The sequence below is a fragment of the Pipra filicauda genome, unplaced genomic scaffold (assembly GCF_003945595.2).
Source record: "Pipra filicauda isolate LSUMZ 115617 unplaced genomic scaffold, ASM394559v2 scaffold37_size4185640_pilon, whole genome shotgun sequence".
In the NCBI taxonomy this organism is placed as follows: domain Eukaryota; kingdom Metazoa; phylum Chordata; class Aves; order Passeriformes; family Pipridae; genus Pipra; species Pipra filicauda.
In genome coordinates this window covers 3275925-3478478 of record NW_024104509.1, presented here as the reverse complement: position 1 = coordinate 3478478, position 202554 = coordinate 3275925, and the positions used below count along the sequence as shown (strand labels likewise).

The 202554-nt window shown below is 39.1% G+C and overlaps 3 protein-coding genes across 6 annotated transcripts; all 3 read right to left on the bottom strand.

The window, feature by feature from the left end:
- Positions 1-41980: 41980 nt before the first annotated feature.
- Positions 41981-143167, bottom strand: COMMD10 (COMM domain containing 10). Of its 2 annotated transcripts, none has more exons than XM_039384842.1 (7): positions 143124-143167; positions 142639-142729; positions 139778-139888; positions 137298-137453; positions 120975-121085; positions 46313-46372; positions 41981-45673 (listed from the first exon to the last, which is right to left on the bottom strand). In XM_039384842.1, the coding sequence occupies exons 1-7, from the start codon at positions 143150-143152 to the stop codon at positions 45635-45637; spliced, it is 597 nt and encodes a 198-aa protein (XP_039240776.1). In that variant the 5' UTR covers positions 143153-143167; the 3' UTR covers positions 41981-45634. The 2 variants fall into 2 exon arrangements, with proteins under 2 accessions (XP_039240776.1, XP_027607965.1); XM_027752164.2 differs by lacking the exon at positions 143124-143167 and adding an exon at positions 142876-142977.
- Positions 143168-152007: 8840 nt separating this feature from the next.
- ARL14EPL (ADP ribosylation factor like GTPase 14 effector protein like) lies at positions 152008-160637 on the bottom strand. Of its 3 annotated transcripts, none has more exons than XM_027752158.2 (6): positions 160365-160637; positions 158265-158321; positions 155693-155855; positions 154717-154836; positions 152676-152815; positions 152008-152309 (listed from the first exon to the last, which is right to left on the bottom strand). In XM_027752158.2, the coding sequence occupies exons 4-6, from the start codon at positions 154825-154827 to the stop codon at positions 152087-152089; spliced, it is 474 nt and encodes a 157-aa protein (XP_027607959.1). In that variant the 5' UTR covers positions 154828-154836; positions 155693-155855; positions 158265-158321; positions 160365-160637; the 3' UTR covers positions 152008-152086. The 3 variants fall into 3 exon arrangements, with proteins under 3 accessions (XP_027607959.1, XP_039240777.1, XP_039240778.1); XM_039384843.1 differs by having other exon boundaries at positions 160374-160637; XM_039384844.1 differs by having other exon boundaries at positions 160543-160628.
- Positions 160638-161701: 1064 nt separating this feature from the next.
- LVRN (laeverin) lies at positions 161702-200743 on the bottom strand. The gene is made up of 20 exons (XM_027752156.2): positions 200157-200743; positions 192741-192883; positions 191385-191524; positions 189120-189246; positions 186685-186839; positions 185238-185351; positions 181768-181908; positions 181323-181388; positions 181123-181188; positions 179892-180061; positions 178435-178511; positions 176439-176578; positions 174161-174216; positions 173270-173423; positions 172291-172385; positions 171517-171624; positions 167668-167838; positions 165765-165905; positions 164472-164547; positions 161702-163784 (listed from the first exon to the last, which is right to left on the bottom strand). Exons 1-20 carry the CDS (start codon positions 200741-200743, stop codon positions 163638-163640), a joined length of 2874 nt encoding a protein of 957 aa, XP_027607957.1. The 3' UTR covers positions 161702-163637.
- Positions 200744-202554: the final 1811 nt, after the last annotated feature.

Here is a 202554-nt window from a genome sequence, read left to right as displayed (position 1 = left end):
AGTGCTGAGAGCAGGCACAGGCAGCTGCAGCCAGACTGATAAGAAAACCTGGAGATTTATATGGTCCTTGTAACCAGATCTCTGGTCCCCAGAGGGGTTGAATGCATATTGCTGTGTGTGTTTGTACGGCTGCTCACTGAGAGCACTGAAGGGATGGCACAAGTCAGGGGCTTGTCAGGGGCGAAGTCCACAGCTCAACTCATGAGAATGCTTATCATCTGTCTTTTAGGGTGTCCTAGTGTAAAAAGAAAAAACAAAGTGGAAGATGGATGTCTAAACACATATGGTGGCAGTTGTCAAAGCCCCAGGGCATCAGTAGTGGCTTCTACAAATGCCAGGACACCATCCTCTCCTGTCCTTGGGGACCCAAGGGTGGTGAGGACAGGGCACAGGTTAAGGGGAAACTACTATGCCTAAATCCCACCAGCCTACCTCACCAGCCCTGCTGGCTGGGAAGCTACAAAGCCTTTTTCATCCATTGGGAGGAATTATTTAAAGGATAAAATACCTGAGGGACTTCAGGCTTGGGAGAACAGAAAGCAATTGTCTAAGCTTATTTCAGGGAAAATAATACACTTCCTGCACAGTTAACTGTGAATGCAGAAGCTTTTAACCTATAAAAGCACACAAATAAACCATGCCACAAGAGCAGTTCAAAGACATCTCATTTACTTAGAAGCAGAAAGACATGACAGTAAAAACCTAGGGGATGAAGAGCTCTAAAAGGGACATTTTAAACAATGGCTAACCTAGTCCTGAAATAGTTCAGCCAACATTCAGCTAAAAGTTCAAGAAAGGAAAAAGTACTAATTCCTTTGAAAAATTCCATGAAACAACCCTACTTGTATTCACAAATATCTTGAATTAGGTCTCTGTTAAATCAAATGAGTCCTTCCTGTTAGACCGATATTATGGGTCAGATAGGAATTATCCACCCTTTGTTTTACAAAACAGGCTATTTGCCAAATGCTGTTGTGGTTAGCAGGCTTAATTTTATTTCATCATATGATTTTATTTGGCTTTTAAGCTTGGTTCAAATAAACCTCAGGTAACCTAGATTTTTTTTTAAGAAATGGAATAGTAATTATTTGAATTGCAGAATTTTTTTTTTTTTTTTGTCTTCTGCAGTTCCATATATGCTTCAGGATTCACATGCATGATTTATGTGCATGTATACATACTCCCAAAACTGGCTTGAGTGCTCCCACATCTTTGCAACTTGAGCTGCTACTTTCAGCCACCTGCTAAGCTGTTAGGGACCAGAGCAAAGAGACCAAGGTGAGAAATGCTCTTCTAGGGACCACTCCCAGCAATGAGACTGCAGCTTGAGGAAAGGAGAGACTCAGCAGGAGGTGGTTTTCTGCCCTAAATTGCATCTCTTTTATTTCCTGCTTGGCTCTCAAATATCTTGGTTCTGGTCCTGCAAAAACCCCAGGATATATGGTGGTGTGTGATGACTGCAGCCTGGCTACAGCCCAAGACACCGGGCAATTTCAATCTTCTGTAGCCTAAAGGAGAAACTTCAATAACTGGTCAAATCCTTCTGGTGCACAAGTTCCTTTATGAAGATTAAATACATTTACATGCCCCATTGACTCCCCATCATTTTTCAAAACTGATCTGAAAACATGTATTTTTCACTCAGATATTATTTACTGTTGTGCTTTACAACTGCATTGTTGGACAGTACAGAAATCTGCAATTGTACTTTGCACAGAAGATTATACATAAAATAAATCAGAATTATATCAATTACCATAGGGAACTATATTAAAGATGAGCACATAAAAATACAGCTCTGAACATACTACACTGCCATCTCACTTGGGGTGTTCTTGATCCTTGCCAGGAGCAACATCTTGGGCTCTGGATTATGTGTGGGCTTGGCAAGCAGATCAAGGAGGTGCAAAAGGCTGGGCCTGGGCTTGAGAGGTAACTCCGTCTATAACTTCTATGCAGGTAAAATGACTTCAGGTTTGCCACCAGAAGGACACTGTTGGGGCCAAATTCTCCATCATTCCTTATGCAGGACTGATTACAACCAAGCACAAACAGGGTGCTATACAGTTGAAGAGCAGCTGAGTTAGGCCTTCAGCAAGCACAAGAGATGAAATATTAATAGGAAAAAAGGTAATTTTTAAAAAGGCGGAGCGGCTAAATATCCAGACACTCTACTTTCCCTAGAGTTATACTTCATGAATATTTGTCTCCTACAGTAATTCAGGAGCTATGTGTATGAAACTTCTATAAACATTAATTATATGCCAGAAACCATATCTTCACACTTCAGCCTACAGAAGTTATCACCAACCCTCTGGTACCCAGCAACAACTTCCAATAGTCTCACATCAGACAATTAAAGGGTTTCTTTCCTTGTGATACCCAGTCACTCCATGATCCTTTTAACAGACTGACTCATAAGAACAGCCCTTGAGGCAGGAAAATGCTATGCCATTACACCGCCAGGGGAGAGAGCCCAGGAGAAATGGAAAGGCAGGGAGGTGGTGGAGGGGGAGCTGGAGGCAGGACACAGCCCAAACCTGCCACTGACTTTTCCAACAGATGCCAAAATCTGCTGAGCTTGCAGGATCCAGCAGGATGTGCTGTCCCACGTGTTCATTAGCTAATTCAGCCAGTGCAACTTGGCACAGCCCTGCTGCCTTCAGCAGCACTTGGTCAGCCTACACCCACTGAGGCTGTTGGACCTCCGTCTAAAAAGTATATATTTCACCCACCTTTGATACTTCTTGTAACAAGATACTATAAAGTGCATTGCTGGAACCAAATCTGCCCCAGCAGGACACCAGAGTGGAACACCTAAGATTTCTTTGTGTCTCTCTGATAACTATTCTCACTCACAAACCTGGTAACATATAGAGCAAATGCTTTCTGCGCACCTATGCACTTCTCTGAAGGACAGAAATGTTTTGCAATTCATTTCTATTGCTACTATCGTTATGCTACTTAATTACATGAAGTGCCCTAATTACTTATTTACAAGGGGTTAGTATCTCTGTACTTTTTGACTGGAGGCAACAAACACTTTCATGCATTCATTTCTTGCTAGTAGCTGTTTTCAATAGCCCTTTCTTTCCCACGAGGTATCAGGTTGGCAAAGTTTTAGAGGAAGGCATGACTTTCAGTTGACAGTGAGCCCAGACCCACGCGAGCCTGGGAGGCTGCGCTAATCTCTCTGTAGTCTGTACATCTCTGCCAGTGAAGGTAGGGACACCTGGACTGTGTTTCCAGCAATGGTGTGTGTAGACTGCAGGATGTGACCTCTTCAAGATGGCTGCAGAGGACAAAAAGCTGTGAGAAATGCTGTGTGCCAGGGCCACTGCTGGTATATGCTTGACTGATGGCACCAGCCCCGGGGTACCAGAGACCCCACCAGCCCTGTGGATTGGCAGCCTGCCCTACAGCCTCACCTGTCCTGCTGTTTCTATTCCCTCTATGGTTTACAGAATCACAGAGTCACACAATCACAGGTCAGGTTGGAAGGGATCACAGTGGCTCACCTGGTCCAACCTCCTGGCTCAAGCAGGGTCATGCTAGAGCATGTGACACAGGATTGCATCCAGATGGTGCTTCAACATCTCCAGTGAGAAGACTCCACAACCTCTGGGCAGTCTGTCCAGTGCATCATCACTCACACAGTAAAGAAGCTCTTCCTCATATTCAAGTGCATCAGTTTCTGCCCATTGCCTCTTGTTCTATTGCTTGGCATCACTGAGAAAAGCCTGGCTCCATCCTCTTGATGCCCATCCTTTAGGCATTTATACACATAAATGACGTCCCCTCTCAGCTGCCTCTTCTTGGGGCTGAACAAGCCCAACTCCCTCAGCCTTTCCTCCTAAGAGAGATACTCCTGACCCTTGAACAACTTAGTAGCTCTTCACTGGACCTGCTCCAGGATCAACCTCTCTCTCAGTGGCAATAAAATTTTTCCCGCCTGTCTGAGAACATCAAGTCCAAACAGTCCCTTTACTACAACTTGTTTTGGATTCAAGGTTACCCTATTTCCAGTTGGACTTTTCTTCTCCATCTAAAGAAGCACAGTTTGTATAATTTTTTTCATGTTTTCTAGTATACTATACTACTCCCACTTTTCTCTTGGCTCTAATCAAGTAAGGTACCCTCTTTTTGAGATGCAGTGTCAAAAATTGGACACAGTAGTTCAAGGAACTTTTTTCTGTGTGAAGCAGAAGATTTGTATCATGTCTCATTGCCTCCTTACAGTCCTACATGTACTGTGGGCAGGTGGGTTGTCACTTAACACTGTGTCTGTGTGCTGTCTCTTTCCATTTAAATCTATATTTTCACCCACTGTTGTTTGTGCAGCTGGTTTATTCCTTATGTGTTATACCTTAAATTCACCCCTACTGACTTATGTCTTATTTTTTTTCAGTCCATATCTTTACTGTTAACATTATGTGGTATGCTAATCCAGACTTTCAACCTCCTTGCAAGAGCACTGATAAGCATGATCCCTACTCCAATATTCAGGTAACAAGTGAATTACTGAATAATCCCAATGTTCAGAGCTGTTGAAGAGGTAGCTTGACAGATGTGAGGCTGCTGCTTCTCTGTGTCCCCAGATTCACCCAGCAGCAAGGCTGAGCTTCTATTCCCAACAGACACTGAGTGCTTACCCAAATAGCAAGCGTGCATATGGCCTGATTGTGGTTCTCCTTTCCTTCCAGTAAGTGGCCTTGGACATGCAGACTCTGCTGTATCTGTTCCTAAGATCCACAGCCTCCCTGGCTGCCTTACAAGTCCTGCTTCAGCTCCTGGTGTTCAGAGCCCCTTGTGCACAAACACACACAGACACTCAAACACACACAAGCCCTAAAGGAAAACTGCACGCACTGTGGCCTCCCCAGAAGCCAGAATCCTAGTTGGGCAGTGTTGGAGGACAGAAACTGTGTGAACAGTTTCCATTGAATTTCTGCGACCTCTGCCTTGGCATGGCTGGGTGCAGACAGTAATAAATACTACGCCACTAATATGGCTGCAGGTCCTGTGCCAAGGTGAAGGAGGAGTTATGCTGGCAGGAAAACAAGTTTAATGGACACGTGGTGTGGTCCAATTAGTAATGTACAGCTCAGTGTGTTTACCTTATGTATCCAATGTAACCTGAAAAAGAATCACACGTCTCTGCATCACAAGCAGCATATAAGCTGCTTTTCCTCTAATAAAGCGGACATTTTTGCCAATCATATTGATTTGTGTGCATTTCTGTCTGAACCCCTCCGCCGTTAGGGCAGGAGACCCCTTGACAATGGTCTGACTCACACACATGCACACGAATGCAGAACATAGTCAATCAGCTGGGAAAAGTACACTTACCATTCCTGTTGACATACACCTGGCCCCTTTTATCCCTTCTTCCCTGTTTTTCCACACTTGTTTACTTCTCAATCCACCTTGATCCCTCTCTTTTTCTACCTCTGGTTCTTCCCCAATTGTAAGTCTTGCACATCCCTGCAGCTGCCCTATAAACATCCCATAATAGGTGTTGTACAGTCCCTAGACGCCTTTCTCCAGCATCCCATCAGCCCCAGGCAGTGATCCCTGAGGTTGTGGAGTGCTACAGGGAGCCCCTCCCACCTACCCCACGGGGTCTCAACCCACACCCTGAGTTCATCACTTGCCAGATGCTTTTCTGATTATCATTTCATCTGCTCCACAGTGGACCATGATTTTAGCTTCCCAGTGACAACTACTAGGTGACATAACAGATAACATATGCACTGAGAGATGCCTCTGAAAGCAAAGTGATCCAGACACACTTCTCAGACCAAACTACGAGGCCTGCTTTGCCAAAGCCAGTGCAGTTTCTACCTTTACCCCATGATAAATAAAATCTGCTCATCAGCTCTCCACATGGTGACTGCAGCCTCATGTGGGCCCAACATATCCCCAGGGATAGCCAAATAAGAGGGCAGACATTCCCACAGCACAGGTGTCCTGTGTATCTACAGGAGCTGGTAAGAGGGACAGACATGACATCTAGACACAAGCTGAGATTTCCACCAGGCTTGGTTGCTCTGAGACTGTCATCTCAGGAAACTCACTGTTTCTGCCCTGGGGAGAACTTCTGTGGTCAAGCAGTGCCATGATGGGGCCATGGACGCTCACACACACACACAGAGGGAGCTGGCAGTGTACCATAAAGCCTTTCTAGGTACCATGCTCAGGGAAAGACTTCCCTCTTTCCTGAAAGCTGTTAACACAAAGGGTACCAAGCAAAAGCCATGTAGACGAGAGATGGACATCTGCTGCTGCATCACAGTATGGATTTGGTAGGCTTCTCATGGAAGACAATTATTCTCAAATCATCCTTAAATCAAGCTGCGTGAATACAGAAACATTTAATCATAATCCTCAAAATAGAGGGGACAGTTTATTCGTTTGAAGGAATAGGTAAAGAAAGAAAGGAAAACTGCTTAACATTCATCACATTTCATAAAATTATGAAAGATCTCTCTATTTCTCCCTTTTTCCTGGCCTTTCTCCAAAGCTTGCTGGAGAGCATCCAACCTCGGTAGAACACAGGGACTCCTACAGTTAATCTCTTCCAAGGGGATCTAACCTTCCCTTTGATACATCTGTGCCTGTTTCCTCCTCCTCCTGATGTGTTCCTGAGGTAGTCCTGCCACCCTCTAATCAAAACAAACATTGTTCAGCTCCTCAGAGGCACAACAAGGTTTTGCAAGGCCAAGCACTGTCTCCTGGACTTGGCCAGTTAATCAGCTACTCCTTTACTTAAAGAAGAGGGCACACCCTGTCCCGCAGAGCATTCACCTCTCCATATGCGGGGTCTCTCCCCACTAGCACCCAAAATTTGAAACTATTCCACACGATCACTAATGCACTCAAACTTCAATATCCGTATGGGATAGACATGTACAAGCCAATGCTGGTTTATGGACAGCCACAGTGGTTATCAGCTACTCGGCAGCATGAGCTTACACTCCCACAGCAGCTTTCTCTGGACCACAGCATAAAAATGCACAAAGCTCAAAGACCTGGAAAGCCCCCTTCTTGCTGCTTCAATGGACAAAACTTGGAGGACGGAGCAGAAACTGCTGGAGGGGAGAAGCTAGAGGCAGTAGAAAGATCAACCTCATACACGTGATGACAGCACTGGCTGCAGTTCTCACATATCTGTAAATATTGCTCTAAACAGAAAGTCAGTTTATTTCCACAAGATTAGGCTGTTTTGATGTTATTACCCAGCATGTGGTAGGTGAACTGAGAGTACAGATCTTCCTGTGATGTGTTTGTAACATTCCCTAGAACAATAGCACCTGTTATTAGGAAGGTGGAAGTGAGGATGTGGAAAAAAATGGCATGAAGTGTGACACCTAAGCATCACAGAAATACTAAGACATGCTAGAAATTATAGTGCTAATTTTACCTTAAATTTACTGAAACTGCCATTATTTTCTTATGTGGTTTTGTGCTGCAAAGAGGATTTGATTGGCAAAAGAATTACTTCGAGATGTATTTACACTCTGTAAACAGGCTGAAGCAAATTAAGACCTATCCAGAGGTCTCATTTAACACATTTAAATGAGAAGACACTTTCCTCACTATGCACCCATGCATACCAAAGTGAACATCATCAGCTAGCAAAATCCTTTAAACTGCATACATTTTACTTGCTGAAAATAAATCCATGCAAATGGACACAATGACATACACTTAAATGTGACATATAACCAGCTTAGTATAAAAATAAGTACCAACAGAATTCTAATTCATACATGATGCTATAGAAAATGCTAATTTGAGAGATATCTGATACCAGATTACAACATTCTTAAAAGGTCTTTGCTTCAACATGCACTAGAGATGTGGAAAATTCAGAGCCAAACTGACAACATTTGATTTATTTTTCAGAAAGCTCTAGAGCTCTGTCAACTTATCACAATTAATTCCAGATGCAAAAAGAGATTAATATGTCATGTGAGGAAAGAACTGGATGCCATCTCTGACTGCCTCGTGACAAGAGAGAGTGACTTTCATACATCCGTTAGAGGTATTCCACTTTCATTCCTCTCTTGTGACAGGGTAGCACAGAAAGAGTATCTTGGGGTGGTGGGTTGTCTTGTTTTGTACCACTAGCAAGGTGAAAAAGAAATTAGAAATATTTTTGCCTTCTCATCATCAACAGTGACAGCTTCAGGAAAATAGGAGCAGCTCCTCCAAAAGCTCTGTGCACTGTTACTCCATCATGCTGGTAGGCTCACACATATATAGTTTCAGAGCTCACTTAAGTTGCATAAAACACTTTTCCATCCTTGAGTAATTCAGAAAAAATTCATAGACACACTGGACTTTTCACTGTAATTATTCAATGCTGATGTTATCCCTTCCAGAAACCTCAGAAATGTCAGCAATGTACACTGGGAGTTCAGGTGAGGCAGAAATACCTAAATAAGGGAATTGTCCCAAAGTAGTTGCCTGCATTCTTTGTGGGTGGAGGACATCCTGGATAGGTACAATGAAGCAGTCAGTAGATTTAGCTGGCCTGACTGGCACTCAGTCAGCAAATCACTGCAGACCTCGACAGGTCATTAAGAAATGGAAGTCACAGAAAGAAAACTCTTTTCCAGCCTGTTGACCATAAGCAACCACTTTCCTCAGAGCAGGCAGGTAGGTCAGCCTTTTCTGCTGTCATTTTGCATCAGGGAAAACAGACCGCAAGGACAGCAGTGAGAGTTTCTGGGTTGCTGGTGCACTGGGATTTATCTTAGGACAAGCTGGGCAACAAGGAAGTTCAGGACATTGTTCTGCCTCTCTTGAGTCTCCTGTACTCCAATGTTACAGACTGTGTTTCTTGTACTGTGCCACTACCAATAGGTTTGCTATTAATCACCTCCATTCACACATGCAAAAATCTATATTATTATTTTGCTGGGTGACTCCAGGGAGGGAATTGGTACCGGGAGCAGATGGTAAGGGGGTAGCAGCTTTCTGAAAATCAAAGGTGACAGTTTTGCATGATTAAAATGCTTAGAGAGATTTCTAGCCTGCACCTCTCCCACAAGTGTAAATTATTCCCATTGCTGGATTGGAGTCTTGTGGGCAAAGTGAACCCAGAGAGATGTGGGTTACAGCACCTGGTCCCTACCTGTAAGGGGCAAACAAAGCAAGCCTGTGGCCCTGAGCAGCTCTGTGCACTGAAAGATTTTGAGGAAATTCCTGCACTTGGAGCAATTGGGCACAATTAGCTCAAAATCTCTCAGATTGATTCTTCTGGAAGAGATTCCCAGTAGGCCCCACCACTCACCAGTGCTGGGCAGTGCAGGCAGAGGGAGTCCTGCAAAGGATGCACATACAGGGGTCTCTCCATACACAGTCGTTCCCTTTGGGGCCCATTCCTGTACGCAGCTTGCTAAGAACTGTGCACGTTTGGGATGAACTCTGCTGCAGGTTGAGCAGCGCAGGGGACTGAAACATTTCTTTTCCATTCAAGGGCATTCACAAATTCAGGTGGCCTGTTGGTCACCAGCCGTGCCTGAAAGATCCACTCAGTGTTGAATACCTCACAAGGATGCTCCAAAACTCCTCTTGACACCCTCCTCCCCACACTTCTTTGGAAGTCCCCTGTTTCCCCAGACAAACTCCATCCAGCCTTGGCCATGCTGTGGAACGATTTCTGCTCCCACTCTGCCCCCACCTCCTGCACAGACACCACCACCTTAAGACGGCTGAGGGTCCTTGGCACCTTCCTCCACCCATGAGCCCTGTCCCTGTCCCTGCCCTGGGCACTGAATCACCTGCAACGCTGTCCTCTGCCCTTTCAGCTGGGAAGCACTTGACACAGGAGCCACCACCCCACTCCTGCCCCAGTCACTGCACTCACAGCTAATGACCCTATGTTTGTTTCCAAAAAAACAACTTTGGAAACAATCCCGACAAGGTGTTCCTCAGTAGCAGAAATGTGCCCACTTTTGCTTTGCTGCCTGCCTGTTTACATACCCAACCTCTTCATAAAATATGGAACTGTGACTGCACCACCGATATCTGTCAAGATTATGTGTTTACACTAACCACCTATTAAATGTATTTCTTTACATAACAGCTAAGCAGACACTTCACACCCCAGCAAGAGGATCTTAACTTCAACACAGATTAAACCCAGAGCACCACAGAAAAACATCTCACAATTTGTGCAACACAACCAATTTCAATAGAAATTATCTCTGGCCTGTAAAATACAGAGAATTAGTGAAATTATTAGCAGAGACAAGGGAATAGAGGTACAAAAAGAGAGAGGAATAAACACGGGTGTATCCTAAACTGGGCAGGAGAGTCGAGACAGAGTACAGATGTGTTTTTAAGGGTGCCAAGTGAGCTCCAGCATCAGTCCTCGACTTTTCCCACAGTGAGCTGCTATCTTCAGGGAAAAAAACCGTAACACAACAAAGCAGGCATAAATGTGCAGCTCCTATTTAATGCCAAAGCTGGTTATCAGCAAGAGGCCCCATGTCCCACAAGTACTTGTAAATTTACTGTCGGCTTTTTGTGATGTACAGATAGGTTCAATGTGTGGTTATCTCTGTAGTAAAGACTGCCAGGGCCTTGGGGGCTTTATGGTATTGACTAAGGCCATGAAAATAAAATAAAGGGCCTGGGACTGAAAATGTTAACCCTTTATGAACCAGAGGGACCACTTAGTGTTTCTGAGTAGGTTGTAGTGCAGAAGAAAACCACATGATCCACTAAGAGGGATTAATTTATGTAGTTCAGCTCAAGGCCTGAGCTTGAGGCATGATGGGGACCTGTCTGTGCCCCACTGGGATGGTTAATACATGCCCTTGGTGGTGGCTGTGCACTGAGCAGGATCAGTGCTGTAACTGCCCAAAGCCTGCTGCAGGTAAGCTACCCCACTCTCTGGGCATGACAGTTCCCATGGCTGAAAGTGCCAGAGGTAGTGCAAAACAGTGGTATTAAACATTACAAAATCCATCAGAAAGACCCAGAGGTTCAGAAGAGACCTATCACCTTCTCTTTTCCTCCCCTCATTCAGGAGCACTGAGGAAGCCAGCAGTGGGGTGAAGCTCCAAATCCCTTATACCACACAAGGACTGGGCAGTCCCTGGGCCCCTGAGCCAACCTCTTTTGTGAAAGGCCAGCTGTTCCTGTTACTATCTCCACATCACAGCACAGGGAGATGCTAAAATACCATCAGAGGAATTCATGGAAGGGATGACATCAGACAGGGACATCCCAGCATTATCTTCAAAATGAAAAATGGAGTTTACTTAGCTTCAGAAGGAGCGTTTGCATACAATTTAGCATGAGAGAGGAGAAAACACTGAAATACATTCTTCCAGCAAGCAAACCCCAGGCAATTGACAGCCTCTGGCAAATTAAAACATCCACAGAGGTTTTTTCCTTCACTGACTATTAATTTCAATTAAATACATAGAACAAATCCTAATAAAAAGATATATGTTAAAATACAATGAAGAACATAACATCATGTGGACATCTGAAAATGGTATGATCGTATGATCTCACCAGCCTTCTCTGGAGAATATGTACCAAAGTTGAGGGAGGTTTGTAAAAACAGGCTCTTTATCTCCATATTCTTTCCTAGGAAAAGAAGTACAATTTAAAAAAGGAAAGCTTGAACAAGTCTACCTCAGTTTTTAAGGAAGTTGTCTTTAATGTCTAGATTTGCATTTCCTTTCAAGCATTTTCATAGTACTACCTGCAGAAATACTTTGATAATGCAAGTTTGTGTTATAGGAATGACAGCTCTCTGAAAATTCCTCCCTGAGAAGCATCTGGACACCAGAAAAAAAAAGGTATTACAAAAAGGGAGGAGAAAAAGTGATTTTCCTATTGATCTGAAGTTAATGATCTGCCACAGGGGGTTACAGCTTTGCAGGTTCTTAGTCATATATGCAGCTCTACCTCTGTAAGAAGCTGGATACTTAATCAATTGGGAAAATGGTATCTGCCAGCCACAGGAAAGGAATGTAAAATTTATGTAGGGTGGTCCATATATAAAATCTAGCTACTAAACAAAACAAAAATTCCTAGAAGAAACCGAAAAATTGGGTGAATTGGGAGAATGACATCTGTGGAACTTCAAAGCTTTGTATGGGGAATATGGGGTGAGGGGTGTGCTCTAGTTTACTCGTTAGTGAAGCATGTGAGAGAAGGATTGTTTGGACAATGGGGCAGGGGCATCCATAGCTCAGAAACAGGGTGGTGGGGTGGTGGGGGTGGTGCCTGCAGCAACTCTGGCCCATGCTGAGTCCTCCAGTTTTTGAACAGTGAAGAAACACTTCCAGCTCTCCTCAGGAAAATCTGATGCAGCAGACTCGTCGGGGACTGTCTCCATGAAAGAAAAAACTATCAGTCCTGATAGTCCAATGGAAAGGTTACAACTCGTTTACAAACTTACTCTGCTCTGAGGAAGGAAAACACTATGTAAAGGCTGATTTGCTAATACAATCCTTATCAGTGGTGCAGATAGTGATAAATACAGGCAAGTGAAGTCTAACCAGTCCTGACTGGGGCAAGAAAGGCATTTTCCTCTTCTTTCTTCAAATTTCGCAAGAAGGGACATTTACCAGCAGGCCCCAAATCCCTGCAGGGGAGCTCGCAGGGAATGGGAGCAGCCGCAGGTTCTCTGACAGTGCCAGAGTCAGTGAAGATCCCCTGGGATTACTTGCCAGCCTGCTTGCAGTTTGATCCCACTTAACACAAGCAAATATCAAAATATTTTGTTGCTAAACAGAAGACTGAAGGCTGTTATGCAAATTATTCTTATCCTAATGCATAGGCAAATGATTGAATTAGAGCAATAGGATTAGATGCTAAATTGTCAATACAATAGCTCAATTTAGAATATAGTAAAAATAAAAGAAAAAAGCTGACAGTGGAGTTTCTGGTCTATTAGTCAAAGATTTCAAGGGATGATATCTTCTCTTTTTGTAGAAAATTCCCCTAGAGGAGGGTAATGGACTAATTACGGCAATTAAGGGCGAAGGCATCAGGAGCTTCCCTGCATATCACAGCAAAAAAAGTCACCTAGGCACTGAGCCCTCTGCTTCCCTCAGCCTGCAGCATGAGGGGGGCCATGCTCAGGCCTTCTGTCCCTGCTGGGTCCCATTTTCCCCCAGCTGGGTGGAGGGAGCTGTCACCTCCTGTCTTGCAAGGAGATACCCAACCCCAGGTGCCAGAGCAGAGCCAGTGCAGGACTTATGCCTACACCATGCAGGAGGCAGCTATGGCACTTATGCCACGGCTGCAGTCAGCGTGTCTAGAGGAGCCCCCTCGCACTCTCTTAGGCCTACAGAGGAAACAGCAAAATTTTTCTGTGGTGTTACAATCCCTGCACCATAAAACTCGTGCTTCTCCCCAGCTCAGCATGCAGTCCTTTCCCTTTCTGTTGTCTCTGGCTGCAGAGCAAGGCCAGCCTGCTGTTTCACCTTCAGCAAAGACAGATCAGTGGAACTGCCTGATTGCCTAAAGTACAGTACAAGTAGCACTAGGCTCTGATATAGCAATTCCTGTCTGAGACAATTTAGCTGTTGATCTCTGGATGCAGTTAATTGCTAGCTATGCAGACACTTGTGGAGGAGAAAACAATCACAAGCAATTTCAGAAGTGAGATGCTTGATTCCTAATCTTGCACCTCTCCTTAGAACTGAAATGGACTTTTCTTAGTCTGGACCATGCTGCACAAAGCTGCAGATCAACCAGTGGCAAAACATTTCAAATGTCAAACAGATGCAAATCCACTACTCTCCCAGCTTGCTCACTGAGTTTTTAGCAAACTCTCCAAAATGACTGTGGAGAGCTGTCTTTCACTTTCTTCCTGAGCTAAGAGATCGTGATTTTGTATATGTAGTCACTTTTCTCCTGACAGCCCCAACACAGAATTTCATTTTAGTGCAATGAACTATTTCAGCATCTTTTCAGTCAACAGTAGTTTTGGTTATCCTAAATAACATTTCATTGGTTGTAAACATTGTCACTATTTGCTTGTACCATCTTCTTCAGACCACTTAGGAAGATGCCGAACACCAGACCCAGGTCCAGTGTCTGTAAGACCTCCTCTTGAGGTATGAGGAGCCTGTTTCTTCCAACCCTCCCTTTTCTGGGGTTTACCCCACAGGTAACCTCTCTGGTTAAGCCAGAGGGTAACCTCTTCAGTTCCATAATAACTGTCATTTGTTATAAGCCTTTCTTGCCTCCCTAAGGCTGTATAGAAAGCTACACAGCCTGATGAAGTACAGTATGTGTGCTCATGAAATCCTTCTGAGAGTTCTTGTGGCTGTCAGGTCTGACCTTCTTCTCAGCACCTGGGCTTCTTCTCAAACCTCCAGCCAAATCTACGACCACTATAAATGAAAGCCTGGACTGACCACTAGTTCCCAGAGTCACTCCTGGAGTGCCCTTCAAAGCCTGGTGTCATGTTCCCACTTCCATCCCTCTAAACCCAGAGCTGATAGTAGTGCCAGATTACACACAGTTAGTAATTCAGAAAATTCTTATTTGTCATGTGTGTTTTTTCAGGACTCCTGGGTAAACACCATCTGGTGCTGAGAATTTGTTAATGTTATTTTATCAATTTGTCCTAACATGCCTTTTCCCAACACCTCCATTTGAGGTGACTCCTCAGACTTCCTCCCTATTCATGGCATCTCCATCACAGTGAATGCCAATGCACGCAAAGAATTTGCATTTTCAGCTTTATGACAATGCCATTGCTATCTGGCAAGACAGCAAAGTAGATCTTTTCACATGGGGTTCGTTTATTGGTTCCAGTAGCCCCTCATCATCACTATGAACTGTGGACAGGTGTTGCACAGACAAACTGATCACATTAATATTTATCCATCAGATAAACTTTAAATGTATCTATATTTCAAATACATGCTGCTAAGTTTACTATGAAAATTTCAGATAGAAAACACCAAATGTGATCTTGGTACACATCCAAACACAAATGTGAATTCTTTTGAGAATTTCCCAAACAGGAGCAATTTCTACCTTAGGGAGCTACCAAAACTAACTGCTACATAACTACATCATGTGGCCTCCAGTCATGTCAAACGTTTGTTATTGACAGAGATGAATGTAGCCTGGAACAGCACCTTTCTTTGTGTTAAATGTTCCATTGAATCCCTGAAAGTACTCGACTGGAGAGAGAGAAACAAAATATAGGATGACCCTTGCCTAGGCAGGCATAGTGCTTCTGAACCCCTGTTTATGTGAAGAGTTGTTAAGAAGATTTATGTGAAGTTGCTCATGAAAATTCATAACAAGTGTTTCAGTATTGGAAGGTAAAATATTTATTAAAAACAGTGGATTGAAGAGAAAAACCCTGTGATCAGTTTGACATACATAAAACAAGCAATAAAGGTGGTTGTTTAACATTTACTTACAATCCCAACTTAAGCTCTTAGAAAAAGTGAAGCTGGAGATAAGGGGCAGCAGCTTCTGCGGAGCTGAAAGAGAAGAGAGCACCTTCAGCGCAAATGAAAGGGAGATGAGGAGAATGATTTATAAGTGAAATGATTAATCTTTCACTTCATGTGGGAACAGACTTGGGCATTTGATTAAATATTCAAGGTAGAACAACAACATCTAATAACGCAAAATCTTGTTTTGCAACTGCTTCCAAGCTCTCACTCTTTCTTCCATGAAAGTGGTTTGAATTTCAGATTATTGGCATCTTAGGAATAAATTTAAGTGTAGAGGTGCGGAAAGGACAGGAAGAGTTTTATTTAGTAACTAGCACAGTTTTTTCATTCTCTCTTCTCTTCACTTGATCCGGGGGTAAGGAAAGCAATCATAGCAATGAGGAACATGCTCTTGGTCCCAGGGTAAAAGATGGTAGCAGGCAAATTAATCGTGATGCTGTTTAGAGCTGAAATATATCACTGTGTATTCATCAGCACTGGGCATGGTGACACACAAAGAACATTACTCACATAGACGTGGTAAGGATAATAAACTGGCAACACGTCTGGGAACAAAAAGCAACCCTTTCAAGTTCATCTGTCAGATTTCTCATGTACTCGAGGTGAGGAGATGGGGGGAGGAACCCAGGGGAACCTGAAATAGCATAGCTTCATGTGGGAAGGTAATACCATCACAGAGCTCTGAACAGTGGAGACAGATATTTAAAATTCTTTTTCATTAAAGACCATTTTTAGATGCTCAGCTTCTCCTTTCTGTTTTCTGGGTAGCATTTTAATGAATATGTATATTCCTGAATATTTTATTTATATATGTTCACTCCTTCTTCATCATAATTCTGCCGTGTTACTAAGTGACGAGGCTGTGCTGTTGCTATGTTTTTTTCCTCAATAATTCTGCTCATTTGATGCTGCCATTCTTCTCCCTGTACATACAGGCCTCAGCCAACAACGGGGAGAAACAGCTGGCTTTGTTTCAAGGTCCCAGATTTCACTGCTGTTGGCAATGGCACGAGCTATGCTGAGTTCACAGATGTGTGGCCCTCTGAGACTTTCTCACTATTGCTATACCACAAGCTGCAGCCTCCTGGACCTCCAGTCTGCCAAAGGCAACCAAACCAAACCAAAAACTGTATGATCTGCTACCCACCCAGGAGACTTCACTTGCAAGTACATCCATCTGCAGGCACTCAGCCGTATCCTGACACCCTATTTGAATCCAGGCATCCCACCAGAGCCCACCTGAGGTCTCACACAGACAATTTAGATGAGAGAAGAGATTACCCATTCAAAACCAACACAATTACAGATTCCTTTTGTGCTGGAAAAACAAGTGCATATTCATAGGGGAGTTTGTCCTAGGTGCAGCTGCAGCAGGAACTGTAGTGCCAGCTGGGCAGCACTCACTGCTCTTCCTACCTCACAGCCCAGCTCACGCCCAGGGAAAGACAACATTATTGATCTAGACCACCTGAGGGGCATGTCCAGCCCCTTGGTGACCTAGGGATTTTAGGCATACAGAGTACAGTCAAAGCAAAGGTGGAGGGTACCAGTTCAGCTGCAAACCCAGGCCAGGCCACCAGCACACTGGGGTGCTGTGAACTGGCTTCACCAGGCTCACTATCTCCTCTGGCTCATGTTCCTCGCAGGCTGGTGGTGAGAGGACAAGGTGAGCCATCAGGCCTCGGTGAGGATCAGGGCTGCAGAGGGACGCTCCTCATGTATCCCCTGTGGGGCAGCCATCATGGCAGCAGGAGGAGAGTGGAGATGCTCTGCGTGATACAGCCTTGCCTGAGATCCAGACAGACCTCCAGGGCTGCAGGGCTCTCTGCAAAGGAAGGGAAACTTCAGAGAATGTGTATTTTAATGCCAGAGAGACCATACTTATTATCTAGTGTGATCTTCCAAATATTCTGGAATACTGCTTCACCCACCAATTCCTGCTCCAAATCTATTCGGATGTTTTCAAATTATGTTGACCTTGATGTTACACTGCAATATGGCTACAATAAGCAAAATACATCTCCATGTTTATAAAAGCTTCGCTGTAGTATTAATCGGTTTATTTTTTTACTAATACATTCACACTTCTTTCTCACACATCTCAAATTCTAATTAACAACCACCAATGGTTTAATTTAAAATATAAGAAATATCCTGTGTTATGCAACCACAACTAGGAAAAAAACATAAAGACCCAGAAAATAGGCCCATTTGTTTGCTCTCCTGCTGCAATTTGAAAAGCAGACGATCCGTTTTTTTTACGATTGTTTTAAGTACATAGCTTTGTCAGCCAGACTCCTGATCTGAGCCAATTTTTCCAGTTGATTTGCAGACCCTTTAAAATGGGTGTTCCTAATCCTGTTGTAAACTGAGAGATGATAGATGCCATCCTGGCAGTTACCTCTCAAGCAACAACATCCATTGCAGCTGTGAGAAGTGTACTGGGGCAAGGCTTGCCCCCCTCATCCCAGGTTTTCACACACAGTAAACTTTTGTATCTGAGCCCAATAGTCTGTTCACTTAAAGACCAGACTTCATTTTCCCAAGCTCTCTCTGTTAGTTTTCTCTCTCTGTTAAAAGCTGATTTGCTGCTAGTTACCCTTCACTCCACTGTCCCACTCCCCAGTTCCCTCACCAAGAACCACTGCACTGGAGCTTTTAGACCCTAATTGCTCTAGTTTAGCATGGTTAGCAATTAATTTAAGTAGGAAAAACAGGGAGCCAAAATTCACTGATGCAGACATAGAGATTTCCAGTGTGGAAACAATGAACTCGCCTTGTTCCCCTTGAAGTCTGATTCCTGGCATGTTTAATTTAAAACAAATATATCTCCTGCTGAGTAGATAGACGGCTTGAAATCTGGACTGAAGTGGTGTCAAGCTGCTCAGTGGTAATAAGTGGCACATCTTCCTCAGCTTCCTTTCAAAAAGTATTTATTCTTGGTCTGAAAACTCTGAAGTTAATTTGGCTGCTAGTCCAATGAGATCTCACTCATGTAAAAGTTTGGTTTTGCTTGAAAAACACATAAAATATAGATATTTACAAATGAAGCAGCAATGGAGCATGGACAGTATAAATTGTGCAGCCTTCCACTTTTCTTTCAAGCTGAAGAATGCTTTGGTTTTTGTTAGTTCTCCTCTCAAACACTCCTGTACTCTATTTCTTCACTAACAAATAGCATACTGAGTTCAGCTGGCACTGTTTTTAGGAGGAATATCAACCATTGTTCAGGATAAAGCAACAGATTTACAGCATTTTTTCAGCAAAAGAGAAAAAGTCTAATGAGCTATTTCTCAGCGTCAGTCTTGACAATATATGCATGACCTGTTTACCTCATATTCACCAGGCTTTCCAACCAGGCTTGTAATTGAGGTGTAACAGCATCTATCAATTCCAGGCACACCTACGGATTGCGTGGAGAAGTAGTTGAGAGCAGCCTTGACGAGAAGGACTTGTGGGTGCTGGTGGATGAGAGGTTGGACATGAGCTGGCAATGTACACTTGTAGCCCAGAAAGCCAATTGTATCCTGGGCTGTATCAAAAGCAGTGTGGCCAGCAGGTCAAGGTAGGTGATTCTACCCCTCTGCTCTGCTCTGGTGATACTCCACCTGGAGTAGTGCATACAGTTCTGGTGCCCTCAACTTAAGAAGGGCATGGAACTGTTGGAGCAAGTCCAGAAAAGAGTCACAATGATGATCAGAGGGCTATTTTACACAACTGTTTTACAACTCATTGCTGAATAGAAGTTGGAGCTATTTGCCTTTTTTCAAGAAAGTCACACTACCAGATTAACACAAAAAATATATTTTCAAGGAATTTTAATATTTTTTTCCTAAGGAATAGTAAAATAACCTGGGTAAGTATTATCACTGTCCAAGAGGCAGTACTTTGAACTACATGACATATAGGGAAGCAGAACATCCCTTTTTTTTTTCCCCCCAGTTATTATTACCAGCAGCCCTGCTCAATCCAGCTTTGAAGCCTAATTTGGAATTTTTTCCCAGGGCACCAGCCAATGATTTCTTCTTTCCTGGAGCATCCCATGGCACTATGGAAACAATGATACATTTGTGATAGCCTCCCCAGTGATTGCAACTGTTGGAGAACGGATGTGAGCAGGGAAAATGGGACCTCAGCTGTAAGTGAGAGGAAGGAGCCCACATTGCTGCAGTTCAGGCTGGGATCTGGTCTCTGAGGACTGAGCTAGATACCACTGGTGAATGCTGGTGGGTCAGAGAACAGACAGAGCTAGTGCTTTCATCACACCTCTACCTCTGCCTGTAGATCAGGTGCACTTTGGAGGCCCTGCTCACCCACCTCTTGCAACTCTTTTCAAGCCATATTCATATTTGGTCACCCAAGGCGAGAGCAGGAGCTCCCTATGGCCAACCCCACTGCCCCCAAATCACACTGAGGTTTCTTCTAATCATGCTGGTGCTATGCACACTCCTGCTGCACGGTGAGCAGCGTGTGCTGCCAGGCACCAGTGGGGGGAAAGTCTGGTAGGAGGCACACCAGCAGCAGGGCTCAGGCAGGTGCAAACAGCCTGTGATAGCTAGTTTTTGCCTGACAGTGCTAATGAATTCCTTGCTTCTCATAACTTCCATCCTGAGCAATTCAATTCATCATGGGGGTTGCCCAAGGGAAAGGGACTGCAAGGAGTTGAAGCATTACCAGAGCAGCGCAAAATGCTACTGGCATGTGAAGAAATAGCAGCAACTGGTAAGAAGAGCTGATTGCCTTAACAGAACACACAGTGCAAATGACAGCAATAAAACATACTCCCTGTGCACTGCAGAAGTCGCTGCAATAATCTTTTAACATCAATCACTGTTCTTCAGTGGGCACACTGTCCAGGTGGGACCTGTCAGCATGACCATACTATTTAGACAAAGAGAATGAGTCCAGCTTTGTTTCAACTTGTGACTCAGGCTGATTACATCTGCTCTTACACAAGACAGGTCCCTTCCACTCCTTTGAGCTGCCCCAAATTAGTAAGGACTGTCCTGGGGTTTCCCTCTTTGAACAAGTTCTTTTTTGAGACAAAACATGCAAGGAAGATGTATGATCTTCCTGATCAGGGACATGCAGGGATACATCATGATGGTGAAGAAGTTGCAGTGTTCCTGTGGCATATCACTTGCAGCTTTCAAGGAATGCTCATACCAGAGAAAATGTCTGCCCAGCCAAATCTAGGGACTGAATTCCAGTTTGGGAGGGTTAGCAAGAGGTAAATGGTCCTTACCTAAAAACACCCAGAGACTAGCAGTCAGGTCCTTGGCAGTTATCTTCCTGTGTCTGGACAGCTGTTACTCCTGGGGGAGAAAAGGCGTGTCTTTCCTCCAAACAGTCATCTGTTACTGAGAGTGAGAAATTATGGTGAAATTCCGCATCAAAAACTGACTGCAAATGTGCCACCTTCTCACACAGCCAACCTGCTTGCACTGTGAACTGTCACTTCTGCTGTTTTCAGGTGACTGAAATAGATTCTTACTACCTTCTGCTTATTAGTTGCATAAAACTGACACCATTGAGAGCAAGAGCAAGAGAAAAAGGTGGACTGTTCTCTCTATTTCATCAGCTTTCACATTTCCTTTACCAGGGACTGTGCAAAATGATGCAGAAGACACAGGCTCACATATGGATCCCAAGAAATTATAAAAACCAATAAGCACAGACACCACATTTTTTTCTGGGTTATTTTTCAGAGCAGAGGCACTCTAATGTTTTATAAAATTACTTTCTGAAGACTGCATTTTTGCAGCAGCACAGCTATCCAAAATAGACTCTGGAACCACCAACCTAAAAAAATGCCATGAGATATATGGAGACCAGCTCACCTGATATCCTAAACATTTACTCTGCACTTATGTTAGCACAGGGTCCTTTAGTTTTTCTGATCTCTCAAAGACTATCCCAAACAAAGCATTTCTAGTAGCATGGTTTCTCCAGCACCATTCAGCAGCCTTGGATCACAGCTAACATAGCAGCTAACATAGAAACCTGTTCATTTAATGAATACCAGACACCACAGCAGCCAGGTTTTACTTAGATGCTTTCAGTAAGAGGAGAAGACATGAAGTTAAGGGGAAGGAAGGTCTGATGGTGTTTTTGTCATCACATAGCCATGTCAAGTCACCAACTCAGCCTATGCAGATACTCCAGGCTCTGTGTGGCTGCAGAAATGGTACTGCTCTGTTGGCTGCTTTTCAGTACGGGGAATTTGTATACCTGAAGACACTTCTTCAGGTATAACAAGGCAAAGAACAAGCAGATGACAGATGATGATTTTGTGCTGTGCAAGGAAACATCATGAAGAAAGCCCAGTGAGCATATAAATCCCCACCTGGTCAATTATGAAGTTATATCTTTATCTATCATTGTTACTCAAAGGAGGGAAATATCCAGATCTCTGGCAGTTTTGCTCCAGCACCAGCTCCAAGATATGCCAATAGCTCTAACTGCTGAAAACCTTATTGTGGTGATGAAACTGATGCTTTCTCTTCATTGTCAGAAACAGCCAGGAATACTGATTTGAAGCCAGCATCTTTCCTCATGGAGACATATGCCACTGCAGTAACCCAAGTGGCTTAATCAGTCCTCTGATTGACATGGTCACAGATCAAGTCCCCTACAACTCTTTACACTCCTGACACTCAAACTGCAGATGCCTGTCATTTAAAGGTCTAAAAACCATCACAAAAACCATTACAGTTTTTTGCCAGACTCTTCACATGGAAAAAATTATTTCCAAATTCCTGAAGTAGGAACCAGAATAGCTGCTGTTGGTACCAATGCTGAACCAGTACAACATTTCAAGCCAAACTGGCCCCTGCTCCCAGCTCTATGTCAAGTTCTGAGGTAGCTGTGCCTGAGGGGACTGATGGCAGTCCATCCATGCCCTCCCTGTGACTCCCCAGCACATTTGGAGAGGTAGGGAGGGAGAAAGAGAAATAAATAATTTTTTCTTTTCTGCTATACTGGGATGAGGCCTCCTCAAGGCATCTGTAGGAGCTGCTTCATTGCTCAGGGGCTTCATGGAGGGTTTCAAGATGTTCTTGGGTAGGGAGAGGAATCTTCCCACCCATCTTGGGTTAGGAAGAAATATACAGCTTCCAAAGCTGATGTGTGTTCACTCTGGTGTTAGGTGGAACAGACTGCACCTGCACAGTACAGCCTGGCTTATCCACCAGCAAGGCAATGTGCCCTCCTGAACACACCCCAGGTCAAAGCAACCAAGAAGTGATCCCTTAGCTTCACAGGACACTTTCCAAACATGACCAGTAATCAGTGGAGTTACTACAGAGCAAACCCCTGGTTTGGTTGTTTTAGGATGGACTGCAAAGCCATGACCAGCTAAGTTGACACGTACTCTTCAGCATTCGTAAAGAACTGTCTTCACATTGTTTCTTCTGCTCAATGCCTTGTGGATTGAGCAGAAGACTAATATATGATAGAATTTTTACTGGGAATATTGACTTTTTTACCAAGATCCAAACTTCTGTGATGTTTGTCAGTTAATTGGGATCTTTTAGGATAATGAAGTCCATATGCCCAGAAGGGTTCTTAGCCTGCTCTCCTTTTGTCTATGTGCAGAGACAGGAGAGGGAGGTAAGGTACAGAACTGAAAAGAAAAGGGCGATAGGTAGTGCTGAAGCAACACTTGAGAAATAACAAGCAGTGATGTCATGAACAAGCAGTTTAGGGTCACTCAAAGAATCACCATCAAAGATATTACCAAAAATTGTCTTAATATGACTTTATAAAAATGTGAATTTACAAAGTTTGATGACAAGATTACTTACTACATGGATGAAGCATACAGAGGAAAATCAAGTTAGAATCCATTTAGAGTGACAGAGACCAAAGATGCAAAAGGGTAAGGGAGACTCTCCCATTGAGTCATAAGGTTCAGAGTGGACCTCCTTGCTTTCTGAACTCTTGATGAAGCCTAGCTGCAGCTGGGCCCAATCTTAGTCTCAGACTTGGACAATGGTTTGTATCTAAAGGAATTAACTGCATGGATTTCATTAGTATTAATTTAGCACGCTATCAGCCACTTACCGAGGACCTGTTGTGGAGAAGGGATCTCTCTGCCTTGGGTAAGGAAGGATTTCTCGGTCTTAGGTAAGGAATCTCAAACCTTGAGAGGATCCCAGCTCAAAGGAGAGTTTTTAGTGGGCTGTCCAGATGCAATTTAGAGAGAACTTAAATTGGACACATCCAAAGATCTGTCATTAGTAGAAAGGTCTCTCTGCCTTGAGGAACAACCGTTAGAGGGATCCCAGGTCCAGTGGAGATCACCCCCATGCAACCACACTGCCTAGCAGAGAGAGCTCAAAGAAGGTTCACTTAGGCTCTCTTACTAGGGATAAAGCAGTTGGCTCACAGTTAAATTGCATACAATGGGAAAGGTATGAAACTCCTAGTACACACAACTTTCTTTGTTTCTTGACAAATGGTCTTGGAAAAACCATGGGCTCATCATCATCATGGCTGGGCTTCGCGGACGAAGATTTGGGAAGGGCTCTGCCCACATTTGCTACAAGCGCACTGGTGGCTAAAAAGGCCAATACGAGACAGGCACGACCGGTTGCAAAAGGCACAGCAGAAAGACTCCTTAGGTGATATATTCTGCAAGACAGGATTCTTTCTGTGTTGTCTTTTCTCCTCAAGGGTGATCCTGCGTGCGTTCTCAAAGGCATCAGCAGCGTTATAGATGGTGTGTCTCCAGACCTCCTGATTGGAGGCCAGAGTAGACCAGTTATGTTGATCAATATGGCCAGGGCTGAGATGTTGTTTCAGGGAGTCCTTGTACCTTTTCTTCAACTCCTCTCATGCGGCAGCCAGTGGCAAGTTCACCACAAAGCAAGATCTTAGGGAGGCGGTGGTCCTTCTTCCTGGAGACGTGTCCTGCCCAACGCAGCTGTGTTCTCAGCAACATGGCCTCTATACTTGTAACTGCTGCTCGTGCAGTGTTGATGGAAGCATTCTAGGAGACACAGGTGGTAGATGACCCACAATTCAGATCCATATAAGAGAGTAGACAGCACTATGGCTCTGTAAACACTGATCTTTGTACTTTTCTTCAAGTGTTTATTTCCCCAAACTCTTTTATGAAGCCTTCTGAAGGCACTGTATGCCTTTGCTAACCTATTGTCTATCTCTTGGTCAACCTTACCATCTGAGGAGATGATGCTACCTAGGTAATTAAACTGCTGGACTGATTGGAGCTCTGATTTGCCAATGGTGATATGAGGATGATGGAAGACTTCCTGAGGTGCCAGTTGATAGAGAACTTCTGTCTTCTTCAAGCTGACTTCCAGCCCAAAGAGCTCAGCAGTGTCTGCAAAGCAGGATGTTAAACGCTGCAGAGCTGCTTCTGTGTGGGCCACAAGGGCGGCATCATCAGCGTAAAGCAGCTCCTGGACAAGATGGTTTAAGGTCTTGGTGTGGGCCTTCAGTCACCTCAGGTTGAAAAGGCTTCCATCGGTACGATATTGAATGTAGATACCACCCTGATCATTGAGGTCTGCTGAGGCCCTTTGGAGCATCATGCTGAAAAAGATTGTGAATAGGGTTGGTGCAAGAACGCAGCCTTGTTTCACTCCATTAGTTATTAGAAAGGGTTCAGAAAGTGCATTGCCATATCTGACTTGGCCGTGCTGATCCTCATGGAGTGAGATGATCGTTTTAAGGAACTTGGGGGGACATCCTAAACGTTCCAAAATCTGCCATAGACCTTTTCTGCTCACAGTATCGAAAGCCTTGGTGAGGTCAACAAAGGTTACATAGAGACCTGTGTTCTGTTCCCTACACTTCTCTTGCAGTTGTCTGAGAACAAATACCATGTCTGTGGTCCTCCTGTTGGCTCTGAAACCACTTTGGCTTTCAGGTAGAATTCCTTCTGCTATAGTGGGTATTAGTCTGTTCAAGAGTATTCTTGCCAGGATTTTGCCAGCAATGGAGAGCAGAGTAACACCACGGTAATTTGAACAGTCTGATTTATCTCCTTTCTTCTTATACAAAGTGATGATGACTGCATCTTGAAGGTCTGATGGTAGTTCGCCTAGTTCCCAACAGCTCACCACAAACTCGTGAAATTTAGCATGGAGTGCTTGGCCCCCATGTTTCCAGACTTCCGGTGGAATTCCATCAACCCCAGCTGTCTTGCCGATTTTCACCTGCTGTATGGCCTTGAGGGTTTCTCCTAAAGTGGGGGCAGTATCCAGTTCATACTTCACCAGTTGTTGTGTGATGGACTGAATTGCTGAGTCTTGGACTACTCAGCTAGTACTGAAAAAAGTCTGAAAGTGTTCAGGCCATCAATTCAGAATGGAGGTTTTATCTGTTAGAAGTGTCTGACCATCAGCACTGAGTAGAGGGCTTAGGACTTGGTATGTAGGCCCATATGCTGCTTTCAGGGCTTCATAGAATCCTCTGTGATCACCCGTGTCTGCACATAATTGTGTTTTTTCAGCTAGACTGATCCACCACTTGTTCTGGATGTCACAGAGTTTCTGTTTCTTGACAAATGGTCTTGGAAGAACCATGGGCTACTCTCATGTTAATGGCATGATCAGTGTTTCAAGTTCATGTGCATCGATGCTCACTGGGTCACTCTGCCCCTTTGTGGGTTCCCTGTGGGAGATTTTGCCTTGGCTATAGCCCAGGTCTTTACCTGGTTACAGAGTTGAGTGCATCCATCACAGGTGAATGCTCTGAGAGGTTAGTTTGTCAATTTGTGCAAATCAACATCAGTAAACCCAAGTAAGCTCCATCCACTGGGGAACTGACCCTTTACTGTAGACATTTCCTAATTCTCAGCTGCCAAGAGGATGAAACAGCAGGCTGGTTCTATACCCCTCTTAGTGACTGCATCCAAGTATTTCCAAATATTTTTAATGTTCCTTTCTGTCTTGTCAGAGTTACATATCCTTGGATAGGGTTTCTATAAAAGGTTTTTAACATCCTTTCACATATCTCTAAGACAGCCTGTAATGTTAGAGGGAGCTCTAATTTTGCATAGTTTAAACCAGTCATAACTACAGAGCTGTTATATCCTCTGCATCTTGCCTCAAGGCACAACATAAATGAAAGTGGAGCTAAGAATAGGGCCTCGTGTCTCAGCTGAGGAGAGAAGCATGTGCCTGCCTACACAGGGAGAAGTAGGTTATGTTTGTAATAGCAAGAGACTTTTCTTTTTCACTTTCTTTTTTTACAAAGAAAAAAATAAAATGTCATAAGTATCAATGCAGAAGAGCTGATCTATTCTCCTTACCTCATTCCTAAGCAGGTGAACTATATGTAAAAGAAAAACAGACAGACAGAAAATTCCCAGAGGAGAATCCTGTCTTGTTTAAGATATAATGAATTCCATCTTCAGAGACCATGAAGTCTGAGTGTTTTTAAGCTCTGTAATGTCAGTCGAATAATTATCTCACCAAATGCATTTGTGTAGGTGAGGTCCCTTTGGTTTGGTTGGTTTCCTGCTGTGAAATAGAAAGCTGCTAACCCCTTGGAAAAAAAAGCACAGGGAAATCAGAGAACATTAAGTTTGTGTAAACAATGTTTTCTACTTGTATTCTTCATTTAAGTTTTGGTGATGAAACACTTTAGAAATAAATACTTGTCTGTGACACAGACTTCTCTCCCAGTTGTATGTGCAGACAACCATAGTGAAACATTAAAATAAGGAAAATTAAACATCTTGCCAAGCAGCTGAGTGTTAAACATGTCATTAACTGAAAATCTTACACTGGGTTGAAATACAGAAATTTCAGAAAAACATCCTAATCAAACACTTTTTTTTTTTGTTAAGTTCATTAAAAACAGAGCATTACTTCATTTTGCAAAGTGCCTGTGTCATTAACTTGATTAGTATTTTCAGATGTAGAATATTTTACATTTAAGAGATAAAATCTGGCAGTGTGGCCCTGTGAATATGGAAATGGATTAAGAATTAATCTGTTAATTGGTTGGGCAATTGGGTAGAGTGCATAATCCCTCTGCATGACTCATATTTCTTCATCTTTAAAATGGAGGTTTTATGCTCTCCAACTTTCCCAAAGTGTTTTGATTTACACAGATAAAAGGCTTATATTAATTATTTTAGATGAATACTGAAATGCCACAAAAGCATTGCTTAATGAAATATAGATTTAAAAAATATCAAGTAGGACTAAGTCCTTGCCTTAGATGATGAGGAAATGCCTGTGAAGTAGGGCTCTCAGATCAGTCTCCTCAGAGATGATTCGTGGCTCTGAACAGAGGAGCAGACAGAAAGCACAAGCACCATGTTGTTCAGCAGAAAAGCCAAGGCCTGGGGCTCCTAAATGACCAACTGGGAGTGCCATTAGGAGTCCATCCACAGGCACCTAAGACGCCACCACAGCTCACAGTAAGATTCAGTGTCTTTGGGCTGTTGGGGCTTTTTTTAAGTGGAAATGAAACCTAGGGGAGTTGAAGGTATAATTTCATCTCTCCCAAAAAGCTTCCAATTTCGTGCTCTGTCTCTTTCAGTGGAGAGGGGTCTGCACCTGGAGGGGTGAGGGCAGCATTTAAAGGTTGGTAGCTAATGAGGCTGCGTGGAATCAGACAGACCAGAGATGGGAGGAGGCGGAGGCAGGGGTTTCTGCTAGCTAAATTAGGGAATCAACAGAAAGCTGTTTAAGCTTACATTTGCAGAGACATTTACAGGATCTCACAAACACCTACAGTTTAATGCACCACGGGTATTTTAGGTGACAGTGGCACGCTGAAGCGCTTTGATAATACAGTAAGAAAGTTTAACAGTAAGGGCAATGTGACAACAGCCTTGTGATTGATCTTTTAACAACAGAAGTACTTAAAAAGAGATTGGAAAGCAATCCAGAGCATCTGAGAGGTGGAAAATGACGTGAGCAGGATGTAACGGGTTAAATTAAATAATGTGATCTTTTTGCCCTCACAGGTATGAATTGTGAAACATTTAATTTTATGTTCATATCAATGTCCTTCTCTGAGTTCTGCCATTTTTTGTATTACTACATTTTCCTCTTACCATTCCATGTTTTTTCCCCAACTCCATTTTCCCCTTCTTTCTTTATGCCATTTCATGCACCAGATGGTAGTGGGATAAAACTGACCATGGCCATATTTCCTGAAGCTATGGTGGATGCTGCCTAAAAGTTTACCAATCTAACACACTTTTCTTCCCTGCCAGAAAATCACTGGGAAGAGTGACAAGGGACGAGCGTGTCTGATTCAGATCTGAAGCCCTGAGGCTGCATCTGCCAGCGCATCACGGGTCACACAGCCAGCAAGCCTGGCAGTGCTGCTCATCCACCAGAAAAATAGAAGAGACAGGAGCAAAGCCGTGCTCTCACCTTTGTTTGCTTCACAACCTACATCTGTGGTTTCTAAAAGGAAATCTGGCTGCTGGAGAGACTGGTGGCACAGCATGGCTGTTACTGTGTGCACCACACTTTGGCTGCAGATGAGCCTCTGGAAACCACCCAGGGCTTTGGGCTGCATAAAGCCAGGTGAAGCTTCAACAATCCCCTAACTAGACTTCAGTGCAGCCAAGTATTTTATCACAGGTATAATTTTAATTGCATCCACAATCGCACTGAAATCTGCAGGGCTATTCACATCTCTCCAATTAGGTATTTTCTGTAAGTACTTTTTTCTGAATCCGTCCCTGGGAGGGACAGAATGATTTTTTTGATTTTTTTGGGGTTTTTTTAAACCACGTTTAGACCTCTTACCCCATGCAACAGTTTGCCAAAGTTTAATAACAATCCCACCACCACTTAAGTGACCAAGAAGCACAGTTTAAAGCACAGAGGGAAGGCAAGACAGGTCAAGTGAAGAAAGAGATAAACTCCAATAGTGTGAAATTCAGACAACCTTGTATCAAGTGCCCTCTTGAGACAAGATACACCTTCCACAAGACCCTTGCAGAGGTGAGGTGATATTCAGTAGAAGCCTGAGGTACTGGGATTTGGCACATAGCACAGAGAGCACACTAAGACATGAAAACAAAAAAAGGAAGAAAACAATAAGCATGGAGTGAATGTTGGGCCAGCTTGCAGAGCCCACCTCCAACACAGTTTGAAGGAAGCCTGTAGAGATGCAGAATGAATGAGCTTCTAACCTGCATAGGGGGACATAAGCTCTGTGCTCAGCCTTCTGCAGCTCTGTGCATGGTACCTTAAGAGGTGCAATTCAATACAGCAGAAATGATAGAAGCCAACAAAATACCCTGCTACATTTACTAGTTTATGGCATTGGGACCGGGGTAATCTTTCATTCACCTAATCTGCAAGAATGCATTTCTGGCTTTTTGTGCAGGCACAGACGCTCAAGGTACACTAATTCATGTCCCTCTATTGTTTCAGGACACTCTGTGCCAAGTACAAGAGCCACCCTCAAAAAGAAATCAAGCCTAGCAGAGAGCATCTTAGGGTTCAGTTTTGCCTTTTCCCCTGGTAGCAGGAGTACAGTCCTCTGTTTTCATGACTGCCCTGTGCCAGTTATTTTCTTGGGTTAGCCTGGTCTGTGATTCTGCAACTGCAGACAATACAGTAGCATAAATAAAAAATATCTCCACAGAAATAATTTAAAGGAATGATCTAGAAATAGACTGAGTTCACACTCAGGGCTTCAGTTTTGCCAGTGATGGTGGTTTTGATGTGCCTTCTTCAGACACCATGCTAAATTCATACATCCATCTCATTTTAAAGAGTGGGAAAATTAATCCTTATTTTAGCTCTGTCACTTCAGGGAATGTGCACGAAGAAAGAACCAGACCATTCAAATAGATTTGAACTCAAATCAGGAGGTGAAAGTCTAATGCTTTATGAGTATTCATTAAATATCTAGTAAAAGTGCAGACTATTATAGATTTTATCCATGTGATTTTATAGATCTCTGAATAATGGAGACAAATCTGAAAGCTGGATCTATTAAACTCTTCGTATAAAAACAAAAGCTGGGAATCAGCAAAAAAAAAAAGGAAAGTGTGAAAAGTTTCACTTCAGTTCCCTTTTTTTTCCCCACTAACTTCTCTCCCACTATCACTTCACTGATTCAAATTCTACTCCACCATCTGTTCTGGGGAAAAAAACAAACAAACAAACAAACAAAACCCAACAACAATAACAAAAAACCCCCCACAAATGGAATGCGTCTAATTTCTGGAAATTCTGAAACAACCTGGGTAATCTGTTCCAAGAAAGAATCCAAGTACAAGTCAGCTTTCTGATCTTAATATTATATAAGAAAATGCAGCTGAGACTGGATCAAAAGAGTGCTTATGGAACAGAATGCAAACATCTCAACAGAGTAAATATAGACCAAAAAAAATATTTCCTCCTTCACTGCATTCCTCTGCCTAATGTACTCATTACCTCAAGTGACAGGGTAGTGTCTCACTCAAGCTGCCAGACTATGTAACAAGTCTGAAGGATGTTCACAGCAAAGTTACTGAAGAAAGTTCCCTTAAAACTCTGGATTAAAAGTTAAAAGTGACTACTGAATCTGTAATCTAACCTGGCAGATTTGAAACCATGTTTTTACCCTTGTCAGCTGGCCGTGAGTTACACAGCATGAAAAGCATCCCTTCCCCTTGATGGTCAAGGCAACTGTACATCATCTTTTCGCTGTGATGTGTGAGGGACATGACAGATGAGCCTTCTGCATTGTTCCTGTTCAATGCTGAGAGGTGCAATTTTACTGACAATGCACATTAGCCCCTCTCCAGGACAAAAGAGTTTTTAAAAAAATAGACTGAGAGGTAAAAAAAGCCCTTTGGAAGAACTGCACTTTTTAATCTGCATTCCTAATTTAGCTTCTTTCCAATAGCCTGTAGGTTTACACAGAGCTAACAGTCAGATAAGAGTGAGAAGAAATGGAGCTGTTATTCCTCCTATTTAAGATAAGCATAAGTAGTTATGAGAGCACCCTACAGATTGCTGGTTAAATGTACAGTGACTAACTAGACATCACAGCATGGAATCTTTACTTCCAAACACCACATCTGCTGAACATTGCAGACTTACCTTATAATGGTCTATAAAACAGGTAACTGCCTTTCAGATTCCCTCTAAGGAAGAGCATTCTCTGTCAGTCCAGGCATCTGGAAATGAAGCCTGCTGGGGGCTTAAATCACTTCTGTTGGAGACTTCTCTATGGTCTTACAGGCTTCAGACAGGTGTTTTTAAGTCACTAAGTGTGGACAAAATCAAGCATGCAGATATACAAACTCAGACAGTGTAAGTCTGAAATATCTGAAAGCCTTTTTCTTTTAGTACACCTCAGAGATATAGTTGAGTCCTCCGGCAGCCAACACACACCTTAGTTTTTCTTTGCTATGTGTGTAGGGTCCAGACAGGAATGATGACAGTGCTAGTTTTGGAAATAATGGGTATAGGACTCCCCTTAAGAGTGAGCTTTGTGGCAGTTCTTAGCATGACATTACCCTGATGAATGGCACTCAGCTGAAGTTTAGCAGCCAGAGCACTTACTTCTGCCACTTCCCTCTTGGAAGCTTGACAAATAAGTAAGCAGTCTCAGTGTAAAACAGAATTATTTCAGCACTGTTCACAAAATAGTAGTACCCACAGGCCCTTTTCAGAATCAGGACTGCCTTACTCTGTCATGGTGCAAGCAATCCTATCCTGAAAGTTAAAAAGAGTATAAAAAGACTACAAGTCTGATAAAATTAAGTGCAAATAAAAACAGCTCCACACAGCACACTGAATCCTGTGAGAGTGACCAGTTTTATAAGAAGAGAGAAAGGAAATTATTCTAAAATTATTTAAAAAGTACTAGAAGATGAGGCCAGCAGGTAGAAGGGAGGAGAATACAAATAATTTTTCCAAGGTTTTAAATGAAGAACCATTTTTCACCACTGGTCTCCAAAAACTGGAAATCTTAAACCATTATTTTAGCTAAAACAATATTCTTGTTTCAACATCTTCCAGTCTGCCAAGACTAAGTGAACCCTACATGAGCACAGAACAGGAAACAATTTCACAAAAGGGTCTTATTAGGTTGCAATAAGGAAAAACATTTTCATGGCCTACTGCAGGGCTATGCAGAGCTACCTTCACCTGCCTCTGTAGTGGTTCCATGTTTTTCAATCTGCTAAGAATAACTCTGCTGAGAAGCAAAATATATTAGCCTGGGTAGTGGGCTACTCTTTTGTGGCTACTACCTAGCCCAGATATCTCTAAATACCACTGCTTGGACCTGCATCTGTTTCCATTTTTCATTTTCATTTGCTGTGGAACCACGTATTGGGTATCCTTTCCTCAACAAACCCTATGTGGTAGCACCCCAGATTGCCTAATTAGGACAAAACTGGACTCAAAAGACATAACAAACAGTAGAAAAATAGATCCATCTGCATTAATGAGCTCTATGTAACAAATCTGGACCTCCAGTGAATCTAAGCAAATTTAATCTTGTGCTTCATACTGTAACAATGCAAATTCTTCCACATGATTATTTATTTTTATTATCATCCTTAGCTACAATTATAGTATTCAAGGAGATGTATGGTTTTAAAACAGAAGTCTTAGGAAGTGAGTGGTATTCCCTTCAGACATGAAGTCCACTTCTCCAAGAAGCCAACCTGCTTGGTCAATTTCCCTTGAAAAGAACATTTACTTTAAAAAATGTACCAAAGCAAACAAACATTTTGTTTCCCTTCAATTTAGGCTTCATTTTGTCTAATGAGACAGGCACTGAAGCTGTACTTCGAATGTATGGCTTTTTGGATCAAAGAATAAATATTGCCTTGTGCATGGATTTTATTACTGTCAGGGAATAGTTCCTCTTGTTCTTTTTTACTTATATTACTCAACACCACTGTCACATACTGACTTTTAAGGTTTTTAAAATGGGTTAAGATAGGTCCATAGATGAAGCTTGATGGAATTCAAAGTAGGAAATAATTTTTCATTTGCTTCCTGCCTCTGCTGACCATTTGACTTTCTGTATCCAACAGGGGATCTGAGCAAGCACTACCTATATTTAAGCTGATGTAATACCTTTTAAATAGATCTTAACAGAGGCAGTAGACAAGATTCTGTAATAGTTTAATTCCCTGTCCAATTTAATAGCTTTCTGTCACCCTCTTAGATATTGCCAGATTTCTGAAACTCTACAGTTCTTTTCACTTTATATATGTGACGCTTGATAAAAAAATTTATAGCACCCTGTGGTGAACTTCCATCAAATAAAAATTCTCTATCCTTCCACCTCTGACCCCACGCCCAACTCCAAGTCAGCAACAGACCCCAAAGATTAAGGTTATGAACTAATATCAATTTGAAAAGAAATAAAAAACCAATTTAAGTGAGCACAAGAAACTATCTGCCCTTTGAAAACAGACAGAAACTTAGGTCTGCCCCAGAGTCCTTTCCAACATTCTTCAATATAAAAGCCATAAAAGCTGTCCAACTTGGACAACCAATCAGATGGATGCTTCTTGGGTATCTTCAAACTTCATCAATGAGGGCATCTCCTGTAGCTCTGTCTGCAAGTTGTGAGTAACCATGGGGCTATACATTCAAGATTCAGCTTCATCTTTGATTTTGTTCCAGGTGTTTGCAAAGGGAGGTAAAAATCTTTTGGACTGAAATTTGATGCAGCTTAGCTTTAGTTCAAGCAGCCTTTGGCCTCTCTTTTACAAGAAACTCCCTATCACTTTATATCCTTGTAAAAGTTTTCACAGCCTGAAGATGTCTCTTGGGAAAAAGGTGAATTAAGAGCTACCCTTATCTTTAGTGGGCAGCACATTTAAAGCAATTCTTTTATGGACCTTCAGTATAACAGAGTGGCACTAGAGGAGTAACTGCAGTCTAACCTCTGATATTTGGGATTCTGCAAAAATAGAGCAAACTTCCTAACAATCAGATCAAAGTTAAGAATAAAGGTTGTATACATACTAACACTGAAAGTTAGTAAAACAAACAAACAAAACCCAATCAGCCAAACAAACAAACAAAAGCCACACAAACAAACAAAAATCCAAACCACAAAACAAAACAAAGACAAATGAAGATAGGAAAAAACTCCAGTTATGCTATCTGGATGCTAAAAACAACAAATAAGAGAAATACGTAGGTGAATAAAGGAGGACATACTCACCCACCTCATGCTCTCCTCTCCCAACAAAGAAAGAAATCATTGCCCAAGAGCTGAGATAAATGTGGATCTGAAAAAAGTTCCGATTAGCATGTTGGTGCTTATTTACAACACAGAACTGGGTAACCAGGAAATCTTGGAAGACTGTCTAGGATTTTTATCCTCAGAAATCTCTCACACTATGTGTTCCTGAAAAACAATTCTGATACAAAATAAGAACTATCTCTGTAAATGAGTAATATGAGAAGAAGACAAGGTGAAGACAGACTGTTCTAAATTATATGCCATGACTGAGAGAAATTTAGTGTCAGCATCTCTCAATGGTGTTGAGGAACAAGCAAGTATCAGAGAGCACTCTGAGAAACAGTGACTTGGAAAAGGAATTCACCTACCAGGTAAACAAAGGCTTTCAGCCAGGGGTTGAAGTAGGAGCCAAAGTACTCAAATTCACATAACAAAATGATGCTGGAAGGAGTTGAATCCCACCTGCTTGCTCAGCTCTCTCCTTTCCAAGGCAGCCAGACTCTAAATCCAGCTTCTAAAGTACCACCAAAAGCTCATCCGCTGCACAGAATGGAACAGCATAGACCTTTTGAAACCCAGGTTACACTTCCTCTGTTACATATATCTATATGGTGAATATGGATACAGGTAGCTATGGGTGAAGTCTGGAAAAAAAAAGATGGAAATGACTGTGAAAAGTGGAGTGGGCAAAGATAGAAAGAATGAAAAAGTCAGAGCTGACCGGGTTGGGAACAAGCTGCTGAAGTGCTCTTAAAAATTTGTTATTAAATGAGTCATCCATTTCCAAATGCCAGCATGAATGTGTCCAAAAAAACTGTTCATTAAGTGTCAGGTAAACACTGAGATCACTGAGCTTTTCTAGTATTTCCCTAGTAACAAACTGACCATAAATGTGTTAAATACTTCTGTAAACGGTTAATTCAATACAGATGCATTCCACTGGAGGAGGATGAAGGACCAGGACGCATCTGTGTATGTCGACGACGTACAGAGCCCTGAGTTCACCTTTCCCTGGTATTAGTGAAATGCAGGGAAATAAAGAGTGAACAGACTCTGCCTGGGTGACATTTGTGTTCCAGGGAAAACATCCACTTCAAGCTTTGAGTGGTAGGACAGTAAAACACTACCAGATTTTGTGACTTTAGAAGAATATAACTGCACTCAATAAATAAAAAATGAGTTTCATACAACCAATATTCTCCCCTTCTGAGCAAGGAAATGAAATACAAGTAAATTGAAAGTTGACATCCTGATGACAGGTAAGAGAAGAAAAAGTTTGAAATAACTCCTTATTATAGCTCCTTATAACACTTCCCTCCACCATACCCACAAAACTAGGCTGAGGAATCCTGGAGGGAACCTCTGGGCTCAGCTCCCATCCTAAGGAGACGCCACCCCAACCAATTACTTGCTCAAAATGAGAAAGGCAATAAAAGAGCTGGACTAACTTAGCACACACAAAACTGGAATCAAAGATCTGGATGGAGGAGTTTTAGGACTGAAGTGATGGCAAAGTATCCCTTTGCAGAAACTAGGACATGCTTCCCATTAGAAATTAGAGATTAACTGGATGAAAGACAATCTTGAGCTCTTGCATTAGCACCTTAAGTGACATGCATCAAGAGAAACTAGTGAGGGACTAAATGTAACTCTGTCCCTCTGCAGTCACACCAGTAGGTAGGTAAATAAGCAAGAGCCAGATGAGGGTTCAGTAATGTCAGCATGGTGACAAAGTGGCAATCCAGGTGCACAGATTTGGGCAGTTTTATTTAGCAGTATTTCCAAGAATCTCTGTATTTTTGAGCTCACCTTTGCTGTAGCTGGTGTTTCTGAGTCCCATTCTTTCTTTCATTTAAAGCAGCAAATATTTTCAGTTTTTAAATTGAGAGTATACACAGGCCTTCTGGAATATGGTAGTCTGAAGCGATGCTGTTAGATCCTTTGCAGCATAGTTCATGAGAATATTTTAATTCAGTTCTGCATGGTTTTGGTAATTCAGAGTTATTTGTATCATAAAACTAAAGATGTTCTATGTTCTTATCATTGGCTGATAAGAAAAGCATCAGTCTTATAAGCTCAGCAGCTAGTATTTATGTATACTTTGGTTTTGATCATAAACCATATCTTTTAGCAGGAAATTAAAATCCCTTGTGGAAGAGTATCAAACCTATGCTTACAAAACCCATCAGTGAAAAACGTTGCTGATGTCTCTTTGGAGGATTTAACTTGACCGTGTCACATTAATCACCTCTGAAGTAAAGGAATGACTCATAATTGTTTTCCATTAACTTGTGTTTGCTTTTTCAGCATTACAAAAATGCCTGGGCCAGGACCATGGATCATAAATCTCATCAGACTTGCAGACGAGACTTGGAGTGGGTTTTGCCATGCTGTTTCTCATGCTAGCCTTTTTGTTCTGATTTTTCTAATATAGGTGCTTCTGAAGCATCAATGTTTTCAACCTAATGTTCTTTTGTACATGATGTTCCTGTGTCATTCCTTATGGCTAGTAAAATTAATCTATAAGGCTACTCCATATTGCCTAGTATATTCCCAGACCTATTTGCTTAAGTGACTGAAAACCACTGTGTACTAACACTCAAATAAACAGACTGTATTTACAGATAACAGAGAGATCTTCTTGCTAATGCAGCAAAACATCTATAGAGAAAAAGTCTACATGATCTCTTAAACCAGCAAGGGAAACATTTGTTTCATAGCAGGACTGATCATCTAATAAAGGTGGGTTAGAAAAGTACTTTATATGTCCAGAGATCCACAGATGTTTTCCTCCCCTCCTTTCACCTCCTCTCCCCTCCCCTTCTTCTCTCTTTCTGTCTCTTACTGTTCTCTGTTGTTTCACTGGTTTATTTAGCCACTTTCCCATACCACCAGTACTGACCTTGGATGTCATCATGATGAATAGTGAAATTTTACACAGTATAATCCATTGGTGAATGGATTTTTACTGACTTTAAGGTTTGTACTGAGTCCTTCAAAAGTGCACAGCAACAGAGGACTCTTGACAGAAAAATGGCAACTCCTGACCCTTCTTTTGAAAAGTGGACAGAGGACATATGTTGCAAATAAGAGAAGGACATGGCAAAACATTCACTCCAGCTTAAAGAGTGTAGGGAAAATTGTGAGCAAAACAGTTAGCTCAGGATGCACAGTGAGCTAAGGCAAAAACAGTAAAAGACAGAACCTGTCAGCAAAGAGGTCAAAGAAGAAATTAGTGAGTTTGGAGGAAGGCTTTCACGAAATCCAAGGGAGAACTAGAACACTATTCATGATTTAGAGGGATGCATCATCCTTATCGCTGGAGCTTATAACTATCCTCAGGGATCATGTTCATAAAATCTGATGGATTAAAGATTAGAGACTAAGGATAGATATCTGTATTTTTCAGATGATGTGCTGCTAGTGTGATTCACAACCACAGGATTTCAGTCAAGTTGCACCTGGGTAGTGGCAAGGACAGCCATTCCACTTCAAATCAGCTCATCTAAATCTTTGGAAATCAGCTTCTAATTGTTTTTTTCTCCAAGCAGACTCTTCCTTGAAGGCAAAGTTTTGTTAGAGGATGGAGCAGTTGTAAAGAATCAGCTTTCAAATGTCAGAAAAATATAAGGAGAAAGGAAGAAACAAGGAGAAAAGATTATGCAAAGAAATCTGTAGCATCTTCAACTGGTCACCAAGTCATCAGAAAGATTCTGTCAAACCAAAGAATGCTTTTAACCACAGCCAGTATAAAGTGTTCATTGAATATATATACTGACAGTCAAGGTAGAGCAGATCTTCATACAAGTGATATGAAGATCCCTTGTATCTCTTCATACATGAGATATGGTTGCTTTATATGGAGGCTGACAGAGCTCTCAAAGGCTGGATTTTCAGGGGAGGAACTAATACTTTGGATGCAGAAGTGGGCTAACATGGCAGTTAAAGGCTCTATCTGATTTGAAATCACTGAAGTCACTCGACTGAAGATAGTTATGACAAAGGGGCTACTCTGGCAAACAAAAAGTGCAGTCATGTCTGCAGCCTGGGTTTGATTTAGGCAAGACTATGAAATGCAGAATGAGGTTCCAAGTTCATGCTTTATGACCCTGCACCCTGGAATACGGTTGATTAATAGGAGATTTCCTTTCTTCCAACATGTTGGAATCATTATAACACAGGGATATGACCTCTTGCTCAGATACTTTTACACATTCATATCCAGGCCTGCCTGGAAGGAACTCAGGGGTAGATTTTATTCATCTAACATAGTAGTTAAATCATGAACTTTGCTCCAGGCACCAAAGTAAGCTCCACCTTTGCCTTCTCTTTCATATTGAGTATTTCAACTAAATATTAATTTAAAACTTCTCTGTTCCCCGACACAAGATGGATCTCCAAACTTACCAACTTTACTCTGAGAAAGAGACACTCACCAATGCAAAACCTGGTCTGTCAACCCTAACAAATACACCCTGTTCAGCCAGAAAGACACTTAAATTACCTGAGGTGCTTTGTCTTCCCAATTAGGTGCTGTTTGCTGTGGCAGGTAAGAGCAGCACTGCCCAGTAGTGCTTGAGGTCATTCAGGACCTTGTATCCTCTGTCCTGACATACGGAAGGGTTTCAAGGCACTCCTTCTTCTGACTAGAGACACAAAGGTATCAATCAGTAAGCTACCAAACAGATTTTAGATGGGTAGGTACAGGAGTGACACCTACGAGTATGGGGAGATGCAGTCCAGTTGCAGAAGGACATTAAAAGGACTCCAAGTCACTTACAGGGTGTTGCGACAATAACTGCACACAGTCTGTGCTGCCCAAGTAAGAACTGAGAAAACTCCATACTGGAAGCATCCTCAATGACACGCCATGCTCTCTTATTTAAAGGAGACTCTGCTTATTTGTTTCTTTTTTGGCTGTTTATAACTTTTTTTATTAGGTTTTTTTTAACATTATATTTTAGTATGAGATTATCAGAGAAACTGGGACCGCTGCCATTCACCCTGTCAGAGACAGTGAGTGAGCACAGCTCCAAAGGTTTCAGCTCATACTTATAGGCTTGGTTTTCTCTACATTTATCTGATGTACTTCACTTCTGTTGCCTAAATCACATTCTAAGGATATTTTAGCTTGCTGCAATCCGTAAGAATGATGTGGGGAAACAGTGATAATTTTATTCATGTAGGCAGTTTGGCTGTGAAGAAGCTACTGTATCATTCATAGGTTGAATTCAGAGTTTGCTACAGAAATGGCCAAATAGTTAATAATTCCCGTGAAAGGGAATGTCCTGAAAGGCTGGTCTTGTATTACTTCTCTTCTCATATAGATCTCTTCTGGCCCTTTCTCAAAGCGAATTTCAAAGCTAGGGTGATAGGAAAACCTCAACAAAAGCTTTACCCTACCTAGAACTGTACTGACCGCTGGCCTAAGAGAGGAGAAGGGGTCCTCTTGGGAGTAGAGATGAAGCAGGAGAGGAGAAAGGTCCCTTTTTGTTCTTGAGGTCTGTGATGCCTCTCTCAGGGCTGCGAATGAGCTAGAAGTGGCAGGATCTCATTCCTTACATGAAGGAGATCTGAGCAGAAGCACTGTTTGACATAAATATTCTCACTCCTTCCAGAGTGAAGAGCTAAACTAACAACACTTAGTCTGGGCTACATTTTTTCAATACAGTCAGCGTTTCTGATCTTTTTCTGAAGTACTGTTGTTCAGGAAAGAGGTAGAGTTCAGCTAACTGGCAGTCTGAGGTTCAAATTGTCTCATACCCTACCCAGTGCTCAACAGGAGGAGCTCATGGAACAGGAGATACACAAAGTAGCATAGCTTAACATTCTGGAAGCAGAAAAACAAACAAAAGTGTGATGGAAAAAGTGCAGCATTCTTATGCTGCCCAGGAAACACAATTTAGTAAAGCTGCCCTACTGTTGAAACTATGAAGGGGAACGAAAACAAACGAAGTCAGATCACCTGTAGGCAGAGCTCTTCACATTAACCCTCACGTTATGAACCTTCCAACACAGTGTAGATGCGAGGAATCTTGTTAGCACTGACCAAGGAGTGCTGCTTCTTCCTCCCTTCATTTGTCCTGAGGGACAGAGGGTTTATTTCCAAAAAATCTGCTGCTCCAGTGTGTACAATCCCCTAACTAGTTTTTAACACTACAGAAGAGGCCAGCTGGACTCTGTGGATCTGCACAGCCATCTCAGAGACAGATACTACATTCGTCCACATTTTATTGAATGTATGCTTTACATTATCACAGAGGGACAATTAACGTTTGACAGTCAAGACAAAAAGTTAAAAGTGCCCCAAAAAGGTGATCATCTTGTCAGAACAGCTGGTCAAGACAGTTACGCTTCCAAGATGTGTAGGTCTCTGAACTGCCTTCCTATGATTTCAATAACTAGAGAAAACCTTGGATAACCATGAAAGATATTTTAACCTCAACAGAGAAGGAACTAATCTTGTCAGTGAGAGGGACAAGTGCTTCCTGATACATAGCTGAACACAGCTGAACAGCATCTGATTTGTAAGAGACCAATATTTTTTTAACTCTTTTTATCTCTTGAGAAACAAAATAATGAAGGAATGAAGGGAACATCCAAACACTTCATTTTAGTTAAAATCGCAGCATATAATTTGGTCTGATCAACACAATTATGAAGGCCAAGGGAAGGTCCAACAAAACTGATTAATTACTATGAAAATTAGAAATCAATTTCTGTGAGCGTTGCAGATAAAAGCATCTTATTAGTTCATCTTACTGAGAAACCATCAACAGCACATCAGACAGCAGCACTGTGGTTCATCCACCTACACAAAATCACTCAGACGGCCAGTTTATCTGCTCCATAGAAAAGGAACTTACACAGTGGCTCAAAACACAGTTCATTTTCATCAGTCAAATAAGCTATAAAAGGGTCACAAAATGGTGACTTATTCACTGGTCAGCAGGCATTATTAAGCTCTGTCATTATTTTACCATAATGCGAGTGAATTCCTAATCTTTGAAGATATGATATGCCAATACAGCCAAACAATGAAATGTTAGTGATGCTGTTGTAAATCAGAGAACATGAGATGAACAAGTGTAAAGGGGAGGTTATAGCATTTTATAACAATAACCACTTTTCTTCCTTTGACCAACGTAAGAATTAGCATGTCAGTAAATTCTTTATACTTTGAAAGAACAAGATTTCAGAGTCCTTAAAATCAGACTGTAGGAAAGTAAGCCGGAGGTCTTTAATCAAAACTGATGTGTCAGTAAATCCAGGAATTAAAGGAGAATTTGAAAGTCTCCTCTGGAGACCCAGAACAGGTTTAGAAGTTAGTCAAAATTTGAGACAGCAAAGTTATATTTGTCTATCTAACTATATATTTTATTTCAACAAAAATGGAATGCAAAAACTTACAGACATTTCATACTTGGTTGAGAAACAGGAATTACATGTCTAAATCTGAACTGAGAAAAGATAATGTAATGCATTTGTACTCAACCAGTATTAATGTGCTATTAGTGTTGGTTTTGCTCAGTGATGTACAACTGGTTGCTCTTCATCAGTAATTTGGTATTTTAGAGGCAGTTCTCACACTGGCTTTCACTTAGCCCCAGAACTCCAAGTCTTCATGTCAAAACAATACTGATGCTTGTTATACTCAAACCAAAAGATTTCCTTCCTTTGCCAATAGTCCATTTGAGGCAGATTTTGACATTATAGCTTTGAGAGAAGTACAGTCACGGAAAATACTGTCTTGTCTGAACAAAGATGAATCAAATGTTTTTAAAATGCACTGAAAGATCTGAAAGAAGATTTAGTAATTCTTACTCATTCCAATTTCCAGTTTTAAAGCTCAATAAATCTCTGCAAATATCTTCCTTCAACACTATCTGAAGCCTTGATAATTTCAATTCTGGATCATGTCCAAGAGATATTACAGACCAATACTTTGCTATGACCCTAACTGAAAAGAGCCTGGGATGTGTTCCTTTCCTTTACTGCAATAAAATCTCCAAAATACCTACAAGACTCCCTCTACAGCCTATGTTTTACCAGAACACATAAGCAAAGCTTGAACACCTTCAGCATGCATGTACCTGTCTAGGCTCCCACATCAACCTGGTGTATTCAGTTCTGTATAGGCTACGTGCCTTCTTCCTCCCGGGGCCTGTTTTTCTTTCTGCCACCTCTAAGGTACAGCATTGGATCTAGTCCCTGATGCAGGCAGATATCCCTATTTCCCCAGGCATTATCCAGACTGTGGTAGTCCTTGTTTTTCCTCTTGTTCCCTGACACTTCTGGGTCAACAGGACTTTATACAAACTAAGCAGGGACAGCTTCTCTAAGGGGAAGACTAAACTTCCCCTCTCCAGGTCCACTGAGGCTGAGAGAGCAGCAACCAGAACAAAAACCTTCTTTTCTGCAAGAAGTAACAAAAAACTCCTAAATACTTCTGTCTTTTCACAGTTGGTCAATTTTCTCTCCTTATTCAGGATCACTTAAGTGACAATGCTCTTCTCTAACAAGGTACAGGTTATGTCCTTGCTACATAATAATGTACAACCCCAAAGCTTCCCATTACATAAAGAAAAGTCTCTCTAAACTAAATGTTTATTTCTCAGTGGTCCTTGACAAGATAACAACTGTGCTCTTATGAGGCTTTTGACAATACAAATTCAGTATAGCTAGTAAAAAAAGAAAAGGCAACCATTGCTAAAGAAATCATAAATCTCTTCAGCCATCTGCAAACAAGGATAAACACTAAATAATTTTTACAGAATTCTTGCAATCTTAGGCTTTTTCTTTCATTTCAACATTATTTTATCGTTTTCAAATATTTATACTAAAGCTAGTATTAAAATCTGATTTTTTTGTTATCCCACACTTGGTTTTGATCTTGACCAACTTTGCATCAAGGCTGACACTTACGGGTTAGATTGAAATACTAGATGTAGTTATACAACTGGCTAGTTTCCATAGTTAACTCTGGTTTACTTTGTTTCCCCTGTTTTCTTCCCACTCTTCCAGTCTTTAACATTTTTCTCTCACTTTGCTTAATGTTTTCCTTGTATATATACTTTTGTCATGTTTTCCAGTGTTCCTCCTTTCTTCCTCATAGTTTTCCAACTCCCAAATTCCATTCTTGGGAATATCTATTTCTCTGTCCTCTCTTTCCTTTTTCCTGCACCCCATTTCTTCCTACTGTCTTTGACTTCTTTTTTTCAGATGTGCCTGCTGATTTGTCCAATGTCTTCTGCACTCCAAAATGGTCCAGGTCCTGCTCCGGGATTTATCAGTCACTGCCTATACTCACAAATGTAACTTACACCACTCTCTCACATCATATAACACCTTAGGATGTCCTGTATTCACAAATGAAAGTCTACAACTCACTTCAGACTTGACTTCCAGAACATAAGCTCTGGAAACTCAGAGAAAAGGCTCTAGAGCAGTGTCCTAGCACAAGCCATACTGTCCCACAGGACCAGTAGAGAAGCTATAACTTTTGTGCCACGAAGAAAGGGACTTTCCTAACTGTCCTAACTACAAAGCACTGCTAATGTTTGCAGGCAGAGGGAATGGTGGGGATGTGCTCACTTGCAGACCCACACCAGTCTATGCAGCATGAGATGAACGAGCTGGCAAGCTGCTGTTGAATAGGCAGATTGAGGATGTGATGTCTGTAGGTGGGAGCATTGTATCTCCAGAAGATATGGCCCATTTGCCAGTGGCTTAAGACAAGATGTGATTTCGGCAGGTAATATTCTGCTGTGCAACAGTGACTCATTTCTTCTTTCCATCAGGGTAATAGTGTTACCATACCAGAGGGGTAGAATACCATTTGGCATTTCAGTTAAGAACCATGATAAGTGTGTTTTTTGTCTTCAGTGCCCTTTACTCACTCATAGGCTGTTAAAGACCTTACCTTCTAAATCTATTAACTCTCAGCTTAGACAATGTGTGCAAACCTCACAGTATTCTAGAGGTGACAGCACAATTCCTAACAAAGCAACAAAAAGGCACAAAACGACCCTCTAAAAGCAAAAAAACTAAAAATCTGGCACAGGAGGACCTGAACACAGGTCCTGAACACCCTTCTCATGCTGCTCATGAATCATCCCGAAACAATGGAAGAAAATATGGTCTATAATCACTGTACTTCATTTTTTCCTGTTCAATGTAAAAACAGTGGTAAAAACAGCATGAGAAAGGATCAACATAGAGCTTTCTGAAATCTGACTGCCAGACTATTTAGTGTTGTTACCTACCCTGAGATTTCTCCCCTCAGTTATACACCACACTACTTAGACTCATTAGTGTAAATGCAGTTCTAAGAAGACATATTTATTCTCAGTGCCAAGAGTAAACCCTGAAATCAGAGACACTGTTGATTATTTCAAAGGAAAAAGACCCATCAAACTGAAAAATAACAAAAATAATGAAATGAAGTTACAACAGCCCAAAATAAACCAATTAATTTTTACATTTTGAATTTATTTTGACAAATCTGCAGCAAGCATTATCAGCTGTGTGAATAACATTTAAAAAGAATAGAGATTTTAGATATTTGATTGGCGGTGTATTTTCTTACAGCTTCTATATTTCCTTTATGTCTAAAAAATAGATTTTACTCCTGGTCCCTCACTAGTATGCAAATTTCTACCAGAATTAAGTAACCCATAGAAAAGGATGGAAGAAAAAATGAAATTTCTGAAGCACATAGTATTCTGTTTTGGTTTGGGTTTGTTGGTTTTTGTTTTGTTTTGTTTTTTTCCACTGCAGGTAAAGCCATTTTTCACAATTACTCAGCAAACAAGAGAAAGTCCATTAGAATCTTCACACTGTTAACAAAGACTCTTGGCTAACAGTACTGGTCTAAAAAGTAGATAAGCCATATAATTTTACAAGAAGCAACCCACTGAATCCTTCAGCAAACACAGCTTGGCAATCTATCTTCAATTCAAAATAATGAGGTGGCAGGAGTGTGATGGAGAAATAAGTCTTCAAAAACATCACGTAAGGGAATCCAGCTGTGCTTGTATAGTTTCCAGCTATTTAAAGGAACAAAAAGAGAGGAAAAAAACTCCACTCATAAAATGTTGTTTAGAAACATGCAAACAGAAATAAAACCACATTCCAGTATCTTCAATTATGCATACCAAATCTATTTGCATAGCAATATAAAAAACTCTGTACTCATGAATATTTGTTTTTACATGAAGCTATTACAATTCATTGCTGCAGTTTAAATATTCAAATTTTAAAAGAAACAGTTGTCTAAATACTGCCTCTTTTACATGCACAGATGTTTTGCTGTGAATTTCCAATGCATAATAACAAGGTAAAAAAATAATAGAGTTCATTTTGACTGGATTACAAGCCTGGCATTTCAACTGAAGATGTAACACAAAGATGCTGTTTCCAGAGAGATCCCCATTGTTAATCATCAGCTACTCCTCCTGATCTAACTGCAAGGTATGCTTACAACAACCCAAGCCCTGTCTATTCCAAATCTGAATGCGCAGGCTCTTTTTGAAAATGCTTTATGCGATCAAACAAATCCAACAGCCTTAATTTAAGATGGATCCATTTTTTCTAGTTTTATTAGATTTAATTCATACAGGCAACACTTCCTGCTGAGCAGCATAAGGTGTTTACAAAGAAACTATAGTATTGTAAAATCTACAGACCTTGTTATAGAACTCAAACAGCTCCTGATGGCTAAATTCTACAAACACTTTCTTCAGGTTCTGTAACGAAAAAAGAAGGAAGGAATAAGCATATTTTTTCATTTCTTTTTTGCATTAATTCCAGTAAATCAGAGTATGAGATTAAGCTACATGAATGATGTTTGCATTCAATATGATGTCCCTCCTACATGTATATTCCATTTCAGTGAAGAATTCAAGTCTCCTGGTACATCCTGTGAAGAATAGTAATAAAGTAATCTATGAAAAGGATTTAGTTACCTTATTTTTAAGTCAAACAAAAATGAAAGATTACATTTGTCTTTCTTAGTAGTCCATCTAAGACTTGGTAAATACCATTACACAGTGACAAAGTTAGTAGTGTATTTGGTTGAACTGGCACAGCTATTAATGTACTGCACCAGCACAGAGCTGATACTTCTATTCATTAATCTAACAGTTCCCATCTGAGCATGCTGATACTGTTTAGGCATCTCTGCACAGATTCAGCCCAAGTTAACAGTTAAGACAACAGCTTCAAAGTAGTGCTTAAACACTAAAAAAACCCACAAAATAACACAACTGATGAATATGTGGATAAAACAGATGTGGTAATAATCCTCTGCACACATATGCTGATGTTTGTGGAGATGGAGGTTAAATTATAACTTCTGTCCTGCTTAACTTGCTGGCAGTAACAGGAAGTTTAATGCCTGCTACCTTCAATCACAGTGCAGATGTATCCAGACAGTTTCTAGCTTTATTCCTTGTACTTCACTTTGTGACTTTATTCCTTTAAAAATAAATTTCTATTTCTGCACATTCTCTTTGTTGTTGCTAGACTTTTCAAGGCTTGGAGGCATTCCTGAACATAACAGCTGCACTTCCATGAACGCTAATAAGGCTCTGTGAAAGCTGAGTCTGTGGACACCCCTACTCACAAAATATTACCAGCTGAAATAACGTACACACACTACTTTGGTTTAACTGGTACCAACTTCACATACCACTCAGGTCAGTGCAAAAACGCTTGTTTATCAATTCAGCTTAAATGAGCAAGGATACTTTCACATACAGACAAGGCCAGTTTCTGTGTACTCATAGCAATGCAAGTCTCAAGTTATGCCAAACAATGTCACTGAATTTGGCGCACCAAATGCACAAGACCCATAGAAGCCCTGGGAACACAGTATAGGTACTGCCTGGCGTCTGCTCCTCAAAAGGAGCTGTAAGAGACACAGGAAAGGGATAAAATGACTGGGGCCAGCCTGTCTGGTGCAATTCCTCCTTCTTGCTCTGCAGAAAGAAGGATCCCTTCCAACAATTTCGGGAAGGGTACAAAAGCCTAGAAAAGCACCAGTGATTTGCATGAGAGACCAATCTTTTCCCTCTGGGAAGGAACAATGCAATTCTGTGAATCGTACGGTGAATACAAAATAAAACTACCAGGACAGCAGTTCTCTTTGCCATGACTCCAGCTGGTCCTCCCTCCAAAGAGCATAATGCCGTGACAGGGAAGTAAAAGCATTTTTAAAGGCTTTCTAACAGCTAAGAAACAAAAAGAAAGCAAACAAGGGGTTTCTTCAGGAAAGAAAGTGGGTAGAGGAAAGAAGGAAGATACACTAATAGCAAAGGGATCTACCATTTCAGCCAGGATGTTTGTTTGGCATTTGCCTTTCTAGAAGGGGTTTGGTGCTTGAATGGAAGGAAGCAAAACTGCAGAGAGGCGATTCAGAACAAAAGGCAGATATCATATATCTTAAAAGCTTATCAGTCACAATTAAAAGGGTCATCTCTTGCATGCTTTCTGGTAGAAGAGTCTGCTGGATTTTGATCTGACAGTTTAGCAACGCCTCCAGAGAGGGGCAGAGGAAGACCTCTGACTACCAGATATTTCTCCGAGCTCTTTGTTTCATTCAAGACAGGTATCTTCTGGTACTACTTTTGATCAGGAAGCACAATCAGCTTCTCTCACTCTCTCACACACACACACACAAAAGAAATCGAAAAGCTTGTCTGTCATATTTTCTTCTAACTACATTGATTACTGTTAGTTAAAACCTAGGGTATGCAAACAAAAAAAAGTGTGGACATTTAAATTCAGATCTTTGTACTAAAAAAAGAAAATCACTATGTTTTATGAATAGGATGAGATCTCTTTTCCCATTATTATTTAATAATTGTAGTCTGATAACTAAGATAAAATCTATCTTGTATTCTGGCAGGCAAATGTCTGTGGAGAGCTAAAAGAAAGCATGCCATGCCAGGCTATGTTTCTAACCTGGGGTGGGAAGGGAAGTATCAATGAGAGAGAGGATGTAAGAATCTTGTACAAAATCTGTTGGCTATCTGCACTTAATCATCTGCTAAAACACAATTGTTTTTATGTGTAAAAACCTGGTACACCTACTATGTCATTTCAGCAGACAGTAGTGTCACAAAAAAAACCCCATGCAGAAGTGTGGCATCAATTAAAAATGTTATTTTTAAAATATTACATTTCTCACTAGCATGAGTCCCTTAAGAAATGTGACAAATTATCATTGGTATGTGGTCAGAAGTCCTATACAGACTATAAAAACATCATAACTAGCTCCCTACAAGAAAAAGCTATGTCTCAGCAGGGTGACAGCCCCCCATTTTCAGCTGAGACATCCATTATTCAATTACTTGCTTTATTCTGGGTGAACATAAACAACTGTAATTAAAACTATGTGCTGCAGGACTAGGTTCCCATTCAGTTCTTTAATTACTCAGTAAAATAGTCTTAAAAAGTACTGTATAGATAGAATATTGCTAAAGACTTCCAAGCAGGCAAATTCCTAATTTACTTGATGGAATCTTACTCAGATAAGTATACAAAATTACAAACCCCAATAATATTTCAACTGCAACTAAAACATAGGATAGAAAAAAATCACTTTCAGTTTACTTACTTAATTAAATGTCACTGTGTGCAGACAGAGTCTCAACCTATTTATGAAAAATGCAGCTAAGTTGACTTCTTTTATCTGCACACACAGGTTTTCAGATGTTGCCTCTGACCTAGTACGCATTTCCCAGACATAAATAAGAAAACAGCAATTTGCTCCATGTCTAACTTCTTTCTTCTTTTTATCAAGTGTATCATTCTCTTTTCCTTTTTCCTGATAAATTTCTTCCCATTCTTCACCTTCACACTACTCTTTCTCTCATTTCTGGCATCTCATTTTCTCTTTGCTGTCATTATCTTCATGTGAAAGAAAACTAGATCGAGTAACCAGAAAACTAAACTGAGTTCATTCCCATTGTCACACTCTGTAACTCCAATGTTTTCTAATTACATCCCAAATTCTGTCACTGTGGCAATGTAAATCCTAGCTCCTACTTTTAAGAGTTTTAGCCTTGAGGATGACAGCTTCATAGTGTCAGAGAAACACAGCTGAAGCTGTTATTCTTATGAAAACAAAGAAATCTCTAAAGTACCAAATGTCCATTCTTTGGGCTGCTTTGAAAACACGGAGACAGGTTTTTTGTCTAATACAATACCCGTGAACGGTGGCAGGGACTGCACTGGAGTGATACGCTCAGTGAGCACAGCTAAAGGGTATGTGCAACATCTTCAGCTAAATAAAGTTGCTGTTCAGTTCAATGTGTTCGTCTTCTGTAAAACATGACAAAGCATTGCATTCGCTACTGGAAAGGTCTGTGTGAATTGCAGGTGTCATCCAAATCTTTACATCACTCTGAATCGATTGCAAGGAATATGGTAATAAGTTTTCTGAAATGTATGGTTTAACATATTTGGCCATCACATGGATCACTAGTGAATGTATTTTAAGTATTAACATTAAACTTTAGTGCCATTTTGCCTTTATACATCTAGATGAAATCTGATTTCATCCCACCTCTTCTCTCACCCCAGGGCTGTATCAATTTACAATTTACAGCCTCCTGAGAGCTGTGAAATTCTAATAAGTTTAACTGATAGGGTTCTTTTCTCCCCTTAACTATCTTCTCACTTGCTGTTTGGTATCATTTTAAAAACATAACATCTTCATCAGTCTCTAAAACCAAATTTCCTTTGGGATGTGGGAGGGGGGCAGGGAAGAGGAGGGAGAAATGAAAGGAAAATGAAGATAAAACCTTTGTGTTCCCAGTCAATATTAATATGCTATCCTATCAAAAATAGCCATTCTGAATGTACGGCTAATTCTACAAAATAGCCACAGTCATTTAATATACACTTAGCTTACAACCACCAACAAACTATTAGGTAAATCGCTAGCTGAACATGATCATCAGCATAAAATGATCAAGATGCAAGTATACAAGCTGCATAAGAGTCTCCAATTTCCCATTGCATCAGCTAACTATTTCAAATATGAATATCGTCTTGCTGCAAAATGTTTCTGTGGAAACAAAAAATGTCTCCTCAAAATATTTCAGAAAGTAGAGGCAAATTTCTGCTTATAATCAAAGGACTCAGTATTGCTTTTGGGGCTTTGTTTGCTTGTTTTTGGTTTGTTTCATTTTATGGTGGGGATATTTGTTTGTTTGTTGGTTGTTGCTTTTTTTTTTTTTAATACAATGCTCTAGATGTTTCTATTTTCACGTACTACTGCAAAAAGCTTCATTACTAATGACGGAGTTTTGCAACCTTGCATACTACACAGCTGTATTCCACACAATTACTCCCCCAACCCAAGCATAAGGATAAAGTAATGCCCTAGAAGTTATAAATAAAAGGTAAACTTCTGGGTTTAAAGCTAACTTGAATATGAAAAACTGATATTGCTGTAATAGTTTTCAACTGCAAAGCTGTAACTACTTCAATGATGTTGCAAAATAAATGCCAAGTATTCTGAAGCAAACAGGTGGAGGGACAGGCTGGCTTGTATATCTAAATGTCTATCGATAATGATAATGTTCTATGACTGAGGACATATAAAAAATCACAGTATATTCAGAGAAGTTTGTTAATAATAACTAAGTGAAGTAACACATATCCCAATCTTCATATTGTAATATAACCTTGAATACTATCTTGAGACACTTCTCAATTAGGTTTGAGAGAATATTTTCACATTGCCTGTCTATTCTCCAATTTGTTGCTATTAGATATCCTTAAAATCTTGGATACAATAGGATGATGTGAATAATTAATCTAATCAATTTATGCACAAATTAAGATATATTCATAAACAGATCCCCCTGTAGATTCTTAGTAGTCTACATTTCCTTCTGGAAATGTAGACTACCAGTTTCTGTGCTATATCAATTCAGACTTCCTTTAAATTTCCTTGGACTCTGGAGAACTGTGCATTCCCTTAGGACTTACAACTCTTTTTCCTTTTGTATCTCACAGAATTTATCAGAAAGTTTGAGGTGCTTGGTCAGTAAATGAATTGTAAGAGGAGCATACGCATTAAAACAGACCAGTATCTCATAAAAGCACACCTGTTCCTTAACTCTCTGCAACTAAGAGACAGCAGTTAAAATTTCTTCATATTCTTACAGCTGTTCATGGATGTAATTCAGCTCAGGGATTCAGCAAAACACAGAGACTTTAATACAGACTTATATATTCCTAATTAAACTTCTTCCACATCATCAAAAAATGTGAGCTTCAAATTTCATTCTTTTTCCAAACTTATTTCTATTTGCAATACCAAATAATTACTTTTGTAGAGAAAAAAATCACGTCATATGACCGAATTACACGTTTTTCAAGTGTCAGTGTGCAACTGTTATATAAGAAAATATCTTTCATTCTAATCCCCTCTTTTCCTGATTGATACATTAACATTTAGTTTGTATATATATTGCTGTATACCTTTAAAAGTTGAATTTCTTTTTCATATAAGCTTAAGAATTTCAAATTCCCTGTGGATTTAGGGAGATCAAAATCTGCAGCATACTAAGGATGTCTTTCACTCCCCTTGCAATCTACTTGTAAGTTCCCTAACCAAAGCTCTGTGTTGATTTCTGAGATCTAATCAATGTGTTACTGGAAATTGATGGTTTGGAGATACATACAGATAATTTTTAATCTCACTCTAGCAGATACAGGATTATTTAAGCATGTTTTCATGGAAAGTGGCGAGAATGAATTTATTGCCCAGTCTGGTAGTAAGCCGACAGACTCTGCAGGCATTTCAAGACCTACAGAAGACCTGACACACTTCCAAACAGCAACATGAACTGTCAGTCATCACCATTTTCATTCCTCCTGTTCCCCTCTGCTCTCATGAAAATATCCATTACTGGCTGGCTGAACTGGTGCAAAACTACAGACAAGAAATGGGACATAACTACTAAGAAGACCATGTAGGCTGGGAACACCACACGGCATTAGAGGCAGACAGGTCCCTTTCTTCATAGCAGGTAAGAAAAATGCTTTTAAAACTGAGAGAATTATCTGGGAAAAACTCAAAACTACAGTTTGCACCTCAGTACACCTAGTCAGAGTAAATATCATTTTGCTAAAAAAAAGAGATAGAAAAGCAGGTTTTTTTTTTTCCCAACAGCTGTATGCAGGTAAATGGTTCCTTTGCCTTCAGTGTCTAGGAATTTACATTCCTATTAATAACATCATTAGGTTGGTTGGCCTTTTAATGATACTTTTGTACAGAAAACCTCTCAAAACCAGAAATCTAGAGATGACAGTTGTCATAAAGATTATGTTAAATACACTTTTAAAAAAACACCAGTGGACAAACATGCTTTCTGGAGAAAAGGGTGGTAAATGTGTATCAGTGCATGCCTGTCACAAGATATATTTAAAAGCCTGTCTTTTGTATTGATACTTCCCTGTATGTTGCATGTACAGAAAATGGTTCAGAGAAGATCTATTGAAAGGTTTCTAAGCCTATTCTGTATTTTGTATATACCTTCACATGCCCTTCCCTTCTTTGAAGACAACTATATACACAGCACAAGTTCATTATTGATTCCTTGCTAGACTCCATATGGATTCAGTCATTAACAGCATAAAGCACCTATCCACACAAATGTGTCATTGTATTTTTGGTATTCAGTAGCAAAACATGCAGGTATAATTTCCAAATACAGTATAACCAAGAAAAAGTGTTTAAAAATTGTAAGTTTCATTCACTAATAGGCTGCCACACAATCACTAAGAATGATTAATCAAACAAAAATAAAATTTTCATGTTTCATCTCTCATCTAATTTTGCAAATTCTACTGTACTCCCAATACTGTAGAAAGCTCTCTGAAAAAGTAACCTCACTAAAAATTTTTAACAAATACACTCTTTCTTCCTATTAAATTTCCCGGTATCAAATTTGAAAAAAAAAGAGTCTGTGGGAAAGCATGTACAACGTATTTATTGCATATTGCTTATCCAGTGTATTGTCTGTAACTATCAGAATACAACTTTGTTCTTTAGAACTATACCAGAACTATACTGTGATGACTAATTTTATTCCTCAGAAGAAGTTAAATTCTTGTCTTTCAGATTTTGGTACACCTTATTTGGCACAGAACTTACAATATTTCAAAAATTAAGTTCAGGAACACTGCAAAGGAAACTAGGGAGTTGCAACTCTGTTTCATTTTTTTCCACTGGGGCTAGCATGTGAGTTCACACTTCCATTCTAAAGATAGCTCACATCAAGACTGACACAGTAGTCTTACATTCACCTTGAATGATAAGGAATTCACTTTTCTTCTTATGCTTGTACTCATAGGTAATGTCTGCTGAAGAAACAGCCTAGCAAGTAAGTATGCTGGTACCAGAAACGCTTTCAAGCTTTTCAGACCTCACATGTTCAGTAGACTTGGTCACAGCTACATTCATTTTTATGAAGTACACGTGAAAAAGATGTCACATAGCTATAGTTGTGAAACAGTTTCATTCTTGCACTCGGAAAGTAATCAAATTCTAGGAAACTAACAGAACTGAGTATAAATAGTAAGTGCAACATTAGCCTAGTATTGGCATCCAAAATTTAAGATTATGGGCTTAAATGGCAAACATTGCAACTTGGGTGTGTGTCTTAGAACAGGGAAGCTCAGCCTTTAGCACTGAAAGCAGACTGAGATGTATTTGTGTCTCAACACACAATGGTCAAAACCTCCTCTAGTAACACCAGGCTCAGAGTGTTTTAGAGAGCTCCTCACAGTTTGCTTGCAGTTGATATAATTAACATGGAGTTGCAAATCCTTTATGTTCAAATCAGTTACACATCTTATGTTGGGTCTGAAGTAAGCTGGACTCAGAGGAAGCTTAAACTGTGATCCAAATTGCTCAGGAAGTCACCCCTTTGGTCTCATCTAAAAGCCAGATAAAACCTCCTTTGTCTGAAGAAGAAACCTGGGTTGTTGTCATCTGCATCCACATTTAGAGCTACAGATCTGACAGGAATTTTGTATGGTGTAGTCAAGCAGATGAGTAATATTTTAAGAAGGATTTATTTCTCCACTTAAGAATGGAGGAAGTTGGCATCTTTTTGCATTATTAGTTTCTGAGCCTACCTGCTCAGTTCAATAAGATACTGCAATAACCCATTGTTTTACCACAAAAGGCCTTTCTTCACCACTGGAATATCTGAAAATATCTATTGTTTCCACTGAGGTACAAAAAAAGAGGCTGGAAAAAAGATGCCAGCAGCGAGAGGAAAGATCTAAGGAAGTGCAGATCCACATGAAATACAAGTAACTGATGTGAAAACACCCTTTCAAAAAATCTGCTTAAATATTTACAAAATGTCAAGATTAGATAATATGTAAATTAGTTCTTTTTGTTTCAGATGGGTCACTCAGAGTATCACCAATTTGGACTTTGTTAGGCACACAAGCAAAGACAAAATGTTGGGGTTTTTTTTTCTGTGCTAAAAGGGCTAAAAGTGGCTGTCAGCAAGTATATCTCTGATCTCCACTGGGTAAATAATTCCAGCAGCTAGCAACTGGGGTCTTGCACAAAAATCTCAGCTCCTGAAAGACTGGAAAGCCACTCCGGAAGGAGGGATGTTAACTAGCAGTCTAGTCCCAGGCAGGATCAAAGACAGAGCTCTTAGGGAATAAGGTTGTTTGTAAAGTAATGTATATTTTATTCTTTTTATTTATTTATTATTAGGAAGTGACCTATTATTTTTACCATACTCTAACAGCTGGAATATATCTACATTTTTTGCTAAAATGCTCACATTTTACAAATAAGTGGTGGTATCTCTTCCTGGCCTAAGGCAACCCAGCAAAGCCTTGAACCAGGGCAACCTATTTGGATCAAGGAAACACCAATGTTGGAGTGTGAACAAAATTACATTGCATCACCACCCTGACACAAATAAATATCAGCATTTCTCAGGCAACATGACACAGTGCAAAACTGGAGGAGGTCATTAAAAACAAAGTTTCTCAAATGAGGTAAAAAAACTTCTCCTTTTTACAAGGATTAAATAAAGATTGTGCGGTCTTTTCTCATAACATCAGAAAATTAAGAGGAATGTGGAAAAAACCACTTATGACACAGTCAAGCAACAGCTTCTCTTTCTCAGTTTGTCACTAAAGGTTACACATGTTCTAATGATGCAAAAATTAGCTATTTTGGATTTAAGACAATGTAATTTCAGTGATGTTCCTTTATTACTTTTGCTGACTATTTAAAGCTTGATGCAGTTGTGTGGTGTGAATTCTCAGTGCCTGCTGAAAACTGGACAAAGTTAGGGTAAACAGGTTAAGATATTAAGAGTATCTGTGCTCTCTTACTGGTGAGTGACAGAATTATCAGTTGAACACACACTAAAGGGAGATGCCACTAGATTCCAGGCATGAGAAAAGTTTTGTGTCTGTTGAAGAAAGTAATTCCAAAACCCTGCACAGAAGAATGAATTACTCAAACTGCAAACCAGTTGTTTTAATGAGAACAAATAGTCTACTATGCTTGGGACCATTATTTTAAAAGGATTAAAGCACTATTGGGTAAGAGAATCAACTCTGTTTGGATTGTTTTGCCTATCTTGGAGATAAACAGATTGACTTGTTTGCAACCATAAACTAGCCAGAACTCTATGGTCAGGCAAAGGCAGTATAGGATCAGAGGCTGTCAAAGAATATGTAGATTTGACAGGTGGCAATCCAGCTCTCAAACTGATAAACACAGCACTTGGGTTTTTGTGGCATTGGTTGTGCTAAAGCTGAAGACTAGATATTAAAATCTAGTATGCTAGAACCTAGCCTGAGATTACAAGAGGAAGGACCAACTGAATAAAGTGCATCTCCGTGTCAGCAAGAACTTTAATAAATATTCAAAGTGAGGTTTTGTATTTGAACTAGAAGTTTCTCCACTAGTTGTTCATATTTTCTGTGTGCTGAAAATATTGAAATGTGAAAATAAACACATGGGAGGTCAAAAGCTGCAAGCCATTCAATACCTATCCTTAGTACAACAATGAATGAAGATCCAGAATACTGGAAATACAGAAAGACTTTCCATTCCTATTTGTTTTGGGAATAAAAACTTTCCCTTCTGGAATACACCCTTCAATATTCATACATGCAAGACAAGAGACTTCTCTTAAAACATATTACATCATAAGAGGAAGAGAGCATTTACCTTCACTAACAAAACCACAGCCATCAGCCACAGTGCAGTGATTCTCCTCTACTCAGCACTCACGAGGCTTCATCTGAGACACTGCACCAAGTTCTCCACAGCCCCAGTACACAACAGATGTTCAGAAACTGAGGGGAGTTCAGCATCATCTGGATGCGTATCATCTGCATGCACCATATGTGAAGAGACACTAGAAGTTGGTTTGTTTAGTTTGGAACAGGGCTAAGAATGGGGTATCTAACTGCAGTCCCATACGTAATAATTTTAGAAATTAAAATGTATCTCTGTGACAGGTGTTTTTAGTTTATCTTATTAAATACTATAGATCTTATCTCTTTAGGGAGTTCACCTTATAACAAAGAATAATGTTTGGCAACAAATAATAACAATCTCTTTGCTGAAGAATTGACAAGGAATACAGTTTCAATCCATCCATGTGCATTCAGTTTCTCCAAATGATTCTCACAGGGAGTTGGCCCACGCAAAATTCCTAGAAGTTGGTTGCACCTTTTAGATGGCCACTGTTCTTCAGTCTTAGAAGACCTAGATCTGGATGCACAAGTAATTTCAACAGCTACTGACTGAAGAGCAGTGAGAGTAGCCAGAAAGATGATCTAGATAACTTGCTAGCAGGCCAGTAAAGTTCACAAGTGACAAGGCTATTGAATGGTCAGTCTTGGGATCTGAAGACTTGCTGGCCTCTTGTTTATCAACATCAGTTTAAAAGTGCTGCAACTGGAGTTTGATTACTTTTAAACAATGCTAAAGTATTCCAGCACAAATTTCAATAGCTCTGAAACTTAAAAAAGAATATAAAACGTCCATAAAGATCAAGTATAGAACTGAATACCCAAAGGGTCAGGAGATCTCAGATGAAAAATTGCCACTTATCAGTCAGTTACACCTCCAGACACCATCATTCAGAGCATCATGTAGCCATAGGGCTCTTGGTGCAGAATCACAGTGCTGTTGTCAGATAATACAAGGCGCTAGATTAGCTTCAGCAGTTAAAATGTGTTTAATAGAAAGTCAATACATTAATTTTGCATTAGTGGTTGCATAGCCCATTCTCTCAGAATCTAAGACAGCATAAAAACACAAGGCTGGCATAAACTCTGCATTAGTTGCATATATTTTAAATAATGTGACTGAATGGCTATCATGTACCCAACATTACAATTCATCTGTGAGCAATCCAGTAGTGCAGAGACATAGTATTAATGATTGTGAAATTGTGCCTCGACTCCATGGCATAAACTTAATTGTGAAACCATGGCATTAGACTTAATTTATTTCACAGCCAGGTACTGACTGGCTGTGAATTGAATTGAAAATGCTATTTACAGGCCAGTATGCAGCAATATTTCCAAGCAAACAAGAGACTGAAGAGGTGAAGATAAATATCAAAATGGGGCTGTAAATTACCTTGCTGAAAGCTCTTACCCCAAAACTGCCTGAAATATTTCACTACTCTGAAGCCATTACAAAAGGAATCTCACGTGGCATTATTCACAGGATAATAATAACAATGGTTACTAGAAAATCCTGTATTTTCTGCACTACTCTTTTATACAGCATGGCATCATCTCCAGAATATTGTATTTTCCTGTATAATAATTTTGCTAACACTATTTTACAGAACCCAAGAAACACTAAACACTGACAGAGATTTACATTCAAAAACTACATGAGCTAACAACATTTTAAGGCAAGTAACTTTAGTTACTTCATAAAATCTCAGCACCTCACTGCTTCTAGAAAAAGCTCCAAAATTTTTTCTAATTCAATGACTACAGTTGAAAGTACAAAATAATGCAAGGATTTTAAAACAAAATATAACTTTGTCCCAAATCCTGTCTTCCAACCTGACTATGGTGGTTTAAATAGGTAATGGCTTCATAGCCAAGAAAATGTGTGAAATCAATTGTGACTGGGGATTGCAAAGAAAGTAATTAGTTCATGCAGATCAATCTAGAAATCATCATAGACCTTGGAAAAGATAGATCTTAGGATCAAGAGCCTGCAACAGTGGCTGCTGTCCAGCCCTGACATCACTCTGTAAGAGCCAGAAGGAAAAGACAGCCCTTCTTTCACCATCCCTGTAATTCCCAATTAGATGATACCTGCACTTTGATAACAGCCTGTCTCTGTATTTCTAAACTACCATGTTGGCAGCTGTGCAAAATGAGGTAGGGAGTCTCAGTCACAACCCACAGCATGCAAAAAAAAAGCAATTGAAGTTCACATGTTTTATTGATCTGAACACTTAATCAGAGAGAAATAAAATACTCACTGTGCTGGGTTTAGCTGGGGTAGTTAATTTTCTTCACAGTGGCTGGTATGGGGCTGTGTTTTGGATTGGTGCTGAATACAAGGTTGATAATACAGAAAGAGGTGTTTTTGTTATTGTTGAGCAGTGCTTATACAGAGCCAAGGCCTTTTCTGCTTTTCATACTGCCAGGCTGGCGAGGAAACTGGGGGTGCATGGGAGGTTGAGAGGAGACACAGCCGGGACAGGTGACTCAAAATGACCAAAGGGACATTCCAGACCATATGACACTGTGTTCAGTATATAAAGTGGGGGGAAGAAAGAGGAAGGGGGGACGTTTGGAGTGATGGCATTTGTCTTTCCAAGTCACTGTTATGTGTGATGGGGCTCTGCTCTGCTGGAGAGGCTGAACACCTGCCTACTTGTGGGAAGTAGTGAACTAATTTGTTTTGCTTTGTGTGTGTAGCCTTTCCTTTCCTTATTAAAATGTCTTTATCTCAACCTACAAGTTTTCTGGCTTTCACCCTTCTGATTCTCTCTCCAATTCTGCTGGTGGGGGACTGAGTGAGCGGCTGCATGGGGCTTGGTGTTGGCTGGGGTGAAACCACGACTCTCATACAAAGAGGAAGCCAAGACAGTACAGGAAGTAAACACTGTTCTTCCATAGGAGTGTTTGAAGAGCTGGGCATGAAAAGAAGGGTAGCCTTCTTATGTATTAGAACTGGAAAATAACAATGTATAATACAGGAATGGTGGAACAGAGACCAACCATTCTTACAGCAAGAAATGTTTGTTGCTTTTTTTACTGAAAGGGACTGACAATGGCAGATACCATTATCCAATTTTTTTCTACCAGTGAAAAGGAATGCTGATGGACTAAGGTGATAGACCAGCATAAAGTCTGTATATTAAAAAAATATACCTACCATCAGCTTATTCCTATTGAATAAGGATTTTACTAGAGTGATTCACTAGTACCATAGAGAAATTTTTTTAAATTATATTTTAAAAAAAAGTTAAGTAGAAATGTTAGGTTTCGCAGTGACAAAAACTTTCTGGTCCATCAGTGCAATAAATTTATTTAATGCTTTCAACTAAGTAAACAAATTTTAAGAATCTCTCATTCACTTAATGTTAGGGTCTCAAAGTATGCCCAGTATTTTTGCCAGTATACCTACTTTTCAGTGAACTGCTGTGAATGCTTTATTATTTGAGCTTTTTTTGTAGCTGCTCTTCAGTGAATTGCAGTGAACTTGTTATCTGGGCTTTTTAATCTTTTTTTTTTGGGGGTCCCCAATCAAGAAGTCTATCCATGTTATATCAGAAATGGTTCCTTCTGTACTACTGTTATCTAGTATCAAAGGAAAAGAAGTTGTCCTAAAAACTGTGGGTAAATATATGCAGAATTCATGATTGAAATTCTTGTATTCTGTTCTTTAAAACATTTCTTTAAATTCAAGCTTTTTTTAATAACAGGGAGGAAAAGGGCATCTGAAATAAGTAAACTAATTTTAGAGATAATTTTAAACAAAAATTAAATGTGCTCATGGCACTCCACACTTTATGTAAATGCTTAACATGAAATAATTTTATTATGGTTAAGATATATTTCAGTGGACAAAATAAAGGGAATGGAACAGGGTAAAAGTGTGAGATTTTAGTGTATGTACTGAATTAAGACTACACCAGTGTAGACTAAAAGATCCACAACAGTAAATGCAACCGTATAAAAATGCATGTATATGAGCTTTCCAGCATCCCTGAGAATTTACAGCAATATACTACATTTGTTCGCAGGTTTGTGTGTCATCTACAGCCCAGCATGAGATTAGACTGGCTGTACAGCCTAATGCTTTCTTGATAAGTCTACCTAGCCATGGCTCTGATGTTCAGTTCTCCCTTTCACAGAAAGATGAAATGACTTGCAAATGCTTCTGCTGATTTCATTTTCCTCTTGATCCTCAACTGTAACAGCTGAAGTTTTTTAAGTGGCACTTCTAAAAAGCTTGGGAGACTGTAAGAGTGGTAAGTTGTCTCATACATATTTTCCTACTGGCAGTTTACATTTTTTATTAGGAGTAAAGTGCAAATGTGTATAAATGAGTGGTAAATTCAGTTTCCTCATGTTGTAGTGAACAGCCATAACAGCTTGACTCTTCAGATATTTTTATTTATTTTCAGTCCAGGCTTGGACATGTTTTGCATGAGAGATGATTTGAATTTCTATACTACCTAGGTTCTACTTTCACACTCCAATAGAAATGTTAAATCACGCAATGTAATACTTTCTTGTGGCCCTTTATATAATTCTTAAAAAAAGCCCTATTCCTACAGTATGAGAAAATTTCTATAAAAAATTAAGACTGAAACCTCATTTGCAAATTACTTGCTCTTCAAAAAATCCAATTAATTAAGAAGCAGGTTTTAGGCAAATCCATCTGTCCATTCCAAAAGACAATTAATATCTTTGCCCAGAACATTAAATCGGACAAGGCCACAGAAGTATAGACACTTAATTCAATACTGTACCATCTTGCTAGAGGGAAAATGTAGAATAGCTCTTTTGTAAATTCTATTAAAAATGTATGAGATATTTTTTATTTTGTAAAATTTAATTTTTTAATCCGTAACCCATAAATGTCACACAGATTAAAAACCAACATGCATTCTAAGCAAAGTAGATCAGAAGCAGGCAGCATATATTAATAACAATGGGGCTATTAGCATGGAATCAGAATGCTAGTCTTAACATGAGTATGTCACGTGTCTGTACAGCAAGTGGACTGACAATATGAATTTTCTCAATATGCAAACTTTTTGTCCCAAAATACTTTCATGGCAATTGTGACACACGTATGTTATACTGTCAGGAGAAAATAAATCAGTATTTTCATCGTAGAATCATAGACTGGCTTGTGTTGGAAGAGACCTTAAAGGTCATCTAGTTTCAACCCCTGTGCCGGGGGCAAGGACACCACTCACTAGATCAGGTTGCTCAGGATCCCATCGAACCTGGCCTTGAACACTTCCAGAGATGGAAAGTGTAACAGAAGGATTTTCTGTTGCAATACCAGAAAACCACAGACATATTTAAAGTTTGACTCTATTCCTAATCCAAGGAGATCCCAAAGCCCTGGTCCCAAAGCCCTTTAAACACTTACTTCTCAAACTTGAAATCACCTCAACAGTCCAGAAAGAAACACCTTTTGTCATGCTCTGCTAACCATAACTTCAACTCCATTTATATTCAACCAATTTCAATCGGTACACTTTCTTCAGACTCTCTCTTCTCCTTTCATGTGTTTGTAGGTAAGTATTTCAAACACTTTGGGATTGCTGTCAAAGGTACCCAAAACTGCCTCTTGAAACAGGGTGTCTGGCCTTCAGAAGTCATCAACCATTAATTTATTTTTCAAAACTCTACCTACAGTACCGAAAGAACCCTTGCATGCATGTCTGTCTAACTGCCAAAATAAACTTTGAAATATACTCTTTGTCATTACAATGTTTGTTTAGTGTTACAGGAATAGGCCCAACTGGCTCTTCAGTTTCATTCTACCTTAGAACACAAAACGTGATGAATTCTCAAGCAAGTCATACCATGGATCAAAATGTCAGCAATTATGGAACAAAGATTTGGAATGACAAAGGTAGAGGAAATGAGTAGGCACAGCTTCCCTAAAAAGATAATTAGCTTTCCAGATTAAAAAAATACACATTTTCCAATTTCTTCTGTTTCACTGTGAACATTCTGAAACCAACAACTTTAAAGGTAGAGAACGAGCATCCCCATCAGATACCCTTCCAGATCCCAGCTGGATTTCTTGAGTCTCCTGTGGGTTTATTTTTCTAATTATCCTCAACAGACCCCTATTCATAAGCTTGTGCTATCTTTCCTTAAACTCAAGTAAAACATTTGCACCCACTTTTTGGGCAAGCCTTTCCAAGGGACTATTACATATGTGATCATACCAATACTTCAGCTTCAATTAAAAACACATCTTGACACAGCATCTAGGTTTATAAAGTTAGTATGAGTCGATGACAGTTGTATTGCTAATCTCAGTAAATGCTTCACATCCATCTGTTAATTGTCATACTATTGTCAAATTGAGAGGAAAATATTAAGATGCTACCTAAACGTTATAGTACATTTCATCCACTCAGCTTTAGAAAGATGCATTTTATAATGCAATAAAGAGGGATTTGCTTTAACTCCCAAGGCACCTTATCTCTCAGTTCAGGTTTTTTTCCATCTTCAGTCCAGTTTCTCTTTACTGAGGAATCTAATTTTCTCTCTACACACAGAACTCATGGTTTGTGAGTCTTTCAGTTCCTTTCAGAAAAAAAGAAGATGCTTAATTCCAGGAATGGGCAAAATATTACTTTGGAATGTGAATGAACTCTAGAAAAGCATGATTTCCTGCATTTAGTTGTTATCAATACAAAATTACTAAAAGTAAGAATCTACATTGAGTCTGAAAAAAAAAATTATTCTGAAAAAATATTTTTTTATTATTATGATTGTTATGAAATTGCACTGGTAGTGAAATGATTAATGCTCATCATCAACCCTCTAGCAAACATGCATTCTTTTCTAAATTAATTTTTTTCAACACCTGGATAACTCCTTCAATTTTGCATTCCCATTCCTAAAGCTGAAACCTCCTTTTTTATAAAACAGTTTTTGTCCTTTGGAGTTAGGAATTCCAGACCATTATATTATCTATAAGTAAACACAAAGTGCAATAATTGATACAATTGCAGTTTCTTCAGAGTAAGTACATATTATTTCTTTTACACTTACACTTTGCAAATTAAAGGACCCAATGATTTATCTTTTTACCAAATAATGGATATGTTAACTATTGATAAACTTATTATTAAATTTACAGTAAAAATAAATTTAAGTAGCAGTAGAACTAAAATACTGCTAAAAATCATAATCAGACTGCAAAAAGGATGCAATTGACTTATTTTTCTGCTGCCAAAATGCCCACCCCATCTCTAGATACTAAATTATTCTTCCTCCCTTTTGCAAGGTTATCACTTCAATTCATCTGCTTACTCTATTTATTTCATAAAAATGTAGTCTGTTGCTATACTGTAGAAAATTCCCAGTAACCTGCTTCCAATGCCTAAATGTGTCTAAATACGCTTCAAGAGTTCATGTGCCTTTAGGTGACAGCATGTTGGATTATTGTAAAAAAAATTTCCATTCAGACAAATCTGGTAATGACTTGCAATAGTTGCCAACTGTTTAACAGCTTATGTTAAAATAACAGCTCATTTCTATGCCTTTGCAACTGGTTAAAGCTGTACAATATAGAAGAGTTCAGCTGACATACTTTTACCCACAGAGAGTAAACTGGGTAAGGTGAGGCAACTTCTCAAACCCACAAAGACTTTCAGGCAGAATGTAGATGGCTCATAACAGCACAGCCTCTTCAAACCATTGCAAACTTGATATGCAACCACATGGTAGGAAGTACCATTACCAAGCCATCCCAAAATTGAATGGGCAGCAGATTTTCTATCTTCTACCAAATTTCAGAAAGAGCTTTTTTTCAATAATGAAGCAACAACTTGTCTGAATTTAGTAAGTAAAAGAAGTTCCTATTTCTTGAAAGAAAAATAAAAGTTTTAAATTCAAAACACTGTTTATAGCAGACAAAATACTGTTGAATTGTTTTGGGTTTTGTCAGGGGTTTGTTTATTTGTTTCTGGACCTAAGCAATTAAAATTTTATCTAAAGACATATCAGTAGACTATTCACATTTTTTAATCTTATTTGGAATTTACAGTAAAATAGATAAGAATAACATCGGAACATCCACATATATTAACATTTAAATTCAATTTATTTACTTTCTAAGGTCATATCTTTTTTCCCACTGAAAGCAACATGATGTGTTTCACTAAGGCTTCTGTTTATCATGTAAAACTTCTAATTAGGAACAAAGAAATATTTTCATCACCTTTATCAGAATTCTGTGATTTTTTGCCTGCAACTGTATCAACATCATTCTAAGTAACACTGAGGTTTTTAATAAACACATACACTTACATAGACTTATGTTCACTTTTTTGATAAAAATAAACAATAGGTAACCTTAATATTCTCCTAATATGAAAAAAAGCAAAAAACAAAGACAACACTATAAAACCATAATTTATTCTGATGACTTGAGGAGTCATAACATAACACTCAGTGTTTAACATTCTGCAGAAAAGCAGAGAAAAGAGACAGAAAAGAGGAAAAAAGTCTGCAAGACACATATTCTACATATAGGGAAATATTTAAAGATACTGAAAGTGATTTTCTCTCTCTGAGTATCTGTCACAGCACTTTTCAGGAACAGTATCTATACTTACGCAATTGTTAATATTACCATAATGGTTCTCTAAATTTATTCTGGCTCAAGCCTGTTATGCTTATAAAATTCAACACAACAGCAGCACAGTTCTAGCTGAAGATCTTGCTGTGTCTCCTCAGCTGCCTATGCAACAATCTCAAATACAGGCTGCAGAGAAAATCTTTGTTCTTTGTTTAGCAAACTTTTCTTCCCTGACAGCTTTGGTTTTTTTCCTTTTGTCTTTGCAGTGAAGAAAACAAAGAACTTGTTGAATGTGCATTATTGCCTTAGTCCTTGTGTACAGAAGTAGTTTAGTATTCGATAACTCTGCAAATTTACTGGTATTTGTGTAACAAAAAACAGCTCAACGTTTGGACAGCTTACAACTTCATAGTACATCAGCAGAATTCATACATAACTATACTTTTCTGAGGTTCATCCAAATAAAAGGAACTGAACAAACAGCAATCTGTGCTGATGACATGGATGTAAGCTTAGTTAGAAAATTAATGCTGCATCTAATATCACGTCAGAATTATATTGCAATAGCTAGTTTGGACATTTAGAAAGTTCAACCTTCATGAATGGTCTTTGCAAATATGCACATATATGCACAAAAATACTATATTTAGTCTCCTACATCATCAAGCATGAAGCGTGCAGGGCATCTAAATGAGAAAGGGAATATCGATCCTAAGGAATACTGAACACTTCATATTTAGCACTACGTTACTGGTATAATCCTATACACCTAAATGTAGAGAAGAGTGGTAGTATAAAGGCAGGGAGAATATCAAAAGTAATTAATTGAGGTGCTTGCAGATGGTTTGCCTTAGCTCCCCCAGACTCTTTCACACTGCAGGATTCCTTAAGGTTATTATAGAGCATTAATAGAACAGAAGCTTAAATACTACTGAGAGAGAAAGATGTCAGAGTAAAAGAACATTGGAATGAAAACAAATGGACATAAATATTCAGCTCAAATTCAAATGAAAGTTTCTAAACACAGTGACTGACAAGCCTGGAAGAGTCATGCCATCAAAGTAATGGGGCCAAAATTCTGAACCAATTTTATAATGAAGATCAGAGAATTTATGAAGGTGCTATATGACAGAGCAATCTACTGAAAGCAAGGAAATCATAGCAGAGGTTTCATTTTTAGTTCCAGATTCTCAAATTCTCATTCAAAGAATGATGCACTCAAAATCAGAAGTCATTTCTGAGTGCTGTATCACTAGATATATTAGAATAAAGCAACTTTCAGAAGCATTGTAAAATATTAGTTTCTCAAAACATTCTAAATGTTAAGCCACGTTAAAATTAAGCCCAAAAACCACTGGATATTGACAGCTAAGGTCATCTAGTGCCACAAACTTCCCTTGAATCTTAAAATCATGAAGCTCAAGACTTTACAAACAAGCAGCCATACCTTGCTCTCTGCCTATTGCCTACAACGCTGTTGCTAATATGACCCAATATGACATAAAGCTTTCAGTTCTACATCTACATTCTACATCTACATCTACATTCATCATCAATAGCAACATGTACCTCAACTTCGTAACACCTGCAAAATCTCCGAAGCAGCTTTGTACTATTGTGAAGTGATAGAATAGTGTATCAGATTGTCACACAGTTAATTCGTTTCTTTTGCTTTAGTATATGAGACAGCTCATAAGTCAAATATCCCCTCTGCCCAGACTCTCAGTTTAGTGTAGAATCCCCAAGATTATTGGTTACTCTAGCCAGCATTTCTCCCACACCTAATTTTCCATCAAACATTCTAAACCATGTTAGACTAAGCGATGTCAGAAATAGCTTAAGGGAATATTGTGTATTGTCACTGTGAAACAGGCACAGCAGGTTACTTCAGAGAATAATTTCTTTCATTAAATTTTTGAGAAGTGACATATCATTAGGTGATTCATTCCCTGCAATCTGTATTATTTTGTAAAATAACTGAAAAAGGAGTCCATTGATCCATGTTTTACTTTTTTTCCCTTTAATTCTCTTGGGTGCAGAGGAAAGAGAACTGCTTCAAAACTCTGAGAAGCAGTTTGTTTTATTCCTGCATTTGAGACGAGTCCCAAAAGGGCCAATCTGCAGCTAAATGAACACTGGCAGAATATTTAATTTTGCTACCATCATAGGACTGATTTCTACATGACAGAAAGAAAACATTCTCAGTCAGCTCTTGTCCAAATTGAAAATCTCCGATTTCCTACTGTTTCCATCTCATCTCCTACAGCCTCTGAACCTTTCTTTATTCAAATTTTTCTTTAAATGTACTTTCTGATGCTTTTTTTTCAGATACAAAACAGAAACTAATTTTAGTTTTCTTTTTGTGCTTTCATTCTGTTAATGGATATAAAAAGAACATTTAAACTGTTTTGCTGAATTTAGGAGACTTTGTAGAAGGATCCTGTCACACTTCAGTAATTGCACATAACTAAACAATCTGTACTTGCATGAAAACAAGTGAGATTGTTTTTCATGAAAGTTTCCTCAAATAGTAAGAAAAGTTTCACATTCCTCAAAAAATGCTTTGAAAACTGAGGACCTGAGTGAGGCACATTCTGATTTCTAAAAAGAAGATCTGTAAAAAAGTGATGTGTAGTAGTAGCTTTGGCATCCTTAGGGTTTTTTTATTTAGAAGAAAGAGGAGCTATAAACAAAACAATGACAAAGTTCATTCCTGCGAATTCTTTGTCAGGTGCATGTCTGTATGAACGAATATGGAGGAAGTAGTAACTTCACATATCAGAGAGGATGACACTGTGCAAATTAAAGAAGACACTGTGCAAATTCAAGCTAAGTGGTTCATGGAAGCCACGGTTTAGGATCATGTCTGAATAATTTATTTTAAATGGTGAAAATGAAAAGGGACATTGTGCTTTCAAAAATATTTAGAAAAAGGCAGTGTTCCTCAGCATGGGTTGAGAGCTAATACTATATTAAACCACTAAACAAAATGCCTATCTTCACATGCTACTTACAAGGATCTCTCTGTTGGGAACAACAGATGGAAAAGAGGCAAAATGTGTAAAATATACATTATAAATTTGACACAGAAGAAAGGAACAGTACCAGCATGTGAGCACAATTTAAAGTTTAAAAAATCTGAACATGTCTTGAAATGGTCAGAGTGACTAATTCTCTTCACAAGCAGTTGCTGGTGAAAGATCTACAAGATATTATTATTATTACTACCACTACTGCTACTACTATTGCTATTATATAGTATAATTTCAATATTCTACTACTACTACTTTTATATAAATGACATTTCAATATTGTCCTTCATTTTAAATCAAAATTTAGTGTATCCCTAGATGTGGATATTTACATGATCACCGCAGCTCACAAGACAATGAATTGTGTGGTATTAGACTCCAGTATGTGCTTAGAACTAAAGTACTGGATTTGCATAGGGATACACAAAAAAGGATGAAGCAGAACAGGAAAGGGAGCCTCTGCTCCTGGCCACTTGCTTTTCCTGCCTCCTCCTTGGCTATCTTTCCTTCTCTGAATGATGAATCTGTTCTATCACATTACAGTAATAACTTTTCATAACAGGCACTTTAAGATCTGACATTTCCAAATAGAAATATCAATTCCAGGCAGATAGGGGAGGAGAAAGAAGGGGAGATAATCTAATGAGAGTAGCAATCCACTTGGGTTTTTTATTTGTTCACTCTTGATGTGCTTTGGGATATATTGTTTAATTAATATTACATAAAGATAACAACTGTGCTCAAGGTAATCCTTGTAAAAATTTAGTCAAGAACATGCACAGTGATCATGCTTTGATTGCAAGTAGGTTTCATCAAGCTTTACAATGTATTTGGAAACAGGACAAACTGTTCTCCCCTTCTCTGGTATGCTAGTAATTTAAATAAAAATAATTAATTGAGATAAAGTTTTTGCTATGAAACTCTGTACTTTTAAAAAAACTTTAAACTAGGAGCTTAGAAGTTGAACAAATATTCAGGAATAGAAATGTAAGCATGAAAATGTTTGAGACTTCAACTATTGAATATACGAGAACACCTTGGATGGCACACCACCTCGCAAACTGTTGATTGTGATCTGCCACAGGGTAAATCAGGATTAAAATGTGAGGAGAATCAGAAATTATGCACAACCTCTTTCTTATACCCACTATCTTTGTTCTCCCTCAAATTTTCAAAAAATTTCTAAATGAACTGCAAAACATTTTATACTGTTTCAAGTTTCTTCTTGGAAACCAAAGACCCAAATCCTTATTTCTTCTGGATATTCTGGTTTTCTGGCCTGACTTCAGAAACAGCATTGTAACCACACAGATGCCAAGAAGGTATCACCAACCTCCAATCTCCTAAATTTTTTTTCTTCTTCAGGATGAAAAATTTAAGCTTTTAATACGACTGATCAAGAACGTTCCAGTATAGCCACTTTTTGCTAGAAAATGCTGAATTTGACATGTCCCTGCAGAATTTAATTCTCACTAAAGCTGAGCTAGAAGCCTGTTTGCTCTACTGGCAGCTCCTCTGGGAGCCCCTTCCTGAGGCCTGAAGACTGTCAAGGACACAAGGCCAATGAAGTTCCCACATTTTCTACCAATCCAGATGGCTGCTGCAGAGCAAAAGTAACAAGACACAAACAGCTTGGGATTTCCAAACCGGTGCCATCCCTGGCTTGTGAACAATGAAGATATTGGGATTTCTGAGCTCTGGGCCTATAAGCAGCACCATCAGAGCCTGTTGTAAGCTTTGGCTTCCAAGATCCTGCCAAGAAGCCTTCTGGTGGCCAAGCCAGATCATCAAGGCTACCAAGTGCTTTGGGATGGCAGCTGGCCAAACACCTGCTAGGTCATACACCGCAGGGTGCAAAGTCATCCAGGTTATCTCGGAGTCTGATAAGTTCCTTTGCAAAAAGCCAAGATCTCTATCTTTAAGTGATTTTCCCACACTACTGTTAGACCCAAACAGGGCTTTGTAGTTATTACAGTGCTCAGCCTGCTTGATGAAGACAACTGCCTTTTGTTGCAAAGGACAAAGCATGGCAAGTACCTGGTAAGATCTTTTCTCTCCCCCTGCCTCTGTCTGCACTGGGACTTGATTTCATATCTGCAATGCTGCAAATTGAACCACAATTGTGTTATCAACCAAGAGAACCAGTCTGCCACTTAAAAATTTGGGTTTGGACACAAAATTCAGGCTGTTTTCACTTACACCGCAGTTAAAACATTCTAACAGAAAAAGACATTATATATACTATGACATGTTGTATCCAGAAATTCTGACCCATTCTGTATGAAATATCTACCAACCAAATCTGAAGGGTAAAATCTAAGAATTGATGAATAAAAAACTATTCATTGAATAATAGATTACTTTTGGCATTATCATATAAAATGGACCAAATAAGCATTAAAAAAAAGCCTAACAGTCAAGCATTGTATCCATTGCAATGTGACCAACACATAACCGCTTAAAAAGAGGAGTAAAATAATCATCTTCTGAGCACAGACAGTAAACCATGAAAAACAGAGTGGTTTCTTAAGCAAAATAAGTTTTGAAATGAAGTAGAAGTACACTGCGCTGAAAATGAATGAGAAGATGGTGAGGTGTCCAGTAACGATGCATTTAAATAAGCAATTTGGCTAGAATTTGCAGTCATCTGTGAATAATTTATTGTGGTGGGGGAAAACAGTTTTCTCCCTGAAGCTATAAAATGGAAAATCCCCAGGAGGTGGTGACCCTTGAGGTTTGAGCCAATGAGCGCTTCTGCAAAATATAAACATATCATAAGCAGACCGGAAGAGAAGGTGAGGTAGCTGTAGTGGTAGTTGTTGTTGGAGAAGTAGCCACATTGTAGAGCCATGAGCTGAGGGGCAGGAGCCCCCCTGGGGGGCTCTGGCCCCCTCCAGCCTCCGGCTGGGGGGCTACAGGGACTTGGAACAGTGTTAAATCTCTCCTCAAAATACTGAACATCAAGCTGAACAAAGAGCATACAGACATGTTCAAAGTCTTTAGCTTAACAAAGCCAAATGACTCCAAATAACAAATTTCCAGAATACTTAATTTATCAACAGAACAGAATGGCATTTCTTAGTATTTCATGGGCAAAATATGTTGTTAGATTAAGAAAAAATTAATTTTCCTAATTAAAAAATCCCAACGAAAACCTTACACTTCACAGCTTCGAAAGTAGAATACTGAAAGGGTCCTAAAGACTATTAATTAAAACACCTTGACTCATTTTGCTGAAGAAAGCCATCAGATTGCTGAACGTAAAACAGGTCATTATAAGAATATTGAAGATAGTGAGAAAGTACTCACATTTGCACTAAGCAAAACAGTGTTTCCTGTGCACTTTTGGATTTTTTTATATTAACAAAAGAAAAAAAAAGTATCTGCTCAAGAAAAAAACATGCATGTATTTCTTTGCGTATCCCAGAACAAGTCTGAAAAAAACTTCTACTGACTTAACCTGGTTTGACAGTAGTGATCACTGCAATGATTTAAAAGAATGTATATACATATACATATACATATATAAAATATAAATAAGTGTTGTGAAGCACATATATGCTACTACATATATTCAGATGCTATTTCAAATAAAGTAAGTTCTACTAATGTAATCTATATTGCAGCATTCAGGGAGTATAAAAGAATAGGAGCATGATGCAGCACCCCTCAACAGCTACTTTTAAAATGTTGTATTTGAAATGCAGCAAATGGAATAAAGAAGTGGAAATTAATACAATCTTAACTCATGGGTACATAGATCATGAGTTAATTCTATTAAAATCTGAATAGAATTGTGTCAAAATGAAGTATAATGCTGAACAAACTTCCTTCGTCATTCTGCTTAAGTGAATTAAACTTTTCTTGATGTATTCTCACTTGAGGCTCAAGAATCCATTACGGATGTCTAAACCAAGACTGGATAACATATGTCTTGTGGCTTTTTCATATTATCATTTTAATTTTAAAAATATCTCAAGAGGTGAAAAAGCACTAAAGATGAAAGTGCTTCTATCAAAAGAAAAAAGAAAGAAACCCCGCATAATTTAATTAGCTGAGAAACCAGAGCTTTGTTAAAAGTTGTAAATAGAATAAAGATTATCACTCAGCCACAGGAAAAAATCTCCCAGCATGCCTCTGAAGAAGGATATTTAAATTCATGAAAAGATCAATTACTGTTTGCAAGGATAACTATGAAAGTTAATAGAGAGCATTGGCAAGCGTTGTTCTCATAATAAGTCGGTAAAGTACCATGGATAAAGTAATACAAAATATTAAGACTTTAGAGACTATGGCTCTCCCAAAACACAGCTCAATCACATATAGAAAATGAACAGAGGAAGGGCATAACTGAGACCAAAAAACCACAGTCCAGAAGTTAATATTCAATCCCTTGTTATGTTTCGGTATTAGTGAGTACTCAAAACTCAAGTTCAACAAAAGTATGGCTCCTCTTAAGACCTCTCTCCCCTTAAGGTACTTCATGTACTAACTCCCCTCCATCTGAATGACACCCTGTATGGACTTGCTGAGCCATGCACACAGGAATGAAGCAAGAGAACTTCAGCAATTTATACCTGGACCTAAAAACTTTATTTGAAATTTTTCTGTATTAGTGCCTTCTTCCAGGTTTTCCTATGAGAAGCGAAGATGGAAAATAATGAGAAAAAAAACACTCTTTAAATCTATATGTTTTGAATTTTCCCAAAGCGTAGTTAGTGCAGTTCAAGTGTGCCAGTGGTGTCTCAGATGCTTTTAGATGCCTTAAGCAATGAAAAACAATGTACTTATCACCTCTGCAATGGGACTTTGGCTATGAAGTCAGGGAGCTGACAACAGTCCCCGGGAATGGTTGAGTGACAAGGGTTCATGGATAGGAAAAACCTCTGCAATTAGTAGAGGTTGTCCATCTTTTGATTTCTTTGGAGCTCAAAGATGAACTCCTGAAGAAAGCTACTGTCTGAGAAACCCATACAGGAAGGACAGCCAAGAGGACAGATTAAATGATGGTTCTCAGGGGCCTGAAAATTGCTACAAGATACATGAATAGATATGTGAATGAACTAGAACAATGCATTATTGTTTATGCTGTATTCACACATTTACATTCCAGCACATATTTGCAAACACTCCAGCTGCATTCACTATGTTAACACTCAGTGTGGCAACCAGTGGAGTTGTTAGTGAGAGCAGCCTGGAAGAGCTGCATCTTGTGATTTGAAAAGAGTATATATTTATCCCAAGGAATCAAGAATGCTTCCTTTCAGGGCTGAACTGAATTGATTGTGTGGGAATGATTCAGCTACAAAAGTTCCCTAGAGATGAACAAAAATGCCTTCATGTCATGGAATTACTAATAGCCTACTGGCGTATATGACAATGAATCCTGAAAGTATAGTGATGGGTAAATGAAAGGAACATCTCAGAATGAAACCCCAGGCAAGTCTGGTGTAATTTGTGAAGAGTAATCTCAGTGCTGGGAAAAGCCCCGTACCTATTTAAAAATCCAAATTTTGCCAGGCAAAGAGCAACATGTTAGGGCTTTGCTCCACAGGGCCTAGGTGTTCTGTGCCCAGAACAGTTGGAGCACCTGCAGTGGCTGTGTAGAGCATGTGAAGATACAGCAAGGCATCATTCCAGAAAAGCAGAATTAAAATCCTGCAGTGGAAGCCGAACACATTAAATCATACACTTTCTGCTTTCTGGAGTTTTTGTATTAGCTATTCTCTACATCCTCAAAAACTACAGAGCACCAATGAATAACCTTAACCCCATGTTGGTGAAGCTCTTATTCATTTATTTCCTTAGTCTTCAAAGCAACAAATTTCCTGGCAGGCCCTTAATTCACATGCCTAATCCTTCTATCCATTTGTGTGAATTCTTTGAGGAGACACTTCTGAATGCAGAACGCTCTAATTACCCCTTTCATTGCCCTTACATCATCCTCCCATTTCCCTGCTATTCAGCACAGCCTGGCTCACACTCTTGAGGTATCTTCCCAGAAAAGCAGACTTCAGTAAAGGTATGGGGAACTGAAGAGCAGAGGACGCAAGAATAGCAAAGGAGAGGTTTGCAAAAAGGCTGTATTTAAAAAGTTATGAAAGGGCAGGGACCAGCAGTACAAGAAGAAGATGGATAGAAGCAGGACTTACACCTTAGGAAATTCTGACTTCATATTCTGCTCTTACAAGTTTATTATGCAATTTGGGGCAAAATACTTAACACTTACCCATGCCTGAAGTTATACTGTGATTTGCCTATATATAAGCAACTACTGTTAAAGTTCACAAGGAAGTACAAAAATAACCTGGCTACCTTATCAGGGCTTGGAGAAGGTCCAAATTATTCTGCACTCCCCAGATTCAGAAAGCTATTATACTGAAAAATATAACCTTATCACTGATATCTTCCCTCTTTAAACCAAAAATGTCACCAGTAATAATAGAGGATACGTCTGTGGGGCATAAGCTGCTAATGGCCAATGACTTCAGGTGCTCTTCTTCGCATCCAGACAGTCTGCCAAACCACACGTTACTCAGTGCACGAGCTATACATGCAAACCAGAGGCTGAGTGCGTGTTTGTAAAATGCTCTTAGCCAAAATGCAGAGTGCCACATGCAAGCCCAGATCTTCCTCCCCGTATGGGGATGGTGCAACAAGCAGGAGGCAAGTTTTCTGCGTTACAGGAAGGAGGTGCACACTGATGGTGATGGCTTCCGCCTCTGATATTTGTCCCTGTCCTTCAGAGAAAGGCACAGGCATGCATGAGGGGAAGAAATTAATAAAATCTCCTAGGAGCACAAAAATAAATCCTAACAGATGATTTCTACTAGACTAGTTAACGTCTGTGTAGGAAATCTGGCAGACTGTTGATTAGTCTTCAGACGTGACCAGCTACATGGAACTATCAATTCTCAGAACTTAAAACCTTCTGAGAGGAACCAAACAGGTACTCTAGGAATTTTTTTGCCTAAGAAAAGGGGAAGTATTGCAGTACCCATATATACTAGAACCAGAAAATACTGTTGCCACATTTCTCAAATTACTTTAGAAGTAAAAATATTGCAGGCATCCTCACTCTAAAAAACCAAAACCACATGTAAATGTGAACCACTAACATTACTTCACAACCAAAATTCTATCCAAATTCTGTATTTTAGAACATTCAGGGTAACTGAAAGAAAAAGTACCTTAATTATAGGAAGCTGGTGCTCCAAAATATTAATGATTATAACAGCATTCAAATAAATAGATCAAACAATGATAACACAGACAAAAAGAAAATTATTCCTTCTTCAATAATTTGGTATTGTTAGATTTCACCACTTCTGCCCTGCACAAATTGTGTGTTCCTACCTTTAGAGAAGACATTACAAGAAATTTTATCCCTTACTTTTCTTCCACAGCAGATAAAGCTTACACTCAAACAATTATAAGAAACCACTGGAATCAGTTCAAACAGTAGCCTGGGTTGCAAACAGAGAAAATGCAGCTTCTTATTACATTGAGCAATTCCTTTTGCAATTTTAATAAATGCTTTAATTAGGGAAAAAAACCCAGCAACATTTCAGCTTCTGTATGAGGCTATTACATTCTTCCTGTTTTGTACACTATAAAAGTATTTGGAAATCAATATGACTCAAGCAGCACACAAAGTACTGAAAATAGAAACACCCAACGGCTCAGCAGGATGCAGAATTCTTGAACTTCAAATGAGAATAGTTAAGAAATAATTATTCCTGTAAAAAATGGCACTTTCATCCAAACTATAACTTTCATAGAGCTTCCAGAAAACTTTTATAATTGCCATTATAAAATGGCATTAGGAAAAGCAGTATTCCCCTTGGTCAGCACAGGGGACACAATTCTAGAAAAAAATTAAACAAAAAAATTAAATATAAACATGACACCTACTGAACGTCATCTCCTATGGAGATTACTGTACTTTTGTAAGTCACGAGACATGCTGTAAAAATGCAAAAATCCTCATCAAAATGCAATTAACTAAAGAAATGTTGATTATTTTTCTCACTCCCTTATTATTTCATCCAATTTGGTGAAATTTTTCTGCTCCCAGAGTATTTCTCTTTTACTTCATGACACCAGTTGCCTAAGATATAAGTAAAGTAGTCTTTTTAGGGACATCCCTAAGGTCCTGTCTGCATTTCTGTATCATTCAGTCTTTCCCGATCCTCAGGAGATTTGGTCACTGCATTTCTGCATGATAGTCATAGCCTAAAATTCACTTTCACTAAAAAAGTGGCTTGAGAGCTGCTGGGTGGGCAAGGAAGAGTAAAGAATCACACAGAAGGGGACACTCAGGCTTGCTGAGGCAGGAATAGCATTGTATTTATGAAATACTGTTCCTACTGCTTTATCCCATGAACTTGGACGCTTTCCTAGGCAGCCGGATTGCAGCCAGAGGCTGCTGCCATCAGCCACACATCTCTCCAGCTGCTTGGGGGAACCACAATGGGGATTCCAAAGGAATTCAGAAAGTTTATTCACACTTGGGCAAGGGACACTTTTAGTAGGAGTTCTTGGCTCTACATTTCCATTTTGTTAATCACATTACTTACAGCCCTTCTCATAAAACATTCTTAGAAAGGTGGTCAGTGTCCAAGGAAAAGCTAAATTATAACAGACACCAATCATTCATTCCAGACAGGTGAACCTCTTTGGATTTGCACCCCGTTTTATCTTTTATCTTCAGAACCAAAGAGGTACCCTTTTCAGGAACAGGTAGCAATAGTACTTTACCTATTCAGTCTGCTTCAGCTTTTTTAACATCACCCAATAATGTTAAGTTATAGTTTTGCCTCTTAGCCTCAGTTCAGATTTAAATAAAATAAAATATCTCATGAGAACCACAAGACCTACAATACACTGAAGAGCAGAGTGAAAGCCAATTTAAGTATTATAAACTAGGAGAAAAAGTGATCTAGAGTTGTATGGATATTAAAGAAAGGTTTTATTTCCGAACATAAGAGCTTCGTAACAGTAAATTTGTGTTTCTTAACAATCCAGCTTTCAGTATCTATAATACCATTAGATACACCAAATGCCAAAAATAAAGAAAACAAAGAAATGTTAAGAATAAAAAAGAAACTCATTTAGAGGACATTGTATATATCTTTAAAACTAAAATAAGTGAGCCATACTTGTAGTCCACCTTCCCCTCAGTAAGACAGTAGGGCAAATCTGAAACACTGATTGTACACTTATGCTCAAACATTCCCTAAGCATTATGACATCCATGAAATACATATGCGCTACCATGTCTTTCTGCTTATCTTGTAAGAGGAGTTCTTGTAACACTATTGTTCACAAACGTCACTTCTGTAAAATTGCCAGCATCACACAGCCTGTTTTTCCTAAGTCCAAAAATAACTTCTTTTGTCTATACTTGAAGGAAACAGTTTCAATCACATTTCAGTAAGAGCGCTTGGGTTCTTTATTTAGACTGCTTTTTCAGTGTATCTCAAGTGGACTTTACATACTGATCCATTTATTAAAGATGAAAAAAAAACCCAAACGAGAGTCACCTATTATTGTTCCTTCATTCAGACATTTCTGAGGGAAAAACTGAGTCTCTGTAGGATTGATGAATACATACAGCCTCACACACATCTGAAATTTTGTCAAGAGAGATGTCATTCAAAGACAAATTTTTCTGAAAATAAAGCAAATCCTTAGTGTACTTTCAGAAGATCATCTTAAGAGGTGACAGAATGTGCAAGGACTCAACAGATGCTGTTTCTGTTGCTGCAATACTATTGTATATTAACTACAGATTTTAACACTCCATCACTTCTAACAGAACAGCTAGCAAACTCTTTTTACCAAAATATGTATCTGTTTAATATTATAATTTGTTTAAACTAACAATTCAGGTGGCCCTAGTCTGCTTTGAAGCATATGCATTTAGCATCCAAGTCTCCCTTGCTTTGAGGTAAAGAAGTAATCTTGCCATCTTACTGGCCAAGTGGTACCAACAAGAGCACAAAAACCAAAGCCAAGCAATAAACCAAAACAAAACAACAAGCAAAACAAAACTAAACAATGCAGAAAGCATAAGTCTTTTTTCTCATTACTCCACCAAAGTGCTCAATGGAGGAACTTTTGTCTGTTCAGGAAAATGTAAAATGTGAACATAAATCCCCCATGCAATTTTGAGGCAGACGCAATAATTTTTATCTTCTGACCCTGGTTGCTCCAATCCAACAGAGTATACAAATCCAATCACTTTCAAATACCTGAGCAGTCCCATGAATGGCAACATAAGTATCACAGGTACAACTTTAAGCACACATAAATGGGCTGTTGGACTAGAGGTCCCACACATAACATGTAGAATAAAAACAATGAAATCTTACTGAATAGTTCAGGACTTGAATGGCAAGAGCTTGACATTTCTTTAAGACATATGAGGAAAACAAAGTATTTGGAACTTGTATGGCAATCAAAGGAGGCAGATTGTTCATGATGTTGAGTGAATATGTTATTTTCTTGGAGAAGTAAAAAAAAAACAAACTTGAAAAACTAATGAACTGATAATTATTAAATATGGTTCATAATGGGTTGTGCACTTGTATGCACACATTTATGTGGCCCAGGTAAGACTGAGGCATGACTTCTCTTCCCTACATGGACTCTCTTTGTCAGAGTGTTTTACAGAACGCTCTACATCCTTCACTCAAGATTAGCAGGAAAGAAATCACCTTTGATATCTTTCTCTTTTTTCCAAACTTAGAAGTAAACAAATAATAGGTTCAGATTGCTAGGGGACAAGAAGACAAACACTGACTACATAGATCACGCAAGGTTTACTACGTAGAAAAAGACTCATCAGGATAAGACCAGGAACCCAGTTATTAAATTGCTGGAACACTTTGGATGCTGCAGCACTGGGTACCAGTAAGATCTCATCAGAATTGAGACATGCAAATCCGGTGATCCATTTGCAAGAAATATGATTCAAGTTGGCAGAAGAACAGGAAAAGGACGCTAGGAATTTCTGGGAATGGAAAACTTATTTTATTAGCAACAAAAGTAGCTTGGCTTACATAAGGATTGCAATACAATGACAATTAGGGAATAAGATTGCTCTTAAAATGTCAGAGGAAGCATTATAAAAAAACTCTCAGGATGAAAGATAACTCTTACACACACAAAAATAAGGAGGGTAGACTTTGAAAAGAGACCAAACATTAAAAGGTTCATTGTCGTCAGATCACAGATTCTAGTCAAAAACCTAGTAGCAACAGCAAAAGTAAAGCATCTAACTACAGTAAAGATGCATATAACAATTACACAGCTCAAGATATCTTTCAGTTTCATTCTACACCTCTTAATTTTTCCCTTACATGACACTTTGTTTTCAATATAGAATCATACAATGGTATGGCTTGGAAGGGAGCCTAAAGATTATCTAGTTCCAACTCCCCTGTCATGGGCAGGAACACCTTTCATTAGACCAGGTTGCTCAAAGTCCTATTCAACTTGACACTGAACACTTCCAGGGATGTGGCATCTATCTGTGCCAGCGCCTCATCACCCTCACAGTAAAGAATTTCTCCATAATATCCAATAAAAGCCTACCCTCTTTCAGTTTAAAGCCATTCCCCTTGTCCTTCCCCTACATGCCTTTTTACAAAGTCCCTCTACAGCTTTTTTATAGGCCCCCTTTAGGTACTTAATTAGCATGAACATTCAAATATGTAGCCATAACAGTTGCAGCATAAATACAACAAAGTACCATGGCCTTAGTTACTACATTTTATTATTCTGCTCTGAAAATAATTAAATGCTGTGCCAGTAGCCCCCGAGATGAAAAGAACTTATTTCAATACATGAATTAGTAATTCTTGAATCTGATTACAAAACCAGAATAACGCTAACAAAAATAACAAGTCTTGAATAACAGGGTGCAGGAGGGAGAAATCTGACTTTGCTAATGAATTTTAAAAGGTGTGTGGCTTGGTTTTTAAACACAGAGAATGGGAAAAGGTTAAAGAGATCTACTAAGCAACCCCCAATATACATACCTAAGTTTCCAAATGATTCCCTTTCAGACTAAGTTCTGGAACATATACTCATTAGCAATGAGACGTGCTACTCCAACATCTGAACTATTTTAGATCTAATGAATCAGCAGGAGTAATACATATGGTGTTAATATACCAGCCAACACTTTTCCTCTGGGAATGGCACAGTTCTTACGAAAAGCTCAACAACTGTCTAAATATTCACTGTTGAGTAAAACTTTGAGAACCAAAAAATAAGCTATTGTTCTAAATGGCAAGGCTTCACAAAATGAAACCACAAATGTAGCAGCTGTCATAATAGAAACCCATATGAAATCTCTTTGCTGTCAATTTCTGTGAAGAAATACAAACTTTCAAGGCCAAGATCTGGATAATAACCTTGTGGGCCCTCTTAGGCACTCCTGTTTCTCCAGTTCTTGTATATATTTCCTTGCTCTGTAACAACGGTATTACTCTTTTTCTCACACTTATGTGCACAGTAGCTGGGAATGAAACTAATTTTCAAAACCAAGAGTTTGAGTTGTCATCTGAATCATTCCATTATCAGGACTATCACACGTGCTGAATTGTAATATTGAGCAAATCCTAAAAAAGAGCTTATTTCAGCTTGCTTCTGAAAGAGGTAAAAAATCTTTGCAACACAATTACTAATGACTGAAATGCATGCAGCTTCTCTATTTTATGTGAGTTTATTACTGGTAGAGTACTTAACCTACATGCTGCTACTGGGAGCAATGCAAGGGACTGTGACAGCAACTTCTATAGATGAGAGCAAGCAATCCTGCTTGCCAGCAGCAGCCAGCTCCCTGTCCAGCAGCAGCGTTCAGATGGCTGGCTCTGGCACTGTATCCAGCAAGGTCATGGTAACTCCCCTGCCTGCAGGGCAGCAGTACCAGGTGTTACAGCCCCTCCCGAGGCACCGGGCTGTACATTACTGATTTGCTAAAAGAACTCTGTGTTTCAGAAATAGCAATAGAAGCTCTTGTGATAGGACTCGCAGGTCAAGATCTGACAATCGATTCAAGTTGAAAGAGAGGTATTAAGGACATTGCTGTTCTTCAGACAAGTTATTTCGATGATAAATACGCAGAATCCAAAGAATCATAGAAAACAGAAAAAAATGGAGCACTGCTTACCTCAAAAGTGAAAATTTCAGTCTGCTTCAGAATTAGCCTACCCTGATGAACAAGATGGGTCCATAAATATTCACCACTAAATACACTTAGGTAAAGAAAGATAATATTTGTCTCCAGCTTTACAGGGAAAGCATTTAAGTCCATCATGATGGGATATCCAACTGCAATGTGTCACCAAAGAAAGCAAAGAAATAAAAAGACAAAGATCTGACTTCTAAAACAGATACTGCTCTGAGAGACAGACTGCAGAGACTCCATTCTGCAAATTAAAAATGCAGAATAGTAGAATGAGGAAGAGTCTGTTCACCATTGTTTTAAATGTTTCAAATGATCTTTTAGGCTAGTGTTATCATAGCCTTTAATGAAAGAACATGAAGACTGAAGAGAAAAATGCCTCTTATTAACCTTCAAAAAACCTGAATTGCACCTTTCAGGGCATTAGGGGCTTATGAAAATTCAGAACCTGGCAGCTGTTACTAATGATAAATTATGAGTTATAAACTAGCATACCTAGATATTTTCTGAGAAAGAAAGTGTATTCAATCTCAAATTTCAGAACTCATCTGAAACTAAAAATGTGCCAGAGGCATATGTCAGTTTGTTTGTTTGCTTTACATTTTAATTTATTTACTTATTTTAAATCTGTTCTCCATGTTGGCAAAAAGCAGGGGGGTGGGAGAGACAGAGGGAATTTCCTGTAACTGAGTTTATTTTTGCAATAAATACCATCTTAATTCTTAACACAATTTTACTCAGATAAGAATAGCTCTGTCATTGTTTCTTTATCCTCCCCTCAACACTAGTCTCTAAAGTGATTATAGCTAGATAACAAGATTTAAAGGATAGCAAATTCAAAGAGTTTGTAACAGTGAAACAAAAATAAGGCTACACAGTTTTTCAGTAAAAGGACTGTATTCAGAAACCTTTTCCATGTAAAAAAAGAGCCATTTTATATAATCACACAATCCTGTGCTCACGTTCACAGACAAGGCAATATGGCAACATGTTACAGGAGGTGTACCATCTTATTGTAATTTTAATGAAAACTCCAAACACAATTGCATATCATTTCTATCCAGACTAAGTTAACCAGTACTTAACAGTGTGCCTTATTCACCCACATGGGGCTAAAGTGACCTTTTTCAACAAGCTGCTGCTGAGGACTCAGACAGAATAATACTTACACTGACATTTGGCTCAAACTCATATGAGTGGCTAAAAATGACATGTGCTTTGTAACCACTGTTTCATGAATATCAGTTCTCCACAGGAAAACATCTTGGAAAGTTAATACAACGATGCACACAGGTGAAGTCAATTGCATATGACTTTTGCTGGGCCTAACAAATCTGTATCAATGCTTTTACTTTAGACTTAAAACATATTTGAAGTGCAATCTAGACAAGATACTTACACTAGCAATTTCCACCCTCTCTGCTTTTTCACTCTCTCATGCAGTATCCATACAACCCATAAACATTTAATCACTTTTATTCTTCCAAGGTTTCTGCCACACAGCATCATTTATTCACAGTAGATAAAATCTGCACAAGATGCAGAAAATACTAGATACTCTGGAAACTGTTAAGTTGCCTCTGCTTATTATTTTTAATGACAATTTTTCACAAGAATGCTAGATTTACATGCCGAGGTATTCATTCTTTTTCATAGATTTCTTCGGGAAATATGATCTGAAACAGAACCTAGAGAATAAATTCTAATGCTCCTAGAGGGGAAAAAAAAAAAGGCAGCTGTATTCTCCTCCATAAGCTCCAAGACTAAAGAGCTATCCCTGCTCCCATAAAAATGAATGAAGAATTCTCCTATCTTCCTAAGCCGGCTTTTGTTCTTTTCAGAGACTTTCCAATGGAAAGATTTGCATTATGGCACTCTTTCCTGAAACTTTTTCATTTTCCCTTTGGAAAAAAAAAAGTCTTAGAATTTTTTTTCTCTATAGAAGAGTGACCTCTGCAGTCAGACTCTTTTAATGCTGTTGTTTAATCTCTTTTTCAGTGTCACAGATTTTGCGAGGTAGGGGTGAGGGGGATGGAGAAGAGAGGAAACAGGAAGAAAAACAAAGAAAACAATCAACCTCTCAGAACTCTGATATCAAGCGTTTCAAATGCAGATAGTTCTCCCCTCACTTTCTTTTGATACAGGATGAAAAATGGTTCCAGATTTTGAGGAAACAAAAAACAAAGCCACTGCCAAAAAAAGAACCATGCCACCAGTACTGAAAGAAATTTAATCCTAAAATGTTCAGAGGTTATCCCTTACAATCTGTAGAAAAGAATTCTGAACCTACTGCAGACCACAAATTGAATCAACAGTGGGATGATGCTGCCCTCTCTAGTACATTAACAGGAGTGCTGTATACAAGACACACAGATGTTTTGTGTTTTGGGGGATTTTTTTGGTAGAAGCGAGGCATCAGCTGTGTCCAACTGCAGTTACTTTACTTCAAATGCAGACAAACTGAAATGAATTCAGGGAAAAGCAGCAGCATGAAGTAACATTCAGGGAACACAAACTAAAAAATTGGAAAAATAATCTGCCTCAAGTAAAAGAGCTGATCAACGGCATATACTTAACAACTTGATACATTCAGAAGACTGTAAGAGAGACTTGTGCTCCATGGCCAATTCACAGTTTCTATTTTTTGCTCTCCTGTAATACTCTGCTATGCTGGGACATCCCCTTTTATTTTCCTCCCTCTCCTATCCTTCTACATCCTGCTATTTAAATGTTCTCATTATGAAATTTTTAGTCTAAATTACCATCCACTTTACACATTCTGTTGTAAGTGATTCAAATATCCAAACAGTGCCTCTAGACATGTAAGACCTCTATAGTACACCAGTAAGACCACTGCAGTCAGGCATCACTATAAGTTCCATTAGACATTTAAGAAAGCCTATTGTTTTGTCTGACAACCTAAGCTTGTATTGTATTTGATTAGCCAACCTATATTCAAGGTACCTCTATCTGTGAAATCTAATTGCAAAATTATAATAAGTAATGTCATACAATTTAAGGCTAAGCACTGGTCTCATATCCAAAATTAAAACAGGGCAGCTGAAAATGCCAGAGCACAGATTATAAAGGAATCACTAGTTCTGTTCTACATAACACATTATCCATAATTTATTGTGGGTTTCAATTGTGAAAGGACAGACTATTTATTAAATTTAGCATTTTTCAAAACAATGTAACAAATGGTGCAGTCCAAACAAGGATTTCAAAAAAAAAGGAGTACAAAGGACAAGAACTAAGATTAAATTATTTTAAAATGTGTAAAGAGAATTTTAGAGGAAGATCTCACTTCAGCAATAAACTTTTTGTTATTTATTGTCCCATAAAGGTAATAAAAATGAATGATACAATAGTTCTGAAATAAAAATGAAAGGCAACTATATTTATAGGTGCATATCTATTAAGAAGTGTTTTAATAACCAGGCAATATTTTATCACTATCAACTTCAAATCTACTCTAGACTTTTATTTAAAATACACAGTCCACAACTACCACATTAAAATCCCAGATATCACAAATCACAATACAAACTAAAAGCTCTTGTCTACTAAATCAAATTCCTAAAACCTAAGACTTTATTTAGTTCTTAGCACTATTTTTGTGTAGGCAAAAAAATTAATTTTCCAATTAGATTTTTTTTAAATCCTGCTGTTCTAAAAATAAGATAAAATAAAACATGATCTCAAATTAAAACTAAGACTCTTGTGCTTTTTTTTAAGAAAAACATGTTTCAAGTAGTAAATCCAGGATGTAAATGTTTCTGAAACTTTTTGCGAACCTTTTTAGAAGGGCCATAAATTTAGTCACTAGCTACAAAGCACTAAATCTCAGCAGAACATGATGCATTGTCCCCAACACGTAACAGCTTCTCTCTCTAAATGCATATTTTGTCAAATCACATTAAGCCTTAGAGAAGTATCCAAAAAGTTCTTCCAGAACGCTTGCTCCTTGTGGTGTACACAAGGTTCAAATGAGTAACAGTTAACATTCAGGATGCTTTCTGAGTTTGCATTTTTCATATTTCTCTATCTTTCTCCCTAGGGTTTAGTGGTTCAATAAATGTATTTATTGTCTAGAAAGGATGTTTATAGTTAGTTTGCAGATTTTATTTTGTGGGTGAATTTTGAAAAAGGTGTAAACAAAAAGCTATAAAAAAGGATAGTTTCCAAAACTACTTAAAAGTCAGAATATTTTAGATGAATAGTCAGAATGTTTTAGTCTATATTTTAGATAGAGGGAAAGAGAGAGAAGTTTGATTTTCAAAAGTTATGAGTAACCACTTACTGCTGTCTATGTAAAGATAATTCCTACAGTAGGTGCACTAAGATATTAACTAACACAAAAATGGTCAGAGTAACATATACAGATAAAATTAAAGAGAAATGGACCAGCGTGTAACACAATTTCTTTTTAATTAAGCTTTAAAGTCTGCTATACAACTTCAAATAAAATTCCAAGGTATTAGGAATTTGTTAAAAATTACTTTAGATCTACTGACCTTTGAAATAAATATGTCAACTCTCTGTAAGACTATATGCTATACATCTAAGCTATCTATACCTCATGAATCCATCACTTCATCCAACTCCAGTTTTCATAAGAATATACATAGAGTGTTGGGGACCTTTTTAAGAAGACTTTTGGCAACATTGCCAAAAAAACAACACTTGGGCCAAAATTTTCCATGGAGTTGTCTGCCTCAGAATTTGCTTTTAAATTCATTTAATTAATTTTTGGCAAAAATTGATTTATCTTTTCCCAAGAATTCTCAAAGAATACCCCAATTTCTTTGTCTCGCCTGTTATTTCTCTTCCTGATGCCTTTTGCCTCAGTCACTATACAGCTTCTACAAAACAGAGAAATGCTATGATAAAACAGCACATTGTCCTGTAGTCAAAGAATGTTAAGCAGACGCAGCCTCTACCTTCTGTGTTTGAATTTGTAGTCTTAAGCTCAATAATGCTAATACAAGTAATTTACTCAGGACTATTTATTAAACTTGCATCAATTCTACAGACTGCTCTCCCATCAATCCACAATTAGATACTCAATGAAATGACAGCTCAATCTTCCTTCTCACTACAGCAACACTTTGAGTAAACGCATGAGGTTGAGCATCTATGGTGAAAAACCTGCAGATAGAGTTATCTACAGCAGTTTTTCACAAATGAGCATCTTGCACGTGACATTTTACTTTCTCTTTTGTTTTGCTGACTTTTACAGAAGATCAAATTACCATGGCGAAAAAGGACCTTGAGTTTCACAAGTGATTTTGACTCCTACTGGTTTGCAAATAATGATGAATCTGGATTATAATAGACTAAGCTTTACTTCTGTATTTGTGTTATGGGTGAAGGGAAGGTAGCAAAGAAAGCCAATACCATAAAACAGAAAGTCTTTTTTTCTGGACCAGAAACTGACAGCAGGGAAGCCACATCACAGATCAGGTTAATGAAACATTTTTTAACATGCTATAATAAATATACATAATGTTGAGACAAATGTCACAGACAAAACCACAAAATACAGGACAAACTAGTTTACACTCATTCACTTAAAAATGGTAAGTCTCTCTCACTTTTAGGCCACTCACACCTTCTGTTGATAATCAGTCGACTATCCTTGAACCTCGACTCTGTTTTGACTGTAAATCTATTTATCCAGAGATGTAATTAAAACCAAAAAGCTGCTGGTGCTCTCCAAAAGATAGTTTATCAATATTTTTATACTCAGAAGTGAAAAAAAAAGATTTAAAAAAAGTGATAGCCATAAAAAAACCACTGTTTCTTTTCTTCCAATGTCACATACAGGCAATGCACAAAGTTATTTGTGTAATTCATGAATATCACAGCAAGAATTTTTAAAACTTGGAAGCAGTTTTTAAAGTCTTGAAAGTTTAAAACAAATGCGTCAGGTCGATTTTTTTAAAGGAAAACTTAAAAAAAATACAAAAGCAAGGAAGCAATAAGACTGGAGCAGTATTTGTATCTTCTGCAAATCATGGGTTAGATGACACAAGCTTCTAATTGCTGCATGAAAAAATATACCACATCACTGTAGTCAGACTCATGATAACTCAAGCAACTAATACTCAAACTTTTCAAATTAATGAATTAAAATAAAGCCTTAGAAAGTAGGTATTTTCCTGCAATCAACTAGGAGCTCTTTTCAGTTATACTGAGCAAAAAAAACCAACCTCAATTAAAATAAGTAGTTGTATGTTATTCCACGACAAAGATGAAATTACATCACTGCCAGCAGCAGCAACAGAATGGCAGGCAGTAATCATGACATGAACTTTTCAGGACAATGCAGGATCAGCAAGTAGCACATAACTAGATTAATGTCAATAATTTAGTGAGCAACTTGGAAGCTAGTCTTTTTTTTTTTTTCCATCTACATTTACAAGGAGGATGTTTATATCAGAAAGTTTAACAGTGCCTACAAGTACCAAGTTTTTAAATAAATAAAGTACTAATGAATACTTGAGGCATATGGTTAGCCCAGAATGCATACACAGGTATACCTATAATACTTATCTAAGAATAAATACATTGCTTCTAGACTAACTCCTTTGTATAAGTAAGGACTTCTTTTATCTTCATGTTAGATTTACAATAAATTAATTTAGATTAATCCAAAACCAACAAACCTCCAATAATAACCTGTTTGTACATCTCTTAACTCTAAATACTGTATTTCAGCAATTTCACTGAAATGTATTTCTATTAACCAAATATTTCCGTAAAGAATATACTAAATGTCAACTGCAAGGATGATTGGACAATAAGACCGAGGACAATACTGTGCTGGGACGTGCCAAAGGAGGAATAAAACTGTTAAGTACATGCTGTACTGCTTTTTTAGGTGCATTTTATGAATACAGTTATGACTGTCAATATTTTAAATGCTGTGCTCTGATACATATCTAAGGTTAGACAGAAACATAATTCAATCTTTCCTAGCTATATGAAGAGTGACAACACTGAAGAGTTTCTAACCTGTCCTTCACCTCACAGAAAAACACAGCTGGCTCTTCTGAGCTGCAACAGACTCGCAGCACCAACTCTAGTACATTAGTTGTATTCTACAACAGCAAGCTTTCAGGGAAACTAAAATACCTTTCAAATTTCTTAGATGTCCACGCTAAATCCCTGAATTTTGCAGGATACCCATCTTGAGTTAATTTCTTCCAAAGCACATAGGGTTTGAGTAGATGTAAATCCTGGAGTTCTGGCAGAGTATTTCCCTCCTACTCCTGAGAGAGCTATGCACCCATCTCTTAATTCCTGAGGTCTCTTTTTTTCTTCATTACCCATGATTCTCCTGAGTTTACTTTTATGATATAGGTGTAACTTAGAAGGATTCAAAATGCTGCTGTATTAAAGAGGGATATACAGTCACTTCTGGTTTTAACTGCAAACAGTAGTAACTGGGATGAACTAAGCTCTTGTTGGTCAAGCATATCTGAATAATAATAAAGATATTATTAATAATACAATTAATTGCCTTCAAGCACATCACAACAAAAAGGAAAGAATCTCCTAATGTAAGAGATCTGTTAGCAATTAGGTCAAAGATTACTGTCTTCTCAGGTGAGGAAAAAAAAAGAGACAGACATCAAATTGCACAGCTTAAAAAATCCCAAACCCAAAATAAATTAACAAACAAAAAGAATGCCATATTTACATCTTTGTGCATCAACTTCCTACACCTTCTGAAATACTGAAAAAAAAGGCCTCTGGGCCTATACAAGACAGAGGCAATTCACTGATAATATGGCTTCAAGAAATTCCCCTTTTTATCTCATATTTCTGAAAACACGGGGATATTTCTGTAGTAGGTAATAGGACCTCCCTATTACTTAAATGTCTATGACAGTCTGAAACCTAGATATACAGGGGTTAAATACACCACTTTGAGAGGGTTGTTAAGGTGCAGCATCTGCAAAAGTTTATCAGAATAAATATTTCCAGTCATATTAAATTCTGCATTTTTTCTATTAAATGAAATTTCAGGTTGAGTAGATTTCCAAATTAATCTATTAACATTCAATTCCAGTGGCTAAACCAAACTTGTCTGAAGAGATGGTTGGCCAGGCTCCCTCCCTGCTACACTTGGGAGAATTTTCACAAAAGCAGTGTTACTAGTGGAGATTAAATTGAGCTTGAATGCCCCAGAAGTTTGTTTGGCATCACTGTAATGTCTCCTCCATTGTGCTCTGGGTCCTATCTCCCACGAGAAAATGTACCAAGTTCTCTTCTTTAATCTTCTCTCTCTTTGGACTGTGTTTTATAATTGCTAACAAAGCACCGAAGGATCACAACCCGCCCCTGAGTAGAATAATTCTCAATGCAGAGATGTGGCAATATACAGCTACTTAAAAGCCCCTCTGATGGCAAAAGAAAAAAGCATATTTGATTGAGGGAGGGGATGAACATCCATAGATTGTATTTATATACATAGGTTGAAGTGACACATACATTTTTAGTGTTTCCTTCTCAGAACTGTCTTGTTTTTAATCACTGCTTCCCATGCCCCCCAAGCTCCACAAAGACCCCAGGCTCACCATACTGCATTTGCACTCGTCTGATGGTATCAGGATGAAAATGTATCTGTTTAAATAGCCTTAGTTACTAAAACCACAAAACCCTACATTACATTTTTGCAATCTAGAGAATTCAAAACATATTAAACAGGTTTGGCTGTAAGTTTATCAACCGTTTATCTGTTTCTTCTCTTTGATCATAAGTTGCTGCTAATATTGTGATGCTAAATACTATATTATGATGTTAAATATAACACTCTTTTCTGCAAAAAAAATTATGGAATAATAACAGACATTAATTACATCAAGTAATTACAATAATTTTGACTGGAGCAGACAGAGAGTAGTTACAAGGGTTATTGCCAGTGTTTAAAAAATAATAGTGAGGAACCATGAGAAAGAACAAAGAACACACTTTGTTTTCTTTGGACAGGATCAATACAGTAAATAGAAAGAGAAGAGGTATTTTCACACCCCTAAAAAGTCCTACTCCTTTTCCCCCTAAATATTATTCTGTCCTAACACTGTGTCTGGTTACCTAGCACAACTCCTATCCCATCAATTTCTGTTGAATCATCACTGAAATGGCTTTTTCATAGATGCATCTACAGTATCCAAAGCAAAAAAGGGTTTTTTTGCTGCTACTTAGCATTGCACACTGTTGATGGTGTCAGTACCACTAAACACTACAATAAAAACAGGAGAAAATTATTCACAGCCATCTATAGCCAGCAACCTTTCACTCCATCGTTACCCATGATAGAGAAAAAACAAACTGTATCACACACACAACTGACCTCCACCTTGCATTATTTAAACCATTGTGGTGAAAAAACAATGCGAGCACATTAACAGAAATCCAGTTCACAATTAACTGAGCCTAGAAAGCCTAAATGACAGGAAGGTCAGCACCCATTGCTCTGGGGTAGGTTTTGCAGTGTTCTGAGCCCAGTCCTAAGGACCTCTCAGCACCCAGCATTTCCTATGGCACTGGATGCTGGAAAGGTCGTTTCCTGAGGAGAATAAGAAATCCGAATGGGAAAGATTTCAAGCATGGAGAGACATTTATGGAGCCTGAATGGACTGATATCTTGCTGGACTGACTGTTATTCCCCAGTTTATCATTGGTTTTATATCAGGTTTAATGTACCCCAATGTTATTCCCCTGTGTCCCTCAGATTTTCCCTCCAAAAGTTGTTTACTCCCCTGTTCTCCCCTGGCTTTCCCGCTCCTCTGTCACTGATTGGCTGAGAGTTGCCGCAGTGCAGAGGGAGCCCCCATTGGTCCCTTCCCCTGGATACCCACAAGTCACACCCATCTTTTCCCTGTCTCCCAATCCTGTCTCCCCCTTGGTTGTCAGTCCCATGCACCTCCCCAGTTATGAATCCTCCCCTCAGACTTACCCTATATAAGTCCCTGTGTTCTCTTAATAAACTGGCATTGCACCCAGACCCTCAGCTGCGTCTGAACCCTTTGTGTGGTGCCGCGTCCCTTTCCCTTTTTCCCTTGGGCCGTGGCAGTTTCCATCCACATTCACTACTCCATCAGCACAACAGCCACAATATTCTACACCAGCACAAGTGACAAACAGTAAAAAGCACCGAAATTAAGACTTCCATGTGACTTTGACAAAAGACAAGATGGCAGTGATCACTCCTGAAAGAAGAACAATGGATCTTAACCACATTCAGGATGGGAGCCTCAACCCCTCAATTTAGCTTTTCCCTCAAGTGTCTCACATTTTCAGCTATGAACTAATCAAGCTAAAAAGGCAGACAGAGAGAGATTGTAATTTCTATTTTTAAATACAAAGGCAGACACTCAGGTGCTATCAAGATGAAGGCTAGCAAGATTAACACAGGTAGGATTTATGTCTAACAATCATGTTGGTTAAGGAAAGCACATAACACTATAGGCCTTTTCCAGCAGATTTGCATAGTATGTTTCTGTGCAAGCAAAACAGGCTTGAATACTGTATTTTATTAAGATATTCTGTAATACTGTGGCTGGCCTACTACTGGAATGTTACTGGAATTTTTTGTAATATGTTCGATATTCTTTTTCATCATAAAAAAGAAAACTTAGTATCTTTCAAAAACCTTTGTAAAATCCTCTGCCTCTTTCTCACAGCATGAAGGAAGTAGGAACTCAATGCAGTTCTGAGCCTACACATTAATTTTTAGAATCCGAAGATGAAGTGTCACCAGGGTTCCCAATTACTTCTCTAATACATTTTTGAAAAGTATGCCCAGACAGTCTTATAAAAAGGCCTAGACAAGCTTACAAATAAGCATGTTTTACATTCAGGAAAGTTCATAAGAAATTCAGAGAGACTGCTAGGAATCACTAATTGTTCTCTTGACACTAAAGAATCTCATTTTCTTCATTTGGCATTTTCATCAAGTCATGTTGCATTTTAATGGACAGATTCTCATCCAAACAAAAAAAGCTGGACTTAGATATGTTCCCATTCAGAAGAAGATAGTCTAAGGTAACTTCCTATACTGTGGAGGCAACTAATATTTTAGATGACTGAAATTAATGTCTTATAAAAATAAGTACTTCACTAGGTCTTACAATACCAAACTGTAGGGACAACAGTAAATAAGAAATAAAAAGACTTATTGAATGCAAAACACCACAGGTTTTACTAAAAAAAGTGAGGCTACAATGCAGAAGGAAATTTTTGAACTAAAAATGAGATTAAGATTGGAGTTCCTTACAAATCATTGAGAGAGATGACCTTGAAGCAAAAACAAACAAACAAAAAAGGATCATAATAATGACACTTGATGATGGTTAAAAAAAGAATATAAGTGGAACTAGTATCAATACAGAGTAAGATCAGAATATCACATTGCAAGAACTGAATAGCCTTTGAGGACCAAAGCGACAGTAACAACAAAATACAATAGCACAAAGTCAAGGTCAAGTACTTTGGGAACAAGAAGGATTTCTACTGTAATTCTACTAGAGAATCATCAACTCAAAATAACAGAGGAGGAGAATGACTTAGATGAATTAATCAATCGAGATGAATATAAACTGTCAAAGAGATACAGCTGTGAAAAAGGCAATCTGTCTGTATCAAGGGAAGGATTTTCTGTAGAGATGGGGATGTATTAAAGCCATTTTACAAGAAACTGATAAGATCTCATCTGGAACTCTGAATGTTTGTGTTCGCCTGTCTTAGAAAATTTATGATTTAAGCTCAAGCATGTGCAGGGAAAAGCTATAAGAATAACCAGGGAAGTATGGAGAGGACAGTATGAAGAGGATACCAACAGAGGCTTGTTTAATTAGCCCAGTAAAATAGAAGCTGAGAGGCAATGAGTGCTCTATAGAAACAAATCAGAGATGTAAGAAAAGGGAAGGACAGAAACTCTTAAGCTGTAGGCAACGCTGGCACACAGCAAGTGGATATTAACAAGCAGTGCTGGGAACTGGAGGCCCCCATCATCAGGTGAACAGTATACTGAATGGATTTTGTCAGCAGTAATAGGGGCAAGGAATGTCACAGGAGCAAGAGGCATTTTTATTTAGTTATACACAGTACTACTGTTCTACAGGCCTGTGCCTTACTCATATTCCAAGCTCAGTCACCACTCTTTCGACTATCATTCCTTTCACATTTTCTCTTTTCCTACATACAGTGCAGAAGCACAAGAACATTTGCATGCACTTCCCTACAAAACCTCCTCACTTCAAGGTGTTCCTCAGCTCAGGGACTCTAGCTGTCTTTTCTGACATAACCACTAGTGCACCTAAAGGCACAGAAGTGGTTTTGTCAGGTTCTCCCTTAAACAAGAGCTCAGAGTATTTTTACTGTCGGCAATACATCCCAATGCAGCAGCACCAGACAGCAGAGATCATGCTGTTCTGCACAATTAACCAATCTAGATTTCCAGCTTTTTCTCCACATCCTTATATTGTAATCCCACAGAAAGCTGGAAATAAACTGGCAGTTGTTCCATGTTGCATTGCAGAACAAATTAAATCACTACCCAATCACTCTAACCACACTATTTAACATAAGCAAGCTCCTGGCATGGTGGGCATCTTATGTAAGGATTTCTATCTTTTGAGAGACACATAACTTTGTCATGCAACATGTCATTACATATAAAAACTGTACCATACTGATAATAAATTTCAGTATTTAAACGTTAGAAAAAGACATTTAAAAATAATGTTCCAATTTAAAGACAAATAAATAAGGGTGTATAAAAGTTATAACAATCTCAAAAGAGTTAGTCATCTACAATTTGTGTAGTAACTTTTCCCAGTTAGAACCAGACAAGATCATGCAACTCAGCAATTACAAAGACCTGACAAAAGCTTGGTATGTGCTGTTGCAATCTGTATCATGCCTAAATAAGTTCATTTTAGTCTATATACTAGCCCTGTAATACATGTATGAACCCACACTTAGCAACCTAGCAGGGCAGCTATTATTTTCAAATATGGGAGCTGCAGACTGTCAAAACACTGCTTGTCCTACCCAAAAGTTGCACATTATCCTAATGAAGAGCATCATACTATGAAAAGCCATATGTTATAAAAGATCCACAGCCAGAAATCCAAAGCAGCAATGGTCTTCCTCAGATATGACCTTGACTCATCTAGCATGTTAGGTATTTACATCAGTCTGGCTGGATTATGAATGCGCATCCAGCACATGTTATTCCCTTGCTAGCTCGGTTTACTCCCTTTCAGCTAAATTCAGTCTCTGTGTCACCATACTCTTACTTCTAATGAAAAAATCCTATCCAGGGTATATGTCATTCATTTTTAATAAAGCAGAACTGCATCCATCTAATATGCGGCCCAGCCTGATGCATGCACACAGTAAAAAAAACCCCTCATACTAAGGAGAGTGGCATGGTGATCAGGGAGAGAAAATCGAACGTAAATACCAAGCTGGTATCAGTAAGAAGGTAACTTGGAAGGGAAGGTGCTCCTTGCTGCTTCAAGAGCTACATTCGTGGAGAGAAATAGCAAGCTGCTGCTCTTTCAGGATCAGGTATACACTTAGAAGACTCTCTGCGTGGATGATATTGATTTGGAGGCATTCCTTATGTAATGGCCATCTGTAATGTTATAATTAGACTGAGCAGCATACGTGCTGGATTCCTTTTCAACTCTGCCAGCATGCAGCCCTTCACCTATAGCAGGAATATTAGGTATCTTTGGCAATGACCTTTCACTGTGTAATTTGTCCTTACAGGCTAAACAGCATTCTCTGCTTAAATATATTTAGTCTGCTTTGGAAGTATACAATAATCTCAGTAGACAACAATATTTCTGCTGGTTCTCTAAAAGTCACTCATTTGACAAGAAATACATGATTACTGAAGTTACTCAATTCATTAATTCACATTATGAAGGATTCTGTGACAAAAAATGAAGAAGATATAATAACAATAATTTAAATCAAAATGTTTTTCCTAAGAATTGTTACTTTAAAGTTACCTTTAAAAAATAACCACACCACTAATTTTCTGTTTCACTGTCATTTTTCCTCCTGCTGCTGACCTGGGGAAGATGTTCCTATAAGTATAAGAGCTATAAAAAGACATGTTATCTCCCTATTGTACAGTTTGTTCATCAGTTTTGAAACAGATAAAGAAGAGGGTTTTTATTTTAATGGCAGTCTTTGAAAGATATGATGATTGAGGAAAATGGCTAAAACAATATAGCAAACTTCTAAATCTAATGTGACATTAAAAATACAATAATTCTTTGAGCAGCTTTTTCCTTAAATTCCAAGAGAATATCGGGCATTTGTGGATAGAAAAACATAAAAATACTAATACAAGAGAATACATGTGGGGGTTTGATCCCAAAAATCCGATCTCCAAGCTCCCCCCACAATTTACCTCAACACAGAAGAGAAGTTTTCAGACAAGCACAACTCAGCATGGGGGAATTATATCAAAATTTATTATTACCACACTAAATACTATAGAAACTAAAGAGCAAATAAATACACAGTATTAATATAATTCCTACCACCCCTGGACCCTCCCACATCAGTTCAGGAGAAGTTTTCAGGGCAATAGTTAAAAGTCTTTCCCTCATTGGGGTATCAGGGAAGGGGTCTTCTTGCACCCCCACCAACCCTCAGCTCTTGCCAAGGTCTAGTGTAAGGGAACACTTGTGTCATGAGGTCTTCATCACGAAAGTCCAGGGAGTCAGCTTGTGAGTTCTTTCTCCCTGGTTCGTGACAGTTCCTTCCCAGAGAGTAAGACGTTCACTCTCCCTCTCCAGGTTGCAGGTTTCTGGGTCTTGCTCAGTCTTTCTACCCCAAATAGTTTTCACCAAAAGTCCTTCCCCAGAAAAAGCCTGCTGGTTTGGCTTCTCTCTGTTTTAGCTGCTGCAGCTTCAGCTTCCACTTGTCACAGGAGGCATTCCTCCCCTCGCATTCCTCCTTCAGTTTTCGGCTGCTCCCGCCCAAACCTTGCATAGAGCCTCCTCCGAGCCCCTTGGCCCATCTCCTATTTCTTCAGCCTCACTCAAGGTTGCTACCCTCTCCCCCACCATTATGGGGGGGAAGAGGGAGCAGCGAGACTGCTTTGGTCTCTCTCCTCTGCCTGGAGTTCTTCCAGCTCTGCACATCACAGCTGCTTCTCCGGGCTCTGGAACACCCCTAGCTCGTCTCCTGGCTCAGCTCCAATGCCGAGCCTTAAGTCCACGCCACCGCCTCTCCTGGGCAGTGGGGGGAAAGAGTCCCCTAGCCTTGCCCACAGGCACCCAGTCCAGTTAACATACAGTCCCGAGTTCCCCGCAGCCTGGCCGGGGCGGAAGAGGGCCTGGCCCCCTCCACAAGGGGGCCAGCAGGCCTCTCTCCTCTCACCTCATGGTCTCACACTCACACACACACACACTCCCACTCTGCCAACAACTTCCGGCTGTTGTAATATCTAATTTCACAGGGGCAAAAAAAAAAAACCAGCTCCGATTGGTCCCTCAGCAGAAACTCTCCTAGGACCAACCACTTCCAGCCCCCTCCCCAGGGGGGCGGCTCAAACCATGACAATACATTTTAAAAAAATTAGTATTTATACAAGATGAAGAACCACAAAGTTAAAAACATAGGCTATATGGGTGCTTTGCCCTATGGAAATCCTACTAGGCACTTATAATGATTTAAATCAAAGTATGGATCTGCAGAGTATCAGGAGATTTCTTCCATGTGCCTCAATTTCTCAGTGAAGTGAGAAGTGTGCAACACAACCACAGGACAGCCTTATCTGATCGCAGTGTTTGTTAAAAGTGTTCAAGTTATTAATATCCACGAGCTTCTGGTGGCTACATATAGGACAATCTCAGATTAACTCCCTAAAAATTTGTATCTGCACTCTAAGATGACAGTCTTCCAACAGACTTCCTTTTTTCATTCTCTTTTCTAGGTGAAATTTGTTCTATCCAAAACTCAGATTTGAAGCACTCCAGCAAAAAGTTGAGAGAAACTGTCTACATTTTCACTGCAGTTTTCAAGTTTCAGTGTTTGCCTCAGGGCAAATATGTGATGATGTTGTGGGATACCTTATGCATCCCACTTCAACATCGAGCTTAAATAAAATAAATTATTTTCAGATGAAGTTATGGCACAGATAATATGACAATTTGTAACAAGCAGAAGAAACACACAGCATGCTCTACTGCTCTTCTACACAAAGCAATCATTCAATAACTTAGCACAGCACATGACCAGAAAAAAATTGTAATGTCCTTTTCCTGCAATACCAACATGACTACCTGTGGTAAAGCTTAAGTCTCAATTACTACAAAGATCATGATTTAATATTTAGCCTGAAGTAAAACATATATTAATTCTCCTCTTCCTTTGTAATACTCCTTCTTCTCAATCTGGAACATAAAAGGAAGAGAATTCATTCCAGAGGCAGGAAAGCTGCTACAGACAGCACTGGCTCAAAGCACAGAAAACAATCAGGTAGAGGAAGCCCCCAGGGCACCACCTGAAACCACAAGCAGCACCAGTACAACACCCTCACTAGGAGGAGGCAGTGGACTGGACAGCACGAAGCATCTTGACCAGGACTATCCGTCTGATGTAAAGACTGGTTTGACACTTCTCTGAGATAGCAGAGAAGGGAAATGAACAATATGTGGCAAACAGTGTCCAGACCAGTAATCTTAAATCATAACCCCTGATGGAGATTACCTCTGTTTAATAACAAATACCTCAGCACAAAAGTATATGGCACAATACAAAACAAATGCATTCAATACCCCCAGTTTCCTGAACGCTAGTAAGAAAGGCTTCCCTCCTAGAATTCTTCTTTTTAAAAACATAAAGACCATAATGATCTTTCTTCCCTACACTTAATACAAAATGTAACTTGGAAGCCATGAAATTTGACTACGATCACCAAGTAGTTCCTTAAAGAGAGAAATTACAACCAAACAAACCAAAAAAGGCCTAAACTTAAAAGTATCTTTCCTACATAAAATGTGGCATGGAATTAAATTCCAACTACATCATTAATAAGAATCTGAGCTAGAATAAGACTCATTATAAGAACAATATAAAACTAAAATTAAAATCAGTACTGCATTGAACAGTGGATGTCCTTGCTATATTTCAAAAATCCATTCTACTAATTATTCACTCTTAATAACACTGTTAATAACAGCATTGTGGAAGTCAAAGGTATAATCCTAAAAGGTACACCAAAGGAAACCAGAAAAAACATCCTTTCTTCACTCATTACTGAGCTTATAAAGTATTTTCATTGCAAAACTTCATTAAGCATTTCCTCTCCCACTCTTTAGACACTGTGAAAACTTCAAAGAAATGTGAAAGCTTCAACGGACATGAAATATAGCTGTGTTCTTTCAGATAGTTCTGAAACTAATTATACTGTAAAAGACGCTACAACAGGAAAAAGCTGATGAACCTATAACTGCATTTCAACTGGGGACACTGTGGGAGAATATTTTTTTCCACATAGGAACCACTGCTTACGGGCATTTAGAAAATTGTTAAAATAATTGGAAGAATTAAGTAGGCCACAACTGTATGCATTTGTGAAAGGCACAAACCAAGATAAGAAGCTTAACTTTGTGTTGTTAAACCTGCCTGCAAGTGGCTTTGCTTCATATTTCTCCATTGCTTTATTTCTGGAGTCAGTTCAGGCGCTGAAGTCTTACACTTTGATTAAAAACCAACTTTTAAATGTGCTTTACATACTTTAAACAGGAGCATTTTAAATGCATCATCCTCTGTCTTTCCTATATTTAGCGGCTCTAGATGATAAAAGTTCATTTGCTACTGCTCTACCACCTGTAGGGTAGTGACAGTAATGGCTAAAACAAGGAGAACAAATGTCTGTCTGAAACAGGCATTACTGAAACAGCAGACTGTTCTCTGCTGCACAAAGGCGAAGTGTAAATACCAGTTCTCCAGACTAAAATTGCCCTCTGTATCTGCAAATAATTAGACACACTAAAGTAAATGGTTTTACTAATAACATGTAGTTTTCTCTATGTATTGTTCAGTATTTCCCATGTACGGTTCAAACTCACAGTAAGTAAGAAGTCCCTCACACCTAAACTAGCTTTACATTAACAACATTAAGCCTAAGAAACTAGACCATGGATGTTTGTTGGATTATGAAGGCTAGATGCACCATGAATTCCTACCTTGACGTGAACATTTGCATTTTTTAAGCTTTTGTTTGTTTTCACTTCTTAAAAAATGCCAATACTGAGTGATTAGTTTATTTTTTAAGGAAGGGGGCCAGGAACTATTTTTTCAATACTGTCTTGATCATTACTGTAAAAGTTTCTTTTAACAAAAAGACCACATTATTCCACAAGAACAGATTTTTATGTGTAGATTATTTGCACTTTAAAATATCATCACTTCAAATTGTAAATAAAAAAATTAAGATAGTTATATTAACCTGTGCTGGACCTGCACAAAAGAATGTTTGAGTAGCTGTCCAGCTATGTTTCAGTAAGTATTTTATCCAACCTCCAGACATTAAAAAGCTCAATTGATTGAACATGTATTAACATATGTTATAAACACATTCTTTCTTTCTTTCTTGAAGAAAACCAGAGATAACATGCCAAATCTCTGATCTGAAAGTTGCAATTTTTTTTTAAAAGCTCTTCATAAAAGAAAGGATTCTCTATTTTCCAACAAAGGATTACTCCTTATGAGTAATCCAGTTATAGCAATGTGGATATTGACATTCAAAAGAAACACTGCAAAAAAGTACGCAGTTTCTCCTATTTATATCTGGCAATCCTGGCGAGACTGTCCTTTTGGACAACAAGAAAATGCACTTAAGTTTCAGTTCAAAAAGAGATCACCCCTCTTCAGAAGAAATGAAACCTAAGATTCTCACATGAAACCTGGGAGAAAAGGTAAACTGAAAAATTCATGTTAAAACACCAAAGCAGCACTATAAGCACTTAACGCCTTAGACCTTAGACCTCAATGTTCAGTTACCCTTCAGAGGGCTGTTTCTTTTTAAAAAAGGTACTTCAATGGTACAATATTCCAGTAACTGTGAAAAAAAACCAACCACTTATCTTGTAAAAACACAAAGTACTTCAAGCTCAGCATAACAAATTCATAAGAAAGACTAAGTCAATCGTAGCTGAACATGAAGACAAACTCTCTGCCTTCATTTTTAAGCTTTGTTCATAATTATTTAATTCTGTGAGTTTATACAAAAACAAGTTTTAGTACTTAGAGAACAATTTGGCAACTGTGAGGAACCACTTGTATACTTGTTTCTCTTACCTTACAGTTCTTTCCACCTACAGGCTGAGTTAATCAAAGCCAAGATACCTCCAAAACATGCACAATGGATACACTTGAACTTTACGGCAAAGGAAAGTGGTAGAGTATTTATAATGTCCTATGACCTAAAAAGTTTGTCTTCAATAATGGAGTTCTACAACTCAGCTTTGGTGCTACCAGACCTGCAGACTGCCACAGTAACGCTAATAAGGTATCAGCTTATATATATGCATATATATTTTTTTTTTAAACCTCTAGTGGTAATTAAAACAAGTCCTGATTTAGAGTCTAATTAAGAAACAAGTTAATGGGATAATAAAAGTTCTATTTAAAAAGCTTAACATTTTCAGTCTGATATCTCAAGTCAATTAACAGACTGCACTGCCAACCCTTATTATTGGCTCCCTGCATATTTGTTTATATAGATTCCTTTCGTGGTGTAGAAGTGTGAGTAGCTGATCTTTTTTTTCAACCTCCTGAAGTGAGAAAATAAAAATAATCCAGAACTTCAGTGGTAGGTTTGGTTCTGGTTTGATGTCTTTCAGTTTCCTTAAGAAACTTGACTGAGTATTTGGCACTGGACTAAGTCACACACTACACAAATAGCATCCGGACTTTTAACAGGAGAAACCTTGTGAGTCATCTTCTGTTCAAAAATCTTTCTCCCTTTTGCCCTACACTTTGTCCTGTTCTACTTCACCCACTTCTTTGTTTTTGTCCTCTTCCACGCTATCTACTGCAGCACTGGGAGGCTGCACGAGTACTCCAAATAATCACTGGGTCAGTCAGCACACGTTACAGACATTCATGTTTTATGGACTATCATTCTAACAAGGGGTCAGCTTCTGTAATGCCTTCATTAAGGTAACAGTAATGACTTTTTGCACTTACATAACATTTTCTTCAAGATCACAAGAAAAAAATCTCCTGTATTTTCTTGCTGCAGCAGGACAATACAATCAGCCTCTTTGCAGTTTCATTAATTCAAATGGAGAAAGCGAATTCATGCCTGCTCAACTAATTACATTAACCAATTGCCCACTGAAGTGACCTCTGTGGATCTTTACAGGAAACCATGCAGGGAAAATCCTAAAATACAGCAGAAGAGAATTCCCACTGGTTTCCTTCTAGACTAATTCAAGGGAGAACCAGGGATCAAGCCATGGCTCGGCTTGCTATACAAAGCCCAATTTCAACATTTTCAATTCAAATCTTTCAGTATTTTCAATATTTCAGATTTGCGTTGGAAAAAAAAGTTGAAATGGCCAGACATTCAGAGCAAGATTTATGAAGCCAGAACAAGAGACTGAATCTCAGACAAGAAAATGTCAAATTTTCAAAGCTAACATCATTTTATCAAAAGGTCGTAACAGAATGTGACAGCCTAGACATCACTTTAGAAATCATTACCAAAATTTAAACTGATAAGCAGGTTAAAATAACATAAACACAAATAAAGAAATAGTGAAAATTCAGGACAACAATTCAAATTACTTTCTGTAAGAGTCAGTTCTCCTATATTGTCTTTGTCTCACTTTGCCTAAAGGACAGAAATAACCAGAATTGTAGAGCTCTAATTTTCAACTGCAAGATTAGTTCAGTGTGTTCTACCCCACAGCAGCATGTTATAGAGTATTTTCAGGCAGTATTATATATCTCTGGATTCTACTCATTTTACTCTGAATGCGGCTGGCTGGAGGTTTCATACTAAGTAAGCAACACGTGTCTTCTACCAATGAAAAAGTCTAAGCACAAAGCTACAGAACTTACTCTCCTTATAGGACAAGGAAAAAAAAAGGTCATTACATATTTATCCTCTGCTCTAACAACCTATCTATCCTCAATGCAATGTAAAAACAGTAAAAACAATAACATGTGATCTCCCACACCCTCCCCAAGCCCTGTCCATCGTTTGTCCCGCTGGAAACCTACTGAAGTGGCAATTTCTTTCTCCAAATGTGTTCTCCAGTTGCTGAATTTCCAGTGAAATCTGAATTCACAAGCAAAATAAGTTTCATTAAGACACAGGCTCAGTTAACACCACCAACACCACAGTCTTTAGCCATTAACTGTGGTCTATGCCCACCCATAACAGAAAAAACCACACTTGTCAAACCCCTATATGTACTAAAGATTTGCTACCACACACTGTGGAGATCAAATTTTATTCTTACTGACTTGCAGGCTTCTCTCAAGGCCACAGAAGTGTTTTCCACGGATACAATCGTTTCCACACAGAGCACATTTTCTCTTTCACTGTCCATCCTTTGCCTCCTCATCTTGAAAATTTTGTTTGATCTGCTGCTTGCAGAAAAAAACCCCTGAAGCTAGGGTAACACAAACACTGAGTCTATTTGCCTTTTAAAAAACAAAATACCATGTGCCAAACCACTATTATAGATGAACGGGGCTTTTTTTTCCAATTTTTTTGTTGTTGTAGAGAAGGCAGGGAGAAAGGAGGAAATATGTTTTCTTTTTTGTATTTACAACTCTTGAAAACAAAAAAACACAGGGGAAATCACAAACTCCATAACCACAAGGAAACAATTTATATTGCAGGTCATTCTGGTATGTGAGGAGGAGTGTCAGACTACTGCTGCCCTACCCTTAAGCATCAAAGATGCAGGTCAGTCAGACAGCTATTAAAGAACTTTAGAGACAGTCATGTTCTCTGCCAAATAGCACACAGATTATTTTAAGTGTCACTGCAGTTGAAGTGTTGCCACTAGAGAAAGCAGAAACACTTAGATCCATTTTGTTCCTTCAGTGTGGTTTTGCTGGAAAAAAACCCCTTAAATTTTATTTCTAATATAATGTACTATGATAAGCATAGGTTAACCTTTTCTCCCCCATCTCCAACTCATGCTTCGTTCATTTGAAAAAGCTCCATTTTCTTGACTCAGGTCTTTGCATTTTTTCTTCCCTTCAGACCTATTTGGAGTTCTGAAGATGTCCATCCCCCATTCAAGCCTTTTACTTTATGGTACTTCTCTATTTTTAAGACTTAAATGTTTCAGTCAATATGAGGCATTAGGCTAGAAAATAACTGTTGTGATCTGTTCCTCTCTGTTGCTTAATGAAGTAAAAAGGAAAGTTGTACAGCACTTTGGCAATCTTACTGGTTGTGAAGTGTCATTAAGTAGAAGATGGCAAGTTTTATCCATGCACCTCTGACTACTAAATTCACAAAACAAACAGAAGGTTTACCATGGGAGGTAGAAAGAAATCAGGCAATATCCTCAAGTCACTCTTCCAGTTAAACAGCATGTGGTTACTAAAATTGCTATGGGAACATGGGAGTTCGTCAGAAACACACAGTTCTAGGTGAAAATGTTCCTTAATCTTTTATATTACCACCATTACAAAAAAAAAAAAAAAAAAAAAACAAACCCAAACATCAAGGTGAGGAGTCTGGTAAGTCTGAAACAGTGTCACGATACAATCTTTCATGCAGCCTTTTGTTGTTAAGCTGTAGTATTTGATTAAGGAAAGAAAGTCTCCACATGTGCCCTACAGTAATGCACTTCACTTGAATTTTAATACATTCTCTAATTGCGACTAAAAAAAAAGAGGCCACAGCAAGAGGATAAATAAGAAACAACTGTTTTCTTTCGAGCCAGTGCCGCACACGATTATCCTGCTCAATGGACTACTCCTGTGATTTTGGAGGGAAGTAAAGTTATATTTGGTGTGTCCGTAGCGCACAACAATTCTACTGTAAGTTCCAGCCATGTTTTATGACTCATTGATAACCAAACTGTATTTTAAAAAGTCCTTTAGGACAAGAAAACCTGCTAAATTCACCAGAATTTAACTAACTGTCTGCCATTTTATTCACAGTTTCTCTAAATCACAATGTCCTATTTCCAAATATTCACAGTTATGAAAAAAGGCCTTACTCCTTCTAAACAGCAATTAAAAAGTATCTTTCAGGACAAAGTGAAACAGTATTCCTTAACAGATAGCTATTACAACACCTCCACAAACATATTTAGATTTTGCACCACAGTTGTCGTAACTGTTGCACTGGGAAGCCTTGGTTCTCTGATTTCTGCAAAAGGGCCCAAATGTGGTCCAGAAATGAATATAAATGTCAACTATTAAAACCAATCTTCCAAACACAGAATTCAGATTAGGAAGGTCATTTGAATTACAAAACCTGGCTTTTCAAAATACAAATTAAGTCTTCCAAACTTAACATAGAAACAAGAAAGAGAAAAAAGTATTAATTTTCCATGTATCATATTTCTTTCTGCTTGCTACCATTTAGTCTATTAGGACCGTCCTTTAAAGTGACATGGGAGAACAGGAGAGGTCATTCGAAATTTTTATGGCTTCTCCAAGGTCATGGGTATCATCGACATGATTTAATAAACCAGACCAGTTTGGTTGATAAAGCACAAGGAATTAATTAGTCCCTTGCTCATAAAAAAATTTAATCAAGAAAAACTAAATAACATACACAAGCTTTTTGCCTCCAACAAGCAAGCTATCTATCAGATTATGATGTTAAAGGAATTACTAGAATAATACAGAACATATCGTGATGAGAGTGTCTATAATAAATTACTCAAATAATAATGAATATGTCTGTGATCCAAAGACCTGAAAGACAGGACTATGTATTTAGTTAAATCTAGTCTAAAAATTATGCCCAGTTTTCATTTCTATCAGAAGGCACCAAAACTCCCAGGCCACCAGAAGCTCTAAAACAGCTCCTGCACTGGTGTGGGCACAAATGGTTACTGTGAAAGCAGTTCTTAGAGAAAGCAAGAAAACACGTCCCAGTGATTTTAGGACTAGCCCAGCTCCATCCTCTATCCACTTTTTCCCTCTCTTCTTCAGATTCTCTACTTCTTTAAAACCTTATTTTACAAAATATAGCCCCACCGAGACGCAAATCTAAAGTTTCATTTACACTGTTTCTAACTATGCCATAAACACCATCGTTGTCAAAACCCACTCAGCCACCAGTCTGCTCCTCATGCCATATTTGCATTGACAGAAGTAAAACACAAATCAGGAAGGTGAAATAATACAGTCCAGACCTGCACAATGGTTACAGTACAAAATTAAGGACAATAAAAGAATGTGTAGATTTCTTATTTTGAGCAGCTGTATCTCAGACATACTTATTACTTCAGAGTATCTGACAGTGTAAGAATAGTTGAGAATGCATTAACTGTCACAACACACATATCAGAATATCCTTGTTCCCCTCTATTCACAAGAACCAGAATTAAGACATCCTGCTTCCCAGTAGACAGTGTTTGGGATCTATTCCTGAACTTACCAAAAAGGCACAGCATGACCTTTTGCTAATATTTTACCTCTGTGAGCATTAGTCTATTTCAGATTAAAGAATTCAACTTTTGCTGCTGTTATTGTTGTAAAGCTTTTAACAATTTACAAATAGAAATAATATTGAAAATTTGATGTCAGTCATAGAAGAAATAGAAATAGAAAAAAGTTTCCCTGAAATGCTACTCTGCTTATTGGTACTAAACAAGCTTAAATCATTAATATTCCATCATCATCATCATGGCTGGGCTTCGCAAACGAAGATTTGGGGAAGGGCTCTACCCACGTTTGTTACAGTATTACTCCAGTAAAAATAAACTAAGACAATAATCATAAAGAGTGGCAAGAGATCAGAATACAGGTCTCAGGCTGTTTGTTTCCTGAACTATGAGCTCTGCCCACAGTAACTGCAACCACAAATATATACCCAAATGCTATTTTTATACAACATTAAACATGGAATACCTCAAAATTTGCACTCCAGGCACAGAACAACTATTGCCTTCAGTCCTTAATCCTGTAAATTGCTTTTACCTCATTTTGGTGCCTTCATTCTTGTCGAAACAGCCCCTTATTGTGCATGTTTCACATAATTAATATAATGCTGGACTATATTAACTGTAGTAACACTGATTAATGTTTGACATAGGTCCCACCTCTACCAGGTTATGAGCTACTTGTTATTTTCCATCATCTAGTAGAGACTGAGTGATTTTTAATGAGAATCAATTTTACTGAAGAATTCATCTGCAATGCTACAGGTTTTTTGTACATATCCCATTAAGCAGCATTTCTAATGGAAATTCAGTTGGACATCTTAACATAATACTCAAAACAGAAAATGTGACAAACTGACTAGTACAGCAGGGTTTTTAGAAAGAGTCAAAACAAATTAGGAACCTTTCACAAAAGCTAAGTTCAATTCTGACTAGGACAGAGACTCTTTGATTCATGTTTTTAATGTTCCCATTGCTTTCCTCCTCTAAAAGGATGTTCGCATCTTTGACCTTCTGAGGAAACCAGTCACTCTTGCTCACTTTTCTTGTTCAAACAAAACAGAGTAGATTAAATGCCCCAGTCACTGTAACCCTCTTTATCTTTTCTTTAACGCTTTTATAATTTTTTATTTACTATTTTTATCCCTGCACACACTACAAGCAACATCCTTTACTTCTGCGATTTCCTTAGCTAGCTACACATCAATTATTAGTTGAGAAAACAAAGTGGTAGGCTAACTCCTGCAGCTCAAAGAGTGTTTTGATCCTCAGCCATTTATTTCCTGCCTCAATTAATTCCATACATTTCATGTCAGTCTTGATCCCTTAACCAAAACTATTTTGGCAGTTTATCTTATCTATTACTAATGTGCCCAGTATCTACTCTAAACGTGTTCCATGTTGACATTTCCATAATTCCCACTCTTCTGCCCCTCCTCTTTCATTGTGAATTGCTTCGGGTAAAAATTATGTAATTTTAAGGTTGAGCATATAAATGACACTACTTATAACTGAAAAATAATCGAATCAAATAGCACTTCAGACAAACAAGTACAAACATGATTACAAAAAAAAACCACACCATAAAATGATTTTTAAATTTGTAGGAATTTTTAAAATATTTACTTGTCTCTCCATCTCACTGATTTCACTAAAAAGAGATACAAATGTAGCAACCTTAATAAATTCCATGCAAGTAATTTCTCTTTCCTACCTCTGAAAACATTAAGTTTTACAAGCTTACCAAAAATCATCCTGATCTTTGTATTAGTAGTAATCATGGCTAGGCTTCGCGAACGAAGATTTAGGAAGGCTCTATCCACGTTTGTTACAAGCACGATTAGTAGTAATACTAAAGGCACAAACATATGAAAGAGAGGAGCCCTGAAGAGAAGATACAAGGACTCCCTGAAACAACACCTCAGCCTTGGCCATATTGATCAACATAACTGGTCTACTCTGGCCTCCAATTGGGAGGTCTGGAGACACACCATCTATAACGGTGCTGATGCCTTTGAGAACGCACGCAGGATCACCCTTGAGGAGAAAAGACAACACAGAAAGAATCCTGTCTTGCAGAATATACCACCTAAGGAGTCTTTCTGCTGTGCCTTTTGCAACTGGACGTGTCTGTCTCATATTGGCCTTTTTAGCCACCACACGCTTGTAACAAACGTTGGGTAGTGCCCTTCCCAAATCTTCGTTTGCGAAGCCCAGTCATGATGATGATGACAGATTGAACAGTTTCACTTTTATCTACACCTGTAAAGCAGAATGCTAGTCTTACAGTTGTATGGCCAGTCTTCGCGAGCGAAGATTTGGAAAAGGTCATTACCCTTCGAGCCTGCGCAGTGGATTTTTTAGGTGAGACACAGTGTGCGCTGAACTGAGCCCACCCTTTAATCCTGAGGTTCATCTGCCGGGGCCGAGCGAGCTTGGACAGTGGCAGCGAGGTCCTCAGGATGTAGGTTTGTTTAGGGTGACCTTCTCTTAGATGGATGGCCTTACAGGGCTGACGAGCTCCTTAAGATGTCTGCTAAAATCTGGGACTAGTAGATGACTACTATTTTTGAAAGCATGATTCCAGCAACCATGAAAAAGAAGTGTTAACAGTTAAAAACAGGGCATGGCTTAAAGTCGCATTTTCGTTGCTATGTCACACCTTTACCCATGTTAACAACTCACAATCACCTACAAATCACAGTTCATTTCCTTCTGCACCAGTACAATTATTTTGTAGATCCCACCGGAAGCATGAGGACTCATGATGTCCAGAAACCTCCAGGACATTGGTTTTCTTTCATTTTCTAATTCATTTCAGGGTTCCATTTTGCAGCTCAGTGTTACAAACATAGAGGCACAACTCTGAGACTGGTAAACTTCATTCACCAGCCTCTCCTTCACCTTCTACATAAGAAAACACACACTTGGGGTTTCAATGTATTTAGAGGGGGAATCAACACACTTCTCAACTGCCAGCAGCAGAACAGGGTTTGGCTTTGGTTTTATTTCCATGGTTCCTATCTACAGTCACAGTTTGTTGTACTGCTTTGTGCTTGCCTTGAAGTATACCTGACAACTGTTGACAAAGGTATCTACTTTCACGTGCAAAAAAATCCCACTTAAGTTAAGCAATGTTAAGGTTTAAAAACATCTCCAAAATTCTAACAAGAATTGCCAAGGACACTGAATCCCATGCTGGGCTATTCTGCTTGATGCTGGTTTCAGTGGTAATCTTCTCCTCCTTGGTCAAGGATTTCCTGCCCCATTTCAAACTGGTTTCCAGGCTGCATGCAGTCTATAGACAGAGTAGAGGAATTGAAAGCAATTTCGCTGCCATTTTACTGCACATCTGTAGTCCCTTACTATTTATATATATATTACATTTTATTAAGATATTTTTTATAGCAACTAAAAAAAATTATGAGGAAAATCCTTTTGGTCACCTCATCCATCTTTTTGCTAGTAAATGAGTGTGTTCTATTTCATACTCTCTGGAAATGCTGAGGGGCTTTTATTTTCTGTAGAGCATTCATCTACCTGTGGGAAGATCAGTTACCATCTCCTACATCATTTTATATGCCACCTTCAGAAAGTGGAGAGAACACAGCTGATTCCCTGATTCAAGGCAGGAAGGAAGCCCAGCCAAGCTCTCTCCTTCTCCAAGGTCCATTACTTCAGCACCCGGACTACACACTCCAGAGTGCCCAAGAGTGTTACCTGCTTGATGTTTAATGATAGCAGAGCCTGACCTTAAATCAGAAGCTCATAATCAATTAGTTTTTGGGCAAAAATCCAGGACTTCTAAGAGAAACAATCAGCAAAATTGAAATGGTAATTTTTACACAATTTAAGTCAATTAAACTTGAAAGGGATTTTGTGGGACAAACTACAAGGCACATTTCTAGCCCCAAAGCCTTTCTTCTCAACATATTGCAAACTCTTTTGCATTTAGTAAAGATGCTAGTATTCTTTAAGAGAAAAGAAAAAAAATTAAAAAGTCACCCCTGAAAAGAGTATTTTACTGGAAGTTTCAGAATTAGATGCAAACAAGGAAAGTGATTCCATGTAACTAGATAAGTTTTTAAAAGAACTTTATTTCCACAAAGCCAAAGAATAATTTAATTTTTCAGGCTCTGAGGTAATATGAAGATATTAACATATGTGGTACATACAAAATTGCAGATTACTTTTGCACCTGTTCCAGACCTGTACATAGCACAGCACAGTACTGGATGTTGTTTCCAGCGGCAATGATAACCTGCAGTCTTCATAGCATTCACACTCTCCCTACCCCTGCAACTTTCTTGTGACAAAATTAAACACATGCCAATTCCATATAACTCTGAAAATGGGAAGCGCTTATCTTCATAAAAAGACACATATTAAAATAAAAGGATTTGGGGGTTGAGCTGCAAAGCTCTTTTTGAAGTTTTATAGGTTGACTCAAGTTTGGTCCAGAATTTTTATTTCATTTTTTAGTTAAAAAAAAAAGATAGAAAAAACAAATGGGCTAATGCTGAAAGCACATTACTGAAGTGCTTCATAAAACAGTGGGAAGAACAGAATACCAATTTTTTTCCAATGTCTGAAACCACATCAGCATAAAAAGCCAGTAGTCTCTCAAGTTTACAAGTTTTGAGCATTTCAAAAATACTCACATTAACAAAAACATTCAAGTTACTTCAAACAAATTCAAAGCTGGCTTATGCTGGATTGGAATGTTTTGAAAACAAAAACTGGTTTATTGCCAAGAACAGAAGAAAGGGGTTTCGAGCAAATACCCACAACCTAATGTCTCAGCGCAGTGCTTAACTTATAGCACTGCACCTCACATGCTCTGTGCTGAAAAATGTTTCATCTGTCTGTCTATAAAGAAAAGATGTACTAGATGCCTTCTGGGTGTAATTTTTTTTGGATTTTGAAGTTTTTTGTTGTTATATCCTTCCTCTGCCTCACTGTTTCCACACATCTTTGCAAGATCTGCTATTGGTCTGTGGATCACCCTTGGAAGGCACACCCTCATAAACATAAATAAAATGTCAGGTTCTGCTTTTCAGAAAGCAGTAGACACAGCAGGTATACTCTGTCCTAGATAAGCACCGCAGGTCTCAATGTCAAAGTCAAGGATGGCTCCAAGTGCTTTGTGACTCTCTCAAGGCCACAGAAGCATACAATTGCAGTTTGAAACAGTAATATGAATTTTAAAGCAACTCTACTAAAAAAATGAATTCAAATTATGATACACTTGAATTTTCAAGAGCTTTTCAGAATGACTTTTCAGATACCAGGTTGATAACAAAGCACTGCATCACGTGACATAACCCTTCTTACAGTGCATCATTTCCCTGCATGATAATCATTCTCATTTTTACCCAAAAAAACTTTTACAGGTTCAACTCAACTTCAGGCAGCTCTCAATAAACAACAATTCCTCGCTTCTCTGTGTTGTTCATTGCCCTTACTGCCTCTACTTCCCCATATCTGCTTCATGCATTTCTGCTCTGTCTTACACCATTTTCAAACATCTCTGTGCCAGCTTACCTGAGTCTGCCTGGCTACAGTACCCTTGGCAAATTAATTCATTCCAACTGAGCAGCTCCTTGCTGCTGCAGCAAAGTAGTTCTCCTGAAAAGGTTTACCACTAAAACATTTCCTCTGGTATGTTGTCTCCAACACATCTACATTTGGTAAGAAATCAAATAATTCCAATTTCAATACCTGAAACTGGTTATTCTTCATCACATCGATATTATCTACAACCTATTTTGGTCCTCACTTGAAGGACTTACATTTTCACTAAATGTGATACGAATTCTGAACAAGAAAACTAAAATGCTCACTCAAGAACTTGTTATATTTTAGCATTCAAAAGTATAGATAGGAATATACTGCCACCCAGGAACTCTGAAACTGTCCAAAAACTGCCTAAACACTGTGTTTCACATTCCTTGGGAACAGAAGATACGCTACAGCACAAGAAGGGCTTTAAGGCCTGAACAATAAAGGAAACCCACCTAATAAAGTATTGTAGTGATCTATTACTTAATCAACTATTATTCAAAAAGAAAATAAACAGAAACAAACAATAAAAAAAAAAGAAGTTGCTAGTTATAGTAGCAGCACTTGAAAGCTTGCATTAGAACTTCTTACACATAGCAGTATCCTTAGGAATTCTGTCCCACTTCAGTGGCAACTCTGATTTTTGAGGAATTTGAAAGATATTGCACTCCTCTGATAGAAGTACAATGCATCTGTTCCTATGAAGATGACATGAAGGAAAGGAAGAAGGAATGGGAACATGAAGAGGCAAAGTGATCTTGAAATGACAACAAGAAAAAAGACAGCTCAGGAATTCTGTTTCTCTGCTGTAACAAGGATTTGCCTGAATCTACAGATAACTTTCTTCCTGCCTCTAAACTGCACCTTCAAATGAACCTTCTCCTCATGAGCATTCTTAAGATTTCCTACTAAAAGGCACTTCCTTTCTAGTAATGACTTCAGGTATTTTCAGGCAGTGTTTGTAATATTCATGCACTTCTTCTTGAACAAAGAGATGTATTTGTTTTCAAGTGTGTATGGTTAGATTTTGAAATTCCTTTATTTAGGATTCTAAATAGAGGAGTAAAGACAACAAGAATTTGAACTCCTCTGTACAGTTACTGAATCCTATACTCAGGTCCAGGCTGCAAACCCTCCAGGACTACCAAGTATGACAGCACACCTAAGTCACGAGTGGGCAGCCTCATACAGGTCATTCCTTCTCCAGAAATCTTAAGACTGCGGCTCTCTTATGCTGACACTGTGGTTTAGATTAGATATCAGACAAAATTTCTTTACTGAAAGGGTGCTCAAGCACTGGAATAGGCTGCCCAGGGAAGTGGTGGAATCGTCATCCCTGGAGGCATTCAAACAGCATGTGGATGTGGCACTTAGGGATACGGTTCAGTGCGGAACACAGCAGTGTTAAAAGTTGGACTCAATGATCTTGAAGGTCTTTTCCAACCTTACAATACGTTTCTCCAACTCATGAAGGAGACAAGTGCACCCTTAAGTACTGAAGTACCTAATCAAAGAAACATACACCAACCAGAGCTGCCTACAAATCTGGCCCTTGGCAACTTGTTTTGCTGTAGAATTCCCAGTCTCATAACATAACTTATTCCCAGGCATAAGCATCTCCCAGCTCCTTGTTTCTGTTGACATTCCAAAGGGGGACAGAGAAATAATCTAGCATTTTTAGCATTCTTAAAACTCTGCTGCCTAACTGTATGCACCAGAAGAAATCCAAAAAGCCTCAAATCAGGCATTACTGAAAAAGAGAGACAAGCATTTTCATTAGCTTTGGCTCTCTTCTGGGTTTTGTATTGCCCTTTCATTATTCCAAAGCTTCAAAATGTATTTTTAGTAACAGAATCTGTCTTGATAAGGAAAAAAGGTTTTTTTCCTTTTCCCCTTGAAATTTCTTTCTATTACTGCCTTGCCAGTGAGCATGCATTCCTAGAAATATGAATTTGTTATTTCACTAGTAGTGATTTTATACCATCATACTGAACAAGATTTGCTCAGAGGCCATGCTGTGGGTTGTGGTTTTCCTGTGAAAGAGGTCACATTTCATGTATTTTAACCAGTGAAAAAGGTCACTTGTCATAGCAGCTTTTAAAGTTTGCTAAATACTCAGACAAAACCAAGTGGCACAAATTGAGATGTCACACAGTTCCAGATACCAGACTCCTGTCATTTGTAAACAACAGGAAACAGGATGAGTGAAAATTGCCTCCTCTGCATATAATTGAGGTGATGACCTACCTTCTTCCACCTGAGGAGGGACTAGAAAGGATGTCACAGCATTGTTAGACACCTGTACAATGTCAAATGCTCAATGCTGATATTGTTTGACAGCGTGTACTGTGTATTCATTGCCTCAAGCAGGACAGATGTTAGTGATGTGGGAGATGCTAACTTTCTACTCTTTCAAGAATACACATTCTACTTCTCCAGTAAGTCAGATCTGGCAATTACATTACTTGCAAACTGACAAAAAAAATAGCAAAAGTACCAGGAAAACAAGTCCAGTAATTCTGTAATGTGGACAATCCGATTGTTTTTAATTCAAAACCATGCTATTAATCCACAAAGATGCCTGGTTGGAAACTCCTAATCACAAGATTACTTTTCCTTGACAGTACCATTTTGTACCAAAACTCACAAAATAATGAATTTAAAGAACTGACAAAGGAAAAGTAGAGACCAGGGGAGAATCATAATGGTGAACACAAATGTGAACTGAATGCAAATGAAAAAGTGTGGGCTCCTGCACCATGAGCACACCTGGTGACATGCTTGTCACATTAAACATCTAATTAGTTTGTAATAGTCTAAGCAATACAGAATTGCTGGCAAGTTATGAACCAACAGAGTAATTGGATACGATTCTTCTCACCATAATGTTTTCTAAAGGTACATGAGCCAAAAGCAAGGTATGTGAATTGGTCTGGCAGCTGCTCCTCGCAACCCTTTCACCCCTAAAACAGCCTCTTCTGATACAAGTGTTGACATTGTTAGAAAGAAAAGGTATGCACACGTCTTACCACAAGACACATGAGACGTTGTGGATAAAGAAAATGGAGAGGGAAGGAAATGTGACTTGGGTGCAGCATGCACAGCCCTGAAATGGTCCCAAAATAAGCTGTGGGACCTGACTCTGGCAAGATGTATTTCTCTGACTCGAATCAGTTTCTCTCTTTCGGGCTGCACATTAAATAGATTCTGTAATTTCTTAACCCAAATTAGGCAGCTTCATATGCAACGTCCTCACTTTTTAGTATTACAAAAAAGACACTGTGTGCAAATGTTTCAAAAAGTTCATTTTTGGTTTCTATGGCTAGCCCTACTCTTGAAAGCTTTACGAAGGAAGTCTGAAAGTAAAATACTGTCAGGTGCTCATTTTGAAGTTGAATCTCACCATTGTTAAACTTCATACTCACAAGAGTACTCATGGCACTGTACAATTATAGCTGCACAGTTATGAGAATTTGCAATGAATCCCATGAATGTGCTTTCTTTCTCTGAAAAGACTGAAGGATCAAGCCTATAAAACCAGCTTCAGGTGAACAGGAAACAAATTTTCTAAGAAAAAATATGGCATGAACAACCGCATTAAATGAGAAAACTCACCAGATCTTTCTGTTTTTCAAATTCCCTCAAGGCTTTAAAGTTTAACTCTGTCTAGCAGTGAAATGGGTCACCAAGTTTAAACTTGAAAGTTAAGTATTTCAGCTTCTGTTCTGCTGTTTATTTGGACTGACAATGGTACAGTTACACATTAGAGACAATTCATTTACTCCCATACAAGAGTTTCATTACTAATTGTAAGCTAAGGTAGCCCAAGGCTGCAATCAACTGAACACAGTCAACTAGGACCATTTTCTTCTTTAGTTCCATGACACAAAAACACAAAGTCCTAAGAATGTTTCTGTAGGAACAGAGCATATGCAGAGGCTGTAACCAGTTACAGAGTTTGTAAATTTATGTGATATAGACTGTATTCATAAACTGTGCATATAGCCAGGTGAAATGTAAGTACACTGTAAAAAGATCCTCAGTATAAGCTAGATAATTAAATAATGTAAAATCACAAATGGAGTCAGATAATTAAGTATACCCTGCAGTAGAATTGCCAGAGGTGAGTGCATACTCCTGGAGACACACCATCTGGTAAATGGTTCCTAAGTAAAATGTCAAACTACTCACAGCTTACAGAACATGGGTTACTCTGCGGTCCCTTTCTACGTTGGTAAGAGAACAAAAAACGTCCTCTCAGCATCTTAAAAATTCTGGACTGCATTTTTCCTCTAATTAAATGGATTTAATCAGAGGTAATAGCTATGATAGATCAAAACCAAACAGTCTAATGCAAGAATTGCTGTGCACTGTAAGTCCAGAATTTCTGGCTCTCATGGCAGAGCAATTAAATTTCTGTCATCTTTCTGTAGCAATGTGACTGCTGTAAGCAAGTTATAAATTTCAGACTCATTTTTCTGAGTTGTTCCACACATTCAAGATTATACATTCTTACTACAGCTCCTACAAATATGATGAGCTTTCTCAATATTCTGAAACCTGCTCTTAGGGAAGTTTCTGCTTTCTTAGCAGCAGTATTTATGAGATTTTAATTCTCACAACAAAACTAATTTCATGATGTGCCTTGTCAAAAGCAGGAACCTTGCCTATTCAGAAGTACAGAAAAACCTTGAGTCAGGTCTCTGATGTCTGAGGCTACCCAGGCCTCCTATTAAGTCCTCCAAATAGGAATGAAAAAAACGTGTTCTCTCAATCTCATCCTTAAACATTTTGCATTCATCTAAGACCTGTCCTACTTTTCTTTTGCAATTGCTAGAGACTTAGAAATAAGCTTGATGAGAAAACTAAACTCAGTTAATGGGTGTACAACCAAGCTTGTTTGTGTTCTGAGAAAGAAAAGGGCGATGTCCCCATCAGAAAAGAAAGTGGTTAAGAGGTAGCTGAGGAACGTGAGACATAATTCACAGTTGCTTGGACTTCATCACAGTTCTTTCAGCATCATTACTGCTAAGTGTACTTTTTTTCCAAGGCCCTACAGATACAAATTACTCCCAAGGCAACTAAATGCATCATCCCAAAAGCTGAGGACTGAGAAGGCAAATGAAAGAAGTACATGCTCATTTCTGCCACCTCCTACCTCCCAGAAGTGGGATCATATCACTAGCATCCACCAACTCTCACTGTTATCCCACTCAACAAACACAAATTCTTTTCAAAGAGAAACAAAGGGCTAAACTGAGGTGGAAGGGGAAGCACCACTGTATTTCATTATATACCAATCCAAGTGCAGGTCCTGCCTGCATGGCATACAGGCTGAACAGAATCTACAGCCTGAATTAAGATCTATCTCTGCTAGAAGAAAATACTTGTTTCTCATCTACTTTGCTATGATGTTAAAGATGAGAAAAGTAATCACAGTGGCAAACTCAGAAAGTAGAATGGCATACTTATTGAAGTAAACAGAGCAAAAAGGTTTAGATTTTGTTCACAGTCCAGAAATTTATAGAAAGTCTATAAAAACTAGGAGAAAAAAAGAAAACCATGTCCTGTTATTTTAACAAGTGAAAAATAATCATTTCAGATTTCCAGACTTCTATTTACTCTGTAGAATGATGAATGTGTACTATCTCAGTTACATATGTAATCAGACCCCATTTTGATTTTCACAGAATCATAGAATATCCTGAGCTCGAATAAGCCCCAAGAAAAACACCATGTGCCTGAGAGTGTTGTCCAAACCTTCATGAGCTCTGACAGGCTTGGTGCTGTGACCACTTCTCTGTGGAGCTTGTTCCACTGCAATTAGATAAGTGAATCCAATGACATCTATAGAATGACTTTACAGAAAAAAATTGGAAAACTATCAAAAGACAATACTTGGCAAGAATAATTTATTTATCCTAATGATTTTCAAGCATAAATGGTTACTACGCATGTGAAAATACACAATAATAAATATCTCATATAGTAACGTGCCTTTCTGGATCCTCCCAAAGATGAGGTACAGCAGCAACTCTTCAAGAGCACATTCCTACTCCTCACATTCCGCTGTGAAGATATTCAGCACCAATGATGCGACATTTCTGAAGCCCTCTGACCTTTTTTACCCTCTTTACTAAAATTTATTTATTTATTTATATGGCTCCTATGGTTATAGAAAATTATCACAGTTGTTTAAAAAGGTCTGGACTAGATGACCTAAGGAATTACTGCTATTAATAGTGGGAAGGAATATAAGAATGTGTATCTATGTAGATAGCTATCAAAGGAATTACTGAAGAAAACAGATATTAAATAAACACAGCACTTTGTGAACAGTCTTTGTTTGCAAATCAAAATCATAATTAGCAGCACAGATTATCAGGATTATTAATTTCTGCTTCCTCTACTGGTTAATTGACCCTATAACCATAAAAATAATGATAGTTTGTGCAAAATCTCCAGATTGTTGTGTTGCAAATCAACAGTCCAAAAATCTGAAACCAAATTATATTATTAAAAACAAACCTTATACACAGCAGACATCAATTCTAAATGTCACCTAAACTCATCAAAATGTCATAACAGAAGCAAAAGGACCTTGCAGTTTAAAAATATGTTTCCTATTATACCAGTTTGTTTGTGCGCCCAGTTCACAGACGTTTCACTTCCCTCAGAATTAGAAGTGCAATTAAACATTTCAAATTATGAATCATTGTAAGAAACCACTGTTAATTGGATTTTTTATTGAAAGCTCCTTTTTTCTCTTCCTCATACAAAACATCAGAAGCAAGCAAGCTGCAAAGCAGCCTCGATCACAGGACAAGTTGGGCTGTAAGGCAGGGTCCGGCAGCCCACCCGATCCACCCCCACACGAAGCTAATTCCAGCATAATTCAAGGTCTGAGTATAAGCAAACATCAAATCTGTGACAAAAAACAGCAAAACTCAAAAATCATGGCATCTGATCACAATTATTACTTAGCCACAAGCAGCATATTCTCTGGCTAATGCAAATGTCACTAGCAGCTTGAATCACCTAAAAGAACCAAAGAACACCTTATTTCTGAGCTTCGATGGACTTATACCTCTGAGACTCTGCATTTCATCTAAGCTGACAAAATATACTCTATAAATATTTATTTAGCATACAGCAGATTTATTTTTATTTCACAAAGCACAAATAATATCCATATAGCCAAAGGTTTTCTGATTACATCTCCTGGAGAGATAATTTAAATACTAATTTTAAATGTCAGCCTGTGAATAAGAGCCATTTAAATGCTCTTTAAGTGGTGTGAGTTGTAGTAAACATTAATGTATAATTAAGTTTAGTTAGTAAAAGTGAAAATAATGGCTGATTTCATTTACCGTGCTCAGTATGTTTTTTTATTAATAGATGAGCAAGAGAAACTTCTATTGTCATATACAGATTAGAAATGTAAACACTTAACACTTCCCACAACGACTGACTTCAGAATTGATTATTATCTCAAAAAGGCAAAGAACCAGCGTGATAAAGAGCACTACTGCCCCCTAATGAGCCAGCCCACAAAAGCTCCTCTGTAACGGCATTTTTTGTCTTTCCTAAGATAACTTCATTATATCCATGAGTTATGAAAAAAAAAAGCGACAAATTAAGACAACCATTAAGAATATATAAATCAAATTCACATCACATTTCTGTGCAAAAGGCACACACATAATTTTGAGGAGAAAAAAAAAGTACCTAGCAGTGATGATTTTCAGGTAACAATACTTAGTGCACCAAGAGATCATGAACATGCAATGTACAACAGAAAAATTATGTTCCCACACTTCTGTTAGTATATAAATAGATATTAGTCAATTTATTTACTAGGATATAATTATTCAGAAAAAAGCCTGTAGTTATCTTCACATCAGATTTTTAAATTTTAGTGTCTATACTGTTTTCTTATTGCACCGTTCTACCTAAATGCCAGTCACAAATCTATTCTAGGCTTGTAATTATTGCAAAGTAATTCCGATCTTGAAATCTAAACATACCCACAAAGAGAGAAAGAGAGGAAACAATCAAAAAAATCCACTTTCTGAATTCTTCTTGTACAGGAAACAGAAGAACTTTCTGTGTCATATAAAAGTGACATTTTTTCCTTTTTATTTTTTTTTAATTGTTTTGCCACAAGAACTGAATCTGTATGCAATGCTGCCCAATGCAGCTTGGGCGTAAACTCTGGTTCCTGTATGCGCATTTCAAAAATACAGATTGCAAATGCTGAAAAAAATACAGCTGTTGCAAGTCTTGTTGAGAAGCACAAACATAAGCTGTGTACTCTCTTTTTATTTCACCACAAATCAGAAAGCAGAACTGAGTTCTGATTTCTCCCCTCCAACTTCTTGTACTGAATTTTCCATAGATAAACATTCTGACAGACACTACGGAAGAAAAGACTCCAATTTCCATTAGCAAGATAAGGTTAAAAGCAAATCGTGTCTAATTTGAAACACTCTGGCTAACAAAAGAAACCAACTTTGTGAATAAAAATTATTAAAGAGTTTGGCACTGAAACACCTCCAGCTGCTAAAATTCTTGAACTTAAGACTCTACCTTAAAACCACCAAATACTGGCCTTCTGTGGCCTCACATATGAAGTAATCATTCATATAATACATAATTAGCACAGAAAGGTTGCAAGTGATGAGTAATGTCTTACATAACTACACACATGGCAGAAGGCTGCAAGCTGCTAGGTATTAAAAGCAAGAAGTACCAATCACATGCTATGTGATAAAAATAAATTATCTACAAAGATATTGTAAAGACCTAAAATAACCATATTCCATGGTATTTCTCCTGTTACAGCCCAAGGTGCTGGTAGCATGGATCTCAGTCTGCTGAATATGTATGCTATTATATCAGTACTCCACAATTTCAAGTGTTTACTATAACTTTCATGAAATGTAAAACTGAAAACATCCACGAAACTAACAACAATCAAGAGTTCCAACAGATGCTTCAGAACTTTAACATAAAGCCATCACCACAACTCATTCCAACTCTGTCCAAGGTATTTCTTACCTTTGAATCTTCATTGCTCACTCCCAGCTCTAGCACAGCTTGAGGAGACTTCAGCTTTGCTTGCTTGGACTCTGCCATTTGAAGATTAAGCTGCCATCCAATTGTCTCAAGCTATAAAACACAAATTTAGACTACAGTCAAATGGCACAGAAGCACTGAAGTCAATTTGCAATACTGCCAGTGGTATGTGTCAGTGAACATTGTGTCAGGCTTTACAAATGTTAAGTACTTGTATACTATGCATATTCCACAGATTCTCCTGGACTCCAAGACAGATTTGCTTCTCCCTTTTCAAAGTTACCATTCAAACTGCCTATGACTACTCGATATAAAGCACCCTCCTATGCCTCAGATCTGATGGAACCAATTCATAGAACACAACTAAGGATCCAGAATAAGGTAGTTTCCTCCCCTTGTGGAAGTTTATCAGAAAAGTTGCAGATTTAATTTAGTTTCATATTTATTTTTCTTTTAGGAAAAATAAAAAAAATAACCAATAAATAGTAAACCAGTTAAAAATGGTAATTTCTTAATCAACAAATCTACTCATGTGTGTTGTACCATATACAGATGTTAATGACAAAAATAATTCTGTTCTGCTTTTTGAATCACTACTGCTGAAATGCCAAAAACCAGCTAAGCATGTGAGCAACAGAATTTTTAATAGAAAGTTATAAAAAAACACATTTTAAATTGCTTTTTAATCATCAATAAAAAATTATATTCAAACATTATCAAGGTATACCTCACACATAAATGGAGCACACAAGAACAGAACTACAAGACTTTCACTAAATAACCTATCTGGCCTTCCTGAATAAAGAGAAGTGAAAATACAAAGTCTTACCACCTGGAAAGATAATGTACACACAAGTTCTTTTTAATCTAGAGTCTCCCCTCCACTAGTAAATATTGTGGCTGACTTGGTAAAAGCAGAAATGTGGCACATCTCAGTTAATCTCTTACCAGTCCAACAGTTCAGATAAAATCACTAACAGAATAAAGCCATGCCAGAGGCCCTGTACTGTGAACAGCAATACACGCCCTGCATCCTACAGTGACAGTAATCTCTAGATGAAAGATAACAAAGGGTGGCAAAAACATCTTCCATGGGCACAGCTTCAAGACAGAACATCCAAAATTTATTGCAGCTATACCACTTACATTTACACATTAATGTGTGTTATATTACATTTCTTTGTATGCTACATCAATACTATAACTATGTCATCATAACTATGTAACAAACACTGAAAGCCACATGACTAAGCAAAACAAAAGGAAAATTATCATGACATATTAACCACCACTGCCAGTCCAAAAGGGCTATGGAGTTTAGCCAAGACCAAAGTTAAGGGAAAGAGACAGTGTCAGACTGACTTTAAGTACAGAAACAGGACAGTAGGAAGAACTTCAGCAGGTCAGCCTGTAGTATGTCAGCTGCTCTGCAATCGATTAGGGTTTCAATCTGTGATAAAAACAAGTAAGTTTACATTTTAATCAAATCGATGAAAGCATGCAGACAACACAAACAGACTTGGTGAAGATGCGTTAAGTCTGGTCCAGTTCATTTTGTGGTAGGCATAGCTTTAGTAACAGCATGACCACAGCCTATGAATTAGAGGCTTTAAAGAAAAGTTTTATAAATTATAAAAGCAGATGAATTTTTAATCATAATTCTGCTTTGATTTCCTCTAACTCGATTACATCTTGGTTGGTAAAAATACCAGCGCATTGCCCTTCTCAGACAAAAGTAAAGAACACTACAAAGTGGATTCTGTGTACATGTTCAAGTCAATGACACTAATGGACAACTCTGCTAAGCCCCTGTGCTGGTCAATATTTTTCAGATAATTATACCAGCTAGATACAGCTAGAAACATTTTTCTCTCCACAAACTTCAATAAAATTTAGTAAAGAAATTAACTCCGGTTCTCTCAGGAGCATGAAGATACTCCCTTATTCTCGTTTTTTTATCAAGAGAAAAAGTTTAGTTCAGTTAAAGAAATTGGTAACAGTCGACAGAAAAGGACTCAAGTCCTGAGTTATGGTGGGAGCAGCCCAAAGCAGGCAACCAGGAACAGTACCACCTATAGATAGAACACCTGGGCACTAGGGTCAAACACAGGGACAGCAAGTAAGCTCAGGCTCTTAGTCCTGCAGTCTCTCAAGTTCCAACCCTGTGCTCCTCTATTTAGAAAGGACTTCCTATCAGCTACTTCAACAGTTCATTACAGCAGTATGGAAACTAAGCCTTAGACAGGTTAGCAGCTTTTTCTGCATTATAAAACAATGCCACTAGAGACAAAAAAAATATCCCAGAAAGTCTGACTTCTAAGACTTTTCTGAAGTTGTTAAATAGTCTACTCTATGTAGCATGTTCTTAATGTTGTAGCATGAAGAACAAACCATCAAAAATAAATAAATTAAAATTTGTGTCTTCTTTTTCACTTCTAATACACATCTATCCCAGAACATCATAGAGGGCTCAGAACAAATACAACCTACGTGGCAGCACAGTGGCCTGAGTTTATAGCTGAACAGCAGCCATAACTCTTGTTTTATATTGCTTTACCTTAAAATTACTTGTTTTCCTATACAATTCATGTCTCTTTTCTGTTTTAAACACAGTTGTATGAGAACAAGTTTTGATTAATAAATTACATACTGCCTAAGGCTTAAAAATGGTCTATTTTCTTGAAAGAAAAATGTCACACATATTTGGTTATGGTTATGTTTACTTAGAAGACATTCAATAGCCTGAAATGTCAATTAACCTTTTGAGAGTGGTGACATGTCTTTGCATGGCATTTGTGTCAAGGCACAGTATTTGTTAGCCACGAAGTGGCATACATTTTAGAGCCAATTTTTTTTCAAATATGAAAGGACTACAAAATTATTTTCTACAACAAGTCTTATAACAGAAGTGAAAACAGAATGATGGAAGACGCTATATGGTGCCAGAATCTGGGACATATTAACTGAAAAGCATTTACTGGGGAGGGGCAGAAATATTTCTCCATAACTAGCATGAAAACAAAGTCATGTTTTTAGCTACTGTAGACCTTTAGCTTCTTTTTACAATTTCTTATCAGCAGTTTAGAAATGTGCTGGCTACCTTGTTACTGCAACAATAAGCACTGTGGCAAATGTACTATTTAGTGCTGTAACTTCTCACTGGTATCTCTGGCACTCACTTAACCTCAGGGTTATGTTTAGAAAACAAAAAACAACAGATGCAAGCTGGAAAACAAGGAAAAAACTATAGATATTAAATAAAACCAATGGTAGTAAACGTATAAAAATGCTTCAGATCTGCTCCATGAACCCAGTGGCAAGTGATTCATGGCAACAAAGTTACACAGAAGCTTTTGACAACCCCTGTAAATCCTCAGTTCCTGTGTCCATTTTGTTTCACTCAGGCTTCCGAAGAGGATGTCATGATACCCAGGACTAAGAGAGATGGAAGAACTTACACACTTCCCCCTTCCAGCACTCACTCAGTACTAGCTGTAGAAGAGATAAGGTGTTATACCTGCTAAACCAGGTGTGTATCCACAGACACAGTGCTTCTCAGTGACCACCCACAACTGTCCCAGGTCACATCCACATTAGAAAGCAGCTAGTTCTCCTATTAAAAGAGGATCTGACCCTTCAACTGTAGATGAGCGGCACCTTTACAGGTACATAAATATATCATCTCTGTTCTATTATGAACTCTATGATAGCCACAGTCATTTTCCTCCAGCGTAAAACATGGGATCTTCCAACTCATGCCCACTGTCCTGTCCACCAGACTATTTTCCATGCTAAATAGTAGAATGTAGTATTTTACATAATAAGACAAGATCATCAGCAATCTAGCATAACTATGGTAAAACACCTGGGTCAAAGTCAGTTTCTGCAAAAAGCCCATGTGCACTAAATGTCAAGACAGCTTTCACAGTTTATCTAATATAAACTTCAAGCACGATCCCAAGCCAAATCAAGGATTTCACATAGCCAAAATTAACATCCACAGAATCCACCATTTCCCTCATCATTTATGGCCTATTATGTTTTTACATATTCTCTTGTCTCTTGCTGGCATATTTTTACCACAGTTCCTTACTTTCGCTTTTAATCTGCCCATAAACTTTACTAAAAATTAAACCCAAACTGGGAAGAAATTCAAGGAATCTGATAAACATAACAAGTTTCTATACTAGTTGTCAAAAAAAAAAGTTCTCTTAACTAAATAAATATATACTCATTATTGAGAAATCCAATAAATGTTCATTGGCAAAGAAATTCAGGCTAAACACAATCATCTTAACTATATAAGAACCAGGCTATCAGACTCATAAACAAAGGACTACGACTTTGAGAAGGAAAGCAGACTGAATGTCCAGAACAGTCATCCTTCAAGTTGGAAGGACCAAGAACAGAGCTAAAGTGACTGAGAAGCTCACATTGAACAAGATGTTGGTAAGAACCCAATTTGAGGAAAGAAAATAAGTGGAAATATTCTGAAATATGGAAAACTAAGAGTGGGAACAGAATTTCAGAAAATATGCAAGCACCTAAAATGTCTTCCCTGATACTTCCAACTTCAGCCATTCAAAATATCTGGAGCAGGGTGCAGTACTTTTAAAGGAAGATAGGAGAAAAGGGTTTAAATGCTCAGTCAGTACCGGAGCAGGGAAAGGGGATATTTTTTAGTTTTGGTCTTGTTTGATATAATCAGATCACACCTCCTGTCTATCGCTATACCTACAAAAACTAGAAAACTGGAGTTTTCATACAAATCACCTGCTTCCAGAAGGTGGAGCTTTCAGAAGGTCATCTAATGTCTTAACAAATCATTATAGAAACTAGAGAAGACCAGTATTACAGCTCTCAGAACTGATTGATACAGCACAGCTTACTTCTTACCACAATGCAAACATGGTGCCATAATACCATGCAAATTTCCCCCCCATGGCTAATCTGTGATTTGGCACCTATTTACCCCTTAGAAAGCGCTTTAAGCATTAGCTCAGAGAAACAGGAGCAACAAATGAGTAAACAAAGCACTGAACCTGCAAGAATTATGGTACAGAAATACTGCTTGGACACATAAAATCAACATGACTGCAGTTTTTACAACCACCACACATTTACACAGTTATGAAACAGCCAATTACTTTACAGTTCTAATTCAACTCATTATGAAGATCTAATTACTCAGTTCAGGTTCCTGCACTCCATTCTCTCGGCAAAATTTTCTGCTTTCAGAACACCCACCTTTCACTAAATAGAGCAAAATATTGTATACTTCAGGTCTGTGTAATCCTAAACCATAAAATCATAGGCTTCAGTTAATGTGAGAATAATGACGTTATATTCAGAAAACACATGCTTCAGAAAATGTGGGCAACTAACCAGCATTATGGGTTAAACACTACTTAACAAGCCACTACAGACAAACTGGCAACAGAAAAGATTGTGAAGACCCTGGCATATCCATTATTAGCCTCTCTGAAAAGGAAATGACCATTAGCGTTTGTACAGGGAGAAATATAAATGCTGATTAACATTTAGCAAACAGAAAAAAAAAAAAAAATCTCAAAACTAGAGTTTCATCTTCAAGTCCAAAAAGTGAGAAAAGCACACTACTGGGCTGAACTTGTTAACAAGCCTGATGGGCAGAGAATGCAGAAGCAATTCTATACTGGTAGCAGTGTTTTCTGTAGTTTTATGCTTATGAGAGAAAAAAAACTTATGAAAATCCTGGATGGGAAAGGAACACTTAGCATAAGCAAACTAACATATCCAATTTGTAGAAGTCTACTACTACTACAACAAAAATGTTTTCAGTATTGCCAAAACATAACTGGTAAATAAAGGTGGTAACATTACTATATATTTGTTAATATTTGAAAATCAGCAATACAATAATACAGATTTTCAACAGTATTATTTCAATTGGGTATTTGTCAATGGGCTATAGTTTAATTTGTCTGTTTGGACTTTTTTTTTAAAGCAACAAAACTCTCCAACATGTGCCTTTTTAAGTAGCAAAATATTTTCATTACTCTGAAGTTGCTAAGGGGCTGCTGAAGTTCTCCAACATGACTGAGGAGAATTTTAAAGCAAACTGAACTTGTGGCCCACAGAACTAAAAGCCAGTAACAGTAATCTTTAGAATAACTAGGTCACATGTCGTGAATGTTGAGAAGACAACCGTGTGCTTATAAAAGTATGGTATGATACTAAATCGTATTCATCTAGTTTATAACACACGCATCAGTTCAGTCAAATCAGACTCCAGTGACATCACTAACGTGAGCACAACTGAAAATAAATCCTAAAATCCCTTCTGAAAATTCAAATCTTGGTACAAAACAGAGTGCTTCTAATCATAAAATGGTTTGGGTTGGAAGGAACCTTAAAGATCGTCCAGTTTCAATGCCCCTGCCATGGGCATTGATACCTTTCACTAGACCAGGTAACTCAGAGCCACAATCTGGCCTGGCCTTGAACATTTCCAGGCATGAGGCATCCACAGTTTCTCTGGGCAAACTGTTTCAGTGCCTCACCACCCTCACAATAAAGAATTTCTACATAATATCTAATCTAAACCTACTCTTTCTTGGTTTAAAGACACTACCCTTTGTTCTATCACTACGTGTCCTTGTAAAAAGTTCTCCAGCTCTCTTGTGGGGTGGACCCCTCCTGATACTGGTGGTGCTGAAGGACTTGATTAACATGGACACCCCTGTTCCTGATTGTCAGTAGCTTCCTATGGCACAGAATGCTGGTTTAGACTTGCATAGCTAAGAACTGACATCCAGGTCTCCTGACTTTAGGTCCATACTCACAGACTCACTCCAGGGTAATTTAAGTGCATCTATAGTTACTTTCCTTCCCAAACAGTCTGATTAATTTAAGGACACACTGAAGCAGTGTAATTGAGGTTTTTAAAAACTGCATAAAGGAAACAGATCGCCAATAACTTCTTACTGACTCATTTTTTACAGGTGCCACAGAAAACAGTCTTCCATTAGGCAGAAGCCTAATAAGCTATTTCAGATAAAGTAGGACGGTTACAGCAATACAGAAATTAGTTTCATGCTCCACTGGTATATAGAGCCACCCATTTGATTTTCAGATAATTTAATCCTTATTTTGAGAGGCCATTTATTTCAAAATGATCTGATATTTGTGATAATTTCAATGTTATCACATTATATGCACATGAGATTATGCTTTTCATAGCCTGGAAAAAAACTGACATGCTTATCAATAAAGTTTTTTCTTCTATTTCTACCAAATATGGTGTATTTGTAAGAGCACGGATCAGTTTACACACTACTCATGGAATTCAGCTTCATGACTACATCAGTGCTGGAGTGCTCCCTAATTAAAAGGTCACTTTAATTCACGGTCTAAAGTCAATATTGACAATTTAAGATTGCAAAGTCTAAACTACTATTTTAGTGTGAAGACTGAGTAACTAACACAGTGGGAGACTGCATAACAGAGGGATGAAAACCCAGCCTTCAGTCCATTCTTGAAGAAGTAGATTTATGATTGCTGGAGAAATACGGAACTACACTTTAATAGCTCCAGTGTGAGCCAAAACTATCAGATGCTTTAAAAATGAAGCCTGATGAACTCAAAAAGGGCACTATATGAGGTACCTGCTTGCAGTAATGGGGAAACTTAACAATTCAGTGCCTCTGCCCACATGTACTTAAGTAAGATACCTTTGGTGTCCCCAAAGACAATTACAGAGAGAAATGAAATCCAATTCTAACAAATAAAATCAGAATTTTGTCTTTTTATCTGGGATATTAATTAATTTCAGTTATTTTTCCCTCTAATTCGAGAGGGATAGTTCAACTTTAAAGATTAAATATTTACTGTAGTAATTGAAAGAGCTGTTTATGTAATTTAAGACATCCATACTATCATCACTGAAACTGTTATGAACAGTGAAGTAGGAGATAAGGGCATATGAAAGACATCTTCAGGAAATCTTTGTCTCATATTATTGGAGTAGTATATAACACACTGACACAAAACATTTAAGAATGTTTTCCAACCAACAAAATATTTGGAGGAAATTAATAATCTATAACAGAAGACATTTTCTAGTGCAGCTCTTTCACTTACAATACATTTATTTCAGTTTTCTAACAAATAACATAGAGGAAAATTAGTATGGACACCCACTCAGTTTAATTCTTGAAAGAGCAATTGCCATAGTTCCTCCACTGAAGTCAAAGTATTCCTCAATTCATTGTAGAAAAAGAAGATCAGAATACTCACATTTGAAGTTTGGGGATCTTCTCCATCTTTCAATAATTAATTAGACAAAATGTACTAAGCTGAAGTTGAATACATAAATACTTTTCATTTAAAGAAAGTATTGCAACATGTATATTCGCTTTTAAAATATTAACTGTCAGTTTTGTATGAATGGGAAAGGACTAAATGTGCATTATACATTAAAAAAAAACTAGCCTACAATGCACTACTCTAAATTCATACCTGTGTTATCACACCAGCATAAAACTAGAGGAAACTATTAACTCTGCTTTCTAAAATTTTCAGCCAAAGATGCCAGTTCTGCTTTTCATCAGCACACTCAGCACTCAGGAATCAAAAATCAAAATTAGATATGAAAATGACAATTTTGCCTGCTGTGATAATGAAAATAATTTAGGAATAATCTAAGATGGATAACAAAACATTCCTGGATTTGAACTCTTTCAAAAACTCTCCCCAATTACTTAAAAAAAGAACATTTCCACAGAGGACACACCAGCAGGATGAAGCCAAAAGTGTACTCAATATAGAAAATAAATATTAAAACAGAAAAAAAGGGGCAAATTTTTAAGAGACAGCAATGATTGACAGGCACAATTTGCCAATCATCACAGCTAGGGTCTTCATCACAGAAATAATCTGTAATCAGAAGGAGAATGTTTCCTTTAAAATAAGCCCCAGATCAAACACAATGGGAAACTCGAGCACTGAGGACATGGGAGATGACTGCATAAACACATTGATTCCTATTCTCTATTGTTGCTACCAAATTCAGTTGAACTAAGGCAGTATGAATATCTTTGAAGGAAGTTCTGGATATTGCAGCTTCTTTCCAGTAGGTCTCACTGTAACAACTGATCCATGGGTGAGGAGGTCTGCAGTAAAACAGCTGGATTTTCACATTGGTTGCATAAAATCTCTGACTACAGTCCTTTACCGTTTTCTTATTAGCAATGGAAAAACCTGATGGTATACAGCAGTTAAAAATCTGCCCCTCTACTGCACAAACATATTCAACTTCAATACAATTCAGTATCCCCTTTTCATAAATGGATTATCAAGACATTTTGTAGTTTCAGTGAAAAGTACTTTTCAATGGCAGATTTAAAATCCTCATAAGACTCATATTTTATCTGTAGATGTGAATCACAAATTGAAGGACCAGCATCTTCAGCTGATAATACTAGGCAAATCTTCAAATTAAACACAAGACTTGGAGCAGGCACCACAAAAATGGTATGTAACTATCAATAAAACCTTACACACAACCACTCATTCATAGAACAAATTCAGGATAATAGACTGGGGGTTTTAACTACAAGTCTGTAGTTAAAGACAGTCAGAACACATGCACAGCCAAGTTTCAGCTACAGTGACTCCTACTACATTTTAAGACTGGACTTTGAAACTATAATGATAGTCATAAGAAAATAAGAATCCCTGGATGGATCTTATCACTGGATGGATCTTATCTATCTGAACAAACTACTGGAATGCAATGTCAAATCAGATTCTGCACTAATCTTGCAGATACTGCAAGACGATCAGCAAACAGGCAAACAAAACAAAAAAGCAACTGGGAACTACATTTTTCACCAGTAAATAAGAATAACTAGAAATAGAGCAAGTTGTAACATAAAGGCAAGGAAAGGGCTGGATTGGGTTAGGCAGGCAGACAGTGAATTTACAGAATCCTGTAAAAACACTGATCGAATAGAACACAATTCCCGAGGGGGAAAAATAAAATCTGAAAGTTTAAAAAAAAAAGAAAAAGAAAAAGGAACTATTTATGTAGCTTTGCATCTTAGCCTCAAAAGAAGCACTGTTAAGATCAAGAGACTGAAGGTAGGTTAGGCCAAAGACTTAATCGAGTGATTAAACCAAGTAAGTGGGATAGAGGCACTGGATGTGAAGAAATCTTCACTAATGTGAAGAAACACATTATGTTTGCTGTGAAATCCTTGGACTTCTCAGCACAACTTTTCCTAGTGATATCAGTAATTTTAGGAGGCAGGAAAAAAATATTGAAATTAAGTGCAGTAAGCGTTTTAACTTTGTAAACCAGGATTTTCAGCTTATACTTAGTGCTAGAAAAGGCAACAGGAGCAAGCCAAAGAGCAAGTACCACAGTTACCCCTCAGAGAAGATATTAAGAGCATATTAAAAATAAAAAAAAAAGAGAGTGAGATTTTAATCTACAAGGAAAACATGCACTAATTATGTACCTAAATCCACCTTAATTGGTGAAGATGTAAAGCCAACCAGATGCTTCATCCAAGATCACCTCTCTCCTGGAGGGGTAATTTCCTCTGAATTCCCATTTTTGTCTTCAAAGGTAAAATCCTTTTCCCTTGAACAAACCTTACTTAGCACTTATGCCAAGAAAAGTGATATTTTCAGACATCTTTGCTCAATATTCAAAGCAAAACCCCTCATCTCTTAATCTTTGAGTTTAAAAAAAGAAAAAGACAGACACTAAAAAGTACCAGTGTACTTCAAAAGGGAGGAAACAAAAGAAATAATAAGACATGAAATTGGTAGAGCAAGACTAGTGCTACACAGCAACTTCAAAAGAATTTTCCCTCAGTGAAGTTACTGCAAGTTTTCATCTTAAACGGATTTTTACTGATAAGCAGCTACTTTGAAAGCAAGTAGAAAGAGACTGTATAATAAACATTACAAACAGCCTTCAAGTTTCCCAAACCCCAGTATTTCAGGATTCCCTTTGTGCAAAGGTAAATGTGGTGGTGTACTCCGTCTCTGGGAAATGTGTTGGCACAGAGCTACGGTAAAAATGCACACTATGACCACTTTAATCAAATCATAGCAGAAGAATATATGGCAAGGTGGGAAGGTTAGACAGATTTCAATTAGAGATAAGGCAGAAATTTTCATTAAACATAAAAAAGATCCCAGAAATTACCTGCCATTTCAAGCCTTGAAATCACAACCAGACCCCTGTTCCAAAAGCTCCTTTACATATTGAGGGAAAATTATCCTTTGTATTATACAGAAAGTTACACAGGATAAGCATGGTACTCTTTTGCAACTTTAAAAGACGGTATTTTGCATGTAGGAACAGAACAAAAGTTTCAGATGTTTTAAAACATTCTCAAAAACTTATTTCAGCCTTTTTCAGAAGACAGAAAAGGGCAAGGAGAGGAAGAAACTCATTAAAAAATCCTCAAGTAGTACCTAAAAACTGTAAACAATTAAAATTCCTACTTACAAAGCTGAGTAAAAGAATAAGACTCAACTGTGCTGTAGCTGGCTACTAAAATAAATCTCAGCAGGTACAAAGCTGTGTCTTTAGCACATATTTCATCATTTGCATTGTCTTTGCCTCTGTCGGCATCATATAATGTAAGTGGGTTCACAATTCATTGTGACAACGCCCATAGGTACAACACTATTCGTGACCTCTGCTTGTCACTCTAAGAATGATTAGTTGATCAGACATAACAAGGAAACTAAGATTCTTTCTGTTTGAGCTGTATTCCTCCTATTTTGCATTCTTCTGATATCTGAAAGCATTTTCTGCCATGACATGCATACACAGAGTACATCAGTTCTCTTTGCCATAATCACCACAGTATGCAAGTGTTTCAGACTATTTCTGTAGATTTGCCAGCCTTTAGCAAAGGGAATTTAGCATATTAACATTGCATATACACCCATTAGCAAGAAGGCCAGTTTCTGAGAAAACCACTTTCAGAGTTTTTCCCATATGGCTTCAAACAGGCACTCAAGATACAGAACTGACAGCTCTGTCAAGAATTTTAGGTACATAATTTCACTAGTTGCATTCCCACGCATCATTATATTAAGAAATGCTGTCTGAAAGCTATAAAAAGCTTCTCTTGCTTGGCAACATAAGACTCTTATCTTTTTCATGACACATATTTTAAGGATACCCTGAATAGTTTCCCAAAACAAGAAAGGTATGAGGCATTTAGTTGGATCTGCCTTTAAAACAGAGATTTGCACAAAATACCAAAAAAACATACAGAGAACATAATATAGGGGGAGGGGGAAGTGGAGAAAAACAATAGAAGTGATGAAAAATTGCCGTAAGAATTCAGAGTGAACCCTACTAAAAGTCTATCTCTTCTATGCAGAGAGGAGAAAATACATTGTAATCTGACCAGTGTGTTCTCATTTCTAAACTGATATATTACCAATCAAAGACTTAAAAACTCGATCAGATTGATATTGGAATATTATCACTCACCTGTCATTATAAAGGCTAAATTAAGAATGTGTTCAAAGGAAAAAAATAATAAAAATACCATCATTCTGATTGACTAGGACTGCATTATACAGAAGAAATAATATCATACAGACACTGCCATATGAATAAGGATTCAATGAACCAATTAACACAGCAGAATATACATAATTAATAACCCCGTGCAGCTGAAGACTGCCAATAGCTCAGTGAAGAAAAATGAAAAGATGAAGTGAGAAAACTAATAGTATTAAACTGTTGAATTTTTGGTTAACTCTACAGTTTTTATTCATTCCTCGAGTAAGAAATATCCCTATCTATTAAGCAGTGTGCACAAAAAAGACCTACATTCAAAAAAGAACAGGTTTTCTCAAACAATTAGTGTCCAATATGCCACAGAAATCTTCAAGTAATCAGTACTCTAGGAAATACTTGTTCTGTTGCTCCAACAAACTCAATTTGCCATCCTAATGAAGGGATCAACCAGCACACTACCACCTACATCTCTTGCACAGAACTGATATACCCGGAACTCAGAATACTGGTTTTTAACAACCTTTACTTTATAGGCAAGAAAAGAATCTGGTTTAAGAGAAATAACATATCCATACAGGCAAATTATCTGTAAGAAATTACTTCTCATAATAACTAGTGGTCTTGAGTCCAAACCTGAGCACAGGTTCCAATGTTTGCTCAGTATGTAAACCATACCCCTTATAAATAAAAAATAAAACTTTCTGCCATTTTTTATTATCTTAAAACAGCAATGAAAGATTACCGCCTGGTCCTTCTTGTGTACACTACAGAAAATAGGCTTAGTGCCAGCATTTCAATACTTTCAAAATGGACAACTTGTAAGTACCAGGTGTCAGAAGAGACTCAGGATTATTTTGCCACATGGATTTTAGTAAAACACTTGATAAAATTCCAAGATCTTTCTTAGTTACTTCATAAACTCTGTCTTGTACACAGTTTCCCTGTACATCCTCACATGTTGGAACAGAACTATGAAGACCTCAGTAACACTAATCATGACCTTTATTCTACACTTGGACCCACATGAGCAATCCCATGGACACATCCATTAAAGCTGCTTAAAAGAAAATTCATAGTTGCTAAGTGTACAGAGAAGCACACGGTAAGAGAAAGTACCAAAGAATCACATAAACTGAGTTCTAAATTCATATGTAGTTCTCCACACCACCTGAACAGGTCAGTAAAAGTCTCTACCAGGTCAGTAGAAGTCCCTACCAAATATGCTAGTGATAACCAGAAAGCCTGTATGTATTTTTAAAAGAATATGAAAGTGAAAAAAACCCCAACAACCAGTATTCATAGACTCGTAGAATGTTTTGGATTAGAAGGGACCTTTGAAATGCATCTAGTTCAACTTCCCTGTCATGGGCTGGAACATCTTTTAGTAGATCACATCGATCAATGCCCCATCCAACCTGACTTTGAACACTTCCAATGATGGGGCATCCACAACCTCTCTGAGCAGCCTGCTCCATTGTCTCACCCCATCACCCCCTTCCTTATATCCAGTCTAAATCCATCCTCCTTCAGTTTAAAACTGCTGCCCCTTGTCCTGTCACTACATGCCCCAGTAAAAAGTGTCTCTCCATCTCTCCTGTAAGCCCCCTTTTGATTCTTGTAGCCCCTTTAGAGTACTGAATGGCTACAATAATGTCTCTCTGGAGCCTTCTCTTCTCCAGGCTGAACAATCCCAACTCCCTCAGTCTGTCTTCATAGCAAAGGTGTTCCTGCCCTTGTAGGACTTTAATGGCCCTCCTGTGGACCTGTTCCAAGATGTCCATCTCTGTCTTCTGCTGGAGGCCCCACAGCTGGATTTAACACTCCAGATGAGAGGAGCAGAGAGGAAGAATCACCTCCCTCAACCTGCCAGCCACATTTCTTTTTATACAGTCCAGGATACAGTTGGATTTCTGGGCTGCAAGTCCACATAGTTGGCTCAAATCAGAATTTTCATCCACCGGCACCTCCAAGTTGTTTTTCTGCAGGGCTGCTCTCAATACATTCATCTCCCCAGTCTGTGTTGATACCAGGGGATGCTCTGACCCGGGAGCAAGACCTTGCACTTGGCATTAAGAACCTCATGAAGTTTACACGGGCCCTCCCCTCAAGCCTCTCAAGGTCCCTTTGGATGACACCCCTTCCCTCTACCTTACCAACTTCACCACTTAACTTGATGTGATCCACAATATTGTGGACAGTGACACAGTCTCACCAGTCTCAACATGACCTTAAGTCATGTTGGTCCCTCTCTCTGAGGTAGACCTTTATTATAAAGTCACCACAAAAAGTATTAATATTCCAGTAAGTCTATTTCATACCCTATTCACATTATTTTCTTCCAAAATATAGCAGAAGTATGTCAGAGACAGATAATGTGAAGGATTAGAAGGAGGGAACTTCCATGGAATGAGAGTGAGAAATCTCACACTATGTTGTTTGAAATAAAAAACACACTCTTGTTTAGTATTTCTCACAATGACAAAAGAGATATACATTAAAATCAAAAGATAATGGATATACGGGTTTTAAAAAACATCAGTTTTCCCTCAACTGGTAGAAAATCAGAAATCAGGCAAGTACACAGACTGAAACCTCCAGGTTCAGGAAGTAAGGGTGAGAAATAATCATCTTTGAGGGTGCAAGACAGCTTCTAAGTCATAATGTGAGGCATAAATTTCCATCAAAGAGGTTAACTGGAGGATTCCACCCCTATGCTTTCATCCAAGGTGCTGAAGAGAGGGTATCCAACAAATAGATTTTCTAATCCAGTTCCATAACTCCCGTATTCCTGGAATCTGAATCACATACCAAACTACAAGGCACATTTGACGAAAAAAAGCCTCATTATGAATCCAATATCAACCATACACAGAGCATGAATAAATCAGTCTTAAAAAACCCATGCAAACAAGCAAAAGAAATTCAAACATCCCTACCACGCATCAATCTTCAAGATTCCTAAGGAAAGCAAATGTCATTCCTACCTTCAAGGGTAAGAAGTAGGACCCCAGGAACTAAAGGTCAGTCAGCCTCACCTCAGTCTTTGGCAAGATGATTGAACAACTATTCCTTTTCTATGTTACTAACAAAATCATAAACTAACAAAATTAATCTTATCTCAACAAGATATATAGCAATGATAAAAATAAATAAAGAAAAAGCGAGTCAGTGTTCCACAATTCTTTCCAAATATTTGATCTTGGCTGCCACTTATGTGTTCTATACACAATTCCTTATGCATTTGAAGGCTTATTATGAACCAACAAAAGGATGTTATTATACCTTCTCATAGATGTAGACATCTATGCTAAAGATACAATGAGACTTCATAGCATGTAGCAAGTTTTAACTGGTAATAGGCACACAGGAAGCAAGATTATCATGCCACCATAGAAAAGTATCTCAAAATTGTAAGAAGTATCTCACAAAATTCACCATCCAACAAGTTCACAAAATTAAAGACGGCAGGTGCTCAGATGCAAGTAATGAGAATCAACAGGCTGATGAGCTAAACCACCACAAGTGTTCATGACCACATTTTACCCTTGCCCTATTGAAGGCCTGTTCACAAACACCTCCAAAGGGTCAGTTGGTTGCACTACTTTGCATTGCTAATAAGTATGCTGGCTTCTCACAAACTTTGTATCTTAGTTTAAACTCCTTGCTTAAAATCAAACCAATACAATTTTATTCTCTCTCAGGAAAAACAAACAAAACAAAACAAAAAAAACCCCACCAAAACAAACAAACAACAAAAACATTACCTTCTGAGGGGTCAAAACCCTCTGCCTGAACTTTTCAATCGTATCTTGACCCGCCGCCGCCCATGCAGTAGCAAATGCTTCAGCTTTGTCTTGATCCAGGTGAATGCTCTGTAGCTGCTGTTGCAATGACACAGGCTTCAAATTATGATAGACTGCCTGTTAAGAGGAAAAATAACTGCTGTTGTTGAGCGCTGGTCTACAAGTCACTCCAGATACGTTCTACCACGGATGGCCACCATGTTCACACAAGATTTTTACGAGCAACTCTACTGGGGGACTACAAGCATCCTGTTGTTCTTCTTAACCCTCTAACTGAGAAGACAGAAAAGCATAACTATCTTAAAATGCAACATTACAAATAACTCTTCTCAAGACAGACAAACTATGAAAAAAAACACACATACAAGCGAAATCTGAGTATTTGTACAGATTTCCACTGTACATAATACCAAAGCAGTGATCACTGAAAAAAACCTGGGCTTTGAAGCCAATTGTGACCAAAAAAAAAAAGGATAACTTTTCCAAATTCACACTATTCAAGTAAGCCTGAACTACGAAGTAGTATTCCAAAAAGATGAGCTCACCAAAACTGAAGGAGTCAGATATTACCTCCCTATTAGCATCATTTTTTTGTGTTTCACACGGTGCATAGTATGCTGGTCTCCCCTTTCAAAACAGGACTCTGTCATCACCAGGTCAGGGAAAAAAAAGAAACAACACATGTGGCAAAGACCATACAGAAGTCCTTTTATCTCTAACGTGTCCATAGACCAAAGGGCTGCTAAAAAAGTTATGCCCTGTGATATGGTTTGAAGCTGGCTCCCTGCCAAGTCTCCAAACCTTACCACAAGAAGTCGTCCCCCCTCCAAACCTCAGAGAGAAGAGGGAGAAAAAACAACTAAGAAAACCTGAAAAGAGAGAGAGACAGCTAAAGTGATATATATAAATATATATAAATATATTTACACTTATGTTACAGTTATATACAATTGAAATATATACAATTTCACAAGGGAAAGAGAAGGGGGGAGGGAAAAGGAACAAAACCAAAATAAAATATATATATATCCCAATTAGTAACTCAATATCTAACAACTAAAAGAGTTAGCAAAGAAATATCTCACTACTCTCCTTGGGACAACCGAAGAGTCGCTCTGGACCGATCACCGGCAACCTCTGCCTCCCAAGGTCGACAAGGCCTAACCAGGCCTCGCTCCCCAACACGGCAGAACCGACAGCAGGGAACCTGCACCTCCAAGCCGCCGGAAGGAAAGAGAGCGAAGGCCTCTCCTCCTTTCTTCTTATAGTCTGGCTTACGTAAAAATCGTAGGGAATACTGGGTAAATCTGGGCCCTTCCTTGGTTACAAACTGGTCACCAAGGAAGGCCTAGCCCAAACCACCACACCCTGACAGAACAAGTAGCTCTAAGAAGCACAGCTATCAGCAAGAACACATACATGGTTCGCATACATGTAGTCCATCTGGGACTCCTTTTTTTTTTTAAATGCAAAAGAAGCAAGTCCTAGAGGAGAATAACTGCTTTTTCTGTTCATCTTCAATGATTATAATATAAATTAAGCAGCCTGATGAAATAATGACCAGGCAATAAACAGGTAAGTCTGATGTTTGGCTGAGATGAAAATTCAAAATTTTAGTCTGGAGGTGATCTCAGGTTTCATTTTCACTTTTTTGGTCGGTAGGAGCCATGGGAAAGACTGTTTGCTTTCCTTCTAAAGCAGTGGAATGTGTCAACTAAGTGTAGTGATCATAAACTGACGTGTAAGAAAGGACTAGATTCAAATCCCACAACAGACCATCACTATGTGTTCCCCTGGTACAGACTATAGTTTCTATAATCACAGGAAATGGACGAAAACATCATGGGTGTGACAATTTTTAAGACAGTTAATATATTTACCACATAATACAATGGCTTCCTAACCTTAGTAGAGGCAGACTGCAGAATTAGAAAACCTCTGTTTACAAGGTATTTAGCTCTACATCATGCAGTCATCCACTCCTCCAAACGCTAGAGCTGCATGAGGTGTGTCTGTTCACCTCAGTACAGGCTGCTTCTGGGCACCAAAGTTTTCCATAACTGAATCTTAAGGCAACTTAAGCAGTGATCAATAATGCTATGTAGTATTTTCCTTACAAGAAAATGGCTAACTTATTTACAATGAATAAGAGGGAAAACTATATCTCATAATTACCATCACTTCTCTTGGAGTCATGCAGACCTCCCTTCTACCAATAACATCTACATTAGCTGGAAAATCAATCCACAAAGGCAATTAGTCCCATCCAAATCAGGAAGGCATGAAAACAAAAGCAGTAAAATCATGAACCCAACACATATATAATATACTACAGATATATGTTTCCACTAATTAATTTTTAACTTGACTTTTATATTTTCGAAATCTAATGTGGGATAGAAAAATACATTTATCAATGCATAAGGATGAAAACAAAATACCTGTTCTAAAATGAAGGATATAGTTTCAAGAACCAGATGAAGATCCTGCTTTTCCAATGAAAAAGCTATTTGAAGTTTTTCTTCCTCCTCTTCACTGAAGGTACTTTCAGCCTGAAGCACAGAAATGTTTAGTCACAATATTTCATTTAAGGACGAAGAACTTACTTGTTAAAATAAAAACATAGTGGCTGTCCAGTTGTTTCTAAATGGAAATAGCAAAGTAAAGTTCTTTTCCAACAGAAATATACAAGCGATTCCTCTCACTGAAAATCAAAATTGAAAGTCAACAGTACCACAGGATTACTTGAAATACAGCAGAAGAAAATGCTTTCTCTTTGCACCTGAGAGACACTAAAGAAATATTTTTCTTTCAATTATCAGATCCAACCACCTTTTATAAATAAAAATAAGACAAGTACTAAGTCCATTACCTAAGTCAGACCCCAGAGAAAACAGAAGGCAAAACTGTAATGAAGTTAGTTGTGTATGTTTCTTCCACTCCAGATGTCCTACAAACCACCCACGCTGTTATTAAGGAAATAAAGGCCTAATGCATATTTATTTTTTAAGTCAGATTTGAGTCTACAAACTACTCTATTACTGGAGACTATTGAGAATGTACTGTACTTTTAAAATACAGCAGTTGTACTTATTATACGAGAGAAAATTAAACAGTAATTTAAATGCAGATATTGCCTTCTTTTAAAATGTAATTACTAACAAATCTATAATACAGACAACAAAACACCATATTTAGATCGCTTAGTAATGCAAAACTGCAAAGAAAACAAGAAAATCAATTCAGCTGTCAGAATAAAAAAATGAGGCAATTACAAATTTCAATGATTGCAACATACATAACAAGAGTATCAAAATGGAAACATTATTTGAATAATTAGCTGTTGGAGGGAAACACAGAGTGTCTGCTTTGTTAAGGAAAGTGAGTTCATTTAAAGTTTCCAGCAATTTAACCAGCTCTAAATACTTCAATACTTTAGAAAGGTCAGCCAAACCACTCAGGAGATTGAGTTGGTTAAATTACAAAGACCACGTCCCTCATGTAAATATTGATTAAAACTGTGAAGAGCTACTAAAATGCTATGGAGTAGTAAAAAAGAACAAACAAACCAAACAAAAAAAAGAAGTTAGTGACAGTTCGGATTTAACGATGAGTTAGTATCCATGCAAAACAACCGACAAAACTCTGCAATAACAGCAACATCCAAGCTAGTAATTTTGATAGGAAAAAAAACTCAGCAATTGAATCAAATGAATCCTTATAGCCTCAGAATTATAACCTTTAATACATTCACATTTTTTTCCATGTTGCTCCTAACCTGTAATATTTTAACATTTAGTTTGTAGCATGTGTACAGAAAACAAATTCTGTATTTCTTATTCTACTTTTTCTGGACACAAAACAAGGGAATAAACAAAATCTAACACTGAAAGACAACAAAAATGACAAAATATATTTCTGGTGTAAGATTTATCTTACAGTTTCTGCTGCAATATTTAGTGCAAAGTTTAGACCTAGTCTTCATTTGACATTTTGGCACTGTACAATGAAACTTACTACTGATTTATTTTATTATTTTTTTATTTATTCTGCAATTACAAATATCTTCTGTAAAGGTGACAAAAATATTCACTAAAAGTTCTGGGCTTTATTTTTAACCTCAGTTTCACAGGTGGTTTTGGTTGACGGATATACAGAAATGCAGAAAAATAAACAAAAATATGCATTTAGTGTTTCGCTCATGATGTACAATGTGGTATACATAAAATTTTCCTTACAAAGGATGTTCTCTGATGTTTGATCTTTGTATATTTTGAAGCCTAAACATCAAGAAAGGAGATTTAATCCACAAAACAGAGAGCAGCTAACAAGCTCTAAGTGATGTCCAGGTGTTAGAAAAACAAATTACTTGCAGTAGAATTGCGTTTTTAAGGTTTAGGGTTCGCATGCTTCAGGGATCTCAGACCTAGGGGGAGGTTAACAAAGCTTGGGAAGAAGGATGTATCACTGATAGTGGATACAAAAAATGCAGAATTTAGGGTCCACAAAGACATTTGGCAGAACTCCAAAGATAAGGAAGAAACTAACAAAGCCAACTCAGCAACCGTGCGGAATCCACTCCGACCGGGTAAAAGGTAATTCTGGCAACAGGAGAGCACGACCACAGACCCACAGCCACAGACCCAAGTAACCCACCGATCCAAAAGCAAGAGACTGAGCATGTGGACTAATTAGCATGAGAAGCGATGGAATCACTAACCAATAGAAGACAGGATACGAAGTAATAAGACTACTATGTAACTTGCGGCAACGGAACACTAATTCCTTTGTTTGCTAAAATGTATAAATAGTAAAAAAGTTTTGATAGTTGGTGTGTTTGATTTGTGAAATTCCACCAGGCACCCAGCCTTGCACAACTCTGAAATAAACAATCAGTGTCTCTCTCGAGTGTGCAATTGTTGGCTTGCTGCATACAAGGTAACGAATCCGATTTTTGTGGACAACACTCGCGAGGGCAGGAGCGTGGTTTGTGCCAAAGGCCAAGGAATTCGCGTGTCCTGACAGCGCCCTGAGGCACTGGCGCCAGGAGGCCTCGGGTTATTTACGAGCATCACTCGCCCTCACGCCATTCACCTTCTGCCAGTAGTTACCGGCTCTTACTTAATCCACCTGAAATAGTTCTGAAAAATTAGTGATGAATGAAATCAAGACCTAAAATCCTCTAATCGAGGAAATATCAGGCTCCGCCCGCAGCCGCGCGGCCCCAGCGCCGCCGGGCCCGGCCCCGCTCCCGCCCCTCCCGGCGGGACACGGCCCCGCAGGCCCTCCGCGCCCCGCCAACCTTCAGGTGCAGCTTCTGGAGAAGGCGGGAGAGCAGCCGCGGGAATCGGCCGGAGTCCACGGCGTTGAGCAGCGACACGGCCCTGCGGATGCTGCGCGGAAGGACAGGGGGCGGTCAGAGGGGCCCTGTCCCTGCCGCGTCCCAGCACCGCGGCGGGAGCCGCCCCGCCCTGCCCTACCCCGCCCTGTCCCGCCCGGCCCGGGACAGCGCAGCCCGGGGGAGCCGCAGCGCCGGTACCTGTCGCTCTCCGGCACCACGGGCGCCGCCATGACTGCGGCGCGGGCCCGCCCCCGACGGCGGCCCGGCGGGGCCAAGCGCCTCCGCCCCGCTCCTCTCGCAGAGAGGGCAGCGTGAACCCACGGAATCACAGAATCAGTTAGGTTGGAAAAGACCTCTGGGATCACAGAGTCCAACCTGTGACCGAGCACCACCTTGTCAACTAGATCATGGCACTAAGTGCCACGTCCAGCCACTCCACCACCTACCTGGGCAGCCCATTCCAAAGCCTAGTCATCCTTTCTGTGGAGAAATTCCTCCCGATGTCCAACTGAAACCTCCCCTGGCGCAGCTTGAGGCTCTGTCCTCTCGTCCTGTCCCTGGTTGCCCCTGGCCAGCTCCTGGCTGCACTTCCTGCACAGCTCTGCAGGAGCTTCAAAGCTGGAAAGGTCCACAGGGACGTTTTGTTCCCGTGTGGGAGCGCACAGACAGCCCCAAAACACCTGTCATCACGATTCTTTTCTTGTCATAGCAAGCTGCCACCCTGTCGGTAACAGAGTCCGTGGAACCTACAGCAGCTGTCTTCCCCAAATCACCTGTGCCCAGGTACGACGCCCAGAGTGCCACCCTGTCAAACGCCATTTAACTGCCCTTGTAAGGCACAGAGCACACCATGCTTTTTTTCAGGCCAAGTACAAGGTTGTCAAGCCACATGAAGAGAACCATTAAGTTTAAAGCCCCAGGGGGAAGCAGCACTGGACTGTGTGTTTGTACTTCAAGGGTATTACCTCGAGTGGATGCAATGCCTGTGAGACCTGTAGTTTCCATCAGATTTGGCTGAAATTGAAAAATGTGTTCAAAGACAATGGGATGAGCACACAGAGGAACAGGCAGCATGGCTGTATAAACCTTGTTTTCCTAGGAAACTAACAAAAAGTTTTAATAATCTTGAAAGGCTTTTGAATGTGGCTGTGAAGGTTTATAAGGTGTGTCATGAAGGGTTAGTTGTACAGTAATAAATTATGGTAGGCTCAAGAGGCAGGTGGAAAAGGTTGGAATTTTTTGAGGGTACTGTGAAGAAATGTTTTATAAACATATATGCTGAAATCTTGCCTGTGTTGAACTGAAGGGAATTTGTCACTGGGATTAATTTCAATATCACCAGGACATCTGAAAAGATAATGTCTGTTTAAGTACACTCGGCCTAAAGAAGCAATTTGGGGGGGGGGGGGGGGGGGCGGAGAGGGGGAAGTGACAAGCCTGGCTGTACTCCAACAGGAATTTTAAACTAGAGAATTCCTAGCTGAGACTTTAACAATATTTGTGCTATACCTCTTACCAGAAGTGGGGCTCACAATCGTTATGAATGGCAGTTACATTTTTCAAGCTATTGTTCTAGGACTAAACACAATTACATTCAACTATAACATCTGGTTTTCTGTACTCTTATAAAACATGAAAAAAAAACAATATTCTTGCAAGAAATTTACTTGGCTGGAAAAGAGAAATGAGTGTTTTGCTCCACACTGAAAAAAAAATAATGTAACTTCTTGTTCTAGGAAATCTCTCCCGAGAATAGAATTTTTTACAGTTTGTTCAGGCAAAATGGCCAAGGACAGCTGGAAGTCTAGACATATGCATACTTATTTTGTAAAGTTCCAGCTGATACAGGTATTGGATGCGCCACTCAGGTTTGCTGCCAATTCTCTGGTTTTATAACCTGGACCTATTTTAAAGTGTTTTCTTTCACATTTTGCTGCATCAAAACAACAAACATTAAGAACATATCTGGGCAGGATCCCGAGCAACCTGCTCCAGCTGGGCCTGCTTCACAAAGGAGGTTTGACTTAAGAACTCTGGAGGCTTTTTCCACCCTGTATGATTCTGTATTCAGAGACTCACTGCATAAAGACAGGAAAGAGAGCACCTAATCAGAAATAATAAATAATTAAGCTAACCTGACAAGGTGCTGTCAAGTGCAAAATTAAATAATTTTTTTTCCTAGCACCTTTTCTAGCACCTGAAAAAAGAATTATAAAAAGTTGATACTTCTCATGAATCCATTCACCTATTATTGATTTGTACTTGCATCCATGACCCGCTTTTCCAACGTGAAAAACAGGTTTCTTTCAGTGAGCTTATGATACTACACAATGTATTTTATCAGTTGTTTTAACTATCCATCTAGGTAAGACATATTTTGACTCAAAATGTTCCACTTGACATGCGAATGGATGTTGTATGGGCTTTTGGATTAGTCTGCTCAGCACCCACGACAAAATGTTAGGCAGCAGGGAGTGACACTTCAGAGCATTTAGCTGCTGATAAATGTTAGTAATCTTGCTCCCTGACAATAGTCTTGAAAAGCTCAGTTTCCCCTGCTTTGCATTTCTAGAAATTGAAGTATATATTTTTTTTTCACTGTTTTGTCTGTGCTCAAGCCTTTTTCTGCCATTTTTATCCCTGTAATTTTTCCTTACTTTTGAAGCTGCACACAAAAGAACATGTTGAACTTCTTCAAGATCTGATTTGGACAATATTCCTGGCAATGTGTAATGACTAAATAGTTGTCCTATAACTCAGTGAAAATAAACCAGTAATGTTTGACCTAAATTTTCACTTTTGGCCTGCAAGTGGCTTAAGCAATTGAAGTTAGCAAGCTATAAATTTGTGTGGCAGGAATTGATTTGAAATATTATTGAAAAAAGTTGTTTGTCTTTTTGGTTTTCTTTTCTTGTAATGTAAGTTCTAAGTGTTTCAGTTAAATTACATCAATCAGAAATAAATACTCCTCTGTTGCTGTTTGTGACTTTTACCATTATGAAACAATCTGCCATTATTTCTGTTTGCAGAATGTAATCTCATTACAATCACTGGGACTACTTGGATTCTGCTTGGAAAGAGACAAGGGAACTCTTAGTTTATTGGTTCTACCTGCTGGTTCATTGTTTGCTATTTTTGTGGTTATATATGAACATTCACCAGTCATGTGAAGGTCATCAGTTTAATTGGGTGATGCGGTTCTTCAGAATAGAAATCGGGGCTGGATAGCCTATGCTAATAAAAGGCATCTGTCAGCATAGAGAAGATTCATGTGTGGACAACAGGCCTTAATTTATGCCATTATGACACAAACAGATACGATCCTGTAAGGAACCAGCATTCATACCTTTGCACCTGCGTAGAGTTAGAAGGACAGTGCTTTGCAGAGCCAGGCTGATGGAGAAGAGATGCATTGCCCTCTGCAAATTATAAGACACAAAATCTTTATATGGCTAATGAAATGCAAGTATAACGTTCTCACTGACATTCAAAGTTTCAGCTGGCTCAGACTTGATATCTCAGTTTTCCCAATAGAGTGGGATGAAACAAAATAGCCCACTGAAACATGCATAATTTGTTTTAAAATGTTTGGAGATCATGAGTAATGTGTCAAAGGAAGAGCTACAGTCAATATTGCAATCACTGGCTAAGAAACTCACAGAATCATAGAATTGTTAGGGACCTCTGGAGATCATCCAGTCCAGCTGGCCTGCCAAGGCAGGGCCACCTAGAGTAGGTGACAGAGGAACTCATCCAGGTGGGGTTTGAATGTCTCCAGAGAAGGAGATGCCACAACTTCCCTGGAAGCCTGTTCCGGTGTTCTGCTTCCCTCAATGTAAATAAATTTTTCCTCATGTTGAGATGAAATTTCTTGTGTTTTAGTTTGTGTCCATTGCTCCTCCTCCTGTTTCTGTGCACCACTGAAAAGAGTCTGGCACCATCTTCTTGGCACCCATCCTTGAGATAATTATATGCATTAATGAGATCCCCTCTCAGTCTTCTCTAGACTAAACAGGTCCAGCTTTCACAGTCTCTCCTCATAAGAGAGATGTTCCAGATCGCTCATCATCTCTGTGACCTCTGCTGGACCCTCTCCAGTACCTCCCTATCTTTCTTGTACTAAGAAGCACAGAACTGGACACAGCACTCCAGATGAGTTCTCACTAAGGCCGACTAGAGGGGAGAGGATCACCTCCCTCAGCCTGCTGCTCCACTCTTCCCAATGTACCCCAGTATACCATTTGCCCCTTGACCACAAGGGCACACTGCTGGCTCATGGTCAACTTGTCACCCATCAAGACTCCTGGGTCCCTCTCTGCAGAAGCTGAGCTGCAGAGCTGTCCTTTAATAGACTTGCCCCCACAACCTGTAATATTTGGGGTTATTCCTCCCCAGGTTCAGGACACTACATTTGCCCTTGTTGAACCGCATTAGGTTTCTCTACGCCCAATTCTCCAGCCTACCAAGGTCCTACTGAGGCAACACAGCTTTCAGGTGTACCAGCTGCTCCTCCCAGTTTTGTATCATCAGCAGCCTTATTTAGGGTACATTCTATTACTTCATCCAGGCTTTTGACGAAAAAGCTGAGTAAGACCAGACCCAGTAGTGATCCCTGGGAAACACCACTGACTACAGGCCTCCAACTGGATTCTATTCCACTGTCATGACCTTCTGAGCTCTGCCATTCAGCCAGTTCTTGATCCACCTCCTCTGTCCATTCAAGCCACATTTCCTGAGGTTACCTACGAGGATGTTATGGGAGACACTGTCAAAAGCCTTGCTGAAGCTGAGGTAGGCTGCTCTCCCTGCATCAACCCATCCTGCCACGCCAACTCAACAGAACTGCAGCAACTGTAATGCATTTGGTGTAAATGTGCGTCTAAGGATATTTGAATATTTATTCAGAAAGTATTAATCTATATTTCTTTAGTCCATCTTTTTTTCCCCTGAAGTGAATCAAATCTGTATTCTACCCTGGTATGGACAGATATAGAGAAAGTTCAATTGTGCTCTAATAGGCAATGTTTAAAAGGATCACAAAAATTGGCTGGAAAAGAGTTCAAAGTGTATTTTTTTTTAACACTTTAATAATGCAGGGGGATTGAATGGCACCTTGCCATATGCAGAAGTCCATTTTAAGCGAGGAGAAACTGTTTAGTGGTTTTGGGCTGTGACTGTATCTCAGGAACCACAGATCTGACTTCTCCCATGACTGATCATTCTTTTTTTTTTTTAAAGCACTGAAGGTAAATTAAATACCATGTGGTTTACTGGAGTTACCTAACATTAAGTCCCATTTGGACAGGAATCCCATAACACTTTTCATATCAAATTTGGGAACTTTGGGAAAAAAGATTTCCATTTTCTGCCTGTTGTTTTACAGTTCTACTGTATTCCTAGTCTGTGTTTCAGAAGTACTATGTTATACAATTTTTAACTGTGGAACATTTAATGAAGGATTTGTAAACACTGAGCGAGAGAAAATCAGCATCATTTTTCCCATTTATTCACACAGAAACAGAGGTAGATAAGGGAGTGGGGGCCTTGCTACAGCTGGCTAGCTAGTCAGCTTTGTGCCCCAATACACCTTTGGTCTACCTTATTCAAAACTCCCAATGCTTAACTTATCTGATAAAGCCTTGGATGTTTGTAGTCTTTAGCAAACCTTCACATCTTAAAAGTTGTACTATTTAATGGCCCTTGCCTTTGCCTCTTCTGAGTCACATGCTAATACTTTTATTAGTATTTCCTTTAAATTGTCCATTGTTTTAGAAGCAGCTGTAAGTATCCAGTGCAATATCAAAAGACAGGTATTGTGTTTTTTTCCTCAAAGCTGTGTCAGCTTCAGGTATAGAAAAGTACAGACATTCTGGCTCAAAGCCTGACTCAGGGCAATGGAGGCAAACAACAAAATGCTGTGCATAGCTCTTATTTGATTTTCTGAGTTTTCAATTTGTAAATAGCAGGAGATGCACAGTGCAGCCTTTGGAATCAACAGGATTCTAAAAAGACAATGCCCAAGCACATAGGAGCCTAGTAGGGGAAGAACCATCTTTATCTACATAAAAAAAACCCAAACCCAAACATGTGGGAGCACACTATTCATTTCCATGAAATTGATTGCTTTGTAGTAATAACATCTAATAAAGCAGAGGGTGAATATCTCCTTCCAGATAAACAATGATTGTAAGTAAGGCAAATACAGTGGAAGACACAATGAATTCACATTAAACAAGCTTAATCAATTTTTAGGGAAGAGACTTAGTGACAGTATCTTAGCTAGGGAGTAGTTTAATATGTATCTGTACCGTCATCGTTCCTTAAGCCACAAAGAGATCACTGGTAGCCTGAGCAAAGCAGCCACTTGAACATGGAAAAGACAGGCAAAGTAAATTCACAGCATCACAAACTGTTTAGCTTGCATAGTCTAGGGAGGGGTAGAATGGGGGGAGAGAAAAGGACTAACAGACCTTATAGAACAGTTAATTGATCTGATTCCCCCTATTTTAAACAGTTTTCTAAAGCAAACTTATTCCCTAGGGAAAATCATATTCTGTTTAGACTGATTTATAAGGTGTAAGATAATCTGTTGTCATCTGGAGCATAACTAGTTTCACAAGAGACTAAGAAATGTTCTCTGTCTTTTCTCGTAAGAGGTTTTATTTAAAACCACAATGTTGTGCACTGTGGCATTATGTAATTACCTAAAAAACTATCAGATATGGACACTGTGTTGTTATTTGTATCTACCACTGACTTTCACAATCCACATACAAATATGTATAACATGTTTTTTTCTTCCCCATTTACATCTGCCTTAGTAGGGATTATACTTGTGCACTGTCAATTGATCATTTGGAACTGAGGAAAAAGTTAGCAGGACCATTGCAACAACTCAGTCATTCTCAAACCACAGAAGAACTGCCTCTGTAACATCCTTTTAATTCTTTATGCTTATCTTGGCTCTCACCTTTGTTTTTTTCAGGTTTTGTTCTCCATTTTGAAGGTTGCACTAAGTGTGTTTGTGATGGAGTTCTCTTATACTTTGCATTAGGCTATGACTGAGTCACAATCCCTATTAAAAACCACAAAGTAACACAAATTAATTCAGTGATGAGATTTACACCAATCTGGGTTTAACCACATTACTCAAAAAATGTAATATCTAGCCTTACCACAGGAATCCACATGAGAAACTACTTAGGTTTTTGCCTTTAAGTGGAAAGAAAGAGAAACTAATTCAAACCTGTCCATTTCAGATCTTGAGGTTATGTCAAAGGAATGCTGCCATCTTCCTGTTGATTTAAATCCACTTCATCTTCTTGAAGAGCTGTTGGTTCCATCAAGTCAAGAATGAGTCTATGGCACATCTGGAACAAGAAACCAATCCCTAACTCCCCACTCATTGGCAGGATTTCCACCTACCTTAAGTATTTTAGCTCAGAGATGATATGGGCTATCTGAACTCCTGGCAGAAATCAAAGGATACTTTGGGACCAGTGAGGTGTATGAGAGAATACCACTAGATCCAATTACCAAATGTTTTAACTACTTTATTTAACTACTTTAACTACTCTATTTAATAGAAAATATTATTCCTATTAATTTCTTTTTTTTCTTTTTTTTTTCCTTTTTTTTTTTTTTTGTACAGGAAGTTTTCATAGAATCATAAAATTGTTTAGGTTGGAAAAGATCTCTTAGATCATCAAGTCCAACTGTTAAGTTAGCACCACTGTATTCACCACTAAAGTATGTCCCCAAGTGCCATATCCATATGCCTTTTGAATACTTCCAGGGATGGTGATTCCATCACTTCCCTGGGCAGCCTATTTCAATGCCTGACTACCCTTTCAGTGAAGAAACTTCTCCTACTATCTAATCTAAACCTCCCCTGCTGCAACCTGAGACCATTTCCTCTTGTCCTCTCACTTGTTACCTGGAAGAATAGGTTGACCCCCACCTGGCTACAACCTCCTTTCAGGTAGTTGTAGAGAGTGATGAGATCTCCCCTGAGACTTCTTTTCTCCAGTCTAAACAACCCCAGCTCCCTCAGCTGCTCATCATCAGACTTGTGCTTCAGATCCTTCACCAGACCTGTTGCCCTTCTCTGGACAAGCTCCAGCATCTCAGTGTCTTATTTAGTGAGGGCCCCAAAACTGGACACAGGATTCAAGGAGTGGTTTCACCACTGCTGAGTACAAGCGGATGGTCGTTTTCCTGGTCCTGTTGGACACACTATTGCTGGTACAAACCAGGATGCCCTCAGCCTTCTTGGTCACCTGGGAACACTGCTGGCTCGTGTTCAGCTGGCTGTCAACAAGCATCCCCAGGTTCTTTCCTACCAGGCAGCTTTCCAGGCACTCTTCCCCAACCTTCCTGCGGTTGTTGTTGCCTTGGAGCAGGAGGTTTTTGTCCACAGAGAATGGCCTCTTGTAAGGGAGAAAAGTGTTGCCACATTCGGAGTTGGGAGGGTCTCCTGAAGAACAGGAAGGACTAGGCCCAAGGAATGATTCCCCTGCTAGCAGCATGCGCCTGGAAATCACTTGCAACCATCTGCAGCCTTCTCCCCTTTAAGATCCAAAGGGACTTTCACTCCTCAAAAAGGGTGTGAGCACCCATCATGAATGAAAAGACCTACCTCATAAGACTACTGGGTGTAAGTCATGCTATTTGAAATCTGTAATGTCTTGCATGGAGAGGAAACTCCTGGAACTGAAGAGACTTTTCTGTCCAGAAGGAAAAATATACAATCTGTTTAGCTGTATAATAACTGACTGGTAAAGGCTTAATGTGCCAAATGCTGTAAAAAAAACCAAGTGCTGACTGAACATGTTGGTTTCAGTCTTTCAGCCTGGGCAGCAGGAAAGAAATACAGTTGTTTCCAATCTCCTCTGCTTTAGATACAGAGGAACATGGAAAGTACTGACCAAGTTTCAAAGAGCAGTGATACCTCAAATGACTCCTGCCTCATCTATACAAGGCATGAGTGCATCAAAAGGAAAAGACACTCAGACTGGTTTTCACAAAAGAAAGAGCTGTGTCACACATCTGAGTAAATGAACAAGTAGAGAAATCAGCAGAAAACCCCTCATTACAAGTAATGTGGTTCATCTTCCCAGGTTAAGAAAATTATCTTTCCACAGCAGTCCTGATACCTTTAATTTTAGAAAATCAAGATTTAGAAAGGACTGACTAGGGGCCTCAGCAGAGCTCACAAACATGAGGAAGAATGGAACATACACTTTTACTCGATGGGGAAGGTTAAAGTTTGCTAGGTAGGCAGCAATAAAGAAGCACAAGAACCCCTGCCAGATACTTGAGTAGAGACAATTCATAAAACCAAGATTTACTTTAATAAAACATGACAGAAAAAGAACATTGCTCAGGCATAAAAACTAACAGAATATAATCAGTCAGGGACAAAAAATGGCAGCACACTTATCACATTCCCAGATTCAGTCTCAATTGTATGATAAACCCATTTTCTATTACAGCGACATTCTGGTCCACATTTGTTTGAATTACATTTGGGGCAAGGATAGAAGCAACCCAGGCAGTCCATTTCCAAGCAATCACACAAATCAATGTCATTACAAAGCAGCTTGCCATGTTTGTCATACTTCTTTGTAAATCTGTGAGAAAGAACAAAAAGTGATTCTTAGAGAAAGTTTCAACACATTCAGAGACTAAACCAAAAAAAAGTGGACAATATCTGAACAGGAACAAGTATTTACTCTTTAACAAACTCACAGCATAATGAAATACCAGCACTATATCCCAATTGCAACCACCATTAGTATTAAAAGAAGAATGCCAAAAAAGTATATAAAAATTCTCTTAAATCACACAGAAAAATCTGGTATTCACAACACAGCTTTCATGTGTAATAAGAAATCTCTCTGCAAAAAAATAATGCTTTGATTAATTTCATTTAGATTCAGTAAACAGCATACTAGCCCTTTTGTAAAGTAAAGTATGTAATAAATTAGCAATCTTACTTGGACTCATAAAAAATATTTTTCTTCATCTGTGACACGCATGCTTTCTTTTTCTGCTGCCTAGTTTCAGGATTGAAGTCAGCTAGCTGAGGTCCTGGATTTTGAAAGGCTAAGCATTTTAATTGTTTCTCAAGTTTTTGCTATAAAAAAAACCCAGAAAGTTTGTAATCAGTACAACTGAAAAATATATTTATTAGCTACCAAGTGTCCTCACTGGCTTTTGAATAATATTAAAATTAATATTCTTGATAACATACACAGGTTGGAAAAGGAAGCAACTAAGATCATATTGTTTAAAATGTTTGCTTGTCTAACTGTTAATTGAGTATTCCTTTTACCAACTGTACATCCTGACAGGAGATGGAACAACCATGACTCTGAATACATGGCTGTGGTACAGTGGTATAGAGTTTGCAAGTTGTCTTGTGAGAGGCAGATTTATGTTTTGTTCTTCAACTTCATCTATAATGTAAAAACAAGTACTATGATTATAACCATCTCAAATGGATTCATTCTTATCTTCACTATTCCATCAGATGCCTAGAAATCATCTCTGTTCAAACAATGTGGGGGCAAGGAAAATGTCTAATACAGTAAGGAAGCATTTGCACAGGTGAGAAGTATAGGAAAAAAACAAATTAAAAAAAAAAAAACCAAACAAACAAAAAAACCCCACAGCGTAATTTTCTGAGAAATAGGAGGAAGCATTTTCCTTCCAATTGTATGAACTTTATGTTTGAAATTAGCTAAAACTGCTGAATACTTTTGGAAGTTAAAACATTATATCTATGTATTACTATTCCACTTAGCCCAGGTATGTTAACAGTTGTGTCTAAGGAAACAATTTCCCCTTGGACAATGACTGTAGACTTTGACCATATGCTTGCCTGTGGCACTAAACCTGCATTATATGGGAAAACTGTTGTTTAAACATATCTTAAAATGGCTTTTGGTGGTCTCTTTGCAAACACGTGTTTCTTCTTCCCAAGACCCCCCACGGTAGTGTTATCTCAGGAATGTCCTGGGAAGATGTCCTAAGGTGTTTCATTGGACCTTGTTAACCCCTTCCTGTGATTGGGTGTTCCTGTAAGCCCCTTGAGACTTCTAATTGGTTACTTTGTGAATCCTCCTAAACCCTATAAATGTAACATCCCCAGCAATAAACTCTCTCTTGCCTCCTCTCCACGCCCGGTGTGCTGTCTCTGTGCCTGCCATGGGGACACGTGCGTGGAGGGAGGGGGGGGCACCTCTCCCCTCCAGGCTCAGGGCCTGAGAAACCCCTAGTGCTGGAGTTCCCTTTCCCCATCCCTCAAGACGTCGGAATGGTTCTTCAGATGGAGATGGAACTAGAACTGGGCTCCCCCACGCCGTGGGTGGGGAAAGGGATCCAGACTTGCCATTATGTAAAGGCACAAAAATACATACAAATTTATCTTTTCTCCTCTTAGGTAAATGCAGTTGCCTTGCCACCTCTCAGCTGCCCTGGAAGGTATCATTCCTTTCAGAGTCCACAGTGATTTTCCACAAAAAACTGAGCACTTTCATTGCTTCTCATGTGGAAAGCAGTGGCAGTTCAGTCCAATCTGCTGACACAGTGATTTAGAATATCTGTGCACTTGAGTGCACTTGTTTTTGAGGTGGTTGATGCTGTGCACCTTCAGTTGCACCCCCTGGAAAACCTACAGAGCAATCTCACGTACCTACATTGTTCAGACAGTTATGCTTTGGAGTCCAGGGTAGATATTCAGCATCATCATTCTCCATGACCATAAATTACACAATTCTAAGTTGGAAACAAATAATAAGCTATGGAGATTGTCCTCCCTCTAAGATTACTCTCCTATTTCCCTATTTACAGTTTCATTTGAGTTTAGAAGTGCTCTTAGCCCTCTGAATCACTGCACTGCAAACTTGATTTATTTCACTGTTGTTATTACTGATATTTCCCTCTTGACTCCAGCTTTTTATTTTTGTAACGATTGAAGAAAGTGAAGGCAATGGTAATTATCTTGATAATAAAATAGTACTGGAGAAGTCATACCAGTTTTTTGTGTCCTATTGAGCAGGCCTCAGCAGAAGAGACATTTTCTTCTGCAGGTGTTTCCTGGGAAGAATAGCTTTCTTTGCAGTTTTCTTCCACAAGATCACTCATTTGAGCACCCTTGTGAAATACATACATATGTGTTAGACATATACAATAGTATACACAGACTTGTAATTTAAGGTTCTAAGACAAGCAGGTGATATCCGTACTAGGCTTTTATGGATTAATGACCAAGATAAAATTCAGAACAAAATGTGGCTCAGTAACAGCCTAGATTTTAAAACCGTGTTACGATAATATAACGAGCATATACAAAAGCTGTATCACCCAAGCCACTCCGTAATTCCTTAAGTAAATGTCCTTGCGTTTAAATGACCCAGAAATCGAAGGGATGTTGCCCTGTGTTTCTGCCGGGGGGTGCGGAGCTGTGTCCGCACGGAGCACACGCCGGGAATGCCGCGGGGCCCGCAGTGCCCGCGTTCACCAGCAGGTGACACTGCGGGGCCGCGTCCACAGCAGCCAGGCTTCCAGGTGGATTCAGTTTTCCTCCTGAAGATTTCAACCAGCGGACTAGAAGTAAGCTTTTAAATCTTGGCTTTTAAATCTCATTTAGATGTTTCGCGAAACATCTAATTTTTAAAAAAGAAACAAAATGTGTAACTTGTAGGTTTAATAGAAAAAAGTGCATCGCTCTGCTTTCAAAGTACCCAGGGAGGACCACGGGTTCTGTGAGTCTATCCTGCAAATGTCATCCATCACCTCTCTGCTGTCAACACAGAAATGGTGGTGGTAGCTGTTCAGGATGGATGGTAGCTACTTCTTTTTACCCACCTTGTGAACATAGTTAAAACTTTTTATGCAATATATGCAGTTCCGGTGCCCCAGATTTTAACCACAAACACAACCAGAAATATTTAAGATTTTTGGAGTTCGTCCAACTCTTCCCCAGTTGCTGCCCAGTTTCTCCCATTACCTCTGAAAGGTAGCACAGTGGTCTCTGTCAGTTTACTCTGCACTTCAGAACTGCTGTCCAAACCCTGTCCCAAAGATCTTCATTTCACCACTGTCAAAGGGCCAGAACCTCTCTAACAGAAACAGGAGTCCAAGCTCTAAGTTTCTTCTGTTGCAGCCACTTCCTGCAAGGAAGTGGGAATAGGAATGAGAAGGGAGAGACCTTGCAGTAACAGGAGGGAATTTTTTTTTAAGAAGTGAAAAGAACAGCCCTCAGCCTGTTTCGGAGAGGGTTTCCCTTTTTCCTCTTCAGTGGCCTGAAGAAAGACAGATGTGGCACCATTCACAATATAACATCACTTTTAGTCCTGGGACTTGGGTATCATTTCAGGATTAGAAAAGGAAATCTATTATCAGGTAGTTAATATTTGCTGTATGGAGGAGCTGCATTCCTACTGGAAATTTGCTAGTGGTCCATAAATGAAACAAGAATGAAGGGCACCACTCCAGAGAAGGTGAGTATTGCTCTTCATTTGCACCCAAGTTGAAGTCCTGGTAAGGGTTTGCTTCCTACATCTCCTCTTATGTCCAACCATACGTTGTTAAAGCACTTTATGAGTACGCATGATCATCATCCATGCCTGTTATATTACAGTATGCATGGTTCAGGAGCAGAACAGCCATCAGCAGCTACCAGTGTAAGCAGGCAGAATTCTTGCATGTCCTCTGCTGTGTAAAAATTCTACACCCTTGGCAACCAGGTTCTAGCAGTTATCTGGAACCAAACACCCAAAATCAGAGGCCTCATTTTAAATACTGACAAAAAAGAACAAGTGTCTTGTTCCAAATATGTGTTCCCAATACCCTTGCACCTCAGCAAAAATATCCTACACGAAGAACGTAGCACATTTCTGTCTCCATATACACTGTAAATATATAGTATTGAATTTTAATCACAGGAACGATACCAAAAAAATGAAGTAGAATATGACTAGGAAAGTGCGCAAATTTCAGAAATTCAGAAATTCACAGACTAATTACCTTCCGTAGTGTGTTCTGAAGGGGGATAGGGAAATGAGGGAGACTCAGACATCCACTATCACGTTTGCAGAACCTGATTATCCAAAGGAAAATATTCTTGGCCCTGAAACAGAGGGGTTTTATCTACTGCTTTTGGTTTGACTGTACTGATAATCCAGGGGCAATGCATTTGACACTCATCTCTTCCATAATAATTTCAACTCTGAGGACAAGCATCAAGTGCACTGTTTCTCCACCAAAACCTGTGTTCTCCCACGCTTTTTGCGTACAGTAAGTACTTCTTGGAGGTGATCATCCACAGCTCAATATCCCACTGTGGCTACAGCATATGGCTAAGAACCGGCAATTTCAGCAGAGCCTTGAAACAGCTGACAAGGCTAAAAGTAGATTAAGGAAGGAAGAAAATCAGAATCTGTGCTGTATTAAAAGAGTCTTACCCATGACACAGATGTTTCTGCTCAGAGAACAGATTCAGAAGATGTTGGGATTTGGAAGGAACTGCATTTGTTTGTGATTCTCATATAAGAAATATTTTCCTGTATCTGCTCTTTCAAGGATTTAATATTCTATTTATGATCCTTGCAGATTACACAGCTAAATATTTCAGCTGATGAGTGGATCCCTTCCAACACAGAATATTCTGGGAAATATAAAATGTGGTGACTTGCATACTAGACACTTCAAGCTGCCTGATATCAGCAGCCTTAAGCTAGTGTCTCTGCAGGGCTTGCCAGAGTGAATGCACATTGTTTTCAAGTTATATTTGTTTGTGCCATTGGAGCGGTTCCATCTGAGATATGAAAGCACGTTCATCACCTTCACCAGTGCAAGATAAGATGCAGTCCCTGTGGTTTTAATCTCCCTATTCCCACATGGATTTAACTGGCCTATTGCAGCAGTCCCATCTTCCTCACAGCCTAGTTCTGCAGAGATGTCTGTGGGCTCAGGAAGCAGCACTCAGGTTTGTGGCACATTCAAGTACACATCTTGGAATTTCTATAGGCCATCTTGTGCCACTCAAATTAGGAATGGGAATAAATTAATCTTTCTTAGGATCAACTAAGCTGTAAAGACGTGGAAAGACCATTTACCATCTAGTCTGTGCCTTCTCTCAAGCCCCAAATGTGCATGTATGTTTAGAAGACAGCCTTGAAGTGAGCTAGGAAACACAGATTAGATGAAGAAATGGGTCTCATCCCTTATAACTCAGCTAGTTTCCCTAAAAACTGACAAACATGGTGACAGAGCAATGGCCTATTGTGTGACAGGATCCAGAGGAGCAAATACATCCCTCCCCCAGTAAAATAAGACAAATCCTCCTGAGTTCTCCCTCTCAAACCCAGAGACTTTCTGCTGTATCTGTGAAGGATCCTGTAGCTGAAGTGTAAGAGTTAATTATAACATCATTTGCATCTTCTGATTGTCATGCAAGAGGCAGAAGAGACCTGCCAGACTTACCTTCTGAAAATATGCAGTTCTGAAGGGTGTATATTCAGTTCAGAGCAGCCAACATGAGAGATAGGAGGTTCTCCATAATTTTAAATTGTACTTACCAAGGAGAGGGGATGGCACAGTGTAGATTTACTGCTGCACAATCAGTCCCAGAGTGACTGAAACAGAAGACAAATAATCAAACTAGAGCTCCCCAGAGAAGAAGGCTGAAGACAATACCAGGTAACTGTCTTATAGGACCTCACACTTTCTGTCTCATTAATTATGGCATGTAAATAGTACTTAGCACAAAGAATGGAAATAGAGAAATTCTGTAAACTGGAATGAGTCCTCATTTCTCATTTGCATCTGTGAAAAATAGAGCAAATGTATTTCTTAGCGCCTTTTTTCCCCCTTAGAGCTAAGTAAAAAAAAAACTGTAATAAACCACTGCATTTTTTTCATTTTAAGGTTTTTTTTTAAAAAAAGAGATATTTTTAGAACATGGATGAAGTAAAGAAATGTTTTACCATTCTTGACAAAATGTTCTGGATTCTATTCACTGTTTCCAAAAGTCAATATATAAACACACTCCCCGATAACTAAAGTGACATGCAACCTCATGGTTCAGCTTGCTGCCTTTCCAGTTTATTTGTTGCGTTAGTGCAGACAACTCAGTCTCCTCCTGATCCCTCTAGATGCCAATTTTCAGCATCCTACAATCACTAATGGCTCTCATTATGCTTCTCTAGAACACACCTTAATCCTAATAAGCACCTAAAATTGTCAAGTCATATAAACTCTCCTGTTGTGGCTTAGACAAATAGTCCAGCATGTCTTTTTGTCTTCATCAGCTGTATCCACCGATTCCCTGAGGTATTTCACAACTCAGTCCGAGAGCAAGAGATTTATTATTTACAATACTACTTTCTTTCCCTTCAAGAACTTTTAAAACCAAAAGCTGATGTAGCATTCTAGCAACAGAACTTAGTTAGGTGATATAAATGCTACTAAACACTCCTTCATTTTGTTCCACAGTTTGTTGGGGTTTTTTTGCTGTGAAAAAGAAACAGAAATCCCTCAAGAGAAAAAAAAATCACAATCTCCAAGGTACTCATACAAACAACAAGCAAAAACCAAAAACCCTACAACCGCTTTTACTATCATATATTCTTCCAAGGTTCTGATTTCTTCATATTCTACATGAGGGAGAAAAAGGAATTAACTCTATCGGTACATGCGTTACAATTAAACTATCTTATGCTTAATATTTTCTTCCATTTTACTAAGTACACGTGTATCTGACCTTTTCCTGAATTGTTTGTGCATGAGTCATATTTGTTTATCATGGCATACATGATAACACACAGCCTTCAATCAGCTCAAAGTAGCTTTTACTGGGTGGGTGTTAGGCTACATGTACAAGGATTAAAATCTTAGGTGACATTTAGAGAGCTTGATTCTGCTGGTGGGGTTCCTACAGGGACAAGTCTTCCCCACCATGAGCGCGTGGCTGTGAATTCACATGGGTAGATATAATACAAATATCCCAACTGGTGGGAAGGGAGATGGGAAAAGGGGGGAGCAGATGTGTCGAATTTCTGTTGAGCTTCCTGCAGCCAGACAAATGGGGCAGCTGAAGAGAAAAACACCACATTTTTCGGTGTAAAAAATTAACCTGTGATGTTATTGTCGCACTGGAAAACAGTTCCTTGGAGTTCTATGATTTCGTTGTTACAATGTTGACACAGCGTGAGGCCACAGCTGGTGATCCTCACAATTTGATAGCTAATTTGCCCCCTTCTCATCTCATCCTCATTTTTTCCAAACAATTGAGTTTATCAGGTATTTCTGCCTCTTGTCTCTTCCTTTGTTTTTCTTTCAAATCAGCAACAGCCCCTGCGGGCCGTGGGCAAGGGGCGGAACAGACGGGGAAAAAGCACACGAAGTGCGGGAGGTGATTTCAGTAGCCGAGATGGCGAGGAGAGGAGGGTGTGGAAGGCTTGTGTGAGGCACAAGGGGCAGAAAAAAAATCCCCCTTCTCCAGAGAACGCTGTTAATGCTCCCCCCCGTGCCTCGCCCGGCTCCGTGTCTCCCTCAGGCAAACGCAGCCGCTCCCACCGACCCGCGCCGTGTGGCTGAGCCCACAGCAGAGCTGCGGTTTTATCACCCCCATGGCCCGTGTCCACAGAGCTGCCTCGGCAGCGGGGGCACGTTCCTACCTCCCTCACCCCACAGCGCTGCTGCCACCGGGACCAGGGCGGTCCCCGGGCGGGATCCCCGCCCTTCCCTGCTCCGTCCCGGCCGCGGGGGGCCGCTGGCGCTCTCGGCTCGCACACGCTCCGCCCGCACTCGCCTGCCTCGCCGCTCCTTCCCGGCTTTCCCCGGTGTTCCTCGCACCTTGTGGAGCGGCCCCAGCGCTGCCTCTTGGCGCACTCTCCGCTCTGCGCGGCCTGAGCCGTCAGCCGAGCCGGCGGCGCCCCGCAGAAAACCCGCTGGGGAAACGGCAAAACCGCCGGGCGGGCAGGGGGGCGAGGGGGAAACCGCAAAGGGAGGAACAACGGTGCGAGCGCCGAGGTGAGTGACCGGGGCGGGGGCTCGCAGGGCCGAGCAGGTGGATGGTGTTCGTTGGAGGAACTGCGGCCTGTAGGAGGGACCCTGGAGCAGGAAAACAGCGTGAGGAGCGGGACGGAGTGCGAGCGAGGAGTGGTTATGGACTGACCCCAGCCCCCGTTCCTTCTTCTCGCTGGGCTGCTCCACAGGAAGAAGTGGAAGAGTTGGGAATGAAGATGAGCCTGGGAAAAAGGGAATGTGTGGGGAATGGCGATGTTTTAATTTTTGGTTTGGTTTCTTACTATCGAAGTCTATTTTAATAGGCCAGAAATACTAGACATCTATTTTAATAGGCCTGGTTCCAGCCATTAACAAGGTAATTTTTGCAGTAGCCAGGACCCCTGGCATGGCCAGGACCCCGATGTTATTTTATACCACCTCACAAGGGGGGCAACGGAAAAGGGAGTCCCTTCTGAGTTAGTGTAGCAAGGCAGAGGGAGCAATCCCGTGTCTTTTCGCCTCTTTCTTGTACCCCCTGTTGTTAGTATTGCTGCTGTTACTGTTTGGTATTTTTATCTCACTGCTGTTTCCAGTAAATTGTTTTTAGCTCACCTTTTTGTGCCTCCAGCTCTCCTCACCAGCCAACTGCAGTGGGAAGGGGAGGGAGAACAGGGAATGAGTGAGTGGCGCATGGCTTGGAGAGTCTCAGTGGGAGTACTAAATTGGGGAGTACCATTTCCAAACCACAACATGCCCCTGATGGTAATCGGTAAGTTATCTCCCTGCCTTTTGTCTCCATACATGAGCTATTTCACCTCATTTTCTCCCTGCATCCTGTTCAGGAGTGGGAGAGCATCAGGATGGGTATTTCACAGGCAGCCAAAGTCAGCCTGCCCATCCCCACTCATGTCCTTGTCTCATAAATCCCATCACAAAGAATGACAGACAACAACCCCCAAAAGACCGGGACCCACTGTCCTTATGTCATGGGGAAGATTTTGACCACTTAAAGAACCATTGCCAAAGGTACCAGCAGTAGTGATTTTATTGAACTAAGATATTGTAAAAGTAAAACTTAACAAATGGCAAGTTTCATTCTGTTATTTACTGCACAGAGTTATGATTCAAAGTTACCAATGCAAAATCTTAAGTGTGCTATAATACAGGGTTGTGCACTATATTGGTCATTTTACCAAAGCGGTTGGTAAAGGGTGTTTTGGCCTCTAGAAGCAACCTGAGAGGTGTCCCACCTCCAAGGCAGATCACCCCATGCAGCAAACTGCTTAGCAGGGAGAGGTCAGAGAAGGCTCTCTTAAGCTGTAATATTTATGGAATAAAGCAGTTGGCTCACAGCCAAATTACAGGTGATGGAAAAGGTAACTCTAAGACTCCTTGTACCTACAGTTCCCTGTGTTCCTTGACAAATGAGTCTTGGAAGAACCACCTGCTATTTTGTTAGTCACATATTGGGTGTTCCAGTTTCCAAGCTCGAATGCATCAACGTCCACCATGTCACCCTGTTCCTGCATGGGCTATCAGAGAACAGCTTGACACTAGGGATGTTCTTAGCCAAGTTATGGTCTACACCTTTCCTGCCTTTGGAGCCTGAACCAAACTACCATTAGTTTGGCCAAGGGGTTGGATCCATCCATTGCACCTGGCTCCAGAGGACCCCCTGCACCTTTGGGCCAGGGGATGCAGAGATGACAGCATTTTTTGTATTTTGTGAGCCACTGCAAAGCAGAAATGTGGCAAGGCCACATCTCCTTTCATTTTATGGCATTTTAGTCCCCATTCCTTTTGCCTACCTCATACTGACCCTTCTGGGATTTGGAACAACCCTGAAAGAAGCAAAAAGCTGCTCCACCCACCTCATCCATGCATGCCATCATGCAGCCAGGAGACATGGGGCTTGCACTTTGGCCACCTAGGTCCCACAACTAGCTGCTTTCTCCTCATCTGCCTGGGAGGCTTCTTGGGGTGCCAGGATTGAAAGGAGATGCAGGCAGAATGGGGCAGCAGGGCAACTATGCCAGGAGGTGCAGAGGAGAAGTCGGCTGGTACCCTTGAACCTTGTCTTAAACAGCTCTAAGTCTCTGTTTCTACTGGGAACTGCTTGGCATGCATTGTTGCCAGCTCCGAAGTATGCTGCCCTGTCACACATGAATGCAGTAAAGGAAGAACAAGTGTAAATTTTGACTTCCACCCTCTCAAGGCAGAGAGCAGGACTTAAGGCAAAAAGCTGGTCTTTTTTCATCAAATGTATTTCCCCCCCCAGGGCCTACTGGATGCATCCTGTCTATCAGTGACACAGCTTTTTTCACTGGAAATCGCCCTGTACACGCACATCTTCACAATTACCTCCCATAGCACAGACCTCATAGGTACTATTAAAGTTCATTTCCTGGAGTCCCATCCATGTCCTCATACTCATTTTCAATGAACTTCCTTTCATTCCAACTCTCTTTGCAATAAAGTAGCTTTCCCAGCTTGTCCTGGATTCCTCCCATGCACCTCTCCTTCCCTTGCTGCATTTCCCAGTTGCCACTCTCCAAACCTGCGTGCTCAGCAGAAATACGGAATATAACCTTTTCCATCTTCCTCATGTGTTTTTGCCACCAACTTGTACCACACCTTTCATTTGGATATTGAGAAAAAATGAAGAATTTAGAACTGTATCTGTACATTAGATCATCATTAGCAATGCATCCCTACTAAATCTCATCCAGTAGGAAATTAATTTAGATATAATATGCAAATATGTTTATACTTTCTTTTGCTGAATCTTTCTTTTCTATGTGAATTATTTTAGCCTGACTTTTCAGATGAGAAAACAACCATGAGACTCATAAAAATGTGCTTTATCTTTAATTACAGCTTAAAATGAATACTAAGATGATACTGAATCACACTCTAAAATATACTGGAAATTGTTTTCCAAGTCAATCGTCCGCATTTTTCTCTAACCAGCTGGCAACTTTGATTAGTAATTTTTTCCTTTCAATATTTTCAGATTTTGTAGATTCCAGTAGCAGAGTAGTAGCCTCTCTCTCGTCCTCTTCCAGCGTAGCATTATAAAAAACTTGCAACTGAAGGAATAAATGCATGAGCTTAGTTCACATAACTTCACTTGCAGCAAGCAACTGAGTGCCTGGCAGATGCTTTAGACAGAAGTGCAAGAAAAGAAGGAGATAACAGAGACTAAAGAGGGGATGGGGCAAGCTTACTGTTTTACACTAAGGTTGGAAAGCTCCTTACATATCAAGAATGTGCCCTTTTGCTGTTCCTCTAAAAATCCTTTCAAATGCAGCCAACTTCACTGGTACTGGTGGTACCACACTGTCTAGGACTAGTTGGGTAGCAGAATCCTCTTGTGCTGCCTGTTTTACATTCACAGAACAAGAAATCTTTCCCATCAGTCTAATAAGCAAAAGAAAAGAGAGTACTGAAAAATAGTGAAGAAATATAGGGGGGGAACGGTGAACAAACAATATGAGAAATTAAACAGATGCCAGTATGACAACCTAATGTGCCAGCAGCCCAACTTTGGTACATTTTCTGTAGACATCATGGCAAAGGTTATCTCTACAGATAGATTTTATAGAGAAAAATGAGACAGTTTTGATAGAATTTATTGGGACTCAGCTCCAAACCTGAAGGTTTGGAACACATCAAAATTATGTCTTATGATTTCTTTAAAAAACAAGAGATGTAAAAACCTGTATTTACAAACTAGCAATAAAGTTAAAACTGGCAATAAAGCTTCTCTGGTTTACCTCTTGGATCTGTAGATCTGTATTGACAAATCTTCCCATGACTTTTAATACATCATGCAACAATTCCTGCCCATATCTGTAAAATTGAGATAAAGGTCCTTCAAACAGCATGCTAGCAAATATACTAAATTTCATCTCATTTGAAAATACTTACACTAGTTAGTGATTATTCACTATGTTGCAAATACCAACTAAGCTGAACTTTGTAATTGTGTGCTCTTTTTCCCTTTTAAAGAAATACCATTAACGTTCAATTTAGACATTTGAGCAGGATGAAGCACAATAATTATCCTTCATTTCCATTTCCCAGTAAGATCTGGTATTTTTACTTTAGTGACATGAATTCTTTGCCCAAAACAGATAATCTTTGTGAACCCACACAGCCAAACTGAGCTAGAAAGGCTAAGCAGTACTGATTCTAACGAGTTTGTGTTTCTGTTGGTATCTGAGGATGGTGTATAAATAAACACTCGCACTATTCTTTTAGTTTGAAAATAATGGGTCAATTTCCCAGCAAATTTTTCATCAATACAGAAAAGCTTTGTTGGTATGATGCAAATCTGCTACAGCTTGCCTTTTCTAGTGTTAGCAATAAAGTTACACATTTGAATGTACAAAATGGCTGGTTTTGGTTGTGCTGCGACTAATGGATCCCAATGACCTCCTCTGCTATCAAGCAGCTGGAATGTACTCTGTCACAGCCCTACTGCTTTTCACCAGTGCCAAGGAGAAAGGAAGTCTTCAAACAGACATCAGAATACTTGCTTTGCTCAAGACAGGTAGCCCAACCTCACCTCCAGTTTACCTGCAGCAGTGCAGGTAGGCTGGAGGTGGATTAGGACTTAAGTCAGGGAATAATATTGTAGTTTGTCCTACCAGTGCTTGCAAACCTGCATGCTCTAATCCCCCATCTATCCCTACTTTCTTTGGAAAAGAGGTTATGATCTTATTCCATCATTTTACACCCATGCTTGTGAAATGCTAGTAGATAAACCCATTTCTAGAGTCAGAGTTTCCAAGAAATCTAACACTTAAAAGCACTGAAACAGTCATGAACAGACTAATTTTTAAAGTGTTCTATGTTTGACATGAACTCTTCTTTGACATTAAGCCGTGATCATAGTTGAATCCTCTGAAAACTCTGTTCTGCACACTTTAGAAATTGAATCAATCATTACAAATCGCCACCTGTGGAAGGAAAATCTGCACCTGAATCTTACAGCTTAAACGTAAAGATGGAGGAAGAAGCCAAAGGGCCACAGAAATAAAAGGAAGCCAAAGCTGGTTACTTACCTTTCACTTAAAAGTGGCCAATTTTCAGTAACAAATTCCCAGGCCATACGATGCCCAATATCCTTAGCCACCACATTTAAGATGACGGTTGAAGTACAGTTAGAAGAAAATAATGTATCACTGAGTCCATATTGCAAGTATCTGATAGAAAAGGAGGTAAGAAATGCACCAGTCACTTGCTGCTGATCATGCCAATGATCTGGAAATATATCTCAAAAAATATTAGCATGTGGAAGGTTATACCAAAGTTGGTGTCACTCTGAGCTGTGTATTCAACTTGGATTTTGTCCTTAACATTGGTGAAATCCCATTCTTGCACACTAACTCTTCACGTCTTAGTAAAGTGAGGGCATAGCATACCACGTGGGCATACAGGCATTTCTTATCTTTGTTACAGAGAGGCAACTGCTCCTACCAGACAAGCCAAAGAAGGGCAAACTGCTTCTCGCTTTCAGGAGATTCACTTTGCTGTGACACAGGTGGAGCCTAGAGAGTATGGCAGCAGTGAGACACACTGTTACACAGAGGTGACCTGTTTATAAGGGTTCCCTACAACAAGACCCAGGAAGAAGCTTTTTCATGGGGGTTAAGGTAGGGTTCCAGAAGTATTTTAAGAACTACCAGCCAGTGATGTCAGTGGCAGTGACTGCTTGAATATCTTGAGAAGGTAAGTAAGTATTTTCTTTGTTGCCTCAGTCTTTCACACCTTTCATGCTCCTATTTTCAAAGGAACACTTCTAGAGTTATTCTTCTCATAAGGTCTTGCAGGCAGCTGCTTTATGAGTATAGTAGTTGAGTTGGGTTTCTCCCATTTGCATGCCACCACTATGTTTAACATAATGAAGGGTTATAATGAAGGTTAGAGGGGAAATCAGCGTAGCTGATTGGATATCTCTTTGCAACACTTCTTGCGTTATTCTCAGGCATATTTTTTCTGTCTTTTCAAATGACCACCATCACTAGAGCAGGTGGCTGGAAGGAGTAAAATCTCTGCTACTTCCAGAGCTTTAGACCCATGGAATTCATGTAAACTCTTGGATGATCATCATTACTGCATGGCCAAATTTGCATCTTTTAACAAATGCTTTAGGTAATGTAAACATGACAGAGAATTCAACGTCAACATATTTTTACTGATAAAGATATGGATGTCAGTAAAAGAAAATTAACACTGTATTCCAAACTGTGTTCCGGAAGCATTTGGGCAAGACTCTTCAATATTTGTCTTAACTTTTTGGTTGCCCCACATGGAGTCAGAGGAGGTAGACTTGATGACCCACATGGATCCCTTCCAACTCAGCATATCACATGATTCTATCACTCTGTGAAGCTGGAAATTTAAAAACCCACTACTTTTCAGTTGAATTTGCACTTCAAATGGTGAAAAGCTTGCTAATAAGTCTTTTTGCACTTTTGCCTTTAACCTGGGTGAATTTGATTCTGCACAGAGGCTAACAGGCTATGACACTTCCGTTTGGAAACAAAATAAGCAGGAGTGAAGGAGTTTGGGAAAATTATGTAAAATCATAAATGATAAGGAAAATGTCAGAGCAAATTATAATTACTGTTTCTTATGGTGCATAGGGTGTGGGCAGCCCATGGGTTCCAAGTTAAAAACCAACACAAAATAACTCATTTTAGTTCAAAAAGGTCACTAGATATATTGACAGAAGACAGGCCCAGTGCTGAACATGACACCGCTGTTGCATCTGCAGAAGGATCATTTATTTGTGTTTGCCCTGTTTATTATACTTGCTCCATAAGAAAACTTATGATTCTTCCAGTGGTCAACAAGACACGTACTTCTGAGGCAGACAAACCTCCGTCAGGTTTGCACAGCACAGTACTTATGTTCTTATTATTCACTTCTACATACACAGAGATATGCTTTGATCAGGGTCACCTGTAAAGTAACCATGACTCTTTGGCACAGCTCATGGCAGAGAGCAGGATGTCTTTATCGTCCTCTGTGGAGTCAGTATGGGTATACATTTCCCATGCAAAGTTCCATTCTTTAGCGCTTCCCAGAGCAACACCATAGCAGCACACTGTTCCTCTAATTAAAAAGGGAATTCTGCAAGGCAAAGTAAGATTAAAAGGTATTGTACTGTTGTAGAGGCAAAACCAGTTGTTAATGCATAATGGAAAGCAAATGTTCATTTACAGTTAAAAGATAGACATGAATGAAAATATAAAATAACAATGTAAATAAAGATGGGAAATTTGATTGCTTTTTTCACTATTTAAGCACTGAAAAAGCATGCAGTTTAAAGGAAAACCAAAACACCCCACATTTTTTAGGACAGTTGAACCAAGCTATTTTTTTTTCCCATCACAGCCTAGGAAATGGCATCATCCCAGACATGCCTTTTTAAAATTTCTTCAGTGAATGCATCTAGTAGGAAGGTCCATTTGCAGCACAAATGGAAACAGAGGGACATTTCTCCGTGCAACAGGCAGTCCCCTATTACTCCCACCCCAGGGGAGAGTCCTCAGCATGGCAATGAATTTCACAACAGAAACTGAATGCAAACGTGATCAGTGTAATACTCCATGTACAAAGGCTGAATAGAAAATTTCTGCTGTGGTGATGATGTGTCTCTGACATTAAGACATTGTCAACACTTTCCAGTGACTTCAGTATTCTACTTTGCAGGCTATCTGAAAACAGATTCAACTAATGGTATTTTGGACTAATTCTCTGTAGAAGAATAGTTCCCATTGCTACAAATAAAACATTTAACTTTTCAATAGCATATTGTTAATCTGCTCATCATTACATTAGACCAAGATTGTAAGTAGAGGTGTAAAAACTATCTTCCATCAGGAGATACACTTGGAAAAACAAGCAAGCTTCTCGTCACAAAAGCCAGTCTTCAGGCCCAAAATTTGAAACAAGAATTTCAAATTTAAATACAATTTGAGAAAAATTCCTGAGTTTCAGTAGACCATCCTAGAGAAAATGAGGATGATGCCAGCAGAAAGAGAGCCAATGTTAGCCAGATGGACAGATATATGAAACCAATCTTCAAAGCAAAAAGAAGTTATAAACTCTGGAAATGAAGGACTAGTGGGAAAGAGGGAGAGAGCTGGGTGTTTTGAATGACAGACATCACTAGTTAAGAAGTGAAAATGCAAGATGCAGGGATTTTGGTAGTCCTGTTGTGGGTGGGGGATCTCACTGGCATAATAACAGAAAGTGGGGACATATTTAATATTTATTTAAAAAAATACTTTGTATTCATTTACCTAGATAGTTGCTGTAATATAAGGAGTTTGCCACCAAGAATGATGCTTACTGAGATTGCGTGGTTATGACAGGATAAAGAATAGTCCTGTGATGAATCCTTCTATGACAGATCTTATTTGAGTTACAGGGTCTAGTCATTTGTTCAATAATCATTTCATAATGTTGCAGTAAGGGGCCACGGTAAGGTAATAACAGAGTACAGCTCTATTGGCCAAAGTGCATCTATTTATTTTGCAACTGCAGCCATTCCAATAGTTGCAGGAAAATTTTGGTTACTAAGTGTAAAGTTGTTGTGAGTCAAGTGCAAATAGACAAGTTCTGTGTATCATTTGGCTGTAGCTCTGATGTTCAGCATTCAAGGCAGGCTGAACATGCAGCCTGCTGTGGAACAATGGTCTGCTGGCTGGTGACATCTCTGATGGCCCTGAAGTGGTTATGTTGTGTAGTTCCCAGGCAGAGTCACTACAGTACAAAGGAACTTTGGAGCTTGAAGGATGTGAGTTATTAATCTTGATATTTTTCCTGGGAGTGATTGTATGGTTTGATATTACTGGCCTGCCAGGATTCTCTCATTTCTGGACCTTAGGGAAGATACAAAAAGCTGCTGGAATGCAGGGTACGTTATTTTACTTTGTTTTCTTGGAGCCAATGCAGAAGCGATGTAGTGATTTCTGAACTTTTGAGGGTGACAGCAGAATATGGGAACCTTTAGTAAATAAATAAAATGTACAGCGACACTGTCCCTCCCTCTAGGCTAATTTCCTTCTGTCAGAAGAAGACAAGCCAGTAATAGCACCACTGAGAAAACATTAATTAAGCAAGTTCCACTACACTACTATAAACAAAAAAGAGTAAAACTGAGAAACTGGCTGGGAATCACAGCTCTTGGCTTGTTATTTTCATGAAACAGATAAAAATGCACTGTAACATGTCCAGTTAAGTTCTGCCAGAAACTGTTTGGAGATGTTTAGCTGAAAGTCAATCACACAGTTTAAAACAGAAAAGCATTATTCCCTTCCACAGATGTGAAAATCCTACTGGGTTCCACCTTTGGCAGAACAGCTATAGTGTCCTATTATGAATTTGCTCTCAAAATGGAGAACATTAAAGCATCTAAAGGGATCTGTCTGTGAAATATGAGTCAAAAGTGTATTGTGCCCTTTTCCTTTCCTATCCAGCACATGGAAGTCTCTTTTTAACTCCATGGTAACTGTGACCTGTCACTTGAAATCTAAGGAGGGTCCTATCTCCTCTTGTTGTTTTTTTTTTTCTTAAAACATGATCTTTTTTTTTCACTTAACAAAATTCAGAGTTGCATTTTTCTCCACACTTATAGACCTGTAAAGTCCTTTTGAACTTATCTCAGTGCTAAGGAGGACACCAGAATTAATATTCTTCATCTAATTCAAACCCCAATATATTAATATTTCACAGACTGTCTCGTCAAGACAAATAAGGTATGTAGCATTCCACCAGAAAAATACCCTCAAATATTATTAACAGGAGAAGATAAGTGACTATTTTGAAAACAGATTGAGAATTCTGCATAATATTGTTGCTTCTGGTGTGGAATAGTAAGAATATTCTCTCTGGAAAGTAACAGAATGTATTTAGGCTATTTAAATATTCGGTCTAACTGCAAAGCTCATTTGGGTTTTTATGAGGATGATCACTATGAAGCTATTTTAAAAACACAAACATAAAAGTACAAGTTCAGTTTACTTAGCCAGCTACGTATATCAATGGAGATGCAAATAACAACAAAATATTCATCACAACTACAACAAATAAAAATAGACTTTAAATATTCACTCACCAGTGCCAATACTATTTGACAATTGCATAGAAAGACATCAAAAGAAAGAGGGAGGAAAAGAGAATAAGAATTTCAATATACTGTAAATCTTCTTTAACCGTGCAATACTTGAATACAGAAAGATTATTTCTGGTGGAGTCCAGACTCCACTCTTACAGACCAGGCACCTGACCACTAGGCTCCAGTAACAACATAAGAACTGACGGCTGTTCCCAACACCTCTTTACTTGAATAGAGAACATGCAAGGCAATTTGGTGGGCTCACCCTGGGCGGATGCCTGTATCGTACAAACACCATTTCACTCAGTATTGCAAAGAGAAGCTTAGAAGATGAGTTGATATACATGATAAGCCTAAGGCTGTATTGCAGCAAAGGCACTGGACCAGATGGGATTTTAGCAGTAATATGAGGTTCACCTGTTACATGGCTAACCAGATTTTGGTCTTCATGGCAAAATCTGCATCCTCCAGCCTGTAAAGTCTATGGAAAAAGCACTAATTATGAAATCATCATAAAGTTGGGATTTGGGGAAGAGAAGGGGGCTGGGGGGGACACAGTCTTAAATTCTGTCATTATGTCAAGAAATAAGAGCAGTGTACGAAGGCATTTCTGGTTTTGCCTCCCCCCTTTAACTTTCCAGCTCACTTAGGCATGCACACCTCTAAGAACAAATCAACATTCTTACTTGTAATCCGGGTTGTCCATCCACTTAGCATACAGTTCAGATGACAGGTCCAAACAATCTTGGAGGCCCAGCCAGCACGCTGTTGCAAAAAGTTTTTCCAAATATGCTCTTGAAAGGAAGCCAAAATAGTAAGAATAAAAGGTGTGCATTCCACATTTGGAGTACTTGAACTGTGTTTGACTACCACAGTCTCAGTACATGATGTCATTAACCCAAGAGAACCTCTACTAGGAACAGCTGAGGTTTAATAAAATAATCAAACAATCAACAATGGACTCCTGACATTAATATAATGAATATTAGTGAGGCAACAGACGTACTATATTTTTTTCTTAGTTTTTTGTGTGGTTTATATCTTCCTTGCTAGTTTTAAGAAAATCACTCTGACATTCAAGCCTGTGGCAGCAGTGGCCTTGCGAAATGAAGTATTTTAAAGTTTTAGTGATTGATCCATAAATCATATCTTAAGTTCACTGCTGTCAGTTTTGCTCCAACTAGTGGCAGCCTGCTGAGCCTCTTCTCTGATAAACAAAAAGCTACCACTCAGATCCTTAAACTATCATCTTTTATGCTCCTATTCTGATATTGCAGTTTCACTGGAGGTGTCATCATAATTAATACACACTTGTAGGACAGTAAAAATAACAAGTCAGCTAGGTTCACATTAATTAGAGAATTATTCTTGTATCTTGTATTTAAATTTACACAAGCAAACTGCAATGCATCAGATCCAATCACACTAGAACAAACTTTTGAGAAAAGCAAAATACTTACTGAGCAAAATAGTCATCTTCCAAAGCATCAATATTTTTATGAATAAAACCTGCATAATAATGGTATATTGGCAACATTCTCTTTAAAAGGTATTTCTTTTAAAAGAAGGGAAAGAAAAATTACTTTCATTTAGATGCAAGTTTTTATTTTTCTGTGTTTCTTATATACTCAGATTTATGCTAAATATTTACCACTATTAATTTCCTGACAATACAGCACATTAAAATAAACTAAAAAGTGGATCTAAAATTCAATAAACCTGTACATCAATTCAAACTGGCAAGTTACCATTTCACATTACTAGGACCTTTGACATCATTAAGAAAGAAAACAAATACTCATTCTCAGAGAAAAAAAAAACAACCTTCTCGATATGAAGTACTTTGTTAGTCTCACGTATTTTAAACCTACCTCTGTTTTCTAGAACTTAAGAGAACTAATGCTGTGGGATTGTACTTTAAACAAAAGTGAAATCTTCAAATATAAGTCAAGGAAATTAATATGACAGTATCGCCTCAGGGAGTCAAATATGGGAGAGAATCATCTCATTTAGTATCCAAACTCAATTCCTTCTTTCTCTCCATGAAGATGAGCTGAAAGGCAGTTCAAACCACAGAGCACAAACACACTGTATGCCCTTTATACACAGCAGTGCTAGTCCTTTCACTTAATACTGATAGCCGTATTTTCCAGATTCTCAGTTTTACAAAACCCAAGAATGAAGCTTAATGTAAAGAATGTAAATATATTTCTGTTTTATGCTAAGAATTGCTCAATACTTGTAACTGACTAACATACACAATTAAGTACCTCCTCCTATTAAAAAAAAACCAACTTGACAAAATCATGCAAAAGGAATGACAAGAATTCTGGCACATCATAGTCATCATTTCATTCTTGAGAATTTAAAAAGCATTAATTTTAGACTGATGTATTTACATGATCTAGTATCTTTGCTATCTAACAAAAAAGGTCATACCTTTAAAAGTGGATACACTTCGTAGTTCTTCAGTGTACTTTCCAAATTCTTGGGTACTAGGTTTAACAATACCATATTCCATATGAAGAGTTCATCTTCTCTGGCAAGGTACTTTGTTAATTCAAGTGCTGTTTCAATCTGAACATATCCAAACCTATGTGGAAAAAAAAAACAAACAAAAAACCCCAAACACATTTGAGGATACTTCTATACTTCACAGTTACATTCCTAATTAAATACTAGTTTTGAGCTCTCTTATGAAAAAGGACATTTGTATGAGAGAAGGAATAGGAATTTTTACTTCCTCCTTTCAGAGCTACCTCCACAGGACCTGAAGGGGAGCAGTATGCTTTGGCCACCTTGTCTCTGAGGTCACTCATCACAGATATCTGATGCTTTTGGGATCTCTGGTATGTTTGAGGCACAGATACACTTAATGCTTCTTCAGCTCCCTACAATATTGCTGACCTCTCTGGCACCACGGACATGAACAACCAAGTCATGCATCAGCAAGAGAAATGAATGAGGTATTAAGAGTGATGCAGTACAACAGCATAGCTGAGATAGCCCAGAATAAATTATAGAAAATTCAGAATCTACATTTGGAATCATTTTTGAGTTACAGCAAATACAGGTTAGTCCCTAAAGAACTCGTGGCAGTGCCATTATTTGAAATAATTTTCTAAGATCTGGAATAAAAGTTAAAAGAAATTTTGAAATAAATCACTTAGCACTGACAAAGGAAGGGATTAAATAATTCCCTCATCATTTTGTCAAAGCAGTTGTTCTTACGAGATACATATGGATAGGAATGAAGGAAGCAGAAGTAGCAATCCTGAATGCAATCATGTTGTTTAATCATTTTCTGTGACATATTCGAAACATACTTACTTTGTCAAGACAAAAACATCATCTATCAGCTGGAACCTGCTGACAGCGGGAATAGCCTGCAGAAAGCATTCATGTAGTGTTAATAGATCTAAACATGTCATTAAGAGTTTAAAAAAGCTTTACTATGTTACAGAAGGATAAGACGAGCCCCGAGCAGTTTTTCTAAGTCAAAATAAGTCTACAAAATGGATTCTGCATTTTAAGCTGCAATTATTTATGTGCTTTTAGGGATGTTTGTGTTTATATATATATTTATATATATGTACAGCTACATAATATAGTTTTATATATAAATATACAACTACAGTACATCAAGCACAGAATTTCAAGACTCCTCATACTTGCACATTTTCATAAAAATAAAATATGGAAATAACACATTTCCTAAAAATATCCTAGTTATATAATTTTGGTACTCTTTTTATTCTTTTGAGGTGTAAATTCAGAATAGGTATTCAGTCCAAAGCAGAGTGGCTTGCACTGTCATGAATTAAAAGACCAAGGCACAGCCATGGGTGAACTTGCCTACAGCTCTTGCTCTTTTGAGGACTACTGGTCCTCTTTGTCTCCTCCCTATTCCATGCCCCTTCAGCTTGCCCACTGCTTGAGCAAATATTCCCACCACTGACTGCTGGAAGCATAAAGCAGGGCAGAAATGCAAAGCTCAGTGTGCAGTGTTGAAACTGGGTGGAGGTTGGGTTGTTTGTGTTGCCACCCACCAGGGACGAATGTGAAGTGGGGCAGGAGCTGCACGATCTCGTTCTTCTGCTTGATATCAAGAAATATTCTGTATAACACAACTGCAAAGAATGGATGCTTTTGCACAACTGCTACCAAGAACACTTTCCTACCAAGAAATATTCCCACAAAGAACAGACAGTTTGACCACAGTCCCACCCACAGCACTTTGCACAATAGCAGTTAATAAGGTATAGAATGTACCCTGATTTCCCACCTAACTGGGGGATGAGAGTTTGACACAAAATTGTAGGGACAGATCTATGTGTTCATCCTCCCCATTCTTCCCAGAAGGGACACCTTTTGGTAAGGCTTGCGTCCTTGGCCACACCAATTGTTTTCACTCTGGAAATTAAGCTTGTGATTGCAATCATATTGTTAGTTTATATACAGCTGTTCTGCAGTAAATGCATTTATCATTAGCAATCCAAAAGAACTGCATATGTTGCATTTAATAACCCGCGCTATTTGTAACCCGACTGCCTTGCTTGAATGTCACCAGACCTGTAGTTAAGAGACTATTCGTGAACCTCATATCAGGCCTATAGTTACATCTTTACAAGACTGCATGGTGCCAAAAAATGGCTCCGAGTCTGAACCCACCTAATTTCCTGCTGACTTAGATTTGCTGTGAAAGAAAAAAGCCTATAGGAAAGGAAGCCAGTGTGCTGTAGAAAGGTTTAATGCGTTCTGATCATGTCCAAACTTTCTAGAGAAGTCTGACTGCATTGATTACTATTATGTTGAAAGGTTAAATTTTCTTACTGTTGTTGCCAAAACCAGTGACCTGACCTTCGTCTTACTGTCAGATTAGGCAACACCTGGATGCTGTGCGACGCCATATACAGTCACAGTTGTTCTGTACTGCTTTCACTTTCAGTCCAGGCTGTGGCAAGTCAGAGGTGGAATGAAATCTACTCTGAGTTAGTGTTTATAGAGGACTCAAAGAGCCCAAGTAGAATTGATTGGAACTTTTAAGAACATTTTCCACAAAATAAAAAAAACAAAAACAAAACACAAAAAAACCAAACCCCAAACAAAAACAAACAAACAAAACCCCTCAAAACCAACCAACCAAACAAAATCCCACATATAAAACCCAAGCCAGAGGATTTTTTTTAAATTTCAGTGCAGAAACATTGTGGTTTGAAGAAATGAGGAAATAAAAAGCTTTCTCTCAGCTTTCCTTCTCCATGGTTGCCTAATACCAGATGAAGCTCAGTCACACATTCATACTGGTAATTCCTTGAGCCAGATTTGAAGAGACTGGAAGAACCACAAGTTGTTAAGACAACTTTTAAGATAGAATGCGATGTAAAGTTATTTTTCATGCCTGTGTGAAACTGTTCAGGCCTGTCCACTTCTCTATAAAAGGCTGCCAGTGACTTTAGTGGTGCAGTGGTGGATCATTTCTTCTTATGTAATATGTGAGTTTCCCATTATTCCCCATTTTCACCAATGTGATTCTGGGTAAGAACTGCAAGAAGAAATACATGAAAAGAGTCTTCTTATAAGCTTGAGAAAACAAACGTGATCTTACCTTTGGATCATTTTCAAGCAAGTGTGCTAATCTTTTCAAGTTTAATTGGTCATAGTTCACCCTGTAGTATCCACTTAAATTTACATTTAGCAGGATCCAGTCATATTCTGACTCCAATACTTGCATTTCAGGAAACACTTCTGTAAAGTGACATTAGAGTATATAATTTTATTTTCTACACGCTAAATTGTCTTGCATTTATAAACACTAGACTTGATGCTCCTCTGAGATCTCAGGTGGGAGTTTGAGGCTGGACTCAAAGAGAACCCCTCGAAAGCTCAGTGCATTTGTGATCTCTGCTCTGCTCAGCGGAATAACTTCAGCTAGCCACTGACTCCTCTGGTACTGAGCACCTTGAGATTGCAAAGGGGAGGCTGAAGACCCATTTTGCTCCTACCCTTTAGCTCATAGGCAGCTGTGAGAGTTCAGAAAGTTTACCCAAGAATAAACTCTCTGGATGGGAGCAATATCCTCTCATGCCTGCTGTAGGGCATGCGCCCTCAGCACACCTGTTGCTCCCAGTGCTGCTCTAAAACACAGTGCTCCATACTTTACAGAATAACTGATCTTACCAGTATTCACATAAATGGACATCCAAATCAAAACAGATAAGTTTAAGCAAGAGATAAGTAATTGAAAATGCTTATTTTAAATAAAAGAGTCCCATAGTCCTTTTGAGTAACATCACTCACTAAAGGCTTCCTTCTGCAGTCCATTTCATCGTACCTATTCATATGTTCTTGTCCGATTGAGTGCTCCTGATATTGCATTTGAAAGAGCCAGTGAAGCCTTGAAGGGTCTAAGCTGCCTCATCAGAAGAGTATTCAAATGCTGGTTTAACAGGCTACAGTCGTCCTGATTTGAGAAGACAAACTCTCTTAAGACAGTAAGTCAATACTGGTGAGTAGTCTAGACCCAGCACTGCTTTATTCTGAACAGAAGGCTGAGACCTCAATGTTTAGACAAAGCAAGTACCGCAGGATTCATCCTGTATTCAGAGGAGTACACATCCTTTTTCTGCTTATTTACTTGTCTGTATACCATGAAATTAATGAACACTCAAGCTATCCTCTTACCTGAAAAAGAAGGGAATTATGTTTTAAACACTGCAAACAGAGGGCGAAGAGCTGCAATACACACATAGTGTATTGTAGTTTTTCTTCCTAAGCATTCCAGTGCATTAGTCTCTGCATCGCTTTGTAACTGATCTAAAACCTGAAGGAGTCTGAGGCTGACTTGACAAAGAATATGATTACCCCATTCTAAAGATTACATTTCTTCTTTTCTTCTATAAAAAATATATCTGTTTATTGGAAAGCACTGAGCTGGGAAAGAACAAAATTTTTTATTTGATTGGAGATGCCCATAAACTCACTTTTCTAATATAAGACTTTTAAACTTTTTAACATCCTACTCTTTTGATGAGTATTTTTTCATTTAATTTGCATAAACAAACTAAATTAAATAGTGTTAAAAATATTAATTTTCTGTTGCTACAGATATTCATGTGCAATTATGTTGAGTCACTTCCCACAGCTGGTTTTAATTTTTTCAGTCTTGTATCTACTCCATGAGCTGAAAATTTTCTGTTATTTCACAGCTGAAATCCTATCTATACTCAAAACCTGGCATTAACATCAATGGAATCTGTTGGGGTAAGAATAATGCAGAAGCCTGAGGTCCTAGGAGTTTGAATTTATGTAAAAAAAAAATGACAAAATCAAAATTTCTGTGGAAATCTCTACTCATAATATGTGTTGTACCATATTATTAAAAACATACATTGAAGTTTGATGCAACATAGGAAAAAAACCCATTATATTGACCTAATTGAAAATCTACTGCTATCGTAACACAAAATCATCACAATGGATAAACATTTCTGTATTAAAGTTTTATCTCCCTATTAAATTCAAATATGTCCTCTGTTTATAGAAGAGTTTGGAGTGGTTTTGTTAGTTTGATTCTAGAGTGTATAAACAAATACATTACTTACTGCTGCTTTTATCTAGCCACATTAAGGGTTGTGATGATCCATTTCTCATCCAAGAAATAGGAATAATCCATGTGTTACTTAACAAAAAAAAAAAAGATACAATAAGATTAAATCTTATGCTTAAAAAAACCCTTTTTAGCTCATGCTAAATGGCATTGCAAATTAGTTCCTTGTTACAAGAATATCCATCTATCTTGTCTCCTCTGTGATGCATGAAACCTCATCAGATGGTAGTACTAAATGCTGGGTCAGCATTTAGATTCATCATAAGGGAATTTTAGCATGGCTTTAAATAGGCACTCGTATCAAGAATATTGTTGAATGCTAGGTATTTGAATACCATTGTCTCTCTCTGCTCTCTTTCCCTCTTCAGGCAGTAATTCTCCTCACCTATTACACTTCATCCTGTTTCTGGAGAACTTAAAGCTGCTTTTCAGAAGGGTATCTACTAAAACAAAGCCCCATGCAAGCAATACAACTGTGATTCAAACAACTCTAATTTCTTTTCTGATGAAATGTAAAGCTCCTGGTGAAACAGATGAAAGCTTCAAAACCCTTAAAAATTCCACAATACACACCCTGAATTTTCTTACATTCACCTGGTAATTTGCTCTTGCTAACTGTAAAGGACTTCATATTTGTAACTTGGAATTTCTTATCTGAGATAACCAAAAATACTGGATGGACTAATGCTCTGCAGTTCCTGGAGCTTGGGAGCAAAGGAAATTCTGTGGCTTTTGTCAAAATTTATTTGCCTATTTGTACCTTTACACTTTTCCCCCACATGATCTCATTGGCTCCATCCATGCACCTCAATACTCATGTCATTTGCTGAATGTCATGAAGGTTCAAACTCTGGCCAGGAGTTTCCAAAGTGGGTCACCAAAGGTATCTCCTTCTATCACCATTTTTAGACACCTAAACAAGCAGCACAGCTTTCAAAAGGCACTCAGCAATGCTCACTGACAGGAGCTCTAAACTACACATCAGTTATCAGCGCTTTCTGAGAAAGAGGCCAATTATAAAAGTATTTAAACGCAACCCTTTTATCCTTGTCAGGAGGAAGAGACTGGGAACATGTGCACTGGAAAGAAGCTACAGCATGGTTCATCCAGATTCCCAGTCTGTAGACCTGAGGGATGAGGAAAGAAGAAAATGCCGAGCAAAAATCCTGCCTGCAACATATTCAGGATCTGTGTTCGTCATTATTCTTATGTAGCTGGAAAAGTCACTATTCCGGAGGAAAGCACCTTTTTGGCAAAACAAGCAGAGTTTGAACTATTGCAAGCTCCAGTCTTAAACAGATTTTACTTAACAGCTCATGACAAGTGAAAAATCAACAAGTAAGTAAATCAACAAGTTAAAAAAATCAGATCATCAAAACATAATGTGCTAACTGAACAGTTTCCTGAAAAAACGTGGTATAAACATACAAGGAAAACACAAGCTAAACATACTTGTTAGGATCAGTACTCCTTCTATTATTTTTATTAAGGAATTGTTCCTGTCTGATAGTTCCAGTGGTTATATTTAATGTTAAAACTGGAAACCCATTTTGGCATGTCCAGGAATCCATTATTTGCTTTACAGATGCTGGTAACTGAACTTTATCCTGTGCATCTATGACCTGCAAGAGAAAGAGGAATGAGAAATATTTATGATAAACAGCTACTTATTGACATTGCTTCAGCAACACTTTGGGAGTTGTTCTAACATTAGAGAAAATAGCTGCTTAGCAGTTTGATGGTCTTTGGCTTATGCAAAACATCAACATAACAAAGTCCCGAGGACATTTTTGACATTATAATAAAGACAGCATAAGCCTTTTTCAGGAATTATGAAATACTGAGATATTTCTCATCCTATAACCTGACTGCTAACTTTTCTCTTTTTAGTGTTAATACACTCACAACCCCTGTATGGCTATGACAGACTTGATTTGTTAATTTCTTTCAAATAAGCTGCCAGAACACAAAGATTTTTAAGTGTCCTAATGAACAAATTGAATAGTGAAGACAAATTGAAAAAGATACTGAACTAGAGTCCAAACTAGTGTGAATTGATACAGTCTTCACTGGCTTCAGAGATGTGACAAACTTGCACATCTGAAATTGTAGGACTCTCATTCTTAACTTAAGCCTGCATCTGCAACACAATAGAAGCCTTCTTTAGAGGAACAGGAAAGTGGATTTTTAAAAAAATAAACCTATTATTAGGATCTGTGTTCTTAATCAGATTTCTGTGAAAACCATCAAAGACTGAAATGCTGAGCTGCTGCCCTGAGTATAAACTTTGCTGGATCTGTGACATATCAGCATCTCTGATCATCAAGCCCAAGACATCACACACTCTCATCTGACAAAACTTAAGCTCCAGAACAACAGGCTATGCAATTTCATGTAGGCTTATGCAATCACCATGGAACTCAAAACTCAGCCTGGTGTTGATTCCCCATCTCATCTCTCTACTCCTTGTACTTAGTTCCACTGATCTCAGGTGCAGTAAAGCAGCCAAATAAGCACTTGAGAGGACATTAGCTGAAAAAAACAGCAAAGTAAACTTCATGTGAGAGAAAGACTGCACTAGGGATAGCCACATTCTAATGCAGCCTTCTACAAATAGTATATACCCCAAATTTGGACTGTGCCAAACACCAGAGAAAGAATACTAGAGATATAAAATGAGTACCATCTGGATGTGGGTCCAGAGATCATCTTGATTAGCATTTGAGAAGGAAAATTCTTTCAGATATGACTGTGCAGAAACAAAAAGAAGCATCAGAATTCATGAGGGTTCAATGAAAACCATCAGCAAGGCAAACAGCAATTTGTATAATTGTCATTTGAAAGCTCATAAATCAAGATGAGGGGGTTTCTTTTCAAACTTACAGTAAGTGCTCTGATGAACAACTTTTCAGTCAGGAAACCAGAAAGCATCCAGGTTATAGAAGCTCCCTGAAGTACAAAAAAAAAAAAAAAAAAAAAAAAAAAAAAAAAAAAAAAAAAAAAAAAAAAAAAAAAAAAAAAAAAAAAAAAAAAAAAAAGGCATGAGAAAAAAGAATTATTATTGCAATTATTGTTGAAATATTTTTTCAAACTATATTTCAGAGAAGTTAGTCAGGCTACTCCTACACTTCATATTTCACAGAGGTTAAAGATGCTTCCACCATTTCCTTTGTAGCCAAATAGATTTGCGACACCCAATAAATTTGTGCGTGCAGCAGAAACGACTTTTGAATGACAAACCAGTTCTGTTCAACAGTTCCTCTCAAACCTACTTTGTACTATTAATTTAGAATCTGGGAGAAATGGAAAGAATTTTATATTTTTTAACCTTGTTGTATGTGATGCTGTCAAACAGAGATGTTAAAGAAAATGATCCTTTGATCTTGTCTTCACTCTCTGACAGTGATCGAACTATTTCACTGTCTTCCCTTAAGACAGGTTGCACAACATGATCATAAAAGATTTTATCCTGCAAGAAAAGAAAAAATCTAAGTGAGCTGATCAGAAGATACTAATTCTCAGGAGACAACATGGAATTAGCACTATTACAAATCGTTTGCCCATAAGCAAGGAATGATCCTTTTCCCCCACTCTCTGACTTTCTCATGAAGTACAAGGGATGACATACCCGATCCTAACATTTCCCACATGCAACATCAGTAATCAAAGAAAATTTTGCATCTGAGAGTACTATGGGCTTGGGCCTGACAAAGTCAGTTACAGTGTAATGCTCAATGACAAATAAGTCAACTGTACTAAACAGCTGAACAAATACTGAAAACTGAAAGCCTGTATCTCATTTACATCTGTATGTCACGAATATGGCAGCACTTTCCTCCTAAATTCCATGTTTCTCCTGCTGCAACCCTAAGCAACAACCTAAAAACTAAGTTACTGAGTTATGAGGCATTTCTGCTGTCACCCAGTGAGAAATATGGAGGGAAAATGGCTCCTCAGGAGTAAATGCCACCTACCATGGTCAACAGCTCACAGTCCAAATGGAGATCAGTGACAAGTGGTGTCCCTCAGGGCTCTGGTTTGGGACCAGTGCTATTTAGTAACTTCATCAATGACACAGACAAAGGAATTGAGTGTGACCTCAGTAAGTCCGCTGATGGCACAAAGCTGAATGGTGCAGTTAACACAACAGAAGGATGGGATGCCATCCACAGAGACCTGAACAAACTTGAGAAGTGGGCCCATGGGAACCTAATGCAGTTCAACAAGACCAAGTGCAAGGTGCTGCATCTGAGTCAGGGCAATCCCAGATGTGATTACAGACTAGGAGAAGAACCACTGAGACCCGTCATGTGGAGAAGGACTTGGGGGTTCTCATGGATGAAAAGCTTAATGAGACAACAGGAGTCACTGGCACCCCAGAAAACAAACCCCATACTGGACTGCCTCAGTCCAAGTGTGGCCAGCAGGTCAAGGGAAGTAATTCTGCCCCTCTACCCTGCTCTGGTAAGAGCCCACCCGAAGTACTGCCGCCAGCACTGGGGTCTTCGGCACAGGAAGGACATAGACCTGTTAGACTAAGTCCAGAGTGGGACCACAAAGATGATCAGAGGGCTGGAACATCTCTTCTATGAAGACGGGCTGAGAGAGCTGACATTATTCAGTACTGAGAAGCCTCCAGGAGACCTCATTGCAGCCTTACAGTACTTAAAGGGGACTTATAAAAAAGAGGAAAAGTGACCTTTGACACAGGAATGACAGGAGAAAAGGGAAAAAATTTAAATTAAGGAGGAGAGATTTAGATTAGATCTTGGGAAAAATTCTTTACTGTGAGGGTGGTGAGGGGCTGGAACATGTTGTCCAGAGAAGTTGTGGACACCCCATCACTGGTACTGTTCAAGGCCAGGTTGGAGGGGGTTTTGAGCCACCTGCACTAGTGGAAGGTGTCCCTGACCATGTCAGGAGCATTGGCATTAGACAATCTTAAAGTTACTTTCAAATTCAAGCTCTTTTATGATTTTGTGATAAATCAGTGAAGTTGTCTTTTTGTCAAATGATGATTCAGTTTCCCCTAGCTGTCTTAAGATAGAATGAAAAATGACATAATTACAAAGATACAGACAGAAACCCAATTTTTTTAAACACTGTAGGCCACTTTGAGCACTTCTCCTTTCCAAGGAGAAGATCACAGTCTTCCAATTAATGGCATCAAATTTGTTGACCAACTTTTCTCCTTGTAAACAGGCAGTAAATTTTATTTTCAGAGTTCAATTTGAAGTTGAACATGAGCCAGCAACGTACCCTTGCAGCAAAGGCTAATGGTATCCAGGGCTGCATTAGAAGTAATACTGCCAGTGGGTTAAAAGAGATGATCCTTCCCCTCTGCTCAACACTGATGAGGACACACCTGAAATGCTGGGTCCAGTTCTGGGCTCCCAAGTACAGAAAAGATATAGAGCTACTAGAGAGAGCTTAGCAAATGTCACAAAGATGGTGAAGGGACTGGAGCATCTCTCTTATGAGGAAAGGTGGAGAGAGCCAGAACTGTTCAGCCTGGGGAAGAGAGGGTCAGAGGGATCTTATCAATGTATATATCTACTTGAAGGAAGGCTGCACAGAGGACAGAGCCAGGCCCTTTCCAGTGACAGGACCAGAGGCAATGGGCATACACTGAAACACAGGAAGTTCTCTCTGAACATCAGAAAACATTTTTTCATTGTGAGGGTGATCGAGCACTTGCACAGGTTGCCATGAGAGGTTATGGAGTCTCCATCCTTGGAGATATTCAAAAGCTGTCTGGACACGGTCCTGGGCAACTGGCTCTTGGGTGGCCATGCTTGAGCAAGGGCGTTGGACAAGATGACCTCCAGAGGTCCCTTCTAACCTCAGCCATTCTGTAATTGTGAATGTATATGCCCCACAAAACTGCACAAGAAAGACCTGTATTCTCACATCTGTGTGATTTACTCTGGATTTCCAAGGCACATCACCTAATTGTAATTTATCAAATAGAATTACTGCCCAATATAAAAGTTTACTTTATGGACACAAGTGTCAATTGTTGATTTCTAGAAAGGCAAATCTCTAAATTAAAGGTTTAAAATTAAAAAGAAGTCAAGAATCTATTTCCAGTTTAAAATCTGGTGGCTTTTACACTTTTCAGTGGTATTAAAGGCTTTTTCTTTCTTCGGAAGCTGAGGGCACTATATAGACATTTAAGATTGCACAGGCAAGTGCACCTCATGTCATGACTGCAATTAGCAGCAACTGTCCACCTGTCTCAAGAGTTTAACAATGCATGGATTTTTCTAATATACTACAGGATTTATGCTTATTCCCATTTGAGCAGAACAGGAAGGAATTTTGCCCTGCTGTTGGATTAGCTATGTGCATTATATTTGCCTTATCCACAACCAGACATCCAGGGACCCAGCGGAGTAAACAGACTCAAAACAAACCACCTTAATTACTGTGTCATAAAGATACCTGAGGTGCAGGACACTTGGAAAAGAGCTTGGCAGGCAGGGAGGCAAACCATCAGCTGCAACAGGACCCAAGAGAGAAATCTGGGTTTGCTACATGACAGATCTAGCGCAAAACACCAGCTCCTTGTCACTGCAGCATCACAGCTGTCCACCTGTCCTCTGCACCAGCTGTAGAAGAGCTGGGTATGGTCATGGCCCCCCAACAGATGGAAACCTATCAAGGAAGAATCAAGACCTGCTGGTCTTTCCTACAGGAGTTAAGTTAATAATAACATTGTTTAATTAAATCCCATCTCCTGCGTCTTCCTTTTCTTTGTTATGTGGTGGAACTTTGCATGTAAGCATTAGTACTTACCAGTGAAAGCTTGGGGTCAACAAAGGTAGCTCCCAGGTACTCAAAGTAAGATGCCAGTCCCTCATTAAGCCACAGATCATTCCACCAGTTCATTGTAACCAGATTTCCAAACCACTTAAATAGAAAGAAAAAGTATCTCAAAATGTCCTTGGTCTGCTCTTCTCTTCTCATTTTTTTGCAGATTAAGTACACATACTTATGATGAAGTAACTTTATTTATTGTGTACATGTAAATTGAATAAATTGCTGAATATTCCTTCAGATAGGGAAAATTCAGTAGGAAAACATGTATCTTGGAAAAAGTCAGAAATTCAGGGCAATTATTTTTAAATCGCTTCATCTACAATTTCATACCAGGAGTGTGGATCTCAGTGCTTTATGTCATTTCAAACACTTGTCAATATAATTTAAATATCTAAAATATCATATCAGGCTATGATTAAAAGTAAGGCATTTATCAAGCAATTAAAAAAACATTTTTCCATGTTCTTAACAGAATGAAATTGTCAGAGGAATGGTAAACAAAACTGGGGAAATAACCATTTCCAAAAACAGCAAATCCCTAACCTGGCAAGTATAAAATTTCCACAACATCTGCTGTGTACTCATATTTGGCAGTTCATATTTAACAAAAACTGATCACTTGTTGATTTATATTTTATTTACTAATTTTTAAAAACCTGAACTACAACTTTATTTTAAAACAGAGTTTTGTTAAGTATTGACATTTATTTTATAGGTCTGCAATAAAAATACTGCTCATCTGAAGGTCTGGAAAGTTACAGACCTTGTCAGAAAGGCATACAAGTGCACTAGCCAAGCTAAACTCTTTTGCTAGCTTTGTTGACCAAGTGCAAAGAGTTGTTGCTCTGGCAAATAACAGTAAATTAAAAATAGTCAATAAAGAAGTGAAACTGCATTATCATTCCAAATCAAGTAAGAAAAAATTTGAAAATCTCTGTGAAAGCTGGACAAAGATACAGTTACAGCTCCATGTTAATTTTGTTCTATCATACCATAGGCTTTTTCTTACAGAAAAAGAAATACCTTTTGCAATATGCACATGCACTGCCACTACAAAAAATACTGATGAACTCCATTAATTCTCCCACCAAAGTAGAAAGTATACTGTATAGAGAGAGTACTGTGTTACCCCTACACCCTAGAGTGGTATTCAAGTCCTGTGTAAGAAAAAAACAAGTAGCCCATTAACAGTTTTGCATCAGTGAGTCCTGTGCAATGTGTACAGCTTGTAATATGACAGAACCTGCTTTTAATATTGTTTTATCAGCGAAACATATGATCAAATAGGCTTTCAGTACTCTAGTACTCGCACCCCCTACTATCAAGTAATTATTTTCTTCTACTAATCAGTGACTGCATCATCAGCAACTGGAAGGAAAGAATGTCATAGATAAATAAATGCACAGAATTTTTTACCACATGCCTGGTGTCCTAGCTCATGTGACACAATTAAGGCAATCATTGCCTTTCTGCTTGTGAATTTATCACTTGGGAGGTACATCAATGATGATTCTTGGAAAGTCACTAGCCCCCAGTTTTCCATACCACCTGCTCCAAACTCAGGCAGTGCAACCAGATCTAAATTGATTCAAACAGACAAAAAAAAAAGGTATCTTTAACACTTTGAAAATAAAGTGATCACATGATTTTAGTTCTCGCACTGATTCAACGTCCAATTAAAGGATACTACATTTTAGTGGTTCTTTGTGGTATTATGCCAAAATTTGCCAGTGGTCTCTGAAGTTTCTTCTTGTCACACTTTCACCTGTGATTGCCATTCTTTCAGGAAGCCACATAAATTCCTGCAAAGCCCAGATCTGTGCTGTATGTTGTACATGCAAATGTTCTGACTGAAAATGAAGGCTAGGAGAGAATATATTCCCTGATGGCTGTCAGAAATCTTTTTCTGACTTGAATTTCTCCCATGTTTGGGTAAGATTATACTTACCTTTTTCTTCAGCCTAGCAACGGATAATAAAAAAAATCTTGCTCTTTCAGCTGTGTGAGTAGAGGTATCCTTTCTACTCTTCTTTGAAAGGCACCTTAGAAACATCATCTCTTTGTTTACACAATACGACTGTTACCTCTGTACTGCCCTTCTGCCTTATGCACAGAGAACAGTTTTCCAGTTCAAATGTGAGAGCTGGACAAAACATCAGGGTCTCAAAGGAAGAGACTGTTTAAACAGTTTAAACTTGGCAGCAAAGATCAAAATTTGGAAAAAGTATACCAAGCATTTAGAAGTTGACACAAGCTTGTATTCCAAATTATGGAAAACTATTCCAAATCAGGGAACTATGAGAAAGCTCCAGTCCAAAAGCTAGACAAGTAATGAAAGCATGGTGCTGAACCCCAGCACAGCCAGACTGATCTCAGCTACATCTCACCTTGAGTCTACAGCAAAAGTACTTCACTTTTGGTGAGGCAGCCCTCATCCAGCCAGCTTGGGGCAAGAGAGTTCCCTTATAACTGCCTTAAAATGAGGTGAAGACAAACCCTAAAAGATCCCTGATTTTAAATGTGTTTATTCTTAATTTCACATTCTGAGTTTGCAATAGAAATCTCTAGCATTTACAATGAGCTACTCTTGGTTGATCTAATCCTACTGATTTTTAGGCAAAACTTCTAAGAAAGACACTGGGAAATCCACTGGATATTGCAAGGCATTAGTCAGGACTGTAATGGTATTATAGCCTTCTGTGACACTGAAATCCTTCCTAACAGGAAGTCTACAATACTGTTCTTCTACTTCATTTTTGTAATAGTTTTATATTAATTAATTAATGTGTCAACATTGCTGATAAACAAAAGAACACAAGCATGAAACAAAATCACCTACAGCCCTTGAGTAGCTTGTATGATTACTAAGATCAGAAAAATTAAGAAGTGAAGACTGCATATAATATATTTTTCACAAGAAGGGTAGTGAAAAATTCTGCAAGTTAATAGAAATACACTGGAAGATAATACATTTACACAGACTAACATTTATTTCTTTCAAGTGCCAAAATACAGATTTGACAAGTCAGCAAATTATCCAGTCAAGAAAAGAAGGAAATTCTTTCCCAGTCAAGAAAAGAAGGAAATTCTTTCCCCACAATCCTGTAATCGGCTAAAATCATGGACAGTTTCAAAACTCATTTCAAGTAAGAATTGCTTTCTGTGCTCCCAATATTCTCCTAATATCTATAAAAGAGCCCATTTCCCCATAATATTAATGCTGAAATGCTTGGGAATCCAAGTGCAAGTAACAAACAAACTGTACAGTGAAATTACATGATGGCATCCTTCTTTCTTGACTGAAACTTGACTTAACTGACTTATCTGTTGTCCGTTTTAAGCAGAAACAATGTTTTTCTGCAGGAGAATTTTTTTCTGGGGAGGAATGTGCGGGAGGAACATACACCCAACTCACAGGTAAGACAGGGACATACTGAAAAAAGCAAGGAATGCTTTGTGGGGGACACATGTTATTAGAGCAAGCATGGATTTACTAGGAGGACATAGGAACTACAACATCCTTACATGTTATGGTCTATGCATCCCAGAAATAGCCACATGACTGAAATACTTCTTTCTACCCACTTTGTTGTCCCAACTGCCCCTTTATTAGGAAATTATGCTTTAAAAGAATGAGTAGGATGTGAAAGTAAGAACACTGAGTTACAGATTAATAAAAGCCATGATGCAGAAAGGAAAATTCAGTGAGTTAAAGTTTAGGTGGTGTATTCAATGGTAAGCCGTAAAAGAATGTAGTAAGCTGCAAAAGGAAAATACTGCAAAAGAACACATTGCTTCTGTGAATGTTATACCAGCAGCAGCCATTTGTGGTTCCTTTCAGAAAATAAGTCATCTCACCTGTCTTTGGCAGAGGGTAGCTGATGTTAAGTACATCTTCCAGAAACGAAAATATTGGACCAATGATACTTAAAGCATAGTCAAGATACCCATTTCCAATTGCTTCTTTCCGAGCCCAAATACGTATCTGCAATAAAACAAGGGAGAGTTCTTTTAAACAACCCTCATATTTTCATTCTCTTTGTTTCTCTTTTGTGAATCATTGTTGGAAAAAATGCTGTCTGTCCACACCAAACCATGCAACGAAGCTTTTGATTTAATCTTTAAAAGAATCCAAGTTTTACTGGACCTAACAAAATGTGTCAAAGAACATGCTCCTGGTAAAACCTAGGAAAGTTCCGGTACTTTGAAGGGATGAAGATCTGAATCCAACTATACATTGTTGGAACAAACAATCTCATAATTTTTCTTTTATTAAGTGGAAAATACTGTGAAACGATTTGGAATCACACATCTTAAGCCAATGTATGCCAGCCAGTGAGTTTGGGTGACAAGCTCTCTTTCAGCCCACCTAATGAGAGAGAAATGAACTTCCAGAGAGTGTTTGCGGTCCAAAGATACACATCTCTCCTCTTGAACTTTCTCACAGCCTGAAACAGACCGCTGGCCTCCCTCTCTGCTAAGGAGAGCAGATGGCATCTGAGCAGAGAACATCTGTACCTCTGAGTAACAGAAACCGTGGCCGCAAGCAAAGCTTTCCCCTCCTCTACCCTTTTGTTTTGTACTGGAAAGGACAACTCCTTGCTCAAGAGTGATGGAGTAGGCTTAGAAAAGGTTTGTCTCCACCACATATTTCTGAATGAAAGACCCCCTCCACGTGCCTATCAGCTCAAAACCTCGACATTTCTTGCATCTAAGTGCTATACATGGTCTCACAAGAAGCTGCACAGCCAAACGCTAAGAGCACAGCTGGGAAGCATTGGGATTTAATTTATAAGGGAAAAAAAATGAGCATATTCAACCAATGCAGTGTCCTCAACCTCTGAGGCCCTCTTTTCAGCCAAGGCTTCAGAGGAGATTCAAAGACCAGATCACTTAATTTGCAAAACCTAAACATCTTAAAATGCTAATCCTCATATCAGATTTGAGTTACAATATCCCTGTTTCAGGTTGGAAATTACTTAGCAGAAATGTCAAAAATAGGCACAAATGAATATGCTCACACAAATATTGTGGAGGCATAGACTGAGTATCTGCATCTAAAACCAAGGGGTGAAATACTGTCTTCCTCTATGTCACAGAACACAGGTGGTGCCTCTTCTCTCTGAATAAAAGCTCATTTGAATGCTCTGCTTTGCTAACTACTGTACACATCAGCCCAAGAAAAAGGCACCACAGTCATAGCTGTAAGCATCCAACAGGTTCAAGACAGAAGGTGACAGATATGACATACCAAGTCCAATCTTCACTTTAAAAAAGAGCCAATACTGTGCTTCCTAGGTGATCTGTGCGCTGTCCTCTCATGTTGTCCCACCTTTCCCCAGTAGCATGACAGTGAACTAACCATGCAGTTTTCTCATTTATTAAGGAGATCAAGTAAATGCTACCTTTAATAGCTGTATACTTGAATTTACTATTTATTTTGGAACAACTCGATACATCTTTTCCCTGTTGACTTTGACCAAAAGAAGGAAAGAGAAACAACTGGTGCCAATGCAGTACATTTTTTTACAGCTTCTCTCGAGAAGCTTTGGCCATTGTACAGTAAGAGCAAAACTGAATACTCACAGATGAAGAAGCTTCAAACACAAAACACAGACTTCTGAAGGCTAAAAAAAATGTGACCACTACCAAATAAAAGGTTAAAATACTAGTATACAAAATGCTTGGAGCAGAGTATTACTCTTACTGATGTCATGGTGGTGGTCCTCAAGGGGTCTTGAAGAACAAGGCACCGAACATCAGTGTTTTGTCACAGCAGTGGAAACAGATATATTTTCCAACTAAGACAGCTAAGAAAGTAAGAAGACCCTGAATTATGACCAGTACTTTCTGCAGAGTAGCTGCTCCAAATTTTTAACATACACAGCCCATACCTACTTCTGCAGCTGTATGAAATGAAAAGGACAAGACAATAAACTAATTGTCCTAAAGGAAAGGTTTCTGCAGAAATATCCACAGGATGTTAGCAGTTTTGCCACATAAGCAAATAGTTTTGGAATGGAAAACAGAGTTAATGTCTGTGGTATCTTCTAAAGCACGATGCACCACAGAGCCAACTTCCGTTGTAAACTGCTATAATGTGTTATGCAGCCTCATATTTACCTTGTTTCCCCGCTCCGTTCTGGTGACATAATCAAAATCACAGACCACAAAAGCAGTCAAATAAGTTGACATTTTCAGTGAAGTGTTAAATGTGGTAACAGTCCATAGGCTTCCATTTTCATCTTTCATTTCAGATACATCTAGGAAAAAAAAAATCAAAAAATATTCAAACCAATGCTCATCCATAATAAACAAGGAATTTTATGTTTTCTGCATGTTTTTTTACCCCTCTCTTCAATATGCTGTATTCCTGCACTACATTCTTCATATGTTTCTGATAGAAGGAAAGCAGCCAGACTCGTTGCTACTGACATGTATCAGAGTTGTGACCTTCCATGCAAACAGCAAAAATCCACTCTTGAGCTTCTTAAATGAAGTCTTGGAAGGATATCAAACTGTGTCAGTTTTAATATGTGAGCAAGCTGTGGACATTTTATTCCATGCTGCATATCTCTAAAACTGATATCTCTAAATCTGATCTATTATAATTCAAATTCATGTGTGCCTAAGAATTATGAAACACTAAATCAGATACCTTCCTTCTAAATAAGAGGGATTTGGACAGGATTCTCAGGGGTAGAAAATGCTTCCGGCAATTCTCACAGAGACCCCATCTATATTCCTTAGTTACTTATCTTCCATGCAAATCTCGTAAAACTTACTTTTTATGGCTGAAATTATTTAGTTGAAAAATAGAGATTCATGGCATTGAACTGCAGAAAAAGAGCTTTTAAGAAGAAGGCAAAAGACACAACAGATTTCTGTAGGAACACTAACTTAGAGAGTTTGTTTGGAACCTTATACCCCACAAACATCCCACATGAGATCCCAGAAAGGGACAGGAGTAGCGTCTCCAGAGCTTTATAGTGCGCTTTTTCTAATTCTTCATATACACAGGAGGCTATAGTGTCTCTGCCTGGGAAAACAATTTTTTGTATGTTGTAAATATGTCTTAAAATCTACTCAGAATTAAAGGAATCCCTTGATGTCACAAATACAGGCCTTGAATACTTGAGGTTGCCATTTGGTTTTAAAAAGATGACACACACAAGACAGACACACTGACTAAGCAGTAAATAACAGGAATCAAACCCTATGCAGCCTGCAGCAGCCAGAGGAGAGCGCATCACAACTAACAAAACTATTTGATGGAATTATTGCCATCAGAGACATTAATTATGAATAACAGTGTCCAAATGTTTAAGTTCATAGACACAGATTTTGTGTGCCCTTTGAAAACATTAGCACGTGGACAATACACTGTATCAGATGACATAGTCTGTTCAGATAAATTGCACCCTTTTAAAAAGTAATTTAGGGGAAAAAAACCCGTAAGTTGACTTGCTGTTTACCTACCAATAGCAGGCATGTTGGAAAGAGCCACATAGCTTGGGTCATGGACAATTCTGATATTGAATGTGGCCTTCATGGCAGGTTCATCAAAACATGGGTACACTCTCCTGGCATACGTTGGTTCCATTTGGGAGGCAATGAGCATACTGTATTAAAAATACAAGTAAGATTAATCAGGATGCTACAGCTCATCAAAATCCATATATAGCACATAAAGACAACAAATCAGAAAAACCAGAAAGTGAATCATGTAAATATGCAGATTTGGAAAAGTTTTGCCTATTATTTAAAGCCTTGACTAAGTCTGTGTGCCCCACAACCAGTTCAGTTTGGATGCTTGTGGAGAAAAGCAGTCTTTTTTAATTAGATCTTTTTTTTCCCCTCACAGGCCTTTTCCGGATATCATATTTTAAATATTTGAGCTTTCCTACTTTGTTTATTAAGACAGAATTGATTGAAGTTTTGCACACAGCAGACCAGTGCTCAAGAGATACAATGCCCAACTTTATTGTCATAATTAGAATATCTCTGTACACCTGCTGCTCTCCTTAATGCATGCATTCTTGTTAATTAATTACTGGTATATTTTAATAAAAAATAGTAATAACTGTTAGTGAACTGTGTATGCATGCACTTGCACCCTTCTGTCAAATCCAATAGAGAAGAACCCCTGTGAAAACAGCATCAACACTGTCCCAGTACACTGGCAAAACCAGAATAATATTCAAAAGGACCCTTTTGTACCTTATGCAAAGGAGCTTTGCCTCAGTTGCCTCTGCGGCATATTGTGATGGATGCACTCATCCTATTTGAACTAAGTAAACTTTGGTCCAGTCTGATGTTCACCAAGTAGATCTGACCAAAGTTAATCCTACTGTGTGAGACTGCCATTAAGAATTCAGCAGCAAATCAAAACCACAGGTCTGGATGGAGACAGGATTGATAAGTGGAGGAAAGTGTATCAGTAGCAGAAAAACTGACTACAAATCAACCACTTTACTGTAAATATCTGCAGCTATCAGAGTCTGTTGAGCTCTCCATCCATAGCACCTGTCTGCAGAGTGGTGATCTCCCCTCAAGGAGGTATGCCTCTCAAGGTTACCCTTGAGGCTGAAAGACCCTTTGTCTGACACCAGACATCGATGAGTTGGTGACATATTTGCATGCATGCAACATTTAAGATATGTGTAAGAAACTTACACAATAATATTTGTATACTTTAGCGCAGAGCACTGACTACCAATCCATCTGTACACCTAAATTTACTGATTAGAACTTAATAAACTACTTGGACAGATCTGTTGGAGTGATCTCTGACTCTTCTCCTGCAACACACACTCGCTGGAATCAAAAGATAAATCACTGTGTCTCACAGCAGAAGTTTCAAAAAGTTGTACATCTGAGCTGTTCACGTAAGGGCATCCTTATCAAGAATTATTAAAAATACACGTGCAATGGTCCTCAAAGTTCTATATGTGTCAGCCAAGTAATAGCCAGCAACTGGGCACACAAGCATGGCCTAATCTCCTGTTTCAGTGACCTCAATACTGACACGGCAAATATTTTTCATCTGCAGTTGAGGTGTTCCCTAACAGTGTATCCACACCAGGTTCACAAATGCTTATTCTTAGCACTGAGACATCCCAAACAAGCCAGGAGCCATCAAGATAGCATCCATACATTAAGTAGCAGTATGTAATGAGTCAGATCTGCACTACAGAGTGGAGTAACAAATCAGGTCTACCCTACAAGCACAGCATGACTATGACTAATTGTGACTTGTAGCACTGAACCATGTCCAAAACTTAAGGTTGCTTGTTACAGGATACCCTTTTTTTGGAAATTGAAATTAATGGATCAGCTTTCCATTGATATTTACTTTTACTTGATCGCTTTGCACCACTTATATTGTGTGTGATTTAACCCAAGGTACTGAGCCATTAGCTTCCTGCTTTCACTGACCAAAGTCAGAAGTGCTTTCCAGCAAGATCCCAAGGCTGGCCTACTAGGGCCCCTTTCCTTTTGAAAGATGTTCAGGTGCTAGCATTTTTAATAGCTGTGCTATTTAACTCTGCTCAAGGTTGATCAAATAATCCAGTGCTGAAAGTGTCATTGCCTCATCTACATCCACATTGCTGATGTTGGGGGAACTAAGTTAATATCAACAAGATGACTGTGTAAAAGCACTATACTCTTAAAACATTTTGCATTTAACAGACATATCTGATGCTGTACTATAAACATAACTCATGACCAAAGAACCCATATTGAGCATGTTGTTGCACAGTGACTATTGAGACCACAATGCCTATTTTGAAGTGAGGAATAGCGTGAGAAGGAGCAGCACTTTGTATATGACTTCTTGACTGTCGGTAAGGGAAGATTTTCTTTACGGACCTGATTCCCTGCTGAGTCAAATCTGTGCTGTACCAGCCACCAGCTGCCTTGCCAAATGCAGCTGAAGCTCCACCTGAGACAGAAGTAGCACCTCTTCTCCTTTATCCTGTCCAATGATGGAAAGTGACAAACTTCTGCCAGGGTTGCACAGGAGCAGCAATAGTGATAGGCCACTTCATCTAGGAAGTCAATCACTGAAAATACCTTCTTCTTCCCGTGGAGCAAAGTATGCTTTTGTTCATTCCTTTGTGCAATCAATTGCAGCTTGGTTCTAGGAAACACTGAGTAAATCCATGACTGTGAATTCCCCCACATCAGTGCCATCACTGCCTCTGAAAGCTCTGTACTGGCAGCAACCGATGCAGACACTTGGCAAATTTGCCCTCAAGAAATTCTTGTTCAAGAATACAAAATAGCATATTGTGGCCAAGGCAATGTGATAAAAAAGAAGTATGAGGACATATTAAATGTTGTTTTTCAGCAGGACTCCAGATAAAAAAGAAAAATAGGAATGTTTCATGCATATTACACAAATAACTGGTGTTTAAAACACATGTTACCTCATATAATTTGTCAGAATAGACAATAGTTGGAGCTTTTTTTCTTGTGGGTTGGTTTGTTTGTTGGGTTTTTTTTCAAGGTGAAGGTATTAGCATGAACTGAATCACTAGCACTTTTTTTAACACGCTGCAGTATTATCACAAAACAAATTGCCCAAAAGGAAATAATTTTTTTAGAAAGTCTAACAATGCTCAAGTAGACAAATTACTCCCTCCCTTAAGTCTACAGTTTTGCACATAGATTTCATTTTCTTTTTTCATGAGGATCATATAATACCACATGATACTTTCAAATAATGAGAAACAAACAGATAAAAGGATCTCTTAGCCTAAATATTAGACAATTTATACTACACATAAATTGTAGTATATGTAGGTTCTTATTTTTTTTTTCAGTTACTGCCTGAAAAAAGAAAAGGAAAATGAGGAACACGTTCTGCATAGTACATGAATGCCTAGTAGATCACATTTCACCTGATTAATAAACAGGATAATTGTAGATGAAATGTTTTATTTGATGCAATAAAGGAGACATTCTAAAAATGCTTTCTCATGAGTTATTTTTCATACTGATAGCATAATTGGTATTTGTGTTAGCATCTTTTATATTTAATTTCTTCCATTTTTACAAAAATAAAATAATTAAACTGTAAAACAAACCCTGAAGAGGCTAAAAATAAGGGAGTTTTACAGTGAGTAGAATCTTGTCCCCAACATCCAAACATTTTTTTCAGGTGAACAGTGCTTGATACTAACAAGCAACACAAAGAAACACCAAACATCTTACTTGTTCTGATTTCTGTCTCACTCCTTTGATGGTCTTACTCACAGAGTCATAGAAAACAGAGCTAAGAAGAACTGCATATCCTCTGCTCTGAGGCAAAATTAACTATATTAGTGCTGTTCTAACCCCTTTACTCTCATCCTAGCAATTGGTGCAGAAGCAACTGATAAAAATCTGTGCAAACATTGTGTTTGGATATTGTGTTGGGCTGCCTGTTAATACCAGCCCTATCCAGTCAAATATTTTATAGAAGTTGCACAGGACATGAGCAGAGTGGCTACCAAGTAAAATTCTCAAAGGATTTTGAAACATTGACCTGAACAGTGACCTGCATACAGCCTGCACTTCATCGTACACCCCACAGGAACCCTCTAATCCTGGAGTAGCACCCACAAGCTCATCCACAGCCGTGCAAGATCTCTGTGCAGAACGACAGAAACAAAACTCCTGCATCATGTAAGTTTGAGCCAGCAGTGCTAGAGAAGGAGAGCAAAGGTGGTTTCTGTATCTTTTTGCCTACCCAGATCCTGGTATGGACTATCACAGCTATATGCAGAATACTGATTCCTCATTTCAACAGGAGAGCCTTCAAACACTTAGTGCTGGAGAAGTGGGAGCATCTTTCCTTTTCACTTCCTTTGCTCCTGCAAGCAGTGCAGACATGGGCTGTTCATTATCCATAACAAGTGCTCCCATTTTTCAGAGTTATCTTTTGTGTGGAAGACCTGATCAGGTGGGCAGTACAAATTGTCAACAACAGTAAAACATATGCAGTCATCAATGATCAAACTGACAACTAAAAATTTCTTTCTTGAAAATTCAGTGAAATTGGTTTATTATGTTTTCCATGGAGGTCAGGTTAGGACTTCTGAAAATAGCTGTTTCTGTGAAACCACCTTGCCAGTGTACAACAGCTCTGACTTCAAGAAAAGAGAGGGAATGACACTTTGCGTCAACTCGCTCATTCTGCCAGTCTACCAAGAGCAATGGGGATATCTGACTGAGAAATATGACAGTGCCAAAGTCCAGATGGAACAAACATTTCAGGGATTTCACGTCTCATTAGGATCAAGGTGTCTACCAAAAGCTTGCACTTATCTGCTTAAACTCTTCTGAGACGAGAGGTCTCTAGGGTTCCACAAGCGCAAATTACAAAACCCACTAAGACTTCTAGTGCATGCAAGAAATACAGGAGTCTGCATGACCACAGATAGATGTCACATTGTCTGTTACAGCTGGCAGTTCAAGTGAGGTGTTGAAATCAGAAAACCTCTGCAAGAAGCAGACCCTGCAGGTCTGTTGAAGACTGGTACAAGTCACTTTAGAAAAGCTATGGGACAGTCTGCTGGAGATGGAGGTTTCCTTGCAGAACAATAACTGGGTAACTGGCTTTGTACTGATAGCCAAAGGGCACTGAACGTTTTTAAATCACTCCTGATCTATGCAATCCATTAGAATCCAACTTTTTCCATTGTTAATAGCTTGGCAGAGCTTACATATCACTCAAAACCTATCTCCTCCAAAATAAGAATGCAAAACCTTTCAGTGTTAGTGGACCCTATCAGATTAGGAAATGGCTGGTTAAGTGGTGACTTAATTCTTAGCGAAGGGAAAATAACAAGATACTATTGTATACTCTCGATTCAGAGAAAGCCTTTTTTAGAGCAGAAAAAATATGCAAAATCCATTCAAAAATATCAGAAATGGGAGCACAAACAAGTAACAAAAATTATACATTATATCTGCCATCAGTGGATTTCCTTTAATCTATTCCATTGTCTAACTACCACTGTCATCTCTTTAACCAGACTGTGTAGTCTCACATTTCATTAGTGCTTCATGATGAACTAAGAATGAAATGGGACCTTTGTAATAAACTCTCTAAACAACTGGAAATTGAGCTATACACATTATTTGAATTATTTTAAAAATTTTTTCTGATTTTCTACTGTGGCAGCTGACAATAGCTTTTTTTCCCCCAGATACTCTGAATTTTATACAGTCTGAATCAGAAAATGTCATAGCCTAATTCTCTGTTTCCTACATAGGACTTGTTTGAATTAATACAGCATCAGAAAGCATACCGATACAGTATTAAGGTTTGTTCCTTTCTTTAAAAATTATGTAAATTAAGCAAATTGTTATAGATTCTCCTTTCTTCAAAAGTTGCACAAATAATCCTGTGAATAACAATCAGTGAATGAAGAAACAGCAACTGGAGAAAACCAGAATGTGCTTCCTAAAATATTTTTTACTTTACTGCATTTTTCTCTAAGGTTTACCAACTTATCTCCTTTTTGTTAAAAAAAAAAAAAAAAAGTCCATCTAAGTTACATTTTCCAGATGTGGCAGACTCCGGTATGGAGATTTATACAAGAGCTGGCAGCTGAAAAGCCAGCTTGTTGCAGAAAAGCCACACAGTCTTCCTCCATTTCAAAAAAATTATCAACTTCATTTTGTGGTTTCGTATTACAACTACTCATATAGAGGCTTGCATGTATGGATCTTGAAAGTAACTGCATATTTTATTACATTACCCAATCAACCAAGAAGCCTATGAACCCACACATTTTAGTAGACTCATTGATAGGGTAGTAGACAAGAATACTTGAATTTAACTCCAGTTTTCCTTTTGACTCACTGTTTAGTGCTTTAATTATTAAAAATGAAATAACTTTAAAACGAGCAATTTGTCTGTCTCTTCTTCAAATTCCTATTTTGAGAAACTTGCCTGCCACTAGAAGTACTTAAATTCTGATCTTAAATTTCACTTCTCTCAGCAAGTTTCGTGCCCAGAAGTTGAGAATGCAATTCACGTTGGGAAGATCCAAAATTAAAAAAAAAAAAAAAAAAAAAAGATAAGCAAGCATCATTTTGAGGGTGAAAATATGTTTTAGACCTTTGACTGCTTGATTAGCTCACACAGCTCCATCACCAGTTTTGCAGTTCGAAAGAAAAAGAAAGCATCCTAATAGCACTCCCTACGGAAATCATGGATTGTCTGATGACAGCCAAACAACTTCACGTGAATAGCACCTACAAAGTATAGATGTCTAAAGCAGTCACTCATCCTACTCCCCCTTATTTCTGAAACCGCATGTGATCGGCGTCTCTGAACTCATGCCCAAATACATAGCCAAAATCCCGGATTCTTGACAAAGACGTCCTCCTCACAGATACAGGTTGAGGAAATGAGGAGTTGTCGGTGTTACACAGACGTGTGAGGCCGGGATGAAGTTTCTGAGACGGACTGCGGCTCCCGGGAATTGGGCATAGGAACTGTCTGCCCCCCTCGCTGCCAAAGGCACTGAAAGCGAGACCAGAAATTGTCCAGCCGGTGCTACGGGTGAAGTCAGCTGCCGTCGGAGAGACAGGGCAGCACGGCCAAGGCTCTCCGGAGAGGAGAGCGACCATCCCGGAGCACAGACCGGAGTTTCTGGCACGCTTTTTGCATCCCGCGATGCGGTCCCGGGGAGGGGCGAGAAGCGGCCGCCTCTCCTGCGCCCGGGCAGCTCGCAGCTCGCCCCGGTGCCGCCCAGCTCGGCGCCAGCTCTGTGACAGCTCCTGCAGCCGCGTCCCGCAGCCTCCATGCCACGGGCGGCCTCGACGCGGGACCGTGGGAGCTCCGCTGCCGCGGTGAAGGGGCGCGGAGTCCGCGGGGCGGCCGCCGCCGCCTACCTGCTCCGTCCCTGGTCGGTGTAGCGGGTGAGGAACAGCCCGACCAGGTCCTCCTCCAGGAGGCCCTGGAAGCCAAGCTGCAGGACGTAGCGGCTCCCGGCCCGCAGCCACCCGCGCAGCTCCAGCACCGCCACCTCGTCCTCCTCCTCCTGCCGCAGCCCCGCCACCTCCACGGCGGCGCCCAGCCCGGGCAGGGGCCCGCGCACGGCGGCCCCGCGGCTCCGGAGCCCGGCGCTGTGCAGCACCGCCGCGTCCGTGTCCTGCCGGCACAGCACCGTGATGTTCACCTGCCCTCTGAAGGAGAATGGCCCGGCTTGGCCCGGCCGCACCCGCGGCCACAGCTCCAGCTCGTAGCGGAGCGGCAGGAGGTGGCGGGGTAGGCGGCGGACGGGGCCGGCGGTGGGAGCCGGTGGCGGGGCGGGGGTGCCGGTGGCGGCGGGCGAGGGCGGCGGCGGTGCCTCCTCCTGCCGGCAGCGCCCGTAGAGAGCGGCGAGCGCCAGCAGTGCGGCCAGGAGCGCCAGCAACAGCGCGGCCCCAAGGGCGGCCGCCCTGCGCCCCACGTACAGCCCGGCACCGCGGGCCCCCATCCCCGCTCTGCGCCCCGACGGCCGCTGCCGCCGCTACTTACGGGGCGGGGGAGTGAGCGCGCCCGAGGGCGGGACGCGCCGGGCCAGGGGAGATGGGTTCCCACGCGGTGCCGGGAAAGCGTCTCCACGGAGCGCTGCTCCGGGGGGGTGGGCTGCCCCCGTCCCGACTGCCTCGGCAAGCAGCCGAGCAGCCGAGCAGCCCCTCCTAAAGCCCGAGAGGGGACGTGACGGGAGTCGCGGCTGAGCGGCGATGCTGGACGGGTGATGATGGATGCCGAGTACCCCTCGGGGATGAGCGATCACGGCGCTGCCCGGATAGGCGGCACTGCCGGGACCGAACTACCCCTGGGCTCTCCCGGCCGAGGCTGAGCGCAGGGCGGTGGCTCGGGGTTGCAGAAAGCCCCGCCATCGAAGGCGACCGTCGAGCTGGAGAAGAGGCCTCCCCGCGCACTGGCCGGAAAAGGAGAAAAAAACCCACTAAACCCACAGATATTCTTACGTTTTTCACCACCATGGCAAGAGAGAGGATGGGAAAATGGAGGGTCACTGCTTGAGATGCGCAAAGTGTTGTGGTTAGAACGGAGCGGCTCTTGAGAGAAATCTACATGTTAAAAGATCGAGTCAGAAAAATCTTTGGTACATAAAAGCACGACCAAAGTGGGTTTCTAATAAATAGTCCTCGTTTAGAGCCTCACTTCTCTGCGTAGTTCCTGTTGAGGCTATAAACATCACTGCGCTGTACCTATGTAGTTAACCCCGTTACAATCAATAGGATTAATCCCGTCTTCCCAGTTAAACACATACTTGAAGGGTTTGCCAGTTGGGGCCGGATTGCCAGCCAGATTGCAAAATGCAACCTTTGCCACCTTGTAAAACTTGCCTGTTGATTTTTCTCAGTTGCAGCTCCTTTTTGAAATCACTGTGAGCCACGTACCAACGGGAGCAGAAGCCAGAACAGTGGCTCTTGTGTACCACTGTCTCAGACACTTTGTAATGTGGATTACAAGCAGGTTCCTCTCCTTTTTTTTTTGTAATTCACTTCTAACCAACAGACACAACCCCCCACATTGTTTTGAACCCAAGTCAATATCCTTGGACTTACAGTCCACACAACAGCCACCCTCAACTCCAAACAGCTCTGTTTGCAGAATTGAGGCATTGGATTAGGTATTGCAGTCCGTTTTGTCATTAGAATTAAAGCAAATTCACCTCAATAACCTAATACTAAAGGTTATTTCTCTTGCTAATTTATTTGTTAATTGAGAGAGAGAACTTTTCCTGTTGCCCTGTACAGAATACAGTATTGCTTTCCTCATGCTGGGTACAGCAGATCTGGTTGCTACAGGTCTGAGCCACTGAACTATGAAAATTTCTTGTTCCAGCAGAAGACTGTTTTTTTCCTGTCACTTGAGGGATGGAGGAGATCCTCTCTGAGAGCCAGTCTCACTGGTCGCCTCTCTCCCACTCTTCTTGCCTCATATGCTGCCTGCCCCAATGTCTTTGCTGTTGTTATCCATTAGATTTCCGACAGGCTGTCCTCTGGTGCTGGCCCCTCTTCTTTTTTTTTTTTTTTTTTTTTCCCTACACAATTTGACTTGTATGTTTCTGTTTCTGTGCTTCTTTTCTCATTTTGTTCTAATTTACCCCAGTTCTCCCTACCCACACCCTGGGACCTTTTTCTGTTTCTCTGGTTCAGCCCTCTGTACTCTTTCCAATTAACCCACCATCCTTGCACATGCCTCACATAACTTTATTCTTCATCTTGAACATCAGCAGCCCCTCCCTTTTCTCCTAGCATGTTTTGCAACATC

What these genes read in the sequence shown, in the direction of transcription:
- ARL14EPL (XM_027752158.2), bottom strand. Translation starts at nt 154,827, where the DNA reads ATGAGTGATCTTGTGGAAGAAAACTGCAAAGAAAGCTATTCTTCCCAG. An exon ending in CAATAGGACACAAAAAACTG is followed by an intron (nt 152,816 to 154,716) that starts GTATGACTTCTC and finishes TTTTTTTTATAG; the next exon opens with CAAAAACTTGAGAAACAATT. An exon ending in AATATTTTTTATGAGTCCAA is followed by an intron (nt 152,310 to 152,675) that starts GTAAGATTGCTA and finishes TCTTTCTCACAG; the next exon opens with ATTTACAAAGAAGTATGACA.
- LVRN (XM_027752156.2), bottom strand. Translation starts at nt 200,743, where the DNA reads ATGGGGGCCCGCGGTGCCGGGCTGTACGTGGGGCGCAGGGCGGCCGCC. An exon ending in AGGAGTACTGATCCTAACAA is followed by an intron (nt 178,512 to 179,891) that starts GTATGTTTAGCT and finishes TTTTTTGTTAAG; the next exon opens with TAACACATGGATTATTCCTA. An exon ending in GATGTTTTTGTCTTGACAAA is followed by an intron (nt 173,424 to 174,160) that starts GTAAGTATGTTT and finishes TTTTCCACATAG; the next exon opens with GTTTGGATATGTTCAGATTG.
- COMMD10 (XM_027752164.2), bottom strand. Translation starts at nt 142,907, where the DNA reads ATGGCGGCGCCCGTGGTGCCGGAGAGCGACAG. An exon ending in TATCCTTCATTTTAGAACAG is followed by an intron (nt 137,454 to 139,777) that starts GTATTTTGTTTT and finishes TCCTCTTAACAG; the next exon opens with GCAGTCTATCATAATTTGAA. An exon ending in GGGTTTTGACCCCTCAGAAG is followed by an intron (nt 121,086 to 137,297) that starts GTAATGTTTTTG and finishes TGTGTTTTATAG; the next exon opens with CTTGAGACAATTGGATGGCA.